Source organism: Botryllus schlosseri, chromosome 9 (genome assembly GCF_051294905.1).
Source record: "Botryllus schlosseri isolate E-star chromosome 9, Bs_hap1, whole genome shotgun sequence".
NCBI lineage: Eukaryota > Metazoa > Chordata > Ascidiacea > Stolidobranchia > Styelidae > Botryllus > Botryllus schlosseri.
The window spans coordinates 14536990-14807001 of NC_137244.1; the positions used below are offsets into that span (position 1 = coordinate 14536990).

General features: G+C 42.0%; 16 protein-coding genes and 7 long non-coding RNA genes across 30 annotated transcripts; 16 read left to right on the forward strand and 7 right to left on the reverse strand.

Moving 5' to 3' along the window:
• Positions 1–29304: 29304 nt before the first annotated feature.
• LOC145447072 (uncharacterized) lies at positions 29305–34338 on the reverse strand. Its single transcript, XR_013917441.1, has 2 exons — positions 31285–34338; positions 29305–30029 (listed from the first exon to the last, which is right to left on the reverse strand). It is a non-coding gene; the product is annotated as an uncharacterized LOC145447072 (long non-coding RNA).
• On the forward strand, positions 31911–35355 carry LOC145447075 (uncharacterized). Its single transcript, XR_013917443.1, has 2 exons — positions 31911–32050; positions 34315–35355. It is a non-coding gene; the product is annotated as an uncharacterized LOC145447075 (long non-coding RNA).
• Positions 35356–45930: 10575 nt separating this feature from the next.
• Positions 45931–48863, forward strand: LOC145447071 (uncharacterized). Its single transcript, XR_013917440.1, has 2 exons — positions 45931–46602; positions 47855–48863. It is a non-coding gene; the product is annotated as an uncharacterized LOC145447071 (long non-coding RNA).
• A 3198-nt stretch (positions 48864–52061) lies between these two features.
• On the reverse strand, positions 52062–61443 carry LOC145447074 (uncharacterized). The gene is made up of 2 exons (XR_013917442.1): positions 52581–61443; positions 52062–52517 (listed from the first exon to the last, which is right to left on the reverse strand). It is a non-coding gene; the product is annotated as an uncharacterized LOC145447074 (long non-coding RNA).
• A 3827-nt stretch (positions 61444–65270) lies between these two features.
• LOC145445758 (uncharacterized) lies at positions 65271–67073 on the reverse strand. Its single transcript, XR_013917110.1, has 3 exons — positions 66805–67073; positions 66155–66284; positions 65271–65337 (listed from the first exon to the last, which is right to left on the reverse strand). It is a non-coding gene; the product is annotated as an uncharacterized LOC145445758 (long non-coding RNA).
• Positions 67074–83972: 16899 nt separating this feature from the next.
• Positions 83973–88124, reverse strand: LOC145446671 (RNA-binding protein MEX3B-like). Its single transcript, XM_080325022.1, has 7 exons — positions 87785–88124; positions 87552–87708; positions 87226–87485; positions 87029–87167; positions 86793–86965; positions 86287–86727; positions 83973–86226 (listed from the first exon to the last, which is right to left on the reverse strand). Exons 1-7 carry the CDS (start codon positions 88029–88031, stop codon positions 85985–85987), a joined length of 1659 nt encoding a protein of 552 aa, XP_080181148.1. The 5' UTR covers positions 88032–88124; the 3' UTR covers positions 83973–85984.
• A 1198-nt stretch (positions 88125–89322) lies between these two features.
• On the reverse strand, positions 89323–178537 carry LOC145446678 (methyl-CpG-binding domain protein 2-like). 2 transcript variants are annotated; one of them, XM_080325033.1, is made up of 7 exons: positions 178355–178537; positions 172290–172425; positions 107715–107858; positions 107120–107210; positions 106805–106982; positions 105361–105482; positions 89323–89894 (listed from the first exon to the last, which is right to left on the reverse strand). In XM_080325033.1, exons 1-6 carry the CDS (start codon positions 178462–178464, stop codon positions 105383–105385), a joined length of 759 nt encoding a protein of 252 aa, XP_080181159.1. In that variant the 5' UTR covers positions 178465–178537; the 3' UTR covers positions 89323–89894; positions 105361–105382. The 2 variants fall into 2 exon arrangements, with proteins under 2 accessions (XP_080181159.1, XP_080181158.1); XM_080325032.1 differs by lacking the exons at positions 172290–172425; positions 178355–178537 and adding an exon at positions 109900–111204.
• LOC145446677 (protein unc-93 homolog A-like) lies at positions 108188–115270 on the forward strand. The gene is made up of 5 exons (XM_080325031.1): positions 108188–108530; positions 111236–111400; positions 111463–112212; positions 113395–113564; positions 114253–115270. The coding sequence occupies exons 1-5, from the start codon at positions 108443–108445 to the stop codon at positions 114556–114558; spliced, it is 1479 nt and encodes a 492-aa protein (XP_080181157.1). The 5' UTR covers positions 108188–108442; the 3' UTR covers positions 114559–115270.
• On the forward strand, positions 116253–117165 carry LOC145446679 (protein unc-93 homolog A-like). Its single transcript, XM_080325034.1, has 2 exons — positions 116253–116549; positions 116612–117165. Exons 1-2 carry the CDS (start codon positions 116447–116449, stop codon positions 117163–117165), a joined length of 657 nt encoding a protein of 218 aa, XP_080181160.1. The 5' UTR covers positions 116253–116446.
• On the forward strand, positions 117049–119005 carry LOC145446680 (protein unc-93 homolog A-like). Its single transcript, XM_080325035.1, has 3 exons — positions 117049–117331; positions 117719–117888; positions 118639–119005. The coding sequence occupies exons 1-3, from the start codon at positions 117190–117192 to the stop codon at positions 118930–118932; spliced, it is 606 nt and encodes a 201-aa protein (XP_080181161.1). The 5' UTR covers positions 117049–117189; the 3' UTR covers positions 118933–119005.
• LOC145446673 (protein unc-93 homolog A-like) lies at positions 119137–132316 on the forward strand. Of its 3 annotated transcripts, XM_080325026.1 has the most exons (6): positions 119137–120761; positions 123586–123750; positions 124214–124966; positions 125286–125455; positions 131833–132120; positions 132193–132316. In XM_080325026.1, the coding sequence occupies exons 1-6, from the start codon at positions 120674–120676 to the stop codon at positions 132232–132234; spliced, it is 1506 nt and encodes a 501-aa protein (XP_080181152.1). In that variant the 5' UTR covers positions 119137–120673; the 3' UTR covers positions 132235–132316. The 3 variants fall into 3 exon arrangements, with proteins under 3 accessions (XP_080181152.1, XP_080181151.1, XP_080181150.1); XM_080325025.1 differs by having other exon boundaries at positions 123199–123750; positions 131833–132316; XM_080325024.1 differs by having other exon boundaries at positions 131833–132316.
• LOC145446684 (uncharacterized) lies at positions 128275–129612 on the reverse strand. The gene is made up of 2 exons (XR_013917328.1): positions 129290–129612; positions 128275–128466 (listed from the first exon to the last, which is right to left on the reverse strand). It is a non-coding gene; the product is annotated as an uncharacterized LOC145446684 (long non-coding RNA).
• LOC145446681 (uncharacterized) lies at positions 137532–140095 on the forward strand. Its single transcript, XR_013917327.1, has 2 exons — positions 137532–137841; positions 138428–140095. It is a non-coding gene; the product is annotated as an uncharacterized LOC145446681 (long non-coding RNA).
• Positions 142993–151998, forward strand: LOC145446675 (protein unc-93 homolog A-like). Its single transcript, XM_080325027.1, has 6 exons — positions 142993–144531; positions 145518–145682; positions 145919–146574; positions 146706–146838; positions 146897–147066; positions 151389–151998. Exons 1-6 carry the CDS (start codon positions 144441–144443, stop codon positions 151698–151700), a joined length of 1527 nt encoding a protein of 508 aa, XP_080181153.1. The 5' UTR covers positions 142993–144440; the 3' UTR covers positions 151701–151998.
• LOC145446676 (protein unc-93 homolog A-like) lies at positions 153366–157436 on the forward strand. Of its 2 annotated transcripts, XM_080325030.1 has the most exons (6): positions 153366–153623; positions 153688–153852; positions 154462–155232; positions 155678–155847; positions 156769–157069; positions 157242–157436. In XM_080325030.1, exons 1-5 carry the CDS (start codon positions 153536–153538, stop codon positions 157060–157062), a joined length of 1488 nt encoding a protein of 495 aa, XP_080181156.1. In that variant the 5' UTR covers positions 153366–153535; the 3' UTR covers positions 157063–157069; positions 157242–157436. The 2 variants fall into 2 exon arrangements, with proteins under 2 accessions (XP_080181156.1, XP_080181154.1); XM_080325028.1 differs by having other exon boundaries at positions 153368–153623; positions 156769–157436.
• On the forward strand, positions 165504–171436 carry LOC145446672 (protein unc-93 homolog A-like). Its single transcript, XM_080325023.1, has 6 exons — positions 165504–166447; positions 167808–167972; positions 168033–168682; positions 169347–169479; positions 169555–169721; positions 170206–171436. Exons 1-6 carry the CDS (start codon positions 166267–166269, stop codon positions 170512–170514), a joined length of 1605 nt encoding a protein of 534 aa, XP_080181149.1. The 5' UTR covers positions 165504–166266; the 3' UTR covers positions 170515–171436.
• A 1050-nt stretch (positions 178538–179587) lies between the features above and the next one.
• On the forward strand, positions 179588–183129 carry LOC145446779 (2-methoxy-6-polyprenyl-1,4-benzoquinol methylase, mitochondrial-like). The gene is made up of 5 exons (XM_080325148.1): positions 179588–179820; positions 180871–181020; positions 181089–181336; positions 182491–182579; positions 182639–183129. Exons 1-5 carry the CDS (start codon positions 179682–179684, stop codon positions 182850–182852), a joined length of 840 nt encoding a protein of 279 aa, XP_080181274.1. The 5' UTR covers positions 179588–179681; the 3' UTR covers positions 182853–183129.
• On the reverse strand, positions 182918–184217 carry LOC145446780 (dynein light chain 2, cytoplasmic). Its single transcript, XM_080325149.1, has 3 exons — positions 184065–184217; positions 183223–183303; positions 182918–183153 (listed from the first exon to the last, which is right to left on the reverse strand). Exons 2-3 carry the CDS (start codon positions 183301–183303, stop codon positions 182965–182967), a joined length of 270 nt encoding a protein of 89 aa, XP_080181275.1. The 5' UTR covers positions 184065–184217; the 3' UTR covers positions 182918–182964.
• Positions 184218–191052: 6835 nt separating this feature from the next.
• LOC145446732 (low-density lipoprotein receptor-related protein 1-like) lies at positions 191053–223584 on the forward strand. 4 transcript variants are annotated; one of them, XM_080325083.1, is made up of 22 exons: positions 191053–191242; positions 191796–191894; positions 191959–192135; positions 192441–192643; positions 195651–195791; positions 195848–195983; positions 199324–199483; positions 199544–199722; positions 202861–203041; positions 203801–203960; positions 206930–207081; positions 207264–207361; positions 208354–208558; positions 210334–210477; positions 212807–212952; positions 215070–215184; positions 215922–216052; positions 217377–217482; positions 219552–219647; positions 220687–220776; positions 221977–222085; positions 222726–223584. In XM_080325083.1, exons 1-22 carry the CDS (start codon positions 191153–191155, stop codon positions 222820–222822), a joined length of 3015 nt encoding a protein of 1004 aa, XP_080181209.1. In that variant the 5' UTR covers positions 191053–191152; the 3' UTR covers positions 222823–223584. The 4 variants fall into 4 exon arrangements, with proteins under 4 accessions (XP_080181209.1, XP_080181210.1, XP_080181211.1 ...); XM_080325084.1 differs by lacking the exon at positions 220687–220776; XM_080325085.1 differs by lacking the exon at positions 219552–219647.
• Positions 223585–230523: 6939 nt separating this feature from the next.
• On the forward strand, positions 230524–231875 carry LOC145446867 (dynein light chain 2, cytoplasmic-like). Its single transcript, XM_080325241.1, has 3 exons — positions 230524–230652; positions 231015–231100; positions 231324–231875. The coding sequence occupies exons 2-3, from the start codon at positions 231020–231022 to the stop codon at positions 231510–231512; spliced, it is 270 nt and encodes an 89-aa protein (XP_080181367.1). The 5' UTR covers positions 230524–230652; positions 231015–231019; the 3' UTR covers positions 231513–231875.
• Positions 231876–247704: 15829 nt separating this feature from the next.
• LOC145446733 (beclin-1-like) lies at positions 247705–251343 on the forward strand. The gene has a single exon (XM_080325087.1). It carries the CDS (start codon positions 248402–248404, stop codon positions 249833–249835), a length of 1434 nt encoding a protein of 477 aa, XP_080181213.1. The 5' UTR covers positions 247705–248401; the 3' UTR covers positions 249836–251343.
• Positions 251344–251377: 34 nt separating this feature from the next.
• Positions 251378–261538, forward strand: LOC145446734 (glycoprotein endo-alpha-1,2-mannosidase-like). Its single transcript, XM_080325088.1, has 8 exons — positions 251378–251647; positions 253315–253489; positions 253553–253645; positions 253789–253898; positions 255782–255858; positions 256089–256286; positions 257810–257980; positions 258815–261538. The coding sequence occupies exons 1-8, from the start codon at positions 251378–251380 to the stop codon at positions 259080–259082; spliced, it is 1362 nt and encodes a 453-aa protein (XP_080181214.1). The 3' UTR covers positions 259083–261538.
• Positions 261515–266364, forward strand: LOC145446735 (E3 ubiquitin-protein ligase RNFT1-like). The gene is made up of 8 exons (XM_080325090.1): positions 261515–261654; positions 262050–262291; positions 263019–263107; positions 263368–263533; positions 263597–263746; positions 264379–264450; positions 264513–264614; positions 265864–266364. Exons 1-8 carry the CDS (start codon positions 261627–261629, stop codon positions 266044–266046), a joined length of 1032 nt encoding a protein of 343 aa, XP_080181216.1. The 5' UTR covers positions 261515–261626; the 3' UTR covers positions 266047–266364.
• The last annotated feature ends 3648 nt before the right edge of the window (positions 266365–270012 follow it).

Genomic DNA, 270012 nt, shown 5'->3' on the forward strand with positions numbered 1-270012 from the left:
AGACATTCGCAAGCAATGGCATGCGATATTGTCACTAGTATATTGCGTTGTTCGCATCATTTCCAATATGTGAATGAACTGGGGAAACTTCATCGCCAACGGGTTAGTGGACGACAAATGTTTCTTCGCCATTGCTTGCTAATTAATGTCTTGGTGTCTTATACCTCGATGATTAATCGTGGAAATCGAAGGTCACCGTATGGTTCACGCACGGGCGCATTAGGAAATATTTATTTCAAAAAGCGTGTCGGACGACAGTGGAAGGAGTGATAATTATGCTTAGAAAGTACTGCTCGTGCCGCAAGCAACGCTGGTTTGGTTTTCTATAAACTGAAGCAGCCCTACTAAGCGATAACATAATGAATATCCAATGTGTACATTGCGCAATCACCAAGTAGGCCTACAGAGATAGACAGGCCAGACAATGCAATTACCACAACGATTCAATGAAAGTTCCCTAATGATTACGTGTATTCACTATTCCCATATGCTTAGTAATTATCTAGCGTTGATGCAGCAAGGCAAAGCGTCTACTGTGCAGATGTCCACTTTTCAGTAACGAAATACTTCTACTTTTTCGATGTACTCAAGTAGGTTTTGCCCACTTGTAGCACTTACGCAAGTAGTTATGACTACAGACAACTCCCACTTCTACCTAATACTAGGTCTTGAAGACTTACTTTTTTACCTACCTAGAGATCGCTACTTTTACTTGCACTTAAGTAGAAATTAATGACGGTACTTCTACTTCTACTTGAGTACCAACGATGACTGCCGTGACCACATCTGCTTTTGTGTCCATTATCAATATCCGTAATATGGCATGCAAAGCATGCGGTAACGGTTGGCGCACTGTTGTTCAGCATAACCGTGACCGCTAACCGTTGCACTGCCGCTCCTTTGGATCACGCGAGGCAAAAATCAACAAATTTTCGAGAAAGGACCAATTCGGTTACTTTCATTTCCTGGAATGATTTTTATACTATTTCATGCCTGGTTACGATTACACAATGCCCAATGAGAGATATTGACATGCGCTTGTTTACTCGACTGACATCGAGCTGCTGACCGTGCTTCTATTCTCCCGTGTGCCTATATTACCAGAATACTCGGCACAGCTGTAAATCACAGGCCAAGATTTTGATGATGTCAAGATTTCAACTTACATATATAGGCCAAAGAAAGTTATGATTACGCAGTAAGCCTACAAGAAACTTGTGGCGTTTATCTACAATACTATAGCCATAAGTCGTGTCTTAATTAGAACTCTAGCATCGTTCGCAGTCGGACCAAACACCCTCTTTACACGACGCTAACTAAATATAGCCTGATGACATGTGTTTAGTATTATTTACAATCGCATGTTCATCACCGTCTGTTGTGAACTTGTGCAGCACGACGGCCACAGTTGAAGAGTGAAATACATGAAGTTGTTTTTCGCATGGATGTACGTACGTTGAACGGTGTGTTTTTCCCAGATTTAATGGGTGATGGTTAGATCATCCGTTGCGTATCTCGATATGACTTGCTGTTTTTGCAACCTTTGTTGCCGGCTGTATCACGCAGTGAGTGTAGTTGGTGTTGTAACTTAGAGCTGTAATCAATTGCGCAACTGAAGTAAATAGTAAACATTTGATATAGTCATATTGTCAATACGAGTTGGAGTCTAGAACTACGTGTGATGTGTTTTTGAACGAAAATGTTGTTGTAATTCAACATGCACGCGTAGTGGTCTACACAGTAGTAGGTTTACATAATTCCGGTACATAGCTCTATATATCAAAGATCGTCAACAACGCTGCGAATGTATAGTCAATTCGTGCCATTCTCCTGACCTGTCTATTGCAGCCTATTCGAAGTCACTCTATTGTTATAAAATCATCAGAATCGATCCGTGTACATTGAGGTGACGCTAGAGAGCTAAAAAATCGTATTCACAATATAGCTACTGGGCACGTGCTGATGATGAGGTACCTCGTGTTTGTAAAGCGACTGACTCCAAGCAAACAATGAAGTAGGGTAGTGGAATCGGGTCCAGTAGTAGATGGCGGGAACCATCATAAGAGGTGAATGAAATAGAACCGGCCGATATAACAATAATCGACTGCGTGTTCTCGACTCTCGAGTATCTATTATACACCGTCACTTCATGAGTTACAGAATGTGAATATTGCGCCACTGTAGTTTATTGGAGCACCAGTAGAAAGACTATCGCCGAGAAGTTGTAACAATAATCTGTACTACAATGTGCCTTATAATAACAGGAAATACCGGGTTGTCTTTCAGTACATGCTACACATGGCCCACTTTTTCACAGGATTTTATGTACCGCATATCCCAGTAATCGCCACGCGTATGAGCTACCTTCGCGAAATGCCTAATGTAGCTCAATTTGAACTAAGCGCAGTTGTAAACTTCGCCAGCGTTACGAAAATGAACATCGATAATTCTTAATGTGTGTGATAACACGGCTGGTCTGTGGAATGGATTTCTTTACCCAGGCCATAGCGTGAAGAGAATAACGAGTCGCCAGCAGCATCCATTCTTACGTCATCGAGTAGCGATTACGATATAAATATTATCCGATACCTCTACGACAGGGCTGGCCAACCTTTTTGGCCAAAGGGCCACATTCGATTGACGAACTATTACGCGGGCCACTATCCGCGCGAAGCGCGAAAATTTTTCGAAGTTTATAGGTCAATAATATTTTCACTTGACTGTATTGCGGGCCTGCTGTATATCGCTGGGCGCAGTTTGCAAGGACTGGACTGTTCGTCGCCTGGACATATCGATATCGAAAGCTTCGACCAACATGCATCAATCATTTTGTGCCTATATAGGTTTCATCGTCGACGGTCTTTTTGCTAGCGCAAGGTCGTATATGTTGAACGACACTCTGTCTCGTAATCGCGAATATACTTAGACTCAATCTGATACATTAGACGTTCTTTCATTTTCACAAAGGGGTAACAATATTTAAAGCAAGAAATCGAGTGACAACATGTTGCGCGAAATGTGAAGAAAATTTTTGCTTTTGATAAACCTATCTCAAATTATTCTGCTTTATTGTAGTGTACGAACATCTACCAAAATGTGACTGGCTCATGGATCTGCCAATGCGTCGGAACTGATATTTTGGTCATCACATCTCAAGTGTTGAGGCAAGACTAATCAAATTTTTGATTGGCCTCGCAAGTTCACAATCTGTGCAATCTATTTTGTATATAAATTTCGGAAATTACCTCGCGGGCCACTCAAAACCTTCTCGCGGGCCACATGTGGCCCGCGGGCCACGGGTTGGCCGGCCCTGCTCTACGATGTACTGAATAAGGTTTGTTATACTTTCGGCAGCGCTTTCCAGCTGCCCGAGCCGCTACCAATCACCTGTAGCGTAATACGGTATGACGCTGAAAATTCGGTTGGACTCGGATAGTTTCAACACGACTTCTCTATCCCACATCATCAAGGATATCTTCACCCGGCCATCTGTCAACCGACGCAATGACTTCACAGTTCGCACAATAAGTCGTCGACAAAGTGGGCGTATCCAGTTGCCTAACCTCGCTATCCCAGATCTCGCCGGCAACAGAGTTAAGTCATAAACTCGGAATTAAATTCTTTATTGAGTCACAGTGTAGCTCAACACTATGCATTGTCAAAAGCGCCTACCGTTTCCTTCGAAATGCGAACAGCTATCCCCCTATCACAGCTGTACCGACAAATCATAGTTTTGAGAACTGTGTTGTGCTGCCCCCACGACACTAAGGCTAAACAAGTGCAATCGGCTCAACATATTGCCATGAGCCCATGACTCATCAACTTCGGGTAGGTAAATGAGGGAATTTGAACACCAGAATAGGGTCCAGCACTAATGCTTTTCCGAAGAAGCACGTTAACTTTACCAGCCTAATATACTGGAATGCTGCCGTGATTCGCACTGCTCAATATTCACTAAATTGTTTCATATATTTTGTTATAGACACTAGTCACTAGTCAGCCTTCAGGATCACCGGACGCCGACCTGACATATCGATCTGTCCTTCCGCCACATGCCACCTCATTTTGTTGGTTGCCTTTTATATTGGAACTTTTCATTCAGTGTGCATTAGGGCTCTTCAAAAATGACTTTTTTTCTCAAATCGTACTGGCTACTTGATAAAATTGTTAGGTTACCTAATTTAAGCCTACACACAAAATTTGGTTCAATTCCAGCCTGTAACCGCTTTGCTACAGGAGAAGTAAGTTTCTATTTACGATATAAAAATAAATAATAAAAAATTTGAAAATTTTCTGTTCACCCCATGAAAGTGTTAGGCTGTCTATAGAAACGATGCTCACCAAATTTGGTTCAATTCCAACCAGTGGAAGCGGAGTTATTGCCCTACAAAAATTCGGATTTGAATAAAATAGTATTAACGGTGAGCACAACTATAATAAATAAACAAAGAGTCGGTCACCGTAAATACTATTTTATTCATATTCAAATTTTTCGACGGCAATAACTCCGCTTCCACTGGTCGGAATAGAACCAAATTTGGGGAGCATCGTTTCTATAGAAAGCCTAACACTTTCCTGGGGTGAACAGAAAATTTTCAAATTTTTCGTTATTTATTTTTATATAATAAATAGAAACTTTCTTCTCCTGTAGCAAAGCGGTTACTGGCTGGAATTGAACCAAATTTTGTGTGTAGGCTTAAATTAGGTAACCTACCAATTTTATCGAGTAGCCAGTACGATTTGAGAAAAAAAGTCATTTTTGAAGAGCCCTAGTGTGCATTTGTGCATGCCTCTTCTCTACTTCGCGCCCTAGGCCAAGGTGAGTGTCTGATCTCAAAGACTACTCCAAGTCGTTTCGGCACGTTCCTATCTTTTAATTGTATCGCAGTTTTTGTGGTGTTTTGAAAAGATGAAAATATTAATAAACTGATACTGATTGTCATTGAATTCATCAGTACATCGGTAGTATTTCGTTCGTTGCAGATATAGTTCACCGATATAGATTTCCTGTGTGAACCAAGTCATAATCACAATGCCACATTACCTTCCAAATCAGTCATCTAACCATCCCTTCTCTACTTGTATACACTTCAGCAGGATCGGTTCTGTTTAGGGAAGCACGACGGTGTGATTGTACGTGGGTGAAATTTTACGGCGCTGCTCCCACAATGAGAAACGTTGGCGAGAGCCTTGACTCATTTAGGGACCAAGTTACCTTGAGACTACATGCTTTGACAACACACATCGACATGTTGCGTGGTCTGTAACACTGAATTTCGTGACTATAATCCCTATTTCGAAAAAGATGTAAGACCGCTCGACCGTACCTAAATCCAGAGCAGTCAAAATAAGGAAGGTTTAATGCTCTACCTTCTTAACAACGCGATCAAACGTCAGACAGGTGGCAAGGAATATGGCACGCTGAGAAATCTGATATAAATATCCCTGTTTATATAATGTATTCCTTCGAAATCACGAAGACCTGCACAGTGTACATACTTTCATAGGCATTCTTCGCGGCGTATTCATACCATCCCTGATACCATCCGCACCGGCGTAGCAGTCACGTGATCCGCGACCGTCTGCGATCCATGAACCTCAGACGACCCCATTTCCCGTCATTGCGAACGATCCTTGTCGGCGATTTTTACGTACATGGTTGTTGCCGCGCGTTATATACGAAGTGGATATGAGCAATGTTGCTGCTGAGATAGTTTTACGATCTACAAACGAATTGAAAATATCCAGACGCGATGAATAATGACACATCGCAGCTCCTATCATTTTATCCGCGTGATACATAACGCTTAATTCCATTGCAGATGCTTCATGGAACTGCATCAAGAGAGCGCGAAATACGCCTTTGCATCCAGCAAATTTTCCACGCATTGTGACATCGTCTGTGTCACAGTGTCACACATATACATCACTATCGATCCATGAAGTCGCGTCAATATTGTGAAACTTCGCCTATGTCCAACTGATATTGTGACAACTCGTGCCATGACGTACCGTTTTTGAGTATTTCAAATACATAGATCGATAGAGGGAGAGAGATAGAGAGAGAGAGAGAGAGAGAGAGGGAAAAGAGAGAGAGAGGGAGAGATAATCTTTCGGCATCTCCCGAGTGTGGGGTTGCCACAGGCATTGGCTTTGCTAGCCAGAGCTGTTTTTTTTTTGGGGGGGGGGGAGCAACAGATAATTCTGACTTGTGGGATCAGAGGTGTAACCACTGAACTGAAGAGGTATCGCAATAATTGTCCTTTTTATCCCATACACATAGTTAACCGACCACATATGAGCTTGAGGCCTTTTATTGTGATCTGATGGTCTCAGAACGCAGTGAACGAAATGTGCTCGACCGCCGGCATCCAGCGAATGAAAATCTCATTTGTGGAATGTATACTTTTAATTCTTTTGTACCCTAAATTCTCTTTGCACAGTAAATACGAATGAGTGTGGTTACATTCGTACAATAGATAAAAGACAACCGGCATTTCCTTTGCGCACTCTTTTATTTTTTAGTTTTCATGAGGTAAAATCCACACCGAATGTAGGAATGTAAAGGGCTCATAGATCAGCCTACCCCATAAACTATACATCGTTAGAAAAGATGGCACTGACACACACCGTGTGTTAACACGTATTTACCTAGTGTGTGGCATGACCAGTGTCTACATAGACGAGAGCCGCCAGTCAGACTGGATACCGTTTGGGTCACAATTACGGAAGATTAATGTTATTGAACGAAATCGGAAGAGAGGGAACAAGGGCAGGCGGCATTTATTGTGCAAAAATGCGACCCTTGTGTGGTGAAAAATCGCACAGCTATGCGATAAAATCAGACGGCAAACAGCGCGCGAAACCAAGAATGCGGCCTTCTCTTCGAGATTATATTTGCTCTCCCAAATTGACGTAAGTGTAAAACAGCACGGTTAGTAAAAAGTAACCCAATTTCATTACTACGTCCGGAAGTAATCGTTAACAAACAAATCAATAATGATAATTTGCGGGAGATGGTGGGACCGCGAAAATTATGTGTTACGATGTCAGCGTCGTTCACATGGACTCAACAATTTACATGAAGATGATGCGTGAAAATTTATTACAGCTATTGTGACGTTTGATAAATCATAAATTTCCCGGGCGATAGTAACGCTTTATTGGAATAAGAGGGTAAGTGTAACTCTACCGTTGTAACAACCCGGTATGACCTTTACGAGTAACTAGCACGCACCATAGTTCATTGGATACGGGAAAAAAAGCATATCAAGTATAGCAATTTCAATACCCACACAAGTTGAGTCATTACAATTATACGTACGGCTCTCTAGAATATAGCAATATTCTTTAATGGCACTTAATTCGTAGCGACCTGTATGGGCGTTCATCAAAAGCGCCCGCCGAATATGACTATGAACCAAGCGGCACAAAAGGGGCTGGTTGTTTATCATTCTGTGCGACAGTAAACCCTATCATGACTGTTCTTACCGTCTCGACCAAAATTAATGGGTCTTCTCCAAGAGTGTAGAATTCAAAATGACTAATGCGGGACAGTGTATCATTTGAGTCGAGCTAAGCGTCGGATACGATAAGTCCGCGTTCAGGAAACCGGTTACTTATGCTTCAAGAAAACATCACTTTCTATCACGCATTATGCGTTGCGCTAAGTATATAATCGGAGCTAGCAGAATCGCAAGATATTCCACGATATCTACCGTTACCGTTACTCCCGGCGGTTAACGGATATTTTGCGGTCGTCTCGAATCTTCAAGCGCGAACGCCAAATGTCTGGTCGTCGCATGATCTCCGAATCGCAGAAAAGAGCTGGTTCGCGAACACTTCTCGATCCGATAAAGATGAGATAAGTCGTGGCAGAAGTCACGGTCGCCATCTGTTCCGGAACGGGATCGGGGAATGTGCGTTCGAAACGAAGCGTCGCTCATAAAACGCAACACCCGGGGCAGAAGAGTATAGCTCCCATCAATCAGCAGGGTCCCTTACAGTTCGCAAACGCACGATCCCACAACTTCGCATTCGACAGTGTCATATCGTAAAAAACTATGACTCATATTCATAAAGGACGATTTGCGATCAGTTCCGCTATTTATTTCTTTTTTGTGTGTGTGACGGAATTGTGCATTACGGATGTAATGGTGATTCCGCTATTTGTATTGCGGCAGTTCCACAGCGGATCTGTACAATTGTACATACATTTGCGTTATATCGAAGCGGTATGCTGATAATAGCAATTATTTGTCAACTATGCCATACTCAGCAGTCAGCACCGTTAACCGTATAATGAGAGCACATGCCGCCTCATGCATCACGACTATAATGAAATATAATGTATCATATCATCTCAAAACCCGCATCCACCAGTCACAATTCAATTATGGTGAACACTGAAAGAAGCCTTGGTCTTATCGCTAAAATTCAACGCGATTCAGCCTACTTTGAATGAAAGAGTATTATTTAGCGGTGTCAAAAGGATGTGCGCATCAAGTTACAAAAGCATACAGGCTTCACAGTCGACGGTGGCCATCTGCTACTGCATGACGACGTGTCTGTTTACTATTGTGTGAACGAAAGAATGATCGCTTCGCGATGTTTATCTTGCATAGTTGTAAAATTTAGCCTCTGCGTTAGATCTCAGGAAGAAGATGTCATCTATGATATTACACTTTCTAAATGTCTCGCCCTGTCACCGCGCGTAACTGGTAAATCGTTGATCACAACAAAAACAAATAATTGGTCACACTAAATCAGGTGTTTTTAACAAGTGAGATGTGAGGCGACGAGCGTGACGCTTTGCGACAGTAATCAATATATGGTACCGCGGAACGGCGAATACACTATACATACGGTAAATTATACCTTCATTGTTTGCGGCACAGTACAAATGTGGTGTGAGTACCGTTTATAGACAGTTTTGCGACCATTCAAGTTACGTAAACACACTTCTGGTTACGGATGAGTAAAAGAAGCAATTTGAAGTAGAAGTATAGAATTTTCAAATTGCCTAAAATATATCCTTACATCTACAGAATATATGGATTGGACGTAAACCGCTCCGATCTGACGCGGGCAATTTTGGCAAACCCCAAGAACTGGGCTGTCATCATTTTCTGAACCAGTGGTTCTTAATCCTTGTATAGCCGTGGCCCAGTTTCCGTTCTGAAAGCATATCCTGTGGCACATCTCTCGAAGTTTTTCGCTCTGCCCATTGCGCCACCACGTGGATAGAAAGAGAGAGAGATCAGATTTATTTTCGCCTGCACCATCGAGATTTATGTAAGGTCATCTAGTCTGCACCACCGCATTTTTCTCCTGCATGCTATCCGTGGATAGCCGCGGATATCAGTTTTCGAGTCTTTGATCTGACCCGGCCGGGGATTGAACCCACGACCTACCGATCGAGAAGCTGGACGCATAACCATTACACTATTTCGCTCGGTAAATTGTTATCGAACTTGTGCGTAGCAACCATATGCAATTTATGCATATCATCCCCGTTCAAGGCCAGATGACCTTTCTTTTGTCTTTCTTTTTTGTTTTGTTCAACCGTTATATACTGACAGTAATAGGCTATGGTATACATGCGGCTCACCTCTTGAATGTAGTCGTATCGGCGTGGTTGTATGTTTCGAATATTAATGACAACTTCTAGTGAACGAATAAAGAGTCGGTCTGTCTGTCCCTATACCCCGAGGTCGACTCTAGAATCCCTTTCTAAGTGATGAAGGTGTATCAAGGCTTATACACCACCATGGGCAAGAGAGACTGCGGCTCTTGTCTCGGCAGTGGCACGTTTCGAAGCGTCGGGGCATTATCTGGGTCTCTCCTCCCCTGTACGGCCGGAGCCGGATCGGAGCCAGACCAGAGAATTGAAAAACAGGATCGCAGTCGGACCAGAGAATTTGTCGATCCGCTCCGCACTAGTAATTGGTCGTTTCTACATTCTCCTATCGGTTCATTACATCACATCACGTATTGAACGGATTGAGCGTTTGAAAATAGTAAAACCCGCTGATTGTGATTATGATTGCCATACGACCAGCGTAAGCAAAATTATTGTTATTGTTTGTGTATTCATGGTGTTTCGAATACATTGGTCACTTTTACACCAGGCCGATATACTGTATTATGATTCCGTATATGCCGACTTCTAGCACTTTTTAGACAGCGCCTATGTGGATCAAATCGCGAGGAGGATCCTAGATAAACCTCCAACACTTCGGTAGGATTTCTGGAGTCTGGAGTCTCGGTCAGCATTCTATTATGACTGTATAGTGCAGTGGTTCTCAACCTCTTTGTCTTCGTGGACCCCTTTAGGACCATCACGGACCCCACGGACCCCATCAAGTTTTCGTTCAAAATTAGCCTAATTATCATGCAGCTTTCATCTGTTTTGTGCAGATATCAATTGTCGGCTATGTGATAAACAGCCACAAAATAAGTTTTCTTGAAAATAACACCACACTATATGTAAAAATTGGGTGGACTTTTAATTTCCGAGCGAATTTTCCAGCTGTATTTACTGTCTTCGTAATACGCATCTTCGATTTGATATGAGCGAGTGCCGAAAATTTATTTCAGAAAGAGAGGTGTTGGCGAATGTAATATTAACGCGTATCGCTTCCGACGACAGCTTTTGGTGTGAGTTTTTAATAAACATATCACTCCAGCCTAGTCATTTAGTCATGTAGGTCCCTTTTTGCTAATCACGGCCGTATTTCGATTACTTATGTAGCCTAAGGTCGCATTCCAGGGCATAGCCGTAATGAACTATAACTGGACGCAAAATATTTATTGGTAATCAGTCCATTTCCATTCCCGGTGAACTACGGACTATTCTACTTTTCACAACGGCCTGTTGTACGCACCGAAATCGCGAGTGGCAGTGTTATGAATAGTTGCTGGGATTGCATATTGTCGCGCAGAGCGAGAAAATTTTTCAGATTCACGAATTAATTCCGTAATTAATAGTAGCAGTATCACATATTACTATCAAATATTTATCCTTTCTCCGCCTATGTGATCAGATTCACCAGTAGGGTTCACGGAGTTAGTGCTTTCGAAAATTTAGGGTAAGTTATAAATGATAATGCATCTTCGGGTGGGCCAATTGTTATTAGTCACTTTGTGGCATGCTGTTATTTCTTGACCCCCATCAGGATTGTCGCTTGTATCGGTAGTGGAAATAGTAGAAATATATTGAAATCGTCCAAATGTACCATCAACAAATTCCTTTCGCGAGGAGCACACGATTCCGATTACGGCTTAGATTGAGAAGGGTGCTACTATATTAGAATCGAAAAATGAAGTTATGTTGAATTGCGCGGAGCGCGAAGAAAATTTCAAGATTAATTGATATCTCTGAAAAAATTTGGAAGTAGATTCGTAATTTTCATTTGCATGTCGACGGCCGCCAACACATACTAATTGAATTAGGTGTCGACTGCCGCACAACTTCCCTTCTACGGCCGCAGGTTGCCCATCCCTGATCTAATAGTATACATATGGTATGTCTTACGCTAAGTTTAAGTCTGCATTCCAGTTGTTGAGTCTTTAACATTTCTGACAAATTTCCCAAAACTTGTTTGAAAATAGCAAAAAACATTGAACACGACATCAATATATTTCAAGGTAGGTTGTACTGAGACTAATCCTAATGCTGGCAGTGACTACAGAGAGCACGGCGTCGTTCTGTACTGCCATGCTAAATTTGATCAGTTTTGGAATTGAATTAAATTGTGTTGATTTAGGGGGGGGCGAGACCGGGCAACCGGGGCCTACGATATTCACGGCCTTATCTGGTACATTACGCTTGCAAGAGCTAACAGGCCGATGCTCACAAAACAGAAATTCGCGATTATGCGCGATTTCGCTTCTCGCTACCAGACGCCTCGCCTCAGATAAGCTGTGTGTATTACAACAGGTCAAATTAGTACCTTACCGTCAGAAAGTGACAAGAGTTGACCTCTCAGATCCCGTTATCCACCAATTGCAGAAGTAGGCTAAGTAGTGAGACAACACCGACATGCTCATGTTAACCATTTTATTGCATGGTAAAATCAATTCAAGCACGCGAAGAAGAATTGGTACACATGTCATATTAGAAACTACTTGCAATAACCAACTTGTATCAAAAACAAACTTGCAGCATACAAGCTACGGCCATAAGTACCGGTAATGAGAATGAAATGCATCACCGAAGAATGCAAGCTATGTCTTGCTCAACTGTAGTTTTAAAGTCCGTTTTTAAAGCATTTGTATCACAGAGGCATTAACTAGCTTCTGCTTGTTATTGTAATATATAATCACAATGATTTTGTCGCCAATTTCAAAGCTTGATATCGATGATCAAAACATGCAAAGTGCAAAGCCCCCCCCCCCCCCAAAAAAAAAAAATAATAATAATAATAATAAAAAACGATGCAAAACTTATTCACTGCGACTTAGGGTGAGGGCAGATGATTTTATCAGAACAATCTAGGATTAAAAAACTAAACGAAACAAACTCGGCAAGTGGTTCGGAGGGAGTAAGGAGTCCCCCACGATCGATTAAGTCGAAATAGCGTGAATTTGCTTTCCAATTGACCCAGGAACTACAGACGACACCTTCTCACTGTAAGGAGATAGAAATGATTCGGTAATTTCAATAGCCACTTCTTCAATGACTTTTTTGGAATGGTAAAAATGAGTTGAGCTTGATGTCAATTTTTAGGATGGAACTGAGCAGTATTATCTTTTCAGAATTAGTAACTTCTATTGAACCAACCAGAAACCTCCCCCACACATTTGCCTATACCGTGAGAATCGTCTACCAAGCATTACTCAGGTTCAAGAATGAAGCCATATCTTCCGTGAGAGGCAAGTAACTTTTGCAAGCTGCAATAGTCGACTCATAGAATGGAGCAAGAGCTAAGTTGACATTCTGCTTGTTATTGCTTGGATGTAACAAGGCATATATCACTTTTGGCGCTTTCCGCAAATTCGAATCATTATCATGAGATTCCCTGATTTTGTGAAGATCGCTCCATGCAATAAATCCGGATGATGATACACCTGAAGAATCAACGGCGAATGAGAATGGAGGAAAGACAAATTTCTTGGCTCGAAAAGTTCTTCCAGTATATTGTGCTCGGATTTGTCTCATACATTTTTGAGATATTTCGGGATGTTGAATGATGCGCCACGCCACACCTAGTCATCATTGAATTCCATACTGTAGAAAATTACATATTGATTACCCTCTTTTGTACATGGTATAGCTTTCTGGAGTGTGGGACTCGGTCAAATCTGCTCATTTTATCAGACTGCTCAAAATCTTTCAACTGATCATTCTGAAATACCCTTCTCTTCAGTGGTTTTCTGCAAGTGGTCATAGTCGGGATCAATGAAGGCCGTTGCAGCTCATGCTCCGGTCGGATGGTAGGAACTGGTTTTCTATCCAAGAGCAGTTTTTTTTTCGAAAGCCACAGTCTTTATTGTACTTTGCTTCGAAGTGCAACGCACAAATTACAGAAATCTTCGTTGGCTTCCAATCACGTCTATTCACGCAAGATATCCACTTTTTGTAACTCCAAATCCTCAAATGGAAATTGAAACTTTTTGTTTAGTTGTCAAATATCCAGCCATGCAACCATACGCACAGCATTTATTGACCATTATCAATTATTTTACCTTAAGCTAAACCTGAGTCACCAAGTATAGGCATACAATCAGTCAAATTAACTGGAAGGCCACATGAAGCTCACCACCAATTCTTCACCATATACATAATACGCACCATAAACCACTGCATAGCGGTATCCTACATCACGCTGTAAGCCGGTCAAAACGACAGCTATACGTTTTCCACTACACTATATACGGAATATCGTCCCTGGAGCATTTAGCTAATCACGGCATCATCCTGTAACATTTCAAACGCGGCGACGAGCTCAAAAACTTCAACTCAAACTTGAGGGGTCTGCTACAGAGTATTTCAATCGCATTACTGTAGCCTGCCTAATAGTATAAGACGGTAAAAACGGCAGCTTAAAACATATCTGTCAACCTTCAACTCGAGAACTTGCTTCAAAATGCGAAGAGTCCGGTATGAGAAGCGAAATCGAGACAATCGCCGATTGTCACGTTGAGAGAAATCGTCCTATCAAAACTTTCGCCCATTATTACGTCAAGAGTAATAGCGAATTTCTGTTTTGTGAGCATCGGCCTGTTAGCTCTTGCAAGTGTAATGTACCAGATAAGGCCGTAAATATCGTAGGCCCCGGGGCAACCTATATTGCATCTAAGTCTGTCTTAGGCAGTGCAGTTCGCCAGCTATTAACAACAGCTACCCAGCGCACCGAGCTTTGGGCTACGGCCAAAGCTGTGAAGTAAGGAACGACTTACACATATCAAAAATTTGCTCAAATGAAGTTGAAATCAGCCTATCCTCCATTGAGCGCGACTGCTGGAGTTTGAATTTGGCGAGCTTTCTTGAATACGGTATAAGTTTCATCTTCAACAATCGTCTTCTCAGAATGGTTGTGAAACACATGTTTAGTCAGAATTCATACAGACATTGTCAATTTCTCGCGCCCCTGAGAGCCTCCCGCGCTCCCAAAGGGGGGCGCGCCCCCAGGTTGAGAACCACTGATCTAGCATCTCATCTTGAAGTTATTTAGTGGTTATACCACAGGAGAAAATGGATTTCGTGGCGAGTTTTCAATTCATTCATTGGGACAGATTAGCAAAAAATTCAGGAATTTCTATTTCAAACAAGTGCTGTTTACTAATTTAGTGAGACTGACAACTCCAAATCCAAAATGTTTTGCAAACATTTCGAAGTCACTCTCTTTGACTTTGCTATCTATCCAACATTTCATTTTTCCACAAACCCCAACATAACATCTCTAAACAGGAATATGTTTGCATTGACATCAGGCTATTGGCAATTTGACAATTTGAATGAGTTTGCACGGTCGGATATTTCATCTCAGACGACCATTTTAATGATGTGAGTCCTAAAGTTTTCGCAATTATGAAGCGAAACATGTCTCATATGCTTTCCCCAATTAAAAAATAATGCAAATTAGGTTATCAATCATTTTACAAATTTGGAGGTTTCGCGGACCCCGGTTGAGAACCACTGGTATAGTGTATAGTTTCGTTAAATATGAAAAACTTGTACATCCAAAATTGAAAAGTATAGAAAAACAAATTACAACGGTTCGCGAGTTGAATATTTCGTGCATTTGTGGGGGAAATTCCCACCAACCACTACAATCTGATATGAACCGAGTGCTCCCTGCTCGTGATGGCAAGCAGGCATTTATGATATCACAAGAAATATTTAAGATAACAGGGTGGTCGCTAAAGATGTCATGGAGGTTTACACCGCAACGTAAGGCGAAGACAGATGATAAAAGCCTTTTGGATTCAAAATAGAAAGTGGCCCTGAATAAAACGCGACCTCGCGCAACAGCGGGAGCCTGGATTTTTATTCCAATAGTAAGTAGAGAAATCATTAGCGGCCAACTGTAAAAAGTAGGCCAAACGGAGAATATGAGTAAAATCTATTTGTGGTTACGCATCCGATCTCAGTGGATCAATGGAATGAGCTTAAATAGTCCCTCAAAATACAGCTTTACCTCTGTAAATAGCATGCCTTATTTTAATTCATCAGCAATGCAAAACCAAATCGCAATTGACCATAAATTTAAGGCACAGATGGATAGCATCTGTCCGGATTTTGAATATTCAATGTAATTCCGAGTACGGTTTTAGAGTAAGGATCTCAATTGAACTTTGATTTGTCGGCCGTCACGGTCAATAAGAAGGCTCGACTAACATTAAACTCGAATCAGGAAGGGACGTATATTTGTTAACGATATATTTTGGCATCTGCCGGCAAAACGGATTAGAGCCACCCGCAAGGGAAGGAAACACTTCTGTAAACATATCGCGCCGAAATTCACTCGTAACTGCGCGGCTATTTCCGAAATATTTTAATAAGGAATGATTTGAACGCGTCACAAAAGTGTTTCCGACGACGCTTGTAAAATCTACAATGTAGATGCCAACAATCGCGCCTAATCGACAATAGCCCGTCATGTCTGAAGAGAGGCGATATTGAGATTTTGTCCCAATTTGAAATAGGTCACAAATTTGTCTATTTTCGCCAATGCAGATTGTGATGATGATGAGATGACCCACCTGTTAACATACTGAAACACTCGATATTTGGATGGTTTTTTTGAGTAATATTCATATAACAATATCACCTAGGTTGAACAACATTACAAAGTTAGTCTCAGCCCACTTATTATCACATATCGATAACTAGTATTTATACGGTGCGGGGAAAGAGGCCACACTACGGTATGGCAGAGTTTGTTATGACTAGACACAGTCAGTTGCGGGGAAATACTTCAGTAATATCGTCACCGACTAGTCTCCACTTGAAAGCAGATATAGCTGCGCCGAGTCAGGGTAAGGTATCATATTGTCCGCGATCGCTGTTAGCACACATATGCTGCACATATCGCTTTCAATAAATGGCATATACAAACAATAAGTTAATTTTCGACATGTTGACAATTACTCATTTACAAGTCTTCCCGGGAATTCGCCGTACACCGTCGCATACAGCGCGGGTGTATCTCACGCCGCGAGCCTATGCGTGTATCAACGATCAACGTGTTTTCTCGATGATGCACAACTTCCGGCGAGAAACAAACGCGTTAAAAGGGGTTCTCGAATGGGGAATCGGTCACGGCGGTGACTCATCAAAATCGATATCCGGCTGTAAATTAATGCAATGCAGATACGACTTGAGTCCGTGGATATAGCGGTAAATGCATGAATCACGAACAATGATAATATTTGCCGGCGACAAGTGAGATGTGGTCATTCGAGTTTGTTTACGCGAGAGTCGACGCTGAGAGAGCCAAGCGCTTTTCTTTTATAGGTTATAAACACAAAAGAGCTCTCGATAAGCTTGAAATTATTGTGAAAGGCCGACGCCCGTCTCCTTCTGATAAAGTACGATAGGTGGGATTCACGTCGAAAGATCGCGCTCCCCATCGCGAAGAGAGTATTTTACGTCGCGCTTATACAAAGGACATAGTGTGGGAACAGTCATCCCATGGGATCGGCAGGAGATATCCTGGCTACTGTGAAAAGTCAATTTGTTTTTATGGAACATACGTACTTTCACATCCTTAGCAGGGCTGTGTAGAATTGACGAACTGACTGATTCGGTTCCGAGTCGTGCGTAAAGCTTCGAGTCGAGTCGAATCTTCGTGTACCACACATTATGAAGCCATAAAAATGACACAGACTTGAAGGGTTCTGATGTGTACGCATTTTTCGTTACCTTTAGTCTATCGCTTTAGTTATAGTAAGCCCTATTACCGGAGGTCGAGGGAAACTTCGTTCCGTAGAAATGCCATGATTAGTTGCGCTATTGTGCTGCATCATGTACACATTTTGTTGTATTCATAGCTCAACATGACACTTTAGGCCGACGAACTCTGTGTGAGTATGTGTGTTTCTGCAAACATTTCGAAATCACTGGCGTCGATAAGTGCCGAAAAATATGCAGCGTGAACACATGAGAATGAAATCTTTGTACGATGTATACACTGGTGTAAGTTAGAGGTAAGGATTGTCATCTCCATATTGTATCCATATCACTGACTTCATGTGCTTGTTCAATGTTCATGTTCATATACACTTATACAGTCATTTACAGCAACCGTACTCGTTGGATTGTTCGAGGATGAAGCAAGCGGTTGCACCCGCTGTGTCCTATCACCTCCGTCTGCGATGGTGTTTCAGTATCATTCTTGGACCTTAAGGGCCATCTATATCGGTCAAGCCGACCTGATCACATTCGATACAACTCTTTCATTGACATCAAAATGATATACCTGTCATATCAAAATATGCGCAGTAAATAAATATAATGAGCATTAAACAAAGTCTGAGACTACTCGTCCCAATGTACTTCTTCAAACTAAACTTGAGTACTTCTTTGACTTATCGCTTTGTACTTGAAGTAGTTTTGGCGTGTCTGGAAATCCTCTACTTCTTCTTGTTATTGAGTATGATTCAGCGACATTATTTCTGCTTAGCTGAGCTCCATGCAGCGTAGTGACTCCCTCACTCTTGGTAGCGCCTGACAAAGTTAACTCTGACACCTTGAGATGCAAGACGCAAGTAAGACGCTGACCACAGACCAGACAAAGGGAAAGTTCAGACGACCATACGATGTAGCCCATTTACTTCATTTACAGGTTTTTGTGGTATCACAGAGATAAATCATCTCTCTCTCTCTCTCTCTCTCTCGTACTGTCTGCGCTATTGCCATCATTCTTCGAAGGCACAGTGACACCACGGACCTCTCCTTCTGGTACTTAGGGCCCTAACTCAGTACGATCAAGTTCTAAACTCGCAGGTAGGTTGATAAAGCCGAATTGCCTATATTGTTCTTTGGCACCACACATGCTCTCTACCTATATTGTTATCTATAAATGTTGAACACTTCAACGTAAGATAAAGTACTTGACGATGTAGATGACCTTTAACAAAGAGCATCGCTGCGTCATGAACCAGTCCCAATTTATAAAGACGAGAGGATTAAGGTCGCGGTCAATTAGAAAACTGTGATCGGCTAATACAATTGTCAGATAAGCGGTAAAGATCTATTCAGCTGTAATGCTAGATTTTCATTATTATCAAGGCTCCCAGTAGATATCGTAAAGCGTCGTTAATAGCCACAACAGCATAACAGAGCTGAATTTGGAATACGGAGATTGCAGAGTAAACAATGGCCTACGTCACATCATTAATGACTATATTGAAGCATTTCGTATTGAAGCATTTCGTAATTATTTCTATAATGATGTACATATATTGGGACCTTTGCTGGTAACATTAATCGGCAGTCGGCACCTTAGCAAAGGAGGGAAATTATGTAAAAAAAACACTGCACTGGCGGCGCGCGAGCTTACCGAACCAGGATCTGACATATCGACTGCGCCTTGCGACAAATGTCACATTATTATCACCGCTTGCTATTTTTATGTTATCTTCTATTACTTTTCATTCAGTATACATGCCTCTTATTTACATGTTCTAGAGATCTATACGCCGAGGTTGCTGTCTGATTTAAAAGACTACTCAAGTCGTTTCGACACCTTTCTATCTTTTCATTATATCGCGATCTTGTGGTGTTTTGAATCGATACAAATATCAACAAATGACTGACTGAGTAATTTACGTAGCATAAATATTGTTTCCTCGAAATAGCAGAGGTTTCTAAAGAATTGACCTTCCCCTTTGGCGTGAAGGTAATGTGTTTCACTTGTAACCGCCAACCGACATCCATATTACCCGTTATGTATCGCGCCGATTTCTACGGGCGGTCGACCGCATTCGACGCTCGGCGCTGTTGGGTTTAATTTAGCATCAAATGACAATGTTGACGCGGCAGCGTACGAAGACAGCGATAGCATCGCCAGGCATACCGATAAGTATCAAGACTTACATAAACACCGATGCGAAGGAATTTCTCAATGGAAAGATCACAGTTGCCAGATAAAATAGCAAGGTCATTATTTTCGATTTAGCGCAGAAAGTGAACGTTTAACCAAAGCGACAATATATTTGTAAACCGGCGTCAGATGATTAAGGTACACCTTTTTTGTCGACTGCATATTGAATGCATAATATTGGAAGTTTTATAATGTGTATTGTATTACGTGTTTCATTCTCAGGCTTCCAAATTGCCCAATCATTGCGTACAGCCGTGTAGACACCGACTGGTGTAACAATGGGAAATAGAGGGCGGCAGCTTTCCATTGGCGAAGGCCGGGATCAAAAGGCGACGAGACATTGGTCGAGTCACTTGATGGGCTGACTCAATATCCCCTTTCCTCTACTGGAAACCGTCAGCGAGTGCAATTTGCGTGTGTTCCGATTTACTCATTCCAATTGCAGATGAAGCCTGAAGCTCGCAAAAGTGAGGCAGTTATGTAGGCTACTTAAAACTCGCATTTCCCCTGACGTCAGGCGGGCCATTGATGTGATTGTGATGGCACTTTGCAAAACGCGATCACAATGGGATAGTGTGTACTGTGTAGTGACGCTGAAGGGCAATTGATCGTCGGACGCAGAGGAACTACAAATCGCAATCCAATGACTCGAAATTCGTATGACATTTTATTCAGCACATATGTGTTAGATCACTGACTGAAGCTTTACGGTTTACAGTTTTGAACACTTTCATTTTAAAAACAGGCAGTAATGCAGCTTTACCAAGGATCATCGCTTGGAATGTAGAGATCGGATGCGTGACGACACGGTCACTATTACGTCACATTCTACGTACATAGCAGGCTCTCATCTTTTGCTCAAACGAATCCGAGTGAAAATGGCATCGAAAATGCATAGTAGTACGGACCGTTGGTCGCATTGAGGCCTCACTATTTCTACTGTACCCGAAATTATTTCACCTCGCTTTCGGTATAGATTGGCTGCACTTGAGATTTTCTTCGGGCATTCGCGGATTCTGTGTTTGTCGTCTCGTTTGGTAGTTATCATTGAGAATGTATCAGTAGTTTCATATATTGGTCGTTCATCCGGAGAATCGGCAAATTTCAGTTCCCCCTTTCGTATCATTTTATCGGAGGTGAGAAAAGATTTGGATTCGCTTTCAGATACATGCATTTTGAACAATCATGACTCTGAATCTCTGTTGACTCTAAACTTCTTGACAGTACTGAGAGTATACTTGAGTCGATACTGGATGTGTGCTTGGATTTGTACTCAATTCCAACCAACTTCAAGGCTAGAATGGTAACTATCCGGCGATTTCATGATTTCATGTGTTTTCAAAAACAATACTCTCTCTATTTAATCTGTGCAGAACGGCAGAGTGTAGCGCGCATATACACGCGGTTCATGATATCAAGAATTTCCAGGACAGCAGTGATGTCAACTCGATAGGCGCGAATGTTCAGTTATATTTCGTCGTATCTGGCCCGGAAACCTGGACCGTTTTTACAACAATGTCGAAATGCCTAAACGGGTGCATTTCAACACCTAATTCAACACGCGTTTGGGTAATTTCGACAACTAGGAAATATATAGACGTGATCAAAGTAGTCAACGCTGCGACTCAACTATAGAAGTAAGAGCAACTCCGCAATTTTCGTCTCAATTACAAGTAATTCCGAGTAGTAATTTTCAAGATACGCCAAAGCAACTTCAAGTGGAAGTAGAACACGAGTGGTTTGAAAAGCTCGCAAGTAAGTAGTTTCTAAAGGTAGATTTGATTGCATACTTTTAGTAGATAATTACGGGTGGCTATTTTCCAATTTGCATGATCTATCTTCGCGACTAACGCAAAATTACTAATGACATACCATTCGACATATTCGATAACACTGGTCAGCACAATTTTTCTACTTTTAATATTTTTTGTTTATTGTATAAAACGTTTTAAAAACCAAAAGCAGTCGAAAATAAATCAATGGACTTCAAATGAACATTTACACTGCTTTATTAGGTTGATTCAAACTGATATTGCTTCTGCAGGACAAATAAAGTGCAAGTTTCAGGCTTTAAATTTACGCTAATAACCCATAATTCTGTAGGTATGTTGTCTTGTTTGATACTCGAGCAATAGTCAGATAACATATGTAACCTCCATCTACTCTAGTATCTTGCCCCCATCCTCTTCAGATATTGCGGGACATTTTCTACTTGCCAAACTCCGACTATGTCAAGGTTTTCTGGAAAATTATCTAGATATTTTAGCTATTTTGAATGTCTGCTGTTCGACATAAACGTATAATCTTTTCTCAATTCGTATTTCTCAAAAAGTATAATCTTTTCTCAATTCGCAAGGATGCTAAAAGTTCCGAATATTTCTATTCCAAGTCCCAAATCCTATGTCAGATCATTTTACTTGTCTTGATGGACTACTACTCTACGTTCTGGATCATATTCGATTTCAAAATATCCATCATTAGTACTGCTATCCCTAAGATCTTCATCTTGATCCAATTTATCGAGGGTATGGGAGTTTCAAGTTACACTGGATAAGCTTAATAGGGCATTGGACATATATCTGATAGTAAATGTAATGTTTATTTTTCTTGCCATATCCTGCAGTTTGCATCAAATATGTGTCTGAAACGTCCTCGTATAATTGCAGCCGCTAACCAAAAATGGGTGAAAACATAGGCCTAAATCGATACTAGTAACTTTTTTCTTAACAATTCAATTGAGCCCTTGGCTATATAACTTATTATATGATAAAAGTGTGGATTTTTATATGCTATAGAAAAGTAACATGGCTAAACTCGTGAAAATTTGCATATTTTGAGCATATGTCGCAGAGCAAAAACTTGACGTGATAGAAGAAAACCAGCGGCATATTTGGAATCAGCACGCCAAAATTAGCCTAAATCAAGTGCGAAATCAAAGTCAACAAATTTTTCGTTCAAAATTGTTGCCCATTGTAATCTATTCAGTTACCATGATACAGAGGCTATTGCATGCGGTTCTACATAATTACACTCATGATAGTGATTTCGTCTGAAAAACTGTTCACTGATATAGAGGTTGAAGTAGTCTACAAGCGTAACCACTTGATTAAGTAGTGCAAGTAGGCAAAATCTTTCTGAGTATTACGAAAAAGTAAAAGCACTAGGTTACTGACCGCAACTGGAAATTTGTAATATTCGAAATTTCAAGATTTTTTGGTCATAGAAGTATATACTTCATACAAACTTTTCCCGACTTCCGCATAAAAAAAGGAGTAAAATGTTGCCTCGAATCTCCAGCGAAGAGCAGCACGCTCTTATTCTCAGCTGGCGATGATGCATCGTTCGCCAAATTCCTGAAGGAGTATATCTCAGCGTGGAACGAAGTGATATCTGGAATCCACGTTTCTTGGAAGAGCGCGATAACCCGTACAGGAAGCACCATTCACGACCTACGAATGCATTGGGCAATGGGCATGGATTCGAGTGGACTTAGTCAGGGTCGCATAACACTCGTAATACTGTCTATACAGCTGTATATATTTGACTCATATGAATCGGTACACAGGCTTGTTGGGGGCATGTTATATATTTAGTAACAACCAGCGGAAAACATGGGCTATTCCCGCGAGAAGAAGTCAAAGTGTTGAACTGTACAATGCCTCATTAACTGAAATCCGTCCGAAAAACCGTCAAGCGATCGGCTCATTTGTTTCGAGAAGGATGGATTTGCGAAAGTAGGTTACAGACAACGAACAAAACATCCTCTACGTCAGGGTTGGGTGGGGAATAAGCATCAAACCATTACCCGCGAAATTTGTCATGGGGGCTTAATAGGCGTGATTCTATTCCCCTGGCTGAATGAGTCTTTTTGAATCTAGCATAACTAGAGCAGCATCCTTACAATCAGGTAAGCTCTAAATTGGCGAAAAATGGGAATAATTGCACGTTCCCATGCACCTGGATGACTAATTTGTACCCTCTCCCTACACGCGAATATTGAACATTTATGCACGTAAAACAATGCTGGGTCCAACCCCACACTTGGTCATGGTAAAATAGTAAAGATGGTCATGATAATCGTTGAAATATTAAATAGGTATAAACAATGGTCGCCATTGATTTAGAGGATGTCTATGTTCATGTTCAAGCTCTGCACACAGTGCACAGGCTTGGCCACAAATGACGAATAAGCACGCGGAGTTCTGTCAACGGCCACGAACTAAAATAAGCCTTTTTGTCCCATAATATGAATGAGTAATTTTTCATTTTATCGCAATTTAGAATGCAATAATTTATAATGAATTGGGTTAGATGAGTGTTTACAAACTCTAAATCCGTCGCTAAACACCAAAGATGTAGTGTATTCATTATTTAAGCACGGTGGACGGTGGTATAAGATTCGCCACCATCAATTCTGGATTGGGTTATCTGATGGTGTGTCGTAACGGTGCCACGCTTACGATTCGACGTACTTAAATTTATGATTCAAATTCTTTTCCAAGTTGTTTCTTGATACGAGAATATTTCGCTATTCGAACGCGAGCGAATACAGTAGTTTCAGTTTCATGGCATGTAGCGTAGCCCATTCTGGAATAACATATGCATGTTGTTACGAGCGTTCAATGCAATCTAACACTGAACGTGACCGTACAGGTGATATGCACCACATTTGCTTTTCAACATTATTATAAAAACAAATGTGCTTGGTTTCGCTCGAGATATTTCATATCTCCAACCACATGGGATATTTGGGAGAAAGATAAATCTGCTCGTGACGCAGATATCGGTAGTTCGAGATTTCCTCAATAAGATGAAACGAATACTATCGTTTAGTCTGCTATCGGCAGGAAAAAAAGACCAGACTATTTGAAATTGTAATAAATGTTTACATACTCGCCCAGACAAATTTGCACCGGGTTAACCTACTCTTTAAAACACGCGCTACGCGAAAATCGTTACTTTGCGTCTGCCAAGACTGATTCTTGGAAATGTAAATACTAAATAGTCCATTCTTGACCTTGGGTTACGCCCACTACAAAAATCACAATCTCCCTAGCCGATAAACGATATGAAATAGGAAGTAGGCAGGTTACTCACTCGTCCGTTAAATAGTAATGGGGGTATCGTGTCTGCTGATTTCTCTGTAGTGAATCTGCCCGTTTCTGTTTGACTCCATGACTCACAGATGATTGCGCCGTGACTTGTAATCTACAGGTTCCTTACCAAAACCAGCAACGTTACAATAAAATGGAGTGAATCACCTGTCCAAAATACGTAACCTACGAAAGCATGCAAGGGCCACCAGAAATATCAATTATGCAACAGCGCCATCGCCATGAGTAAACGAAAGTGCCGTTTTGTATTCATGAGCAATGAGCAAATCAACGTCACAATCCACGAAGAATGTTATTCGTTTTACGCCACAGGAGAAATCGAAGGTGACTATCTAGTTACGTTAATGTGCAGTAATGCAACGCTAATAGTGTCGCACAAAACACGTAAATATCTTTCGGTATCGGTTTGCATTCGTCGGAAATTTGCTTAATTTTAAAGAAAATGGGATAGAGGATAATCGCAATTAAATAATTTTGTAAGGGTCTGTGTTTTCTTCTGTGAACGCAATCAAAATCAAATAACCTGGTGATCGCCAAATGGCAATGGCAGTCTTTGACGGGATACACACTCGATGATGTAAAACTGGTTAACAATAATAAATGATGACTCAACCATCTCACCGAGTCGTTTGACGACCTAATGAGTAAATGGTGAATGATTGTTATCGGGTTATCATTTCGAAACTTGGAAATGGAAATGCCGCTCATGAGTTCAATTAAGTGATAACATAAACTAATTAGCAATACGGGTGTCAGAATCAACGTCGCGAATCGTCTTCCTGTGACCAAATAGTAGATCGCGAGGCCTTGAATAAATATCCAGTCCGCAAGAATCAAACAGAGATTGGTCAATGGTCACCCCTGTTATATACCTTAATACCTTCACAATTCAACGCGTGTGAATTTTCAAGCAGGCAGTGTGACAGAATACTCACATTCTGTATGGGTGGAAATGCGTGTGCGCGGTTGGCCTACTGAGACAACCAGTTTGACTCGGCACTTACGCACCAACTCGCGATAATTCGCGCCGCTGAGAAAGGTCGAAAGAGTACATACTTGTACGTAGTAGTACGATAGTTGGCTATTATGAAGAATTCCCAATGAAGAATATTAGAATTCCCAATTTACAAAGCATAGTACAATCGGTACTTATCCGAATAGAATTAGCCACGCATCGCGTAGTGGTCTAATCCAAAAAACAAGTAGACTTGAAATGGGCGTCGCGACACTTCGTAACCGGATTCTCAAGTTGCTTTCTACGCAGGGAATGTTTTGATCGAAATACAGTCTGACTGATTCAGGAGTGGCTTACCACTTCACAAAAAGACCTCCTAACGAGGGTTGAAATAATGAGTTAACGAGCTGACGCAAGGTATCAGCGATACAGACTTCGGCTGCCGGTAGATAACACAATGATGCAATTCGTGCAGTTTCTTACTGAATTATATACCTCAAAATGTAAACACCGGAACACAATACTTCCCACCAACAGAAGTGAAACTAATTTGGAAATCATACTTCCTGAAACATTGAGCTAAAACTATTATCTCAAACCAACATACGAGAAACCTACATTTGAGAAAAACACTGACACGGGACAGAAGGTGGTGACGCTGAAGTATTTAGCCAGATACTGTTATTATTCGGGTCATGTGCACTACTTCCTTCTCTTTTGACGTGAGTAAATGGCGATTTGCAGACAATATTGGGTGTAGTTGGATATCAGATGCATAATATCATCGTGAAATGGGGCACAAACTAACACAAACATTCACGTGGACGTTTCTATGATGCAAGATGTTCGCTATCCATAGAAAATGCTAGCCTGCGGAAGGTGTCGTACAGTGGTTGTGAAGCTGGGGTGCGCTAAACTAGGAGTGCCATATGTCGTCTTTTAAGGGCATTTTTCCACTTTTTTTGAGAAATATAAAATGTCCTCCGAGGGCGCATAAATGTCATATTTTTTCGCAATCCGTCCGATTTTTGTAGCTTTGATAGTTAGGCAATTGTATAAAGCAACTGAAAAAATGTCATAATAGATGTGAAAACTGGATATCGACGGAATTAAGGGAATTTTTGTATGAAATTTACACAGTAAACACCTATTGTCTGTAGTTTAACTAAATAACACCGATCATTATATGTTGGGCGGGTCTGTCGGGAGTCGAATCGGAAAAACGACCTATTTTTAGTGAACCCAATAACATTAGCGAAAAAAATTCCAAATTACCCGTTTTCTCGTTCGCTATTATAACTTTTGTAGCTTGTAAAAAGTATCCTCTTTTTCGTATCTCAAAATATGGTACCCCTAGCTAAACGACCTCGTAAGGTGTGGCTAAACGTGTTTCTTCTCGACTGTATGACAATTCGTGGAAATTGACCACGGTAGTTTGCTATTATACCCTGAGTATCCGCGGAAAGCTTTTTAAGCTGACACACGCAAAAACGCATTGAAAACGTCAATCTTAATGAATAACTATATTTGATGACAAAGAAGTCGAGTCATTTCGTTTCTTGCTGTACTGCTTCGTTTTGGAGACTGGAGATCGCCGAGCTAGGAAAATGCCGTGTTCGGTATTGCCGGATTTCTCTCATTTTCACACTGAAATTTGATAGTCGCGAGAACATGGTCGGTCGATTGATGTCATGGAGTGAATATCCCGTCTAGGCAGTAGTAGTGTATACCAGTAACGTGCATTGCCGTCTGGATATCGAAAGCGCATCCTTGTATATCAGTCTCCGTTGTAGGTAGGTATATAGCAGGAATTTATTCATTTCATTGAAGATTGTACAAGAACGTACACCATTTCATACTCATCAGGACATGTTTGATTATGTTATGCAAACAACGCAACGCGCGTCCCAAAGCCTGCTGTAGTCTAAGCCCGGATAATTATGCCGCGGTGCTGTACGAACTTATGCTTGTAACTACCGGATTACTGCCAGAATATAAGTAGAATAAGAGAGTTTTCGAATTAAATTTCGGGATGCTTCAGGATTGTTGTACGATCTCTCCTGACTGCATCATTTTTTCGTCGGAGTTAATCTCAATGGAGAGAGATATCCCATTCACAAATTCTATGAAAATAATGACTCATCAGAAGGAGGATGCCGAGCATCGAATAGCGTTTGTGAGAACCTTTTCCTCACTCTGTGTATACATTGAAAATTGACGCGACCAATCTATCTACACGTGCGTGTGGAAATTAGCTGAAAATCCTTCCGCGTTACCTATTATATGTCACACTTAACTGATAGCTTATGTATACTGATATGTACATTGTACACACGTCGAGCGACGAGACAACATGAAAGGAACGAATATCAAAGGCGAAATATGACTACCAACGCTGATATTTGGAACGTAAGAGGCACCAGAAGTTACATACAGCATGTATATTCTTTAGATGCCATATTGAAATTGCGAGACTAACGTATAATAACTTCATTTCGAGGCGATATATCAATTTCGGGAACGGTTTGACGAGCGCGTGTCCATGTTTAATACAGGCACATCAGTGGACTCATTTGATATCCTTCCCGGTACTGTGTGAATCGGTGTCATATTTCCAAATAGACTGACTCGTATTAGAATGACTTGTATGGTGAATTTCTACTTCAACTACAGTAAACATTTACCAATTTCTAGGTCTGATGTATCCAATGACTGATATATAGATATCGTTTACGAATAGCCTACTTCTATTTGAATGCATATTTGTTTAAAATATGACTAGCTATAAATTTATCTGGCGATGCAAAGCTCACCATATAGTTAGATATCTATAAAACGATCAATGTACAAATACCTACTTATTTGATATTGTGGTGAGCTGCTAACACCATATTATGTGTAGATATGCACAATATCTTGGAGATTGATATTGTGAATTTGTGCCAACTCGACACCACTACGACGCTTGGCTTGGCATGTCAAACATACGACTCGCCACAGTCTCTGGCCTCATCCAGACCGAGATGCAATGGTGATTAAATAAAACGAATTAGTATTATTATCGATATCGATAGTATTATCCAGCACATTTTACCTCAACGTTTAGTTTTTAATAAGACGAAGTAAATAATCGCTCAAGATAGCCAATTTCGAACTTCATATGCCACATTATAACCATACAGCGACAATGTTGGTCTTCAAGAAATCATTAGTAAAAAGTCTGTCATATCCATATTCTGATTTGGGCATTGAATGGTTCATAACTGTCAATCTGTGCACTTCTATACCATCGTTTGCGAATACAGGTGTTGATAAAATAGAGCACTAATGATCCGCAATTATCATTTGTCTGGTTGGGCCAACAAGCGATCAAAAGGTATCACCCGCGACCCAAATTGAGGTGGTCACTGGTCAGTGGTCACTGGTCAGTGGTCATGCCTACGCTAGGCTCTAGCTATGTTCTATCGGAGACTAAAATGTCTTCATTTAGAATACGCCTATATTCAAAGACACAATATCGAGCAGATGCATAGTCAAACAATGAAGTGCTTTTGTCGACCCTTGCGAAATTGTGGCAACATGTTCCGCTTACATTTGTACATATACTGTGCATCTGTCCCAACCTTTTGTCGTGTGTTGCTACCTCACAACATATGCAAATATATACAAGAAATCATACGCGTGGCATGTAGAATTTTTGTCTTTGGTGACTAAGAAGGAAGCAGAATTAAAATAACTGCTATTGTGATTGAACTTGAAATTGGAAATAGCATCATACTTATCACATATACGACAGTACTGAAATATGCATATGTCAACATATAGACACAAGTATAGGCTACACGTTCTGTGGATATCTATGTTGCAACAAGGAAGTGCTTCTGGAATGCAGCCAGCAACCAAACGTACCCTGTGGTGGCCACTTGCAACTTTGCTGACTCATTCCATCCATTCTGCAGCATATTTAAGCGACGATAACGGCCATAAAAGAGCGGCGAGTCACCATACCATAACATAACATAACATGGTTGGGTTATATTTTTGCTCTGAACAAGTCACACACAATGTACAATGCGATAAGACACAATGCGATGTCATGAACAGATAGCAGGATGTCGAACGACACGCATCAGTAGCGATCCTTTACTCTAACATCCACCATATTGAACAGAAATATAATAACTTGCGTTAGGAAAGTTCATACACTATATATCGGTTAATGTTAACGTTGAAAAGGTGTAGTCAGTCGAATAATGAGTTCAAAAATCTTGTGTATCCGTGCCTGTAGGTAGGTGAGTTCTATCGGGGCATATCATGTTATACTGCTAAAATTGCAACGTACGTAATACAGAGTTTGGTCAGTTCGAGAGGATTGATTTACGAAGACTCTGGTGAAGGACGCGAACTCTGTAACAAACAAGAATATACCAGCTTTACGATCCTACAACCAGTGGTCTTTTTGATGATTAGAGGGATCAGTTAGATAAAGTGCATTCGCATATCATCATCCGAAATTTGACATTGCGTGCACTAAATATTTTGAGTCACTGCACAGAACAGTATTCATAGAGTATACGCTACATTCACGATCATGCTTGGAGATAAATATTGTGTTGGTGATGAAATTCATGACCTCCACGTACAATAATAGGCCAGACTTCGGCGTTAAAGAGTGTAATTCATTTTGACGCCATCAGATATTAGAATCTACATAGGATTCGAACGTTTATGGTTTGCAAGGCAATACGGATGTAGCCTACCGTGATTTTACTCTAAAAGAGAAACATCGAAGTCTAAAATGCCACACACACACACACACACACACACAACGACGCACCCACACACAGCCCCACGTCGACACAAATGCATACATAAGGACATAAGGACTTGAATTTGGCAACAATCCCCGAGAATTTGTGTCAGTCCTAAAAGACTGCATCGGACACTGCATATTGACATGAATTTGATAATGACATCAATTAAATTACCGACTTTGGATATGAAACTCAAATCAATAATAAAATTAGGTCAGAGTTGCAAAACCGCTCAATCGCTCATGCAAACGCGGGGAGGCTACAACATATCATGAGTTAACACGTTCATATTTTGTGGTTTCATCATTGATCAATCACAGCACATATCAAGATCGTGACACTGTCATACCATTCACCACAGATTGTAAGCATTCATATTTACTAGAGGAGGACTATGCCAAATTGTCTACATGCGTTTTTTTGCAAGCAGCAGAGAAAACTTTACGGTTTGAAGACTTTCAAATTAATACTGAGCGTATACGGCAATATTGCAATTATAATGAATAGACACTAATTATTGTCGCGTGCTTCGTGATTTAAAAATACCGAGTATGAGTGTTACACAGCGCCGAAAAGTCTGAGAAAACCAATTTCGCAAAAACGGCGCGAAATAAAAGACAGCAATTAAAGCGCATAATGCATTCTCCGTCGATCGCTATATCCTTTGTGTAGTTTTCGATATTCCAGCATATATCAGATCGATACAACTAAGTATAGTGCTATTCTATCGCGATTGAGACAAATACAAAAAGTCACAGCGAAACCTGAGTAGCAAGACACCAAACTTTATTCAGTTTTTCCGTCCGTTTCGCAGTTTAACGCCAACGCGAACGTCATAATATACTTACAGCGGTTGCTTCAACTTTCTGACCGATAAATCCGCCTTGCATTGACGATGTGACGTACATTGGTTTCGTTCGGTAGAAATGAAGGCGCTCGAATGCTCGCTACTTTTCCTTGGGCACTTACTCCGTGGTAAAATACTGAACCCACGGTTTACTGGGCATTTAAGCCCTTTATGTACTGTAGTTAGATCCGGTCGATGACTAGCATGTAAATCCACGCATATGGTATCTTTGCTAGTACACATTTATTGCAGTCAGTAACGTTTATAATGCTGAATTATTTATCGTTCATGTTCGTTAGTAATGCTAACATGCGCGAATTCTTGTCACGATGATACGATACCCCACAGTTATATACCTGTACCTATTTGAAGAAAACGCACTTGAAATATTTCTTGTCTTCGATATTCTACTACAAAAGTCTATGCTACGAGAATAGCAGTCATAGGCAGACGTTGGTCTCAATTCGCACGAAATCAATGCGAAATCTCCTACTTTGAACCCGCAACTTCAAAGCTTGGCGTGCGTGATCCACTATTTGCGGCGTGATCCGCGTATGTAACACGTGTGCGATTACATATCAACTGGCTGTATGATACTATGGTAACGAATTGGGTCATGCCACAGCTGAATTTATAGTTCATATTGTAGTGACTTCAATGGCCATTGACCACCGGTGAAAGAGCAAACCAGGACCAATTGACTAATGAGCAAATTGATCATTTACATGAGCTATTTGATCGGGTCCCGGTCTTGGAACATGTGGCAGGTACGATACCATTTGAATTACTGGCTTGCGCAGATGTCAGTAGCATAACTAGACTCATAACAGTGGCTGGTTATAGGTGGTTTAAGGTCAGGGACTTGCGGTTAGGGAGGCAGCGCCTCATGAGTGTCGTCATGAGTAGGCCTAGTGAAAACGTTCAGTGATTATTATTATTGGTATTTGCCAAATGATCTTCATGAATGACAAATTTTGAACATCTTACACATTGCACATGTTAAATCTTAACAAACAGGGCGAAAGGAGAGGTTAGAAAAGAGGGGCCTCGCCCATGTGGTTGCGCAATTACTCGTCAATAAAACTGATACGGCATGGACAATGGGCAATTGGGCATATCCCTCCTGTCAGTATGTCTGCAGAATGAGGATGCGTTCACAAACCCAATATTCTTCAGTCCCACAAATGCTTTCAGCCATTCAAGTTTTAAGACGAAATTGGTTTTAGGGATTGAGTATGAAAACGCGGTGAATCAACATAATGTGGGGCACACCGTCATCTTCCGCACCGAGTAGGCCACCGCGCTCGTGGGTTGTAGGTTGCTTGTTATTACCGGGTGATTACCGGGAATTTACGATAACTGGTCCTAATTTAATGGCATGGCCGCCCTGATTCCAAAAAAAATCGAAATATTATCATAACCATGACACCTGAATCCCCTCTCCCCAAACATCGCCAATGGATAGGAATATCAGTTTTGTCACGTACAAGCAAAGCGCAATGAAGCAGCGCGCTATCGGCTGCCGACATCGCGAGCCAACGTTAAAGCATGAGTTGTGAAGCTGCATTGGTCAGCATATGTCTACTGTGCACTGTGCAGTGCTGAGAAAATACCTTCTCCTACTGATGTCACTGTTATAGCTTTTATTAAATAAATTTCCCTTCAATAATTGGCTACGCATTACCTTCATACGTAGTCTGTGCGTGAGGAGTCATAACGTGATGAGAAATAAATCGCCAACTGAATGAGGTCTGAAGGAGTCCGCCTTGCCCACACAATTCAATTCAGACTCAACTGCGTCACCTCACAAGACTGTGATGTCACTGTGTATGTTACTATATTGTTAAAAGCTGGCGTGAAGCATTTCAATTTGTGGAATAACATCGCAATGGTTGGTCTAAATGAGAGCGCAGACATGTACCATGCCGGAAGGGAAGACACATCTAACAAGAGAAGGTTATGGATGCAGTCACACGAACACGGCGTAGGCAGATGTCGGCACGTTGCCACAAGTTATTACGAGTATAGATCCGCGTTGCAGGATCAATTGATCAATGATTGCAATGTCGATAATTACTAATCCCACATGGCGCCACATACGATTGTCCTTGAGAAAAGTAGGTCTCTCGATCGATTATCCAAAATTGCATCACGTTACGTTAATACGCGGCCAGCAACAATGAGCAGGAGCATGCATCATGGATTTGGAGTATTCGAAATCGATGGGCAACATGTGTTGCGTTGATGACCGTAGCACTCCCATGTGCGCAGAAGACGCAATTAGAATCGCTGGCCGTGATCGATGTGATACGAATTGCTATGCAAGCCATATGGCAAATATAATGCCTTTATATTAACTCACTTGCAAACGGTGGAAGCATATTGATGGTTTGCAGGAAACTAATTATTTCGTGCCGATTGTATTTCGAAGATTTTGGATGGGTAATTAATGCATTGTGGTTAACAGCCGATGTGTATATCACAGCTATCTTTGTCCATGGTTAGAAATGTGATGATGCAGCCTTCCCAACTATGCGAAGAAGAAACTTGAAAACAAATATTGAGGACCGGTGAACCTTAAAAAACGTAGATTCCCGCTGAAGTTAATTATGGCAAATCCGTGCAACTTAAATGTAATATTGGAAACTTCATTTAATGATATCTTATATCTTATTGGTTCTATTGAGGTTTCTGCAGGCGGAGATCGCGAAGTCCTGTTAAACCACCAACCTGATTGTGATTAGTCGGGGTCCTTAAAAAGAAATGCGAATTTGCTATTTGTCATAAAACCTCCATACTGCTAAGTGTATGTTAATTGCATCGTTGGAATTAAACAGATTTTGTTTTAAAAGTATCCGTAGCTTTCAAATATAACTTTTCCGAAACGAGGTGTAGGCTACTTTTAAACACTGGCACCATTGCAACGCGCGTTCAAAGTAGACCATGAACTCTCTATTACGGCATCATACAAGAATACGCGTTCCACACTTTTAAATAAATTTAACATCTGATGTTTTTTATCTCTATTTAGTGGACAAGAACCCAACATCTTGCATTTGGGAATTGGCGGAGCGGCAGTAACCTTGCCACCTACCAGCGGTTGAGAACCAGTGATCTTTCTAGATGCATCAAATTTCACGTTACGTTTCTATAGTGACATAAAATGAACGTTGAAAACCACAAGCATTCTTGGTGTCGTCTAAGAAGTGTTATACTATAGATTACTAACCTTCCTACGGATATATGCGCAACTCAGTCGTAACACTTGAATACGCCGATAGGTCTACTGCTGAGCCGGCTAAAACCAGCATAATTGCTAGTCCCGTAGCTGGCGATCCGAGGGCTCAAATGTAATAAAACTAGTCTTAATCGAAAGCTAGTGTCGCACAAATTACGAGAATACAAATTAAAATCTGGTTCGGGCAACGGAACAACTCCGAAATAGCCGTAAAAGCCGATTGTTCCGAATAATCGGAGAGTCTCAACACGATGACCATAACAATGGCCGATTCCGTCGAGCGATTGTTCGGAAAAATGCCTATTTTCAGACTTTGACGGCTATTTTGGGGTGATTCTATTGCCATGACCAGATTTTAATTTGTATTTTTGTAGTCACTGCGACACTAGCTTTCGATTAGGGCCAGTTTCATTACCTTTGAGCGCTCGGGCATACATTTCCACTAACGTGCGTAGCTTTATAGTTGTATAGATGTATGGGATGCTGTGATACGATTTATCGATGTTTCAAAGATTCCACGATGGAAAAAAGTATGGAAACTACAAATCGCGTTGATGATGCAACTCCTAGTGAAAAGGGGAGTATAATTTGAGTACTTCCAAAAATTGTCTCACACTAATCGACTCGAATCATGGCAATTAATACTCGGTTCGGATTCAACTACTCAAAGCACTATGCCCAGCCCTAGACGAGTAACCTAAATCTATAATTAAACAGGTTCTTGGAGGTACAGAACTTAAATATACAATTGAATAGTATATTCATATTGAAATGAACCCGAATATTTTCGGCTGACACTCGTCAGGGGTAATCGTCAGCAACTACTAGAGAATTGGACAGAACATCTTATATCAACAATCGTATTACAAAATATGACGACACCAGCATGAAATGTCTAATACGAGAGCGTTCAATCTACTATTTTTAAATGGTACACGAACTCTTTTTGTTGACACAGCTTTGGTTGGTGCATTTTGACAAAAGTCGACTCCAGGGCGCACAAATGTCGTCTCGATAATTTTTCGCACAGGCGGGATCATCCAACAAGTGCTTGCCAATTGCAGAATTTATGACCTTTGATTGTTCCGCATCAATCTTGAGCAGATGAGTCAAGGGTGAGCTTTTCACCGAACGTGATGCGCGTGTTCTAATAAATCTAGGGGACACGCTGATTTATGCGTTCCTGCAAACACTTTGACGTTCTTCCCACGTAGCCCCAATCACAGTGACACTTAAATTCGTTAACTGCATTACTTTTCATATATAGTTGTACAATGTGCACATTACTACGAGGGAACTTCTCAACCCTCGCGCCCCACGCTTGCGAATAGGTGATTCAAAACCTAAAAGGCGTGTATGGAATCAAGCGCCGAAATGTAGACTCGGCTTGTACACAATGTACAATTGTACAATGTACACTTTGTACAGTGTAAGATGGAAAATATAGCCTATTTCGAAGTATCGCTTTTAACGTAGTGAGGTGTTGGGTTTCAGGCGCGGGATAGCGAAAATACAATTATCGCGTTACTTCAAGATAAGGCGCCTAACGGACCATTAATGCGAAACATGTTGTTTCTGTTACTCTGTGGTCATTATATTCCCGAAAATTTACAGGTATTGCTTGAATGCATTTGGAAGCAATATATGATGTAAATGATCGCCGTATGGTATTCCATTCCCGTGTGCTATCTTTGAAATATTAGAGCATGCTTCTTCCTTTATCAATCTTTGCCATTTCAAAGTGTCAAGCAGATGCGAGATTATGGAATTGCGGAAGATGCAACTTATAATGTCTTTTATTAAACAAGCATACCGGCCTAATAATAGCAATAACAAACGTTGATAAGAGGCGTATATAGTATACTATATACCACACTTACAATTAGAGATGATGTTATTTTCGTCCATCGGTAGTCGTAGTGTTCTTGTTGTTGTTTGTGGTATTCACTGTGTTTGTCGGCTACTATGGTCATTTGCACCAACCACCTTTCTTCATTTTTATTCCGTAGTTGCCGACTTCTAGGATTTTATAAGACATCGCTTACACGGATGATATGGCGAGGAGGAGCCTAGTCAGTGATTCCAAACCGCGACGCCGAGGGCCGCATGGGGCCCCCAGCTAGCCTTCCTGCGGCCCCCAGAAAACATTAAGAAATCGAGTTATGACAAAAATTAAAATTTATATTTATAAAATACACTTGCTCGGCTTGGAGTCTGGAGTTTTTAATTAGGATTGCAGGAAAGTCGTGAGTAGACTGCTATCGTTGCGTCACTGCTGCTATCGTTACGTCACTAGGTAAAGACAGGACCATAACTGCCGCACGCCAAACCCCCAATGGGAGGGGGGATCAAGCTCGAACGGAGCATAAAATTATTTCGTGAATTAGCATAAATTATAGAGTATTTTTTCAAATCTTTTTCAAATTTTTTTCACTCTACACGTGATTTCATGATGCCAAATATCTTGATTTTTGGGTACTCATCCCCAAGAAAAAAATTCGTAGGATTTATAGAAATGGGCATTGGGCATGTCGGCGTTGGCCATTACCGCGCCACGACGCACCAAGACATATTAAGTTTTAGGCCATGTAACATGCGACTCCAAGAAGTGTGTCAGAACGATCGGCAGCGAGAAAACCTTGGCCGAACAGGACTGCCCTTATGATGACCGAAAACTTCGTTATATATACAAAATACTGCCTTGGCAATCTGAACCTCACGAGACAGGAAAAAATTATATTCCAGTGAACAAATACCAATTTGAAATCCTATGCGTCTTTTAGTTTAGAAGCCTACGTTTGGGCGATTCTATATTTTTTGATATAGCAGACAGGAGGTCACGAAATAACATGTTACGGAATCATACCAAGTTTCCAAGACACCTCACTCAGCTCTACCGGTTAATCTGATTACGTGAGCAGCGAGGACAAGAAATTGATAGCAATATATATGCAATTTCCGATCATATTGACCGATTTTATCATGAATTATCGAAAATTTTCGCGCTTCGCGCTGGCCCACTTAACGGTAGAACTAGTTTCGTGGCAACAGCGGACAAGGTAATAGGGGTAGGTTTATCACCCCATGGGAGCCCAAGACCTCAGTTTTTATTTTATTTTTTATTATTATTATTTTTTTTGGAGGGGGGGGGTTGACGAAGTGCTGTTTCGTTCCTGCCAACGGGTATACGCCCGAAGATGTTTAATTATTATTGAGTGGTCTTACCTTTTTAAGCATACCTCCCTCGGCTCTACCTGTAAAACTGATTACGTGAGCAGAGAGAGGATAAAATTTGATGGCAATATATATTCGATTCCCGATCATATTGACCGATTCAATCATGAATTACAGAAAATTTTCGCGCGTCTGAGCGATAAAAGCTGACTCACTGCCCCGAAAGCAGCATAATTGGTAGTCCTATAGCTCACGACCGAAGCGTCCGGATAATTTGATAGGTCCGGTCACTATCGAAAGCTAGTGTCGCACTGATTCCAGAAATACGAATTGAAATCTCGCCAGGGCAATAAAACTACTCCGAAATAGCCACCAAAGGTCGATTGTTCTGAACAATGGGAGCGCAGCAGCACAATGACCATAACAATGGCTAATGGCGTCGAGCGATTGATCGGAACACTGTCAATTTTCATATTTTGATGACTATTTTGGGTCCGTTTCATTGCCCTGGTATTCGTGCGGCCCCGACCGTACTCTGAAATTCTAAATTTGGCCCTGCCACCGAAAAAGGTTGGGAACCACTGGCCTAGATAAACCTCCAACACTTAGGTAAGAATTCTGGAGTCGACCTCAGTCGGACTCGAACCCGCAACCCGTTGGTGTTTCAGCCGTGGATTACACCACTGCCCCTCTTGAACAATTTCTCATGACTATATGCCAGGAGATGAATGATTTTAAAACTCTCGAAGGGTACTTGCGTTGATTTGCACATTCAATTATTGACCTCTTTGTTAAAACATATTTGTGTAAAGTAGTGATTTTCAACCCGGTGCCGTTTGAACTGATCTGGTTGTTGTTGTTTATTAACGCATATAATTGGCGCTTGCAACATCGTGGTTATTTGCGCCCACACAGTAAATTTCATACATTTCATAATGGCATGTCTTCTTGAACTTGAGTCTTTTTTCGGCTCATTTACTGCCTCCTTTCAAGAGTTAGGCTCTCTCTTCTTCTGAGCTTTTCAACTCGCTGTATTTACAGCGGGTTCGGCGATGAGGAGCCCAGATAAACCTCCGACACATAGAAACCAGGGATATCCCTGCATAGAAACATGGCAGAGCCGAGACTCGAGCCACCAACCATTGGTGTCGTGGCTGCAGTGTTTAACCAACTGCGCCACTCGCTTCCCCAAACTGATCTGGGGTGCAACGTGGTAAATGGTAATGAGATAATGTGGGCTGCCGTCGACATATAACAAAAATTAAGGACATTCACATTCTGAGTAACATTTGGGAAGTTGGCGACTGTAAAAAAGGTCATCGATAAAAAACTCCAACTGGAAGTGACGACATTTTATTAGTCGCCAGGTTCATAGAAATTGTCGATTCGCTTTTGAACAGGCGCGAGAAAAAGTTCCGCCGGTTTTGTCTGAAAATATAGTATCAATTGTGTTTTTCAGTTAATACTGCTTGTCCCTCTTCATATGCTACACAAAATAAGTCATGCATGTTCTATAACAGTCACATCATTACGATATCTCTTGGAAAAGGAGACATTATATTATATATAGTTGAATATAATTTTTATTTTCATATATCTGCACTTTTGTTGGTGGTTCAGTGATTGATCGTGAATTTATATATTCACAATGACTTAGCCAAATTATTCGCATATTCTGGCAATATGTATGTACTGCACACAGTAACGTTGTACCAGCGGCATTTGTCTGGTCCGTGCATGGCCATTTTGAATTATAAAAATAACGATAACTGGATTATATCAAATTCATTCGTACTAATATGACAAAGACACTTTGAATATGTAAGTCCAACGCGATTATTATATCACTCTCAGACGATATACTGATAAATGAAAGTCAATATTCTTCTGAAGCCTAGCCGCGGAGATAACACTTGTTAAGGAAAAGTGAAACAGATTCACGTACCATATCATGTGTTTTTGTACGTAATGTGAACCCGACTGTTTAAAAGTAACTTCTTGGTCAAAATATATGTTCCTGACGCAGAACTTTCGAGAGGCATACTCGCCTATTTGGCTCTCCTTGTCAATGTTTTTTGTTGTTGTTGTTTGTTTGAGGTATTCATGGTGTTTGTCGACTACTATGGTCATTCACACCAGGCCAATTTCTTTTTATCTCATTTTCACGGATGATATGACGAGGAGGGGCCTCCAACACTTAGGTAGGAATTCTGGAGTCGACCTCGGTCGGACTCGAACCTATTGATGCTTCAGCTGTGGATTATACCACTACGCTATCTCGCCACAGATAATGCTATTCTCATTCATATCTAAATCGGCGACATAGGCCTAACGGTGCTCAAGGGTGATGTCACAAATTTTAATTGAAGTATGACGTGCTCAATAAAATGTTTCTTGCTGAACACAACAGGTTGGGGACTCGAGCCACGCGTGACGATTCGACGAAATAGTAATCAGTGGTCTATTTGATGACAGAATATCCGTCGCCTAGCAAAACACCGTGCGTCGAATACGTTCAGCGCTTCCTACTGATATTACATCTCAAAATCACAGGCTATCTCACAGTAGTGCAGCGTAAGAAGCATTCCGGATATACTTCTTACTTGAAATGGTGTAATGAAATTTCGGTAAGTATAGAGAAGTTTCAGAGAGAGGTATTGTTTTCCTTTTCCAAGTCTTAGTGACCGTCAATGATACAAGGAAAAAGAAAGTTTCCGTACATAAAATTGCATCACACACTGTTGTCTTCTATAAATCTTGAGCAGTGAGAATAGCCAACCTATATAAGGATGAAATAACAACCATATGGTAATATCTCATTTGGTCAACGGAGAATCCCATTTTCTCGAACAATTAAATTGATATTGGCGATCCAAGAGCTCTTGTATACATTGGCCGTAGAATTCTCACCATAATTCGAATATTACAATGACATTCACATGCGAATACTTTCGAGTTATTATGAAATATTTTCAATGTTCCACTGCAGTTGCAGATAGATCTGTATTCATTCCTTAATATGTTCTAGTTGAAACAGAAGCTTTTGAAAAATCAGCGTTGGCGTAGACAGTTTATAGATAGCCAAACTATTTGATATCTTTCCGGCTCGAATCTTTGATTTTAAATTTTTAATTGTGTGGTTTTTTGAAGAATCTCGTTACGAACAACCAAGGTTGCACGTACCGTACGAGTACACTTGCACAGCACAGTGTACGGTACCCCTGGATTACTCGATACCAGTTCACAATAAATACATTCTTCGGTTAGGAGTATAGAGGCAAAGCAGATGCTTGTTTGTGTTATTCATGTAGTCTGTCGACTACAATGGTCCTTTACACCAGACCGATTGCCTTTATCTTGACTCGAATCTGCGTACTTGTAGCGCGGCCCACTTAGGCCTTTCTGTAAGACGCCGCTTGCGCGGATCGGAGGGCGAAGAGGCAAAGCATATGTGTGTGGACTGGACTGAACAGGAATTTATCATAATTGTTTGAGCTTTTTCATCTTAATTGCGGCAATGATTCACGAGTGATATTCTGTTATATATACCTATCTACCTAGTAGGGGACCAGTTATTGTATTACAGTTTACACGTGTACTGGCCTGGTATGTGTGTGTGGTCGTATAGCAAGGCTAACCAGTGTTAAAACAGCATAAATTACACAATCACACATTCTTTACGCGTTATAAATTCGCTCATGAAAGATGCTCCATATCCGTAGCTCTCATCAATGTATAGTAAACTTGATGTCTTTATGTCGGGTATAGGATAATCCTGTTTAGTTTGGTTACTAAAGTGGTAACGGGAATCCTGATGTGGTCAATTTAATTTTTGCTACAACTTTAATGATGCTTCTGCCTAACTTTATTAAGCTTAGGGAGCTTTCGGAAATCTATGACTTCCAACGGGATGTTAAGGCGACGGAAGAAGAGTAAGCCTTGACTTTACAAAAAAATAAATCCGCTTCGACGCGACAAAATCTATCCAGGTCTGGTTCTAGTAGGCTGGTTTCGTATTGCCGTGTAGGCTAAATACAAGCAACCTTTTGCGGTTAGTTAATACTTCGTAAGGATGATCACTTTGATCAGTGGAAGAATGTAACTACGGCGTTGCAAGTTGTTCGATTGGCTTAATTGGGAATTACTATATGTTGCGACACGGTAAAGCTTTAGGTTACTTTTACTTCACATCAATCGTATTAGCACGAGGTATGTGAAGACTTTGCACGTCATATTTTGTTGTGCACGGTAATAACGATGTAGGAATGGGATATTGTATAGTAATTTCAAGCAATATGCTACCTGTGCTGTCGCTCTTGTGCGTGCAGGCGGTGGCTCACGAAAAGCTTATGTCGAATGCAAGTACGTCAATCGACAATACAGTCGGTATACAACAGATTTCAAAACCGGGGAATTGGCGGTAAGGGCTGGTTGAAAATCGGAAGGGACACAATCGCCGCGCGAAGAGATATCTTTTCTCGTCATCGAAACGTCATCAAGGGGGATGGAGGAAACATTATCGGTGTAAATTATAACGCTGGCCGCCGTTATGGGGATAGGAGTAGCAGCGTTAGATTGTTGACAAATTGATCATCATAACTGTCTTAGTGTCATGCTGCACAGTTCACACGATAATTGACACCAGCAAGGCTGTCTGGAAAAGGGCATCACAACGCATTTCTTTAGGCCACAACAGTCAGGCATCCACCTGTATTTATTTTCTGTACTGGGGTGCCGTACATGCGACAGGCGTATACATTATTTCGCCCAGCTAGCAACTTCTATGTCATCATCGAAACGATTGGGTTGTTTGCATCAACTAGATTCGAGAAATCGGCGATGCATGATTCACGAGACGGCATATTTATATATTATGCTGTTGTATTGGGTATGATTGTGATGTCATTTGCATTGAAATACATATGGAATTGCAAGCGCAATCGAAAAGAACGAAATCATGAAATGTCGCGCTAAGGATTTCACGAATGTTGTGCACTAGAACGTGATTGATGTGTGCAGCAGGTGAGAGATCGAAACCAATAACGCACAAATTATGCATAACATACCAGTGTCGGACCTACCGATGCTATATTACCTTCTTGGTGGTATCATTGCATAACTAAAACTATAGCTGTAGGCAGGCAGGACACGACAGGCTTTAATAAGACTCCACCTCGATTAACAATACTGGCAGCCGGATTTAGTCGATGAGAATATCAACATCTTAAAAATAAAGAAAGAATCTGCCCCATTCAGCAGATATTCGATCCCTCTCCTTTACACATAGCACTGTAACGTCACAATTTTAGCACACAACAGGATGTTTGATCATAATTCACGATGTCAGAGCGGTGTTAAATTCTTTTTTCGCATTTGTCGATTCACGAGAAAACGCTGCACACATCGAACACAAGTAACTCAAGACTTTGATTCCCGATTTGGATATTGCTGCTTTGCATCGCAACCTGTCCCTTCAGCAGATATACATGCATAATATGCATGTGCGTTGCATATACATCACCGTCTAGATATCCCATACAGGGATACAGAGATAATATTAAACCTACTACGATTGTCGACGATAAGTACAATTCTAATTGACCAAATTAGTGGTCTTTAGTACTGTGATAACTAATATTTTATAGGTCAATATAGACAGATTCGTAACAGTGAATTGGTCTTGCAAAAACAGACTGGAAGATTTTGACCGTATTAGGGACGGATTTACACATAATAAACCGGATTAGGATTTGGACATTTATTCGGAATAAATCTTGATTTCCAACGCGACTTGGATAGAGTATACGGCACACAGAGTAGGATTTGGACATTATCTAGCAGATACTAAATATATCCTATCTTCTGCATAAGGCTCATTACAGACACCGCACATTCTGTGTACCATCGGTGGCGCCATGATTACATCCCTCTCATATGAAACATATTTCCTGACTGGTAAAGAAATATAGCTCATCTTTCAATAGAGCGAAATCAAGGGCGCGCTTTCTCCGGAAGTATCTTCTTTCTGATTGCAGTTTCACACGTCGGCAAGTTGCATGTGTGAGATGTCTACACCCGCGTCGCGCATATAGACACAGCAACGTGACTTGAATTATCAAATTTCACCAAGTTGGCAATGGTAGTAGTCTGAGCCATAGCCGCCGATGCGAGGATAACATAATGGCTTCGCATGATATACTACGTGACAGTATATATCAGTCATTTGTGCACTGTTTAATCAGGCAAACGGATATATCCACTGTCCATTCCATGTTCACTAACCAGTCATTCTTAATCGCATTGAAATAGCTCTTCGGTCTTCGCCGTTCGAATACACCCAACGCTGGCGCTTCGCGCCATTGTATAATATCCACGATAATGATGCAATCATGAACACAATCGTTGATCTAGGTTACCATCATGAATGGAATCAGATTATTGATGCGTTCTGACGCGTGAAACCTCGGAAAAGATATTATCAGTTATATACTGTGAGAAGGGGGGTAACTGGTAATATGATAATCTTCCCCTAAAGTGGGATTTTGTGGGACTATGTGGCGTCGCAATGATCCATTGAAGTAATTACAATATAGAGGTCGTTCCTCCTTTGCGACATTGTCAGAAATGGTCGGTAACGAAGTACTTCCTACTATTTCGGAGTACTCAAGTAGGTTTTTCAAGTTACTACCTGCAAGACTTACTCAAATGTTGGTGATTTTAGCAAACTTATACTTTTACTTCACAGGCTAGGCTAGGCCTAGAAAAGTTACTTTTTTACTTACTTGGAAATCGATACTGCAACTTGTATTTAAGTGACAACGATGACTACTTTTACCAGCTCTGGTCCCGGTATGAAATTGATGGTTTCAAAAGACATTGTATAGTTTCGTACAAATACGTCGAGTACACTAATGCCTAGCGCTTACAAATCGCGGTTTAAAGTCAAAATCCGGGTTTTGGGCTTTTCGCTCATACCTCAGTTTGACAAAGTAATACCATGATATATCCATATAGTCAATATAGTTTAGTCATACAGTCTACATAGCTGCAATGGTCGGCATTGTATCTTACATGAAGCACAAACTATAAATTGAGATTTGACGAAGTATAGACTAACACATAATATCAAACATAGATCTATACCCCCTCTCCCCCCCCCACCCAATTGGTATGGCATCACATGGCCACCGTGACCTAAGGTTAGTCGGTCGCCAAGTTCGTTTCGTCACGAATCACAATACAGCGCAACAACTCACCTCCGCATCACCGTCTTGGATGGAAATAACGCTAACAAAACAAATAGTTCATGATATGACGAGCATTATCAATGAAAAGTGCGTATAGTATGCAAGAAATTAAATTATAAAGACCAGTGTTTTCATCGATTCAAAAGCTGTGTTCCGGATAGCGAAGTCGCCGAAACCCAGGTTTCCACGGTAAATGCGACCGTCGAAATCCATTGATGACTCGTCGTCGCGTATCACAATAGCGCAACTAAACGACATTCGAGGGACCGCATCGCAAAAGCGAACCGAGTTGGCAAATCTAGCTTTTACAATCTAATATTTACTTGCAACCTTACAGAATCGTAATAGGAATAACAAGACCTTCTTACGTAGCGACAGACATGTATTTAAAAATAATGATACCATAAGGCCAGTCGGACATATAGCATGGGACCACGTACGACAGAGGCGGAATATACGCATCAGACGCCAGAATAGCACATTTCCAGAGGTATCCAGTCAATACAGAGAAAACCATTACCGAGAATGCCTCTACCGAGAATGGACACCACCGAGAATGGACACCACCGAGAATGGACATTACCGAGAATGGACACCACAGAGAATGGACGTTACCGAGAATGGACACCACTGAGAATGGACATCACCGAGAATGCAATATATGTAATGCAGGCATGTTATGCTCATGAACAAGTCGTGTGTGTGCACCATGGCGTTGGCACATTCGATATCAATGCTCAGGTATACATTTCTCGACAAAGTCAGTCCCAGTAAGTCATATTCTTGACATTGGCCATTCTCGGTAATGTTCATTTTCGGTGGTGTGCATTCTCGGTAATGACCATTCTCGGTAATGTTCATTCTCGGTAATGTCCATCCTCGGTAATGTCCATTCTCGGTAATGTCCATTCTCGGTAATAACATTCTCGGTAATGTCCATTCTCGGTAATGGTTTTCTCGAGAACCTTTCCAGACGCTTCGGGGCAGCACCGCACTTGAAGCTATATCAAAGGAATGCATTTCAATGTCGATTAATCTCGAACTCGGTGCATTATGTCATTATTACCACGACAAATCGCCCGTAGCTAACAAAAAAAAACGCAAGACAGGAAGGAAACCGTAGCTTTAATGGTAATTAGCGCAAATAGGTCCCGACACGGCAGAAAGTTGCGGGAAAAACTTACTCATAGTGACAAAAGCGGTGTTTTAAGCGCGGTATCGTGCCTGTAAACTACTGCGATTTATTTTGTCTGCTCTTGCTGGAAATGTCACAACACAGCGCAGGTGGCCATTGTGGTTTGTTTAGTCCCAATGTTGTGACGCGTTTCCCGCCGATAGACCAGCTCCGTAACGCAAATAAAATCTTTAGTATTAATTATTATTGATTTCTAAGTAAGATATATATACAATGGGAAAACTTCGCCGTGCCGACTATTGTGACGTCGTGAATCGACAAAGTAATGAGATTACATGTAAATCGCACGAAATCATGGAGCTTTTCGCAGAGGATATCCACGAACTTACAAGTGATCTATGACCCTGTTATTCCGGATCAAATATAAAGATTTCCGAGGACAATTCAGACAATTAGACACGGGCTTATATTGATATGCAGAAGTATTCTCTTCAACTTCTAAAGCTGTACAGGCCATCTCAAACGGTATGCAATTAACATCTATAAATAAATTTCTACTAGAAAATAAGCAGGTAAGCACGGGTTTCGAACAGTAGTCATTTAATAAGTTTTAAGCAGAAGTATACGGGGATCAAGCGATTTTATTTCTGCATCTTCTGTATGATTTAGAATGCTCGTTATGTCGTTTCTTGTTCGTGAAAAAGCATGCGATAAAATTTGAGCCATAAGATCCGCGGATAAGGGACATAATTATGAGGTTTTAACTGTGACGGATCACAGAATTGTCGCGATATGGAAAAGGTCAAGAGGTAACAGTTGCGAATACGTGTCTGAAATGTTACTGCCGAGTCAGTCCGCAGAAATTTTCGATATCCTAGTGGAAAGCAGGAATGACATGGCATCGTCGCACAAAGACTAATTGAATAGCTCATTTATGTCGATTGTGGCGTAGTTTCATCCCAAAAATAGAAATCCAAATTTTAGCCATTTAGTAGAAATCTATAAATTCAAAATACAAAACGGTATATGATGTAAGCCTCACATTGTCAGCACGGTAGGTTCAACCGTGTAAAATTATTAGGAATCCGCGCATGCGCAGTACGAACACTAGTGCATAAGACACTTCTTGTTACTGTCAATCGCAAGGCTCGTTTTCATTATGTGAAAATATCACGTTCGGTGTTAGAATGTCACATCCTGAATGAGTATGTAAATTTATAGCACCCTTCGAGTTCAAGCTTCGAAAATGTGCATTATATTTCGAATTTGGCGTCATCGGCTGATATGGCAGTTTTCGTAACTGTCACCTTATTACAGATTAGTAACGGTGTCATGCTATCCAGTAATATCGCATCTCAATGAAATCCGGTAAGACGGACTAAAGCGGCGGCAAGACTAAATAACGACGATCGTCTTCGTTCTGTTTATCAATAAAATATTTTGTGTTTGACACGAATGCTGCTAACGCCTTTGAAATGCAACGCCATTGTATACCCGACCATAATTGATGGTTTGTTTTTGTGCTAAATAGGAAATGCGTCATATTACTCACTCTTTCCTAATCTCGGATTACCAATGCCTTGATCAAGATCTTTGTGTCAAGATTATATGTGATTTTAGAATCGAAAGACCATTTAATGCCCATAATAGTAGTCAAATTTAGAGACGGCGATATGAGCGCCAAGCGTACACTAGATGCGACGCTTAAAAGGAATCCTCATAACCAATCACCAAAGAGTAATATCATATTGTATTAACAATTAAGCATATTTTACAGGCGCAAGGAAGAACGAAGCGAAATGGACGAGGAGGAAAGATGCAGAACTAAAAAACAACTGCAAATTCTGCAAAAGCAGCCATGAAACCCTATATCATATCTTCACGACATGACCAATTTACAAAAATTTATTCTACCTTGTCAGATCCGACCTCGAGGACTCCCTGCAAACCGACATCAACGCTTCTACGGAAGAAATCCTCAGAAACACCTACGAGGGGCCGCACAAACTCATCGCGGTTACAACCTTCATGAAAATGAAATGCGAAATATGGCAATGGAAAAAAACGCTTGATATTAAAAATGAATACGCCGAAGATATCAATTCAAAAACCGACGAGATCAGCAGAAAATTACACAAACCAGTAAGAAGAAAATGGGATAGCAGTAGTTCTCAACCTTTTTTAAGATACGCCCCCCCTTTTTGACAGTGCAAAATTTCGCGCCCCCCTTATCGTCATATCACAAAATCAAACTGGGATGCTAGCAACCATAACAGATTGTTTGGTGGTATGGACGGTTATGAATGTTTGCGAAGCGAAGCGCGAAATTTTTTTTCAGGTGACCGCTTCTTTGCGCCCCCCTTCAGATGTTTCACGCCCCCCAGGTTGAGAACCCCTGGGATAGAGGGTGAAACGCGAAGCTGACCTGATGAACAATTGAAATCGACCACGCGCGCGCAAACGCTAATACCGAAATACATAGATAATATGCATACCGCGATATTTAAGCTATATTAAGCACTTGACTAGTTCCTATAGAACAGTCTATAATATTTAACGCACTGTTATTTTGACATTTATCCTGGAATCAACCGTAAAAAAAATGAAATATTCAGCCAATATACTTACTGACCACGCCACCGCTAACCGAAAGATGAATGACATCATATGCAATATCAACACCCCACGCATACCTGTATTGTCCTATTCTACTATGCATTTCTTTTATGTTTTTCTTAATCTAAGGTTTATGTGTGTATTACATTTTGAAATAAAATCACTGAAAAGGAATCCTCATCATTTGAATTTGGACCTTGCCCGAGTTTTAACTTTTTCGTCAATACTTGTATGACTGCAAACATACTTGCGGTTATTTCAACATTGGCGGCGGTTTATCGTGCACTGCACAGTGCACACGGTATCGAGGATAGAGATTATATCCACGAACTAATAGTAGACAAGACAACTCTCTAGCTAATGTTATAGATAAAGAGGTATAGAACCGGGTAGGACGAGACCTGCCATATTGAGTCTGCAGTGCCTCACCGCCGGCACGACATTGCAGCGTTGAAAATTCTACCGATCTACCGGTGCTCAGTATTCACTGCACTGTCCTTTACTATACAGTACCCACTATACTTCAAATCTCTATGAATTGAATGATATCACATAAGTTAATCAGGGCTGTTCTGACAAATACTATACGGGCGGAGTTCAAGCAGCCGACTTATGCCCAATTTCGGTATTAAGCCGCATCACAATGATCAAAGTCCGTTCCAGCATGGAAAACTGAATGGGCAGTTTTCCATGGTTCCAGTACTCTGACTTGGGGAATTTCCCTGAAAATCAGCGCAATGTTGTATGACGGATTATATTTATTCAACTTGCGTGCTATAGTAGGCTTACCATACGTCCTCTTTTAAGAGGATTTGTCCTCTTTTTTGACTTTTTTGAAAGTGTCCTCGGAGGACGCCCTTTTGTCCTCTTTTTTGAGATTTTGTCCTCTTTTTTGAAAATTTAGGTCAGATTTAGAGGAAATTGCGAGTGATATGCCGCAAATTAGCGCAGAAGTGAAGCTCCGGCGGGTATTTCGGAGGGAAAAGCGGTGATTTCAGCTCTGAGCGAAAAGAAGACCTTTTTTATTTTTTTATTTTTAGTCATCCACCTGGCAATGTGGAGTGAAAAACGTGATATTGAGCTCTGAGCGGTAGTGATGACCTTTTTTTTTTTTAGTCATCCACCTGGCAATGTGGAGTGAAAAACGTGATTTTGAGCTCTGAGCGGTAGTGATGACCTTTTTTTTTTTAGTCATCCACCTGGCAATGTGGAGTGAAAAACGTGATTTTGAGCTCTGAGCGGAAGTGATGAAACTCATTCTAGGACTATAAGTACTTTACAGGTGTTAAGATAAATTCATGTTTCACATTTTCACCGGCGGCTGTAGCACAATGTTAGTCGTTATACAACCTGAAATCTTGCAGTTGCAGTATCACCAAATAACTGCGGTGCAGGTACGGAGAGCAGTCTGATGCGAATACAATGCTCATCACCATGCCGTGAAATTATAACATCACTTTGCCATGGAGTCAGGTCATATGTATAATATAGATTTAGATTTAGGGACTCGCAAACTCGGTATCACAAGCTGCGCGTGACATCGAGTGGGATGTAACGCAGATGCATTCTTGCTTTTCAAGCCAATTGTAGAATCGTCTGAAATATTTTCCGTGACATAGCGCCCAATTCGGTAAGGGAGAAGTGTGTTTGTTGCTTCAGAGTACTCACAGGAACGATAAAGTTACTATTACTATTTCCCTATTTGAAATGGTGAATGGCGTTTGGCACACATCACTGCACCTTCGCTATCGCTGGCCTGGAGGCTCATTGCGCATGCTGCCTGCTCGTCTGCATTTATATATTCATCTTCATGACAAAAAAAGTATGATCATTGACCGCTGACCAGGTTTGTGTTGAGTACCGGTGCCCGTGCATCGTTCAACAGTCAAATACTAAACCTTACTTCGATACCGCACCTATATCTCCGAGACAAGAACTTGCTGCAGACAGAAAACGAAAATATGTTTCGGGGAATCTCTTGACTATTACGACAACATTATAATTACTAGACATAAATTGGACATAAGGCTTGCTGAAGTTCGACGAGGAATCGAGTGTTGAAACGGTCAAAACCCACCTACTTCGGCAGACCACTTCTTGACTTTCAGAAACACCGGGACTACTATAATCCGGTCTGCAGTCTTTCGAGGTGCGGGTCTTTCTAGGTACTAACAAGAATAAATTATAGCTAATTGTAAAAGCTTACCACCTCAGCGCTAAATGAAGCTGTTGCCAATTATGTTAATCATGACGTAAACGTAGACGGAATATGGTATCGGAAGGAAGCTCGTAAAGCGAGGAAAAGGCAAATACCGTGATTTGATGTCGGATTATATCAGAAAATCCCTCGCTGCGAAACATGTCAAAACTTTGTCGAAGTGTTTTTCAGCTATATATATATATTCGACACCAGACGTTTCTAAAACGTTGCCGCCGAAATGAACATTAGTAAACATGTTTTGACGGTTGGAGTGGCGTGGATATACGGATTACCGCCGGTATGTTTCATCCATGTGAAGGTACGCGTACGACGTACGGGCGTGCAATGCAAACTGATTGGTGCGAACATTTAATAAAACCAGACCTGCAATGCATCACACTTTGATATCGGTTCATAGGCAAAAATCTGTTATATTGGTATCGGTCCAAAATCCTGATATCAGTCGGGCTAATTGCTAATAAACCAGTAATCAAGAGTCCTTTACAATACTCCATTTTCGTCGTTATAACGATACACTACTGCAACGCACCAATATGGTCCGCTATATCTAAGATTTACTTAGTATTCTGGAAAGTCAAACCCTTATTGAACCCTTGTCACCCTCAACCTTGGCCCATATTTCAGCTCACAAACATATATGGTTTGTTTGTTTGTAACGCATCGATCGCACGGACATTGCAACAGTATTATGAATGAGTTGCGCCAGCCGCTATTGGCACATTCGGCACGTCAGCAGCTACTATTGAACGTAATTCTTGCGATACGCTGCTGGAAAATACAGGACGAGCTAGTATGCAGTATAGCAGGGGGCATTGTGACTTCGTGCACTGTGGAAAAATCGATCACAAGTCAAAAATCGTGAAGCAGCTTCTCTTCGCCGTGTCGTATCATGGCGCACGCATAAACATGTGCAGACGCGGATTTCGATTAAAGAATAATCCAGATTTTATCATGCTGCGGCATGATGTACGTACACGATTAGATATGGATCTGAAGCGCTGACGCTTTCCTTGCATGATTCGATGCATTTCTCATTCGTCAGTGTTGGTATATTAAAACACTGCGTATGTGCGTGTGCGCGTATGAAGTCCTAGCGTGGTCCAGTCCGGTCGCTGCGTACGAAACCGCGTTTTCCCTGAACGTGGGAGAATAGATCGCAATGTATTCGAGTTAACTGGATCAAAAGAAAACGCGGCATACTCGAGAGATGATCGAAACAAAAGCCAGAACACTCGATTCTTACGAATGAGACCTACAGTGTTGTGCGCCGACATGGTTATAAACTGACGTACAGTGCTTTTGCAACGTTTTAACCCAAACAAATTATTACTGATTAGATGCTATACATTTGAATCTGAAAATCCAAACGTTGGAATTTAATTTCTCAACAGTAGGTTCATCGTTGAAGTCCTTGCAGGAAATGCGCTCAGGTTAACTTGATATATTACAGTGGGTATATCACAGTGGCTAACCCGAATCACTAGATAGTATATTGTATTTCCGAACTGAATCAGGTACATAATAAATAAACGGATGTGTGTATGTGGTCGTTTGATGCCTGGAATATCCTTTTGTAGATCTTCTTTTTGTGGATTCCAAAGATCTGAATTGGCAGTGTGTCGGAAAGTCAACGTGGGGTCAATACATGGATTCTTTATTTACATACCTGATATTGGAACTCGCCTGAAATATGAGAATATGCAAGAATATTCAACAGTTTATAGAACCGACGCCTGCTAAATTGTATTTCAAACTATCATTGTACTAAATTGTACTTCAGTGTGCAACTGTGCATGTTCGAAAATGTAAATTCTTAATAAATTTGCAACAAAAAGACATTTGGAAGGTAGGATAGTTTCGATAAATCTTCCTATAATCTGATTGATAGGTATCACGTGCACATAAATATCCGAAAACTCGCCATAGAATGTATTGGTCAACCAACACTGAACAGTGCAAAGAGTACATAGCACGAACATGTTATAAAATCATAAAGACATTCTTTCATAACACGAATTCCAGCAGTAAATATCAGCAAGACCTGACTGCACGGAAATAATATCAAGTAAACACACCTCAATCTCGTCAATAGAACTTCTAAATTATCTTTTGATCCAGAGCGGACTGTTAAATTATGAGCAAAGCATTACTCAGGTTCGCATACATATGTACTAAATGTATTCGAAACCAAAGGACATTGATATCATGATGTTTCAACGAAAAGCATGAATATAAAAAATCTAACGCACAGTATGGCCCAAATCAGGTATTGATGGAGTATATGCAATCTGTAGCCTTATGTATTTGCGGATGTGGATTAACACCTGAAAGGCAACCGAAGAAGATCTATAAGTAAAGTAAAGTAATGACGACAATCTATCTCAGAAACTGGAAAAATCATAAATTACAAGTTTGATATTTTGGGAATCGGCGACATCAGTCAGAATAGCGAAATACGTCAACACCGTTGCATTACCACGTAGCATTCCTCATAACAGAAATGGAAACCATAGCTACCGTAGCCATGCAGCAGTTTCATGACTGTGATATCTTCTGCTTGGTATCGATCACGGCCCACCTACCCTCTGATGACGAAAACGTCATACCTCACAGTAACACTATATTTGTCCTGGACAAATACGTTTCGTCCTTGCAAAATCATATGCATATAACAATATTTTTAGGATCCCTTACCACGGGATTTGAGGATTGGTACGTGTGAATGTGACTAATGCGGCAAACAGTGCGATATTTCCAGGTCAAGTGAATATCAAAAAATTGAACGAATCAGTAAACGCAAGTGACAAGCGGATAGCGAATAGAGGCATTTTTTCCAATATATTTCACTATACAAAAGGAGAGACTTCAGCCGGGGCCTACGAATATCGTAGGCCCCGCTTCATCTATCATATTTTGATTGTTTTCGATGATCATTGACCAAATGACCAACCACCCGAAAAATTGGAGTATCTAAAACACAATGTGGGAAAATAATGAGTGGTGTTTGTAAGAATCGCATAAATAGAGAACTAATTCAACAACAAACATCAACAATACATGCAACACCTCGTGCTTTGGATATGCGCATTGCGCACTTACAAAATACGGTACTAGATCTTGAAATCAAAAAATTTCAGGAAGCCATACGCTGATATTAAATGGAGATATGGCTCATTATGGATTCACGATCCACATACATAATAATATTACACTCTGTTAATCCAAAATTAGCAGCAAAGACTTCAGAGCATCCTGGGTATATCCATCATGTCTGTTATAGAGCACAGATGTCCAACTGAAAGCGCTCATACAACAGATTACCTATTCCTAATTCTTTTATCCTCACATTCAGCCGGGTCAATTTTGACGGTATCCGCGATACTCATGTGGCCATGGCAAATATGAGGTTGATATAACGTTGAGGGTGAATGAGGTACGCTACACCCTCAACCTCATGCAACAAAACGTGGTGTTTGATTCGACAACGTACAATCGATACCGTAAGTTGCAATGCTTTAGCAGTGTCTGTATTCAGAATTCGGATTCTTCGGTAAACAAAGCCTATGAGACAGAAATATCGCGCCAGTATATTACGAAATAAACGCGAGTCATTGCGATTTCCTGGACGTGAATTGCAGCATATCGCCATTTTTTGCAAGGCACGTCCGCGTAAATTTTGTTTTCAAGCATGCTGTGACCGCACAAAGACGAAACGAGTCTATAAATGTCTATTCTTGAGCGGTCGTTAATAACGAATCTTTGACACCTGTCAAACATCGTCTAAACAAATTTCTCGCGGCCCTGATGAACTCAGTGTTTGTCGCATGATACACACCGATTCCACAACTGTATTATGGTATGGATCAGTCCAAGGTTTTATTGTTCAAACATCACTGCTACGTTACGTACATATTGGCTATCTATATCTTGTGTCTGAACGAGGAGTGTGCAGTTGTGCACTGTGTGCAGCCTACAGCCCGCAGAAAGTTATTTTGCGGCCTGTGATCCGGATTTCTAATTTAGCTTGGTCCGGTACGTTTGAGCTAAGGCCAAGCTGGCTAAGTGAAAGGCTAAAAACATTGAAATCACCAAGTATGCATATGCTGACTTTGCATATGAATAATATGGACATAATCTATTCAATGAGCTCGAAATCACACGGGACGTAAATACTGTTCGTTCGTGGAAATAAGAGTTCATCACATGTAATAGACGTACTTTTTACCGTTCGCTAGATAGACGGTCTACTCCCGATTTTAAGTGGCTGCTTGCGAGGTGTTTCCATATGTCTAACGTCTACATGCGTTCGGCAATTACACCCTCGCATGACAAGGATAACTTTTGTTGCGTCGCGTTTCTATAGCCGGATAGCGTCATCACACTGCAATACGCTGCAACACCTAATATTAGCCTCTGTGACGTTGCAATAATGACCAAATCAGCATTTCAAGCTTGGAAAAATCTATTGGATAGGCAGACGCATTTCATGTGCCCATTATATCCGTAACTTACATGTGGGAGAGCTGGTTTATGCTTCAATCACAAAATATGCATGGATACTCGTCACTGCTCGCTTTTCTTCCATACTGAGTCATTGCCGAGTATAATGTCATCAAAACGGACTAGCCAAAGTAAGACCAATCTCATGATTTCGGTGTAATGCGCCAATGCATGCATTGTTAGACATCTGCCTTATTTTGTATTCTTTGCCCGATGAAAAACTAATGAACAGGATTCAAGCAGAGTCGCACTCGATTTAGATTGCGGGAGGCGAGTTCATCCGTGACACGATAGAAAATAGAGCGATTTATTACATCATCGAGAACTGGTGATGCGTGCGAACAAGCTTGATTTGATTACGCAGAATTCACAACATATAACCTTCTGGTGCGACCACAACTTCACGAGCTACTCGTTGAGTTCGTCCAAGATGCCAATGCGATAATTTACTCCGTATAGACAACTGAACTGTGATACCAAATTCTGACCGTGGCACAAGGTGACAAGCTTCACACTGTGTCGTTTACTATACTACGAGACTACTACTACTACTAATAATAATAATAATTAGGGCAAGTTTTTGCAACTTTTGCAACTTTTTTTACAGCTTCCGGCAGCATCCTAAATACTCGAAAGTTATGTAGAATGCTGTTTTAAGCTGTTTGAAGGAATCTTATAGTGCAACTTTTTCGATTTTTCACGAAAGTTTATTCGATTTTTCATGCAACCAACATACTGGAAATATTTGGTAGTATATTTAAATAGATCGGTCACTGTTTTTTTGAGAATTTTGGTGAAATACACGGCCAAATTCGACTGAAATGCCGTATATCAGCACTGAAGTAACGCTCTAACGGGTATTTCGGGAGCTGAGCCGGAAAGTTGACCTTTTTTTCTAGTCAACCAATGGATAATGTGGATGGAAAACTGTATTTCGGGAGTGGAACTGCGAAGTTGACCTTTTTTTTAGTCAACCGACCAAAATGTGGCCTTTTAATGCAACTTTTGTGAAAAAATAAATGCAACTTTTTACTGCAACTTTTGTGAAAAATAAATGCAACTTTCCACGGATTTAACTGCAACAAAAACTTGCCCTACTAATAATAATAATCACTTATGCAACCCTAGCCAATTCTTCTTCTACCGCAATTCTGTAATCTGACTTCTTCAATCTTAATGTATTGCATAGGAATAACAATTTGACTTGATTACCAATAATTTTTAATGTTTACTTCAATCTCGCTATTTTCCTTAGGGGGGCAGGTTGCTCGATGGACTATGTGTGTATTTACCAGTTTTACTGTGAATAAAGAATGTAATAATAATAACGAAGTGTATTACACTTCGTACTGGGCCTACATGTCGTAGGCCCCGCTTCGCATCTCAGCTTCATTCGAAATTTTTGAACATCGAAAACTATAGTGATTCGCTTTGAATGTCTCAAACTTTCTATGTCTGGACTTGAATTTCCCAAGCACCAATCAAAATCTAACAGCCCTATCGCAATAGCCTCACGAGACAATCTAAAATCTGACAATGCAGAATTCACTGCAGATAAGCCCGCGCTAACCCTGTTTTCAAACGCTAATTGATCAATTTGTCCGGTATATTTATAAATCGGTCGCACTCTGTAAAGAATCACTGATAATAATTAATTATGTTACAGGGCTTCATTCTGCAGCGGAAACAACTTGAACACGGTGTTTGTGATTGGGCTGTGATTGAACATTGTGTTGCTTTGCAAAACAATATATAATTTGCTCCATGCATAATAATCGGCTAACAATACTCTTCGCTTCCGCGAAACGCGTGGGGTAGGTTTTGCAAAACAAGCCAAGCTCGAATGAAACAGCATTAAGTATAACCTTATAGGCCTAGTCAAGACAAGCCAATAACAATAACACATCGTCTTGCACGGCAGGAGCAGTAAGTTTAATGCGATGGGTTGTTTCGTACGTCGGAAGCATGCTTTTACGACACTACCTATCAGTGAAATACCTTAAATAATAACTTGGATTAACCGCACTTGAATATGAATGAATCGTCGGCAATTACTTGTAGTCTATTTTTATGCCCGCATACTGAATGCCAATAACCCGCCCTCGCATGATAGCGATAGATTTCTACGCGGCCATTGTAGATACATGCTAAATGTAGCACAATCCGTAGCAGGCCATTTGAATTATCCAAAACGCATACGTGGTAAATCAGCAGATAAAATACCTGCGGTAGCTCCATTGCATTTGCGATCGATAAATTATAAAGACGGGCGATAACATTATGGCATAGCCAGAAGCTGCAACATGCAAAACAACCCTACGTCAGCTTTTCAATATTATTTTACTCGGTTAGGCATTTCTCCTGAGGCAATCCGACATATGAACCGATTACGTCACAAACCAATCGGCGATATTTACCATTACGATAGCAATGCATTGCTGCGATCAGAATGGAACAGTGGCTCTTAACCTTTACCAACCTGGCGATGCCTTACGCTAATCTGCAATCCTTCGGTGAGCCCCGATTCGTTTGAGCCTCGTTTACGATCAAATAGTATGGAAGCGTTATCAATGATACAGAATAGGTTAACGGGGCGTTTGGCATAAAGCTTCAGAGTCGCCCAGCGAGAGCTTTAGCAACACGAAACATCCGGGAATTATTGATGATTAGCGATACCATCACATTCCAAGCCATTTCAGACAATCGGAACACCGTGCAGCACTTCCTAATGTTGGTAAAATCCCACATACAGAAACTCTACAACTCATTAGGAAAATGACAACCACGCAGCTCTTTGACAGCTGAGACACGTGACGAATGAAATATACAGTCGTTGTTATGACAAAATAAACCAGTTTCCCGCTGCACACAAATGGAGCATAACGGTAGGCACAAGCCAACCTCGGGCGAACTGGACGTACGTAGGCTATAGCGCGAGCTGCAGTTTATTTGCAGTTGAAAACTCAGAAGTTGAAGCCTGTCGAGGCGATGTGAACTGAAACCGTGATGGAGTGCCAATCATTCTCTCGGGGAAACTCGTCCGAATTGTAAACTATAAAATAAGTATCTATACGCCGTCAGAACAGCTCGCGTGACGATCAAGGAAACTACACTCGCAGAAAAGTACACAGACCCCGAAAATATCTCACCGACTAGAAACAATAATATTGTGATAATTTATCAATACAATCAGCCGAAACTACTACACAAAGTCACGCCATATGCTGATTCTGCTGTGATGTAGCAAAGCCTCATAGGGATTGCTATATAATCAATTGGTTATAGGTCGTATAGTGTCTATGATGTGAGGCGAATGGTACGATATAGTTAGATCCACCAACGTAACGCCAATGGCCTGTCGTTTGACTTCGGCGGAGATCGACTCCGAATCCATCCTCGGGTGTTAGAGGGCTGCTCAAGTGCTCGTCGCAACACGCCTGCATAGCCATTAACCATAAATACAGTAAGTCGTCAGAACAGGCGCCAACAATATGCAAGTCTCGCTCCGGTGTAATATGACCGTACTATATAGTTGGAACGCCATGGAAATAAACGATCGTTTAGCACTTGACCTTCTAGTGAATGCTGATGCTTCAATTCCTTCGATGAAAGGACAAAGTGACCATTCTTCGCGTCTTTTCCTGCATGTAAAGGGGTATTCTAGGACATGTCAGACGCAGAGGCCCATGTAAGACGTAAGAATTTCTGATAGAGAGGGGACAGTGGCTTTCAAACTGGGGTTTGTTTGCCTTTTTCTGGGGTTCGCGAAGGTGCTGATCTTTTTTAGTAAATAGCCTATACCAAACTTAGAGGTGGGTCACGGTACTTTTTCAAATCCAAAATAGGATCGCGACCATAAAAGGGCTGGGAGCCACTGAGACAGAGAAATACTTACAGTTCAATTGTCGAAAGAATGTCATCGGTGTCTGAATTTCCAGTTTCGACAGCATTTTATGGTATTGTTGCTGCATTAGCCACAGGTCTGCTACCGTCTTTATGCTCACACGATTTCTTATCGAAATTGACTGAACGTGTGTGAAACGAACAGCCCAATGCAAATTTACAAGATTTGCATTGCCGCACTGTAATGCAACTGAACTTTTTGAACGCTTTCATGCAACCACGACTGGCATTGCGGTAGGATCGGGTTATTATTATTATTACTAATGTTATTATAACTAAAAACAAGTGAGAAAGGTGACGCTTACCACAACTACATGCTTTTTGTGTTCGGAAAATGAACAATGAAGAACACTAACAGACATATTAATTTCGTGAAAATAACGAACGCTGAGTAGTATGAAACAACATACGCATGGTACTGGTACAGGTCATGTATAATCACAAAGGACGTATCGACAGTAGATAAATTTAGTCTATTGATGATACGCCGTGGGCACTTGTATTTCAATAGTAGACACATATGTCGTGGTAGGCCTATGAATTTTATCATTTTACGGCGATTCGCAAGAAATAGATGAGTTTCCCTGGTACTTGAAATTTCAAACTGAGTAATGTGAGCATCCGAGGCGCCGGCAAGAGCAGAGCACACAGAAAACTGTAACAACGCAGAACTAAACAAAATCCATGCTAATTTTATTCAGAATACCATATGATAGGCCTACCCTGGATTGCGAGGAGTTTGTTAGTGCCAATTTGTTGCCGTGTCAAAATTTTAAGGCATCTGATCGTATTCTATATAATAATAATACTATTAACAGGTTTATGTCGCTGATCTCAGAAGAGTGTAGTCTTCGAACCGTAAATTGTAAAACGGGGTAGCAGGATCCAACGCAGCGACATGATAACACCTGTGTTAATCAGATTTTGTAGCAGGGGCTTTGTCAATCTTCTCTCGTGCAGGAACGATCAAAATTAGTTACACGTTACTCCCGTGAAAACGGCTGAGATATTCGATCTTCCTTGTATACACGCCTCTACCCAAACCAACAGGATTGGCATTTCGTTGACGAATATTGGATCACTAAAAATAGGCATTTAGGTGCTCGAGTATTCGAGTATCTAGAATGCAATGATTTATTTTCGGAAGCCTTGGCTTTCGCGTATCATTTTACAGCGCAGTCAAGTGAAAACGGGTCACTCATTTTACATGTTCTGCTGTTCACATGTACATGCGAATGTATTCCGCTCAGCTTCCCAAAATGTGGAACCGTAAGCAAAGTCATACTATGAATAAAACGATCATTCTGAAAGGCTTAGCGAATTTGATTCCTGGCCCATCCCTTGCTTTGAGATGATATCGCAGCTTATGATTCATAACAATGCTCCGCGTCGATTGCATGCTATTTACATATCTACACGCTGTAGCACTGTAACAGTGTTTACAAAGTTTCGTATCAAACTCTGTTTGCGAAATGGCAATTAAAGTATATATGCTGTTAGAACACAATCGGTAGCAAATTAATCGAACAAAGCACAGATTATGATTCAGTGCGCCATAAAATTTCGCTGTAGTTTGTCGTGAGTCTCTCGTTTATCGGAAAATTACGACTAAGACGTCGTTAGTAATTTTATGTTGAACTTCGGGTTTCCAGGTATCGCAATAACGTGGGGTGATGTTATGGTACCTCTCTCGAAAATCGAACTACTGACAATAAACGCATATAAATTTTGACTGCGTTCGCTTCATATATGGAAAATTTACGGCGGCTGAATCACTGAGAAACTAAAGTGTGATTAATTATTGAAATGGAGTCATGCTCGCCTATATGACAAATCGCAGGCATAATTTCATCCCAATGGTGACACAGTGGTTGAAAGCACACCTATAACGGTCTTACAGAACCGAAATAAGTCGCGTCCGTGAATTCGTGGTGATTTTACAGCGGGCGAGAGTATAATATCACTAACACTGAGCCATGATGCATACACTTCGCACAAACGTTACATAATTATAAGGTAACTCGACACATTCTTTTGTGATTTTTGATGACTGTGTACGCGTACGGTGATTTATCTTCTACACAAGGGGAATCAAATGATATCAATCCAGCTCTCGTTTCGAAGGGACTGCGCACTCTTAGCGAAAAGAGTGGTTGTACACACCCCAAAAGGTGGTACACGAAAACAGAACTTACGTAACCCTGCCGGTGTGAATGACCAGAATCCACCCCATTCCTTGCGGTGTATATCGGATATCTCACCCTAGCCATTAGAATTGATTGGGGCGGAATTTCAATATATACACCCCACTTGAAATCCTGCATCTTCTTTCAAATGGCACGCTATTGCAAATAAACTTTCTTGATTGCATATATCCGATATCAATTGAACCATAATAACATAAAATGGAAACATATTTCGTGAAATAACAAAAACAGAGATCCCAGCGACGGAGAAAAAAATTCACTGAAAATACTGCTCGAAGAACATTGCCCATGTAGTATTGGGAAGTCGCCTCCTCCAGGTTTCCGAAAAACACTCTTGTACGGCGAAGGCTGAGTCCCTATCTTCAGCAAGAACTTGTGGCATCATCCTGAAATCAAAATGCATATTCACAACCCAAATAACAGGCACATATGCTAACATGCATAACTTAATGAAAGACCACAAAAATAGAAGCCATTACAAAGTATATATATTTTCACAAAGTACTTACAAAAAATCAGATGTTACACTTGCTAAGGAATTGCAGCACAGACTGTGGTCCGATAGGGTGAACTTACCGCTATAGGAAACATGTTCACACACGATCACTGTATGTGTGGGCAATTAGGCATCGACAAGATGGAAATTGATGGATAGTTTTCATGCAAACCGCATGTAACAGGCAGACTTGGACAACTAGAAAACGTTCCCTTTTTCCAAATTGGATTGGAATTATATTACAACTACAAGTTTTTTTTTTCGAATTAGAGTAGGATTAAAATTTGAGCTACACAGTTGGAAATTAGATTAAAATTATAATTCTACCTAACAGTTTTTTTCAAATTAGATTAGAATTAGAATTACTGAAATCGCCAAAAGTTGAATCAAACTCCGTTATCATCAAATCATAGTTCATCTTATGAACATGAGAATAGCAAATGTCTACTGTACAGTAGGGGTGTTCAAAAATGACTTATTCTTTCAAATCTACTGGTTACTTGATAAAATTGTTAGGTTACCTAATTGAAACCTGCACACCAAATTTGGTTTGATTCCAACCAGTAGCCGCATTGCTACAGGAGAAGAAAGTTTTTTATTTAATATATGAAAATGAACGAAAAAAGATTTAAAATTTTCTGTTCACCCCATTAAATTGTTAGGTTTTCCATAGAAACATTGCTCAACCGATTTGGCTCAATTCCAACTAGTGGAAGCGGAGTTATTGCCGTTGAAAAATATTGGATTTTAATATAATAGTATTTTTACGGTGACCGATTCTTTAATCAGTTATTACAGTTGTGCCCACCGTAAATACTATTTTATTCAAATCCAGATTTTTCGACATCAGTAACTCCGCTCCGGCTGGTTTGAATTGTGGCAAATTTAGTGGGTATCGTTTATAGACAACAATTTCATGGGTGAACAGAAAATTTTGACTCATTTTAATATATTAAATTAAAAAAACTTTCTTCTCCAGTAGCAATGCGGCTGCTGGTTGGAATCAAACCAAATTTAGTGTGCAAGCTTCAATAAGGTAACCGAACAATTTTATCAAGTAGCGAGTAGAATTTGAGAATAAAAAGTCATTTTTCAACACCCCTACTGCACCGCAAGCTTGGCTCGTTTCGCATTCGACAGTTCTCCTGTAGCCTTTTCAGGAAACCCAGACATTAGATTAGAATTAAAATTACCGTAGACCATAGAAAGGTTTCATAAATTCGATTAGTATTAGAATTAGAGCATAGAAACATATCACAAATTAGAATAGCTTCAATTAGTATAATTAGACAACTAGAATATCCAGTTGTCCAAGTCTAGCACCACCACCAATTGACGTAGTTTTGACTTGTATTGGGAACTGTTGCATCTACTTGTAATCGAGTATAAATTGACGGGGTATTTCTACATAGACTTGAGTAGCAACGCAAGTAACTTTGACCATCTCTGCTTTGGTTTACTTCATATATGCGACTACGAAAGTTGACATCAGGTGTCGTTAACAAAGTTGTCATACCTGCTGGCTTGATAACGAGTCTTTCAGTTGTCGCAGCATACTCCTAAACTCGGTTAGTTCCAGTGATATAATCTTGCTCTTGGAGCATGCAGTCTTTAAGCAGCATCCTAAAATTTAAAAAATAATCAGAGAAAGAGATGCATGGACTTGATTCAAATTTGACTACTTGGTATTAATCCAAAACACGAAACGTTTTCTAGTTGGGCAATATTGACTTTCAGAATGGATTCAAAGCGACCGCAGATACAGGTCTGATTACGAAACCTTGACTTGCCTTAGCCCAGTGGTTCCCAACCTTTTTCGACCCATCGCCCCCTTTTCAAGGTCAACACCGATCATCGCCCCCAAAATTTTGTGTACCGAAAATTGGGCATACAAACTGTAATCACCGGCGGGTTGCCTAAAAAAAAAAAGGTCAAATTTTCGGCTCGATGTCTAATTTGACACACTTTTGTAACTAAATTTCCGTGGGTTAACTAAAAAAAAAGGTCAGCCGTTTTGACGCGTCATCGCCCCCCTATCGCCCCCCGTCGCCCCTTTGTCCATTTTCGCCCCCCTGTCGCCCCTTCGTCATTTTCGCTCCCCTAGACCGCCAAATCGCCCCCTGGGGGGCGATATCGCCCACGTTGGGAACCACTGCCTTAGCCTATACATGGTAATTTGCAAATTAGCTGAATGATAATGATTACCTTGGAATAGAAGCTGTTTGATAACGATCCTTTACTGTTTTGCAGCATACGCTTCTACTAGGGATGGTGTGAACCTCTGAAAGGTTCAGGTTCGTGCGAACGCGAACCTTTTTGAAAGGTTCTGTGTGAACGCGAACGTGAACCTCATGACGTCACGTGACGTCATATTGCTAATTCCAACCCTACATTTCAGTGAAGCGATAGCTAATATTACTGTACAAGTGTACATGATACCTAACGACGATTCGGGCCACATAATGCCACAATGTTGAAGTATACATATTGACAATTCCAACGTCGCCAAATGTATCAACTGGGGCAATCAAATTATATAATAATCCTGTAAAATCATTATCTTCCGTCGCTTTGCCAACAATTATGACTTGCAAGAGAATACATGCGTACGCCTTAACAATTGAGGCCAGACCGGACAATCGATTCGGCGTCTGAGTATTGCCACGTTTATATTGAGCAGAGTTTAGAACGGGTTTCTATATTTGCTACCGATATTACTTCATCAACAAGTTATACAGCAGCAGCCAACACCCAAATTCCACGGACTTGTTCATTGTTCTGTTTCAATAAACATATAAAATCAGGATTAACCCTGTACGCCTGCTAGAATTTTTACATCAGACAACGATATCAATTTATTGATTGGTTGAATAAGCTTCATTTGCTGACTATCTAAACGTAGTGTATTTCGCTCTTGGTGTCGTGTGATTACTGGTCAACAGCAGAGAGTCACTAAATATTCGAGCAAACTTTTGTAACAAAGCAACTAAAATCTTTGAGATTGTTAACGTGGATGCTCGTTTAGTGTTGATTCGTTTATGCTGCCAGTAGGCCTACCATGCATATATTGGCCCGCAGTCGAAATGCAATAAATTTCAATCAAAGATGGTATAATGAAGTGGAAATTGTAATATATGAAAAAGGTTCACAGTGCAGAACCTGTCAAGGTTCGTTTGTGAACGTGAACCTCTAAATTACTAAGGTTCACACACAGAACGCGAACGTGAACCTCACGTTCACACCATCCCTAGCTTCTACCGTTAAATGTGACGTCGATTTGGTTGAAATTCCATGATATTAGCTTGTATAGCAGCATCCTAAAATTGAAAAAATAACCATAAGGCATACGGTAAACGTTTAGTTGACAATTTGGATTGGATTCGAAAGGCCCACGACATCCGAAATGTGTACTGATGTTGTAGCCTTGACTTCCTTTATGCTTGTAAATAAGCGAGTTAAAGTACAATTTTGTAACTATCCTACGCATAGTATATTACTCACCAACAACATTTGATTTCACATTCACAGAGTAAGAGTCTGCTACTAATAGCAATCAGTCCTTGAATCTAACAAAAAGCAGATTTGTGCATATGCACAGATCGTGTGTATGTCATATCATGAGTCAAGAAGTGCATATATTATGATTTGTTTATATTGATCGAAAGGACAGTTTGATAAACTTTGGCACTGAGGCTATGTTTGCCTCTTCATATTGGTCAAAACATTGAAGACCCAGCTAATCCGTGCATTGTTGCACACCGAGTTGACCGCAGTAGTGCGCATTGCTACTCAAGCAATAGATGTCAATTTCTACTCAATGACAAGCATATAGAAGTGGCTACGTCAAATCCATGTCAAGCTGCTTCAAATTAAAATAAATATATGAACAGAACTCAGAGAAGTAGTTTCAAAAGAAGTAGTCTGGTTGATGGGTCACATACTCTTACCAGATAGTCTGAGTTGGCCACTGCAAAATATGTTCAATGAGGTAAGCGTGTTCCTAGTCAAGTCTCTCATATTCATAGTGATAGCAATATAGCATCGTCATATTTTCACCCATGTCATAATATCATTAACATTTACTGGCCCCAATTTACGGGGATCGAAAGCTTTCACCAAATGTCCATTGCTCACCTCAGATACCATTGCTTCATATGCTTCAGCCCTTTGCTGTTTGTATGTTACACTTGTTTTCTCATGAGGAGAAATCGATAATTTCATTAGCTTCAAGAGCCCCAAATTTGCGATCTTTGCCCATGCAAGTCTGAAGTAGAATAGATAATATGTTTACCTTCCTACCATAACATAACATAATATAAAATGTGTATATAGCTCAGTGATAATGACAGGGTGATAGGCCTATAAACATAGCTCTGCATAGTCAGTGGTAGGCTACCCTTTACACTTAAACAGGTCGTGATGTGCTTTGGTAATCAATATAACGACAATCGAGTCGATTTTTTTTTCAATGCACTTACAAACGATGTCGCTCAAACCCAAATTACCGTAGTTTATAATCATAGCTAATGCTGGACCTGTCAACAGTATCTCCATTAGAGACATTGAGCTACTGTGTCTTGGAGATTGGTATCGGAACTGGTGATACAACAATTTATGTGAATTCAATCTATCGTCACTACCGGTACGTTTAAAATTCCAACATGCTACATATAATTCTGTTCAGTACAGCTGCGACACTGAGTAACAGGAATCGGATCTGTACTGGAAACGCAACGGAACAAATGTTCTTTACTACAATAGTACAGATACGAAATGTAACTCACCATCCAGATATTTTCAATCTCGAAAGAGGCTTTCTTCACAGATTCACGACGACTAATACGGTCAGTCGATAGCCAGTCTGGTCTCATAAGCGCGGAAATACGGCATATAACGAAACATTTTACATAGCTGTAGCCAAACATAGCAGCAGCTGTTCTGGTGACGACGGTTTGTATATTCCATTATGATGTGACAATTGACTCACTGATGTAATAACTATATTGAAGTTAAGGATCTCCGGAATATTTGTATGTATACTATAATTGATTTATCGGAAATATGCTTCAAAAAGTCTTGCAGTACTAGATTTATCTTCATAGATCGAACCATTGATACGATCCGAAAGCTGAATGCGAATTGTCGGTTAGGCTTAGTGTGCAATTAATAAAGCTACCAAATAGTGAATAACACATCAATATAGATATGAAAATAACCAGGAAACTTTGCCCAATTTAGTCCCTCTTTCGCCCAATTCAATGATTGTTCCGTGACGTAACCTGGTGTTCCATTCTAATTTGAATTCTTGCTACGCCCATATTGCGTACTGCTCATATAAGTTTGCGTCTGAAATTTAACTCCTTCTAGTATTCCCAGCTCTAAATACCCTTAACCTGCAATATATTGTGGTTATACACTAATGCTGTGCGGAATAGGCCCGATATATTTTGTACATATAGGCTACGTACAATGTACAATTGTGCATTTGACGTGACATGAAAGAAATTATAAACCAGTATCGTGACAACTTCATAATGTGTCGTATTTTTGCGACACACTTAAGATACATCGGTCACACTATAGTAGACAGGGTGAAATTTCAGCCAAAGTACGAGTACCGCAGTGCACGATAAATGTGAATTACAATATGATATTGCGGACTTAGCTATTATTCATTCATGTCAATGTAGCGCACGAATGTTATACAACGAATGCTTATTTGTCACTGAAGCTGAAACTATATGCGTAGGCGAATTTACTTGATCGAACCGGGTTAAATCCATAAAAACTGAACAATGGAACATTGCCGAAGCCTACCCAAGAAGCCTTAAAGACATGGACAACAATAAAATGGGCGAAAACACGCATTTTCGGTGGATAATTCAACCCTAAAGAGAATATGTCCTACACGACCTACACCTAGACACAGCAGAGAAGTTCTCAAGTGCCCATACAATGATCAGTACCGTGATTCGACTGATTTTTTAACAAGAATGCAGACTTGCCGCACCCCTGCCTGCTTAACCAGGCTTCTGACCGACACAGACTTAAAACTTCAACAGTCAAGTTTTGTGGAAGCGGCTAGCGCGGATTGAATCCCAAACTTCATATTTGTCTGACAAAAGGTGTAATCTTTAACAATTCACCCCAAATGCCAATGCTTGGGGTGTATATCTTATGGTATATGTGTGTAGGGGTGTGATCGGCTCATTTCCACCAATAGCTTAGGTGTAAATGACAAATTTAGTACCCAATAGGTGTGATGACCCAAAACACACCCTACGCTAGGGTGTGAATTGCGAAAACACACCATTTCCGTTTACAGTGCGGGATAGAAAAAAACGCGATCGGACCAAATACGATATAGATTTCCATAGAACGATGAGTACTGTGACATATATCTAATTATAATGTGTTCACACACAATTGAAAAATCGAAAGTTGTACAACTGTACAGTGTACACCGTACATTGCTTATTGGTTTTCAAGGCCTGGAGCGAGAGGCGCTTGCTGTCCTGCGTCTTTAATTTGGATTCATCGCGTGGTTTCACTCACGTAAATGAAAATTCAGGGAACCTTGTTGTGTACAACGTCCAAGTGGATGTGTAATTCCAAGGAGTCTGGTAGACTGTAGCGAGCGCGTATAATAACATCGAGGCAGAACTGGCACAGGACCCGACATGTTGAATATTTTCCTATCCCGGACCACAGCCTCAGTGACTTAAGTCGCACAACGATACGCCAAGAAAACCTTTGTTCTCATGGCAGGGATCTGTCGGTACCAAAATTATTGACGCTGCGGCTTGCTTAACTATAGCGATCTCTCTTCCGCTTTTTTATTTCGTTCATAGATCTGCTACAAAGATTCAGATGCTAATTTGATAACATGTGTTGTCTTAGGGAATTAGGTTGCTATAATTGCTAAAGCACACGATGTTTAATTGGAATAATTCAACTGGTTTCACATCCGCGCGCTAAATGTATATGTATGAATTAACGTTAGGGTATGCTTCTAGTAGATAATGTCTTGAGTAAACACCCGTACGTGTAGCATTGTGCGCATCATCATTTTGCAATCTTGCCGCTCACTCATGTTTGGCTACATGTACAAGTCTTTACACTTTGCGCTACTTTGACAGGCACTTATAATATCGGAACAAATTAGTTGAATACGGTAGATTCGCTAGACTGATTCGAGGTATGTCGCGACTGTCTTTAGAAATGTGTGGGTCACTGGTACCTTTCGCGGCTGGGCAATGGCATTCTAAGGGCGCCGTAATCCGTGTCGTGTGTAACTAGAATTCTAGCGGAAGTATTTAATATGTCCGTGTTACGAGAAAAACGGTGACATTTTTAAAATCGTCGTAATCCTCTTGCTGCCTTCCGAAAAATGTGGGCAAGTCGTGGTTATTGGCGATAGCAGCGTTATCCTCCATGGAGTTTTGCAATTCTACATTATTAATCCTATGTACCGTCACACTGGGGCTGTATCCAACCGATTTAGCAATCTTACACAGCCACACACACCACCGTGCGTGAATTTACAATTTACAATGTATATTGTACAAGTGACAGGAAAATAGTTGTGCACTCCGCTGCAGCCAGAGCAAGTGCTAGCATCTTTCAGGCAGCCTTGAAACATTTTGTCCGTAGCCGGCTATTTGAATTTAACAATCAGGCACACGGATCACTGAAAAATGCAACGGTCACCTCATTAATGACCACGGCAGCACAGCTAAATGAAACACCACGCACGCGTGGCAACACGTAAAAGCGCGGCAAAACGTTACCCACTGGAGGTCCGCATATACCCTCCATTGTTCAGAGTGGATAACACATTCCTCTGAATGGGTTTGACTTAGAACTGAATACATCTACCACAAAACGTTCGATAATTTCAATAGACTGCAGGATTACTTCATACAACGTTTCGCAAGTCGATGTAAATGCCAGAGCAATAGGTTGTTGGCGCGACAGTAGGCTATCATATCATGCGTAGTTGCGTACGTCTGCAATGCACCAAGTCTGCACTTAGCAACACTGTAATATCTGCTGATGCGTCGAAGATAAAGTTTCCCGGGTTTCAATGCAGTGATAAGTTGCCAAACGCTAAAACTATCGTGAGTTGAAACAAACGGAAAGTTGTTATATGTTACTCGAAGAAACTCTTGGAGGTACAGAACTACAGTATACAATTGAATAGTATATTCAAATTTTACAATTATATATTACTTCGTTCTAAATCAGAGGCGCATATGATGGCACCGTGTACAAGATTACAGTTGCGACGTTTACAACAATTCCCTTATGACCTTTCTGTAATTGTCCGTCATGATTTAGGAAATTGGGATGATAGCCATCTCGGCATGGACGATTAATCGATAGATGTGTGAATCATACAAAAGGGGATATTTTGTCTGTACTCTATACGTCTGCTGCGATGTACTTATGCCATGCGAGGATTGGTTTTATTAACATTCGCGATGTAGCGTGTAGAACACAAAGAACGGTGTGCTGTGCTTTCGTTGCCGACTTGCGCAAATCTGATAGCTGAAGGAGGCGCACATAAATTCCTTTGGGACCTCCTATGGTTCATGAGAGATAGCGTGACCGTGTATGAACTCCTTAACCATAGCGTCAACGTCATCGAAGCGCGCCTGCGCAGTGGCCACTGTCGCAGTCACGCTGTCGCTTATGCCCTGAATACGACTAACATGCATTCGATTGGAGGCAAAGGCGAATATCCAAAATTGCGTCAATCGTGACAAAATCAAATGGGTGGTTTATCCTATACAGGCGAATGTAAGAATTACCGCCGTTCATTCTGAACTACAGTCCTACGCATCGCAGTTCACATGGATCATTTACATATAGGATTACCGCAAATGCTTAACAAAACAGCTCCCTCGTTGTTGTAAAGACATTTGCTGGTATGCCAAGTAGCTGCAAGACTAGCACCACTCTTCAACCGAGTAGAAGTTATGCATCAGTATCAGCTTATTAATAATTTTATCATTTCAGTATGCAGTGCATATCTCCTCTTTACATCGCCTAGGCCCGGGTGGGTGTCTGATTTCAAAGACTACTCCAAGTCGTTTCGACGCCTTCCTATATTTTAATTGTATCGCAGTCTTGTGGTGTTTTGAAATGATGAAACTTCTTAATAAACTGAACTGAAAACTCCACAAGACTGTGGTACAATGAAATGATATGAAGGTGTTGAAACGAGGAGTATTCTTTGAAATCAGACACCCACCTGGACCGAGGCGATGTAAATAAGGGTGTGCTACTGTGCAACTTCTACAGCGTGTACAGGGGTGTACCAGTTGCCACTACTATAGGACTCAATACGACTTACAACTGATGATGACCTTGTTTTATAGTCATCGTGGCGCTGGTGAGGGCGATATATTTGGACGGGCGAGACTGTTGACCTTTTTTACTCATCAGCACCATGGGGTGAATAGCTTTTAAGAAAGAGTGTGCCATTCCCAAGAAGGTTGAATTAGGTATACTCATGTCGGTATTTCACGGAACTCTGAAATAAAGAAAATCATTCGTGGGCTATGCCAGTTCGTGAAAAATAAATCGGACCTCAACTCGCTTTACCATCAACCTGAGAAATCACCACCGAATGTATCTGCGCCGGACATGGACAATGGACCGACATACACGAAAGGCAAAACGCTCTAGAGTTACTATCAGTAAAACAGTTGAATTATATCCAAATACGAAACACGAAAACAATAAAATTAAACAACAATAAAATTCTATATTGGACTATATGGAAATGCTGTACACAACATTGGCAATGCCCGAACTTGTGTATTTTGTCCTATTTCTTAGGCCACTTGAGCTTGGCTGAAAAAAACTATCACACAATAAGCTAAAGTAGAGGTCCTCTATCGCGAACCGCGTAAATTTTCTCGGGCCACAGGTCGCAAACCTGTAATGTATCGTAAATTCGAAATATCCGGCCTTGTATATGTAATCGTCTAAGGACACATATTGTGAACAAGATATAGGGATATTTCGTACAAAAATATACGCAAAACGACTGTTGAATACCAATTAAAGGCACAAAAAGATACAGAACTACCCATCGTTAGATTGCGAACCGTGGTAATATTTACCGTGATTCATGGATAGTCGCGAAATTACCACGCTAGGGCAACTCTCAAATGTACTACGTATATCCAAAGAATAGCATCACACTGACACACATGTCAACGACACCAAATGTCAATTAGCAAACACAAAACAGTGATGCTGTAAGCAGAAACCAATGAGATTTGCGGGACTTGGCGCAGTTATTGTACTTCGTTCATAAACGAATGCGTATGTGTTAGTACAAATCGCTCCTCTCGACATATTCGACGAACGTTACCGATGAAAGCGTATAGTTATTTGGAGCTACACTTCTTTTGAATTCTTCTCGCGTGCGATAGAGTTAAACTTCCTCAAAACAAAAGATTTCTCAGACGAGACAGGCTCTAATTGGCAGCCCTTGAAAACCGAGAATGAGCAATTTATACGGAATGATTCCATGTATCAACTAAACACAATCAGACCGAGCTCTTGTCAGCAATCTGCTTTTCCGAATGCAATGCCGAGATAATTATACTAATGCTACGAAAACAGATCAATAACTAGAATTTTGTTTCGGGTAACTCATACTACGTAGTATAATAGCGGCGATTCAAGTGGTAAACACGTGTCAAAAGCAACAGATACTTGGCTATTAAGTAAGGCTATACTAATTACCAATGATACATCAGACTAATTTTTTCGAATTTTCGGCATCAAGTAAATACCTAGTAGTACAACCAAAAACATTACGGAATTCCGGTATTGTTTTTGGTCGATTTTAACAACGGTAAATTCACAGATAGCAGCAGTGATTACAGTATACGTTTTTCCTTTTTAGAGATAAAATGTATTAAAGAAAAACAGTACTCAGTTGCAAACTTCCAAAGTATGAAATCTGATTGCATATACAATTACGGAAGGTAAATTGCGGATACGGCAAAATCTTTTTTCTTGCGGACGTGATTCGGTAAAAGTCGCACCGCGATTCACAATCTGCATAGGTTGAAAACGGTGTGCTGGTCTCACAAGCGTTAAATTCACAAGCGCTATAAATTTATAAGCATTAAATTCGCTCGATCAGCCAGACCTTGACCCGGATAAGGATCCTAGTTTGAATATATATTTTCCGTAGATTCCACCTTGTCACACAGTTACCTAAATTTCTGTTCCTGTTAAATTTTGATATTGGTTTGCTTGATCCCCGACGTTTCAGTATTTTTTTATATATTTGATGCGCAATGACCGCCTGTAGCATATATATCACCCATTACTGCATTACTTTCGGTACCATGTTCGGTAACTTCACGGAGTACATGTATGGAATTCGAAATATTGTTGCAGGAAGAGGGATTACTAGCTATTATGTAATAAGCGTCAGTTCCCAGAGAATGTTTATACTCGAGGTTTAGATATTTGTATATAGATCAACCGCACTATATAAATAGATGTAACGCCGAGATCTAAAGCTATTTGAAAGAAAATTTCCGGGCACATAGCTGTCGATTTACCATCGTTCACGATGATGCTCAAATTGCGCATACACCCGACGTATACGTACGTCGTACGTGCCTTCGGGTAACGTCTGTAATACTTCTATGCACGATTACTGACTTTGTATGGTTGCAGACGACGCGTCAAAAATCACACGCAGAACGAAATAGACTGACGCAGTATGCGTGAAATATCTACGTGAATCCGCGATAGAAAAACTTCATCGAATAAGGCAAAGTTCAAGGAGAAAATGCTTTCCGTCGGCGCAGCCGTCTATTGCCTAAAATGACTGGTGGAGTAGGCTGTATATGCGGATGATACACTACGTAAACCAGACATTTTGTATACAAGTAGGCTACTGCTCCTTAGGGAAAATTCAGTATAACACGTTACACTTAATAAAATGTCTTAGTAGCGCCGGTAGCAAGCTTCGGCTTTTACATAGCCTATGCCTCTGAAGGCATCCACACGATTGAGTCTATTGAGCCTTTAATTACCATAAAAATCACACCTGAGACAAGAAAAACAGGCTCCGAAGTTCATGCCTGGCAGTCTGGCACCCGTGTTAGTATCAGATGAAGACAAGCTGAGCAACATTGCAGCACGATTGCAGTAAACTTTCCTAAGAGGTCGTCAGACATTACAGCAGTCACGAACAGCTTTTATTAGCAAAATCTTCCAAACAATCGCATGGCATGGAAGCCTAACTTAGGCTACGTCTCACATTGAATTACAATGTCAAACTACTATGAGGCAGGCTAATGGCATAGGCTAAATGACAGAATTGTACGTTCAAAAGTCGAGCGAATTTACACGTCAGACGTTACCCAACCTCTGTGAGTCATTATCAAGTTTCTAATGCGATAACGTCGCTGTATAGAACGATCCATGTTGATGCTGATGCCATAACGAAGCTGTGTGCTATTGTGAAAGTGGATTTGTGCATAATATACAATAGTATTCCTATTCCACAATGACATAGTCAAATATCCAACGACCCGTCGTGAACAGCTAACTAGGCAGCAGCTAATCGAGTTTTTACATCATAGAGACAAAACTCTGGGGCAATAAATAAACATATAATCATATAAACACGACCATCACGAGTGAGGTAAATGCAAATTGGCCAATGTTGATGGTACGCGCAGTTCTCATGAGGCAGGAGAGGCAGTTTCGTCGAATTGAGATTTGTCGCTCTTTCATAAGGTTATTATTATGTGTTTAATTTTTATCGCAATTTCTTAGGCGTTTCATCCGGTATTCAGAAAACCGGACCAGGATATCAAGAGGATCCTTTGGACATCAAAGAGTAGTGACAAAATATAACGATAGTGGAACAATGAGCAAGAGTTCAGCTATGTTTCTTATGATCCGGTAATATACAAAAACGTGACAGACACACAAGTTCAATCCAGATCAACTCAGTCTAGCAAAGTCAAAGCTACCTTTATTAATCCTGTTCGCATCATGATCTCGTTAACCGTATGAACGACAAAACGTCAGCATATGTGACTTTTATGCTATCCTTTCTGTTATCCAGTGTGCAATGTGTATGCCTCAATGCCTCTTATTGACATGCTGTACGCCAAGGTGAATGTCTGATTAAAAGACTACTCAAATTCGTTTCGGCACCCTCCTATCTTTTCATTGTATCGTAATCTTGATTTGATGAAAAAATTAAAAAAAAATGATGATGATCCATCACTGCTGCATTGAGTTTTGTGGTATAGTTAATCGTGTGAACGCCAAGTAATCTGAATTTGTGACGTTCCGTCTACCATGCTACCACATGGAGATGTTTCAACCACTTCACATTGCTACGAATGATGATATGTAACAACACGTGCGATTTTCGCAGCAATCTAGCTTAAGAACAAGCCGATTGCATCAAATGGTGTGAATCGTCCCTGACAGGGTGACAATATCGTGACGCCGTGTTTCGACTTCACATAGGAATCGCGGCGATTAACAACTTCACAGTTCTTTTGAGTTATAAGTAGGGCTGGGCAAAATCGAGTACCTGAGTGATTCGATTCTGAATCACGTGAAATGCTTCGAGTCGAGTCGAGTAATCGGGTATCACCCATTATGACGTCACAACATAATGTAATATGTCGAATTTCAAATATGTATCTTTTATGCGAGCACAAAGACCATAATTCCTGTTATCCATCACATTAAAGATACTTTGGTATTTTTTCGACCATGCCGATTTCATTGCACTTGGTGACAATGTTGTGGGATAATCATGACTTCGGAGATGTGTTATTTCTAGTAACGTTCGTAGCTTTGTACTATATGTTTCGTATGTTACGATACTGCCAATCAAGGCTCCAAGGCTTCAACAGTGAAAATTAGTATCGAAACTATAATTCTCGTTGATAAATAAGCTTTCTGTGGAGAGGATAGTATAATTTCAGTACTCGAAAAAATCGTATTTTACTTCTCGACTCGAATCATTAAAATTAATACTCGATTCAGATTCGAGTACTCGAATCATTGTGCCCAGCCCTAGTTATAAGTAGGGCTGGGCAAAATCGAGTACCTGAGTGATTCGATTCTGAATCACGTAATATGCTTCGAGTCGAGTCGAGTAATCGAGTATCACTGATTATGACGTCATGACAGGTAACACGTCAAAGTTCAAATGTGTACCGCGTATGCCACCACGAAGAATATGATGCCAGCTATCCATCTGATAAAAGATGAGCCTGCTTGGGTATTTTTTCGACCATACCGATTTCTTTCCACTACGTGGCAATATTATGGGATAATCACGACTTCGGAAATGTGCTACGTCCAGTAATCTGCGTAGCTTTGTACCATATGTTTCGTATGTTACGATTCAGCCTATCAAGATTTCAAGGCTTCAACAGTGAAAATTAGTCTCGAAACTATAATTCTCGTTGATAAATAAACTTTCAGTATGTTTGTTTGTTTTGGGGTATTCATGGTGTTTGTCGACTACTATGGTCATTTACACCAGGCCGATATTCTTCTTATTTTCCGTAACTGCCGACTTATAGCACGGCCCACCTCTAGGCTTTTGTAAGACACCGCTGACGCGGATGAGATTGGCGAGGAGGAGCCTAGGTAAACCTCCAACACTTAGGTATCGGAATTAGGAAGTCGACCTCGGTCGGACTCGAACCCGCACCCATTGGTGTTGCAGCCGCGGATTATACCACTGCGCTATCTCGCCAACTTTCAGTAGTGAGAAGCGTGTAATTTCAGTACTCGAAAAAATCGTCTTTTACTACTCTACTCGAATCAATAAAATTTATACTCGATTCAGATTCGAGTACTCGAATCATTGTGCCCAGCCCTAGTTATAATCCAGAATGGGCAAAATTCCCGGTAGTGTTTGATAACATAATCTGAGCCTTATATTATCAAAATGCGCAGTGCGCACAAGCAATGGTATTAAATATTTCTGGCCATTGCTACACATGATTGTGCCATCACAAAGTCGAATGGTCATTGCTCACCTGATTGGCCAGCATATAATTATCAAGAGATTTTTTCACAAACAAACCTCGGCCCCGATACGAAATGTTGACTTCCCGTTACGAATCTGTCTGTATTGTTGCTGCGACCTTTCCCTTAGTTCTGGATTCGTCACGTAATTGGGTAAGCGTAATTAATCCTGCACAAATTGAACCAATCTACCAGCGCCATTATACACTTTAGTTGATATGGATTCAGGATTCATAGAGCCATGGTTCATGATCGTGGCGAATGAGATCCATTATACCTGATAGATGCTATATATTTAGATCGGGCACAGGGGCCTACGATAGGACTCGCAAGCAATTTCCTTAAATTCAAGGAGGTTCACTCCGACTAACACCACAGCCATATTATATAGAGTGCATGCACTATATTACGAAAACACATCGTATGAAAGTAAACATGAACAATACTGGCATCCGTGTGCTTGGGATATTTCCGGTTTAATAATAGACGGTAAATTATGACGGATGTATCATGTAATTTGATATCATATCAGTTGCACCTATCAGATAAGAAATGGTTGTGCTGCCGAAAAAAAAATTGTAAAGCATCAGCAGTCCCACAATTTGTGTCACGTGATATCGTAGGTAAGCTTGTTTGTTTACAAGGTTAGCCGTTAGCAACTAACATATGAAAAACTTTAGATGGTGGCGATTGGTTATGCTGGCCCTCCTCCTAATCCAGCCTATACATTGGACTTCATTCCAAACGCGCATCTTCGTCAGTCAAGAGCGTTGCGAGACACCAAAGTTTGGCGGAAGCAAATGAGAATGAACATTCCAAAAATTTCAATCCAATAGTTCAATTACGATGACCCTGACGTCTTGATTTCTCGAAATCCTAATAGCCATTATCCATACGATAATAAACGATGCATCAGAAACAGTAGCGTAAAATAAGATGAAAAGCCAGTTCCCAAGAATCATCGTGTAGCAAACAAGAGCTCGAAACTGGCAACATTCATGCATGAAGCCTTGGAACTGCATTCGACTGATTATTATCGAACCGCCGCATTGAAGCATTCCAAAAATGCCGTAAGCTGCGTCATAGTATCTTATTCTTCGGTCAGACAAGTACGGCTCCCTCGAGCATTCCAAAATCAAGACGAGACGAGAGTGGGACAAAAAAAAACTTGTCTGAAATGACGGCAAGGTGAAGTCAAAAGTAAAACGCTCAGGGCCGAGCCTTACGTAGCATCAGACAGTAATACACGTTGGGCGGAATTCGCTCCACGTGAATCATTCTAACCGGGGGTGTCTACCGATAGTGTATCGGATACGTTCGATATTCCAGTCTTTCTCATTTTGCGTGCGCCTTTTCACCTCCATAGCATTTTTGTTTCAACGTATAATAGGCCGATGTGGGAGGTTGATTAGCCTAATGGTCACAATCTTTGGGCGCTTTGCGATAATAAAATTGATAAATGAATGAGTGTATCGCATTCATGACTTTGAGCATTGGATCAGTAAAGCTCGCCTGTGAATTTAGAAGTCAGTTAAGATTATGCCTCATTTGAAGCAATGTAGGGAAATTGGACGTTAATCTGAAATTTGTATGAACTGCGAAACCGGTGGTTGCATAATTTGTATATGTTGACTGCTCTCAGCAGAATCCAAAACGCATGAAGACTTTGCTCAAACGATTGTGCTGGACTCTTCCAAATACACAATTATATATGTAGAATCTCCATAGCAGATCGATGATTACAGATTAACGCCGAGAATCAAGATTTAGCTTGCCGACTTTTGCGGTAACCGATACCACTCCGGGCTATATAGGAGCGTGAGAACTCAGTAAAGTCGAACGTGGTATTTACAATACACTCAGTCAGAGTCAGTCGCCACATTTGACCGTTTGCACAAAACGCTGCATCGCGAACCATACCCAGCCAACATATCTTGCCATACCCTACCCAGCCAATATGTTTAGACATATACAGTTACATCACCAGCAACGATTTTCTGGCATGTGTAAACAACCATAGGCTTGCGCGAAGATATGTACCCGCGCGTCCAATTATATTAAGACTTCTAAGTAGCGTCATTTCCTTCCTGGCGATGACACCATGGATGGATCGCCAGGAAATCCACCAGAATGACGATACACTATTCAAGTGTTTTGTCGCAATCCAGGCTGATGTAACCTTCATTTTCGGGCAGCGATTTGAATTGCCGCCGTGTCCTCAGTGTTCTAATGTATATATAAATATGATGGAAAATCTGGTGTCATAAGATTGTAAGGCATTTTATTACAAGGAAATGGCGGCGTTTGCACTGTCAGCACTTACGCACCGATGACAAATTCCATGTTCAAGATCTACGTGCTTGTGGTTGTGTGTTGTCAATGGGAATAATCGAGGATTTCCTATCCAGCCGTGTGCTGAGCTGTAAGCAGAGCTGGTCAAAGGAGTCATCATTGGTACTCCAGTACACATGGAAGTGATATCGTAAATTTCTACTCAGGTAGAAGTAGAGATTTAAAATTGTGTGACAAGTAACCCCGTGCTATAGGTCATTTAGTATGCATCGTAACAGACAAATATATATATCTCATGGGCGTAGAGCTAACCATGCCGTGTATTCCCTGTAAACTATAGATCGGGAAAACCATGTTATCATCCAACCCTTCAAATATAAATAAAGTGAGCGGCATGCGAGCTTTGCATTAGCACCGTCAAGTCAAGCGCACAGATTTGATCGAGCAAATACACGTATGCGGCCAACGGCCGTACAGCGGAACGCGTATAAATATTTCAAAGCTATTAGGCCGGAATTATAACTGTCTATTTAGTGAATTCAGCGGATCCGCGTACCAGCTGTCGGTACATGTAGTTATCTCGCTTATACTGCATTGCATATACATCGAAAACGGAGTGAATCGTATAAAGTCTAACGAACCGCTAATATATCAATGGATTGGATAATGGATATGCAAGAGTTACGTGTTGCGTTCGATCGATACTGCTCGCCATCGAGTAATGCGGTTAGTAGAATTCATCAAGCGATAACACGTTGCAGCGCATGGTATAGGATTGTCGTATGTCAACCCCCGTGCGAGTGTGCGTCTGCACGACAGGCAATTGCTATAACACCCGAGTGACCCGATTCAAAATCAACGAATCTCAAAGCTTCGGGACAGCAAAGAGACGTACGTGATTCATGACTTGCCTATGCCTATATACGTATATATAATTTACATGAATATACGATAGTAGAATAGCATCGAGATCGTACCTTTGCTGTCGATTTTCCCAACTATGAATTTAACGAAAACCCGCATGTCAGCTCTGTACGGGTGAATCTTCACAGTAACGTAAGTCACACGGGGTCTATTCGGGGTCAAGCTCGTTTGTTAGATGTAATTCAATTAAAACATTACTACGTTACCGTGGCATGCCGCCTTGCCTTTTAGTGAGAGCGCATGTAGAATGTAGATGCGTCGAAGCAAAGTTACATGAGCGGTGGCAACGATAAAATGTGCGCTCGTGAAGTTTAATAATTTTCGTGGAACATCATATATGCGTTTCGGACCACCTATAGCTTGAAGTATGATGCGCCGATGCATCGCCAAAATGATAACACATACCCGCAAAATGGCTACACTCTAGTGCTATGTGTAGAATAAAGGGGGTTTAGATTTTATATTGTTCACGGAGGTTAATTCGGATACATCCTGTCTGAGCAATTTTACAGTCGATCTGTTATCATCAGTGTATCGTGCGCCGTTTTACAGCCTTACTCGCGGTGATTTCAGCTATATTTAGGTAAGCGGGGTTAGTTACAAGAAAGCGACGCGATGCGCCTGCTTAGCTTTGTTTTGATAGGATCCATCAGTCAATGTCACACCGCATCGTTGTCAGTCACATCCTGGAATCTAGAGAACCCAAACGCAGTTGTTGCACGATCGCGGAAAACGGTGTAAACGTGTAGTAGGCGTGCATCATGACCTCGTTAGCAATGTTGTGCCGGACACATAGCCTATAACGTACGAAGATGGTGCTGATGTATTATACGTATCCGCGAAATTGTTCGGTGTAGTCCGTGGTTTTGTCATTTTATCCGCTCAAGACTGATCATGAACAATGCACAGTGCGACGTAATGAACAGATAGGAGGATGCTGAAACGACCTAATGCCCGATCTCGATCAATGTGGCAGCCTTTCAGACGCTATTTCCTAGAAATCTTTTTCATTCGCTCTCCTCGTATGCGCCTTCACCGGGACTGCAAAGACGCTGTAAGAACAGCGACGTAGGGGACACCTACACCCTGGGACGTTCTACTGCCGAGAACCGAACACGTCTCTTCATTCTCCAGAGTCTAGGAATTTGCCACTAAGCCAAACCTCACAGAAGAGGCTGTCTGACATCACTATGTCTTTGATACTGATTGACATCAATGGTAGCGCATGCGTTTAAAATATAAATTATGACACAGTTGGTGCGAATCTTTTCATTAGGGATATAGCGAATTACTGGCTGCCCACCTTGATTATGTGCAGACCTCGAGATGCATCCGGTTTTTATATATCAGCACTCAGCAGTCGTTTTGTGTTTGCGTTTTCAAACTGTATTTTTTGTGCAACCTTGTGTTGTCACAGGAAGTATATAAAACGTGCTCGAATCAGCTCACGTATATTGATGCGTACGATTTTGAACTCGTATCAAGACTTGGCGGCAATGTGCCTGTCATTTGTAGGTGTATCCGGTTGCGCGATGGACAGGTTTATGGTGTTAAGTTGAGCCTATGAGTCTTCCCGCTCCACTTCTAGGTGATTCCAATGCTGTCCCACGACAGCTTGTACTGTCAAAGTCGTTCGCCGCATCCAAGCAAGGCACACGAAAACGATACACCATGCAGTGATTAGTCTATGATTCAGACACTACAGTACTATATCGCGGAAAACAATAGGCCTTCGAGTGATGATTAAACAAGCGAAGTACTGACACAGTTGATACACAACAGAATGCCGAAGTCAGAGGACTAGCCAATATTACCCACTATATTCTCGTTGAATAATAAATTCACATTGAAATAAACCCGAATGTATGATATTAAGTGACAAAGAATGGCCAACAAAATGTCTGAAGTTACGGCGTTTTCCATTCACTGCACCCACAAAAAAAAAATTGCTTGTTTTACGCTATACCACAAGTGTAAGAAGACTGTAATTGTAAGTAGTTTGCGATTCCCGGTGGGCCATATTTGATGGAAAATGGCTCGTTGCATTCCCGAAGTTGCCGACTTGGTCTGTCCCCGTTTCGTGATATGGCGAATGTGATCGCTTGTGCAAGTTGCACGGTTTCTGCTAACAATTGCCGGGTTACACAAGTCGGTGGATATATTGCAGATGCGTTCACGTCAACTTATGACATTATGCCAACTTTCAATTCGCACAGTTCACATCATTTGATAACCATCGAACGCATTGACAGCCTGGCAGTATCACCTTAACGTTGCCTAAGGCCCACTGAGTCATTGATGCTTTCCTAGAAGACAGTAGGTCTGATCAGCGCAGTCGACTACTCGTCAATCGATTTCATCAAATCGGCGACAGTTAATGTAACTATTTAGTTCTCATTTTGAAATAGACAATGGCCAGGTAATGGGAATAATACTTCTTGTAGTAGGCTATGCCTTGACAACTGCATAAACACGTACTTGTATATCACATAGCAGCGCATGCATGGTTCTTGTCAGTGCGCTCTGGCTAAATCGCAACCACAGGATATTCCCTAGAAAGTGCCAAGCTTGCAAGACTAGAGTGCAATTGAGAATATCTGCCACTACACAGAACGCAACCGTAGGGAGGATAAATTGAACTCGAATCTACGAACTAATATACCGACCGCCCATCCGACTTGATGAGTCGCTGCAGAACAAGTTTTACACAACATTTCGAAGTAACATATAGCAGTGCTTCTGCAGTCTCTGGAGTTGCTGACCAGATTAGAGCCAGCACCTGACCATGACAGAAATGCGTGGCAGTATTCCAACCCTTTGAATCGTTTTGGCGATGCATGCAATTTCATGTTGGATTTTAAACGACATCAGCATAAGATGCTCAATTTGTGGCCCTGCTTAGTTTAGTGGAAATAGTTACGTTCTAATGCTCCATTGAGTGATTATGACAGGCTTTATATACTTGTGAACAAGATCTACAATCACCGCGAATAGGAACTAATCTGTTGTTATAAATACTTTTGCAGTAGATTAAAAACAGTGTTTAAGTTATCGACAATTTCGATTGTCTCTATTTACGATGCTCTCCACAAATAATGTAGACGTGGCGAGACAATTCATTTCGAGCTATCATGAAGTTAGAAAGGAATCTATGCATATAATCGCCAGGCTAGACGGCTGAGCCGCGAGGAAGCGAACAAAGGCACATTAGCACGCTCTGGCCTTCTACAAAGAATACGCCAAGCGGTGTTTACTATTAGGTCTAATTCCTATTACCACGAGGCTATTTCGTCAGAACCGACACATAAAACGCTTTGTCTGCAGTACTGCCGAAGCTATTACAACTCGCCTGTGTAACATACGACTTCAAAACATTTAGGCTTTAGCGCTTGCAATTTCCCAGCTCTGAATCACAAGCAGTGAATGCGAGCGTTAACTAAATTCAACCACTAGACCCGACTATCGTTAGATCAACATGAGCACGTTTAAAATGCTCTCCTTCGGCGCCTGAGGTCCTGTAACTACCACAAGCACGAACAACCTAGTGTAGCCTTCTGCGTCACAACGCACAAGTCCCTGGTTGTTATGTAATAGTGTACGCACTGCCTACCCTTAGCGAGATGAAGTCTATTGGTGCTGCTGTCTAAAGTGTCCAAGTCTACACATCCACACAAGGAAATGAAGAACGAAATACGTTTTAATGGCAAAAAATAAAACTCTTACAATCTCATAGTTCAAGCTTAAAGAAATAAACATTGTTGCGGCCACAAGATCGTCTATAGAATATAGATATATTTATAACAAACTCGCCATAAAATAAAATTCTTGTAATTTTGTTAACTCTTGCTCAATAGATACAAAATCGGACCATGTGGACGACACTTGGATTAACATTTTTTACCGAATAAGGACTTGTTCTATGGTAACTACATTATACAACAAAAACTAAACCCACTACTATGCTCCCAGACCATGAAGCAACCAATAAATTAACATGGCAACATCTCGGGTCAACGAAATACCATTAGAAATTTCATATATGTAATCGATAATGAAGGTGAGATATATGATTAACACGCATCAACTTGTTAACTTAACGAATATTGTAAGATTCGGTCATTCACAACTAACATAACGAAACGGCGAAAAACAAAATAACGCTGGCTTTGGGTGCCTAGAGAATACACTGCGGGTCAATGCCTCATAGACATACTAATGATCAGTCCTACTAAACAAAATGCAGCTAATTTAGAAAGAACCCAGTGAAGTCGCACTGTAAAGAAAGACTAGGGCCATCATGATAGGAAAGATTGGTTTTGAACACAAAAGTTGAGATTAGGTTCCACTAAAACTCACTGCTAAGAAACTAGGTCCATGATGGAGAATAGAGATCGGTAAAACACAAACCTGTGTCATTAAAAATAAGGCTTTTATGACATTCATTTGGCAGCAGCAAAACAGTACCTTTAGTAACAATAACAAAGAAACATAAAACATCAACACTAAACGAACAGCTTCAGAATCAACTATAGGGGTTAACATTCAAGCAGCACGGGGACCTTGAAATACAGTAAAAACAGTGGACAATTGTGGTGTTCCGCAATGCAAGCAGCCCCAGGATCAAGGACAATCACAGTTTAATTACAGGCTACAGTCGAATGCCACCAGGACGGGAAGGAGCCCCACTACTTCTGCAAAAGCGGACGGAATCTTTGCCGGCTACGGCTGATTCCCAAGACTTTTGGTATTGCGTTATTAACCCACTACTCCACCACAGGACAACCAAATGATACAGGCAGTATACGCACAAGCAGCAATACTTAGCACCAACAAACAAAGTGTACACACCACAGCACACATCGGCTCTAAATCATCGAGTAGGGCATCACTGCCCACATGAAGTTCGACCAACTTTCATTGCGAGAGACCGTAATCCTCTCATTTTTCGGTGACAAACAATTCTACTGACAGGAGTGCAAGACAAGCGTGTGACAAATACCGAATTTGAGCCATAGTGAAAGAAAGTGACAAGGTGCACTGTGTCATTCGAGAGAACGGGTCAGGGACAGAATTTAGACTGGTACGCATTGGTGCACATGATAGCATAACGCCGCAAGGCCAGATGAGGAAGATGATCAGCTACTTTACAAGATGGAAAGGTCTTTATTTAATAAACAAGGTATAAAATAAAAAGCCGGTAGTACAAAATTACAAAATATATAATATATCTAATATATTTTATTGAAAAAATAACGCATGGAGAAGAACTAACGGATAAGCTTTTAATAAAACGATGGCCAATTGGTTAAGAGACTGGACTGAGCAAGAATGCTGTGGTTGAAGCAAAATTTGGCAGTGCCTAACACACGGATGATTGTTGGAAGGTAATCTGTATCGATGGATGAAATACTTATGATGCTATTTGTTGACAGTAGAAGATAGCTTCTCACATATGATTACAGAGTTATGAAATCTGCACGGGCCAATGATAAGACTTGGTCTGGGCTGTGTGTAAAACGTCCCGAACTAACAAGGCAGCGAAAGGCTATTTTGGAAGACCCTCGCCCCACAACGAAATGCATTTGAAAACTACGGCGAGAAACCAAGGGTTAAATAAGATATACAGTACAAAGGAAACGAAAGTGTAACCTACCACGTCATTTATAAAAAGTTCACAGCACAAAAGCTCACTTAGGTCTTGATCATCAAGGCAAAGGAAGCCGGACGACTGCAGCAAGGGCACGGGGCCAGCTTGACAGCAGTCTTCTCGGCGCAGTCCATGCAAAAGTGATTGTGACCGCACGGCACAAGGGCGGCAGTCACTGCGTTTTCTTTGCAAATCACACACAAACGTGGAGGTGAAGATGAACGGCTGCCTCCAAAGTAGATATTCTCAACAGGAGAGCCAGATGTCAAACTGTCGGTTGTACTACCTGCAATTGAAAACGCGAGTTAGAGACACAGACAAGTATATAATGAACATGAATCCCTACCTGATGAATAGCCACTCTCGATGTTAATCCCGTTCGATGGCTTGGCGATAGCAAGATCCAAGCTGCCGGGATTCACGTCCAAGCTACCGATCGAATCCAGCGAGTCTGAAGTGACGCGCGACACTTTCTGCCTGGACGGCATAGCCTGCTGGAGTCCCAGCGAAGGCTGCATGTTTAACGACTGCTGAGGGTAATCGTCAGACAGTGTCGGCGACAGACGAATGGATGATCTCAGAGGTAATTGGTTGTTCAGCGAGGACATGCTGGTCGCGGTATCTGTTGGTCCGTTGAATAGGAATGATTGCACTTCGGACATATCCCTGGCTGACCAGGAAGTGGTAGTCACAGCGTCATAACCCATGGTGGGCATTGCAAGAGCATCCGTGCTCACTTCGTAAGGATCCAAAGTGGAGCCAGCCTGCTGGCCAAATACATTCAGACCTACAAAACAAGAATCAATATTAACCACCATCATCTCAACAACTAATTCAACGTTGAGCACAAACCTGCATTAGATGACATTTCCATTAAAGAGGTAGGAGGACTGTTGCGTGGATATTTTGGGTAGCTGGCGAGTGATTGGGTAAAAATATTACTGTCAAGCGGAGGAGGCATATATATGTCGTTCCTTGTGCCAAGAAGTGCGCTCTGGCGATATGGAGTGAAGGCAGATTGCGACCTGTCAAGGTTGCAAACGATATAATTGCCGACTCGGCATGATATTCAAAGCAGTTCATCCAACCTGTTCGAACCGGCAGGGCTCCCGACAAGAGTTCCGTTGCTGGCAAAATCATCAGCTATGTCCCTGCTTTGGTTTCCAGTCCTAGCAGCGATATGAGCTTCTATTTCTTCTTTTGCTTTCTCCACATTTTCTGGCAATCCTGCAGTCAACAACGGCATAAGCATATTTCATACACTTCATATATTACAAGAACTCACCGGTTACATCAAACACCGGTTCCTTGTCCCTGCTTGGTGTCACTATGTACGTGTGGGTTTGCTGCTGAATCCGCTTAATTGTGGCACCTTTTGGTCCGACTACGAGGCCTACCACTCTGTAAGGCACACGCACTTGAAGAGTGATAGTTCCTGGTGATGCGAGATCGGGCGAAGTATTGCCTGACGGCAAAGACATCGGAAAGGCAAGGCCGGACAACGGCGTTACGCCAGTATGAACGCCGGTTTTGTTTCTTGTTGCTCTAAAATATTGGTAACAGTATAAGCCCAGATCTAGATAACTTTGCAAATATCTAGCCACGCCATACCTTATCTGTGTGAAGTGTTCCGCGGCAGACTGAATTTCCCTTCGCGCCAAAGCGACGTCTTCTTTGCGGCCAGTCACAACAAAGACGGGCTCTTCTCCGCGAACTGGAGTTTTGATGTAAGTACTAGTCTTGGCGCGCAGCGCTTTGATTTTACATCCTAGAATAATATACATACGGTTATAGAGCGTCGCCGCAAGACAGAAACTACCCGGTTGTCGGGAACAATTTCATACCTAGCCGCCCGACGATTTCGGCTACGTGTTCGGAGCTCGGTACCGGTACACATTCTGTCATGTTTTGGCTCTTTTTGGTTCTGGTTAAATCGTCATAGCTTGAAGACGAACTGTCATCGTCTCCAGCGCCTAAGAGTCCAAGGTTAGAAAGTTCCAAAGCGATCTGCAGCGCTCTTTGTTCTTCTTCCGTCGTAGTGGGATTCGGAGGGTTTTCCATATCCGAATACATAGTCATATGACTAGACATCTCATCCAATCGATGGTATTTCTATAATACTATGCTTCTAGCATACAATAGCTCTGTAAATCGAAAGAAAGATCAGACTAGCGAATTTTAATACCGCGACTTCATTGACCTGTCCAACACCAGCGTCCTGTCCAACACCAGCGTTTTATATCAAGGACGAGCATTATATCCGACTTCTAGCGCGACAACCACGCAATTTACGCTACGAAAGCATGGCTGGCCTGTATTTATACACAGACGCATATCTACCTCGTGCTGCGAAGTCGACCAATCGCGACACGCTCTCGCACGAGGAGATAACTATTCGTAAGACATTTTTTCTGCTCTGTGATATCAGAAAAGAGAACACCGCCTCTTATGACTAGTTTCCTTTTTTCCCAGTGTTGGCAAGAGCACTCCTGCACGAAGCAGGGGGAATTTCGCAATCCATCAAATAACAGCGAGACCCTCGCATGCCACACAGCGATGATAAATTTCGACGACATAGCCTCGAATCGGGGCCCACAATAACTTGAACCGCTAGCACCGCTTGTATACTTACAATCAGATAGATATCGAACGCGCCACAGCACAGAAGTCGCACGTCTAGACACTCACCACCGCCGCTGGTGCTTCTACATACTTTCTAGGTGCTCCACCTCCACTAGCAATAGCCTCGTCGATGGAATACCGCAGGTAAGAGTTGAAAAGACTACCCACTCCATCCGGCATCTAGCAGCAGTTTGAGGACAGGGACATGGCTATCTCAGTAAGTGAACTACTGCGTAATGATGATTTCAACCAATTTTCGTGTGGTACTCCAGCGATCTAATCAAGAAAATTCGCCTTGGTAATAATTACTGTCACAACTGAAATCTACGACCGATTGAACGACTACCGCTCGAAGAAGTCCCGACCCTTTAGCGCACTCAAGCGGGGAAATCTGAAATATATGATTCGATGCCTTCTATACGCCTAACAAGCAGCTGGTGTGCGTAAGACCCAGTTTCCTAACCTCTAAACGCCTGCAGTACTGCGAAACGCACGATAACCAGCGATTCATGTTCCGCAGGATAATAGTTGGTCATATTGACGGCGTTTACGAATAAATTAACACCCACACGTCTCCTAATTCGCAAGTAATCATCTGTAGGCTGACTAACTCACAGTACCTATCAAACCAGCCGACAAAGTCACTAATTCTGTTAATTTGAGCTACCTACTACCTAGAAGGCAAAACCACGAGGCATATACCACAGGCTGCAATGACCAAACAGAAACAACACAATCAACAACGAAAAAACACAGGCTGTTCACTTTACGAGCATCCATTTATTAAACGGAGAAGGAAGGTACACAAGAGGAATCGAAGCTAGATGTGGAAAGAAATGGTAGAAGCTAAAAAACAAGCGACATGTAATAGCACGATTGTTCAGTGCAGGAGAACACGGGTCACGTGATCTGATAAGGGTACACCAACCGAATTATCGTCGAGATCAACAAAAGAAAAACACTCTAAACCCCTTCCCATCGACCGTAAAAACGCAGCGACATCCCAGGTGCGAGACACAGATCCTAGCATCCCCCAAAAAACGGTGGAATAAGCAACAAAACAGGATGGTTCCCAGATTTATTGTCACACACACAGCTCCAAGGCAGGCCCGCGATGGCCGATCCTGCTCGTAATCCGGCGGGAAAGGAATGTGTGTCAGGTAGATTACGAAAGAGCGGAATTAAGTCCAAGTGCCTCCCAATGAAAACGCGATTAACGCATTGTCCCAGATAAGTCGCCGGGAAAAATCGACGCGAATTGGAAGAGCCGCAGCTCTCCCGGCGGCTTTGAAAGAACGGATATGTGTTGATGTCGAGTAGAGGAAGTCGATCCTGCAAGAGAAAAAATTCGACAAATTACACGCAGTCGCCGCTACGACAGCTCTGCAATCGGGCACCGCTGTGCGGATGGAAATGTAATTTCCAGAGGTGATAAAGGATTATTTATCATCACGCCATGCAAATGCCATTCCTGTGAGGCCGTGGTCAACCCACATCATTACCGCAAGGTGCAACTAAATACGTATTGCACGTCATACTCTTCATGATTGGTTTTGCTTATGAATCTGTTTTAATCCCGATAGTGAGCCGATAACCCTTGAAAAGAGGCACCCAAAAAGTCCTCGAGTTGTAATAGATGTATATTGCAATGGATGTTGTATTGAAAGCTATCTTCAAGTTCTGTACACGAACAAGCTCTTTTGTATTTCCGAAATAGGTATGGTCGAAAAAACACCAAGATATCTTAAACGCGATGTACAACTGGCATTATAGTCTTCGCGCCCCCGTAAAAGAACTTTCCGCATCATTCATACGGTCGGGTATCACCGACTACGCAAACTACAGTCCTGAATTTACAAAGGCGTCACAACTGCACAGATCCGAGCGTACGAAACGCCACGGGCCCCCAGTAGAACTACCCCTGCTAGCGACCACAGACATCGCGAGTATCCAGCGCGAAAACGACACCGGTGAATCATTGCCGTACCACCGGCGACTGTTTACCGCGAGACGCGTTACAGGCCACTCCATGGGCTCGAGTGATCTCGAAAACGATGACATCAGTTGTTGCCGACTCGCGCGTTATTGCCTTTCAGTGATTATTGTAGGGCGCTGATAAGAAATTATACGCAGGCGCGCTCCGGTACTTGTACAAGCCGACCGTGGCGCAGCAAAAAACTACACCGAAGGCGCGCGTGTGTCCATTTGACCCGTATTACGCATTATTAACCGCGAACCGCTACAATCCCGAGGTATCGGTTACGGGTCATCGTCGTACAGCGTGCGCTACGACGAACAACGCCCGAAGTCAAATACACACATTGTGATGCGCACCAGATATTTTATGTGCAGTATTAGGTCACAATAAGGTGTTCAATTACAGATTATCATTCAGTATTAAGGTTGGTAAAATCTGGGTGATTTCAGCAATATCATTTCCACTGACGCGAGCAGATTTGCGTTACATGTTCTGGATGCTGTGATACGAAATTGTGATTCTGGTTGTGCGACTCGGATCGGATATATTACGACTTCAAGAAAAAGTCATTCCCACAGACGCGAGTAGATTTGTACCACCGAAAATAACTTATCGTAGTCCCCGCGCCACGCATTTTAGATGCGGTGATACGACCAGTCAAGGCTTCCGCGATGCGGAAAAATGATCGAAATTACGATTCTGGTTGATGATATAAAATCTCTGTGGAAAGGGACGTGTGGTTCCGGCACGGCGAAAAAATTGGGCTCGAATCATCGAGTCCAGTATTATTCAGTAGCAGCCACAACTCCAGCAAGTATACTCGCGTCTTTTTGAGTTCTGACGGCTACCAAACAGGGCTGGAATCGAACAGCGAGAGATAAATTTCCGTTGTACCGAAATTTTAAGTCCCTCCTCATCACTAAGAATTCAGATTATCTGCAGGAATATTTTCACAACACCAAAACAACGGCAGCAGGTCCACAAAGCATAATGTGCGAATTAAAACACATATTCGCGCCAAAAGTTCCAGTGACGTGTTTACGTCCACGCTCCATGCTACGTGTTAACCCCGCTATTCCATGCAAAAACGTACCACACCGCCCGTGAATTTCAGCCGCGAGTTTTGACGGACGCGCTATCACGCATCGACCACGAGAATATAGCGCGACAAACAATGCGCGAGTCGCCTTTGTAATCGGATATCGAAGGTATCAGCAAGACCGGCCTCGCGTAATGGATGAAAGAATGGTAACATTCTAAAATACACTCAGTGCCGGTTAGTGTTAACACGACGGCCATTGTCCAGCGCACTGGATAGTGTTATCCCCAAGCGGGCGCTTTCTCAGGTGAAAAGAGTTTGATAATTCGATAGCGCACCCAGTCTCATGTTACCCAGCTAATTCTCCACGATAAAGCTATTTTAGAACGATTATTTATTACGCCGTGCATCGTGCGCTTTTATCGCGCGGGCCGTGACGCGATTTCTGTCTACGCCGGCAATGCGCCAATAAAGGAATCGCGAAGATACAAGGTTGCCTTCGAGCGGTTGCGTGTCACCGCGTACGAGAGTATCACCGAGCCTTTCAAGTATACCGCATTCGGGAGAGGGTGAAATTGGGTAGAGGACACAGAAAACGATGTTGTAATAAAGCTCGGCTGTATCCAGAGGTTGTCAACAACGTAGTACAATTTTTCGGGACATCATTTTACACCATGGATTTTGAAAAGTACCAAGCTATTTTATGAAAAGTTTGCACCATTTTTACGAGCGAAAGTGTCATGACTATCGCGTCAAATAGCCCCTCTGTCTCGGTAACTACACATATTTTCAAATATTCTACCTATTCGTATCTTATGTTTGTCGCGATGAAGAATCTTGCAATTTCGAAAGCAGCCATCTCCGGATAATTGCAAAAAGTATATATATTTTGAAATTACTCGAGTACTTTTTAGCCTTTTCATTTTCTACTTCCGCTTGTAGCAGTTTTTACATGTCTCGGAAAGTGCAATTTCGACTTGTAACTGAGTAGAAATTCACTGCGTTACTTATACCTCCACTCTATTAGCAATGTTGACTAATTGGACCCCCTCTGCGTACGGAAGGTATATCACAACACGATCTGCTGAATCACAGAAATGATGTCGATTGTCACACACGTACCTATACTTTCCACTTGGCCCCGATCATCATCGCATCACCGCGCATGTATCACGCAAGGCCGAGAGGGATAGCAGACCACAGACCTTACCGACCCCTTTAAACTGTCATAGTGACGTAGTGTTTCGCGAAAACCATTCGCAGCCTATTTTCGAAGTGGCAAGCTGAGAAAGGCTCGTGACGAAATGTATCATTAAATTTGGACTGAATAGAACAGCACACGATAGACGTATAATAATAATAATAACGCTAGCTCATAGAATACATCGCATTCGAGTGATGATACTTATATACGCCCATAAAGCTATCATATAATAAATTACCCCGCAACCGTGATATTACGTATCAAAACACGATCACGTTGGGTAGCAGGCGATAAACGGAGCGTGATAAGTTCAGCGACAAATGTAGAGATGACGCATCGACTAACCTTTATATCGGTCGAATAATTACGATTATTCAAACGCCATTAAAACGTTCTAAGTACGGGCTTTTTCCGCTTTAGAGCGGAAGCCCATTTCAAATTGACCTTCTGGTCAACGAGCGTCTGTAGTGTACGCCAACAACACAAGAATGTGCGAATTTAAACACATATTCCTGTGATATCTTCACGCGCCATACGCGTTAACCCTGCAATTGCGTGTAAAACGCGCAATACACAATACGCCAAACTAGAGTAACATTGGTAATCATTATGGCAAGTTTTTGCAACTTTTGCAACTTTTTTTACTGCTTCCAGAAGCTTCCTAAGTACTCAGAAGTGAAGTAGTATGGTGTTTTAAGCTGTTTGGAGGATTCTTTTGTTGCTACTTTTTGCAGCTTTTCTCATTTTTTTTTCATGCAACTTTTCGGTTTTCATGCAAGTTTTTTCGATTCGATTCTTCATGCAACTAGCTTTCTACTGCAAATCTTTGGCACTATATGTAAATAGATCGCTCGATTATTTCACTGTCGTTTAAATTTGAGGTCCTTTCTGATTTGACGTACATATTCAGGCTAGACCGCCGAAAATTATATTTTCACTGGGTCATTTTTTTAGACTATTGATTTTGTTGAAGTCGCTAACAATGAGTTTTGCTACAGTGCCTTGCATACGGACTGATTCGAGTATCTCGTACCCAAATAATTTCAAGGAACTTGCCCAGTTGCAACTTTTGTGAAAAATAAATGCAACTTTCCACGGATTTGACTGCAACAAAAACTTGCCGTAGTAATCATAATAGGAAGAACCATTAAAATTGGGGCCAGCACAAATCAGCAACGAAGTTCATGGCACAGTAGTACCATTCACTGTTGTTCACCATGTCAACATGCATCGTTAAAAAGTTCGGCAAATCTATTGAGATTAGCCATCAGCAACTACTGAGCCCTACTGTGGGTGGGCCACCTGGAAGAATCCAACACACGCTTGCATAAAGGGTAGATACCGTCTCTAAAGGTGTAGTGCAGTTGAGAAAAATAAACTCATGTAACCCTAATCGAGTTTATCAAAAGGTATTATTATGATCGTGGTCTGTTAAGGCTACTTTTCCCAATTGTCCACCGTCCACTCACAACGACTGTTGCTATATTGCTGAGGTCCGCGGGATACATTTGAATGTCCATTTATTCTGATGCATGGCATTCCTTTTCGCTATGAAAAGGCTATATCATGCGAACATACGGCTGCAAGGCAGGCAGAATGTCCGACACAAGGCCCGCAACGTAATGCCGCGTAAATAGAAATATGCTACTATTATACAGCACAATCGACATTAGTCTGTGACAGCAATATATCGAGAAGGGCGCCAAGGGCGCAAAACACATGCAGTGTGAAGGAAAAAATGACCAAAAAGATAAAATCATTTACGGAGGCGCAAACGTCTTGGCGAAACCGCTGTATGTACGATACGGTGCTAAAATGATATAGTGCAAATATCTGTGGTCACATAGCTATATAACCAGACTGGATAGTTGTCAGCCGTACAAAGCTATTTGGTCGAATTATATTCCTAAAATGCGCACATTAATAGTATGTCCGTTGACGTAAAAATAACGTCTTCTTATCTCCCACTATTTCTCGTATGGTGAGTAAATTCAGTGCGGTGGTTTGACAACTGCGTTTTGTCGATTAGAAATTACTAATCCGTAGAATCCGCGTTTACAGCTAAATATATTATATTCCCCTCAACGCGTACGCAGCCGCACAAGCCGCTCACCACGAACTAAACAAAAAAGGATATAAATATATTGCCTACTTATATCGTCGTGACCCCCGGGTTAAGAGTCACTTTTTAGCGATTTTTAACTATATTCAATCGGTCAATCATCGTATTTACCAATTCATTGTTTGCGAATAAGGATGTTGCTAGAACAGTGAACTAATTATCCGTACTATTATAAATTATGTATACAGGTTTGATAATGAAGCGTCCCAGTGGACGAAAAAAAAATTGGTGGTAACATTTTGAATGGTCCGGCCGCGACCCGAATTGATTTTGGCATCTCTGATGTAAGGTTTATAGGTAGGTTAGTCCGATTACACGGTGCTCGAATTGATTCGATCGTTTACCGGAACAAAGGAGTAGTTACAGAAAAGTCATTACAGTCGAATTGCTGCCCTGCTACACGTCCGAGAATCGTCGCAATGTTCTTAGGAGAAAATTACCAGATCAGCTTCTAAACATGATAAGACTCCCAACATTGCACGCAGTGAAGAAAGCGAAGTAAAATTACAAGCGAGTCACAAAATGAAGCACGGTATTGTTACACCACAATCATTTCAGGCTTTTATGCCAACAGTCCGCTTACGCGTCATTGGTGTTAACTAAACGGCCTTATTTAGTAATCCCAAACTTACGTTGTTAAACGCAGATTGAATATTTTGAGTTACTTTCAATCATAAAGCGCCGTCTCGACGGTAATTCACCAATGATTTCTACGCTATTCGGCGAGAGCCGCAGAAAACCTAGCTGCGTGTACCACTGCTCTCTGGGTTACTTCTACTTGATATCCAACGATCACTGCTTTGACCACCAGGTGCAGACTTACACCGCAAAACCTTTGCGATGTTCTTCAAATATATCATCAGAATTTCCGGCGTGGTCTATTTTTTAGAAGATGCTGACAGTATCGGTGTACCCATCGACAGGTGCCGCACAGCGTTAATAACAGAACGGTGTTATGTCTGTTAGTATATTCAGACACGGGAGATGGACAATGGACATGCACAGGGAAGCCATTTTTTCACCGCGATTAGCAGATTGAAATTCCCAATTTCAGCTGTCGAGTCTCATACATTTGGGGTAATCAAATATTGGGTGACTTTTGATTTTGAAGGATAACCGGGCCTGTGAAATTTGTTTCGAAATTTTACCGCCCCCCAAGCTAAAAATGTCAAGAACTACCGATCTCAAGTACTGATTAACGCGAAAATTGCGCCTACACAGCATTGTCCTCAATCAAAAACGAGCCCTCCTCCAACCTCGAAACAGTAAGTGCCGACCTATTTCAAACGATTCCAATGAAAATAATCCAAACCGCGATGGCAACTTCTAATGAGGCGCCCTTGTTAACCACATCCGAAACGGCTTATCGCAATAAACTTATAACGTGGCGCTAACGCAGATAACGTTAACGTCAACACCCCGATAAATCAAGGTCCGCCGGACACTTGAACACAGGGATCGCATGGCATTACAGCGACAGGACATGTCCCTTAAAGCGCGGAGCAATCGTCGGTTATCCGCGGGTAGTTCGCGAGCGGCCGGGATTCACGCGCCGATAGCAATTAGACCGAGCGGAACGCGTCATTAGAAGATATGATCGCGTTTCGACCGCGTTACTCGATGAGCATTGCGATGAGATCTGGGGTAATGAGATGTTATTGGATTGGGCGATATGATTTCGCGGCGGTAACTAAACAGACGCACGGGAAATTTGATAGCGCCAGTCGAGAAAAATAGTCGTAAATCATACAGAAGTCGGGTCTGTGACACGCCTGGCAATGCCAGATGACACCTGTATCAAGCTAGTGGCATCGGTTTCGACGTGTACGACGGTGTCAAAGTGACCGAAACAGCCATATATCCTGCAGCACGGATTAAGCCTTGAAATTACCGCTCAAAACACACCAATAATAACCTGAGGTGGTTAGTAACGAAGCACTTGTGCTTCTTCGGAATATTCAAGTAGGTTTCGCCTGCTTGCTGCGCTTACTAGAGCGATTGTTTTATTAAACTACTTCCAATTCTGCTCATCAGTTTTCGTTTTTCAGACCAAATAATGCCAGAATACTTTCTTGGATATCTCTATACTTCTACGTGAAGTTAATAGAAATTGCCGTTTCTTCTACTTCTACATGAAATGACCACTTTGCTCGAGAATACCTGAAAATAACCTGACAAATCGAATTCACACACCGACAAATGCCACTTAATTTTCATCGGTTGTCCATTTAAAAAAATATATTACTGTTAATTCGGTGTGTAATGTTCAAGTGTGGCTCTTTATTTATCCTAGGCCGAAGGTTTTCAAGCTACGGGTCATCGTCCACTACCGGGCCGCCACGGTGTTTCCATTGGGCAACAGAGCTCTTCTGGTGTACAGCAGTGGTAATCAACCTGGGGGTCATGTAATCAGCCGGTGGGCGAAGGTTGTTGTTGTTCGCGGTATTCATGGCGTTTGTCGACTACTATGGTCATTTACACCAGGTCAAGTTTCCTTTTTATTCCGTAGCTGCCGACTTGTAGCATGACCCACTTCTAGCGTCGCGCTTTAGTTAGATAGTCGCGGATTTGAGAAGATTGTTAGTCCTAGTTCTAGTTGCGCATTTTGAAAATCCAGTAGTTTGCACAAGTCTGCAACCGAATCCGTCAAAATGGTGGCGAAAAGCGGGAAGCGAAATCGCAAACGCTGCAGTTCGCTTAAAACATCAACTTTTACCTGGCATTGACGCAAAGACTAACTTTGCAGTTATCGGTCTCGTAAAAACATGCCAGTCCGGTTCTACCGCGAATCTACGCGAGTGAATTGCAACGCATCGCTCAAAACAAATCCGAGGTAACGAGAAGGTAAACATGCGGGCACGATTTCATACGAAAACCAAATCGACACGAAGCACCCTCCCCATAATAGGAAGCATTCCAGTTCGATTGTAGCAACCTTGTCAAGGCGAGCGGCGGATAAGACAGGGAGATTTACGCCGATGGCGCGTTTGAGAACCAAACCTACACACCAGCATTTCTGCGCTGCAATCTGCTAGATTTCGACAGCCGAACAAGATAAATCTCTTGATAGAGACCGCCATAACATCCGTATCAATAATATTCCGACTTTTCGATTTTTAAAACTCTCGGCAGTGACGTCACAGCGTTGATAATTGACAGTCGCGGTCGCCGAATACCTGCTACAAGCACGTGACCCCTCACCAAATCTACATTTTCAAACTACTCGAGTACTCTTCAGATCTTTCACATTTTCTACCTGCGTGTAATTGGGTAGAAATTGACGGTGTGAGTTCACTTCTACTTGAATAGCGACGCTAACTATCTTGACCAGACCACCCTAAAAATCCTTAATACCGGTATTGCGGCTACGGCGGCTGTCCAACAGAAATAAGTATTTGAAGAGCTTCTTGGAGATACAGAACTTCAATATACGATTGAACATATTCACATTGAAATGAACCCGAATATTTTCGGCTGACACTCTCGCCAGGGGTAATCGTCAGCAGCGAGCGACTGCTGAAAATATTCGGGTTCATTTCAATATGAATATACTATTCGATTGTATACAGAAATATGGTAGCAAACACGGTAAAAAACACTGGCGCCTCGAATGAGCGCATGCAGAGCACGAGGTTAGTTACTATCTATGAGTTAGTATTCTTGAACAGCTTCTTGGAGGTACAGAACATCAATATAAAATTGAATACGATTGTTGATGATATAAAACGTTCTTTCCATTCCGCTACTAGTTGCTGACGATTACCCCTGACCAGTGTCAGCCGAAAATATTCGGGTTCATTTCAATATGAATATACCATTCAATTGCATATTGAACGAGTATGTGCGTGGGTATTTCGTAAAATTATTGGTTAAGGTCAGTATCAGTTATATTAAGAATTCCATAATTTCAAAAACACCACGAGACTGCGATACAATGAAAAGATAGGAAGGTGTCGAAACGACTTGGAGTAGTCTTTGAAATCAGACACCCACCAGGCCTTTAAAATTCAGGCCGACTCCCTAATGCAGACTGCAGCCATGGGCGCAGCTGGTCTTGCGTAAGCGGAAGTCTGCTCTGATAGATAAATCGTCGAACACAATACATGCTAATACGTCTGATAGTGCACGTGGCGATTCCGAAATTAACATCGGAACAGCGCTAATGTAACTGGAATGTTTCTCGAACAGTTCACGCAGGGAGACAAATCGGAGAATGGGATTGTCTCAATTCCCACACCGCGATTGTAGAAAATAGGCCGCGTCGCGGTACAATGATACGATTTCGCGATCCTAAATCCAGATCCGCATTATTCTCAAGCACAAAGTATCGGGCGATGATAAGACAATGGATACTGCAAATGATTCTTAAACCGCTAATCTAATTCACAAAAGCACCCTAATTCCAAATCTCCTTTGTTCAAGCCTAGTCTCATTACGGATACAGTTATCACAACGATTAAAAAAAAGCGCGCGATCCGTAATTGTTCCGTCACACACAGCCCAACACCCTCACCAGCCGCGCCCTACATACTGACTTCTCACAGCGCAATTTTGAGTAATGCGCCAGAGCCCACAAATCAACCGACACAGATTTGGCGATAATCCCATGAGCAATCGCTACACGCCGCTATTACAATTCGCGGCGAAAATTCATCACACGATATTCGCCGACTTGCCGGTTCGCGAACAATTCGATTATCGGTGGGGGTCCCGGCCCGCTTCGCACTGGCTAATCGGCTGGCGTTAATCCGATCGCGGCCGTGGGGCGGGCCTTTCTTGTGGCTCGTATCGTACAGTCGCCCACGGTGACTATGCACGGGTTGTCTTTACAAGATGTGAGTCCAAATCGATGATGAAAGGGTAATTCCGGATTGTTAGTGTTCTTTTTTTAAAGCGTTCGAATACCAGCTATGCGTTTGATTAATTATCGGGCAAATCTCATGCCCTACATACAGCGAGATGCTTTCCACAGATAGTCCGCAGTGTGCGTTCGTACATACGACGGGTTGCTGCATTGCCTTCGCCAACGACGGTTTGGTGTAACGCGGATTTGAGCGTAGGAATAATAGCCCAGCGCTCACCGCACGCTAAGTCCCCATTTTCGGATTGTATTTGCGAATCACGGACGCACCTTGAGCGCGATAAATTTGATTTGATACAGGGCTCGCATATAGGGCTGGGCACAATGATTCGAGTACTCGAATCTGAATCGAGTAATAATTTCAATGATTCGAGTCGAGAAGTAAAAGACGATTTTTTCGAGTACTGAAATTATACGCTCCTAGCAACTGAAAGTTAATTTATTAACGAGAATTTTAGTTTTGATACTATTTTCTACTGAGGAAGCCTTGAAACCTTGATTGGCCGTGTCGCAGCATAAGAGGCATGGTCCAAAGCTACGAACGTTACTGGAAATAACACATTTCAGAAGTCATGATCAATGATCATCCAACGACATTGTCGAGAAGTGCAATGAAATCGGTATGGTCGAAAAAACACCAAAGTATCTTTAATGTGACGGATAACAGACATTTTGTTCTTCGTGGTGGCGTAGAAGGTACATATTTGAACTTTGACATAGTACATTATATTGTCACGTCATTATGAGTGATACTCGAATACTCGACTCGACTCGAAGCATTTTACGTGATTCAGAATCGAATCACTCAGGTGCTCGAATTTGCCCAGCCCTACTCGCATATCTTTAGCAGTTAATCGGAGGCGACTCTTTCCAAATTGAAATATGCATCCACGCCACAAACAAAAACTGACCAATGAAACTACAAGAAGTAAAATATAAAATATGCGAAAACGAAAACTTCATACTACTTTTCCCATAATCAGAGTTCTAAATATTAAGTTAATCGATACCTTGGAGTGGGAAGTTTCCTCGTCTTTCTAATCGAGCAAATACATAACATTGAGGTCCGTCAGTTACCTCTACACCAGGGGTAGTCAACCTGGGGCCGTAGAAGGAAATCTTTGCAGCCGTAGACATGAAAATTGAATTTGCGAATGGACTCTCGAATTTTTGAGAGATTTTAATTAATCTTGAAATTTTCTTCGCGCTAGGAGAGATTCAATGCGACTTCACTATTCGATTTTAAAATAGCACCACCTTTTGCAATCTGAGCCCCACAGTACAGATGCGAACAGTGGAGTAAAATGATGCACCCCATAAAGAAATACCAACTTGGTACGTTTGAGAGATTACAATATATTTCCACTATACCGACAATGCTGATGGGAGGTGAAGAAATAACAGCATGCAGCAAAGTGATCAATAACAAGTGGCCCACCCGAAGACGCATCATCATTAACAACTTGCCCTAAATTTTCGGCGACACATGATCACATGGGCTGGATCTGATCACATGGGCTATTTGATGGTAATATGAGAAACTACTAATATCAATGACGAAATTCATTCGTGACTCTGAAAAAAATGTTCGCGCGAACGATGTGCAGACGTAGATTAGTCCGGAGCTCACCAGAATGGACATGGACAGTTTTACAGTTAGTTCATTACAAATATGCACTGGAATGCGGCCGTCGGCTGCATAAGTATTCGAGTGTGGCCGTGAATAGCAAAAAGATTGGCCACCCCTGCTCTACACCTCCAAAAACACATGCTCTCCCAACAGGAAGCAATGCGACCATCATACCGTTGGCGCTAATATTTCATGATTTTGTAACGTTTTTGCCCTTTGGTTTTCACCGTGTGAATCTTTAAAATTTCGTTTCGAATGACAAACGCGCCGCTGTGACTTTTGATCAATAAGATTGGATTGAAACATTGAAAGCCGTGATTCGATTTTGCGCATCCCAAATCATTACCAGTCAAAGGCCACATCGACCCGTCACCAGTTCGCACACGGTGCCTTCTCATGTTCGAATCTTACCAACTTGAAGTGGCACAAGAGCAAAGATAGCAGTTATATCTCGGTCAAGTCCGCAGGGAGCCGACACCGTCTCCGTTAACACCTCGTTTAATATCAAAGGCATTTAGAGCGACTTTGCTTATCACGCCATCTAGCGGTTACGGTCAACATTATCGCCTACAGTTCAAGACTTCAAAGGTGAATGACCACATTTTCGGGTGTTCAAAGCGGATTAAGGTTCGTAAACAGCATGCAGTCGTACTTCTTTACAGATTTCAGGCACCAAAATGCCAATGCTGATGCCAAACGTGCCAAAGACCAGCATGTTCACAGGGTTGAGCTCGTAAAACCGTGGGTTATTATTACCAATCATCGCAAGTCGCGGAAGTGCCGGCCAATCGAAATCAAGCCTGCACCAAAGGGACACGCCAACATCGATAGAATTACACCAACGAAATCACTGATTGAAAAGGTAAAGCAAGAAATCACTACACCAATCAATCCCGGCCGACACGCCACGGCTATAACAATTTCAATCACAAAACTACACGCCAACGTATTCAACGCGCGATATCGCGAGCGGTTGTTGTAACAGGACCCTAAAAAGCAACACGTATCAATCACCGGCCCGCGGCTCAGCTGCACAATTGACTAATCCGCGGAAACGGACATGTCAAGCACCGTATCGAGTTCAAATAACCCGCATTTCGATCCGGACCCGAGCAATTATGAGCGCGATTTGTCAATCCGAGTCCCATTTCTAGTTAAATTCGAGCGCGAGGTTTTGTAATGCCAGGAAGCGCGCGGTACAATGGCGCGAGGCGATAGGGAAATTCCTGCATCCTGTGCGGTTGGTTGTATTGCGTGCTATAGCGTGCGTTTGCCCTGTGGTATAGATTCTGCTTTTAGGGTCATCGACGGGCTGCTGATTTCCACATATTCAAACCGGCCGTGACGGAACAATGGTATAGAAATCGCGACATTGCAATTTTCATCGCGCGATTTCAAGGCTGTTCTCTGAAACGTACACAAACGGACGATGATGTGTCTGCCGATACAAATACAGTAGGGCCGGACGCAATGATTCGAGAACTAAAATGGGAATCGAGTATTAATCATACGATTCGAGACCAGTGGTGGGCTACCATCTTTAGAGTACAGAAGTTTCACCCAATTTCCATTGACAGATATACATTATCAACGACAATTATAGTTTCCAAAACCATTTTCCCATCGTGGAAGACCTGAATCTCTCGACCGATCGCGCCGCAACATCTAAAACAGTGTTTCTCAACCTTTTCGTCTTCGAGGAACGCCTTTGGACCGTCATGGACCACATGGAACCCCTCCGTTTTATTTCAAATTTAGCTCCATTCTCGTGCAACCGTCGTCCGTCTTGTGTAAATATTAACTGTAGGCAGCTGATGAACAGCAACAAAATGACTTTTCTTGAAAATATCAACATATTATATACATGTGCTTGTGCCATGTGCATAATAGCAAGACTTTTAGTATTTCAAAGCGGATTCTGTAGCTGCATTTCTTGATATACGCGGTCGCGTCTTGGAAATCCACGCCCTCGATTTGATATGAAGGAGTGCCGTAAATGCCTTTATACAAAGATAGTTAGTGGCGAATGTAGTAATAACGCGTAACGGCTGACACCTTTGGGTATGATCGCAACATATATGGCACCGAAATTAAGAAACAACCATTATTGATCGTATAACGTTTAGCCCAGTCATTTCTATCTAACACCTAATCTTGAAGTTTTTCTGGGATAGCGGTTCTTCACAGCGAGAAAACGGATTTTTGAAATCAATTTTTTTCCGAATCGCCAACAAAACATCTCTAAACAGCAATACGTTTGTACGAGTAGGCTATTGGCAAGTAGAATATTTCATCTCTCTCTCTTGTTTATGTGAGTTCTGAAGTATTAACGGTTATGAAGCGAAACTGGCTCGTGATTTCTCCATTTAAAAATACAGATCAGGTTATCTACTATTTTGCAAATCTGGAGGCTTCGCGGCCCCCGGTTGAGAACCACTGATCTAAAACATCTAGTACAAAGCTACGCAGTACGCACGTTTGTGTAAACGAAATTTCTGTGCGGCCGTGACAGCATTGTCACAAAGTGCAATGAAAGAGATGTCATCGAAAAAAAGGCCAAATTTTCTTGCTTACAGACAGTGTTTTTTCTGGTCGCACAAAAGGTACTTGCGACGTCACAATAAGGGCTATTTAAAGCCTATAATGCTCAATCCTGAACTGAATCACTGCGGAGTTCGATTTCGCCCTTGTCGCTACAGACAGCATGCGCCACGTAGCGGGTATCGGATTTTTTCTTCCGTTGTTTATTTCCAGATGAATCGCAGAACCGTCTATCAGATTTGTGACGTAACAAATCTCAACCGATATGTCTCAGAGGCGGATATGAACGGAACGTGCTTTATCTTCGTAAACGCCAAGTGGCCAACGTGGCCAAATCCGAGAGAACGCGTATCTTCATCTGTTGATTTTTAGAAACGAAAAGGGCCCATCCATTAAAGTAGCGCATCGAAATTCGTTCGAAAATCGCATGAAGATCAGATATATTTGTGATTCTAAACATGTTATCAAAGTCCGAATTCGCACCTTCGATACCCGAATTCATGCTCCGTCGAATACCTCCGAAAAACTAACCCAGAGACAGCCGTGATGTCACTCACGCTGGTGACGTCACAATCAACCGCCTACGTCATTTCATCGCCATATCGTCCCGTTATCAGCCGCGCAAATCACCATTATCCATTCAAGACCCAGACGATTCCACACCGACACTATGTCGTAGCATAAGGCATAATATTATCAAACGCGAGCCAGGAGAAACGCAGCGATCCAGCCTACCGCACGACTCGGATGATATCGAGTTACCGGGCGCGTATAATTGACAGGTAATGGTGCGCGGCCCATTGTTTCAGTAAATCAGGCGAGAACACTCCGATTCTCCTTTCAGCACGGCTCGTTTAGTCGGAATAAAGTAACAACTCCGCCCTCGTTATTATGGAAAGTAACGCGAGATGCAGCCGCATTCAATTGGTCTGGAATTCAACACGTCCGCCTTTCCACTTAGATTTCAGGCTAGCGGCAAGTCTTCCATTTCATACCGCCAGACTACGATATTTTCGCGTACGCAACCATGTCGCGATAAATCAATCACTCGCCGCGAACACCAATTGCAAAGCAGGGACTTCATATCTTTTTCACGTCTTGGTGCATATACACGACAATTCTTATCTCAAATGTTTATTCCGGTTATGCCAGAGTAGGCGACCTACATATCATTTGACATTCATCGCTACTTTACCGGATACTCCAACTCTGAAAACTTCGTCTCCGATTCCATCAATCCTGTAAATCGACTCGGAAAACGACACGTTTATTACGTTTTTAATTGTTACAATTACTTTACGTGAGCTTTATATCACTATTCTTCGGACAGAAATCGAAAAATCCCCACGTACTCATTTTGCAGTCTGCCAGTTGCACGGGTGGCTGGTTGACGCCCACTGGCGGACCCTCGAAAACAACTCACCACGGTTTTGTCCGATTGCGCGTCACGGTTGCAGCGTCCGTTCCTGTCTGTTGAGAACGTCCTGGTGTTTGAGAGCGGCCTCGAGCCTTTCCCTTGCCAATTGCACGCGTCTCTCTTGTTTCCTAGGCAATCATTGCGGTCGGATTTATGAAAAAAACTTTACGAGATGTCCCGGGTATTTCTGTCTGGTTTTGCCGGTGTCAGAGCTGCGTTTTCGCGTACAGCCGCGGCGCTTCAGTTTCAATATGAAGGCGGGCTCGTGGTCTTCGATAACTTAACGTAGGCCTGGTGGACTTTCATGTAAATCACTGATAACTCTCGGACTTTGAATATCGTGATCCACCCAATACCAGACCTTGAACATTCTAGGCAGGCCGAGCGGGCATGATCTAATGCAGGGGTTCATAATCTGGAATCCACGAATTAGTTGTAGGCGGTTCAGGAAAGGCCAGAGTTGAAATTACAACTACGAATCATAAAAATACTAAATACATTGTCCTTATTTTTGACAAGGACAGGCGACGATAGCCACACAGACGATACCAACACAAATAAATTGCACTGCTACTGGGTAATCAGGCCGCGACGCCTGACGTGATGACCTTTGTTTTTGCTAATGGGTTGCCCAAATTTCGCGGTTAGGCTACTCCGAATTTACTGTGGTAGTGCGGTTCAAAAAATTATCTCGCACGCACAATAGGAGGTAACCCCGCAGGCAATCCAAATATTTAGGGCTCCGTGCTAAAAAAAGGATAAGAATCCCTGACCTAATGTCTAGCAGATATGACGTTGGCTCATCAAAACACGGAAAAAGAAAAAAACGTAAGAAACTCCGGGCCTAATCCAATACGAAGGGTTCCACTTCCATACTATTACCGAGAATGGTATTAACGAGATGGACATTACCGAGAATACTGTCACCGAGAATGGACATTACCGAGAACGGACCAAACCGAGAATGGACATTACCGAGAACGGACATTACCGAGAATGGCCGACGCCAAGAATTATAGCTTACTGTAACGGACGTTGTCAAGAAATTTATACCAGAGAATCGATACCGAATGTGGCAACGCCGTGATGCACGCACACAACCTGTTCATATGCATAACATGCCTGCATTGCATATATTGCATTCTCGGTAATGTCCAATCTCGGTGGTGTCCATTCTCGGTACTGTGCATTCTCGGTACTGCCCATTCTTGGTACTGTGCATTCTCGGTACTGCCCATTCTCGGTACTGCCCATCTCGGTAACAGCATTCTCGGTAATAGCATTCTCGGTAATAGCCATTCTCGGTATTGTCCTTCTCGGTAACAGCATTCTCGGTAATAGTATTCTCGGTATTGAACGGGCACGAATACGAAGCCAGTCTTAAAACCCTAATTTTCAATGTCCTAATCTGGAAACCCTGCAAGCTGCATCCACCCCAACTCATTCTCACCTGACGTCGTCCTCGGTAACAACAAACGCCTTGCACAGGGGCTGCTGGGTATTGAGCCAGACGCACGCGTCCTTCATCACAATGCTAGAAGTCTGCCCGGTGATGGGCGGTCCGCGTTGGTGCAAATGGGTCGCTATGCGGCGCAGGAGAGCGTCAGAACTCGTGTCCGGGCCCACAGCTGAGGAAAACACGAACACGCGTGTTAGCCACCAGATGTGGTTAAAGTAATCAGCGTTGCTACTCTAGTAGGAGTGCGAATAGTGCCTTAAAATTCTACTCAATTATAAGACTATGTAGCATAGCTGCGCGACATACCTTGCAAAGACTTTGGCAAATCCAATGATGCAATGATGTTTTCCGAGACGTCCATCGCGTTCAGTCCCGACAGGCGTTTTTCTTTGAAAAGCTGCAGACATCAAGACGCATTGAACTTTGCGTTTATGGTACTGGTATATGGCACTACGATATCGCCATGACCTTCGCAGCTTGGACTGGGTGGGATGAATGAGCCCTTTTCGGAGCACTCAATGAAGTTTTGCCAACTTGCACTACTTACTCAAACGACGATGTTGTTATACCACTTCTGCATTTTAGGTATAACTAATTTTACATCTATATGAAGTACGCGAGCCTCCCGACCAAATCTACTTCTTGAAAATACTCACTGCAGTACTTTTCAAACATTCCATTCTGTACTTCCAATCCATGTAGTTTTGCCATGTCTTTGAAACCCCTACTTCTACTTGTAAACGAGTACAAAATTACGGCGTCACATCTACTCTGGCATCAACGCTGATGTCGAAATTACCGAGCCTGCCCCGATATTTTTATGTGAGCCTAACCAGGGTCGCAGATCTGAGAGTCTCGAGCAGAAAAAAGGCGCCAAAAATCGCGTGCATGCGCAATCTACCTGTTGCGGCGTCTTTCCGTTCGACCGTGACGCGTCCGACTTGACACGGTTGTGCCTATGGTTGGTTTTCTTGGTGACTGGTTGCTTGAAAATAGACGCGGTCTGTCTGGCGGGCAGGGACGTATCCAGGCCGCTGCGGTCGCTCTGTAAGGAAATCGAATTCACAATAAAATTACACACAATATATATGAAGACACGCGACCGCCTATCTGTCAAGGGAATGTACAGTTTTGCTGGTTGCATGTATCGACAATAATGAATTTCATTCCGTACCATCGCAAGGGCTTGGAAATTGGCGCCACGAATTCAATCTGTAATCATCAATGCCATCGTCATCGTACATTGCGTCAGAGTCACGCTTCCTTCGCGGCCTGTTACTCGTTGCACAAGGGACGAGGTATTTGCAGACTAGGACGGGTAGTACCTCCAACGCCTGACGCAATTCACGCAAATACCTTCGGGCTGTCTAGCACTTCATCGAAATTTTGCTTTTTTCGTTTGCTTATTGTATTTTGAAACTGCACATTGCACAATGATAATTCGCACACGCGATTACAAATAGCGCACCGTGATCGTATTGATGACCAAGCGATATCGCGCGCACAAAGCAAACTTACTCCGCAAGGGACATAAAACCGACCGCGCGTCCACTATTTGATCTTTCGACGAATTTGAGCGCACGCAGTGTCGAGAACGGTTTTGCCTAAGCTGTGTTTCAACAAGCCAGGATGAAACAAAGACTACGCATACGGATCAATTTAGCCGCCATCAACATATCGTTCCTTCTGAACTTCGGCGCGTATTACAGCGTACAAGGTAAGCAGAGGTACTGTTTACTTGTGTAACATATTATGACGTCATATCGTTTCCTCGATGATTTCCTGCAATAGTTACTCCTCATGAAGTTATTAATACCAAGGGCCTCGCTAACAGGTGAAAACAGACTGGTAAACATGATGTGCCCGTTCAAACCGATGGGGTACGGGGTACAAGGGTACGGGTACAAGGTATATGCCAAACAGGAGATTGTGTTATCATTCAAGCTCTGTCGTGTAACATAGCTCGGTACTTGTAATATCTCACCCTGTGAGTGAGCAGAGAACTAGTAGAAAAAAAAAACATTTCAGATCTTACAACACATCGTCCCTAGGTATTTTAGTTGGTTGTGATATTGGCAAGTAAATTGACGCAGCAAAAACATGCCGTGCGTATGATATTGTTTGTAATATTCGGAGAATGCGGCGCTATTACTCTAGTACGGGTAAATCAAGTGACTCGCTAATTTTCATAGCAGTAAAGGCTATGCCGATTGTCGATGGCCGACAGATCATTGAAATAGCAGGAAATGGTTCAACAAGACATACCTGAAACGACTTGACAGAACCACAGGAAAGGCATTTTTGAAAATATTTAGCACTTTCGCAACAGGCCCACTCAACCACTCATGAATGAAAATGCATCGTTAGCCTATAATAGGATTGGTAGATTGAAGAACTTTTCAAAAGCTACCCCAACGGCTAAGCTAGCGAACCAGGGGTCCATACACCACTTGGGGGTACGCTATGCAGTGTGAAATTACACGTTATTATAGGCCCGAAATTATTTCGCAAATCAACATCAGCCTGTTGTGGAACTATCAGACACAGGCATTTCTGCCGTAAATTCCACCCCAGAAAACACCAAGACCCAAGGTGCGTTTCGGTGCAACTGCGACGCCGTAGACTGCGTTGCCACAACCTTGGCCGCCAAAAAACATAAACAGGCCTTTTTCGACTACATGCGCTAAATTTCCGTACGAGCGCTAAAACTGGAGATGCCGGGCATCGATCCCGGTGCCTCACACATGCTAAGCATGCGCTCTACCACTTGAGCTACATCCCCCACGTTCAAAGCGGGGTTCAAACTCTATCCATATCGTAGTCAAGTGGTGCAATCATCATTATATGAAGTGTTATCAGCATTTGATAATAACACCGAACACTTTGTTTCAAACATGTTTTAACCAGTGTTTTAAAAAAAAGGCCTTTTAAAAAAAACAGAAACAGGCCTTTTTCGACTACATGTGTTAAATTTCCGTACGAGCGCTATTGAGGTATTGCCCAGAGAGTGAACTCTAACCGAGCCACCGTCATCCACAGCTCAAAGAGTACATCCATATGCTAAAAAATCTACTGAAGGCATTCACCTCATCTGCTGAAAATGCAAGCCCTGTTGGAGACTCTCGACTCAATGCTATGCCTGCCACTGGAAGCTGCCTCGGCGGAAATAAAGTCGGAACTGGATCCCTATTCCAACGCAGCGTGGCTCGTATGCCCCTACGAATGAACTTCTCCTCGAAATGTCTTATGCACACCACAGAGCACTTGCTGGGCTTCCAATTATCGCGATCCATAAACCACAACCACTCGGAACAAAGTGCTTCGTTGTCCAGCGGGAAGTGAAACGACGACACCGGCGACTTGTTACAGTATAACCCCGAGACGCAGCCTAACACGCAACATTTATTAACCATTTCGCTCATCGAGCTATCTAACCATCAGACTATTCTCTCCACTAAGCAAAAATAATTGAAATAAGGATCATGAATGTACGATTGTACGTACATGCACAATGTACAATTTGTACATGTACTGTACTACCAAATATGAAGGGACGACCCAGGGTTAGGCGAATTAGTGCAGTCCTGTAGTATAAAGCAGGGATATGTAGAGTTCTAGATACTCCCGGAATGAACTACCGGGTCGCAACTACCTTATCCTGTTCGTGCTCGAAGTAAATCCTAGACAATCCAATCTTGATTTAATATAACTCATCAACGCCACGTAGAAGAGGTATTGCGACCTACCGGTACTCTACCGTTAGCCTGCGAGACTTGTCTTAGCCTCTTACTTGCATTGTGTTAAATTACGTCACAATGACAGAGCAAAAGAACGCTTTCTCTGCTACCCTGGCGGACAAACGACCTGCAACTGCAATTCCAGTCAGCAATGTGACGGGATGTTCTGTCGTGACTTACTGCATGCCCCGAGCGGACTGTATAATGATCAATATCTAATAATTGACTGAGGGGGGTGCTTTTTCGTGTCGATATCGGCGAGTGATATCATATCGGCTTTAAACATTAAAATGAAGTCCTCAGTGCTAGTATATCTATATTTCTATATCATGTGACTTTCGAACAAACCTGACTGAGCATTGACCATGAGCACTGAGCAGTGAGCACCGTATGAATGGATTTGGATGATAAAGCGATTTTCCTTGGCATTTGAGCATGCGAAGCAATGAAAAACGACAGTTGCGCAATGAGCACCCAACATTGAGCATGTGACTTTATATTCCCAAAACTAAACCTAAACGCGAAATTAGACCTTACCCAAATCTTTACCTTCTACCCACACGCTCCAGCGAAGCAAGCCCATATGTCCACGGACCACTCAGTACTCCAGAACGAAACATAATTAGGATTCGAAAAAACTAAATCCACACGTCATCGCTAAACAGCGCACGAAATGTATTTTCAGGGTTACAGAGCAGCCTGAACAAATCAATAGGAACACAATCGTTGAGTGCGCTGTTTGTATCCATGACAATATCCGCGCTTATCCTGCCGCCCATCGTCGTGCCGGCGATAGGCGAAAGAAAGTCGATGGCCTTGGGCACATTCGCGTATTCGATTTACACAATAGGTAAGCAACGACACTTTTCCTTATATATCATTCGAATAGTTTGTAACATCTTATTTTTTCAGCGAACTTCTACCCTCGACCCTACACGCTTATACCGGGTGCTGTGATTCTCGGATGTGGGGGTGCTATATTGTGGGTCGCGTTGCGGAGCTACATCCGCGCCATGTCCGTGCAGTATTCCTCAATCGACAAAGTGGACAAAGACACCATAACCACGCACTTTTTCGGCGTTTTTCTGGCGTTCATGTCAGCTTCCCTGCTTCTAGGAAATCTCATATCATCGGCAGTGTTCCAATCAATAACTCTACCTACGCATGAAGTGTCGTCGAAAACGAACATCTCTAATCTCACAACCCAGCAAACGTGGACCGCGAAAGACGCAAACGTAACAGAACCCGACACGGAAATTTCGTGTGGAACACACAATTGCGATTATCCCAGTTTAATAGAAAACGCGCGCGCTTCAGAAACGGAACTAATTGATTCCCCGGTGCTGAACATACTGTTCGGAGTGTTCGCAGCTTCGCAAATGCTCGGAGCGCTAGTTCAGTACTTCGTCCTCACGGACTTGCAATCTGACGACCAGCAAGATAAGCAAGGCGGCGACTGCGTGGACACAAAAATGATAGCCAGTGGTGACGCAAGAGAACCTTCAAAGATGCAACTCATCACGAAAAAGATATTAGCGACCAGCAAACTTAATATTTTCGACACAGTCGGCCGACTTATGATACCACTGACATTCAGCGTTGGGCTCACGGAAGGATTCGTGATGGGGCAACTGACTCGAGATTGGATGACTTGCTATAACGGTAATACGCTTACACACCACGTGTGGTTGGTTATAGTATAGGGTTGCCATACGTCCGGAATTTCCCGGACATGGCCGGAATTTCACTGTTCAAACTAGCGTCCGGGAGGAATTTCTAAAATATGCCAAATGTCCGGAATTTTGACGTAGGCTCATAATTTTTTTCGTAAATCAGCATAAAAACAATATTGTTTGGGAATATTTACGCTGATATATGATATTTTTCTTCGCGCTGTGCGCGATTTACTATCACATTTTTTGATTTTAATATGGAGACTACCGCCATCGCAAAAACTGCCATAAAATATAAATAAAAACGACCTTCATTTACTGGAATAAACCAAATTGTAATCACAATAATATGAGAACGGTATATTCCTAGAGATCGTTAAGGCCGTTTACATTCTTTATTCAAAGATAGTGGTTCCGAACGGGGGGGGGGGGTCGTTTGCCTTTATTCTGGGGTTTGCGAATATGTTGAACGTAATCAGCTTCCAAAATAGCCCATGAGTAAGTCTGGGCAAAGGTGCTTCTTTTGGTAATCAGCTCGTAAAATTTTGATCTGGGCCACGGAACATTTTCAAATTATAGATGGAGTCGCGACCATCAAAGGTTGGAAACCACTGGATGTGGGGTGTTGAAAAAGCACCGTGGTGCGCACCAGGATAAGGCTGATTAACAATCTTCTGGGTAGGACATGAACATGACTTAACGATGTGCAATTGCGCTCCCAGTATTTTCGAACTCATCATCCTCCACCAGCACTACCGCTAACTCTGATCATGTGAGCGGAGAGTAGTATCTATATAGTAATATATGGAACGAACAATGTTATTGACAGAAATCATTCAAATAATCGACCAGATTCATATAGCAAGCACCTAGTGTGGGCTCAAAATCATTGTTTATTTGGGCGGAAGGGGCTGAAAACATGTGCTTTCGGTCCTGGTTATACAACACACAGCCACATACTCCTGAGCCGGACCGTGACCACCTCTGGTCTATGACCAAAGCTTTGCTGGTGTGACGTCATAACTCCTTTTCAAATCCACTAGTGGGCGCTAAAGAGTGTCCGGAATTTGGGTTGCTGAAATATGGTAACCCTATTATAGTATAGACATTTGGACACCGTGCCGCATGTATGAAGAAAGCAGGCTAACATTACATATTCTTTATCTTACAGGCATCGAGTATGTTGGATATGCAATTTCTGTTTTCGGAATCGGGTCTATAATAGCGAGTTACGGGTCTGGCTTGTTGTCCTACGTGGTGAGCAGGCGGACCATGCTGTTGGTTGTGCTATTCTTGGATTTGGCATCGGCTCTACTTTTGCTGTTCTGGGAGCCGAATATGGTAAGACTCTCCGGTGTCCGATAGATTACACGTAGACGGAATGGAAATTACGGGTTTTGTTTCTACAAAAGATTACAGGGGACCAACTGTCACAGAGTTTGCTCATTGAGCAGCGACCAGCGCGGAGAACCAGTGAAATTGAAGTCACACTTCAGCTATAATCACTGATCAATCAGCCACGATGAAGAATAATTAAATATATGAGATTAGACCAGGGCCTACGATAATCAGGCCCCGGACTAGACCGCGTCAGGTTAAGACTACTCTACGGATACACCACACGATAGATATTTGACACCCATTGCTACGAATAATAACCGAATCTTATCGCAGCTGATTCGAACCAGACTGAATTCAGTGATGTTTCGATCAATTCGTTATGCGAAATACTCGATTCGATAGGTTTTAGCTGGAAGGAATCGCCTATTCGGGGTTGCCATCGAGTCGAGCAAAACTTGGGGTTGCATAACAGAGAGATTTGTAAACTGACATGCCGAAAATAAGACAAAAGTAAAAAATAAGGACAAATACAACTTCCTTTATAAGTTCGTATAAAATGAGGTCAAATCTTTGAAATAATGACGCTATTGCAATTTTTATAATAACGGACCGTCATGGAGAACACCTTGTCCTCAAACAAGACATACCCACTCTTACGCGTGTCAACATTCACACTTTCACCATTCAGACTAGAGACTCGTGGCTCCTCTACGTCACATTCGGAGCATACGGAATCATATACACCTGCCGCAAGACCTTGATCAACGCAAGCTACACGATATTCTTCCCCGGCAACAAAGAAGCGGCCAATTCGTCCAGCACGTTGTGGATGGCTATCGGAGGCGCGGTGGCCTACGTTATCAGCTCTACCATTTGCAATCGCGTCTACATCGCTATCCTGATGGCAGTATCGGTTACGGGGACTTTGCTGTACTACGTGGCGGAGCGAATTCGAGCCGAATCTAGAGACCAGTTGAAGCGTGAAGAGGGGTAGATTTACGTGGGATTGCTGTAATAATAGAGTACACAAATGGAGATGTGTGTTCGTCGCTGGTGTTGCGTATGTCAAGTCATGCCTTCACTAAGACAAACTCTATGAATCCAACATCCACACTCAACACATTTCAACCATCCCGTGTACACAAAATACGGACGAGCCGCAGCAGACGAAGTCTGGGCGCAAGCGGAAACGCGCATAATTTCCTCACGCCATTTCGCTCTCGAAATAGATCACCGTGATCTAAAATCAGCAACGTTCCTGTTCCGCATCGAATAATTATGGTTGATAACAAAATGAATCAAGAGATTTGATGCGACTGCTGTTATGCATATGCAATTTTGAAGAAACGTGCAACTATCGTGTTATTTCCTTACTGCGAAGGAAAGAGATTATGTCGGTCTTGCACCGTTAGGGGTATTTGATCACGTGAGAGTGTGGTCAGGATTAAATTCCGATGCATTAGAATGCTTAGATACATACTACTGAAGTCTTACGTTGGGCTTATTTCATTTAGTGATTATCTTATTTAATGTGAATAATTACATAATTTATTCGTCAATACGAACCATTTTCGGCCTTCCATTATTGCCGGCTTAAGGTCCCAGATTGGCCCACTACCATTGATCATCGCCGTAAATCCTAAATAGCTCGACACATATTTAATCGACGCAATATCCGGATCGAGATAATTTTTAGCGTAATTGGATTGATCTAGAACTACCAGGTGGGCCATAGAGTAGAAGCGCGAACAGAGTGGTGAAAGGCGCAGGCAATGCGGATAGTAATGGAAAGTACAGGGGATTCTGCGTCTGATAAAACGCGACTCCATATTCAGGGTCATGCAGGGAGACATACGACTGAGGATCCAAAATAGCTAGTTGATAAAAAACGGTATCACTGTGATATAGTGTTTTGGATGTCGGCTGTATCGATGATGTCATTATTTGTTTGGAGTGAGTTTGTAAAATGAAGAAGTCGCATCGGTTTGTCATGTCCTAGGCATTGCTTGCGAGATTGCAAAATTTAATAACGAGTGAGCAGGTACCAATATAATCGAGCCCTAGCGTAACAGTGTTTTCACTCCTGGGTCTAACCAAGAGCACTCCGGAGATCGCGAAACAACATCGATTTTCAGATGAATCATTTTCCATTGTAGGTCGCGCCGCGGTTCGCGTTTGGATGTATGTTGGCTGGAGTGCCGGATGCCAGCAGTGTTCATTATTAGTCGGGTGATGTGTGGCCATTACCAATGAACTGCATCAATTTAGAAAGCCAATTACTGATATTGTTCCGGTAGCCATCGCACAAAGACGCAGTTCAAGTTCATTTCCAATAACATCTTATGGAGAATTACTATGTGACATGGCGACAGTTTTGACGAGAATAGCAAAAAACCGAAAAAACTTATTTCAAATCATATATTCGCAATTAATAGGTAGTATAGAAAGTGGCTATCGGCTGATTACTTTGGACGAGAGATTACTTTGAACGAGAGGATTGGAAAAGGGAGACAACGGAAAGCAGATACAGAACCATGAAACGGAGGGTTCGGATCCGGATGAATCTTGCCACAGTTAGCAGTTCTATCCTGTTAAACTTCAGCGCATACTACAGCGTGCAAGGTAAGCAAAGACCTACTTACAACAGTCGAGCTCGGATAACTTCACTAAACACGGGGATTGAAAGCATGTGAAGAATAAAATCCGCGTCTAAATTCAACGAATCACATATTATGCAAGAACACAAAACAGGATCGAGCACAAGGTGGTGCCGACCGCCATGAGTTGCAGTATTGCTACACCTTTAGTTAATTTTTACAGGACTACAGAGCAGCCTTAACAAATCGATCGGTACATTATCTTTAAGCGCGCTGTATGCGTCGATGGCAATATCTGCCCTCTTCTTAACGCCGGTGGCGGTCCCGGCGTTAGGCGGAAGAAAACCAATGGCAATGGGTACATTTGGATATTCCATCTACACAATGGGTAGGTAAAGACAAATATCAGTCATCTATCTACATTTTAAGGGTTTAATCCTATCTATTTAGCAAACTGCTACGTTCGATACTACACCATGATACCAAGCGCGATCATTCTCGGGTGCGGAGGAGCGATTTTCTGGGTCGCGCTGCGAAGCTACGTTAGGGCCCTGTCGTCGGAATACTCTTCCATAAACAACGCAGACAAGGAAGCCACGACGGAGCACTTTTTCGGGATCGTTATGGCGTTTTTGTCTGCTTCCTTTCTGGTCGGTAATGCTATATCGTCTGCAGTGCTACACTCCGTTACGACAACTGCAGTTGAGGCGACTTCAGTAACGAACGATTCTAACGTCACAATCGCGCGAATGAGCATTTCCGGATCTAAAAAATTACTCGATTGCGGAATACATGCTTGTGGTAAAGGCTACGGGGCCGTCGCACTGGATACGCAAGCCGGCATCGCGGATTCTACGGCATTGCACATAATGTTTGGAATTTTCGCCGCTTTACAAATGATCGCCGCGTTAATTCAGTGGTGCGTTCTGACTGACGCACGTAACTGCGATCATTACATTCAACTCGACGATGACAAGGCAGTACCGGACACCGGTAGCCTGTAAGAATCCACGAACAAGATAAGTGTCATGGCTAAGATATTATCGACAGCCAAGCTCAACATATTCGACCCGACAGGCCGGTTGCTGATACCGATTGCATTCAGCAAAGGAATAATTGAAGGGTTCGTGATGGGGCAATTTACAAGAGACTGGATGACGTGTTATGAAGGTAAATTTCCCGCGTGATGCCAACATAGGTTATCCGTTTTGCTACGGCTGTACTATGACATTACCAGAGATGGTCAGTACCGAAGCACTTCTACTCATCGATCAAATCTACTTTCTCAGACGTAGTTTTGAAATTCTTTTAAATCGCTACTTCTACTTGCAATTGAGCAGATATTTGCCGCGTTACTTTTAATTCTACTTCGGCAGCAACGGCGATAGTAACGACGAAAGTGTCAGTTAACCAAGTGTAAACTCATAGCATGAATGGCGAGATACAAATTTAAGTCTTTAGCCGCGCGATGCACCCATACATTCGAGTCATGTCCATGATTTGAAAGCTACGACTAGGGTAGTAAATACTCTTTATGAAGATACTTCTTGGTTTTAGGCATCGAATATGTCGGATACGGCATTTCCCTATTCGGAATCGGTTCCATAATGGGAGGATACGGTTCGGGCTTGCTGTCCTACATAATGACAAGGCGGATGATACTGCTAGTGGCGCTAACCTTTGAAACAGCGACCGGTTTACTTTTGCTCTTCTGGGAACCAAATGTGGTGAGCGCCTTGCACCGAGTTAATATACGGATGATAGATATTGAACAGGGCTGGGAGTACGAGTTTCGTCTTGGTAGAGTCGGAGTCACAGCAATTGTGTAACACCCTTTGGAGTCGGAGCAACACATAGTGGCTGGACTATACTGTACTTCAAAATCGAACCAAATTTATCAGATGTTACAAAATGAGCCGCTGCAATTACAGAAGTGATCGACTTCTTCACGTAGCAGGACCTTCACAAATTAATTTATTTCTACGAAGTACGCTTTAAAGCATTCAAGTTGATCGAGTCTTATTTCGTATCTCTTGTCATCGATGAAAGAAGATCTTGCTAAGGCAGTCTTGTTTCACTTAAATATACTCGATACCAGGTCTACAAACGAACGATCATAAAGATTTTCATATACTTGCGTCTGCTTTTGTATGATGATTGAAATTAATTTGGACTGTAATACAATAATATTGAGTACAAAATAAGTGTTTTCTTCATTAAAGGAATGATTCTAGAAATGTTTTCACTGGAATTCTGCAAATTGCAAATACAGAATCACTGGTATTAGGAATCAATACAAAGATAGGTTGATGCAATTTGTGATAATATTAACCAAAAATGTAATGAACGTAAAATGTTTTGAGTAGATAAACAGGAAGGCTAGAGTAGGAGTCGGAACTGGAGCCGGAGTGGTAAAAGTTTCAGGAGTCGATGGTAAAGTGAACCGATTGCACAGCCCTGACGGTGACATTTTTCAGGCTACGGATGCGTGGATTTTCTACGCCGCATTTTGCCTGTACGGTGCGATCTACACGAGCCGCAAGACGCTGATCAACGCCAGCTACGTGATCTTTTTCCCCGCTAACAAAGAAGCGGGCAGTTCTTCTTTTACACTGTGGGGCGCCGCCGGGGCAGCGGTCGCGTATCTCATCAGCCCTATGATTTGTAATCGCGCTTACGTCATCGTGATGCTGGCGACATCCACGTTCGGGGTTTCGCTGTATTTTGCAGCAGAACGGCTCCGGGACCAGGAGCAAAACAAAACCGGGTGATCGCGCGGTGGAAAATACTGATGGAATGCAGCGCAACGCGTTTTGAGGACCGCGTGCGATCATAACGTTACGCTAACGTTACGCAAGAAAAATTCACCAGGGTTCAAGGATCTGCATAATTCAAATCATGGATTCGATTACGAAAGCTTCTAGCAATAGACATATTAAATTATTTTGTCACGCCAATGAAAATCCGGTACGGATCAAGGAGATGAGGGGCCGCGAGGCCTTAGTACAGCAGAATACTGCGGTGATTGCTGTGTACCTGTAGGAGAGCGCAGTGTTGACTTATTTTAGCGAAAAATTCGTAAGAGACTGTAGTACAAATCACATCACGATATATACATAAATTCGATTCGACTAATTTGCGATCCGATGAAAATTCAAATTCGATTTCAGCAGTGACAGGCACGATTCGAACGATGCCGGCTTCGGTTCGATTCCGACATTTACGAGTTTGTAATCCAGCGAATCGGATACGGAATCAGCAGAGTGACCATTCCACCGGACTAAAGAAAAATGATCTCCGTCCAAGGTTCACCCATCGGCGATCGATCAGGAAGCAGAATTATTTTTCTCCCGCTTCGAATTATGCAATACTCCGTGTTACGTTTACGTATTCGGACGAGAACACAAGTAAATAATGAGTGACAAATTAGCCTTGGCAACACGTTAAAAATTGCCCATGCCCAATATCATATTATATACGAATTCTAGAAATCCCATGCTTTTTCCTCAAGGGGGGCAGCCCTAAAACTCTCAATTGGTCGTATCACAGCATCCAGAACATGAACAAGTTGGGTGCGTTAGTGGAAATAACATTTCCGTGAAGTCTTGATCAACCCACAGCCTGTCACAAAGTGCATTGAAATAGGTACGGCCGAGAAAAGTTTCGGTAAGATGCCTGTATTACGAATGCATGGTAGAGTGATTCCAATACAGCTTCAGCAGAATGGTGGCGGCGGCACTGGTTGAAACGTGATTAAATTATTCTCAACATAAAATAATTTGTAAAGCCATGGCGAGGACATTCGATTTCAATTCGAATCGGCTGTATTTGGATGTTGTCAGTCTCTTCCTGTGCTTTGTTCGCAGGATCACCGTCCCAGGTTTAACTACGAAGAGGTGTATAATTATGCTATCCGTGACTGCGTATTTCTCACCCGCCTAACGGCTCGATAATTTGCTCAGATAAGCATCAGAACGTTACGCGAAATACGTAGTGGTCGTTTTTACAAGCCGCACAATTGGCCGTCAAGGTTGTGCTGATACACCTGATACAATTGTACATTATGCATTGTACAACTAAATTGTGGGTATGTAGCACACCCACCATAATTGCAGGGTATATATCATATCATCGACATATCTAGAACACCACGGTTCGGCGCCTACGCATGATACAACGCTTGACTTCATCACAGCCCCTGACATAGAGCGGACATGACACACGAAAATGATGATAGGCAGTTTCAATATGATTCCGAACGTTGAACACAATACGTCGCGAAGTGCGTTCATTTTCGTTCGATATGTAACCGAAGCGACCATTCACACACCGTATCCGCCGCAAATAAAATAACGCTCAAGGGCTTGCACCCGTGAAGCATTGTTGACCGTGCGACAACAACAGCCGTAAGGGTAGTACAACATAGTATTTCGCAAGATTTTGCCACAGTCAGAAAGGTACCATTTCATCGAGAGCCATAGATTTTTGTCGACAGCTAGGATCGGTATCGGTATGAAGCTGACAACTCGGATACGAATGAACCTGGCGGCCGTGAATGTATCTTTCCTCTTCAATTGCGGTGCCTTCTACGGCACGATGGGTGAGCGCGAAATTACTGATCCGACGTTACTACGTGTCGGCTGTCATGATACAGCGAATAGGTGTCGAGCAATAGGTCTGTGATTATGCGTTCCAGTATGGCAGTGGTCGGGAACCTTTTTTTATCCGAAGAGCGATATTGGCCCTATTTTTCCATCACAACTCCCAAAGAGCCATACATGCCAATCAACTGTTACGTCACAATTGAAAATTCATGACGTCATGGTAGCACTAATTCGAACTCACTACATGGAATTCTTGGTGTGCACCATATTTTCTTTGTAAAAACTGGTATTTATTGTTCGAAAATAAAGCTCGAAACGAGAGGTAAAGCACAGACGGGCCAATCTTGATAACGCAATTCATCGTAAGTAGCTTAGAATTTATTATAACCGATATTAATCCAATGTGACTGTCACACTGATTCCGAAAATCTAAATACTTATCGACTTCTCAATTCTCAAAGTATTCGGCGGTAATATAACGTTGCGATACACGCATACATGTTATGACCGGTACTACACAGAGCTATACTTACTAGGGATGGTGTGAACCTCTGAAAGGTTCAGGTTCGTGTGAACGCGAACCTTTTTGAAAGGTTCAGTGGGAACACGAACGTGAACCTCATGACGTCACGTGGCGTCATATTGCTAATTCCAAGCCTATCTTTCAATGAAGTGATAGCCGGTATTAATGTACACGATACCTAGCGACGACTCGGGCCACATCGAACTCCATGTTAGCGATTTAAACATCGCTAAACGTATCAACTGAGGCAATCAAAGGATATAATACTCCTATCAAATCAATATTTTCCGTCGCTTTGCCAACAATTTCAACGAGGACTTACCAGGGAATATAGGCCAGACCGGACAATGTATTCGGCGTCTGAGTATCGCTACATTGATAGTGAGCAGAGTGTAAAGCGGGTTTCTACTTTCTATACTTGCTACCAATATTACCCCATTTATAGGTTATGCAGCAGTAGCCAACATCTCAATCGCAAGGATTTGGTTTTAATGATGCAGTAAACTGAGTAAAGATATGAAGTCAAGATTGACCCCGTACGCCAGTTAGATTTTTTTCCACGAGAAAACGATATCAATCTCATTGATTGATTGAATAAGCATCATTCGCTGACTACGCATTTCGCTCGTGATGTTGTGTGATTGCGGGTCCAACTCATAGCAGAGAGTCACTAAATATTCACAAACGGAAAGCTGGATATTTCGAGCAAACTTTTGTAACAAAGCAAGTAAAACTTTTGAGAGGTGTCAAGGTGCATGCTCGTTTAGTGTTAGTTTTTATTGCTGCCAGCGCCATGCATAGAGTGGCCCGCAGTTGCAATGCAATAAATATGAACCAAAGATGTAATAATTGTAAAAATTGTAATATATGAAAAAGGTTCACAGTGCAGAACCTACCAAGGTTCTGTTGTGAACGCGAACCTCTAAATTTCCGAGGTTCACACACAGAACGCGAACGTGAACCTCACGTTCACACCACCCCTAATACTTACCAATCAAGAACGTGGATAGCTATGGCGTTGTTTGTAATTCGAGTTCGTAATTGTGAATTTCACATCCACAACAGTTCATTTCGCGCCGTAGATCAGGAAGACAATGTGTATTTGAAGACTGCGTTTTGAACTGGGCGTCGCCATGTCTGCTATGCTCTTTGATCAATCAACGTATCGCACAATTCAAGATTTCGAGTAGGGTACATAGAATTCGCGATATTAGATGCCGGCGTGGCAGTAACTTAAATTTGATGATTTTGAAAAGTGGGGGTCCGAGCCCCTAAACCTGAAGACGGCATTGTCTTTACCTCTCAAAGACATGGTTATACTGCCACGAGACTAATTATTCTGGCCGTGATGAAAATTTACCAACAAGTCGCTGCAATATTGATCAATTCAGTACAAAAATGAATATTTGGCAAAGAGCCATATCTTGTACCCAAAAGAGCCATATATATCTCGCGAGACATAGGTTCCCGACCACTGCAGTATAGTATGTAGATCCGAACTGCAATATCGAAGTTTAAAAAACGTCGCATTCAACGGCCTAAAGTACAGTTGCGTAAGTCAAGAGTTCAAAATAATCATCGCAGGGTGGCGGTCGTGGTTTCCATCCGATAAAAGAACCGCAAGCAACAAGGGGCTCTTTGGCTACTTGACGCAATATTAGCAACGCTTCCGTTAGTGGCCCGCGAAAAGTTCGCATACCTTTGCAAGTTAAATGAAGGTTCAGAATCATAGTGGTCAAGATCACTGATTAGAATTTTAAAAAATTCGGTTTAGTCTCTATTATTGAAACTCGTGTTGCTGGGCGACGGGCATCCTTACATGACATTACAGTGCATGTGCTGCAATCAGGGATATCCCTGGCTGCAACCTGCAATAGATTTCCAGTGTTGAACATGTATGCTTTCTTAAGACCGGTCAGAGAAAAAATTAGGTTTGAAAACGGTGCGCGAAAAAAAACGGTTGCAGTCCCCTATATTAAACGACACTAACACGGTCGGATGACGAAAGAACACGTTGAAGAATCGTTGCTCTCAACATGATACGGATACCTAGTCGATTTCCGCAAAACCGTCCACTTATCAGTAAAACGCTCACTAACTATCACATGGATGGGAACATGATTAATTGATCATGATGATGTGACATATGAATATTATAGCACAGCATTGATTCGCCAGCTCTGCTATTGTTTGATCGTGAGCGACCATGACCACGGATCTTCTGTAACGGCTAAGGTGGATCCTAGTAATTCAGCGACCCCGCAGTGAAGAATACATGTATGACATATTTAACGCAGGTCTGCAAAGCAGTTTGAATAAAACGCTGGGCACGCAATCGCTGAGCGCGCTGTACGCGTCGATGACGATCTCAGCTCTCCTTTTGCCGCCTCTCGTCATCGGAAGCCTCGGAGAAAGAAAATCGATGGCGCTCGGAACGCGGGCTTACCCCGTGTATACCATCAGTAAGTGCGCGTAACTGGGTTTCGTTACATTTCAACTCCGGGCAAGGCAGTCGGATCATCGAACGTTTTTCTACCGTTTCGGGCACAGGCAACATGTCACGTCTACCAATTAATCTTCGGCGTACGTATGCCGGTGACACCATCGTTTCAAACCGTCGAAGATTAACGACATTCAACGACAGCCTACGTATATAATATAGACCAGTGGTGTGACGTACAATTTTTGCGGCCCTGTGTGTGACTCACGAAACCGGTTTTTAATTTGCGTTAGTCTGAATCGGTTGAGCTATAGTATAAATGTACAATGTACATGTGCTGAGTTTTCACGGGAATAATTGACAATAAATATATTTAATAAAACCCGGGCGTATATTTCAGCCTCCCTTTACGGGTATTAAACGCATTGCAGCATACTCACAGAGTAAACGCTCCCGCGGACTACAATACTCTTCTCCATTTCTAGCTAATCTCTACGCGCGCCCGTACACACTGATCCCAGGAGCGATCGTGCTGGGATGCGGGGGAGCCATATTGGCGGCATCGGTGCGTGGATACGTCAGAACCATGTCGGTCAAATATTCGGCCATAAATGGCTCGGATAACGAAACTACCACCACGCACTTTTTTGGGATATTCATGGCGTTTCTATCGGCGTCGCTGCTTTTCGGAAACGTAATTTCCTCGTTGATACTACAGACAATCTCCGAGACATCAACTGAGACATCAACTAACAATTCAATTCCGACGAATACCACAGCGTACACCAACAGTTATACCGCAGGATTGACTGCAGAAACGCAAATTACGACAATAGTTGAAATGGGCTGTGGGATACACAACTGCGACGGCAGCTACGCGGAAGCACAAACGGCAGCGGTATCAACGGAAATCGTCCGAGTCAACACCCTCACGCTCAATATACTGTTTGGGGTATTCGCTTTAATGCAAGTGCTGGGAGTGTTGATTGTGATTGCGCTGGTGAAGGACATAGAGGGAGAAGAATGCGCCTCAGTCGAGATGGCGCTTACAGGCGAAGCGAACGCAAAGAAAACACAGTCGAGAATACAAATCATCTTCAAACGCATAGTGGCGACCGCGAAACTGAACTTTTTTGACAGCGGCGCCCGACTATTGATACCCATCACCTTGGGAATTGGCATTCTCGAAGGATTCGTGATGGGCCAGTTAACAAGGGACTGGATGACGTGCTACATGGGTGAGTCACGTATACGCTAGAGTGGCCCCGAATCAGGCTTTGAGGCTAAGAAGAATAACAACGATTGTTCACATCCATATATTGCAGTATCTAAAACAATCTGCGCAAAATGCCTTGAAAGAGCCAATCCTTTGATTTAAATTGCATTCTTTGTCTTAACTACGTTGCGGATTGATATTAATTTTTATCACAGGTCCGTAAAAATTGTAATGGAATTTTACCGGTCAGTAAGCTGAAAAGGTTGAGAACCACTGCTCAGTTCAATTACTGCTCAGTTTAATTGTTATAATAAGGCAACCATTTACCATATGTACGGCAGGCATTGAATACGTGGGATATGCCGTATCCATTTTCGGAATCGGGTCGATTGCCTCAAGCTACGGGTCAGGTTTGCTCTCGCACGTTGTAAGCAGACGAACGATGCTTTTGACGAATCTAATGCTTGAAATAGCGGCCGGCAGCGCGTTGCTGTTTTGGGAACCCAACATGGTGAGAATGCTGGTTGTATGTCTCACATCTTTACGCTAGCACCGACAGAGTGACAGAAGGCGCTCCTATCGTAAATTTTGAATTTGATTTTGTGGCATATCGTTGGTTACTATAAGCATAGTGTCCTATATGGTGTGGGCACAGCGAGACTGAACGGCTCACAGCGTTTCGGTTACGTCATACTTTCCATTTGACCAAAGGCAACTTCACTGCCAATTTTGACCGACTTGCCGAGCGCAAAATTCGATAAAACGGGTATTAATGGAAAGCTGCTGCTTTACTGATTACGAATATATAAATTTTATTCTGCTCATGGTCCTGGAACCCCCCAAAATAAGCCTCGAAATTGGCATTGTGATCGAATTTGGTATTGTGATGCAACAGCGTCGTCTGGCTCTTAGCTTCACTCCCGTTTTGTGGCGTCACAATGCCAAACACGATCACGATGCAAATGTCGAGGCTGATTTTTTTTTTTTTGGGGGGGGGGGGGTTCCAGGACCATGACCAGAATAAAATTTATATTTACGTAATCAGTACAGTAGCAGCTTCCCATTGATACCAGTTTTATCGAGTTTTGCGGTCGGCAAGCCGGTCAAAAATAGCTGTAAGTTGCCTTTGGTCAAATGGAAAGTGTGATGCAACCCAAATGCAGTGAGCCGTTCAGTCTCGCTGTGTCCACACCATATAGGACGCTATGCTATAAGCATGCCGTCGCAACAGAATTATTACAAGTATAGGCGTTTCGCCCGTGTTAAGGTATGTGCCCTATGTTAAGGTACGGGCGAGGTCGAAAAACGACTAAGTCCGAAATTTTCCTCGGGAAAAGTTGAACTTTTTTGCCGGCCAAAAGTCACCCAAGAGAGGCCCCACACGAAGTTTGGAGCCGATCCGAGCAAGTATGGGCGGTCCGCCCATGTTACGGTATGGGCCCCATGGTAAAGCATAGGCGAGGTCGAAAAACGACTAAGTCCGAAATTTTCCTCGAAAAAAGTCGATCTTTTTCGCCGGCCGTCGCAACAGAATTATTACAACACGTTTCTACCCGAAATATCTCTACCCCAGTGTAGTGGTCGTGATTACAAAGGGATGAATACGCTCCCATTTGCAAACCGTGTGTGTAGAATGTAGATGGTGTTTTACATGAAACTTTTAATCCGATAATAAGAAGTACTGCCATTGCGGAAATCACCCACGGAATAAATTTTGCTGTGACCACGCGCCTTGAATAACGATCAGCAGAGGTTGTTAATAATAATAAGTAACTGTAGGTTTTGCAGTGCTCTTCAACCTTTTTCGTCGTGGTACACCCTTTTAAGGTTTACTTGAAACTGGTACGCCCCTGATCGGATAACCCATTGATTCCGTGTAGTAAGCCCAGACCAGGGGTGTTCAACATCCTTGTTATTCAGGGCCGTGCTTCGATTTCTTACATAGCATACTACCGCATTCCGGCGTAGAGTCCTAATGGCCCATCTGGACGTCATATAATCAGGACTTTAACTGCCGCACCCGAACCCTTCGAATGGGGTGGGGGGGGGAGCTTGAAGGGTCCTAAACTTATTTCTTGAATAAACATAAATTATCGAGTATGATTTTAAAAATTTGTTCAACTTGATTCAATTTTTTTCGCCCTACGCTCGATTTAATGTCAAATTTCTTGATTATTGGGTGGCCTTCCCCAAGAAAAAATATGCAAGATTAAGAGCAATGGGCATTTCGGTGTCGGCCATTACCGCGCCACCACGCTTCAAGACATATGAAGTTTTAGGTCATGTAACAAAATGGATCCTAGAAGTTGGCCAGAATGATCGGCAGCGAGAAAACATTGGTCAAAAAGGACCGCCCTTGTGCTGACTGAAAACCCCGAGGGGACCAAGGAGCCCGCCCGAATTATTTTTATTTATGGGCCCTACATTTTCCAAAACATTTTATTCTGATTGTAAATCATTAAGTAAATCTGATTACCTTGGCAGAGAGAGAGAATAACAAAATTTATAACAATATGTATGCACTTTCTGATATTATTGACGGATTCAATCACGAATTATAGAAAATTTCACGCCTCGCGCGATCTTGCGCTATAAACTAGCCCACTAACGTGTATAACAAATTTCGGTGACGAAGTAGCGGTTATAAAACGTAGACCGTGATGAGGGGTCTATTGTTTGGTTTATGACGCTATGGGGGCCCAAGACTAACGTTTTTTTAGGGGGGGCTGACGACGTGCTGTTTCGGCCCTGCATATACTCATGTTAAATTGGCTACTGGCGACTTCACACCGCGGAGAGCGCTTGTGGTGTTCTGTGCCATCACTGATTTCTTGAGGTATACCTTGCGTATAGAAGTTTTTAATTGTAACAGTAGTCGCGCGGGCGCTAAAAACTTTTACATGTGGAAGATTCATTTCGTCTATAATATGGGTACACTGTTAAAAATATTCTATGCCAAATTACTGGTCTGGTCCTGGCAGCAGTTTTACGACTCTTAGACCGGTAAATTTGAAAAATATTTTCCCGTAAATAATATTGACCGTAATTTATTTTTACAAAGACTGACTGTTAAAATTTTTACGGAAAATTCCCGTTACCTGACGTAACGGAAAACGGCTGTAATACCAAGTTACGGGTCTGGTCCAGTGCAGCAGTTTTACGCTAATGAGACCAGTAAATTCGAAATAACTCTCCCCGTAATATGATTTTACATATACTGACATTAGGAAATTTTACGGAAAATTTCCGTAACTAAAGGTAACAGAAATCTGCTGTAATATCAATATACTCGTCTGGTCCCTTGCAGCAGTTTTACGTTCCTGAGACCAGTAAATTTGAATCAGGTTTATTTGGTGCGGGAACACGTAAAAAAAAGTAAGTGTGGATAATGACGAAAATCCAGTCTTTCTTGTGGAGATCATCAGTCAGCAACTGCCTGAATGAAGAGGGCTTCATCAAAACTTCAGCAGCAGTTGAAGGACTGTACTTTGGGCCATGCTCTTTTGTAGGTTCTTCTATAATCTGAACAAAGATTATGCAGTCATCAACACAGTTACAATTTGGAAACTTTGAGACGCTATAGTATGACATACTGCGACTTTTCATATTCTTGTTAATTTCTCGAATAATGATGGCCTAGGATAGCAGTGTCGAACATAAGGCCCGCAATTCTGCAATTCTGAGTAGTTTGAAAAACCCCTGTATTACCCAGCACATATTCTAACAAATGTTGAGAAAATACTTCCTGCAAGGCCACAAATGTCAAGATCATAGACCGACTGTTATATGCAGGTCGCATGGAGTATATAATAGTTATAAAAAATACAATTTAAATATATTTGGTCGCACTGCTGTATCACTTCTACTCAAAGGCCCCAGACAGACAGAGAAACCCGAATGACGATTAATAATGAGCCAAATTCTAACGTCTGCGTTTACAATTAAATCACTTGTGTTCCTCAAAGCGCATACGATGAGTTAACGGCAGATTACGAATAAAGCAAAGGGAGCATACAAATATGTCAGCTTATTCCGTCGTTAGAGTCAGTGTTTTTGCAGTTGAATTCAAAAGATCAATCTTTGAATTTTTGCCAAAATTCCGTTGTTTGCGAGTAATAGTGCTGCTAGAATATATCTATATGATATGATCGTGAATGTTATGTAATATACCGAAATGTATACAGGATTGATAATAAACTATTCAAGCGAAAAGTAAGGGCGGGCGTTTTGATGTACCGTAACATTTTGGAATGATTTGACTGATCCGGCCCGCGAGCGGTTTGAACGTTTGAATCCAGCCAGCGAAGCAAGTTGAGTTTGATGCCCCTGGTCTAGGACTACGTACCTGAATCATCTTTTCCAGCGTGATTGCAAACTTTTCTGGCAATATTCCTTTGCATCGCACGTCCAATGTATTTCGCACGGCACCGTGCTAGAAGCGAGAGGCGAAATGATCCCTTTCTATCACATAAGCATTCGACGTCATGATTCATAATGCCATAACGCTTCCATTTTCATGTAGTTCAATGTCAGAAAATGTAATACATTCTTATAAGCCATAGCTTCTGTTCACCATTAAACTGTAACGAAAATACATACGTCTTCAGAAACAGGACTGAGAATAACTTGCCAGGTTTGAGCTCGGATACTGCTATACCTACAATATCTGCCATCAACACCTGCAATATTCTAAAGCTAGAGTTAAGCTGTGGCTTCGAAACCCTCAATATCTTACAGCAACGCATCTTGTGATTATCCAATACGAAAACATCGCGTCGATACAATATCTATCTCGGAACATTCAGCCGCACGTGCTCAGGCTCAGATATATGTCTGACGTCTGACGCCGCTATGTCTGGAATATGTATGACGTCACAATGTACTGTTCGCTCGAGCAGCTACGAATTCATGATCAGACAATTCATAAGGCCATTCGCAGGAAAAAGGTAAAGGAAAAGACGTATACTACTCTCGTCGCAATGGCAAATGAGCATGGCGGCTAAACACCAACTCCAGTGTTTCGATATATAGTTTGCATCATACATGCGTTATGGAGTCTACAATGGTGGCAGAACTGGTCCAACAGATAATTACACAAAAGATCATACCAGCAGTAAAACTACATAACATACCAAATTCGCTTGGCATGCTACTATTGCATTGCTAGACCTTGATGTCTCAAAGGATACGGTAATATTTATAAAGCGATATAAACGATGGTATCTGCAATGCCCAAATGTTCGGATACCATTCACCGATTAGCATTCAGCACGGCCATCGATGTCGTAATTTGCTTGATGATTGAAACATGATGTAATGACGAAAATCACATATATATGTCCATAAGACCGTAAGCGTGTAAAATGATCAAATTGTAAGTGTAATAGCAATGTTGCAAATAATGATTATCCAGTAAATCGCTTTTACGAATGCAAAAGTAAATCCGGAATACTTATTATCCAGTAAATTGCTTTTACAAATCCAAAAGTAAATCTGAAATACTGGTTATCCCGTAAATTGCTTCTACGAATTTAATCTGTAATTTTTTTACCCTGTAAAAACAAGTAAATTTACTTTTGACGTGCCCGTATATTAATTTAACGGGCATTTACCGTCAATATAACTGACGGGACAAATTTACCGGTATTATTTTGGTAAATCTACGAATATTTCTAAGAGTGTAGTTTCACATGTTCCTGTCAACTATTTATCCATTCTTGGCACACGTGAATGATTAAGCGATGGAGCTGATGGAGGGGGTGTAGGCATTCACGCATACGAATCCTTCTTGGTATTTCTTTATGGCGTGAATCATTTTCCTTTACGGTTTGCATTTGTTCGGTGGTACTTAGATTATATATAAAACACGAAAAATCCTGGTCCCCTGAATCGCGCAAGCGTGAATAAAATTTTCAAGTTTAAAATCTCTCAAAGATTTGAGAACCTATTCGTTACTTCAAATTTCATATTAACGGACGCCAAAACACACTCTAATTTAATTAATATGTTTTGCATAAATATTGTTTAACGGCTGTATGCGACCGTATGTCTGCAGGTGCTGGCCTGTTGAAATAAGGATGAACAATGCTGCAAAGTATTTGAAATGCTGAATACTAGTCAGGGCTCGAGGATCCGGACCACCAGCTAGCACAGTGGTTCTCAAACCAGACCCCCTCGAGACACCCTGGCTACGCCCCTGTAATGTACAGCACTTCGCTATTTATAAGGAACTCACATAAAGTACAAATTCAATATTTCTGAACCGTGGCAGTGGCTTCCTCAAGCATCATTATAGACGGATATTGCAAGCGGAACACATGTCATCTCCATCCTTTTATACTCCAAGAGGAATCGAAAAGTCCATACCCCCATTTAAGTGATGTGCACAAACATATGCTTATGATACACCAAAAAGAATATAGCTTACAAGCTCGTACAGCTGATATGAACATATATTACGATAATGCACGCCCGGTCAACATATTGATGTTCTGAACCATACAATTCCCTGTTTATCGTGATAGCTATATAGTCATCGGTCCGTTTTAATTCGGATCTGGTACATCCCTGTACACCCCATGTGAGTGGTACACCCTTTTAAAATTTTGGTACACCCTAGGGTGTACGAAAAGCCCGGTTGAAGAGCAATGGGTTTTGTCTATACTACTATTGGCACTACACATTCAATTGGCTGTGGTGTTAGAGTGCTCCACATAACAATTTCCAGTTTTTCAGGCAAAATTAGGCCGAGACTGCTTACTTCTTTACCTCTTAGAAATCGCTTATTTTACTGGAGTACCAAAGATGACCACATCTGATGTGGATGAGAACAAAATATCAGAAATCATAATTGAGTTAACCAACCTCAAACCAAAACGCGTATTCCAGCCATCCGATACTTGGATGCTTTACGTCACGTTTGGCGGATACGGGATCATTTACACGACAAGGAAAACCCTGATCAACTCCGGCTACGCTATCCTTTTTCCGACGAAAAAGGAAGCCGCCAACGCATCTTCGACGCTATGGCTCGCCACGGGAGCAGCGACAGCCTACGCTCTGAGCTCGCGACTGTGCAACAGAACCTATATTATCCTGACTTTGGCCTCGTCGCTAGCGGGAACCCTGATGTACGTTATGGCCGAGAGGATCTTAAACAGGAGATTGAAAAATCGGGTATGCACACTGCGCAGGAACACAGAGCCCGCACCGTGGCATAATAGTCTCACGCATCAAATTGCGTTTCAGGGTGCCGCGGAGAAAATACATCCCGCAAATCAGGCTGGCTGACGGACGACGCAAATGAAAACGAGATACTGTCGGGCATCTGTCGTACCTTCTTATTGTTGAAGACAAACTGCGGTATCACTGCGTGTCTGTCGTCTCTGCTTCAGGTATCGAGAGTTAGCGTTTCGTTAGCACCGCAAACCAGCGTTAGGGCGACTGAAGCGAAATTGTTACGGATTACGGGCATACATACACACGGCGATTTCAAATTACACGAGCACTGTCGAGCAGTGGCAAAATAATGACCGAATTCGCGTATTCGTGGAGCTAGCGTATCACCTAGCTAGCGCCCATCACCGACCGACAGGTCGTACTATGCAGGGGTGGGCAAACGGCGGCTCGCGAGCCGCATCTTCAGTCTTCAGCCTTTGACTGCGGCTTTTTAATGATTGCACATTGCACAATGCACAGCCCATGCGTTTCGTCATTTCGCCAGGGAGGTTCAACATGAATTGATGCATGTTATCGAATATTGACAATGTGCGTATTGTTTTCGTGCTGTTCCTTTCCTTATGGGTTACGGAAGACTTATAAAATTTACGGGTATGTGACACTACAGGGTTAGAAATTTGCAATTGAACTATCGAATCGAGTTCACAGAAACTTTTCACCCGCAACAATGGTCATTAGGGTTGTCCATAATTTGGAAAATTTCAAAATTTAGGCGTATCCATGTCTCATTTTAGAGATTATAGTTAAAAATCGTCAATGAGCCTACAATAAGGTCACAGGATAGTCGTTAACATTTGTCTAAATGCGTTTGAAAGTAGCTGCCGTAGAGTGGGCGTGTCAGCGACCATAGAGCGGCAAGCAGACTAGTAATCACGAAATCACGGCGCTTGACTAGCTAATCTGCTATGCTTCAATGATCACGACGGTGTCGGTTTGCTGATCAGCTGGTCAAGGAGTCGACTAACGGCGGTGATTCTGTAAGCGCATTGTAGGTTGGTCCGCAGATAATGATTTAAGATTAATTCAGAACATGTTGAGTGACGAAATAAATGATGAACAAAGAACAGCTGCTTCACAAAAACTTCAAATACATGACTTGATGGCTTATTGTGAAGGCAACCGTTATAGCCCGTATGCCTTGTTTTCATCGAAGGAAAGCACAAAAACACGAGAAGAAATATTGCAAAGGCGTTTATGCAAGTGGCGAACGAACTTCTAGTTTCAGAGGGGATGTTCCATGATTAAATACAAATATAAAACTTGACATTGACACTACAGTGTCTGAACTTATATCTTGTCGTGGTAGTCTATATAATTGCTTGAATCAAACCAGACACGGAAATAAAAAAGAATGTATTGAAGCGGTGCGGTAGTTGCATTTCTTTAGAGTCCCAATGCAAGCTACATGGTCGGCCCACATATCTTCTGAGCATGCAGGATTGTGTCCAGAATCCATCTCACATGGTGTGCTGCACCAGTTTGGTGATAACTAATGTACTTTACCTGCACTGCACCCAGAAAAGCAGGACCACTTGGCGTAATCTCAATCATATCAGATAGGTATTTCTGGGATCTAAAAGTTCACAAGCATTTGCTGTTTCACCTCTGCCATGCCTGCAATAGGGTATTGTTGTTCTGAACCTATCGTTATCTAGTTTTAACACTAAAAATTCAATGACCAAGTGTCTCATTTTAGTATTTAATCACCAACGTACAATGCGCTTACAGAATCATCATTGCCGTTAGCGTATTTCTTGAACCAGTAGAAGCCCATAATCAGCAAGCCGCCGTGGTCGTGATCATTGAAGCATAGCTGATTAACCAATCAAGAGACGTGATTTCGTGATTACTAGTCTTCTCGCCGTTCTATGGTCGCTAACACGCCCACTCTATGGCAGCTACTTTCAAACGCATTTAGACAAATGTTAACGACTTTTCTGTAAGCTTATTGCAGGTTCATTTACGTTTTTCATCAATAATCTACAGAATGAGACATGGATACGCATCTTTTTTGAGATTTTCCAAATTTTGGACAACCCTAATGGTCATGGTCATCAATCAATGATAAATCATCGTGTTCAACAATGAACTTGATAATTCATCGCACCAGCGCCGGTCACAATCATTTCCGGGCAAGCAATGTGAATGCCCTCTTCCATTTGTATCGTAAAGGGTAGAAATAACTGCAGAGTTTGGGCGAAAATTGCAAGTAAAGAAAGTATAAACAGGAAATAGTACAGTAGCTTTAAACGTCATTACGAAACAGAACTCAAAAACTTTGCCACGAGTTACCCCACGAAGACAGATTTACGGAGCGGTAAGATTACCGAGCTGTAATCTTCCTTAATTGCTTAAAATCACTTGAAGGAGCTACTCCGCAGTCCGCACCGCTTTGACGTCATTTCACAACGATTTCGAACACCTTGCAGTCCAGGTGGAGACGTACCGTATCACCAGCGGCGTCACCATACATACAGCAGTGGTCGGGAACCTATGGCTCGCGAGCCATATATGGCTCTTTGGCATATTTTTAAGTTTGTACTTATCCTCAAATCTATGTTGCTGTAGCGCCAGCGACCAATATACCTCGGAAATTCGATGTACACGGCATCGCGCGCCGTTGGTTGATCAAGAGAACAGCATGACATGGGAACGCCTGTATGACAATCTAGTTTTCAAAGACACAATGTCTTCCTGATCCACGCCGAGAAATGAACTGCCTTGGAAGTGACATTCCAATTACAAATCTAAATTACAAACAACGCTTCGCTATGCACGTCCAAATTGATAAGTAGCTTTCTAGTATTGCAGTGAAAATGTAGGCGTGTAATTCTGAGCTATTTGAGATGAATTGCGCCATCACAGGATGATTAGCAACCTACGAGTTTTTACAGAGAAAATATGGCGCCCACGACGAATCCCATGTAGTGAGTTCGAATTGGTACTACCATGACATCACGAATTTTCAAATGTGACGTAACAATTAATTGACATGTAGGGCTCTTTGGGAGTTAAAATGGCAGATATAGGGCTGAACTGGCTCTTCAGACGAAAAAGGTTCCCGACCACTGCCATACAGTGATAAACTTCATTCGATAGCCTACATTTCATTGCGACGCAATAAATGCGTATTTTTGAATTTTTGTGGTGTGGCTCTTTTAAAGCTAAGATTTTCGATATGCGGCTCGCGCATGACGCAGGTCCGCCCACCCCTGTACTATAGTAACTAGACAGAACTGGGAAATTCGCTTGATAATCTAGAGAATTAGAAACATGACAGTCGCTGGGCGAGGCGATCAGACTTGTGCAAACTACTGATTTTTCAAAAAGCGCAACTAGAACTAGAACTACCCAATTTTCAAAATCCGCAAGTAGAACTAGAACTAGAACTACTCACTTTTCAAAACCAGCAACTAGAACTAGAACTAACGACCTTTAAAAACCCGCAACTACATCACTACTATTCACTAGGTCAGTGTTTCTTGACCGCTGTTTCCGGGCGCACAATGTAAGTAATGTATTAAATGTGTAGTTTTTTGTTTTTGTGAATCACTGAAAATTAGGGATAACCCGAAGGCTTGCAGATTAGCGTAGGGCAGACCTGGGCATTTCACGGCCCGCGAAAAGTTGCTTGCAATTTTGAATTATACATCTGAATGAATATTAAAAACATGGGCTGTATATAAATTGAACAAGAAATGCGTTTACTTTGAAGGCTGTTTAATGTTTATTTGTTCACGGTGGTTACGTAGCCTACGTTCGTCGCATGCGTAATCTATATTAAAAATAAAGTCCATATAACATGGGTTAATGTAAGTCGGGATTACAACATAAGCACGCAGTCACTCGGCTGAGGCTGCAAGAAGACGAATTCGGAAAACCTGCCCGCGAAACTACCAAAACCAACCAAACTACACACCGGCCGGGATATAGTGACCAAGCTGTAACATCCCATACATTTTGGTGTCTTAATAGAATGACGTGTCTAGGGGTTGGTGTGATTAAAAAGAGTTGACAATGTTTCTTGTTGTACTTTAACTCTAACTTCCTAATAGTGACACGTCCACCCAGAAGCTTGGGTTAACAACGTAGTTCAGTGTTTTCAATTTAGAAATTATTAAAAATTAATAGACCGCAGAATATAGCGCCCATTTTTGACTTGGCTCGCCAACGTATTTCCTGCCCGATATTCTCCGAAAAATAGTTGGATAACAAGTCAATAAAGGTTAAGATCCGCACGGAACTGAATTTCATCCTCCCAGGCAACATATTAATTTTTAATTTATCGGAAATATATCAGACATAGATTCGACACTTCAAAAGGACGGGGTTTCGAGTGTGAAGTGGGAAGAGATTCCGACCATAAAAGCCAACCCACTGGCGACGCCACTGTTGGCAGTGATGGCTCTGGGCGAGCAATGGCTGCACACTGTGCACAGACATCATTCAACAAAACACCGGTATCTCAATTCACGCAAACCGACGACACGTGTTTTCTAGTTGTTCGGCAACTAGATACGTTTCCGATGATCCTATATATTTATCAATGCGGTTTGACAGTGGGATGTCACCAGCAAGTTATTTCGATTCGGTTGGTAGTCAGAAATTTTATCAAGAGGGCAAGGTGTTTTCAGAAATATAGACATCGCAAACGTGGAATCCAAAATTATACACACAGGCAGTTACGCCACGCCCATGCTGTGGTAGTGAGTTCGCTACTAACCACATTTTTAATTACGCAACCACGTTTTTAAAACTTTACATATTGAGTTCGCTACTAACCACATTTTTAATTACGCAACCACGTTTTTAAAACTTTACACAAGTACAAAACTGTGCTCTCTAACATGGGCCTCGGGCATAGTTACCACAATAGAAATAGTATCTTCTTAACGAAATAGAATACAACAAAAAATGCCATTATCATCAATTTCACTCTATTTTATCAACGATGAGCGCGCACGATACCTGACAGCTGGACACGGTACTTGCTGGAAAACTATGTCCGCGCAATGATTGATCTTGCGGGGAAGCCCCAAGTCGTTTTCTAAGCGACTTGGCCTTGACAGCGCTCGGGCCATTGTACGTCAAAGCAATACGGCTCATTTATATCAGCTGATCTTCCTTCGTGGAATGCTATTGCCATAGCCGAAGCCGCATCAGCTAGTCAGGAATAGTGATGTTGGACACAAGAGAATATACTATTTTGAGCAACAACGATATTTTAAAACTGAAATCAACTTTCGCGGCGATCCTGGTATCTAGGGCTGACCTTTTTTTAGTCTTTTTAGTCAACTTTCGCGGCAGTTCTAGAATAACTCGTTTTTCACTTGTGTCTCACGTTGGAAACCACTGATCACACGATGATACTGATCACGATACTCATCGAAGCACCCCAAAGCTGGGCGCTGGCGCAATTCACAAAATATTCGGTCACGTGCGTAATCGGTAAGATTTCACAAAATCGCCATAAAACCGACGAGGCTATAACCTCATGTTTTACGACAGGTATGCAATACATTGGATGCGTATCGGTCATGTTCGGGCTGGGATCAGTTGTCGGTGGTTACGGATCTGGATATTTGTCCGTCATCACGACAGTCGCTTGTTTCATACAAATCTGTTATGGTATTTCTGTTCATCTGGGAGCCAGAGATAGTAAGTTTAATTCATATTTTCGCAGCACCCGTTTACCGTAGGATGATTCGCTGGGGTGCTGTGAAGCTTCGCGACTCTCACAATTCAGAGCCACATTTTTCCATCATTATAGCCACAATGTGAAAGTTAAAATCCCACCGGAAAAGCATTGATACGCCGCGATGCGGCTTACATTATAATCTTGAATTTGAGATGTTGCCCCTTGCTTTCTCGCTATTAGTAATATGATACGTTCCGATGTGACACGATCCGGAAGCTAAATAATCAAAAGCCCCAAGCCAGCAATTTTAATTCAATTATGATGCGTCCCCGATATGACACAATCCGGAAACCAAACAATCAGCATACCCGAACGACAATTTCTAAAACTTGAACGGCTTCAATTCTTCGTAACATTACCTTCTATTGTTGTTATCGAAGATTTTCAGGGAAACACAAAATATACTGATGCACTATAATAGTATGATACATTGACATTTCGACAAGGATAAGCACCTGGTATTGCGCAGTGGACAGCGAGTCGCCTGCGTATCGCGCGACCCGCAATCGAACACAGTTTCCTAACCAAACGCGTCTGCTGTTGCAGCAAAATCAAGTGTGGATCTTCTTCGCGATATTCGCCGCCATAGGCGTCCTGCACACGACCTACAAAACCATCATCGCTACAGCGACCACTATAATATTCTTCGAAGAAAAAGAAGCGCCCTGCGCCACTCTGTGCATATGGGATTCCCTCGGTAGCGCGATCGTATACATGTTCAGCAGCACTATTTGCAATAGCAGCTTTATTATCATGCTGGAGACGCTGGCACTGTGAGTTAGTGAACAAGAGAAAAAGCGGCCGAGCGGGCACGGATCGCCCGAAATGTATATAATCCCTATCGATTTCCACACTTGATTTGAATACATTGCCCTCCTCTGAGATCAACATGACGGCGAGTGAGCCTTGAGGTCGAGAATTTCAATATCAACGACGAACCTTCCACATATTGGTTTTCCGTTCCGCGCCATTTTATTTTTCTTGTTCAGATTGCGCCATTTTATTTTTCTTGTTCTCAGTGCGTCATTTCAGAATAAAACGTATGCATGACGCTGTTTGCTAGCCTGTCAAATGGCGCTAAAGTGTACCGTCGAAATTTACCGAGTTGTAGGATGCTCTCATCATTGTGACGGACCATGAGTTTAAAGTCGACCATGATCTTTACATAATGACACGCCGAAGACAAATACGTTACAAATTTCTAAATCTATTTAAAATTTGATCTTTCATTCATTTAATTATTGGAGAGGCATGCGATTTCTTACATTTTAAAATTCAATTTTGAACTGTAATATATTTGGGGAACCGACATAAAAGGTGACGCGGAGCAGTGATTCAGAATCCCTGCCCTAAAGATTACGACCGTACCTACATTAAGCGACTTCAAATCGTAAATCGAAACAGGAAAGAGTCATTTTTCACAAGCATATAAGGACTATGTCCAGTTCCCAATGGTTATTTAGAAATCAATGCAGAGTGAGAGTGGTAATGTCACCGGCGAGTGATTTCGATTCGATTACTTGTCCGACATGTTATTCATAAAACATGACATTTCCAGTAATATAAGATAGCACAACCGTTCGATCTAAAATTATATACATCGACAAGGCCACGCCCATGCTTCGGTACTTTGGCATCGAGTTCGCTGCCAACCACATTCTGAATAACGCAAATCGTGACATCATCGCGGCAGCACACATCACATACACACACAGGACGGAAGTAAATATTTCAAGTCTGCGAAAATGCACAATTCATGAACCAGCAAACAAGACAATATGATCAAACCGGAATGATCTTTAAATAACTCAATTAGCTTAATTATATATTTGATCAGGGTCGTCCGAATCGTGGCTCGCGCGTTTTTCAAGAAATAACTTACGACCTCAGCTTAATTGCCAGTGCAATTTACGGCGAATTTATGATGGCAAGTGTGAAATGCAGCTACCGCCCATGTTAGCAAAGTGTAGATAGGAATGATAACCGGGCCGTACTGCTTCCTCGTACAAAATGCTACAGAGATCACTGGGTTCCGACATATAGCATATCGCAAACACCTCGCAGTGCAACAATGTCCATCTAATCAAATATTTACAAAGAAATACAAACTAAAACTTGACTCACAAATGTCGAAGTCAACGAGTAATAGCCATTTTGTTGAATTTAAGTGTCAGGGTATATGTATGTTTCTTTTTACTAATTTTCAAAGACGTAACGCACATTTCCAAAATTAGGATTTCGGTGCGAGACTGAGGTCGAAGTAGGAAAATGCTTCGGGCTTGGATCGGGCAGAATACCCACTCTACTGATAAACGATATCACATTTTGATGATACTTGCGCTAAAATTTCGTAGTTTTAGGTCTGATGTATACAGTAGGGATGGTGTGAACGTGAGGTTCACTTTCGCGTTCTGTGTGTTAACCTCAGAAATTTAAAGGTTCACGTTCACAAACGAACCTTGGTAGGTTCTGCACTGTAAACCTTTTTCATATATTACAATTCAAACGTCATTACATCGTCTTTGGTTGGAATTTATTGCATTTCAACTGCGGGCCACTCTGTCTATGCATGGCGCTGGCAACATAAAAAGAATCAACACTAAACGAGCATGCACCTTGACAATCTCAAAAATTTTACTCGCTTTGTTACAAAAGTTTGCTCGAAATATCAAGCTTTCCGTTTGTGAATATTTAGTGACTCTCTGCTGTGAGCTTGACCCGCAATCACACAACATCAATACAAAATACAATACATGTAGTCAGCGAATGATGCTTATTCAACCAATCAATGAGATTGGATCGTTGTCTGATTTATAAAATCTAGCAGGCGTACGGGGACAATCTTGACTTCATATGTTTATTGCATCATAAAAACCAAATCCGTGCAATTGGGGTGTTGGCTACCGCTGTACAACTTGTTAATGGGGTATAATATCGGTAGCAAGTATAGAAACCCGTTTTACACGTTAAGGGGTATATAAGTTTATATTCCCTTGCAAGTCCTCGTCGAAATTGTTGGCAAAGCGACGGAAGATATTGATTTTATTGGTTATTATATCGTTTGATTGCCCCAGTTGATACATTCGGCGACGTTTAAAACGTCTATATTACTTAATCTTTGTGGCATTATGTGGCCCGAGTCGTCGCTAGATATCGTGTACATCAATATAGGCTATCACTTCACAGAAATATATGGTTGGAATTAGCAATATGACGTCACGTGACGTCATGAGGTTCACGTTCACGTTCACACAGTACCTTTCAAAAAGGTTCGCATTCACACGAACCTGAACCTTTCAGAGGTTCACACCATCCCAGTATACACTCCCAATACCACCTCTGGTTATAGGGTTTTACACGGGCATCATGAATAGCAAAATTGAGATTGCAAATTATATCTATCAGTAACCACGCTGCTGGCCATCAAACCAAAAACGGCTGTAGACCGACGGATTAGATCTTCAACTACGTAACGTTACATCTATAATTCCACAAATACATCCGCTAATCCGTTCAAAATTGATAATCCCGATAATGACGTTAAAAATTGATAATCCCGATAATGACTTCTCAGTTATCACTAGCCACAACGACACGCGAGCGATGCCAGCAAGAAAAAAAGCTATTCGAGAACATGTATAATGTATACGTTTGTCCGCAAGCAAAAATGTCTATTCCAAGCATCGACTCACTACAAAATGATTCAGAGAAATTGCAATTAGCGCTTGACGCAGATTTCATAACGGGTACTACGCGCAGGCTCGCGCAAACCGCCAATTTCAAGTCGGTATTACCGCTTTTGATTCGCGCCTACAACAGAATGGAATGATTTCACGAGTAGACAACGCAGATGCTGCGGTTACCCTTGACGGTGCTTGGTTATCGGTGAGTCGGCGTGTGACGACGATTAACGAAAATGAAATGATTTAATTTAGAAACAACGAAATCACTTCGTTAGCCAATTGTGACAATAGCTCTCTTACCGTCAAAACATCGTCTGTGCGAACAACTATAGTGGGCGCCTAAACTGAGATTGAAAACGACAGTGAATAAATTCGGGCAGTGACGGCCAAACCAACTCGTCAATTTCTACTGCGTATCATAGCACAAAATTTCAGCCCTACTCCCTCCTTTCCACATTACAGGGTTATTTAACTTTCATGTCGAGATAGAACTGGGTTTAGAATGCTCCCTAAAAGGCACATAGCCAACGAAATTCCTATTTATCGACCTTTGTCAAGTAAAATGGAGTTGAGCTCACTCGTAACTAAATGTACGATAAAAAAATCAGAAATTATGTGGCGAGATAGCGTAGTGGTACGTTCCGCAGAGCGTAGTGGTACGTTCCGCAACTGCAACACTAATGGGTTGCGGGTTCGAGTCCGATCGAGGTCGACTCCAGAATTCCTGCCTAAGTGTTGGAGGTTTATCTAGGCTCCTCATCACGTGATCTAAGTAAGCGGTGTCTTAAAAAAGCCTAGAAGTGGGCCGCGCTACAAGTCGGTAAATTAGTGCCATGTCAACATTGTCAAGTATTTCATTATCGTAACATCGGGCAACCTATATCCTTCGAGATTGTTTTCGGGTAACGATAGTTTAGTGCCTGCATCCGTCGCATGTAGTTTTCATTTACAAGTCGGGCTCGGTGGCATGTCTCCTCAGCGTGGCACCGCTTGGTTCAAGATCGCATATCGCCGAAAATGAAGGATTTTGACGGGTATAAACAAACCCCCATCATCTTTGGTTAAAATGTTATGCAACGTGCGCGCGCAGCAACAATACGCGACGACCTGATACGCCGATAACCATCGCTGGTCACTTTCTCAAACGAAGATCGGTGACAATTGCTTCCGCTAATAACGATTGGTACCATGGCGATTCCCTTATTATGCAAAACGTAGCCGGCATTTGAATCCGATGGGAATCAGCATAGAGTCAGCAAAACTATAACGGGTGTTACAGTAGAAGGGTTTAACGAGCGCGGTTTGATAACAAGATTCTAGATTGGTAATGTTTGTGGTTAAGTATTGGGCGAAATTGGAAGAATGCATACATCTACACTCTACAGCGTCCGCAAATAGACTACTAACTCCTTGTGCAGGACAGGAATTAACGCCGAACGACTATCCCGGACTATGACTGCGCATTTTAGAATACCACAAGCTCTCTACACGCCCTTACCAGCAACCGCATAACGAAACGAAATACGTAAGAACAACCGAGAACAGAACAGTCCATTTCGGGTGATGATTCGACGAATTTCAATCATATCCTGACGAGCCCGCTAACCACAGCGCCCGATAGAGCTACCTAATGACAGTAACTTAATGAACATCGACGAGGTTGAACATTCAGGGTAGGTCCGCGCGGGTTCAAAATAAGTTGGCGAGTGATATCGCTAAACTAGGTAGGCAAAATTACAGCGCACAGATACTTCTTTGTTATAGCGACTCATGTATTTCCGATCAACGTCAAAAGCTTGCGGCGATTGCAAGTTTTGATAATCACACGACTGCGGTAGTACCAGCCTAACAAGTATCGAACTGTCTATATTGTAGAGAACGTCAACTGTACACTGTACTGTACTGTACAGTACTTCGATTCAATGATGGCGGCCTTGGCGGTACATTACTTGAGAATTGCATCAAGCAAATGAAGTATTTTCTATATCTAATTCTGTTCAATATCAGGCGGCAGTTTTATTGAGCTGTTCTATTCAACACGGTGTCTTTGCTTCAGACGCTGTGACATGTCGAATGTAGAATTGTAGATATTAGCACAAGAAACCAACCCGGGTAACAAAACTACCGAGCATATGCTGAGAACGTCGACACCTTTACAATGTGTGCACTTGCATTCAAGCAAACGCTGCGTAATGGGGTCGCCTCAATCGTGGTTGCATCAATTCACAGTCCCAAACTGTCATGTCCACAGTATTGACAGAACTTTCTGAGAATCGGTCAAGGGCGCAGGCGAAAAAATATGAAACTCGCGCGCTAAAGCAAGGCTCTTGGCCATACTGTTCCATGATGTCGAACTTGCGAACTAATCGTCTGAGTGAGCGATCGCTGTTTACGAAACAGCACTGATTGCACTGAAACTGGAACAATACAGACCACTTTTCTGGACATTGCAGTCTGCGTCAAGCATGTGCTGTTTGTCACATTTTCGTCAACCAGCGACAACTTCATGACCAAGAGCGACGCGCAATACCGATACTGCACGCTTCACACATACGTCATCAACATGAGAAAAGGAGAGAAGATCTCGTATCGATAACGGCAAAATAGGAGAGAAGCGCCCAGGGATAGGGACACCGTTTCTTGTGGTGCACAAACTTATATTTTTAGTCTGGAGCCTTGGTTTGTTCGGATGATATTCTCCTACTCGGAAATGATAACGAAAAGCAGGAATACCAAGGTGCGAAAAAAGCACTATACCCTCGCACTATATAAGTGGAGCGATTCCATCCAAGAAATACCATAGACAGAACAGATACAGCAGTCCGAGTAACATCCACATCCGGCATCAAATATCCACCGTCTCGACCCCGTGAAAAATGGCGATGTCAAATTGGAAAATACACGTCAACCTGGCGATCGTGTCGATAGCATTTTTCTGCAACATGTTGTCGTATATGACGATGGAAGGTAAGGTTATAGCTTCGACTCAACGACCCATATACGTTTAGTGTGCCGATGAACTCTCAAAGAGAGGCTCCCCAAAACCCCACACGTTGAACATGGGGCTATATGGTTCATCTTCATAATATCGGCGAGATGTAGCGAGATATTACTTTGTAAATGGGTTGAAACATTGTATGTAATGCCTGCTGTTCCTTGAACGGTATGCAATGCGCATGCCGGAAACTGGACGTAAACGAGAGAAATCGTGAGGTCAATTGGTTACCAATTTGGGAATATTGCAAGTCACTAGAATTCGCCCTTTCAATTGTTATATTGGATCCTCAAGAGATAAGTTTGCGAAATACATCTTTCTCAATGTTAATAACAATATCGACGGTGCGGCTATAGCGAACAGTGTTAAATTCAACACTATTCACGAGCCAATGAAAATCACGTTGCGACAGTTCTATTCGAAAACTATGGATCTCCATATTATATCATTCGCCCTACTCAACGCCATCACCAGATAGTAGTTGAAACAACTATATTCGTCCCATCTCGTGAAATATTCATTCTCCTTCTAAATATTACAGTGGAAAAACGGGATTACCACACATAGGAGGATGTGATATCTTCTCTTTATGCCAAATGTGTAGTAATTTAAAGAAATTAGAGGATAAAACTGGTGGTTAGGGCGGCGAAGCGCTTATTGTACGCTGGGCATGAGGACAAAGCACAAGGGTAGAATTCTATAATTAATTTTACTGTTCCACCGATTGTTAATTATACATTGCTCCGAAATTGAGGTAATGGAACGTAAATTATATTAAGTCGCGTCGGAATGCTTACATAAATCAGGAATGATCGTGATCAGAGTTTACATCGTTACTAAAACAGCATTCCGCAATGGTCATTAATTTGAAGAAATTTGTAAATGGTTCACATGATCATCCGGAACATACTTTGCCGCAAAAAATTATCTAATTATTAACAACTACTTTACGCCGCAGGTTTGCAAAGCAGTCTTAACGCCGAGGCTGGTACGCAGTCCGTGAGCGCGAAGTACATCGCCTACGTCTTAGCGTCGTTCTTCCTTCCGACGTTGGCAATGGAGTTTTTCAGCAGCCGACTGGTTATAATACTGGGAACCGTGCCATACCTTCTATTCACTTTAGGTGAGTTGTTATTCACTTTAGGTGAGTTGATTGCACAGAGTATTTGTAAAAATAAGAAAGAGAGAATTGACTACCACAAGGCAGTGTTTTGGGACCTAAAGTCTAATAATATCCATACACAATTGCACATTGTACAGTGTGCATCGCCGTGACCCATCTCATTTTTATAGCGGTCTATATTCCAGTGGTTCCCGAAATACAACACGCATTAAAACGGGACAAATGCTTTTTGACAGCGAACTTCTACCCGAAAACTTACGTCATGCTACCCGTCGGCGTATTACTGGGATGCGGCTCGTCCGTGATTTGGACAGCAAAACGGGTGTATATCAGCGACTTGGCCGGGGCTTACGCCAAGAGCAAGGGAACCGACGAGGGTGGCGTGACATCGCATTTCTACGGAATCTTCTGGGCTACGTTTTCCTTATCTCTCATCGTCGGCAACGTGTTATCCTCTGCCGTAATTCACAACTTCGGAATGGAACCGCAAGACTTCAACGCAACAGCGCCGAACATCACCCTAGCAAACAACACCCTTACGAACATCCCAGGCCCGATTGTGGAGAAGAAATTCGCCGTTTTACGATGCGGTCTGCACGACTGCGATGAAAACGTAGGGAATTCGACTTCGGAATCCACGCAGACAGATTCACAGACGCAACTTAAAGCTGAAGTGTTGTACGCGTTGTTCGGTGCATTTGCTGCTATGCAGTTGGGATCCATACTGCTTCTATCTTGTTTCGCTGACGACGCGCCGTCACGTGACGAGAAAACGCAAAAGGATCACAAAGTCACCACGGATATTGTAACTGTATGCGGTGACAAAGTGCCAGCACGAATTCAAGAGGATAAGCCACAGAAAAACACCATCACCAAACGAGTGACTCAACAGGTAAGCGGGTCCTACTATATCAACCTTACGAACAGCAACTGCAACATACAATGCACCCGTTTTGAAATATGCAATGAATCCGCTTTCAATACTTAAACGTAGTTTCCAACTTACAAAATTGTACCCCACAGATGCTGGCAACCATCAAGCTTCTCACCTACAACCACAGCGCCAAGGCGATGATACTGATCACGATACACATTGGGGCATTACAAAGCTGGGCGCTGGCGCAATTCACCAAATACTGGGTCACGTGCGTTATTGGTAAGATTTCACAACATCGCCATAAATTCGACGAGGCTAACCTCATGTTTCACGACAGGTATTCAATACATTGGATACGTATCGGCCATGCTCGGGCTGGGATCCGTTATCGGTGGTTACGGATCTGGATATTTAGCTAGATACACGGGAAGGTCCGCCATCGCGGCAGTCGCTTGGTTCATTGAGATCTCCGTCATGATATTTCTGTTCATATGGGAGCCCGAAATAGTAAGTTGAAATCACATTCTCCCTACGCCAGTTTGTCGCAAGATTCACCGAGTATTGCGCTTCGCGACTCTCACAATTTTGCGCAAATATATTTATCATTATTATTACCATGTGATAGTTAATATCGCGCTAGGAAAATAGTTGAAAAGACACGATGTGGCTTAAATTGGGATGTTGAAATTGAGACGTTGTCCCTCCCTTCCTATCAGTAGGGCAATTCCCTGCACAGACAACCGATGCTCCCACCTCTACCTCTTCAAATCTTCTGAAATTTGGTACACGCACAGATGAACTAATTTCAAACAGGATGAACTTTATTTCATGAAAATTCGACTTTGGGGTCAAAAGTTACGTCACTTTGAAAATTGACAATTTTCTGCTCATTTCGGATCTGCAATTTAAGGGTTTATCAATGCAATATTCAAGAAGGTGTAGCTAGATAATATACGACATTTGAGATACGGCACTTGGATTTATTTGAAGCTTGTCTGATCGTCTATATCAGTGGTTCCCAACGTGGGCGATATCGCCCCCCAGGGGGCGATTTGGCGATCTAGGGGGGCGAAAATTACGAAGGGGGCGATAGGGGGCGAAAATGGACAAAGGGGGCGACGGGGGGCGAAAATAGCGAAGGGGGCGATAGGGGGGCGATGACGCGTCAAAACGGCTGACCTTTTTTTTTTTTTTTTTTTTTTTTTTTTAGTCATCCACCTAGCCATTCGGAGAGAAAAAACGTTATTTTCAGCTCTGAGCAGAGAAAGATGACCTTTTTTTTTTTTTTTTTTTAGTCAACCCGCCGGTGATTACAGCCTGTATGCCCAATTATCGGTGCACAAAATTTGGGGGGCGATGATCGGTGTTGACCTTGAAAAGGGGGCGATGGGTCGAAAAAGGTTGGGAACCACTGGTCTATATTATCAAGGGAAATTTAATGCCCTGTAGGTTAGGGTCGAAGGTTAAATTGAGGGTGAATTTGGTCAATGGTCTAAAATCAGTCAGGCGTTACACGATTTAGACTGCGGATTGCTCAAAAACATATTAAAATATTTTGGAAAATAGGATCTTAAATGAAAGTTTGCTTCAAGAAGACTTCGTTCATAGCTGTTTGATTCTGGCTTTTAGACTGTAAAGTGATGAAATTGCAGTTTCAAGAGCACACTTCATTTTCACATGGAAATGCTGTAGTAGTAGGGTGTTTTCGGACATCTATTCTGGGGTGCGTGTGGAAATCATGTCTGGGGTGTGTTCCGACATCACGTCTTGGGTCTGTTAGGACTGTGTTGCCATTCGAACATCCTGTCTGGGGCGAGTTCGGACTGTTTTGTCCCTCGGACATCGTGTATGAGGGGGGTGTTCAGACACCATGCCGGGCGTGTGTTAGGACTGTGATGTCACTCTGACATAGTATCTGGGATCTGTTTGTGTTGCGCCAGACATGACTCAGACCTGATATCTGCGCACTTATTTTATCCGGACATGCTCCAGAGATGATACCTGCCCACTAAATACCCCCAGGCATGGTCCGAACCGGATATATGCGTGCTTAATGGACACATATTATATGCGACAGACGTGATACCCGCGTCCTAAACGACGCGTTTTTGCTGATATCTGCGATAGCTGGGTATATCCACAGTAGTGGTAGCTGAGTATATTCACATTCAAAGAGATAGCTGAGTACATCCTAAGCTATCACTACTGTGGTTATACTCAGCTATCACTGCTGTAGATATACCCAGCTATCGCAGATATCAGCAAAAACCGCAAATATAGAGGTCATATATAGGCCAAATGTCGTTTAGGACATGGGTAACACGTCTGACGCATGTATGTGTCCATTAAGCCCGCGGATATCAGGTCCGGACTATGCCTGGGGGGAATTTGGTGTGCAGGTATCAGCTACGACACATGTCCAGATTAAACTAGTGGGCAGATATCAGCTCTGAGGCATGTTTGGCGTATCACAAACATATCCCAGACACGATGTCCGAGTAGAAAACACAGTCCGGACACACCCCAGGCATGATGTCCGAACACCTTCCAGACACGATGTCCTAATGACAACACAGTCCGAGCTCACCACAGATATCATGGCTCGGGTGTGTTTTGACTGTTTTGCAACGCGGACATCGTATCGGGGGATGAGCTCGGACTGTGTTGTCATTCGGACATCGTGTCTGGAAGGTGTTCGGACATCATGCCTGGGCTGTGTCCAGACTGTGTTTGCTACTCGGACATCGTGTCTGGAATATGTTTGTGATACGCCAAACATGCCTCAGACCTGATACCTGCGCACTATTTTAATCTGAACATGTGTCGTAGCTGATACCTGCGCACCAAATACCCCCAGGCATAGTCCGGACCTGATATCTGCGCGCTTAATGGACACATACATGCGTCAGACGTGATACCCACGTCCTAAACGACATTTGGTCTATATATGACCTCTATATTTGCGGTTTTTGCTGATATCTGCGATAGCTGGGTATAACTACAGCAGTGATAGCTGAGTATAACCACAGTAGTGATAGCTTTGGATGTACTCAGCTATCTCTACTGTGAATGTGGATATACTCAGCCACCACTACTGTGGATATACCCAGCTATCGCAGATATCAGCAAAAACGCGTCGTTTAGGACACGGGCATCACGTCTGACGCATATCTGTGTCCATTAAGCGCGCATATATCCGGTTCGGACCATGTCTGGGGGTATTTAGTGGGCAGGTATCAGCTCCGGAGCATGTCCGGATAAAATAAGTGCGCAGATATCAGGTCTGAGTCATGTCTGGCGCAACACAAACAGATCCCAGATACTATGTCAGCGAGTGACAACACAGTCCTAACACACGCCCGACATGGTGTCTGAACACCCCCCTCATACACGATGTCCGAGCGACAAAACAGTTCGAACTCGCCCCAGACACGATGTTCGAATGGCAACACAGTCCTAACAGACCCAAGACGTGATGTCGGAACACACCCCAGACATGATTTCCACACGCACCCCAGAATAGATGTCGGAAAACACCCTACTACTACAGCATTTCCATGTGAAAATGAAGTGTGCTCTTGAAACTGCAATTTCATCACTTTACGGTCTAAAAGCCAAAATCAAACAGCTATGAACGAAGTCTTCTTGAAGCAAACTTTCATTTAAGATCCTATTTTCCAAAATATTTTAATATGTTTTTGAGCAATCCGCAGTCTAAATCGTGTAACGCCTGACTGATTTTAGACCATTGACCAAATTCCCCCTCAATTTAACCTTCGACCCTAACCTAAAGGGCAATAAATTTCACTTGGAAATATAGACGATCGGACAAGCTTCAAATAAATCCAAGTGCCATATCTCAACTGTCGTCTAACATCTAGCTACACCTTCTTGAATATTGCATTGATAAAACCTTAAATTGCATACCCGAAATGAGCAGAAAATTGTCAATTTTCAAAGTGACGTAACTTTTGACCCCAAAATCCAATTTTCATGAAATAAAGTTCATCCTGTTTGGAACTAGCTCGTCTGTGCGTGTACCAAATTTCAAGAGATTTGAAGAGGTAGTGGTGGGAACATCGGTTGTCTGTGCAGGGAATTGCCCAGTAATATCATAATACAATCCGGAAACAGAACAATCAACAGACCCAAGCCGGCGATTTAATTCGACAATTTCCTAAACCCTTTCACTCAGTATTCGGAAGCGGCGAGACGAAGCGCTTCAATCACGCTCAAATGCTCTATTAAAGAAAACGCGACCTGTAATCTATAGAACTTAAACGCCTTCAATTTGTAAAAGCATTACTTTCGATCGTAGATTTCGTTAGAAAGCCAATTTCCCCGAAACACAAAATCTAATGACGTAGCAAAATAGTGTGATAACCAGAGACGGTCATTAACGAAGTACTTCGAACATTTCGGAGTACTCAATTATAATTTCCCTATTTACTGTTAGTAGTTTTAGATTAGGTTTGCACGACTTTACGAGTGAAGTTGTTATAACAACTGGTAAAAATAGCCTCAGTATCAAGGTGACTGAATATATTTCAGAGAATTACACCTATTGATAGTAAGTTTACGTAAGGTGCGAAGAGGCACACTGCAAACTGCAGCTGTTTTTCCACACTACTTACTCGACCAGAGTGCTTCTGCGGCGGTTATTTACTACTTCCGCCTAGTTTCGATGTACTTCGAAAATCTCTACTTCTACTTGTAATCGAGTAGCTGACTATACATTGACTATTTCTGTGATATCCCGACATTGTTACGCACTCGATTGTTCGCGGTCACAAAGACAGATTCCTAACCAAACGCCGCTGCTATTTCAGCAAAACCAAGTGTGGATCTTCTTCGCGATATTCGCCGCCATCGGCGTACTGCACACGACCTACAAAACCATCATCGCTACAGCAACCACTATGATATTCTCTGAAGAAAAGGAAGCGGCCTGCGCCACGCTATGCATATGGGATCCTCTCGGCAGCGCCATCGTATATATGTTCAGCAGCACGATTTGCAATAGCAGCTTTATCATCATGCTCGTGACGCTGGTGTCCGCCGGCACCGTGCTTTATTTAATCACGGAGTTTGTGCATAAGAGAAAAGGCGACGCAGCGAATACGAATCGCCCCATCGTGTAACCGATTTTGAGCGACTCTCCAGTTTCTACATTTTATATTTATTTATTTATATTATCCTTCCTCGGAGATCAACACGACGGCGAGTAAGCCGGAAGGCCAAGAATTGCAAAATCAACGACGAACCTTCATGTTCTATATATTTTTATTCCGTTCCGCACCATTTTCTTTTCCGCGTTACCAGTACTTCAATCCACAATAAAAATCTATACCTAATATGGATGCAAATTACTCATCTGTCGCCAGCATCTAGTAGGGAAGTTATTTCAGCAACATCTACAGTGACGAGAGTCTTGGAGGTAAAGAACTACACTTATAAGTGTACCATCAGATAAAATTGATGTTGAAATAACCCCAAATTTTTTCGGCTCACACTCGTCACTGGTAATCATCAGCAACTAGTATAGAGGACTGCAAAAATATTGTGCATCAAAAACCGTATCATGAAAATAACGCGACTTGAATTTTCATGTTGATATACAATGTATTTATTTGCTGAAGATAACCCCTGATAAGTGTCGGAATAAACCAAAATACCAATATAAATATATTATTCAACCTACACTCCTACAGCGACGCGGCGGAAGAGATACACAATTCCAAGAACGTAGTAATAATATATTCGAAAATGAATTTATCACTGAACGGTGATCGTGAATTGTGATACACTGAGGTCAGGGCGGCATGCGTAGATCACGTGATTCCGGCGTGATCCCAGATAACGTGGTCGCAGCGAGTGATAGGGCGTGCTCTACCCCTCGACCACGCGTGGTCGGATCGGTTATGGGCTAGGCTTATGGTTAGAGGTAGACACCTCCATCTCCAAATATGCAAGTAGTTGGTGTGCAACTGATTGTCAGGCACCGAATTCAATGATAACCGCTTAAAAAACTTAGATCAGACAGATAAAATCGAGATGCTACAGAGTCGCAATGAAATTGCTGTTTATCTTAGGCTATTTCGGTTCGTTTTATTAGCATTTTTTATCACTTCAATATACCACAAAAATCGAGATACAATGAGAAAAAAAAGGTGTCGAAACGACTTAGAGCAGTCTTTGGAATGAGACACCCATCTTGGCCAAGGCGATGTAAAGAGGAGGCATGCACACTGAACGAAGAGTAAAAGATGATAGTATAGAAAAGCAAGCGACAAAAATGGGGTCAATGGGGTGGCCTGTCACGGAAGGCGAGATCGATAGGTCAGGTCGTGGTCCGGTTCTTGAGGGCGGACTAGTATTCATTTAGTAGAATTGCTTGTATTTCGACTTGAATGTGGACAACTAGTACCCTGAAAACTTGAGTAGCCTATCAGCAGTGAATTACGGCACAACCAATATGAATCAATTCCCCTATCGAGAATAGGAAATGATATTCCGGATGCAGCAAATCCTGCGCTTGGGGACGGGAATACACATCGACCCAATTACTTATTTTCAATATAGCAAGCTTCAAGGGATTGACTTCATCAAGACACATTGGAAGCGGCGAGTACTTAATATTTATGCGAATGACATATTCTACTCAAAAGCACATCTTTTACGACAGATGAACTACAGTACGCGGAGTCTCTGGCGTGACGTAGTTAGGTCAAAGTTCAAACATATCTGAGACCGTTCAGCGTGAGCAGCGCACACACGGAATACTATAGTAGACAAAACAAGCAGCCAGATGATTCCATAAGCTGCTAAGACTCGACAGCTAGCGATGCGTGACGGATACCTCTAATCTCTCACAGAACAACGCACAGAGCGGTGTGAGGTTATGGTGAAAACGCAGGCTTAGCATGAGCGTATAGTATAGCAGCGGTGCATATTAGCAAGACAGCTTCAAAACATCATGGCGACAAGCACCAGCTTATTAATTAGTTTGGCAGGCGTGACATTGGTATTCTTCTTGAATATGAGCGCGTATATGTGCTTGGAAGGTACGAACTATGATTATTATTATAGCACAGTATGGTCGGTTTCGCTACTGCCATATCTTCGCAGGTCTGCAGAGTTCTATAAATCCCGGAGCAGGTACATACTCTCTGAGCGTGGCTTATTCAACCGTGGTGATCACTTCGTTATTTCTGCCCACGATCGTGATGGACTTTATGAAGCATACGACCGCCATTGGCGTTGCAACGCTCGGATATGCGGTTTACAGCGCAGGTAGGTGTCGTCGACTGAAGTTACGTTCAATAGTTAAGAAAACTACCCGGCTTGCGGGTTAAAAGACTAGACACGCGAATGATTTTGATACATCAAGTGCGGGTACAGGAGGTTGCGAAATAGCTTGGCTGGCTGACATTGCGACTATTAGAGAAATGCATGACCAACACACGATCGCAAGGTGGCACTAAATGTCCAGATTACTCGACACCTGGTGGGTATGGATCTCCTGTCGGTTTTAATCCGGATTGAGGAACTGGCTGCGGAACAGTAGCGCTTTTAATGAGATGTCACAACCAGACTTGGACAACTAGAAACTTTTCAGCTTCTCCTAATTAGATTATAATTAGAATTAGAGATACAGTTGTTTCCAAATTAGATTAGAATTAGAATTAGTGCTACACATTTATTTCCTATTTACATTAGAATTAGAATTGCTGAATTTGCAAAAACTTGGAAATTGAGTGAAATTACGAATGAAAAAGAAACACAGCAAATATCACGTTCGGTTTATATCAAATCACAGTGCATTACGATAAGCATGAGAATGGTTAACGTCTGTGCACGAAGCCTAACCAAGTGAAATATCTAAAGCCCACTCTTTTCCAGCGAACTGCTACCCAAATCCCTATCTTCTAATCGCTGCCTCTGTCGTACTCGGCTGCAGCGGCGCAGTGATATGGGCTACGGGCAGAGTCTACGTCAGCAACCTGGCTACCTATTACGCGAGCCTAAAAGGCGTCGACAAGGACAAGACCGTATCGCACTTTTTCGGCATCTTCCTAGCCTTCCTGTCGTCTTCGCTACTGGTACTCAACGGAGTGTCCTCTCTGGTGCTGCAAGCCACGAGAAAGGACCAGAAAGACCAACCCTATAGCAACGCAACGGGAGAAAACGCAACCGCGCGGCCGGCAAACGACCGCAGATACTGCGGCGTTCATAAATGTGACGACGTGATCGCAGAACACGACAAAAACTCTACGGACGTGACGGTGTCTCCGATAGAGTACGACAAAACGGCGGCATACATTTTGTTCGGCGCGTTCGCGCTTACACAAGTATTGTCGGCGTTGGTGGCTATCTTTGCGTTGTCCGACCCGTCGGCAGAAGAGGATCGTAAAATCAGCAAGAAAGACTCGGGGGAAGAACATATTTCCATGACTACGCCCGAAGAATCGGATAAGGAGGAAAGGGTCGAGATTAAACAGACCAAGGCAGCTTCCACTTCCGAAAGGATAAAGAAGCACGCCATTTCGACTGGGTCGTTTATCATTTTCAACCACGTCGGTCAGGCAATGATCCCCATTACGATGCACTGCGGAATTTTGCAAGCGTTCTCGTTTGGGCAGTTCACGAGATACTGGGTGGCCTGCTACTTGGGTAAATATAATTATTAGCCCTGATTAAGCCGTTGGCTTTAGTGGGACTGTAGCAATCTACCAGAGGTAATCCGAGGATAAAGACCTAATTATCAAACGGCTGGTTCCCTTTGAAATGTGGTTTTGAAATTTCAGTTTGTTCGATTAAGATTTCCTATATTTAGTTCTCATCTACACCAGCGGTAGTCGAATTAGTCACTGTTTTACAAGTAGTAGCAAATTAGAAGTACGGCATTGATCAGATATTGTGGGGTAAATTGACATCATAGATACGTTGTGACGTAGCAAGTGCTTACGAATTAAGATCTGATCGGTGTAAGCGCTCCTTTTACCCTCTACCTGTCAGTGTTACAAATCTCATACGCATTTAATGCAACTAGACGAGCTCGTTCATCAATACTAGATTAAAATGCATCAGCAGCCTCTAATGGGAATATTCCACACAGGCGTGGAGTACATCGGATTCTCCATTTCGGCTTGCGGGATAGGATCCATCATAGGAGCGTACGGAGGCGGATTTCTAACCAAGTTTCTGCCGCGTTGGGTGATCATGGTCGCGAATTTAGCGATTGAAGTCGCGCTGTGCGTCGCCCTATTGGTGTGGGAGCCGGACGAGGTCAGTCGCGATCATTATTTTAACGGGCTTCAAGAAGGTAATGTGACCAGCTGCGTAAGCAGAATAAGAATGTGAATCAGAAGAAAATCAGACATATATATCATTTCACTGACGTGTTAGGATTAGGGTGGGTACAGCGTACAGTGATTGCGTTCCGAATCGAGTAATACTTGTCATTTACAGTGATTGCGTTCCGAATCGAGTAATACTTGTCATTATCCCAATCGAGCAACGAGAGGCGATTTCTTTTCAAGTACTAAAATTACACACCCCTTTTCGCGGAGAGTTATGGTATCATTGAGTTTCTATACATTTCCGACGGTGAAATTATTGAAACCTCTCTCGATTGATCGTATCATGGCATCTACAACAATTAGCAAAATGCTACACAAAAATAATGGAAATGACGTTACTATGAAGTCTTGATCAACCAACAGAGGCACAAGTACCTTGAAATAGGCGTGGTCGAAAAATACAAAAGCGTGGTAGAAAACATATAAAATTATGTTAATGTGGTGGAGAACTGGTACTATTTTCTTAGTGGTTGGATATTTGCACCTTTCACATCATCCATATTATGATGATGTCACAAAGAGCGATGCTCGACTCGGGTGCTCATTTTGCCCATCCTTAGTTGTGATCGTCACGGGGCAAGATCACCCGACATTGACCAAATCAAGATTTCGGGGAGTGCAAGGAAGATATACGAAACTTCCAACCGGTGTGCTATTTGCAACTTGCAAGTACACCATATTGCTTTACTATGGAATGATAATGAAAGTAGCTCAACCAACTCGAGATCAAATTATCATTTCGCTTCGCGGACACGAAGATATTTTTGATTACCAACGATTTGCAGCAGCTTCAGCATGTTTCCGATTATACTCCAAAAGCTGCTATGTTAACACTATTCCTTCGCAGGACACGGAAAGCTGGGTGTTCTTCGTGCTTTTTGGAATTGTGGGGCTCGTGTATTCCGCCCAAAAGACCCTCACGGCGACTATATACTCCTTATTCTTCGCGACGCAAAATGAACCAGCCAACGCGGCTCTGTCTCTGTGGGATATGATGGGAACCGCCGTCGCGTACGCTTTGAGTTTCGTCATATGCAACACGACGTATGTGATCGGGATGTTAACTGTGTCCGTAATCGGGACTGTTTTATATCTATTTGCCGAACGGAATTATTCGACAAAGCACAACCGCGACGGTTAAAGTTTCCGTTATGTTCAAAGCTGGATTGCCCTGCAGTTTTTCTACTATGCCGTTCCTAATGTAGGATTTCGTATTTCTCGCTTACCTTGCGGCCACGGTTTGAGACCTTTAAATGATGAACGGGTGGGCGGAAATTACGTTGCGAAGTATGCCTGAATCCGAATTATGTGCAACAATAGCCAATTGCTGTAACCAGCATATAAATTGCTAAGGGTTCGAAGAGGTCACAGATTCCCGGTGACGTAAAGAACAAAGATGCCTCATAAAGTTGTACCGATCTTTCTATGTACGATACCGAATACTGTGCTTGCTAGAGTATTGCAATTATTTATCAAGCGTTCCTTGGCTCAATAAAGGTTGAAAACAGTGCCATACTCGTGCCGTTCCCTGATTCAAAATATGGCAGGTAAGAATTTCAGCCCGTAAACCTAATATGAATATTGCATATGAGTTGCAGCGAAATTCGGGGCCAGTCAAAAAGATATTCCGTTGTGCGGCTAATGTCTGCAATGACTCCAAACAGTTTGGAAGCGCTAGCAATGAAATGGGGGTACCCGAGGCTACGACACACCGGAATGCACCAATTTACGCGACAGCAATTTGGAAAATTCACGGATTTCATCTGGCAATCGTGTCCATAGTTACATAGCCTATATCGCCGGCCTCAGCTCGTTTAGTGCCGGCAATGGGAGAATGAAGTAAAACGACAGAGCGACGCTACTTTGCACAACTTTAGAAATGCTCGCCGACACACATCTACAATAGGAAATAGACAATACCGACAATGGCATGACGGATACGCCGCGAAATCATTTTATCTCACTGACAACCAGACATGGTGTAAATGTGATTAGTAGGGCGATTTTTTTTCATTTAAAAAACCGAAGTTTTCACCTAAAACTCAAAATTTTGACAAAAAAACTTAAATTTGAACAAATTTTGACCTCACGTATGCTAATTAGGTGTTTTCGCACATAGTGTTAAAATTGTATTACTCATGCTCATTTCTGGTTGGAACTGTGTGTCGGTATGAAGTAGTTTGACCTGGAAAACGCTTATGACTGCAGAACTAACAAAATTTTACATGAAAAAACTTCATTTTAAAGAAATCTGGCCCTATGAAGAATTCCAGTAGTTACGTAACGTATTATGGTAAAAATAATAAAAACTTGTTGTAGTATAACGAAAGATAATTTCCTACATTCTCGGGTAGAAAGTGTCTGTCCTTACAAAGTAGCTTGTCAAGAATGGAGAAAGAACGTTTAACAGCAGAGTTGTTGGCTGACAACACTGAAGTTGTGCGTACAATGCTGGTGACACGCCGTCGTGCTTCATTCTGACAATGTTGTCTACATCCCAATTTTTCATCATGCGCTCTTGTGATGTAAGAACGGGTACCAATCGTTATTTCGCCCTTCAACCATTTCTATAAATTATACACATATATTTTCGTGAGGGGGGGGTATGCATATTAAAAGCAAGATATCTATAGAGACATTAAATCTTGAAGCGCGAAGAATATTTTCAAGTGGAATATGTCTCTCAAAAATACTTCGAGCTCGCCCTCGAGGTTTGGCAGTTACGGCCCTGGCAACGATGAAACTAAGTAAATGAAGTTACATTTAAAAAGAAAATTGTTCTCTCGCGAGGCCTTTTCATCGCAATCGTTATATTGTCTTCCAATATGTCTTGAAGTAATTTTCTAAGAGGGAAAATGAACGTAATCATGAGTAATCGTAATCGTGATTACCGTACTTTTTCATGTAATCGTAATCGACTACTTCCAGATTTTGCTGTAATCGTAATCGCGTGATTCAGAAGTAATCGCAATCGCAATCGATTACATTTAATAATATAATCACCCCATGTCTGTTGACAACCAGTGCAACATACTTTACATGATAGAGAAACGACAGGGTCGGCGGAAGTAGATGACAAGTTACTTTCGAAACGGCATAGCAAGTATGACCTCCGCGCTCTTGACCATAATTTTCACACATCTCGAACACCGAACCGAATGCATGGTGGCAAAATAAATATTCACTTCCTGATTTGGATGGAACTAGGCTCCGGGGAAATATTTGCGCGGGAAAGCGGCCGAGCGCCAGGTGGCGGTAAAGTTTTATTTCGGTTAATTCATCAATTCAACGGCCTTTTTTCGGAGCGCGCTTTTCCAATCATTGCGAATCCGGACCAACTGACATTATTTTGGAATCATCCTGAATTTTCATCAAATTGATTCATGACGGTTGCCAAGCAGTCTTCTCTGTCACTTAAAATCTCTACGAGCACATCAATTCTACTTTCGCATGGATCATAATTCATAAGACTATACCTCGATCAATTCTGAATACGGCGTTTAATATAGAGATGATCTTGAAGCAAATCCAATATTCACTAGTAACCATCGATACCAGTAACCACTAAAAAAAGCAAATCCCGTGTCTACAAATCGAGTGATATGTTACTAAATCCGTTCCGCATTCTCAGAATTACTACGGGCCTACGCACGGCCTCCCAGCTATTTTGTCAATTCAAGCCAAAGAAGTTATTTTAGTGCTAACTACAGTGTAGTTCTCGTTGGAACTCGGGCACATGCACCGCGTCACGCTAGCGATTTGGGTCACGCGTCGTAGTTAAGATAACCACTGCACGCTTCGGCAAGCCTACGCTTACGCTCAATGAGCAATTTCCTTTTCCGCATTCTATTCCTTCAACATTCCAACAATTCCATACGCGATTAAATATCTTTAGAGGTGAAGGGTATGGACTGTAGAGAGGTTACGCGTCAGCTTTGCAAGGGAATTGCGCGTCCTTGTATGCTCATTGCTCAAGTGTGCCGGTTTAAACCTTCAATGTGCCGGACTCGGAAATTCCGACTGGAATCGGACCTGGGATACCAAATCCAGTGCTGAAGAAACGATTTCGAATTTATCTCTGCCCTGCCCCGAATTCGAACGCATGATTATGATGTCACGTGAATTTTACATGTTATTAAATTCCTTCCCGCCGCCCAAGCACAGAATCCTGTGTACCCAAAGCAACGGTTGAAATAATGCGCACGTCGCGGTGGGTGCGATTCGTTTACAACCGATTGGCCATCACCTTGATCAAACAGTACCACCAAATCAAGCAGCGATTTATTTATCCTAATCAAATTGCGCGCATTATCTGTTTACACCATAGCCTCGATAAATGCTGAACGCAAACCCCGCCGTATATCAAATGCCGGAAACTCACACGCGACCAGCGCGCGTCGCGTAGCGCCTCGAGTCGGGTCCCGCATCGGGCGAGTGTAGGATGCGCCAAGAGGTGGCCAAAGTAGGTCCCGTCGGTACCAAAGTAGAAGTAGTGTGGTAAACATTTATCCAAGTTGGTAAAAAAGTTAGTGTTCGAGGCTTGGTTTTGCCTAAAAAAACGAAAACTGCTACCGTATGTCAAAGTAGAAGAAATCTATAATCTCAACTACTTGAATATGTGGTGCTAGTGGGCAAACCCTACTCTGAGCACTTCGAAAAAGTAGAAGCGGGACCTACGATAAGTTATCGGTGTACCGGTTTGCCGGGAATCTTTATAAATCTGTATAAAATATAAAATGTATAAATATTCAATATAAGGCGCGCTGGCAAGCATATGCGACTTGAACGCATTCTACCCGCTTCTACATAGTCGCTGAAGTAGAGGTCGACCGATTATTTATCGACCTGGCTAATTATCGAGGCCTATATTCGGAATTTTCCCGATTATTATCGATGTCGACCTATGAAGGCCGATGTTTTGTATCAAAAAATTATTAGCAAGGAAATATAAACCAGCCACCCGCATCTGTCCCCAGTGAAAGTGTTTTCGGTGAAATTGCTCAGATTTACACTAGCAGGAGACACGTTAAACTTGTGAGCATGCAGGGAAACTGTTCTTACTGCATTATAATCTATACCATTACTGGACTGATTTGCAATTCTGTATCACGCCTTGCTTTTTCGGTTAGCATAAAAATTAATGAGCGTGCGTGCACACTGCACATTCTGCACAATCAAGAAATAATTCTTTCTGATTTCACTTTGCTTGTTTTTTGTTCAGCTTCCTGCGGCATGTACAAGTGCCGTCTTGCCCAAGATATCACATTTTTCGGGCAAATGGTTTTCTGCTCCTTCCATATTAATATGGGCATATGATATCGGTTATCGGTCATGTGAGAGTGTCGATAATCGGTATCGGCCAGCAAAAATCAATATCGGTCGACCTCCAGGATGAAGTGACGGCCCATTGAAATTATCACAACAGTAAAATGGAGCGTTGTAGTATTACTGATTATATAATAGATACTATCCGTCCGTATGTCGACATATCCAAATATCCATCCATATGTATACCGGAATATCGGTAATTCAATTAATAATCGTAATATTTACGCTGTGCGCAATAATTTAACACCCTACAGATTAGTTGTGAAAATGCACCAGGAAACAAATAATCAAGCGATTTTTCTACAGAAGAAGATCGGCTATCGATTTTTGAAACAACCAAGTTTTTTTGAAACACTCTTTCCACAAAAAAATATTGAGTTCTGCTTCCCAATCGCATTGCATGATCGGCGCAAAAGCAATCAAATTTATTGGCATACCTTCATGGCTATGTGAACACGGCTTTTCTGTTCTGAAATTAAAAGCTGTAAACGAGAGACTGCTTGGAATCGACGACGAAACGTTGGTATTTTGTAAATTATGCAACCTCGTCCAGTGGTATATGTTCGTATAAACAAGGACGCAGATAAGGCGGGGCTTTTACGACCCCACCGAGAGTGTCTAAGGTTCTCTCAAACCGCAAAATGTATACTTCGTCGAACCGCGTGATCGTGACCTCATCATGATACCGCACCACCCTGGTGTGGTTGACTATCAGGGTAGAATGTACAGAATTTCGCAAAACTGTCGCAACGTGCGTTTTCCTGTACAGCACACAGAGATCACCGGGTCTCGCAATTATTTCCGTTCCAAGAATTTTTTCCGAAGGGGAAATGTTTTATGACCCGCTATCGCCAACGACGCAACACGGCATGATAAATACCACGACCGCTCGCTAAACCGCTGAAGTTACCAACCGTTAAAGCCCAACACATGTAACAAGAACAGATTACAGATGCTGAAAAATTGAACATCATACAGCCAGCAACAAGTCCCATAGTTTACGGATGTTGCCGCGCCACCACAGGGTCTCTATCGCGGTTACGCAAGTAATAAAAAGTACAAACCACGCTCATAAAAGCTACACTTTTTCATGTTCTGTTTGCTTCGACCGGTAGTACAAAGGAAGAAGAAACTTGCCAACGAAGCAGCAGATGATGAGATGAGATGCGCCGCACAGCGAAATAATGCAGTAGCAGTAGCGAAGTAAACGCACTATGCGCCAAACGATCAAAGTCGCTGGTGACTTGTCTTCGATTGCTTGAACGAGATTGTACTGTTTCCTGCACTATGCTACGAACGAGCGTTGAGCAATCGGTGACATGCATGCAATCGTTGTGGGTAAACAGTGTCAGCACAAATAGTCAAATATTATTGCATGCACATTCGCCTTGTGACTAAGCCTCGCGATCAGTGCACAACAGCGCTGGTCAGGAGCGTCGTTCAACTCATGCAGCAGGACAGGTTTTCCGTTAACCACACAGCGTGGCGCGCAACGCGCTTTGACGCACGGCTATTCCTTTCACACCGTGATGGAAATTGCCTGCGGATAAAAGAAAATCTGTGCAGTGTGCATGCACTCGAGATACACCGGTACACGCATTTTGAGATCGACGCTGTTTGGCGCGCGGTTACGATTGAGCTTGAGCCTGTCATCACGGTAAAGAACAGAGAGTGCGCACTGCGCACGCCGCCAAGTACGTAGTCGATATGTATTAGCAGGGAACAGATAGGAGTATGTAACCTTTAACAAGTCAGCGAGAAGGTCGAGTTGCAGTCTAGATCAGATCAGTTCCATCAAGTGTCATTTCTAAGAACTTATTGAAATGAAGAATTTTTCAATCCAGGGGGTAGCGATGTATCCTTCTAGAATCCAGATCTACAATTCAAAAACGGCACCGGTGCATTGCTCATTTTGTTTCGCCAATATTTCGATATTGATTTTATTAGGATATGACACCAGTCCGGCTATTTCCGCAATGGCACACGCAAAATGCGTTGCATCCGCACCACATACGCGAGTATAATGCATTCGAAGTAGCCAAAATTCAGTACGGAGAAGAAAAAGCACCGGCGAATGATTCATTCTAGGCGGTATTTTGAGCAGTTGATCACGGCAGAGACAAATGTAGGATGAAATTGTCCAGTGGACAGTACACAAATATCAAGAGCCTTTTACTGCCCAACGAAAGAAAGCGACATATTTCGGTCTCGTGTTAGTGTTAGTTTACTCTACATACCCTATAAGATCAGATCAGATAAGTTCACTCTCCTCGTTGCATGAGTGCCGAGACGCAAGACGTGATTTACTGCATGTCTCTAATCTCAAGTTTGCATGCGGGGAAACAAGCATGGATGCACATTGCATAGCTCAGTGGTTCCCAAACGGTGGGGAATTCCCCACTGGTGGGGAATTCAATGGTTTCTGGTGGGGACGCATTTGTTCAAAATTATATACAGGACAGTCTACATATTCACGGAGACACATGCGCAATTACCGTTACCAGTTAACTGCTCTGGAATGTATGTATCGAAAATAATATTGCGTGTTGTTCACAAAACCTCATTTTTAACTCTGGATGGCCAATGATGGCGTCACAAACGCATCCATCACGCCTAGTTTGACGTGAAATAACGCTTTCGCGAAATCTTGAGCGTTACTGGTGTGGTTGTGTGTCTTGTGTAGTCAAACCAGCAAATAGCTGCTCTGTGATGACAAAAGTGCTGGGTAGTGGGGAACAGGACCGTAACTGGGTGGGGCAAGCTGTAAGGGGCCCAAAATTATTTCGTGAATTAACATTAATAAAGTTTTTTTTTGGAAATTTCTGCCACTTTTTCAAAAATTTTTTGCGCTGGGTGCGCGATATAATATTGCCGAATATCTGATGATTGGGTACCCTTCCCCACGAAAATACGTAGAATTAATAGATATGGAGACTTCGGCGTCGGCCATTACTGCGCCACGACGCATCGAGGCATATGAAGTTATAGGCCATGTATCATGCAACTCCGAGAAGTGTCCAGAACGATCAGCAGCGAGAAGACCTTGGCCGAGAAGGAATGCCCTAGTGGTGACCCAAAACTTCGATATATATACAGTATACACATAATGTTCAATTGGCTAAATGGCTGGCGCCGAATGTTCCTGTCCTAGCGATCTGAACCTCACAGGAAAAATGCCATCCCGCAGGGAAAAACTATTTGCCAGTAAAGCAATACTAATCTGAAATCGTGCGTGCCTTTTAGTTTTGGCGATTTCCATATCTTTTGACATATAAAAGATAATGGAGGTCACGAAATAGCATAATGTAACGAAGTCAATATACCAACGGGTCCGCCCGAATATGTCTAATTCGTCCTACATTTTCCTACACACCTCACTCAGCTCTACCAGTAAATCTGATTACTTGACCAGAGAGGGGATAAAAAATTGATAGCAAAATATATGCAATTTCCGATCATATTGGCCGATACAAACACGTTTTTTTTGGCGGGGCTGACAAAGAGTTGTTACGGTCCTGGTGGGGAATGAAGGCTCGGAATAAATCTGAAGTGGGGAATGAGGACAAAAAGGTTGGGAACCACTGGCATAGCTGCACATGGCAGTTCCATTTTACGAGTAGTAAGTAGGTCCATTTGGTCAATCAGCTAATCTCCGGCCTCCCACGAAATTCACTTCCGCAGAGCTTCTAGCTAAATGTTGCAGGATATTATTTCTTGGGCGCTTATATTCTCGTGTGAAAATGCACATACTTCTGAAGGCAGTGCATATTTCTGTATAAACACCGTTCGTGATGTGATGAATATACCGCAGGCTAAAATGAAAGCCAACTGCTAATTCATAAACGTTGTATGCTTCGATATTAGGCTGTTATAGCCGCTGACCACAGAAGTGCGCGATTTCCCATATCGTTTCAAGGGATAACAGGACTACCGGCACATGATAGAACATACAACGTATCCCGTCTAGTAGTAAATTCTGTTAAAGTTAGTGGTATCCATCAACTACATTATCGTCCCTCAGCCGGAACGACGAACCTCTCATCTGTATAAGATCTTTCACCGAATATATAAGCGATGAGTCAAAAAAGCGACACACCCTCAAGTCAGCAGTGGATATGGAGGCAGGCCTTGTATTGTAGGAAATTGCCGAGAGTGTAAGAGGCGTGTTGGTTACGGTGATTGGTTACGCTTCTATTTTTGTATACAATTGAATCGGGGCCCGATTGAATCATACATTTATATTGAAATGAACCAGAGTATTATCGGCTGACACTTAGGGTTTATTTCAATAGGAAAATACTATCCAATTGCATACTGAAGTTCTGTACCTCCAAGACTATCTTCAAGGTTTATATTTTTCTTCTCGGATGACACGTAATGAACTTGCGTTTGAAATGACGTCACAAGAGACCTGACGTTGCTACAGAACATAACAAAGTTGAAGGCTCAGTGTAGTGCCGTAGGTCATATTGGCGGGTGGTAACAAGAGGTGGTAATCATTGCGCTCATCTGTCTCGTTCCGACTCCGACAGCATCGTCGGAGGCCGGAGAGCCGCAGCTTTCGGGGCGTTATTTTAGTTTTTCAACTTCAAAACGGGTTTAGCAAAGATATCTAGCCTGAGGAACCTAATCTAATCTCAAGCACGCCCACCGAATGACTGCCAGCCAATGAGAGGGCGGTGTTGGAAAACGCCCACGAAAACGTGTCATATATAAAGCGGAGGCAAGGCCTAGTTAGCAACTGTGGTATCCGCGATCAGAGAAAAGAATACCAAGCAAGCATCGCGTAATAATGGGTGCGTGAATAGAAACCCAGCGAACCATGGCCCTACCAACGCCTACCCGACAAGTAAATATATAAAGTTTGCTTACATCGACTGCTGAGAGAGATTCAAATAGTAGTGGGTAAGGTACCCGCGAAATACGGAAGCTTTTGGAGCGCTTGTATGGTACAAATTTACCTACGAAGTGATAACTGTCAACATTTCATTATCTTTCTTACAGAAGTAGGTTAACTATGGGTGCTAAGGATAACGATGGGTCCAGCGAGTTTGGGAACGTCAGCAAAGAAGCGGAAGCTACCCTGGTCGATGAGAATCAGACCAAGAGTACGATGTCGAATAGGAAAGTGTACAAAAATCTGCTTTTGGTGACCGCTGCGTTCTTGTTGAACATGGGATCCTATATGACTTTGGAAGGTAAGACTAAATTGGCAAGACATACCAGATCAGCATACTCCGGATCGAAATTTAATAATGCCAGTGCCCCATCAATCGAACGATACTGTCTCGTCGCGCGATTGCGAAAATATCAATAGCAGTTGGTTCAGTGAGCTAAATCAACCCGCAATGTATATTGACTTGTTCCATAGCAAAATCACGTCATGACAAAGGCGCGGCCCGAACAATCCTTAACACCGGTTTTAAATAAGCTCTAACTACGGTCAGCACGTCAGCAGTCATTCAACCAGACTTGGTCAACTAGATAATTCTCAGCTTTTCCAAATTAGACTAGAATTAGTTTTTTTCCAAATTAAATTGAAGTTGGAATTACAGTTACAGTTTTTGTTCAAATTAGATTCGAATTACAATTACTGAATTCGTGAAAATTTGGACATTGAGTCAAGTTCCGTTAATATCAAATACGTAGCATTCACAGCCAAAGGAATTCAAAAAATATTATCAGAACTCAGGCCATAATTAGAGCTGAGGAGAATTCGGTAGTAGGCATAGAATAATAATATGTTCAATTGTTCATTTTCATACTGAAATAAATCCGAATATTTCCGCGAGACTCGACGAAATTAATTAAAGAAATCAAATCTAAATCGTCGTTTGATACGACCACAAACAAAATCAAGCCGGTTATACCCTTGCTTAGAAAGTACGCCTACACTACAGTCCAGCGCATTACGACACTGCCGATTGTCGGTCGCTACAAAGAGAAACGTACTTTCCAACGCCATTACGATAGGTCGCCTTGGGGCCTCATGGCTCCCTCGGCGAAGAGAAAGTAACCGACCGAAAAATTCTCGGTGACAAAATCACGCGAGTCGTAATGGATAAGTTAGGTATCGTATATATTCACTAAAACCGACTCGCTCCTCGTTACCTGCACGAATTATTCAATCAACATTCAATTGAAACGGGATTAGAGTATTTGAATTAGTTTTGCTCAACCCCCTGCCGTACTTATTTGATTCAGTTCTTGCGGTAATTGATTCAGTTCTAAGCAGACTACGTTTAAACACCGTCCCTCACCAATATCTTATGACATTCAACTTGAAAACATCAGTATCCAGTCGCATTTTACGCGCTACATATAATCAAACGGATTGCCCGACATTTGACCAGACCGTGCAACACTTGAGCTGTATAACCCCAAAATTAACCCCATCTCAAAATAAACCCTTATCCTAACCCGAACCCAGCCCACATGCCCAAGTAACGCATGCTTAAATGCTTAGTTGTTCACGAACCATTCATACGTTATATCATTGATTACACGACAACACACGCAAGTCTTCCCGAAATTTCCCGACACCTCATCATTTTACAGGCCTGCAAAGCAGCCTTAACGCAGACGCCGGGACCACATCGGTGGCGGCAGTATACACCGCGTTCGTGCTGACTTCATTTTTCCTACCGAGCCTGGCCATGGAGTTCTTGAAAAGCAGAAAGGCCATGGTGTTCGGGACCATACCCTACGCTCTGTACTCCGTCGGTAAGGCAACGCAATACCAAATCATATACATTTGACGCGAACTACTTTAATCCAAAACAGCAAACTGTTTCCCGCAACCCTACACCCTGATACCGGCCGGAATACTCCTCGGCGCCGGGGCGTCCGTGGTGTGGTCCGCAAACCGCGTCTACATCAGCGACATCTCGGCCACGTACGCGCGCCGCAACAACCGCGACGAGGGCAAAACCACCTCGCACTTCTACGGCATATTCTGGGCCATCTTCTCCACCGCTCTGATCATAGGCAACGTAATATCGTCCGGGGTACTGCAGGCTTTCGCCGTCCAACCCGACGCGGCCGTAGGCACCGCGGTTTCAAACGCGACGGCCGCGTACGAGGCCGAATACACCACCGCTGCAATGCAAATCGACCCGTACAGGCTTAACGAAATCAAAGGCTGCGCTTTGCATAACTGCGACGTGACTCCGGACAACTCCACGTCGGCCAGCAACGACGCAAAAACGGAACTAAACCCGGCCGTACTGTACATCTTGTTTGGCAGTTTCGCCGCGATTCAATTCGGATCCGCTATGTTGCTGCTGTTTTTCGCCGACGAGGCGCCGGACCGGCCGCCGGTCAGAACGGAGGCGAAAAAGATGATTTGGAAGTCGTCCGATCAGGAGAAGGTGGTCGAGAACGAATCGGGCGACGCGGCGGACGCCACAGTCACACAGAGGGTGACCAAGCAGGTAAACATTAACTTGGTTCAAATATTTATCCCCGCAGTCGAAAATTTGACTGAAGAATAATTAACTACAACTATGAACAAACAAAAACAGCGAGATAGCGTACAGAGACGAGAATGGAGCCAGTTTTTCGGGCGGATTCGGACCGGATTCAAAACTAATTTGGAGCTGGATTCGGTTTCCGGCCTGAAATTGGACATACGAGCATGAGCAATGAGCATGCGACAAAATAGCCTGTGGCACTTAGGCATGCGGGTTAGGGGTGATTCTGAGGTTACAAAGTCGCATGCTCTGCTCAAGTTTGGCGCGCTCGACTGTCGTTGGTAATTGTTTAGCATGCTCAAATGTCAGGAAACACAGAGATTCTATATTTTCGCGCCACTCTTGAATTAATTTCAGTCATTGACAGATTCGAACATGATTTCGAGTGAATTTTGGATTTGAACTTGATATGAACACAGACAGGGTTTGGAATTCAAAATATTTTAGACTGATGACGTCTGCTAACCCAGCATCATTTCTGCGGTCCAAATATATTATTCAGTCGACGTGATATCCACGCGGCTTGCTTTCGATATCATTGTTCGTCGCACGTCGCGATGATACCTGATGCGATGCCACCGTCCAGACAATGCTTCATTTCAACTGTGTTCTGTTCATCGTACAGATGCTAGCCACTGCGAAGTTCCTCGTACAGAACCACAGCGCCAAAGCGCTGATACCAATCACGATTCACGTTGGAGTGCTGCAGGGGTACGCGTTCGGACAATTCACGAAATACTGGGTGACTTGCGTGATCGGTAAGTTCCGACTTGAGCATTACTAGGACGACACAAACAGCCAACACTCACGCGATGATTGCGTTATGTTAACAGGAATTGAATTCGTCGGCTACGTAGCTTCCATGTTCGGGATCGGGTCTACGCTGGGCGGCTATGGATCCGGATATCTAGCTCAACACGCGGGGCGCTTCGTAATCATGGTCGTGGCCTGGTTCGTGGAAATGGCCCTCATGGTATTCCTGCTCATCTGGGAACCAGAGGCGAGTACCCCAGTGAACTAATTTCTAGTATCAAAAAGTGATAAGGCGAAGGCGATTGACAGTTGCCTGATCTTAAAGGAATAGAATAGCTGGCAGTTGGCCCGTGGCCACTTTCGCAACAGTTGTGGAAGCTTGATATCGCACAAATATAGAATGCCAGCGACCAGTAGAAGTGGTGACGGGAATCGGCGACACCAAGCCCACAATAAAAATGTTTCCCTCGGGCAAAATCTTAGTGCGAATCGACACAAGTTCAAAAGGCAACGCCGCTCACAGCTAACGAATAGTGTATCTGATACAGTGTTATCTAATATAAATTTGGCATCAATTGAGATCCTAGTCGATGGCATAACAACTCGCGTATGGCCGAGATGGAAATGACATCATGCGTAGAACATCAGAAGTATCCACAATCAAGCCGAATTAACCCGAAATGAAGGCGTGTCAACACCACACCCCTAACTAACGCTCAATTCACTTTCAGGTGGGCGAAAAGGCGCTTTTCTTCATCACATTCGCAGTTTTCGGCATCTTACACGCGACCTACAAGACAATCTTAACCACAGCTACCACGTTATTTTTCTCCTCCACCAAAGAGGCGGCCAGCGCGTCCCTGTCTATATGGGACCCCCTCGGCAGCGCCATCGCGTACGCAATCAGCACCACCGCGTGCAATCGGATTTACACAATCTGCATGATGGTGCTGGTAACCATCGGCACGCTACTTTACTTGTTGATCGAAAGAAATTACAAGAGAAGTGAAAAGGCGAAGGGCGACGCGATCGACACATGAGTACAGAAATCCGACACATATTTTCGTACCTACAGTAGCGAGTTTTTCGATGAATCTATTGTGGCAATGTTTCACTCTTAGTATTACTGTACAAAGTGTACACATATCTCCATATCAATTTAATTTGGTTACAAGCTATAGTCATACAAGTCAAAGGCTGCTCAAGTGAAAAATCTACGGACAAACCACTTTCAAGCACTTCGGAGCTGTGAATAGTAAATATCTGTCGTCAGTAATAGTGTCGGTACAACCTGTTTTACGGAGTTGCGCAATGCGCATTTTACAAGCCGAAATACTTCATATTTCTATATGCGTGAAACGCAGAATTATCACTAACATGATAGGCTGATTACGAACAAAAGAAGTGCTATAGTAAATGCCATACTTATTTCATCGTACTATGTCGGCAGCCGTTATCGATATTGTGTATAGGTAACAAGACCCGGCTTGCCCGCCCGTACATCCTGTTTCTAGTTGTTTTTCCCGACGCCTTTCGCCGTTTCAGGAGACCCCAGAAACGGCACTACGTTTTACAAAACGAATTATTGAACTCGCACGAATTATACATGCTGTACTAGAGATAGCCTGATGCGTAGGCTTATTATCTTGTTCGAATCGTGGGATTCTGACAAGGCCGGAATATTGTCTTCAATGCGGATGTGATTCGAAGCTAGGCTAGTCACGACTTGACCAATCGTATCCTGTTATGGGCGGTGACTTTACATATCGTTTTGTGATTGGATGCGGAGACGCACTGCGCCTCCGCGAACCTAGTTGATATCCGTAACGTTCGCGTACTGGCGAGATAACGCTAAAACGCATTTGGCAAGATAGTGCGAGATAGTGCTCCTTTTTTAACATCGTTCTTATTTGCGTTTGCATACGCCTTCTATTTATGAAAATATAATTTGTATCAACTTCATGCGTATGCTGTGTGATCCAATAGTAAAAGATTATTGTAGTTCCACCTTATGCGATGAGGGGTAAAAGAATCTTCGCAACAGATATGGTTTCGAGGCGCGCGCGTGTGTAATGTGTAGCTAGACCTGCCAAACTGTAGCGAGTAAACGTATTACTTTGCACAGTAGCGCGCTTGAAGCACAAGAAGGTGAAACGATCCCCCAGCAATGAAGACAACAATGTGACTATCACACACTGACGAAAATTTATCACTAGCATTTTCAAAATATATCCCTCAAGTAGAATCAGAGCAAAACAATAACGGGTCATATATTAGTAGTCGCTGATCAACTCTGCATATCTAGGACAGCCCTCACAAATCATAACGCTTAAAGTAGGTCACGAGTTCATCCGGTGTCGACAAATCTAGGAATTCTTCAGCTTGAGAAGCACCGGCTTCGACATATGCTATTCGCGATATGTAGCGAAAACATTACGTACTCGCTAAACTCTATATAGCAGCATTCGGGAGTATTGTATGCCGTGGCAATGGATTTACAATAAACGGCGAACCCCACTGGAATACATAATACCGCGTTGAATGGTGCAGCAGAGTTTAATCATCCTCTTAACAATTAAAGACCCAATATAGGTCGATACTTCGTTTCTCGAGGCAAATGGACAATTCCGTTCCGAGCAAGAAGTTAAACATTGCACACATGTGAAAAGTTGAACCAAGCACTGGATAAAACCGGATTATGTAATAGCGCTACCGACGCCGTATACAACTAGACACCAAGCTTTCACAGTGCCGCAAGGACAAACTCCATCGCCTCATCAAGCAATAACCGATGACTTAATCTGTACTCACGAACCTTGGCCACACTCCGCTTCTGCTGCAGCTTGCCTTTGTCCGTCATGTACTTGCCGAGCTTGTAGTGAAAGTAGGTCAAGTCGTAGCCGAGCTCCCTCTGAAGGTCTGGCTTGCTTCTGACCTTCTTACCGGAAGGGCTGCAATAACAAATTGTAAAATTGACAAATAGGGTGAGGACATGTCAAGATAAAACGGGCGCTCCGACGAACTGTACTTCATGGCGACCCTATTAATACACAATGTGTCTTACACATCTAACATGAATATGGCAATATCGGAAATTGTTACAGCAGTGCACAGCCGAATATTGTCCAGCCCAATGAACTACTATAGGATAGGACGTTACCGGTATATATTTTTGTCCCAGATGTTTTTGTGGCATATACCCCTGCTATCAGCACGGAGAATTCATGAATACGAAAAGAATTGGAACGGTGGGTTATAGATCGATGGAGAAAACACTTCTGATCTCCAGATCGATCTATAAAATCACCCTGCTCTATTGGTAAGATACATCAACACCGGAAGAGTATTCGGTGGGTGTCATTTCGGGTTCATTTCGACAAGAAACCAGATTGCTTCGATACTATATTGAATAAAGGTTGCGCGATAACTGAATTTCGAGGTAAAATTGCCCAATAAAGAAGACTTTCCCCCCGCTTCGCGCCATTTCGGATTACTTGCGAGGTATCACTAATCATTACAAATTTACCCGTTTGTACGATTTCACCCCGATGAAGCATGAAGCTAAATACCACACATGACGATTGTCGCTAAAAAAAACACCGAATTACAAATGAACCCAATGATATCTTCTTCCGGTTTCATGACGACATCGAGGAGAAAATACGGTGCTGTTCAGGCAACATAAATCGACCTATTCAATTTACGCAGACCATCAAAATATGGGATGGTGTGGCAACACGGCAAACCCAACGGGCGAGCCACGACAACGCAACGATCGCGATAAACTCGCACAAATCTTACAAGAGCACCGCTGCATTTATATGCGCGTGCGGGGAGCCCGAAATTATTCGGATTGATCAAGCTGTATAAATGTAGATTCCAATTTCCAACTTGAGCGTTGCCGTTTCGTATAGTACAGTTCGAACCTTGCTTGTGTTGCCATTGTTACGTAACCAATCACACGGCCTGTGGTTCTAATTGCCGCAAGTAAACCCTATCTTTATCATCAACACACACCCTTGCTGGCTGCGTGAAAAATTCCATTCGCTGCTTTCAATTTAGAAATAAAATAAATGCGCCGCATAACATAATTCACGCTTTTGGTTTGGCAACCAAATATAATTTCTGTTTGATTTCTGTATGGCCCCTTTATAAAAATAAATGGCTGCCACTGTCCTAGAATTAGTGTGCGGCGGATCAACAAATTCTCTGGATAAACTCCGATTCGACTCCTGGACGGGATTCTTTAAATGATCGAGATCCTGTCCGAAAAAGTCCGATATTAATTATTTACGAGTAACTATTTCTAATAAACTACGAAAACAGTAGATCCTACGGTAGGACTCTTGTTGCAATATTTAAATATTGCAACAAAAGAAATATGATTTATAATAAAACTCAGACCGGGGCCTACGATATTCGATACGATATTCGAATATCGAATAGCGTAGGCCCCGCTCAGACATTGTATTGAACACAGTTTGTATTGGCAACTACTAGTGCGTGGTTGATAGTTACAAAAGTGAGGCTCATCAATCGCCTGAATAGCGATTCTGACCCTACAAAAAAATTACGAATCCGGCTTCGGCCAAAAATGAAAGCATCCGTCCGGATATCCAGTCTACGGAGCATGGCGTGGGAACATATAAGAGCTGGACGGGATGTTAAAAATGGCCAGGCTTGTTGAATACCAGGTATGTTTCCGACAGCACGTGACGGCATTTTGAATGCTGCAAGCGCGATAAAATGGTGCATTTCTATGATTTTTTTCGTACTCGACACAATTGTGAGATAAGGGAATTCACTGCCCAGCGGTTTGGCTGGTTTTTCCGGTAAAATGATCGGGTCGCACAACATGGACCGCGGAAAGAAAGCCTGCCTATTTCGAAAAACATAAACGACTTTATTGGTAGCCGTGAATTTTATGCATTGCAAGTGAAGTTCAGCTATTCTATCAAGTTCATGTAGCGTGCTCCATGCTTCCTTTGCGAACACGCTGGTTCAACTACTTAGTTACTGACCAGAGCTGAAAATCTACGTATCTCATCATCATATTACGCCAGAAACGATGGCATATTGTTGACACATCATCACCACCTTGCGGATAACATATCATTTTTCATCGTTCTTGGCGACCGTTTCTGCAACGTGATTGTACTTCACCAACACCAAGTATATCCTAAATTACACCAGCTAAACCAAATTATAACGATTGGAATTAGTGTCTACGTATCGTAGGCCCCGGTGTCTCACAGGATTTGGACATTCTGGGCAAGCGATCTGTATGCGATCCGAAAGTCCTTGTACAATGTACACACTAAATACTTGCGCCAGAGCCCATACGCCCTTCGACCGAACTATGCTCGAGTGTTGTGATTAACAGCACCTACCTCAAAGTTCTCAAACTATTCGTAATTTCTGATGATCTCTTCTACTTTTGAGGTGGATTGGCGAATTAATATTGAAAATTTTATCGACGTCTTGTAATTACAAATATAGTTACGATAAACGAAACGGATGGAGGATGTAACGCGACCAGTAGAAACAGGCGTTCATTGGTGCCACAACAACGCTTCGGCGAATTGCTATTCAGCGCTTATATTGCGGCCCACGAAATGGGTTGGTAATTTACCTTTGTCATTTGTCTGATATGTTTGAGTTCGCTCAAGTAGGCTATGAGATGAGATAAATACAGTAGAATGTGCACATGCCTACTTCGCACATAGATATTTTCGGCCAAATAGATATGATAAAAACCTTAGCGTCTTTTGGCGCCTTGCAAGATTTCCCTTCGCAATCGTAATGTGCATATCGAACTTCATTGACCAGTCTCGCCATCACCTCTACCACTTGTTACAGAGGTGGCGGGCCTTGGAACTACTAGAGCAGTGTTTAACATTATCAAGCTGACAAATCTCAAATTTACGTCCCGCCACAAAAACAAAATCTATCGCATTACACAACAAAGACATTGCTATAGAACAGAGGTCGTGAACCTTTTTCGTCTGAAGAGCCATGTTGACCCTGTATATACATTTTAACCCCCAAAGAGCCATACATGTCAATCCACTGTTACGTAACAATTGAAAATTTGTGACGTCGTGATAGAACTTATTCGAACTCACTACATGGGATTCGTAGTGCGCGTCACGTTTTCTCTGTAAATACTATTAGTACATCTTTTTAATTGTATTACAATGAGAGTCGTATGATATTTTTCGAAGTTTAAGATAATTACCATTTACAACAGATGTAGACAACAGTAATAGTGTGAATCTAATTTCGTCAGTCAGATGAGATCGGAGGCTCGTCTTGATGCTCGAGGCGCGCGATGTCGCGTGCATCGAACTCGCGAGTGATGTTGGCCACCGGCGCTGTATGAGTCGGTTATGAGTCTTCATCTTTACCCAGGCAGCAAAATATTGAGACTGGCTCAGCATACCCTTGGGGTTCCTGCGAAACCCCGTTAAGAACCACTTTACTAGAGAGTCTATCTGGCCAACGGTTTCCCTGCGTTATTTATATCTGGCCAAGATGTATCCCTTGTCAAAAAGGTTTTAAAGTGCACACTCCCGCGGTATACGAATGCGCAACGCCACAATCTACAGTTCCGAAGATTCGCATACAGCCAGAACTCATGTCGGAAACGTAGTTACTAAGTACAATCAATTTACGAGCGAAGGCTGGATGCAAATTATATCAATATCGGGAGTTAGATTAGAACAATTTCTCGCCTCGGCATCGAGAGTTTACAGGAGATTCGGCCCACTTTGACACACACAAACCTTAATATTTGGAAGAAAACCAGATACAATCTATATACTTCCGCAATAAAAGACTGTTCTTACGCATCATAGTTGGCAGCCGACAAAATCCTTCACTCGGGAGCATGGTCGACTGTTGATTGCAAAACTACACTCTAGTTACTGCGCTGCTCCTGCTACAGTTCTGCCATTGCTAAAAAATAATACGGGAAGGAAGCTACATGCGCCATCGACACACCTCCTTATGTCGCACAAAAATGATAAGTCGCTTCATTGGCATTTCTGCTACAAGTAAAAAAGAAAACATAGTCTGATGTAATCTTATAACAGTAGTCAGGAAACTAAGGTAAATTTCAGGATATTTTCACATCTGCGCCATACCTAATACCTATCAAGCAAATTGCTCAGCAGGGATAAAGTCAGTTCCAATGGGAGGGAGCTGCGAACTATGTGATTGTAACCATATGGACCTATGGTCTACACAGGAAAGAATCAAACACATAACAACTACGTGAACTTGGTCAAATGTAATATAACTTTGAATTCATGAATGCAAAGCTCACCAAATCTTATAAATACATGGCAAGGGTGGTCCCAAGTTACAATACTGACACCGATTATACATATGTTGGGAGTAGGAGTCTTTTTACTTTGAGGTGGGTGAATACAATGTTTAAAAATCCAATCAATGATTAATATATCATTATTCTAAATCCTATGACGGATTTGAGCTCAAGATAGAAGTTTAAATCAGAAAATCGGTGGACTCCGTGCTGGAATCCAACTTTAAACTTATTTGATATAGGTCAGGGCCAGGGGCATCAAACTCACTTGGACTGCAGTCCACATCAGCCTACTGGTAGTCGCAGGCTAGATAACGTATTGGAGGCGTAACATTCGGTATCGTCATTTCACTGTGTGAGAAACACAATGAGGCGTGTTGGATTTGGTGCCAATATAGCCGTTTCCGAAGGTAGGATATATGAGAGCATCTGTAGCTATACAGTTGACAGAGAAAGGATTTCTAGTCATTTCATAACTAGATTAATTGGTAGGTATTAAATGCAATTCCTAAAACAGTCTCTATATCAGTATGAAAGATATTGTAATACTTGTGTGGTAGTGTGGATTAAAAAAGTTTTATCCTGTGGTATGATCATTTGATATTATTCTTGCGCATGTGTGTTCATGCTCAGATGCAAATTTCCGATTTTGAGACAGACAATACTATTCTCTTTGTAATAATGAAAAATGTAGACTTTGATCATGATCATAACGATTTTAATCCATTTGATTTGAACATCACACTCTCCAGGCTGCTTTGCGGGTCACATAACACAGCCTGATGACTCACGAGTGTGACACACCTGATGTAGGCAGTAAAGCAGATGAAAACGATACAAAACAGGGTAAAGAAAAGAAACCAAAATTCCAATCCTGTAAGTATTGAAAGTAGACTACCATAAAGGAATCCATCATAGACAGGAAAACAGCTGGAACAAACAGTTACCTGGTCACCTAAAATCGGGGAGTATTGTAGATGATAAATAGAACAGACAGTGCCCTGTCAAACTATACGACAGTGCACCAACAACTTGATATAGGGCAGGCTAGAATAGTTAGCCGCTGTGCCAGCTATGGGTGATTCGTTGCTTCTGGACTAGAATAGTCTTGGTCTGAACTAAATAAATACTGTAATGGAATTCATATGCAAATACGAAAATAACTTCTTATTAATATGATTATCCAGAGACAAGCAATAACCATATCAATGAGTCAGCGAGTTGTAAAAGTCATCAATCTATTTCAATGTCTTTGATTAATAGGTTGGAAAATCCAAATAAACAACGGTCGGTCACTCTACCGTCACGACCCCAGTATTAAATAGAAAGGAAGATCATCAGACAAAAGCCCTGACAAGTGTCAACCGAAAAGCTTTGGGAATAAATATGAATATATTCTTCATCAAACAAAAGTCATAGATGCTGATGTCTTACTGCTGAAACACCGCATATGATGGTAATAAATCCCGATGTGACTTACTTATGCCTGCATCATAAACCAGCAAAGAAAACAAAGTTTACTTTTACATTCAATACATGAAGTAAGCACTGACCTGTAATAATAGACATCAGTTTTGCCACGTGACATTCCATTTTGGCGTATCACTTCTTCTCTTGTCCATCCTTTTGGCAAATCAGGTACTATATGTCTTCTGCCAGTCATTACGGTGTTATTATCAAGTATCTAACTATAAAATTATATGATATTGCTTCAGCCACTCAATGAACGGAATGTCATTATTCCAATAACTTTTCATCAAGTGATAGCTTCAAGCTTTACATGTTACATCATGTGATAGAAGAAGGAGTTTTATGTGACCACATTCTTCTGGAGAGTCCAGTATATGTGCTGATGGGCAACATCGAGTTGGTGACCTCTGCTTTACACAGTCACAGCAGTCAGGCAAAAATCAAAGCCATCATATAAAGCTAGGTTTACAGTATAATTTGCATTTTCCGATGAAGCAAATTCGCAACCACTTTACATTTGGTGATTCTCAAGTTTTTGGAACTGTGCCTATGCAACTAGAAAGAGCCAACAACACTGCAGTTATCATTGTTATTGAGGAAAGACTCACAACTATATGTGCATATAAAACGTTGGGTATTCAAACCGATAAACCGGTCGGTAGGCTAATACATAAGCAAACGAATGTGTCCATCATCATTGTTAGTTACCAGGCCCCTGACTGGAATCGCTGATATATCAGGTTAGCAGCGATGATTGTCCAAGTTGAATTAATTGAATAAAAAATAAAACATAGTGTGAGCACAGCACTGGACAGTGGGACACCAATTCCATACCCTAGGCCATTCCATACACATCTGAAGGTTTACCAAATTACTTAATCATATATACAGCCTATCGCCGCCGCTCCATATAACATACAGCAGCTTGAAAAGAGAGGATAATCCCGCTTTCGAGGTGACGCACAACCGCAACTAGATGAAGTGCGCACCAGACCAGCACCCATTCACATTTACATTTGCCGATGCAATGTCTGCGACCTGCGCGGCCCACGGCCTGATGTCGTTCTCGTTACAGTGACTTCAGATGTTGTGCTGAAGAAATGCATTTTAGGGAAGTCACCTACGAGAAAACATTTAATATGATATTGGTTCAATAATACCCATAATCTATTTACGAAGGTAAAACACTACTTATGCTAATCAGCCAAATTAAAAATTTGAATATCGGTTCACGGTACTTCCGTACCTCTGTACTTCTGCGACTGGTCGCGATCTATTGAAGCGTGCGATGAAAATGAAAACAAGAGCAATGAGCATGACGGATAGAAACGGGGAATTACCGCAGAAGTTTCGTTCCCACTGCGCAGTATTTATGTTTTGGTACTGTACAATATTACGAAAGAAACAGCCATGAGAATCGTTTTGCGTCTCGCATGCAACCACACCTATCAATGGCGAAAGTTTCTGAATGCCAGCGCACGTCGCTTTAGTCAAGAATTCACGCATTTTGGCTATGAAGAGGTTCCTGTTGAAGACAAAGCGAAAAAAGGTTACTGTGCATAATTGTATATACAATTAATACTCAGTTCCATTTGGTTTATTAAGAAATTAAGTTAAAAACACCGGTGGATTAAGATGCAATGAAATGATAGGAAATGTTCAAAACGACGTGGAATTTTCTTCAAATTTAACACCCAGTTTGACCTTCACTACATCGTTTTTGATTTGATGTTATTAGTTTTGGCGGAATGACTTGTTAAATAGTTGAATCTCTGTGACGTTAATTATATGCAAGAAATTCCTGGAATTACATCATCTATAAACATAATTATATTTACCATCGAATCCTACTGTAATTGTGCTGCATGTATTGGTATTTGGTACGTCAGTTGATAAAATCACAATCATCTCCTGCACTAGTTTTGTACAGCTTTTTGTTAAATAATTTAAAACGTAAACAATTATATGATGATTTAATTATTATTATTGCAAGATTAGGAAATCTTGTGCTTCTGTACCCAAAATTACATCTTCATAAAAAATTATTTATAATAATCATAATCAGCAGTTCTATTACACTCATCACCTCAAGACACAGTGTAAAATGCAATAAACAAGACTCAATGTGATGTAGTGAACAGATGGGACGAAGTCAAAATCAAGTATGTTCCATCAAAATAGCATCCAACTCAGTGTTGTCTGCATTGTCGTTTGACCTACCGATTTGGATTTAGGAGCTAGACAAAATATAGTCACACAAGTTATATAATTTATTAATTGAGTTATTGCACTAAATACATGACACTCAGGTTGTACATGTACTTTGAGTGGTCCTGCTCCATACCGGATGTCTGGATATACAGTGGATGACCTATGCTATCCACAATATATACACTTTATCTCACCATTATAAAATATTGTCCATTTCGTGATATAAGACATGAATTCAACCCTGCTATGATGCTTCTCCTGATGGTCGCCCTGATTTCTACGATCTGGAGTTTAAGCCCAATTATATTTGTTGCATAAAATCCAGCGTACAATTGCATACCGACATGCAATATTGTTTGCATTGTCACCGTGTACCATTCTATCACAGTTCACAAAGTTTTTTCCAATGTTGCGAAATCGTACGATGACATGAATGATGCAATGAGCTTTGGAATACACAGACTTTGGAAAGACACATTAATACACAAAATGAATCCAGGAGAAAATGTATCTCTTCTTGACGTTGCTGGGGGAACAGGTAGTATATACATAATTTATTTGCATATTTGTATAACTACTTTTTTCCATGTGTAATGTATACTACAGGGGATATAGCATTTCGTTTTCTCAACTACAAAAGCCTGTCGGGAGAGGAGTGTACAAGAAAAGTTACCGTATATGATATCAATCAGGATATGCTAAATGTTGGCAAAGAGAGAGCACAGCAAAATGGCCTGATGGATTGCAATATTTCCTGGGTGTGTGGGGATGCTGAGAATCTACCATTTGAGGATAACACGTTTTGCGCGTACACAATTGCATTCGGAATCAGAAACTGCACCAATATTGAAAAGGTACATGTCATTGTACTTCACAAGTTCCCAATTTTTACATCGATAGAAAAATCGCCATAGGGCATGAAAATACTGTGACATGTGTTTTCGGAACCAGTGTGACTCTAGCGTTCAATCAAGACCGGTTCTTCGCTCCATACGCCAGCTATACTATTGCCAGAACATTCGTTGCCGCGCAGTGATCAAACACACCCCAGACATGATACCTGATCAGTAGAAGAACTCAAACACACCTCAGAAACACTCCAGACTAGAGGTCGACCGATATTGATTTTTACAGGCCGATACCGATATATCGACACACTCACAAGGCCGATAACCGATATCATAGGCCGATATTAATGTGGAAGGAGCAGAGAACAATTTCACCAAAAATATTATATATTAGGCAAGATGGCGCTTGTTCATGCCACAGAAAGCTGAACAACAAACGAGAAAACTGAAAAGAATTATTGCTTAATTGCGCACATTCGTTGAAATTTGGGATAACCCAAAAAGCAAAACATGATACAGAATTGCAGATCAGTCCAGAAAAGGTAGATTGTAATGCAGGAAGCATAGTTTCTCTGCACGCTCACCCAGTTAAACTCGTCCTGCAAGGGTAAATCTGTCATATATCGCCCTTTGCGTCGTCGATTTATTGAGATTGAGAACACGGAGCATTGAATTTCCAATATTTTCTAATTTTTTTTTAATATAAAATATCGACCTTCATAGGCCGATATCGATAATCGGGAAAGCTCTAAATATTGGCCTCGATAATCGGTCGACCTCTACTCCAGACGTGATACCTGAGTGCCAGAACAACGTGAACACACTCAAGACATGATGCAGAGTGATACTTGAGTATATCGACAGGGCTATTCTCTTGTGATTCGGATTCAAAACTAATGAAATATTAGTTGGCATCATGGTACTGTAAGAATTCGAACTAGTCACAAGTCCAGAATCAATCCAAGATATGTTCCAAGTTTTAAGTACTTGTCAGAGTCACAATTTTTGGCATCTTGAAAGTTGCAAATGAATGTTTGGCAGCTAGCAAACAGCCATCACCCCATACACGCAGTATTTCCTTCTATAAGTTCAACTACTGCATCACCCCCTCGATAAATTCCCGCTAGCGTCTCAAACCGGGACTTGACTTTCCACAATAGGTTATCTCTGAGTCTTATCGAGTGCTAAAGCCTGGCGGACAGTTCCTGTGCTTGGAATTCAGCAGAGTTAATCAGCCTATACTGCGCAGGTACATTTATTCCATAAAAAATAAGAATGAAAATGTGGTGTAATACGTGTTTTCTCCAGACTCTATGACGCTTACTCCTTCGAAATCATCCCGGTTATGGGAGAAATCATTGCCGGCGACTGGAATTCGTACAAGTATTTGGTGGAAAGCATTAGGAAATTTCCAGATCAAGAAGCATTCAAAGATTGCATATCACATGCAGGATTCAAATTTGTAGACTATACCAATTTAACGTTCGGGACAGTAGCAATACATTCAGGTTTTAAATTCTAATCCGCTGGCAATACCATCATCCCTGTCTGGGAAACGTCTTGGCGATGAAGAGAAACTTGCACGGATTTAAGAAATCAAAATTTTATTTAGCAAATGAATGCGGTCTTCTCGTCTATCCAGACTTGAACAAAAGAACCGCAACTTGACCAAGGTAGAAGTAGATGAAATGTTTCGTCTCGTGCGTGACGTAGCTGCCGAAGTTACGTCCGACGATGCAATGCCATGTAGGGTTGTACTTTTTGTCGAATTCCTTCTTAATGAAAGCAGCGATATCCTTCTCTATGTTGTATTTTTCGAGAGCCTGAAATGGACATTAACATATTTTATTGAAATCGGACTATAATATACGTCGTGGCGTTGAATTCAGTACCTGAGTGGCGCAGTCGACAGCATCCTGCTGCATGTCCTCTGCCATGTCGGCATTTTTGATAACTGCTTTCCGGTCCGACATCTATAATATACAGCAGTTGAACACGAAATCAAAATGTGATATGAATATATATCAAGACAAATTATAGGAGGCTACTATAATCAGGCTTACCACACTACGGTACTCATTTTGACGGGCAATATCTTATAAAACTACTGTCCTCTCTATAAGATTCTTTCTTATTTGAGACTTGTGCCAGATTTCCATCACAAGTGATGGGCCTCAAAGCTTTTTTACTCAGCAGTTATCGAACTGATAGACTGGCAGAGACAGAGTGAGGGCATAATAAGATCTGGTAGAAATTGATGAACTATTATTCAAGTCAGCTAGGCTTCCTTGTTACATAGACTTTTTCAGACGTAAGGAGAGCGAAGTGTGAACATCCCTGCCATGTCCATTTCAATGAGAACCCAGGAGTTTGTGTTCACACAAACCAAAATCTTCCAGGGGTCGACACCATCCCTAACGATTGTGCTCGACACAAGCAAGTAATTACCATAACAATAGATGACCAACGGGAATGAGTTGTTTCAAAACGAGGCGCAAAAATATACATCTGCATCGGTCATTTCAGGAAGAAGAGCATTATTTGCGACTGGATATGCGGGTAACGAAACGAATAACTAATGGACGCGCGTACCGATACAAGGAGCAATTGCGGGGTTTATCGCAATCTAAATGAACGAACTGAAAGTCCATGACAGACACATATTCTTTTCCAAACATAGCACAGGAGCACAACTTTAATACGCGCTATTGACACCGAGAAATAACTATCTAACCTTTTCAGTAGCTTCACGATTCGCGGTCCTGCTCCAGTCAAATGTGATCTGCGGAATTCTGAAATCATTCACATATACCCGGCGCGTCGCTGTTGTCACTGGAGACCACTTTCGATTGGCCACTTCAATTGAAAAGTTTCATGACGTTGCTTGTGATTGGATGACTCGCTGCCAATATGCGATTAGCCTACGAGCAGCCGTCACTCTACCGCACATTGTTTTACTACGATTTATAGCTATGTGGATTTTATTTTCGTTGTCAACGACCTGTCCTGCTTTTATCATTGTATTTGTTTAGGATCGCCCACCTTTATTCATTCTTCGTCGTTGATTTAACGCAAAGGTATTCGGCGTATACCTAGCAGGTAGCACAGTAGTTTCGACATCTATTCTATGAAACAATCACATAATAATTATGTCGTTATGACGTCGACAACAGCAATACCGTTAAAAGAACGGATATTGGCTGCCGCTAGACCCGAAATGTATTCTTCGAACTTCGAACCAGGCCCGAACCCGAAATCCAAGCATTCCCAGATTGACTTCCAATTTTGACCTTTATAGTGTACAGTGTACACATCAGAGTTGTCAAACTCAACTTGGGGCGCCGTTCGGATCAGTCTAATGAATCCAAACAGTTGCCTCCAAATCCATTCCCTTGTTTTCACTTGAATACTTTATTATCAAGCATATATACATATTCTTATATTACATTACAGATAATGGGATCTGAAGAGCTTCTTGGAGGTACAGAACTTCAATATACAATTAAATAGTATATTCGTATTGAAATGAACCCGAATATTTTCGGCTGACACTCGTCAGGGGTAATCGTCAGCAACTAGAAGAGAATTGGAAAGAACATTGTATATCAACAATCGTATCACAAAATATGACGTCACCAGCATGAAATTTCGAATGAGAGAGCGTTCAATGTACTATTTTAGGTGGTACACGAACTCCTTTTGTTGACAGAGTTTTGGTTGGTGTATTTTGAATCAACTTTTTTTGTGATACGATTGTTGATATACAATGTTCTTTCCAATTCTCTACTAGTTGCTGACGATTACCCCTGATGAGTGTCAGCCGAAAATATTCGGGTTCATTTCAATATGAATATACTATTTAATAATGGGATCTATTCCAACACCTTTGTTCGCGAGCAGTGGAATTGGCAAACATATAATTGTCGCTTTTCGGCCAATTGATATAGACCATATAGTTATAACCAGGGTTGCCATCGACATTGACCCAAAAATACAGTTGCAAAATTAGATTTGCATTAAAAAGCGTTTTTGTATATATTTTGGATTAATACGAGCCTTTGGCGTTGACGATTCTGATGACGAGAGGAAATAGCTTGACCTCGTTGTGATTAGAGGAGTCGACCGAGACGGAAAAGGAGTAGCCTACTCTACACCGAGTACAGACAAAATCATATTATGGGCGTATGGAGCAAGAACTCCAATAACATTGCTTGTAGTTTTGGACCTGGCCGAAGCAAACTTCTTTGCGATGTTGGAATCGGGGCATATTGCTTTGAACAATTGCGATGTACAATCGTTGGTTGCTGGTGTTTGACAGTATGGAATGCCTAGGTACTCTCAGCATCGGCTGGCTTGTAGTCTGTGGTCGTTGGTGCTGATCGACTTGTGTAATAATTGTTAATCGACTGGCTTGAATCAATCATTATGACACACTTGTGTTTTTGGGTATTAATGCGAGTTGAAATAGTGGTCTTTCATGGCCTCCAGGTTAATGTCACAATTACAGATATTGCAATTTGCGAAACACCCGCCCTTCAAGCTTCGTTTGATGCCCTTTAATTTTATCGGTTAATAGTCACGAAAAACGTTTTTACGCTTCGTTCATTATAACTAATCAGATTTAGCCCTATTAGTAGCTAAAACTATATGTTATATATCAGCGGTTCTCAACCTTTTTTGACACGCGCCCCCTTGGGAATGGTCAAAAAAAATCGCGCCCCCCTGACCCCCCTTACATTTATCGTTATGTCAAAAAGAGTACATCATCTAATACAGGGGGGGCAACCTTCTTGCTAATCATGGCCGCATTTCGATTACTTATGTAGCCTGAGGCCGCATTCCAGGGCATAGCCGCAAGGAACGATCTGGACGCAAAATACCTATGATAAACTGTCCATATCCATTCCCGGTGAACTCCGGACTATTCTACTTTTCACAACGGCCTATTTTACGCACCGAAATCGCGAGTGGCCATGTTATGAATAGTTGCTGGGAGTGCATATTTTTCAGAGCCGCGAATGAATTGTTATTTCTTGAGGATTCCCATTCCTGCTCCAAGTAAGAAGGGCGCTACTGCATCAAAATCGAAAAATAAGTCTTGTCGAATTGCGCGGAGCGCGAAGAAAATTTCAAGATTAAATAAAATCTCTCGAAAATTCGGGAGTGAATTCGTAATTGCAATTTGCATGTCTACAGCTGCCAACACATACTAATTGAATAAGGCGTCGACGGCCGCACAAATTCCCTTCTACGGCCGCATGCGGCCGTGCGGGCTGCCCACCCCTGATCTAATAGTAGACATGAGGTATATCTTACGCCAATTTTGAATCCGCATTCCTCCTCCTCGCCACCTCATCCGCGCAAGCGGTGTCTTACAAAAGCCTAGAGGTGGGCCGTGCTATAAGTCGGCAGTTACGGAACATAATGTAAATTATCGGCCTGGTGTAAATGACCAATGACCATAGTAGTCGACAAACACCATGAATACCCGCATTCCAGTTGTGCAGTCTTTTGCATTGCTGACAAACTTCCCCAAACTTGTTTGAAAATAACAAAATAATATTGAAAAGGACATCACTTAATTTCAAGGTAGGTTGCACTGAGACTAATCCTGATGCTGGTAGTGACTACAGAGAGCACGGCGTCGTTCTGTCCTGCCATGCTAAATTTGATCAGGTTTGAATGAATTAAATTGTGTTAATTTATAGCCAAGTTGATGGCGAAACCGGGTAACCTATATTGCATTTAAGTCTGTCTTCGGCAGTGCAGTTCGCCAGCTATCAACAACAGCTACCTAGCGCACAGAGATTTAGGCTACTGCCAAAGCTATAAAGTAATGAATGACTTGCACGTATATAGGAATTTCTCTAAATCTTCAAAGAATATCAAAAATTTGCTCAAATGAAGTTGAAGTCGGACTATACTCCGTTGAGCGCGACTGCTGGAGTTTGAGTTTAGCAAGCTTTCTAGAATACGGATTAAGTTTAATCTTCAACAATTGTCCCTCCAGAATTGTTGTGAAACACATGTTTAGTGACAATTTATACAGACATTGACAAAATTGACAAAAATTTCTCGCCCCCCCCCCCCGAGAGCCTCCCGCGCCCCCCAGGTTGAGAACCCCTGTTATATATAATCTATATAAATTTATCAATGATTTATAGCTTTTACTACTTTTTAACCCAAGTGTCGACTGCACTGCCCCCTTTTTCACTGCGCAATAAATGCTGCTTTCTTCACAGCTTATTCCGCGTTAGACTGAACAGCGGAAACCGAGAATACAGCTGTTTATTGCTAAAATGACGTCCACTGCGATATCTTGGTACAGGCAAAACTGTTATACGGTCACTCACTACCCTAGCTATCTCACCACCTAGAAGTCAAATCCTGCGGTGTGTACGCCACGGGAGCTTTTTTGATTTATGACGTTCTAAAATGTCGACGCAAAAGCATAATTTTAGAATAGTATGCAACACAGATACTTGGAGGACAACGATCGAAGTTTTGTAGTTGCTGAAAATAAGACAAAATAAGGACGCAAGTCAAAAACAAGGACATTTCTTAGAAATAAGGACAGCTGAGTTTTTTAAGACCTGGCCCATCAAAATAAGGACAAATCTTGGAAATAAGGACGGTATGGCAACCCTGGTTATAACCAGCAAAATCAGTGGTTCTAACGACCAAACGACGGTATACGTTAACATATTTCAATGCTTCCTTTGTTTTAGTCGCAACGTGCACTGGCAACAGATATGCGAATCCGTTGTGAGAAATACAAAAGATTTAACTGTAAACGCGGTGGTGGTTCAGAACCATTATGTGTTCTCTGAAAACTAGGAATCGTTTGAGTCACAAGTTAGCCTATACATGAGTGCGACCCCGGATTCTTTGTGCATGAACTATCATAATCTCGATGGAACCTACAAATAACGGTTTCACATTGGCGTTTTCTTTACCGTTATCAACTACTATTTAGTCCATTTATCCATAAAACTCTGAATTCAGTGTGCAGTGTGCACATTTCCTAATATGGTGTGTCACCGACTTGTTTCTAATGGCGAATAAAGTGAAACAACAACATTTTCCATGTCGGATGATCATAATGTGTCCTTATATTTGCTGTTGGTGCTCGTGAATCCAATTTGCATTGCAATTTCGCACTAGTCCGAAATTATTGCAGCAAACAAGAAACAATACGTTCATGTGGCCAAATTTATTTAGTCCGAGACTCTTTTAGACGTATTTTAAAAAATTTTCAAATTCAGGATTAGAATTTGTCGATAATATTGGTAGTTGCATATTGCTTGTCATCCTCTCTCAGCCCACGTGATCACATTTACCGGTAGAGCTAATGGAGGTGGTGGCTTCGTAAATGGCGGGCACGTATATCTTCGGGCTGTTAATTGGTTTCATGTCGTTACTTCGTGACCTCCCGTTTTTTACATTGTCAATAAGTTATTTGAGTCGTCCAAACATACCGGTTGCACTTGTACTGTGGGGCTCAGAATGTAAGCGCAGGACTATTCCGCGCCGGCCATCTAGACGCCGATATAAAATGGACAATGAGCATGAACAATTGAACATGAACACATATGACGAGATAGCGTAGTGGTATAATCCACAGCTGCAACACCAGTGGCCTGCGGGTTATAGTTCGACCGAGGTCGACTCCAGAATTCCTGCGCAAGTGTTGGAGGTTTATCTAGGCTTATCCTCGCCATCTCACCCGTGTAATAAGCGGTGTCTTATAAAAGCGTAGTGGGCCGGACGAAAAGTCGGCAGCTACGGAATAAAAATGATGACAATTGGCCAGGTGTAAATGACCATAGTATTCGACAAACACCATAGATACTACAAACAACAACAACAACACATATATATATATATATATATATATATCGATAGTTTCGGCCAACATGCGGAGGCCATTTGCCCCCCTAAAAACTAGACATCTAACTCCATTAAATCGCTTCAACAGCGAATAAATTTTTGACCCAAATTTTGACCAAAAATACTCTTTAATTTTGAATTTACGGAATAATTTTCGGGCCCCTTCGAGTTCGGGCCCTCTGGAATTGGAGTTTTGGGCTGCGGCAGTTACACCGACAGGATAACGTAACAGTGAAGCGCCCGGCTTCTTGATCGGTACGTCGTGGGTTCAATCCTCGGCTGGGTCAGATCGAAGACTTGTTTAGTAACACTGGTATTCATGACTCCCCGCTGGGCGCTCAGTCAGGGTTGTAATGACTCGAATCTGGTCCGACTCGAGTCACGATTGTTTGATGACTCGACTTTGGCTCAAGTCAATTTTTCAAATGTGTTAAATGACTCGACTCGAGTCAATTTTGGTATTGACTTTACGTGTACTCGAGTCATTGTGCGTGATTCGAACCATGTCATATGACTCGAGACTGAGACGGCCGAGACAGATATTTGACTGTAATTTCGAGGAATAGTAAAGTCACCACATTATTAGTGTTTCCTCTATCAGTGCGGATACTTGGAAACAGGGCCAGAAACTGTCAGGACTACGGAAAATGACAGTATTATGAATACGAGCCATTCTATATCACTCGAACAGAGTGGAAAAAGTGGGCTGAACCGGATTGAACTCAAAACTGAATTGTAAACACAATGACTTGGACTCGGACTCGAGTCACAACACTATGACTCGGACTCGACTCTCTACTCAATGACTTGGACTTGACTCGATGGTATATTGAAAATGACTCGACTTGACTCGAGTCAAAAAACTATAAAAGTGATATTGACTTGTCAGTTGTGACTCGGAACCTTGTGACTTGGTTACATTTCTGCGCTCAGTATTACCAGGATAGCATGGAGAGGTGATGCAAGACTTAGAAGGCTGCACCCTCCTTCTCTTTCCTGACTATGAGGTGACTCGTCAGCTAGTTTTTCGCCAACGATAGCCATAGTTGACTTGACTATAGTCGTTTAATTTGTACATGATTGTATATTGTATTGATATTGTATCGCCAGTCTATGGAATTATGACGGCACTTAAAGGTATTTCGTAGCTGATGACGTAAGGTTACCATACGTCCTCTTTTTTGACTTTCTTGAAAGTGTCCTCGGAGGACGCCTCAATTTCCTCTTTTCTGAGAATTTGTCCTATTTTTTCAGAATTTTGATTAAATGTATGTGGAAATTGGCAGAGATATAGGAAATCAGCGGCCAAGTAACGGTCCGACGGGGTTTTCAGGACTTGAGCCTGAAAACCTTTTTTAGTCTACCGACCACAAAGTCAGGAAAAATTTACCATTTTTTCAGGATTTTACTCCAGTATTGCAAGTCTGAAAATTTTGAAAAAGTGTCCTCTTTTCAGATTCCCAAAATATGGTAACTCTAGATGAAGTAACTGCGATGTGTCGCTATATCCTATCCCAATCGTAAATGGAAATGTTTTTAATTTGAAACACCGTTCTTGAATACGGGCCTACTAGGCTATTGATGAGTGATGATGTGTTCAGCTGTTCACTTCTCGGCGTGACTGAGATGTTCAGGATGGTTTGCGAAGTAGAATATTGAATGACTTGATAATTGACACGAATATTTGACTCCGAACCAAGTCTCGAGACATCCGAACACTGACTCAGTAGCGAGGCCATGTCATGACCGAAGGTTACGAATTCATTCGTACGCAAGAGAGCGCTGCTGAGCAGTATAAGCTCAGTGAACGAAACAATGTGCAATCAGGTGCTGGTGCAGGATGGTATATTTCAATAGAACATATTGCATGCGGTAGGAAATGCATCTTTTCATAGCGTCGTTGGTTTCAACGTGAAAGTAAAAATCTGTGGAATGGATAGTTGGTCGATTATGAACCTCGGCAAGTTCTCGTTAGTCACATACATCGTGTTTGCCTTCAGTCATTATGGCGAATCGTTCCAGGTACGGTAGACATTTACCGTTAGGAAGGGAGGAATTCTATGGTCACAAATTAGGTCGCGCGCAGTTGCCACAGGGCTTTGGTCATTCTATATTGGTTACAACAAACGTTCCGGGCATCAGCGTTATGGTATCACTGCATTGCGTTGGTGAATGTCAAAGTTGTGATATTACAGGCCTCAGATAGCTATGGTTATGTCGGCAAGTTATTGAACTAATGTACAATGTGACGTCATTTTAGAACAGTGCCCACTGACCATAGGTCCAAGGAAAATTCTAGGCCTCTCGATTGTATATTATGAATGGGCTCTTCACGTGAGTGTGCAGTATGTTGTGTTGCAAGAAGCCTGGGATTCGCTAAACTACATTTTTGCTATACATATGCATGCTGTGCAATTAGCAGTCATAGCGAAATCTGTTGATTATAATATAGCGCTTGAATTGTCGATCGAGATCCAGCTTTAGTGACTTCGAAATGCGACTTATTGGATTTTTATAGGCCATTACACCTGTCGGTAAATAAACTCGCACTGAAATGAGCTATCTCATTTTATAGGGCGGCTTAAACGGGGACAGCGACGCCATAATATGGGCAGTGAAGCAGTATCATTTTTTCTACAGTCCCACGTTTTCCAATCATTTTATCACGCACAAGGTACGATGAGGTGATGATGACCAGGTATTCAAAAATGCATACTCCATCTACATTTGTGTCTCAGATATCTGCATTTTACGCACCCCCTCTGCAAAGCCCTCAAAATGAGACGCTGCAGCAAACTTTACTTTTTGGCAACATCTGGTTAGGAGAGATATGGACGATGTTCGCGGATTACGGGGCACAACGTATATATTACACCGACCATCGGAGTAACTTTATCGGCCTGCATGATGTTGCGGTAAGCAAATGCAACTTTTCAATGACACCGTTAGCTTTAACTACGCGAAGCGGAAGCAGGCAGCTGCTACGTATTACTGTGTCATAACGTATCGAGTAGTAGCCTAAATACTGCTTTAATTTGTCGCGTTACGATATAATGTACAGCAGACAATCGAGACGATACTCAGGAAGGTGATGAATGATTTTGTTTTCATACGCTGCACTGTGTTGGCTGCGGTGTTATTACGCAAACCCACATTTGAAAACAATACCGAATAACCAGTACGTTTCGCATGCGAATCCCGAATGTATCAATCATTCCAGACCAACAGCCAGAGAAAGATATTCCAAGGCCTTGCGTGGGGCATTGACAGCATTGGCGTGGATTGGATATCAGGAAACGTGTATTGGACAGACACGAATTATAACTGGATTATGGTGGCCAACAGAAACTTCTCGCACTACAGGAATATTATCACCATCAACAGCAAGATACCAGCCAAAGTAGCAGTCAACCCGATATCAGGGTCGGTATAAAGAACTATTGGCAAACAGAAGCAGTCACTGCTATAAAACAAGTAGAGTGTATGCAAAATTCTGCTAACTATAATTGTACACTGTACAACGGCCGTCCGCGGCAAATCAATGCAACCCGATGTAGTTACACATTCTTTGAACACCGATAATTGTGAATTCACTCAATTTACGCGATTTCACACTTCTCGACGTGCGCCATATGTTAGTTTGCCGCAACTTGCCCCCACTATCCAACGAATCGTAACGAACTCAATAAGATTATCATGCCACTGGTAGTGAACTTGACAAGAAACTGTAAATTGGTGTGCGGTGACTCGCCGGGATTTCTTGATCTCCTAGCACTCCATAGTACTGCATGTATATTGCATATATATGTATTAGTTTTCACACAGGCTCAACTCTCAGCGGCTACCTGTTTTCGTGTCTTACTGTCTTCTGATACTCTGGTCCAAGTCATATCAGTAGTTTTCAACATGATATCTCACCCTTTTGAGGAACATGACAGAGCTCAATATTCCTCTTCATAATATTACGAACTGCAGCTTATAATCAATTAGCAAAGGCAGACGAAATGATGTCATAATTAACCTTCAAATGACAAGTAAAAGCGTTTCAGCAGTCCGTCAGATACTGCTTGTTTTGCTAGCGAGGTGACAAGCTGGTCTTCTCGTATGGTTGTCAATCGCAGGCTTGTGTTTATATTTGGATTTCCGATACGTCATCGCTGAAACTACTGTACTTCACCACAGTGTGTTGATGGGAATTGAGTCAAAACTTTCCGGAAGATATTTCATACTCATCTCGAAAGGAAACCCCAGTGGCTTCGGAAGCATTGCAATAGTTTCTAGCCTGCATATCCCCCAGCGCATTCTAAATGGTGCCATTTCCAATTATTTGTAAATTGAACTGTGGACTAGCATTTAGAATTCTCTGGGCGATATATTGACCGGACTAGACCGCTTCACTTTGCACTGTTAATGTCTATCGATTGAGGGCTACTTTTCTGTAATGTCTGCATACTGTTACCTTGAATACCGCGGCATCAAAATAGGCATTTAGCCACAGGTTAAGAACCGCCTATACACACAATGAAATGCAGAAGCGGTCAGCAGGTTCGAGATAGCGTAGTGGTGTATTCCACAGCTGCAACACCAATGGACTGTGGGTTCGAGTTCGACCGAGGTCGACTCAAGAATCCCTACCTAAGTGTTGGAGCTGTTACTGACCATTGTAGTCGACAACCACCATGAATACCACAAATAGCAAATAACAGAAGCAGTCAGTAACGAAGTACTTCTAGATTTTCAGAGTGCTCAAGTCGTTTTTGCATATACTTGCACTACTTACGTGTTTCCACTTCTAGTTCAACTATGCTCTATAAGCAAAACTACTAATTTTTTTTGCAAATTTGGTTTTGAAAAGTATAAAATACTTTTGCGACATGTTTGCATTCGATTTTTGAGTTTGTTTGTTTGATATTCATGGTGTTTCAACTACATTGGTCATTGTAAACCAGGCCGATATTCATTACTTTTGATTCCGTATTTACCGACTTGTAGCAAGGCTCACTTCTAGGCTTTTTATGAGACACCGCTTACGCCGATCGCGTGTTGAGTAGGAGCCTAGATAAGCCTCCGACACTTGGGCAGAAATTACGGAGTCGACCTCGGTCGGACTCGAACCCACAAGGCCACGACCCATTGGTGTTGTTACTAGGGTTGTGTTTAAAACAAAAATCAATTTAAAACAAACATGTTTAAAACAAGGCCCTTGTTTAAAACATGTTTGTTTTTCTAAGCCATAACGTCACACATATTCAATTGTGACATCATAGTTGATTGATATTCACAATTGAAAATATTGGGTAAATATAGCTCCTTTGACGAAGTATAGGCTTCCAACCCCTGTCATAAACGGACCAAAAATATCTTTAACCAGGACTACATCGTCATGCAGCATTTTTGCGGTCGGCGGCTATCATCATCAGAACATTCATTCCGTACCAATGATCTATATCTACGTACTATAGCTGTTGAACCGACTATTTCGAGGGTTCCAACCATCCCATGTCGTATACGTCGGCTTTATCGGGCGGTAATCGTCGTCTGTGTCTCATACAACATGTTTTTGGAAAGTATTTACACAATTTTGGCATAATTATACATAGTGTTGCATTTAAAACAAAAATCAATTTAAAACAAACATGTTTAAAACAAGGCCCTTGTTTCAAACTTGTTTCTTGTCTCTTTCTTGTCTTATTTTTTTAAGCAATGTCGTCACGAATATTCCATTATGACGTCAAAGTGGATTGAAAATTTTAAATATAGCTCATTTGACGAAATATCTACCTACTATAGCTTTTGAACCGACTATTTTGAGGGTCCCAACCATCCCATACGGTATACGTCGGCTCTATCGGGTGGTAATCATCTGTAGTCTCATGAAACATGTTTTTTGGAAAGTAATTACACAATTATGGCATTATTGTGCGACTTAAAAAAACACAGTTTCTTTAAAAGGCCTTTGTTTTAAATGCAACCCTAGTTGTAGAGCTAGCTCTAGGGTTATACCCCTACGCCCATACCCCTATTATACCACTACTCCATCTCGCCACTACTTTTTTGAGTGAAATTGTCATAAGAGCCGCGCGAAATAGCCCCCGTGTCACGGTTACTGAATCCTTCTTATCAAGATTGCGTCTATGTGTTATGTACTAGTACTGTCTCATAAGTCGCTTTGCGTTATTCGTGAAGATGCATCTTGCAATTTCGAAGCAGCCATTTCCGATTAAGTGCTAAAGGTATGCAAACCCGCGACCAAATCTACTTTTTGAGATTACTTGAGCGTGTTTCAGGTCTTCAATTTGTACTTACGCGTGCAGTAGTTCATACATGTCTACGAAATCGCTAATCGCTATTTCTACTTGAGTAGCAACGCTGACCACCACTAGAGAAATGTCACTTTACTGTTCATAGGCATTGTGAAATCCTTTGACAGGCACGTATACTGGTCCGAGAGGCAAGACGAAGGATGCTCGATATACAGATGCGACCTGCAAGGACAAAACAAGACCCTCATGCACAACCTCTCCTACGTCAAGATCGTCACGTCCTTGTCAATAGATTACGCGCGAGACAGGTGGGTGCTTGCGTGCGCCGCATTATACCGCCGCGTGCACCCGTGTTCTTTTCTAGGCTATACTGGACGGAGAGACTTAAAAGCGGATCCAGGTCGAGCGCGCTGCGATATTGCAATTTGGGAAATCCGAGCGACACGTATCTGGTTTTAAACTCTTCCAGTGCGTTTTACGAGGGGGTGACCTCGTACAAAGTAAGTAAGCAATGCATAAACGGTAAAACACTTGTCGCGGTGGTTGAAGATTTACGCGGAACGAATGGGTGTAATAGTTTCCGAGACGTATCGTTATATACTGCGTTTATTGTTTGGAAGCAAATGAAACTATGCCAATTTTTTTTATTGGACTGTCAATACTGCTAAACCAGTGATTCGTAACCTTTTTCCTCCGGTGCCTTTTTTCAAAAATTACCTATGTCTGCCGCCGCCCTTATTTAAGAATTTTTTAAAAACAGAATGGGGAACAGGTCGAAGTGCGGTCGGTCTTTACGGGTTGGGACTTTACTATTGGAAATATTTCGCGCTTGAATCGCGCCCGGGGACCACTCGACTAATCAACGATAAATTAATTGTATGTACTAAATTCGGGGCAAATCAAGGTTGTTATCACAGCCATCAGGTACGGGCTCATACCATCTGGTTCGAGCCGGCTGTACACAGCCCAAATTAAGGTTAAGAACGGGTGGCGAGATAGTGGCGAGTGGCGATTCCGAGCGAGGTGGACTCCAGAATTCCTACCCAAGTGTTGGAGGTTTATCTAGGCTCCTCCTCGCCATCTTATCCGCGCAAGCGGTGTCTTATAAAAGCCTAGAAGTGGCACCTATTTGTGCTGTCGTTAGCTATTTTGCGTTAGGCACGAATATTCACTTCGCATTTGCGGTTGCAGCCACCTCCGATTACTGAAAAAAAAAACGATGCGAACCCTCACTATATCTACTTTTTGAAATTACTTACTTGAGCATGTTTCAAGCCTTCTTTTTTACGTCTACTTCAATTGGTTTTGACATGTATGGGAAATCACTACTTTGTACTTGGAATTGAGTACAGATTTACCGGATTACTTTTAGGCTACTCCTACTTCAGTAGTCCATAACAACGCTGATTACTTTTACCGCGTCTAATCAGTCATTTACATTGAATAGCAAATCATCTATTTCATCACGAATATAGACTTATTAATCTCATAATGATAAGCGATTTCAGATGCCTGTCAAAAATCGCCTTGTCACCATTTGTGTTAGTTGTGACGTAACAGATTGCATAAGCCAAATTATTGAAATGTCGTCCCTTGAAAAAGAGCATGCGTCGAATTCGAGTTGTGCCAATAATCGTGAGTTCGTAACCACGATTTATCTAGGTTTCTATCACCGAAAGTAACTTGCATGTGTACAGGTGGTCAGCCTTGTAAAAGTGATTACACCTAATTTGTTTCACTACATGACAACGTCTATTACTAGTTATTTCCATGATCGGTTTTGACATGCGGAAACTAGATACTCATTATAATAAAACTGAGGTCACTCGTGGCGTGACTCCTGCATGTGTCGTCATGCATGCGTGTTGTTTTATGCCTCAACCTATTTCATCGCGATAAGTAGCCTAAACATATAGCGATGATCAGTACGTACGTGGCGGTACTATACTTCCAAATCCACCCGTGATAACAGTTCGCAATCACAATCATTGAAATTGCGGTAGCCGCTGTGAATATAATCAGGAGACCGTTTGTATTAATATTACTATCTGTTTTCGACAACAGACCAGTCCTAACAACCGATATTGTCGCTTGTTCACTTTACACATTAAATTCACTCTATATTCTTTTAACGTCAATGTTGCTTTCGAAATATATTCTTTCTGTGCGGCAGTATTACGGCGCTGGATGTCCCAGATCCCAGTATATCGCTGATTACAAGTTGGAGGTTCATCTTGGCTCCTCCTCGCCATGTCATCCGCGTATGCGGTGTCTTATAAAAAGCCTAGAAGTGTGCCGTGCTGTAAGTCAGCAGTTTCGGAATAAAAATGAAGAATCTCGGCCTGGTGTAAAAAACCAATTGACCATAGTAGTCGACAAACACCATGAATGCAAACAACAATAGTCGTGTCCTTATATTGACATCCATGATCACTACATGCCATTCAAGTAGGTAGAAATAATGACCTCTGTCGACCTTAGCCGACAGTAAGCTGAATTGGGTCATACAGACGAGCCTAATTCCCGATTGCGAACATCGTGCAACTGTACGTTGACGTCATAGTGACATTCTGTTACTTACACGCGCCTCATTTAGGACAGTCTGCTCGCTGAATCACGGCATTGTTTTCTGTTAGGTACGCCTGCCTGATGCTGACGTGCTGCCTCTCGCAATAAATGAGTATGAATAATCTGGTTGTGACGCAACCATTCGACTTTACACTTGTTCGCTAGTGAGCTTGTGGCCTTGTAGATCGCGCATAGACTTTCCGTTTAATGTTGATTATATCATCGAATCAACTGTCGTTGGCGTACAGTACACGCAGAGTGGGCGCGTATCCGGATGGGCGTGACTAACACCAGCAGATCTGGTCAGTAACACAGTACTTCTACTTTTTCGGTGTGCTCAAGGACCACCCCTGAACACCAGGGATATCTAGTACAAGATATCTCTGCGTAACGCAATAACACAAACGGGTAGGCCTACACAAAATTGCAGTCGGTAAATCAGGGCTGGCCAACCTTTTCAGCCAAAGGGCCACATTCGATTGACGAACTGTTGCGCGGGCCACTAGCCGCGCGAAGCGCGAAATTTTTTTGAAGTTCACAGGTCAATAATATTGTCACCTGACCATATTGCGGGCATGCTGTATATCGCTGGGCTCAGTTTGCAAGGACTAGGTAATCGGCGTCTGGATATATCGATATCGAAAGTTTCGACCGACATGCGTCAATCATTTTGTGCCTAGGTTTCATGGTTGACGGTCTTTCTGCGAGTGCAAATGCAGCAAAGTCGCATATGTTGAACGACACTCTGTCTCGTAATCGCGAATATAGTTAGATTCAATCTGATACATAGGCGTTCTTTCATTTTCACAAAGGGGCAACAATATTAAAATCAAGAAATCGAGTGACAACATGTTGCACGAAGCGTGTAGAAAATTTTTACTTTTGATAAATCTATCGCAAATCATTCCGCTTTATTGTAGTGTACGAATATTTACCAATAGGTGACAAAACTTTACCAATGCGTTGGAACTGATATCTTAGTCATCACATCTCAAGTGTTGCGGCCAGACTAATCAAATTTTTGGTTGGCCTCACAAGTTCACAATCTGTGCAATCCATTTTTGATAACATTCGAAATTTCGGAAATTACCTCGCGGGCCACTCAAAACCTTCTCGCGGGCCACGGGTTGGCCGGCCCTGCGGTAAGTACACGTTGTACCGGAAAGTGACGTCACATCGACGCCATATTGCTTTGCACTATTTCTGAGCAAAGCCACTTCTGTGTTCACCCAATTTTTTTCCGCTGACCTATCCTGGTTTTTATTCTGTCAGGATCAACTTTACGTCACGGATGACTATAACAAACGAATATTCATAGTCGACAAAGTAACTAATGAAATCGTGTATCGGCAACAGCTGGGTTCTTTCATGTACCCGCGGGCCATCACAGCATACAGCGATCCAAATCACTTCACAAACCTCACGTACACAGGTACGGGCTGTTGGACTTGACGTGTCTGGTCTATATACTGAGGCACGCAATTCTTTTCAGACGTATGCACCAATAGTTCTTGCCAGCATTTGTGTGTGGCCGACCACAGCTCGGGCAGTTACAGTTGCTATTGCGATATTGGTTTCCAGCTACTGGACGACAGCCAGTCTTGCGGCACTAAACTGGTCTACGACGAATTCGCGCTGGTGGTGGACAAGCGCCATTCCAAGCTGTACCAGGTGAGACGATTGTTGCGTTTCGAGTTTAAATTCCCTTGACACGCCAGTGTGAGTTTCGGCGTAAAAAGTTACTGGTACTCGTAACGGTGTCCTATATACGGACGGTTTTACGCTACAGTGTAGCAGCGTGGGTTCTTGTGTTTATGTGCTTTTTATGCAGTCAGCTGTTGCATTGCAGGCGAAACACTGCCAAAGTGTATCTATAGATAACTAACTAACCTGCGAATAGATGAGCAACACGTGACTCACGCTTGAGTGCCCAGATAGAGCTACCGATTGCTGGTAGCTTCATAGACAGATATTGTGTGCCAGCGGCCGGACATCATTATGTCTAATTTAGATTTGGAGTGTATTGACACTCGGGCACCATATCTGAAGCAAAGTCCGAGTATGCCCCATGTATTATATCCAGGACAGCATTATATCTGGGATAGATAGACCGTATTGCCACTTGGACACCATGTCTGGAGCATATTCAGAATTCGCCCCAGTCATGGTGTCAGAGTGTCGATACAGTCCGAATCTATCTTAGACATAATGATGTCCGGCCGCTGGCATACAACATCAGTCTACGAAACGACCAGAAATCGGTAGCTGCATCTGCGTACTCAACCGTGAATCACGTGTTGCGCATCTATGTGTACGTTAGTTATCTGTAGTGTAACCATGTTATTGTTACGCGTCCGGTGATGATTAACCAAAATCATTTCGTGCAATAGTCAATCACTTTGTGCTTTGGAGTACGTATCTGCTGTCTTTTTTCTGTAATGTTGAATATTAATATACCTGTAGAAGTAACGCCGTGAAATTTCACTCAGTGACAAATAGAACTGCCGATTTCAAATTCGTGTCAAAACTACTTAAAGTAGAAGTAGAAATGGGATGAAAAACAGATTTGTTCGATGGGTCACATTCTTTTAGCTGTTAATCCGAGTTGGCTACTTACAAATTCAGAATGACCAATGACATTACAAATAGGTGCGATTTTCTGAAACGGATTCAGTCACCGCGGTACAGCTTTCCCGTGCAATTTCTCTCATAAAAGCGATGCAAACTTATCCCTAAATCACTTACGACTTTACAAAGTCGGATTTGTAAAAAGTAAGTTGTTTTGTATAAAAAATTGTGATTCAGAAGTAGTGTAAATAACGACTCGAGTACTCGGCATCGCCTGCTTGAAAACTCGGAAAACGTAGAAGTACTTCGTTTCTGACAACCTCTCGTAGTATCTGATGTTTTATAGCGGCAAAACTCCAACACCAACCAATTGACATAGGCAAAACAATGGTGGATAAGTGGACATGACACTTTGAAATGCTCCGCAGAAATGAGACCAGAATAGCAAGCTCGTTAAACCGTCCTACCATGCCTAAACTCAATTGGCGAATTTCCTTCCGCAATCTAATGACATTTGACCCTTTTTCTGGCATCATCCTTAGGAATACGCCCACCCCACGTGGCCACAGGCAGTTACTTACAAAATACGAAAGCCAATGTTGGCCGTGCTGCATTAAGCAGTGGTATCGGGTAAGTAATGAATGACCGCGGTAGTTGAGCCGCCACTATTATTGAACAATAACGCGAGATTATGAATTCATCAAAACGTTGGTAACAATTCCATCTCATATCGACAAGAGGGTTTGATACCAATTTTTGTCAGAATCACATCATCACTCCATGTGGCGTACGCAGGGAATAATAGCTATCTACTAGTAATTGATCTACCTGTGGTAATATATTGCGGTGCATTCAGCAAATTAACACATCGTCCTACATATCTTAGCCGCATATTTGTCATGTCATCGTTTATACCTTGACATCACGATACTCGCTTTTCCTGGCAGCATAACTCGTTCGAAAGCACGTTTTGGAACGCGCGGCGCGTCTTCCAGTATGCTTGTATGCAGCATGTACTATACCCGAAATTCTGGCAGATATGGTTTCGGAATCAGTGTGTGTAGTTTGATATTGGTAGAATTATGCCAATGTAACAGCACTGCCACCGCGGTGATACTCAGACCGATGTTGAGGTCTTGTGTGGTAACTATGCGTAGGCCGGAATTACAATATATATCCGCTGACCTGTACCGAGTGCGCTGTAACATTCGTGGGCGTGTGTTTGATGGTGGTCGATTTGAAAATGTATGTTACAACATGTCCAATACCCAGCCGCGCAACCCACGCGAAACGTTGCCCACTATCCTCGACCGGTCTTTCCCAAGTGTTGGAGGATTATCAAGGCTCCTCCTCGTCGTGTGATTCGCGAAAGCGGCGTCTTACAAAAGCCTAGAAGTGGGTTGTGCTACAAGTCAGCAGCTGCAGAATCAAAATAAGTAGGATATCGGCCTAGTAAATTGACCAATGCAGTCGAAAAACACATTGAATAATACAAACAACAACATATCCTCGACCGTCAATGGTCTTCTTTACAGTAGTATTATGCGGTATCAACTGTCAAGTATTAAGTATCAACTTTTGTATTTGCGCAATACACTTTTGCGGAGTGCCGTGACAGCTGATCTTTTACGCATTGAAAGCGAAGCAGAAACGCTGACCCTGCGCTATGTGTTACTTACTGTGGAACGCCAACCCCGGTGTACGGGGTTATACTTTAGGGTTGTCCATAATGAGAAATGGATACGCATCATTTCTGAGATTTTCCAAATTATGGACAACCCTAGAAGCATCAGCCGTTCAGTTTTTACCTTTTCGTCAATTCAAATTAACGCAGCATTACGATATACAGCGAATGCACAGGATAATTGTCGAAGGTGCTTTGTGAGATCTGCCAATCAATCAATTATAACGCTCGCGTGTGTTGCAATCAAATAGCCACTACAGTAACTGCCACATCAAGCGTCATCACATTTATGTGTGTATTTTCTTTCAGCCCATATGGGCATCGATGCTTCGATATGGATTTGAAAAGGGCGGATTTCGTAATGATTTGGATTCGATCACGGTGCTTCGAATAATTCATAATTTTAATGCGACTTTAATATTGATTTGATATCGGGTATGTGATTTGGCATTGATAATGGTCGACTCTGCTATATTATGGACAGTAGAACCCTCTTCAGCGTTGATTCGGCGTTGAATTTACACTTGCTGTCTACTCATCATTTCCTTTACTCCTAGGTAAATATGGAATCTCCATCTTCGGTCCAAGACATCGACGTGAGTAACATCAAAAATCCGACAGCGGTTGACTACGACTGGACGCGAAAGACCGTGTACTGGGCAGATCACGCGACCAAATCCATAACGAAATACTCGCTTCAAACCAAAGAGGAGCGCGATATCGTGAATGATTCGCGCGGTTAGTTTGAACTTAATTTGATTCTATTTATCATACTTGACGAGGAGAGCGGAAGTGTTTTGATCGCTGTGAAGTTTATTTTACAAGATCTATAGTTTATTTGATTTTATTTACGTTACTTTTTGTGGCGAGATAGCGTACTGGTATGAATGCCCAATGGGTTGCGGGTTCGAATCCGACCGAGGTCGAGTTCTGAATTTCTGCTCAATGGTTGCAGGTTTATTTCGGAACCACGGGCCACGTGATCCGCATAAAAAATAATAAAGAGAATCGGCCCGGTGTATAATGACCAGTGTGGTCGAAACACCATGAATATTAAAACTAACAAAACCCTACTTTTTGATGGAGACATGCTCGTCATACTGCATTGTCGTCCGCTTATCTAGCGGTTGCTTCCGACTTGTGATATCAAATTACAGTTGTGACGTCATTTTGTACTTTACGTCGCGGTATACTTCTCAACGACATCAGCGGCGTGGCTATTGAGGGGTTAACGGCGCAAATTGGGAGTTAGACACAATGTCATGTTCTATGTTATGACGGAATCTGTCTATGACGTAACGCTGTTCTTGCATCGTTTTGCTCTTGTATAATATTCTGGTTACAAGCTCCTGCATGTGACATTATTGATGAAGTGATTTGCGGTGAGTTGTTTTCGCGGTACCGGACGCTGACGTCGGACATTGGAAACGCTGGAATTTTGCACTGCGTATATCTTTTCAATGTCTTAAAGGTTGATGCAATGGATTTGTTTTGCAGTCGACTCCATCGCCGTGGACGAGATGTCGGGTAACATCTACTTCGTCAACTCGGAATTAGCGGCCCTTTTCGTAACAGACTCGGAAGGGCAATACCTCCACACGCTACACACAGATCACATCTACAAAGTGGTCGCCATGGCTATCGACTCAATGCGAGGGTCAGTAGCTATCATAGCTATTGTAGCATATCACAGCAATGGTGTTTTGCGTCGCTGCAACGAGAAATACTTCGTTACTGCGATGGTAGATAACACTGGTCTACAAATTTCAACCTTTTTCCGGGTTTGGGTTTCGACAACTGATTATGGCTAATTTTGGGGCGCTGAATCAGAAAATCAACTCCGATTTTCTCTATCGCGTCACGTTTTTGAGATAAGAAATATCTCTAATTTCTGTAAAAAATCAATCCCCCCTCTGTTGTCAAAACCAGGAATTCTGATGCAATAAACACCTGCGATAATCTAACTTTAATTAGCAAACAAGCCTTCTTTATTATATTCACACAAATTTGCGCTTCCAGATTATTTCAGGTTAAGCAGGTGTTTATTGCATCAGAATTCCTTGTTTTGACAACAGAGGGGGGTATTGAATTTTTACAAAAATTAGAGATATTTCATATCTCAAAAACGTGATGTGATAGAGAAAATCGGAGTTGATTTTCGGATTCGGCGCCCCGAAATTAGCTGAAACGAGTTGTCAAAACCCAAACCTGAAATTTTGTGTAGACCAGTGTAATTTCAATGTGCGAAAAATAAACACTACTCTGCCCGAAACATTGCAATTAATAGGCCTACTCAATTCGGATTCGAGATTTCGAATGAATGCGCCTAGCTATATCAAAGTTACTCGCCAGTGGTTCCCGAACTTTTTTGGCTTGTGGCACACTAGAAAATTGTAAGACACTCGCGGCACACTTACAAAAAAGTTGCTTTTTAAAAAAATGATGTGGTAATGCGATGGCCATGCTTAGCACACAATCAGTTTTATTAATATTTTCATCATTTCAAAACATCACAAGACTGCGATACAATGAAAAGATAGGAAGGTGTCGAAACAACTCGGAGTAGTCTTCATGATGAGACACCCGCCTTAGCCTAGGCCAGGGGGGCCAACCTTTTCAGCCAAAGGGCCACATTTGATTGACAAATTACTGCGCGGGCCACAAGCCGCGCGAGGCGCGAAAATTTTTCGAAGTCCATAGGTCAATGATATCGTCACTTGAATATATTGCGGGTCTGCTGTATATCGCTAGGCTCAGTTTGCAAGGGAAGGACTATTCGGCGCCTGGACATATCGATATCGAAAGCTTCGATCAACATGCGTCAATCATTTTGTGCCTAGGTTTCATATAGTCGACGGTCTTTCTGCGAGCGCAAACGCAGGTCGCATATGTTGAACGACACTTTGTCTCGTAATCGCGAATATTGTTAGACTCAATCTGATACATTAGGCGTTCTTTCATCTTCACAAAGGGGTAACAATATTAAAAGCAAGAAATCGAGTGACAATATGTTGCGCGAAGCGTGTAGAAAATTTTTACTTTTGATAAATCTATCGCAAATTATTCTGCTTTATTGTAGTGTACGAAGATCTACCAAAATGTGACTGGCCCATGGATCTGCCAATGCGTTGGATTTGATATTTTAGTCATCACATCTCAAGTGTTGCAGCCAGACTAATCAAATTTTTGGTTGGCCTTGCAAGTTCACACCACAATCTGTGCAGTCCGTTTTTGATAATGTTACTAATTTCGGAAATTACCTCGCGGGCCACTCAAAACCTTTTCGCGCGCCAAATGTGGCCCGCGGGCCACGGGTTGGCCGGCCCTGGCCTAGGCGAAGTAAAGAAGAGGCATGCACACTGAATTATAAATATATCTATACGAACATATATAGTCCTGCGACTGAAACGAGGTTACATTGCACTGTTGCCACCATACCCGCATTTCGTTTTCAATCCGAAGCGATCTCTCTCGTGCACAGCTTTTAGTTTCAGTCAAAACAAGGAAGCTATGTTCACAATCACAGTCATGAGTGCATGGATACGTGGATGCAAATGGCAATAAAGTTCTGATGACTCTTGTACCCATCATGATATAGGTTTTGATATGAAACCACAATATGAAATTAGTGCAAACGGCGTTTAAAAAACGGTGCGTTTATCAATGAGCTGTTGTTCTGCAGAAAGATTGCTTGATTCATATAGCCTCCAAATGGGCTAGCTGCCCATCTAAAATTCGGAACAACGGAACTAATATTGCAATGCAAGCTGAAGTCCAGGCAGGGTGCTCGTGTTTTGTGGGGTAACTTTTTGTTGATGAGTTGATTCACCAAGAGCGTGGAACGGATTAAAGACTATCGTCGACACATAGCAACCTATACTCGTCGGCAACGCCATAATTGGTTTCATTGCAGTGGTCACATGTGTTTATGTATCAACTATGAAGCAGCTACTGCGCTTTTAAATCGCATATGCTTGCCAGAATCCCAGCATGTCTTGTTCATATTTATGAACTTCTTTCCACACCTGACAATCTATGGAGGCACACTAATGTGCCGTGGCACACAGTTTGAGAATCACTGCGTTACGCATTCTTCACAAATACGCCCAAACTGCGTATGGTACACCGTGCTTTGGGGCTTCGCACCCCAAGAGGTACATGCACTCCACAACCAATTCATGTCATCTACCGTGTCTCTGTGGACCGTGTCCATCTGTTGCGTGATGATTTTGCAGCCATCGCTAGCTCAGAGTCATCGCTACTAACTGGATGTCGAAACCCCGCCCATTTCAAACTTGTACTAGCTCTAGTTGTGACTTTTGACTAGTGTGTGGTTGTAGTTCTAGTCGTGAATTTTTGAAAAGTCGGCAGTTCCAGTCCTTGTTCTAGTCGTGAGTTTTGAAAAGTGAGTAGTTCTAGATCTAAATAGAGTTGCGCATTTTGGAGACCCAGTAACTTGTACAACAAGTCTGGCCTGTACCTAAGCAGGTTGGCGTTATAGACTCGTGGCGTTCCACAAACCTTATTAAAGCGTTGAAATTAGGTCGCCTCGGAATATGGTTTAGAAATATCGAAGCAGTTCAAGAATTTTATAATTTCACGCGGGTCCATATATTCTCAAACCAGCTTTATTTACTGGACCGACTGGGGCCAGTCGGACTTCGACGATAAGAAGGCAGTAACGGGCGTCATCCGAAGTTCGAGATTGGACGGAAGTGACGTCAAAACCATCGTGAATTCGACCTCCACTCCGAGCGGTATCGCTATGGATGTGAAAAGTACGTATCTTTGTGATGCGCGTCGGCTCTTTCAATCGATAGGATCACGAATTTGCGTGTAATATCGTGTAAGATGATACTGTTTAGTGTGAGATGGCCGCTGTTTGTGTGACATAACTGTCTGTTTCATACAAACTATCATTCTCCTGTACTACTTGATGCGACAATTACTATATTTACAGATAACAGACTATTCTGGACTGAGGTGATGACGAATTCAATCAGCTGGCTTGATCTACGCGACGGCACGACACGCTCGTTCATACTGCCTGTTCGCAATGTACGCGTAGCTTTTCTTCATCGTAATCAATACCTTGGCAGGCAGCTGCAATCTGAAATTATGACGCGTTGGAGACTGTTTTGATACGAAAATCGCGGGCCTGTAGATAATGTATTGGGAAACTGCGTGGTTTTCCGAGTTCGCGGAATTTGGTTGCGGAAATCGTGGGCGAATGCGCTACTAAACTAAGCAGCACCATCTTCAAATCCAAAAGGTCGAATACGAATCTTGATTATTTGTCGTGTCATGTCACAATCGAAGCCCATGACCTCGACTCAAATTCCTTAGAAAGTCACATCGTTTCATATCTCAAGTTCAAATACAAATACTGACGTTGTTTGCCAAGATAGGCCGATCCAAAAACTTCAAATCCGCCGATTGTGAAGTTCAAATTAGACATTTCATTCTATATTTGAAATCCAAATCCAAATCCTAATTTTGTTTCCTAAGAGAGGCCAATCCAAACCCTTCAAATACTCCAAATTTTCGAGTCCAGATTGGCACGCATCCCTTATACTAGACTACAGCTTCGCAACCTTTTTTAGTGCAAGTTTTACTGTGCAATCCACAATGAGGTATGACCGAACGAATGCAAAGCAAGTTTAATGATAAATGACACAATGTATAATTCCATACGCATTACATATGCAATTTACTAGTAACATGAAAGTTAAGCTTGCATATTATATAATTTCAGATCAAATCTAGGCTTGATTGGCTTGATTTTCGTTAGGAAATCCAGAAACCTATTTTCACCTACTAGCAACTACGTAAGATCGTCACTATTCCAGAAATTTATTATTTATACCTATAAAATTGCTATCATATTCATTAAAAGATTGCTGGCATTTCCTAACCACCAAAGTCAGCCCGTCGTGACATATTTAAGAGAAAACTGTACCATTTAGAAATGCTTCGCGACCCCCTGGTTGGGAAGCACTGCCCTATACATCGCCAGACAGCCCAATTCCAACATTTTTCTTGTCACTCAGAAAAACCAGCACCCGTCCGACTTGTCGTTTTGGCGCGACCGGCTCTACATCGTGGATAAGCACAGCAAGGAAATTATAACCGTCAGTGTCGAGAACGTCACACAGTACGAAAACGCCACTTCGGACCAAGTCCAGCAATTTGGCCCGACAATCCTATTCGAAGCGTCGTCCATACACATCTACAGCTCGCAGTCTGTGAGCAACGGTAAGCTATGACTAACGCCTCCAGCCTCCAGTCATTACGTTCCAGGCCGTCTCTGGTGTATGTAACATACTGTACCGGTAATGCGGTGGGCTGCCGAGCCATGGATATAGTATGGTGCCTTGTGCCTTAACATGCTTTGATATTTGGGTCTGGCGTTTGCAATCAATGGCGCGTTCAGATTTCGCCCGATTGCGTTACTAGATTGCCGCCTATTTCCTGGGAGTGTAAATTCATTCAGCGCGTCAGCAAATTCTTACTCGCTTAGCTAGCTGTGGAATATCGTTGGCGAATAAGGAAGGCTGGTCTTGTGCTATTTCCGAGGTTTGCTTTACTGCATTTTTCCCGCGATTCTTTATGCATTGAGTCACATCGTAGATTTACTGCGTTATGAGACGAGGTCGTGTCAATCAATTATGTTCGTTTATTACTGCGGGCTTATGACTGGCTGATGAACGTGGTGCCAATGGGCCAATTTGACAATGGATGTATTTAAATCTGCATAAAACGTAACATATTTAGTACATAGGCACCATCTTCATTGACCAGTCATCAGCTGGCAGTAATAGACAAACGCACCCAGTGTAGAATGAACTGGCCTGATCTCATGATGCAGTAAAGCTGCGATCTCTGTAACAAAACGCGGAATGCGACTCAATGCACATCAGTTGAAAATACCACGAGATTGCGACAAAATGAAAAGATAAGAAGGAGTTGAAACGACTTGTAATAGCCTCTCAATCAGACAGCCAACTTGGCCGGGCATTGTAGAACATGTAAATAATGTAATTATATCAAATTTTCAAGTTAGACTAGAATTAGAATTATAGGCTATAGAATGTTTTCCAAATTAAATTAGAATTAGAATTATAGCTACACAGTTTTTTTGGGGCCTTGGAGTCGACTTTTATCAAAATACGCCAACCAATCCTGTGCCTACAGAAGGAGTTTGTGTAATATATCTAAAAATAGTGCATGGAGCTTGAGCGCTCTCTCCGCCCCGATTATTCGAAATTGCATGCCTGTGACGTCATATTTTGTGACACGATTGTTGATATACAATGTTCTTTCCAATTCTGTACTGATGGCTGACGATTACCCCTGACGAGTGTCAGCCGCATATATTCGGGTTAATTTTAGTATGAATATACTCTTCAATTGTATATTGAAGATCTGTATACCTTCAAGAAGCTCTTCAACTAAGGTTACTAAGCGCTAAAGAATTTGCTGACAAGTCTCACGCGTCCGCATTATAGCCCTCCCGATTCTCAATTATTTGTCGATATCGCATTTTGAAAGAAATATCGGTGTCGGCCATTGGAGGTAAAAAATATCGGTAATTTTCGTGACGTCACTTCATGATAGAGCGCTATGATCTGCTACAGCAACACCGGAATATTGATATCTTTCTTATAGCTTGCAGGTGTCGAAATGCAGCAGCCTTTCTATTTTTCTTCATGTCCAAGCGTAGTTGTGAGTGTATATCTGTTGAAATAAATGATGTGAAGTTTGGGAGAGTGTCTCCAGCTCGATTCCCTTCCTTTCAATACCGGCTGAATATATATGGGTAATCGGTGAAGGTGCTAGGTATCGGTATCGGCTCAAAATTGATATATCCACCCGGCTCTAAAGTCCAGATCCAAGTCCATTCGGGGTAACATCACTTCGCAAAGAAAACCCATCCATATCCGTTTTGATCACGAATCGTAACCCGTTCTTGTCTCATCCCTTAGCCAAAGATGTTAAGGAAATTCGCAAGTTTAATTCTACGAACACAGGTTCCAACGTTTGCTCCAATTCGAAATGTCCGCAGCTGTGCCTGCCCAAACACGACGGCGACAAAGTGACCGCGCAATGCGTGTGTCAGGACCATCACACGTACGACGACGGCAAGAATTCCTGCGTGCAGCACGCTTCCACGAGTAAGTGTTCCGTGAATTCGTTTTGAGTTTTACGCAGCTGCGGTACACAATTCGGAAATCGATCCGGAATCTGATTTTCGAGTGGGTTTTGCCGTGAGACGCCGTTAAGTGCACGCAGAGTGCTCGAAAACATAGCCACTTGAGTAAGTAATGCAAGTACTCGTGCGTACACAGAAAGAGTAGAAGTACTACCACCTTTTATTTGCATGTGTGTTTCGGGCGCTTTTGGACGCCGTCTGCGTCGTTTTGTGTTTTATCCATGCAATCCGAGACTCTCGCGCGTGTGCGTTTCCGATTGCGCAGTTCGGATGATTGCAGCCTTTACTTTGCAACCGCAGCTTAATTCACGAAATAAGCGAATAATTAATCCAACTGCTGCCTTCGCATTGTCATTCATTCAGCCGATATCCCGTTCGCTACCTAGAAATGCAGTTCTGGAAAGCACAGCGTCTAGACTAGCATGCCCTTGAAGGTGGCGTAAACAAATCACTTACTCGCTGTCTCCCACGCTATAGAAAATCATCTTTCATTGCACTACAACAAATTTGAATTGTTTCTACCACAATGCGTGATGGAACGATACTGGAATTTTTCGTAGGTCCAGATTTCGTTAAAATAAAGTTTTTTCATGTAAAAATTTGTCAGTTTTTAAGTCAAAAAAGTTTTTTTCAGGCCAAACCACTTCGTAAGGAGACAGTTCCAACCAGAAGTGAAGATAAGCGGTACAATTTTAAGATTATGTGCGAAAACACCTAATTTACATGCAAGAGGGCAAAATTCTGTCAAAATTAGGTTTTTAAGGAAAAAATAATATGGCAAGATTTTACTTTTTAGGTCAAAATTTTCTTCCGTTTTTAGGTCAAAAAAATCGTCCTACTGATGACGTTATAACAGTATGCAAATTTTTCATGACTGAAAGATGTTTCAAATATAAGACAATAAATATATAAATTCCAGTGATTCACCGCATTGAAAGTGATTCACGGTATATTTTCTGAGCATGCCTCAGTCTGCAGCAAGTTTTGGATGCTGGGATACTGCCAATGCAGGTTTCGGAGCTTCAACGATATGAGTAAAGTATCGAAACCACATGACGATAATATAACTATCAATGGTGAGGGACGTATAATTTTTATAATCCCCTTTTTTACTCGAATCGAATCATTGCAATTAGTACTCGAATCGGGTTCGCGGCGTGTTTTGGCTTTGAGGTTCGGAGTAAATTCACGCTTATCTGAGTGTGCAGTGTGGATACGGTCATGGTCCGTAAAGACGCGTGTTAAAGTTAGTACACCATTCCAAGGTATTGATTGGTTTGCTTTTTTGATTGATCGAGTTGGAATGCACGCGCTGGTATGTCAGCGTGACGTTGTTGTCCAGGCGCGGGAAAGCTATGAACAACGGTTAAGTCTGTAGTAAAAGAGATTCGTGAATGTAAGTCCGGAAGGCGATCTAAGTATACATGAACTAATTTTCCGTTCCATTGATTTTTAATTCCTTCCAAGTATACGGCCGTGATTGCGCAGCGCGTTGTATCAACTTTCTAAACGGTCTGTGGTTGCGTCTTGGGCTGGGTGCAATGATTGTAGACTCGAATCCGAATCGAATATTAATTGTAACGTGTTTTTTAATTCAATTCAATTTATTGCTAACAATTTCGTAATTTCAATACACAACAAGACTTCGATACAATGAAACATAGGAAGGTGTCGAAACTACACGGAGTTGTTATCGAAATCAGACACCCACCTGGTCTCATAGGCGTTGTAAAAAAGTAGGCATGCGCACGAATGCAAAGTAATAGAAGATAATAGATAAGGACAGGTGACAAAAAAGGTGTCATGTGTCGGAAGGCGAGATCGATATGTCAGGTTGTGGTCCGATAAACTAGAGGGCTAACTAGTATTTTTAGTCCAGTAATGAGAGACGTTTAGTTGAGAAATAGCATTAAAAGCCCCTTCTGCGCTAAGATATATATCATGAATGAGCAAAACAGTTTCGATATTTTCCCACCATGGAGGCCTTGAAAGCTCGATTGGTCGTGTCGCAGTATCCAATGCACGTACTTTAGTACAAAACTTCTCACGTTAGCGGAAATGACATTTCAGCGAAAGCGCGATCTACCCACAGCATTGTCACAAAGTGCAATGAAACGGGTTGGGTCGCAAAATGCCAATCTGTCTTTAATTGCTGTTGTCTGTAGAACTGGTATTTATATTCCCAGCCTACTTGTGCGTGCCGCTCTGAAATACTGTCTCGAGGCTTGAATCAGCTGTAAATCTCAATTGGCTAAGACTAAGATTAAGCCGAATGTTCATCGCGTTTTCAGATGATACCAAGCCACCTACTTTCGGTGACACGTGCCCCGACAGTTATTCGGTGGTAATCAGTGATTGTATGGAGGTGGCAGCGATCCAGTTTGATATACCAAACGCAACGGACGATTCCGGGCAACATATCGCCGTGAAATCAATGGTAAATATGTTTCGTGACCGTATATAGAGTGGGAAATGACACTAACTGAATTAGTTAGGTCAGTGGTTCCCAACGTGGGCGATGTCGCCCCCAGGGGGCGATTTGGCGGTCCAGGGGGGCGAAAATATCGGAGGGGGCGATAGGGGGGCGAAAACGGACGAAGGGGGCGAAAACAACGAAGGGGGCGATGACGCGATAAAATGGCTATATTGGAGTCAGGACCGTAGCTGCCGCACCCCAAACCCCCGACGCATGATTTATGGAAATGGGAGACTTCGGCGTCGGCCATTACTGCGCCACCACGCATCAAGACATGTGAAGTTATAGGCCATGTAACATGCGACTCCGAGAAGTGTGCCAGAACGATCAGCAGCGAGAAGACCTTGGCCGAAAAGGAATGCCATTGTGCTGACCTAAAACTTCGATATATATACAAACATATATGTTTAATTGTCCATAGGCGTTTAAATGGCTGGCGTCGAATGTTCCTTTTCCGGCGATCTGAACCCTATAGGACAAATGCCATCCCGCAGGGAAAAATTATTTGCCAGTAAAGAAATATCAATTTGAAATCATGTGCGTCTTTTAGGTGGGTACGTTTTGGCGATTTCCATATCTTCCGACATAGCAGATAGGAGATCACGAAATAGCATCATGTAACGAACTCAATATAACAACGGGTCCGCCCGAAGATGTTTCATTATTATTTAGGGGTCCTACCTTTTCCAACACACCACACTCAGCTCACCGGTAAATCTGATTACGTGAGCAGACAGAGGATAAAAATTGATAGCAATGTATATGCAATTCCCGACCATATTGACCGATTTAAACATGAATTATATAAATTTGTCGCGCTTCGCGCGTTTAGGCGAAATACGCTTACTCACCAAACACTACATGAAATAGGGTATAGCTGATATGTAGCGACAAAAAGCCCACTGGCTGAGGGGGTCTGGGGTTTGTTTTATCACCCTATTGGGGCCCAAGACCAATGTTTTTGGGGGCCTGACGAAGTGCTGTTACGGTACTGATTGGAGTCAAGTTGGAGAAATGATCATTTTTTAGTCAACTCACGAAAATTTAGCTGTCAAAGTGTAATTTCGAGGTCGAGGCGAAAATGGGACTTTTTTTATTAGTCAACTCGCCGGTGATCCCAGTTTGTATGCCCATTTTTCGGTTCCCAATATTTGAGGGGCGATGATCGGCGTGGAGCTTCAAAAGGGGGCGATGAGTCGGAAAAGGTTGGGAACCACTGAGTTAGGTGGTGAGTATTATTTTAGATGCCCTCTATATGGGCCTATAGGCTGCATTCTATGTCCAGTCTCGGATGGGGCATTATATAACAAAAGCAAACTGAATAACGCTCCTTGCCCATTCATATGGTTATGGACTGCTCATATAGGATATATGTAAGTACATTGTGCAATGTGCATATATGTGTTCCATTTATATGGCCATTGTGCAATGCACTGGGCATGACACAGATGGTGCGTACTGAGATAGCGATCTTACTCGATTCTAGTGTTTTGACCAGGCAAAAGCATTTTGGATCGGGCATGCCCTACTCCAGCGCCTGCTCCACGCTCTATGTTACTAATGTGTCTCTGTCTGCAACTTGCATATTGATATACCAGTAAAGTAACAATGCACCTATTCAAAAACTTTTCCCGGGACGCGTACCGCAGCACACCAAGCTTCATTTCACCAAGATGGGAAACTTTTGTTTTCTCGGAGTCATATCCTCATTTTATACGCTATAGCATGGGCCTTGCGATGTTACAAGCCATGCAATTCAGACTATAATATAATACTGAGTAGCTTCTGAAGTATGTATAGTTGATGGTAGTCGTTGAAGTTCTGCTCAATACCTCGATATATTGTTACTACTACGACGATTACAGGAGCACTATTACGATCGAAGTATGATGTGATAAAATATTAAGCTTGAAAGTGGAAGCAATTTTTGGAAGAAACCGATTTCCTCAGAAATCCACCACATTCGAACGATTTGTACCATTCCATATTTAAAGCGCAATGTCGCTTGCCCCTTTAAATGAAAAACATTCGGATTGCATATTGATGCAAAGATGACCTTTGCAATTTCTCTGTTTCAGATTAAATTGCCACCTATGCCCACCCAGCGTCCTGCGGGATATTATGCGTTCCATTTTGTAGCCTCCGACAAGAGCCATAACAAGGCCGAATGCAGATTTTCAATTCGAGTCACAGGTAACCTTTGTTGCTTGAACAAGATCTACTACTTTAATATATAATGTTATGTTGATTCATTTGTCGAACTTTTACGTCACAATCGCCGTACGTTAGCGGTTGTGTGCCAGTGATTGACAATAGTGGCCTGTTTTTCGAATTTCAGCAAACAATGATACGTAAATGTTGCAAAATTTATTTCACTCGAAGCTTTTCGACTGGCCCTCTTCAGGAGCGAACGCCAGTAAATGAGGTTAACCAAGTTCGAAATATAGATATAATTTTGTCGTTGTGACGTAATAATGACAAGAAAACAGAGTCGCGAACGGCAGTAAACAACGCACCGTAACGGTACAAGTACAACATACACAAAATCGGCTGTTAAACAGTTCAGCGTGGTTTCACGCGTGCTACTGAGAGATATGCCAATAAACGCCGTCACCATTCGTCGAATGCATGTTATACAACCAGTTAGTGGTACATAACTTCGGAATTACATGAAAGAATAACTTCATATTGTTACTTTACCGTATTACTGATGTTCGCTGCTGATGAGATTCAGTCGAAAAGCTTTCAGTGAATAAATTACAGAATGTAGTTATAGTTTCTTGTCGTCAAAGGCAAAATTGTTGTACCTAATAGAAATTTACGACTACGCTTGATGGCTACTTTGACCGTCTCTACAGTACGATTTTATGCGTTTCGCCAATCGGTATGCCGCTGTAATAAACTTAGCCGTGCTTCATCTCAAATTATAGCGAGACAATGCCTGCCGCTGTGGATCCTGAATCCGCCGGACTTCGCGACCGTGGGGAAGCGCTCCTGCTTAAATCAGGTCGGGTCAAAGGCGAATGTCACTTGCCAAGGATCCGACGAAGTCAATTATCAAGTACGGTTTGTCCGCGTGTTCTGTTCTGTGCGCTGCGCCCCATGCAACGCGGTGTTATGTATTAGTAGCGGTTTGTATAGTCCTAGTACAAAAAATACGGTGTAAAAATAATGGGGATAGCGGGATAGCATATGATCTACAGTATGCACTGTGACTACAGCTTCAACACCAGTAAGTTGCGGGTTCGAGGCCGACTGAGGTCGACTATAGAATCTCTTCCAGAGCGTTGCAGGTTTATTTGGGCTCCTCCTCGCTATCTTTGTATCTTATCCGTGAAAGCGGTGTATTACAAAGGCCTAGAAGTGGACCGTGGTACAAGCTGGCTGCTACGGTATGAAAATGGAGAATAACGGCCTGGAGTAAATGACCATTGCAGTCGAAAACACCATGAATACCACAAACAACAACAACAGTGTGAAATTGTTACTGCTATTCACCATCACTATTATCGCTGGCGCTAGTCTGCTTCGAAATGCTCATTAGGCGCGCTTATCATGTTAACGCGGCTTACTCTTAGAGCTGAGCACAACGATCAGACTACCCGAATCCGAATCGAGTGTTAATTGTAATGATTCGAGTCGAATTATGATAGACGATTGTTTCGAGTACTAAAATTCCACCCCCTTGCTTTTAAGAATTATATTACTATCACCAAGAACCTAGGTTCGATACTTTCCTCCCGGCATGGGAGCCTTGAAAGCTTGGTTGGTCGTATCAGACCACTTAAAACATGTTGCGCGCATTTTTGTGGACACGAGATTTCAGTGATGCAGTGATCGTCTTGCTGCTTCGCAAGGCGCTATGAAATTGATAGATGGTGGAAAAACTGTGACGTTGATCGATTCGGAATCGAATCACTCAGTTTCTCGATCTTAGCCAGCCCGTACTCTCAACAAGAAGTTACTGATGATCCAACCGTTCAGTGCTGTGTGTCATTTTTCATATTTTGCTTACATTTTTTTTAACTGGTAACTTTGATTATCACCAAATGTATTTAGTTAGTTCTATGATTACATAAGCCTTTTGGCACTGTCAAAAGCTTTGAAACTTCAGATCACTGAATGCCAAGGTTCCTGACGCAGTGATCAATTCTCGCGTTAAGTATCCCGTTCCGAAAACGAATTTTGATTACTAACGGTAATTCCCGCTATCTGAAACCACAGCCCGCGATCTGTTGATCAATTGGTACAATGTCGATAAGAAAAGCCCTTTTGCGAAAGTTCAGTTTCAACCGTGTTGAGTCGGCGCACGCCGTGGTGCATCGACGAAGTATTGTCTGGCAGCTTTTTGTAGTAAAGGCCTTACGTGTTATTCTTGTGTTCAGTACGAATGTCAATCGAACGGTATATGGGAGCCGGATGCTACTATCAACTGCCCCGCCCCGACTATGTCCTCATTGGTAAAGACTACAACGGCTATCCGCCCAACAGGTACACAACACATCCTCCAAAACTATATATCGTCTACGGCTACTTATACGGCCTCATATGCTCAGATTAGAGTAGATTTTGCCATCCATCCAACTATTTCTTCCGCTCCTACTTAACGATTTACCTACTTACCTATACCGGAGTGAAATATATTTTGACATTCGTGTTACTTTCTTGAAATTTGCAAATTTCACCGACGGTGGCCGGTTGGGCGCTGTGATTTGGTATGCTGAGAGCTGAGAGATGCGTATAAAGTCGGTTATATCACCAGTTTGATGTTATTTTGTTCCGCCGATGGCATGAAGATAGTCTCCGTATGTAGTACGACAGCCTTGCTGTAAAAATTGATCACGTGGCCGGTTATGGCCTCGGTAGGCTGGCGACCAGCGAATCCATATGCGGCTTTGAAATGGAGCGTTTTGATTTGAGCATATTTTCTTTCTACAGTTTGTTTTGTTCTATGGTTATTGAACGAGCTGCTCAATATTGCTACGAAACGTAGGCTACAGCGGTAGTTCTCAGCCATTTTGACCTCGCGGACCGGTACAACTTCAAATCAAATGTTGCGGTCCGGTGAACCTGCGTAAACCAAAATTCACCCGAAATTTGATTACTACAAATGCATGCAACTTGTTCGATAGAATAGTTATTTATCCGTAGTTCTATGAAATTATGCCTTTTTGGTGCTAGGTATTGGTTCTATCGAAGTCTCTACTAGGCGAAGCTCGCGAGTTACTAAAAGTGATTCCTTTGAAAGAAATGCGACATTGCTATTTGTTATATAGACTCTATTATAAGTGTCGCTTGATTGTATTGTCGGAATATAACGAAATTTGTGGTAAAGTCTCCGTCGCTTTCACATATAACTTATCCGAAACGAGTTGGTAGCTGCTTTTAAACAGTTTCTCATAACACTTGCACCCATTGTGACGCACGCCCAGAGTATAGACATGGACTCTCTGTTGCGACACCATGCAAAAATACGCCCCACACGTCTAAATGAATTTAAAATTTGATGTTTTGCTTCTCTAACTAATGGGAACACTCCCACCTTACTGCATTTTGGAATTGAGGTATAAAATTCTAATATATCTTGCGGACCGGCGGGAGACTTGTCACTGACCGGCGGTAGAGAACCACTGGGCTATAGGTTTATTCTAATAGTTTGCGATTTCAAGTGTTTGTTTCATTATACCACGCTGGCAGCGAGTTCACTGCGTGATCAAAGGTGGACGCGGACTACGGAAAGGCGTCTGTATTGTTTCCAGACCTCAAAATAAGAAAACAACACCCAAACAAAATCCTGCTGACTACGTACATCTAACGAAACTGTGGGATTATTGTCACATTTTGCGTGATAGCGCGTAACGCAATACGAGTATGTTCAACATCCAGCATCGAACATCAGATATACGCTCTTTATGCTGATGTAAATCAGTCACAATGCGCACTGTGCTGGTTTGAAAAACAGGCGTATTTATCAAATTATAGCGCAGGGGTGTAAATCAGGGAAGCGACACTTTCGGGTATCAAATTCGCATCCATTGTAATGGGCGAAAATAAGTCTAATACGTCAATCGTTATGGAGGTATACCTCAGGGAAATAGTGGGTTCTATTTACATGTAAGTTACCACCTTTTAGGGATTACTTGGAGTGGCATACACAAGACCAGAAACCGTTATATCTCCATACGCTAGGCTCGGCGAAATACAAGAATTTTGTTAGCAGTGTACACTGTTATACACCAAGACTCTGGCAGGGGGTGAGGCGTAACCAAAATAGAAATACACGGTTCACATTTACAAAGCAAAGTACTACTACTATAATACCAAACTTAGAAACAAACCTATTCAGAATGCAAGCACCAGTCTCGTGTTCATTTTCCTGATAAGCTAGGGATTGCGGATCTCTTAATCCTCTAGGCCACACTACCAAAAGATTGTTTCACCGCATTGCGACTGCCGAATTCAATATGCCGAGCTCGCAGTTTACTGGCGATTCCCCTTCCCATATGATTCGGCGCTTTTGAAACGATAAGCTGTTTATCAGAGAGCATGCCATCTTGCAGACACCACTACTCCATTATCGGAAAAGTCAAAATATACATCATCGCCGGTCGGCACGGGAAGCGTCGATACTAGCGCGGTAACCAAAGTTTCCCAAGGTATCTATTCTCAGATGTCTTTCATTTGGTGGCCTTAACAGCATCGCGAATATATATGTGTTAGGGAAGAGCAAAATCTGCAATCCTGGCAATAGCCGAGGTGGTCAAAGTGCTTCTTGTTGCTACTCAAGGGGAAGTAGCGCCGTAAATTTTTACTCAGTTACAAGTATGAGTAATGATTTCCAAGACATGTCAAAATTACTTCAGGTGGAATTAGAGAATGAAGATCTGAAAGGCACCCAAATGTACTTTCAAAAAGTAGATATTATGCATACTTTTAGCAGTCGATAAAGATGCATCTTTGGGACTAATGCAAAATCAATAATGACACCAGTTACAAATTTGTGCAATTTTCGAATACGCATTCGCCATTCAGTTCCCGTCAACCGTGGACAACTTCACTCAAAACTACCTCGTGCTTTACAAGATTCAAAATCTAAAAACGAAGTAGTTTTTCGTAAAAGATTGTCAAGTAGAAATGAAAGCAGTCAAACAAACATAACCATACCTGAGTGTGAGTAAGTATAGTGCAAATATCCCAACCTACTTGAGTACTTCGTAAAAGTATATACCTCGTTGCTGACTGAAGAGCAATCGTCCTTCGCCTCACTTCAGTCACGGACGGGCGTAGCTAAAATAGCAATGCGGGCAATGGAAATTTTAGCGACCACGTGACGTCACAATATCCGAAATTGAACAGTTTTCCTGGTATGGCAATTGCGTCTTCCACTCTCCGGCTGCCCCCCCCCCAACTTCTTAGTGCCTGTTTCCAGAGGTGGTCGATAGATAAAAAAAAAAGTACATCTATTTCTACTTCTAGTGCTCAAGTATAGGTCTTGCCATATTTGCACTACTTTCTCAAGTGATTATGATTTTTTATTCCACATCTACCTCGCTCTTCTCGGCTTTACAAGCAAAACTGGGCCTAGAATACCTACTTAGAATACCCGATGACTATACTTTGACCATCTTTGCCTATATCCCCATTCCATTCTGGCATTCGCCTTTGAGAGTTTGATATGATCTTGCGACATTGCAGACGCCTATAGCTCTGAGCCCCAAACACCAAAAGTGACTGTGGCAACTGTCACATCCGGTGGCGCGTCGTCGCCAGGCAAAGTATCAGAAGGTATGCCGTGTGCAATAACACTGACTTTGCGGCGGGTATCTCGAGCGATGACGCGATTCCGCGCATTGCTCGAGTTATATTCCGGCGTCGACCGAAAAGTGGGCTTGCCATTTCACATAGCAGCAATGCGGACATATTAGTTCGGTAGATTACTACTGTTAAAGCTTGCTTGCTTGTCCGTACATTTCATACGCACGAAACCGACTAACTCGCGAGGCAGTACACTTTTAATACGTCGATGAAGAATATGTGTATTAGCTAAATTTCCACCAGCGAGGTTTGCGAATCAGGCCACCAGCACTTTCTGTCAGACTTGGTCGGATTGCACTAATTACAGCGAAATGCCGGTAATCTAATTCTACTTTAATTTGTGAGATGTTTCAATGCTCCAATTTTAATGCATTCCTCAAAATGCTGCGTAAGAACTGTAAATTGCGAAGCTTATGAGGATGGACTCTACTTTGATATGAACTGAAAACGATTTTTTTGTATTACTTCCAATTCGCAATTTAATTATATTGTCAAGTGTATGTGAATTCAGTAATTCTAATTCTAATCTAATTTGAAGATAACCTGTACTTATAATTCTAATTCTAATCTAATTGGAGAAAACTTGAAATGCAGTTAACCAACTGTGCTTTCGGGTAACAAAATCTTGCATTCACGCCCATTCGAATGGATAAAATCGATCAAACATCCCATACACCAATCACTATGGAATTATATCCCAGGGACGTAGCAACCACCTTTTTTTGTGCCGTCCCGGGGTGATACACGAAATCAACCCATATTCCAGTTCTGGAATATATCTTCATGAGAATTGGTGTATCGCCCATTGAAATAGGTGTGAGGGTGAGACAGCTAAATTTTGTAACAAAGAATTCCATCTAGCGGTTTATGCGCATTGTGTTATGGTGGAAATCGCCGGAACACACTTTCGTTTAGTGCGAGCCTCTTCGTAATATTCAAACGTGTAGAACGCGCATCCCCGGGCATGCCATCGCCAATTCTAAGACCGTTCCTCACGTGTCGAATTCTAAGCGGGCATGATTGGATGCATGAAATGTTCGCCCATTGTCAGCTTCTGGCGAGAATGATCGTATTGAAACTAGTGCTTGCGGCATGCCAAGACCGTTTGTGTTATAATATGTGTCGTTTGCGTTGCGGAATTTGGTTTTCAAACCATAGTATTTTTATCAGGTAAGCCATCGAGGCGAAAGTCTACGAATGCTGGCCTCATTGCTGGAGTGGTCATCGCTGTGCTTTTTGCTCTTCTGGTATTGGTTGTTGTCGTCGTCGTCCTGTACAGGTAAGCGGTATTTCATCTGGTTGTGTAGATTTCGGAATTAATCAAAGGCATTGAACCTATAGTGTTCGGTTGTGACGGGCACACAGTGTAAATAAGAGGGATGTCGAATTTGATGTCGATATCAGAGTCTAGTTACGAAATGAGTGAAGATGCAGCATTGCTGCCGGACGGTTATAGCGATGGGTTAAGCACATGCTGTACGCTTGCTATGCTGAAGGGTTATTTACTTATTTACTTGAAGGCATCTACCCGTGAAAATCTTAGCCTTTGATAGAAATATGTTAAATAATGCTACACTGTAAACGCATTCAGCCATTTCCGCCATAGCGCAAGGTGCAAACCAGGTAAACGGCAATGGGTGACAAAACAGAATTCGGTACCAATAAAGTGCTGTTGGCTTCTTTGGCACCGTATACGCTATCGTGGAAATCTGGGCAATACACCTGTGTTCTACGCATATATCTACTGCATCGCATTTTTACATTTTCTCGTTGCATTGGACCGCGGACCTCTAATGTCTGACATCCCCGGACTACATTCATGTTATCGAAAAAAAATCCTGAAGACCAAACCATGTCCGGCCCGCCCGAACAATATTATTTAGGTCATCCTCGCTTCAAACCTCAAACTCGCGTTTTAGGCGCCGTGGCATCAGATTTTTTCCTGGTACCACCAACTGGAGGCGCACGGAAGATCGCATTTACCTGACGGAGGGCTCGGATCCGGATATGTTCTAGGTTCGACCCAGAACGACACGACAGATACTGCGAAAGTGATGGCCGACTTACGTTTTGCTCTATAGTAATACTCTTGATTGTGTACAAGCGTACAGGATCGCTAGAGGCGATGTTCGCCAACCTCTCGCCAGATCAGTAGTATTTTGAAACTTTCTTACGTGACAAAGATCGTATTTTCACTAGAGCCTGGCCTGCCCTTTACCGAAAATACCTAAAGCTTGCACCTGCATCTATGACCCCGATATATTCAGCCGGTATTCAACAGACATCGCATCTAGCTTAAGATATTTTTACTTCTAATGCCCGATACCGATATTTCTTTCAAAGTGTAATATCTGCGAACCAATAAGTCGGGCTCTGATTTTCACCTTGACTACCGTGCGACCCGCCATCATCTGCTCCGTGATTTCAGCTTGAGCCCCCTAGTTCAAGAGTTATCTTTACTGGAGACGGGTCAGAATACTGAGTATTGGTAAACTGAGCATCAGCACCCACTCAACGTCTTCATTCTGACGACATATTTGCGCAGTCAACCGTGACATGTTAGTACTTCTCTCCGGATATGCATTTCTGCGCGTCTGTATAACCTGACGTCGCGCGGAAGCGGGCAGTAGTTGTTTTCATTTCATGCTTTGCTGTCATCTCGCTACGCTGCCGACATCTTGTAGCAAAATGCAATACATTACTTATATATATTGTATGTATTTAACGACTTTTGGACCTTCAAACATCGTATTTTGCAATATACTTTCGAACCTTGTATATTTACGACGTGTTCTTGGGTTTAGGTCAGGTTTGCTACGTCCGCATTTGCTCGGGCATGCCAGGAGTTTTAGTTTTGAAATCTGCGTCATGGAATCTAAATAATTACCTGCTACTCTTGAATTCTCTGCAGTAGCCAATTTTACTACATATTTGGAGGTCTATGTTTTGGATCGGTCACTAGTGACGACCTGAGTTGCGATCAATTTCACAAGTACGAGGCATTTTTGGTATGGTATCAACCAGTCGATATGGGCTACCGCTAGTCCGCTACATGTATGGAAAATGACCTCAGAATCCTTCTGATTCATATGCTGCCATGGTGGACTATAGTTGATGCATTTCGTATTTTCAATGCAAATCTTGCATCGTACCCGAGCTTGAATTCAAGTCAACTATTCTATAGTGGCTCATATCCGCATGGACATCAGCGTATTCACTCGAGATGAATCCTAATCTGATTTCGAATCATAGTATTAATAATCCAGCATCATATTCAAACTTGGGCGAGCGTTTGAAATCGATACTCAGTCCATCACTGGCCTGATCAATGAACGTCAGTCACAAGCAGAGTATGAATCGATAGCATACTCTCGCCTTTGGTAACTATGCCAGAGTGGGCCTCCCTGTCAATACCATTGCATGTCATTTTGGAAGAGTTGATTATTTACCAGTATTATTATGACTATTGCAAAACTTTCAGTGACTTCTGTATTTCATTATTGACGAAATAAACGACCCTCTCTCTCTCCTGTAGGCTAATATATTTCATCAGGTTAGACCAGTGGTTCCCAACCTTTTTCGACTCATCGCCCCCAACATATTTAAGGATTCGAATAACGAGGGGGGTCCGCGAAAACTCCAAATTTACAAAATTGTTGTAACAGCCTAATTTGAATATTTTTTAAATCAGAGAGATGACAAGGCAGTTTCGCCTCATAACTGCTAACACTTCACGACAGAATGGCCGTCGGATATGTAATATTCTAATGTGCAAACTCATTTTAATTGCTGAATTGCCAATAGCTTAGTGACACAAACATATTGCTGTTTAGAGATGTTTTGTTGGGTTTTGGAGAAACATTGTTGGCAAAAATCGATTTTCTCCTGTGATTTACATAACCGCTATTCCAGAATAACTTCAAGATGAGCTGCTGGATAGAAATGACAAGGCTGGAAATTGTATGTTCATTAAAAATATGTCTCTCAATTTGTGCCATATCTGTTGCGATCATACAGAAAGGTGTCGTCGGGAGCGTTACGCGTTAATATTCGATTCGCCACCGTCTATCTTTGTGGAAATGGATTTTCGCCACTTGTTCATATCAAATCGACGGTGCAGATTTTGAAGGCACGACCGCGTATTTCAAGAAATGCTGCTACATAATTCGCTTTGAAATAATAAAAGGCTTCCCAATTTAAACATAAATCGTATGATGGTATTATCAAAAAATGTCCTTCTGTTTCTGTTTATCACTTGCCTGCAGTTAATATTGGCACAAGACAGATGACGGTTTTGCATGATGATTGAGCTAAATTTGAACTAAAACTGGGGGTCCGCGGACAAACAAATGTTGAGAACCACTGCACTAGACAGTTATAACAAGTAGATATAGATCATTGTCACGGAATGGAGGAGGGTTGGTTCGATTATATTCACAATAAGAGCAATTCTGTTCACAATAAGAACAGTCTCATGTTCACAATAAGAGCAGTCATGTTCACAATAAGAGCAATTCTGTTCACAATAAGAGCAGTCTCATGTTCACAATAAGAGCAGTCATGTTCACAATAAGAACAGTCATGTTCACAATAATATTCACAATTCACCAGACATGGTGTCCGAAAACCCCAAGACACGATGTCCGAGAGTCAACGCTGTCCGAGACTCCGAACACACCCAGACATGATGACCAAAAACTGACAAATTTTTACATGAAAAAACTATATTTTAACGAAATCTGGCACGATGAGGAATTCCGGAGGTTACATCACGCATCATGGTTCGGACATCATGTCTGGGGTGTGTCTGGGCGGGGGGGCGTTCGGACATCGTATCTGGGGTGTGTTCGGACTGCGTTGACACTCGGACATCGTGTTTGGGGGTGTTCGGACATCATGTCAGGAGTGTGTTCGGACTGCGTTGACACTCGGACATCGTGTCTGGGGTGTGTTCTGACTGCGTTGACACTCGGACATCGTGTCTGGGGATGTTCGGACATCATGTCAGGAGTGTGTTCAGACTGCGTTGACACTCGGACATCGTGTCTGGGGGTGTTCGGGCATCGTGCCAGGAGTGTGTGCGGACTGCGTTGACACTCGGACATCGTGTCTGGGGGTGTTCGGACATCATGTCTGGGTTGTGTTCGGACTATGTTGCCACTCGGACATCGTGTCCGGGGGATGTGGTGGCGCTGCGACTGATGTTATTGTGAATACAACGACTGCTCTTATTGTGAACACGAGACTGCTCTTATTGTGAACATGACTGCTCTTATTGTGAACATGAGACTGTTCTTGTTGTGAACAAAATTGCTCTTATTGTGAACATAATCGAACCAACCCTGTAGACCAGTGGTTCTTAACCTTTTTTCCTCCAGCGCCCCCTTTCAAAAATTATCGTGCTCCAGCGCCCCCCAACTTCATAATGTAATGAATGTAATAAAGACAATCAGTAAGAGGGAGGGCATTTCGTCAACTCCCTAAAAACGATTTCCTTGCGCACCCATAGCGTGATAAACCGAACTTCTGAGGGCTTCGCCCCCACGATCCCCGTATCGTGATTTCGATGGTCAGCAAAGTTTGTGTGGCCTGGTCGCCCTAGGTACCAAAATTTTATCTAATGCATGAATGAATAGGTGGTAATTACATATATAAATCGCTATAAACGTTTTATCCTCTCAGCCCACGTAATCAGATTTACCAGTAGCACTGAGTGAGCTATTGTATAGGAAAATAAAGGGCACGTAATTAATAATTAAACATATTCGGGCGTGCCCGCAGGTACAATTATTCATTACCAGGGCCGTAACAGCACTTCGTCAGCCCCCCCAAACAAAAAACGTTTGTCCTGGGCCCCCATCGGCTGATAAACCAAGCTTCCAGGGGACTTCACTCCCAGACCCCCATTAGGCTGTCCTCTATTTGCTGATAGCCTATTAGGTATCTACATTAGGTGTCCATTTGCTTAGGCAGCTGTTCTCGCCTAGTCGCGCGAAGCGCGAAATATTTCACTAATTAATGATTGAATTGGTCAATATCATCGGGAATTGCATGTAAATTGAGATTAATTTTTATCCTCCCTCTGATCACGTAAACACATTTACCGGTAGAGCTGAGTGGGGTGCAATGTTCCCCCTAAGCTGCGCACGTGCGCAGTGCTGACACAGTCTCTGCGCACGGAAAATCTACGTTGCGCACAACAAATCCGAAGTTATTACCTTTTTTTAGTCGTTACGCAGTGTTGTCCAGGGGTCAGCGCAGTGAGTTGTTGAGTGTGCGCAGACTCATCAAAACTTAAAGCGAACATTGTGAGGTTTCTTGGAAACTGTAGGGCCCGTTACTAATGATTAAACATATTTGGGCGGGCGACCCCGTTGGTATGACTTCGTTGCATGATGTTATTTCGTGACCTCTTGTCTGCAATATCAAAAAATATAGAATCGCTCAACGGGGATATCGCCCAACAGAAATACCCCTGTCGCCCAATCGTACTAAACTAAAAGACGCACACGATCTCAGATTGGTATTTCTTCACTGACATAAATTTTTTTCCTGCCAGACGGAATTCGTCTTCTGGGGTTCAGATTGCCAAGACAGGAACATTCGGTGTCAGTCATTTAGGCGCCCATGGACAATTAAACCTACATGTATTTTGAAGGCAATATGTAACGAAGTTTTCGGTGTTTACTTGCTCTGAATACTCATTAAGGATATGTCCTATCACCACATCATCTACTGCGAAGCCATTTTTCTCCAGCGCCCCCCATACCGCCCCCCTGAGCCCAGCGCCCCCCATATCGCCCCCTGAGCGTTTCCGCCCCCCTTCAAAATCGCCAGCGCCCCCTGGGGGGCGCTGGGGGCAAGGTTAAGAACCACTGCTGTAGACGGAATGGGTATCCTGATGGTGATGATGATGAAGAAATGTGGCATGTGTCGGAAGGCGAGATCGATATGTCAGTAGTTGTCCGGTAAAATAGAGGGCTAACTAGTTTTCAGCAGAAATTGTTTGTATTTTGACTTGGATGCAACCCCAGTCGTTGAGTGCATGGGAAGATTATTTCAACAAGTTATCATGCCATGCGAGTGCGCTCGATATGTAAAATCCGCATTCGATGATTTGATGGAACTTGATGTTGCAGTTATGTTCAGCCCATGAATCTTGAATCGCAGTTCAGCAGTATAAATCGATATGAATTCACTTGTTCGTATTGCGAAGACGACTGCGCACACAGTTAAAGAGTGCAGAAAGATTGATTGATTATTGCTTCCGAATGGATAAACAACCCACCTGAAGTTGGCAACAGAAAATTCTGGGAAGCAATATTGCAGTGCAAGAGGAATTCCCAACAATGAAGTCTACTAATGATTAGCCATCACGGATTTGCAGTAATGCAATAATTGCTTTCATCGACACATCTCACATGTGCTTAATAATCAGATATTGAAGCTGCTAGAGCGCTTCTAAGTCAGATATGATTGTCTGCATGTGTTATTTTAAATATTTATTCGGCTTATTTCCTAAATCCCAAAAAGATTCGCGGCGCAGCTGAGAATCTGGTGCGACATAGTTTGTCATGTAGTTTGGGAGTCGCTGAGATACGATGATGTCGAAACAACCAAGTAGGGTCTATTGTCCTATGTCCATTGTCCATTAATCTAGAATACTCCTCGGCCTACTGGTAGCACTAGCATCAATGTCCGCTGTAAAAATGCTCGATCAATATCTTTTGATTTTCTTTTTTCGTTTTTCTCGCTCTGTCAGCCCATATTCATCCATAATCGGGTCTTTCTCTGAGAACATTTTTGTTAAAATACTGTTAGATCAGCGACGCCTAATCAACTTTCCGTCGAAGTGCTATATATACGTCCTGTTTAGAATCTATCGAGGTGATGTTTATTCGTGCTATAGGAGATTGTTACTATGGTTCAATTAATTGCTTAGCTATATGTTGTTACCACCACACGTGTACAGCTTTTCACGGCAAATCATCATCATTTAAATTATCCTTTTTATCAAATCAAGACTATATAGTGAAAGGAAGGAGACATGCGCAAAACGTTAAAGGAAAATTATCCTACTTTTACGGTGTCTTCTCCTTTTCTGGCAAATTTTAAACTGTTAGAACATTTTTCACACTTTAGCTTGTTGCTGTGGTTCCCAAACTTTTCTGACTTTTGGCACACTGGAAAAATTATAAAACTCTCGCGGCACACTTAGCCTACCAAAAAGTTGCTTTTTGAAAAATAAGATTGACGTGTTGATGCGATGGTCATGCTTATATATACGAACATATATACGACTGAAACGAGGTTACATTGCACTGCTTCCAACATACCCTTATTTCGTCTTCAACTCCAAGTACTCTCTCTAGTGCATAACTTTTAATTTCAGTCAAAACAAAGAAGCTATGTTCACACTTCACAGTCATGATTAATACATGGATGCATGATGCAAATGGCATCATAGTTCTGATTGCTCTTGCACCTATCATAATATAGGATTTGATATGAGACCATCATATCTCCTCTGTGGAAACAGCGTTTGGAACGGGACGTTTCATATGTCAGTGAGCTGTTCTTCTGTAGGAAGATTGCTTGATTGATTGCCTCCAAATGGCCTAACTGCCCATCTAAAATTCGGAACAACAGATCATGAGAACTATTACGTTCATGTTAAAGTTCAAATTTATTCAGTAAATTTCATCATTTCAAAAATCTGTAGACTGCGATACAATGAAAGATAGGAAGGTGCCGAAACGACTCGGAGTAGTCTTTGATGAGATCAGACTCCCACCTGGGCATAGGCGATGTAAATAGAAGTAAATATTACAATGCAAGCTGAAGTCCAGGCAGTGTGCTCATGTTTTGCGTAGTAATTTTCTGTTTACGAGTTGATTCAGCATTCACCAAGAGCGTGGAACGAATTAAAGACTATCTTCGACGCATAGCGCCACCCCACTCATCGAAAATGCCATAATTGGTTTCAATGTTATGGTCGCGTGTGCTTAATTTTCAACTGCGAATCGGCTACAGCGCTTTTATGGGGCACATGCTTGCCAGATTGCCAGCATGTCTCGTTTTACATATTTATGAAGTTATTTTCCAAACTTACGAAAAGATTCGCGGCACACCGAAGAATCTGCGGCGGCACACACTTTGGGAATCACTGGCCTATCGTTTGCTTTTAGAAGTACTAAACTTCAATATTGCAGCAAACAATATGTTCATATTTCCAAACTTATATTCCACACGAAGCTTTTCGACTGGCTGTCGCCGGGAAGAGAACGTCGGAAAATGCGGTTCACCAAATTCGAAATTGTCTACGAGCCCTATACAGTTGCCCGACATATGAGCATGCGACACAATGGAAAACGACAGTTCAGCATGGAACACATCAGCATGCGTCACTTCAGCATGTGACTCTATAACCCAAAAACGTACCCTAACCCGAAACATAGCCTAACCTAACCTAACCTAGCCTAACCTAACCTAAAGCCTAACCCTAACCCAACCATAAATCCAACCCTAACCTCCCCCTAACCCGTAATTTAACCCACATGCTCATGTGTCGCATGCCAAATTGTCGCATGCTCATATGTCCACGGACCCCCTATACTTCGAGAAACATAAACAGCGTTATGATTATGACTGTTGTGAGACTAGTTGACTATTCCGGATATTGACCAATGAGCTATGACTACTAGAACTTTTTTCATACAATTGGCCAATCATAGATATGTTTTGAATATCGGCATTAAGCCTGATTTAAATATACCTTGCCTACGCCGTAGCGTCACGCTGAGCGAACAGTACGTAATATCGGAGTAGCTTTGACATCTGCGACAGGTAAATTTAATGTTGTCGGGTGTTACAATATGTGGAAGTGTACCTTGTAATTACTTGAAGTGCCAGTGAAATTTATGTATTCAGTTATGTTGAGTAATACGTTCGGTTAATGATATGTAATATTTACTATCATTGGTCATTGGTCGGGTGCTTGGCAAAAGTCGTACCGCGATTTCAAAGTTGACGATGGTGTGTGCGTCATGCGCACGCCGTCTCCCGCGAGAATACATGGAAATTCCACAGTATCGTGACCCGCATAGCTAAGGTGCATGAGCGTGAGCGTGCGTCGGCTGGCTTCATATTGGTTACTGCACCTTTGCTATTTCTATTGATAACGAAACCAGCATTTCAATATCGTTTAGGCACAATGAGCGACAAAAAGGCGGTGATCAAAAATGCTGATATGTCAGAGGAGATGCAGACTGAAGCAGTTGAACAAGCTAGCCAGGTATGACTATGTGGTTAGCACCTGTTTATTTCTAAGTTGCTCAATTGGTGATGGTTGAGAACGTTGAACCGGCAGCGTAACATCTTGTCCTCAATATATATGCCCGTGAATTTTTTTTAAAGTGACTGCGGGTATAGTGAATACTTCATTTAAAACGATGTGAGATGCAGAGAAATGTCCTATGTTTTAAATCAGAGTTACTACAATTGGTGTTTATATTTAGGCGATGGAGAAGTTCAACATCGAAAAGGACATTGCTGCATTCATTAAAAAAGAATTCGACAAGAAGTACAACCCAACATGGCATTGCATTGTTGGGCGCAATTTCGGTAGCTACGTGACACATGAAACACGGCACTTTATATATTTTTATTTGGGACAGGTGGCCATCCTTCTATTTAAATCTGGCTAGATGCTCGCACTTGACTCGTGACTGATTGCTATCGGTATCTTGTGTCGAATGAGACATCTGGAAAATCAATATTTTGATTGCAATATGCATAACTATTGTTCACTTCACACCAAATAGGCAAGTTCATTGTTGGTACTGCTCTTTTCGTTGAGATCATCTTGTAAATTATGTTATGTTACTTCGAATGAAATCATATTATTGCTTGATATCGAAATCATAGTTATATGTTTATCTAAATACAGTGTAGTCTAATCATGAAGCCATTATAATATTGCCGTAAATTTGTCGATCTGGATTATAGACGTTGTTCTTTATTCCTTCTACTATCAATGTGGTGCTTGATAATAAAGCTTGAAATACTTATTGGTGTCTTGATGTAGCGAGGTCTGAAGTTTTCTTGTGTGTTCAATTATTTATTTATCTCGGACAAATTTCCATTTAATTGGAAGTGGGATACTAAGAGAGTATAGATAGATTTTGCGGGAGTCGACTATAAAAAATGACCTTTGTTTAGTCAACATAACAGTATATTACCAATAAAAAGCTTAAACTGCCCGCTTCTCTTCCGAATTTATTAGTTTTGTGATTTGTAAAAAGTGTCCCCTCGTCCGGATCTCAAAATATGGTAACCCTTTAAGGTTAGCCGTCATTTTCTAAAGTAAACCATGGTGTCCTAATCTAAGCGGAAACAGTATTGTTTTTCCACCCGAGTACCACCCCTGATATACGGGTGTGAATATACACCCATGGCACACGAAACCAAGACTTATACCGCGGTTTAAAGCGAGTACAACATTCTAATCCAAATGATTCATGCACACAATAGGAATGTATGCAGGTAGGATTTATGACCGCGATATAATTCTGAATTAGGTTGTGTTGTCTTGTACTACTCTTTTCGGTAGGGATGGAGGTTCGCGTTCATCATCATCATCATAGGTTTATTAGCAATTTTATCAGTTCAATACCCCACAAAAATGCGATACAATGAATAGACAGGAAGATGTCGAAGCGACTTGGATTTGTCTATGGAATCAGACACCCACCTTGGCCTAGGCGATGTAAAGAGGAGGCATGCACACTGAATGAAAGTAAAGAAGACAGCATAGAAAAAGAAAGCGACAAGAATAGGGTGTGGCATGTCATGGGAAGCGAGATCGATAGGTCAGTCGTGGTCCGGTAATCTTGAGCATGAACTGTATTTATTTAATAGTAATTGCTTGTATTTCGACTTGAATGTGGACATGCTCGTCGACTGTCGGATGGCCGGCGGGATACTGTTCCACACATCAGGTCCGGCATGTTTTACAGAGCGATGATCTTTTCGGTCGATCATATGATATTTGGACGACGTGGACGCGCGTGTGTTGTACTTGTTCTGTGTGTGAACCTCAGAAATTTAGAGGTTCACTTTCACAAACGAACCTTGGTAGGTTCTGCAATGTGAACCTTTTTCATATATTACAATTTTCGCTTCATTATAACATCTTTGGTTGAAATTTATTGCATTTCAACTGCGGGCCACTCTAGGCATGGCGCTAGCAGCATATAAATCAACACTAATCGAGCATGCACCTTCACAATCTTGCAAATTTTACTTGCTTTGTTACAAAAGTTTGCTCGAAATAGCCAGCTGTCCGTTTGTGAATATTTAGTGACTCTCTACTGTGAGCTTGACCCGCAATCATACAACATCAAGAGCGAAATACACAACATGTAGGTACTAGGTACTAGGTATAGTCAGCGAATGATGCTAACTCAACCAACACATGAAATTGATATCGTTGTCTGATGTAAAAAATCTAGCAGGCGTACAGGGTCAATCTTGACTTTATATATTTATTGTATCAGAAAACCCAAATCCCTGCGATTGGGGTGTTGGATACTGCTGCATAACTTGTTAATGGGTTAATACCTGTAGCATGTATTGTATAGATCAGGGGTCACCAACCTTTTTGCAACCGAGGGCTACTTTTGCGTAATGATTGAGGCGGCGGGCTACTGTTTACTCCCGCCGTTTACCCGCACCACACTGAATTTCCGCTTTGATATTTATAGCACTGGGCAGGACTGGACATCATGTTATCTGTTTCTATAGCAGTCAGTGGGAAGCCTGGCATTGTATGATATCAACTAGTGCGCTGTACTCTGGTATTTAACTTGACACTGTAATTCTGAGTGAGTGTTCCAGATGTGCAATAATTAAGCGTGTTTTGTGTTTGTTTTTGATGAAGTTCATGTCCGAAAAGGCTGATTCACAACGATAAGTTGAACCATAGACGCTTGCAACCTTCATAGTTGCTGCGCATACACCACTGTACCTTTCCGTATCAACAATGCACCAAACATTTGCTGCACAGTGAGATGGGGGTCATTTTGCAGTGTTACAATTTCAATCTCCTACTGTTCAGCATCCAGAAATGACAAGATTTCATTATACCGGACAGCAGCAACGATTACAGAAAGTTAGAAACATGGTATATTAAACTGCGATGAGTGTAACAGAAACAAGCTGTGCCAAAAGATGCAATACGTAATGGGTATACAGATACTGAACATCTGCTAGTACTTCACGGCTATCTGAGTCCGAACAGTAAATATTGTTTACTACTTTATCATTGTCCTGGTCGTCGAGCTATCGTAACGGAACCCCCCACCATTTCAAGAAGACCGTGGACGGCATTCCGTCATGTCACCTGTATAGGCAATGCGCCGTATCGTGAGTTTCTGGTGATTCTATCACATACATCTATATATTACTATTTGTAATTGAAGATATATTTAAGTGTTTATATGTGTAAGTTACATGTTAGTGTGTTTTAAACAAGAATTGCTGAATCAATCAATCTATATATTTAAAAGCTCAATGGTAATACTCTGACGAATATCGGTAAATGCTGCTATTCCACCTATTTTTAGAATGGGCTCGCGGGCTACTCATCTAGTCCTCGCGGGCTACCTGGTGCCCGCGGGCACCGGGTTGGTGACCCCTGGTATAGATACCCGTTTTACACTCTGCTCAATATCAACGTAGCAATACGCAGACGCCTAATACATTGTCTGGTCTGGCCTAGACCGTTAAGGCGTAAGCTTATACATCTTCGCAAGTCCTCGTCGAGATTGTTCAATATCATTTGATTACCCCAGTTTAACATTTGGCGACGTTTAAAACGTCAATATGTACTTCAGCATTGTGGCATTATGTGATCCGAATCGTCGCTAGGTATCGTATACAACAGGGGCGGGCTACTTCTCTAGTCGACGGGCCGGATATAGGAAATTATGTACTTTGAGGGCCGGATTGCTGAATCGATACATTATTCGCCCATTTATCCACATATACACGGAATAAATCGTATTTAATGAATGTATTGTAACGACAGCAATGTCATTTCAAAGCCATTTCTCGCCGATAATGATGAAAGCAATGCAGACTTGAGAACAACATTGTCATACTATATACATTACTAACCTACCTACCTACCTAGTATACGTTAGTAATCTATAGTCATACAGGCGCCGCCATGCCTGCTTCCCTGTGATCAATTAACACATACGGCGCAATCAAAGTGTCCAACTTGCCGAGCGCGAAATTTGATAAAACTGGTATTAATCGAAAGCTACCGCGATACTGATTGCGAAAATATAAATTTTATTCTGCTCGTGACCCTGGAACCACCTAAAATCAGCCTCTAATGTTGTATTGTAACGGAATTTGGTATTGTGACGCAATCATGCCGTCTGGGAGCAAGTGTATTGGCCATTGTTGCGCAACCGATTGAGCATTCACACTCTCACTCTCGTGCGCACTTGCTCCTGAGCTGCGCAGACGGCATGGTTGCGTCACAATGTCAAATCCCGTTACAATGCAACATTCGAGGCGGTTTTTTTTTTTGGGGGGGGGGGGGGCTCCAGGACCACGAGCTGTTTCGACGCGACACTCCGATGTAAATGAGTGCCGATTTAGCAGGCGTCGAATCCTGTCTGCTCAGCTGAATCTGCTCTTGGACTCGCAAACCTTGCGTATCAGTCTTGTATTCAAAACGAATCAAGCAACCAAAATCGAATAATACACAATGAGAAATTCAGATTTGCTTTGAGAATACAAAGATGCTAATACAAGATAGTGAGATTCGCAATAGGTTAGCGAGTCCAAGAGCAGATTAAGCTGAGCAGACAGGATTCGACGCCTGCTAAATCGGCACTCATTTACATCGGAGTGTCGCGTCAAAACAATTCGCAATAGTGCTTGCTCGTCCGTTGCTCGATGGAAAGGAGGACGATGCAACGGCAACGAGGAAAATATAAAGGAATAGGAAAGTAGAGCAGTAATAATCAAATAATCAGGATTACAATTAGACAATTAAAATGAGTAGAAAAGCGAGACAGAAATAAGGGACAGTTCAATTGGAAACTGATTCCTCTAAAAACATCGAATATGGAACAAATAAACATGCGCAATCGCAAACACGAGCAGATATAAAAATTATATTTTCGCAATCAGTACCGCGGTAACTTTCGACTGATACCAGTTTAATCAGATTGAATGCTCGACAAGCCGGTCAATAATTACCGCCAAATTGCCTTTAGCCAAATGAAAAGTGTTACGTAGACCAATTTCACTAGGCTGTGAGATTTGCTTGTGTCCACACCATATACGACACTATGGTCCAATCCTTAATTAAGATTTCAAGGCGATCGATAAGCCCGGTACCCCAAATTTACCAAGATATCAATTCATTCGGGTTGGGTTGACTTCAATAACATACAGTCACCAAAATTTGACGTTTAAGCAAGAAGTGGGGAATCTCGGCAGACTGGGGCCGCGGGTCACATTATCATGTAAGACGGGAAACTGTCCGCGGGCCGGACAAAAACCCGTCGCGGGTCGGTACTGGTACTTGAAAATGCGACCAGAAACTGCATGCTAAAGCAGAGGAAAATGATTATATTATATATGTGAACCATTCGATATCACCAAACAGAGTTATAAAAAGTGGGTTTAGGGCCCTAAGGTACAGCTAGACTCACAAATTTTTTAAATTGCGATATTTTATAAACAGTCATTCCTAGATTCTCAAAAATTGGTGTGTAAGCTATTCATACTCAACTTCATATACTGTATAAATGTCAGCATTTCACAATAATTCCTTGGGCCCAAATGGGGGGAGAGAGAGATTGGTGAATCGGGCGGCTAGCACGGGGAAACGCATGTCTCATCGATGGATGCTGAGAGATTCTAAGCAATGCTTCATAAAGTGTCCTGAGGCCTATATAAGCACCTGCTGAACTGCTTGAAACTATAGAATTTTCGAACAAAATCACGACATATTTGTTTGGTATCAGTACGGTGCCGAATATTCGATTTTCTCATAAAATTCAGATCATATGTAGCATAGTATGTACACTAAAACTCCTATAGCAAAAACAATAGGTTTAGCAGGTAGAACAGTCTTACTGCTTCTACTGAGCCAAGTTTGATCAGGATTGAAGGTCTTCTAATATCAGAATTTCCAGTTCCCGTGACATCATATTAACAAAAACTAGAAATGGGAGAAAATCAACTTTGAAAATTGAAAAATATTTCGATAACCACACTATTGCGATTTTGTCCATTGGTACTGGTACTTGAAAATGCGACCAGAAACTGCTAAAACGATGATAATTAATATATTATACTGGTCAACACAGTTTTTGTTGACTTTGATCAGGCAATTGATTCTGACTAATTTTTGGGCCCTGAATTAAAAAATAACTTCCGTTTTTCTCTATCACGTCAAGTTTTTGGGTTAGGCACCCACCACATTGCCTCAAAACCCACATAATAGCACTACTTTTAATATTTTGTGTTTATTGCATAAAACGTTTCAAAAACTACAACCAGTCGAAAGTAAATCATTAGACTTCCAATAAACATTTGCACTGCTTTATTTGGTTGATTTAAACTGATATTGCTCGTACAGGACAAATAAAGTGCGAGTTTCAGGGTCCAAATTCACGCTTATAACCCATAATTCTGTAGGTTGTCTAGTTTGATACTCGAGCAATAGTCAGCTAACATATATAAGCTCCAATCTACTCTGGTATCTTATCCCCATCATCTTCAGATGCCGGGGAACATTTTCTCCTTGGCCATCTCTGACTATATGTCAAGGTTTTCAGGGAAACTATTAAGAGATTTTAGTTTTTTTTAAATGTCTGCTGTCCGACATAAACATATAGCAGTGGCACATGTGTATCAGGGTTGCATGTGCTCTGCATCCTTATTGTCTGAAGAACAAAGAAAATACAATATTTCAAAGATGACACATATGGTCTAAGTAATATTCGTGAAAATTTGCATATTTTCGGCATATGTTGTAGAGCAAAAACTTGACGTGATGGAAGAAAACCAGCGGCATTTCCGGAATCAGCACGCCAAAATTAGCCTAAAACAAGTGGAAAATCAAAGTCAACAATTTTTTTGTACAAAATTGTTGCACAGTGCTATTAATGTGAACCATTCGATATCACCAAACAGAGTTATAAAAAGTGGGTTTTAACAAGACTTTAACTGGAAACTGACCAGTCAACACTATGACTTGTACTCGAGCTCGAGTCATAATACCATGACTCGGACTCGACCCTCTGCCCGCTGACTTGGACTCGGACTTGACTCGGTGGTGAATTGAAAATGACTCGACTTGACTCGAGTCAAAACTATAAAAGTGAGATTGACTTGTGACTCGGAGCTTTGTGACTCGGTTACAACCCTACCTAAACCACTTTACAATCTAGGTAACTTCACAATGTTCTCAAAGTTCCTGGATTTGGAGCTGTAACTCTCAATAGATTAATGAACATTTACAGTGAATTGAAAAGAATTCCTGAAGTTTTCCTGATATACGCCGCAAGGGGTTGAAACTACTTCACGCAATTCATTTTCACCTCTATTCAGAAATAAATTGAAGAAGAGATGTTGGACAGCACGAACGTGTTCTGTTCATTTAAAAACAAATTTCTCAATTTAGGCTCATGCCTGTTGTGGTCAGCATACCGAAGGTCGTTTTCGTAGTCGGAAGCACTACGCGTTTTAGGCCTACGCAGTCGCTTCCATACGCACCTATCTCCGCGAAAGTGGATTATCGTCTCTTGTCCATGAAATCGAAGTCGCGGATCTCCAAAACACGACAACGTGTTTTAATACTGACTTCTGACATAGGCTACATACCGCTGCGCACAAATACCAATAAGTGATTTGGATTTGAAACAATAAAAGTCCTCACGAATTTCTTATATGTTACGAAGTCATTTTCAAGAAAAGCGCAATTTCTGCAAATTTCAATTTATTCTGTTTATTATTAAATTTTTATATATGACAGATGACGGTTGCAGTATAATTGAGCTAAAACTTGAGGGGATCCGTGAAGACTAAAATTTTGGGAACTGCAATCCTATTTGTTCATTACATTACATTGCATTGTATCTTGTATATCGCATTGTAAAATTGAGTATCTTTGGCGAATAATATAATCGCCTATCAATATTATATCAACAGCATATCAATCAAGGGATTGTGGGATAATTCATTTATATTTGAACTAGACCAGCGGTTCTCAACCTTTTTTGACGCGCGCCCCCCTTGGCGATGGTCAAAAAAATCGCGCCCCCTGACCCCCCTTGCATTTATCGTCATGTCAAAAAGAGCACATCTTCTAATACAGAGGTGGGCTACCTTCCTGCTAATCATGGCCGCATTTCGATTACTTATGTAGCCTAAGGCCGCATTCCAGGGCATAGCCGCAATGAACGATCTGGACGCAAAATGCCTATGGCAAACTGTCCATATCCATTCCCGGTGAACTCCGGACTATTCTACTTTTCACAACGTCCTACTGTGCGCACCGAAATCGCGAGTGGCAATGTTATGAATAGCTGCTGGGAGTGCATATTGTCGCGCGGAGCGGAGCCGCGAATGAATTGTTATTTCTTGAGGATTCCCATTCCTGCTCCAATTAAGAAGGGCGCTACTGCATTAAAATCGAAAAATGAAGTCTTGTTGAATTGCGCGGAGCGCGAAGAAAATTTCAAGATTAAATAAAATCTCTCGAAAATTCGGGAGTGAATTCGTAATTGCAATTTGCATGTCTATCATCATCATCATTGGTTTATTAGCAATTTTATCAGTTCAATACACCACAAAAAATGCGATACAATGAAAAGAAAAGAAGATGTCGAAGCGACTAGGAGTTGTCTATGGAATCGGACACCCACCTTGGCCTCCAGTGATCGGGAACCTTTTTTGTCCGAAGAGCCATATTGACCATTATTTTTCCATCTCAACTCCTAAAGAGCCATACATATCAATCAACTGTTACGTCACAATTGAAAATTCATCACGTCATGGTAGCAGTAATTCGAACTCACTACATGGGATTCCACGTGTGCGTCATATTTTCTCTGTAAAACGGGTATGTATTGTACGAAAATAAAGCTCGAAACGAGAGGTAAGGCACAGACGGGCCAAGCCTCACCATTGATAACGCAATTCATCGTAAGTACCTTAGAATTTATTATAACTGATATTAATCGAATGTAACTGTCACACTGATTCAGAAAATTGAAATACTTCTCGACTTCTCGATTGTCAAGGTTTCCGGCGGTAACACAACGTTGCGCTGCACGCATACATTTTATCGCCGGTACTAAGAGCTACTTAGTAATCAGGAACGTGGATACTAGATATCTATGGCGTTGTTTGTAATTCGATTTTGTAATTGTGAATGTCACGTCCACGGCAGTTTATTTATTTCGCGCCGTAGATCAGGAAGACAATGTGTTGTGTATTTGAAAACAGCGTTTTGAATTCGGCGTCATGATGTCTGCCATGCTCTTTGATTAATCAACGTGTCGCACAATTCAAGATTTCGAGTCGAGTAGCCTACATAGAATTCGCGAGTGATATTGACCGCCGGCGTGACAGCAACTTGAATTTCATGATTTTGAAAAGAGGGGGGCTGAGCCCCTAAACATGAAGACGGCATTGTCTTTACCTCTCAAAGACTTGTTTATACTGTCACGAGAATAATTATTCCGGCCGTGATGAAAATTTACCAACAAGTCGCTGCAATATTGATCAATTCAGTACAAAAATAAATATTCGGCAAAGAGCCATATTTTATACCCAAAAGAGCCATATATGGCTCGCGAGCCATAGGTTCCCGACCACTGGCTAGGCGATGTAAAGAGGAGGCATGCACAATGAATGAAAGTAAAGAAGATTGTATAGAAAAGGAAGCGACAAGAAATAGGGCGGCATGTCATGGGAAGCGAGATCGATAGGTCAGTCGTGGTCCGGTAATCTTGAGGATGGACTGTATCTATTTAGTAGTAATTGCTAGTATTTCGACTTGAATGTGGACATGCTCGTCGACTGCCGGATGGCCGACGGGATACTGTTCCACATATCAGGTCCGGCATATTTGATAGAGCGATGATCTTTTCGGTCGATCATATGATATTTGGACGACGTGGACGCGTGTGTTGTACTTGTGCGCTTTTGATTCAGAGGTAAAGAAGTCATTGAAGTATTCGGGTAACGACCGCAGTGAAACTGATACATAAACTTATCGATTTCTAGTTTCCGCATATCTTCTATGTTTAGGACGCCGAATCTCTTCAGCAGCGACTTATTGGATGGGCAGCCAGGCCCCTTTGGGGCCCTAGCTATGATTCGGAGTACTTTATGCTGTAGTTTCTGCAGTGGCTTGAGTGCAGTTTTACTGGCAGCCCCCCAACAGAGGATGCCATAATGTAACTTCGATTGGATTAAGGATTTAAAGAGTATCAGAAGAACCCATGCTGGCATGAAGCGCCCAAGGCTGTAGAACAGGCCGCACTTCGGTGATAATTTAGTTTCTAGGGACTGAATATGACTCTTCCAGGACATGTTCGAGTCCAGTAAAACCCCGAGATATATGGCATTATCTGTGTTGGAAACGGGCTGACCAGCGATATTAACGGTTAGGTTATTTTTTGAATTTACTGTCAGCAATTGGGTTTTCGAGGCGTTTATGCAAACGTTATTCTGGGCCGTCCACTCATGGACTTTAGGGCATTTGGTCACCAGTCATGGCATCCAGCTCTGCCGTCGGCTGCCAACACATACTAATTGAATTAGGAGTCGAGGGCCGCACAAATTCCCTTCTACGGCCGCATGCGGCCGTACGGGCTGCCCACCCCTGATATAATAGTATACATATATCTTACGCCGATTTTGAATCCGCATTTAAGTTGTTTGGTCTTTTACATTTCTGACAAACTTCCCCAAACTTGTTTGAAAATAACAAAAAAACATTGACAAGGACATCAATTAATTTCAAGGTAGGTTGCACTGAGACTAATCCTGATGCTGGTAGTGACTACAGAGAGCACGGCGTCGTTCTGTCCTGCCATGCTAAATTTGATCAGTTTTGGAAATGAATTAAATTGTGTTGATTTATAGTCAAATTAAGGGCGAAACCGGGCAACCTATATTGCATCTAAGTCTGTCTTAGACAGTGCAGTTCGCCAGCTATCAACAACAGATACCTAGCGCACAGAGATTTAGGCTACTGCCAAAGCTATAAAGTAATGAATGACTTACACGCACGAATTTCTCTAAATCTTCAAAGAATATAAAAAAATTGCTCAAATGAAGTTGAAGTCAGCCTATAGGCTACTCCGTTGAGCGCGACTGCTGGAGTTTGAGTTTGTCAAGCTTTCTAGAATACGAATTAAGTTTAATCTTCAATAATCGTATCTTCATAATGATTGTGAAACACATGTTTAGTCACTAATTTATACAGACATTGACAAAATTGACAAAAATTTCTCGCGCCCCCCAGGTTGAGAACCCCTGAACTAGAGGAAAATACGGGATGAAAGAAAAATACGGATGACTACTATAGCATATGACGTAGGAGTAGGTGTCGTATTGTCGGGATTATAAAAAGTATCAGTTATTTCAGTTTTTACAAGCTATATACAGAACAAACATTGTGTGCTAGAACTAAAATTGCAATGTTTCGCAAAACCACACCTCCTTTGAGTAAAACTTGGGAAAGTCATGACGCCGTCCTATATATTCATATTTACAACCACAATCAACTTTGATTTGTACGTTGTATAGTGAATTGCTGAGATCTTAAGATTGTGCTTGACTGCACCAGGGGATAGGCAGTGGCGGCTTGTCCTATAGGGCGACTGGGGCATTGCCCCACCTAAAATTCTGTTCTATAACAATGATTTACCATTTATAAGCGCACAGCAATCAATATACCGAAATCACGGTGAAGATCGCATTATTCTTGTGCTTTCGCTTAAAACCTTAATTCAATCGAAGTTACAATATGGCATCCTCTGATGGGGGGCTGCCAGTAAAACTGCACTCGAGCCTCTGCAAAAATTACAGCATGAAGTATTCCGTATATCAGGGCCCCAAAGAGGCCTGGTTGTCTATCCAACAAGTCGCTGCTGGAGAGATTCGGTGTCCTAAACATAAAAGACATGCGGAAACCTGAAATCGCCAAGTTTATGTATCAGTTCCACTGCGGGCATTGCCCCGAATATTTCAATGACTTCTTTACCTCGGAATCAAAAGCGCACAAATACAACACACGCGCGTCCACTTCGTCTAATTATCATATGGTCAACCGAAAAGATCATCGCTCAATCAAAGATGCCTGACCTGACGTGTGGAACAGTATACCGCCGGCATTCCGACAGTCTACGAGCATGTCCACATTCAAGTGGAAATACAAACAATTTCTACTAAATGAATACTAGTCCGTCCTCAAGATTATACCGGACCACGACCTGACCTATCGATCTCGCCTTACGTGACACGCCACCTCAATTTTGTCGCTTGCTTTTCTATATTAACTTCGTTTACTTTTCATTCAGTGTGTACGTCTCCTTTCTAGGTCGCCTAAGCCAGGGGCGGGCAACATACCGCCCGTGAAGGGATTTGTCCGGCCCGCGGACACCGGACAGTTTTCCATCTTACATGATAATGTGACCCGCGGCCCCAGTCTGTCGAGATTCCCCACTACTTGCTTACTACGTCACATTTTAGTGACTGTATGTTATATACGTGTATGCGCAGAGCGCAGCGTGCGAGAGTGGAGCTTACGCGTGAGTTGGTCGAAACGAGAAGACTTGCGTTATCGGCATTTACGATATACTCAACCCTATGTCGTTTGTGATAATCATGGTCAATTACAATGGTCATTTACACCAGGCTGGTATTTCTTATTTTTGATTCCGTAACCGCCGACTTGTAGCACAGCACACTTCCAGGCTTTTGTAAGACACCCCTTATTCCTAATGAATTGATATCTTGGTAAATTTGGGGTACCGGGCTTATTATACGCGGGCACCAGGTAGCCCGCAAGGACCAGATGAGTGGCCCGCGAGCCTGTTCTAAAACTAAATCGAATAGCAGCATTTGCCAATATTCGTCAGATTATCACCAGTGAGCTTTTAAAGATATAAATTGAGTGATTTAGCTATTGTTGTTCAAATCACACTATAACATGTGACTTAGAAATGACAATACATATATATAAACACTTAAAATGATGATATCTCATTCGATTATTTGAATGTTCAAATTTTCCTGGTGAGACAAATTTAATAAATGATCTATCTATCTATCAAATATCCCCAATTACAATTAGTAATATACCAACACCAACATGTAGTAGAATAACAAGATACCGAAGACTTAGGAAAGGCCTACGGCGTACTGCCCATCAGAGATGAGCGGATTTGAAATTTCTATGTCCTAATCCAATCCAAATCCGAACCTTCAAGTCCAAATCCAAATCCATAACTTTTTCATATTCAAGTCCATGTCCAATCCTAATCCGATTCCAACTGGAAATTCAGAAAAAAAACTAATTTTGCAATGGAGGGATTCGAAAATTTTCTTTCACAACCAACGATTCACTTGATTCAAGATAACTTAGTAACCATAAGTACATTAATAACTGATCTGAATAAAGTTTGTCGCCATTCGCCACACGACATTTGGCGTCCTAAACATAGAAGATATGCGGAAACTAGAAATCGCCAAGTTTATGTATCAGTTTCACTGCGGTCGTTGCCCCGAATATTTCAATGACTTCTTTACCTCTGAATCAAAAGCGCACAAGTACAACACACGCGCGTCCACGTCGTCCAAATATCATATGATCGACCGAAAAGATCATCGCTCCATCAAATATGCCGGACCTGATGTGTGGAACAGTATCCCGCCGGCCATCAGACAGTCGACGAGCATGTCCACATTCAAGTCGAAATACAAACAATTACTACTAAATAAATACAGTCCATCCTCAAGATTACCGGACCACGACTGACCTATCGATCTCGCTTCCCATGACATGCCGCCCTATTTCTTGTCGCATTCTTTTTCTATTCTATCTTCTTTACTTTCATTCAGTGAGCATGCCTCCTCTTTACATCGCCTAGGCCAAGGTGGGTGTCAGATTCCATAGACTACTCCTTGTCGCTTCGACATCTTCCTGTCTTTTCATTGTATCGCATTTTTGTGGTGTATTGAACTGATAAAATTGCTAATAAACCAATGATGATGATGATGATGACATTTCAATCTCCCAGAAAATAGGTAAATCCAATCCAAATCCTAATCCGTTCCGAAAAAAATGTCTAATCCAAATCCGACAAAATTTCACACATCGTGTTTTTTCAAAACCCAATCCTAATCCATGCTCATCTCTGCTGCTCATACAGGCGATATGACGGCATGCCATCCACGGTCTGCTTGAAAGGGTGGGGGGTTCCGTTATGGAAACTCGACGTCCCGGACAATGCCAAAGTAGTAAACAACATTACTATCTGGTGTAGCAGATGGCGGTGACGTAATAGCAGATGCAGTATGCCCAATGTGTATTGCATCCTTTGACACAGCTTGTCTCTCTTACACTCAACGCAATTTATAGTACCATGTTTCTAACTTTCTGTAATCGATGCTGCTGTCAGGTATAATGAAATCTGACATGTCTGGATGCTGAACAGTTGGAGATTGAAATTGTACCACTGCAAAATCACCTCCACCCCAAAGCCCACAAGGCTGCGGCAAAACTATTGGTGCCTTGTTGACACGGAAAAGTACAGTTGTGAATGCGCAGCAGCTATGAAGGTTGCAAGCGTGTTTGGTTCAACTCATCGTTGTGAATCAGCCTTTGCGGGCACGACATTCATCAAATAACAAACACAGAATACGCCTCGCTAATGCTCATCTGGAACACTCACTCAGAGTTGCAGTGTAAGTTACATACCAGATTACAGCGCACTAGTTGATAGCATGCAATGCCAGGCCTCCCACTGACTGGTTTAGAAACACGATGTCCAGTCAAACGTGTGACGAGATTTATTTTAAAATCTGAGCTTACAGTTGTTATATAATTTATATAAACACGGTGCGAAGTAATTCGTGATTTCTTAAAACGTCTTAGGGGCTAGCTGGTTGAAATGAGATGTTTTGATTTAAAAGAATCTCTTAGAAGTCTTACCGCTATGCGATACCTGCCCAATGCTATGAATATCAAAGCGGAAATTGTGTCTGACACGGGTAAACGGCGGGAGTAAATGGTAGCCCGTCGCTTCAATCAGTACCCAAAAATAGCCCTTGGTTGCAGAAAGGTTAGTGACCCCTGTAGTAGAGAATTCAAAAGAACATCGTATATCAACAATCGTAGCACAAAATATGACGTCACCAGCCTGAAATGTCGAATATGAGAGCTTTCAATGTACTATTTTTAGATGATACACGAACTCTTTTTGTTGACACAGCCTTGGCTGGTGTATTTTTTATAAAAGTCGACTTCAAGGCACACAAATGAAAGTGTGAACGACCCTTTCCGAGTATGCGAAATATGTCGTCTCGATAATTTTTCGCACAGACGAGATTATCCAACAAGTGTTTGCCAATTGCAGAATTTATGGCCTTTGATTGTTCCGCATCAATCTTGAACGGATGAGATGTGGTATTCAAAACATAGAAGATATAAGGAACCTAAAAATTGCCAAGTCTATGTATCAATTCATTGCGGTCAATGTCACTCAAATTTCAACGACTAGGCTACTTCACCTCCGAGTCAAAAGCGCACATAAGCAGTTAAGCACAGCACACGCGCGTCAACGATCGAAGAACAACTACCATATGATCAGGACGGATTACAAAAAAAAACCATCGCTCTTTCAAGTATGCCGGACCCCAATTGTGGAACATCATCTCGCAAGCTATCTGACAGTCGTCGAGCATGTCCGCATTCAAGTCGAAATACAAGCAATTTCTTCTAAATGAATACTAGCCAGCCTTCATGATTACCGGACCACGACCTAACATCAACCTCGCCCTCCACCACATGTCACCTCATTTTGTCGCTTGCGTCTTATATCCTCTGCATTACTTTTCATCAGAGGTGGGCAAAGTAGTCACCATCGCTACTCAAGTAGAAGTAGAAGTAACGCCAAAATTTCTACTCAAGTAGAAGTAGGAGTGGAGGTTCACAAGTGTAAGTAAGCTTATTTTTGCCTACGAAACTGAAAACTTCAAGTAGAAGTAGAAGTAGTCTACAATCATAACTACTTGAAAAGTAGTGAGTTGGCAAAATCTACTTCAAAAAGTAGAAGTACTTCGTTATTATGACCACTTCTGCTTTTCATTCAGTGTGCATGCCTCTTCTTTACTTCGCCTAGAGACTAAGGTGGGTGTCTGATCATAGCAATTTACAGCTGTAAATTGCTATGGTCTGATATTAAAAGCTACTCCAAACTGATTGATTGATTGTTTTGAAATAAATAAAAAAAACTACTGCTGGGTTTACCTCCTACTTCAATTCATATTTACAACACGTGAATCAGCTCTGGATATGTATTGACTAGTGTCCTCACATACTCGAAAACACGTATTTTAGTATGCAGCATAGGAGATGGGCTTAAATTTATTGCTCCGAAAACGACGACGGTCTTATCCAGTTCACTGCACTCTTCACTACAGAACGTAAATATAAACACTAAACAGTGATGCAGTCCAGCTGGTGGCTCAACTCAGTGGTCGCGTCGCTGACTTGTAGCCTATTTACTTGAATGTGGTTGGTACATTATATACAAGGGTTAGGTTTTAGTAGGGATATCCCTGGGGTTTAGCTAGGAGTTTCGGAACTAAACTTGTTGGACTGTCCGTTGATATATTAGCCAGTCTTGGCGCTGATGAATGATCATAGCGTTGAAAATCATGGTCATTGGCACCCAGGCGGTCTAGAAATGTGTACTATGAATTGGCCACGTAAATTCAGACTTGGTTACTTATATTCACGATCACAAGGCAGGTTAAGCAAGACCTGGCCAATTAGGAAAATAACTATTTGCGCCATAACTTCTGCCTTACTGCTTACCATAAAGAATGGATATAGCTGATATGTGTTTCAGCTGTAATTCAAAGTTGTTTACTGATCAGTTCAGTCAAGATTTGGTATCAGTCAAAATCAAGGATGGCTTGATAGGTGCGTACTGCAATGGATGGTATGGAGAATTGTTGGGGTTTAATACAGAACTCAAAGAATAGTTATTGAACACTTCATAGTTTCGGCACAGTAAGCAAGTCAAACTCATTCATAGTTCAAGAATAGATCATTATTCTCAGACGGCCTTGTTTCCCTTCATACTTCATTTCATGTCCCCAAAGGGCCAGGTGCGCACTACCCAGTTTGAGAACCGCTGCACTAGAAGCCTAATTTATGAAAATATAGTGTTGATATATCAAATCGCTAGACTGTCTGTACCATGTACAGACTAAATTCTTACTTATATTTCATTCCAGATTCACGATAACTTATACCATGTCCGACGGATCCGTGATTTCCGAGAAAGAGGTTACTTCCATTGATGAAATCCGTTTTATCTGTTCGAGATGTAAACAAATTCTGCATTTGGACCCATCTTTCAGCAACATCGATAAACGGACTTTTATGGAGCTCATCACTGCTGCAAAACAATCCAATCCCCAGACCAGCACCCAGTCCAGTGTAACATCTATTATCGAATCTCAATCGGAAGAGAAACCTTTTGATGACGGGCCTTTGGAGGAAGGTCGTTCTTCTGGCATAGCAGCCAACCAAGATTCTTCTCAGACAGAAAATGAAGCAATAATGTCTGCTAGTAGAAACAGTACCAAGCCTTACACTAGCAATATAAGTTTCACAATGGTTGGTGACGTCACTAATACGAGTATGGACACTTTCAGCCACAAGCTCAACACCATTATCAAGCTCTTTGATGTGATATCGTCAAACACTTCTCTAGACCACCCCCTCTGCGAGGAATGTAATGATCAAGTTCTAAATCAGTTGGCGAAGGAATTAACCGAGGCGCAGTCGGAGACCGACTTGTATCTGAAATACTGCGATGACTTGAAAAATAGCTCCCCCACGCCCGAGGAACTCGACTCTTTAGGCAAGGAACTTAAAAGCCTGCAAGAGGAAGAGAGAGAACTGCTCGCTCGACTGGAAGAGACTGAAAACGAGAGGGATGATACGAAAGAACAAATAAAGCGAATGAAGATTCAACGGGATAAGCTGAAAACGGAAGAAAAGGAATTTCTGAAGTTAAACGCAGAATCTAGCGCGCAACGAATCGAAATCGACCGGGAACAAAAGACTGTTGAGAATCACATGCAGAATGCCGAATTGCAATTAAAACGTTTGCGCAAAACTAATGTGTTTAACGCGACTTTCCATATTTGGCACACAGGTTCTTTCGGCACTATCAATGGATTTCGATTGGGTAAGCTTCCCAACAAGCCCGTCGAATGGGACGAGATAAATGCGGCGTGGGGACAGACTACCTTGCTGCTCGCGTCTTTGATCAAAAAAATCGGCCTGCAACTGCAGAAGTACCGTCTCGTGCCTTTCGGCAATCACTCGTACATACAAACGCTAGAGAATAAGCCCAAAGACCTGCCGCTGTACGGGAGTAGCCGTTTTCGTCTATTATGGGACGGTAAATTCGATCAAGGGATGATCGCGTTTCTGCACTGCCTTCAGCAATTCAAAGAGGAGCTCGAGAGGAGTAACAAGGATTTGAAGCTGCCGTACAAAATGGACAACGGGAAGATCGAAGACCCATCCGGCACTGGCGACGCGTATCAGATCAAACTGCAGTTTAATTCCGACGAGAACTGGACGAAAGCTTTGAAGTTTATGCTCACCAATTTGAAATGGGGACTGGCGTGGGTGTCGTCAGAATTTCCGTCGACTTCCTCTGGGAGCAAGTGACGAAGTTTTCAGTTACATAATGCCCTCTCAATTATGTAGGCTACCTGTCATTGGGTTTGAACCGTGTTGTAGCAGAGTGATGACGATAATCAGATATGATAAAGTGTCTGTGACTTGTCGGAAGCGCATGCATTCCAAATATTGACTCTTTTGAGTTTTTTCTTCTAGAAACTACGAAGCAAAATTTGAGCTTGAAAAAACGATGATTCTGTATTGTGCGACGAGTCTGTATTACAATAAAGACATCATCTTGGTGATTCCTGTTGATAATTCGAATATCCATCTTGGCGATAGGATTATATTAATTCAAATCTAGTGTTTGCGCTTTTTTGACTTGTGGGGTGGATGACGACAATTTGTAGTAGGCAGGCCGGATATATGCTGACCCGACTAATCTTGGGAATTATCAATATCGTATTGTAATCATGTCGATATGAAGCATGGATGGATGCAACTGGATGGTTGATGCTTCTTGTATTAATTTGTAACATCAAAGTTGAAGTTGGTAACAAAATATGAGAAATCTCATTCGAATGGGTATATGTGGTTCGAGTTTGGAGTCTATTCTTCACCAAGCTATTGTTGTTTGCGCTTGTTATAAACATCGTGTTCAACACCCGTGGTCATTTGACAGCAGGCCACATTGATATTTATGATTCCTGATCTGCCAACTTATAAGACGGGCCCACTCTGATTCTAGACTTTTGTAAAGCATCGCTTATGTAGAACCAGTGACAATGAGGTACAGACATCCAGCGCTTAATATTAGTACCTACTCTGTCTCGAACCTGCAGCCCACTGGGCCCGATGTGACCTGCGGACTCGGAGGTTGGAGACTGACTTGGAGTATCGTACAGTTACCAAGAATGTATAATTTATTTCAGCGATTTTGGAGTTAATTGTTCTAATTATCTGTTAGACATGAAGATGGCATCCAGGCATATTTATGTTGGTATTAGTACAATTGTCTGTTATCAATATTTGATTAGTAGCTTAACAACGCTGAAGGATTGGTTTTTCATTGGTAATAAAATTATAACATGGGCAAAATCTCTTCAATCTTTTCTGAATATGGAGGGAACGCTGTGATGTCTTGAATATTGACTTACAAAGTCTCACATTCATAGAACTGTCCAAGTTTAAAATTGAAAGTAGCCTATGACCGATACGAATTTGGAATAATACTGATTTTTTAACCGATTGATGTGTTATATATATCTGTCTTCTGTGACCACAATTTATTGCAGCCCACATTTGGAATTCGATTGCCGTCTTTCATTTGATCGTTTATGGTCCTTCAAATGGATTGATGTTCATATAACAGACTGTATGCTTTCTGTGTGATCAATCTCTACGTTTACATGCAGAGGGCTAATGTTCAGTGATGGTTGATATGTATAAGTTTTTCAAATGCAATGTTAGTCCTGTGACTGTTTTATCTTGTTATTGACATAAATTTCCTTCAACTGATTTTTCTCTTGTATAAGAATATATTTGCCGATTTCAGATGCTCAACCTCCTGATCGATCTAGCACTGTAATTATGCCCAGACCATGGAGGGTTTTGAAGATAGCAATTTTCATTGCGTCGCTATCGATCATGGCCTTGATTGGTGCCAAATTGTTGAACTCGCAACCGACAAAGAAGGAATACAAGAAAGCGATGAAGACACACGGGACTACTCCGGATTTGAAATTCATTGACAAATTTCTTCACAAAGATCTTGACAAGATCGACAATGTGGAAAACAACTTACCGGTTGACGATAAACCTTCCTACACGGAAAATAGCGAGAGCTTCGGAGGAAAACGGGTCAGTAGGCTAATTGAATAGTTCTACTTTAGTAAAAGCTACTGATATTTGATAGCCTGAATTACTGGTGGCGTATGGAACTTGTTTGGTTGATATTTTTCCATTCCATTACTTTTTTATGGATAGACTGGTACCGTAACGGATTTGTAGCGAAATTACTTGTCTCAACTCATTACGCCGAATTTCTGCGTTAGTAGTGACATATGGGAACTTAGGTTCGTTGATATTTTATTTTCAAATACCATTTTTATCAATAGACTAGTAACAAATTTTGTAGCGAAATAACATGTTTTGGGTCTTAATTCATTTCATGAGAAGAAAGAAATATTCGATTATTTGGATTTTCCTGAATTGAGAAATCAAGCTGGTCGTACAGAATTGAAAAAGATGACGCACTCGAGTCGAGTCTACTGCAGTTTGTTAAGTGTCGTATTTGTAACTTTTTATATATTTTCTGCTAGAGAGAGGATTGAACTTTGCACAATGTATAGATGCTGAATGCTATCCATGATCTCGCCAGGACCAGACATGAAGCGTGATATTTCAAGGTGTTTCAGGCCATTTCCGTCTTCATCACTTCCATCGTGGTACATCACCCAGTTTTTCGCCCAGTAGCCCAATCAATCACCCTTGATAATAATCATTCACATTTCTGTCCTGTAGGCTACCCATGTATTACACGACATCACAAATCACATGTATAATTGGAAGTTCAATGAAACTGACTGATCAATGCTACGGTATGAAATCACTGGTTTCTATTCAACTGTCACGTCACTTCGTTCCTGGAGAGATGTGTCGTTAACTGGTGCCGCTGGGGCGTTGTAACTTCGAACCTTTGCTAAACCGTAGCTTGCTATGTTTTGATAGTATAACCTGACAATTTGCAGGATATACTAGGGTTACCATATTTTGGAATCGGGAAAGGGGGACAATTTTTCAAAATTTTCAAACTTACAATACTGGAAAATCCTGAAAAAAATGGTAAATTTTTCCCACTTTGAGGTCGGTGGACTAAAAAAAGGTCAGCTTTCCTGCTCAACTCCAAAAATACAGGTTTTCTTTGACTATAAAATGTCGTCACTTTCGTTCGAACCACGAATTTCCTATTCAGCGTCATTTATGCCCATTTTCATTCGAATCTATCCCCTATCTTAGCTCTAAAAGCTGTAAAGGAGGACAGATGGGCGTCCTCTGACGGCATTTTCAAAAACCGGAAAAACGATGACAAATCCTAAAGGAGGACACATGGTAACCCTAGGATATACTAAGTCAGAAAGATGACCCTTTTCCCATTTTGAGTTAGTGACAATTCTTTAGTCGGATTAGAGCCAAAACTTGGGCAAAAACTATATCCGTACAGGATAGTGGTGCCGTCGCAAGTGACTGGTCTTCTAGCAGTTGCAAGCTCCTTGCCCATCCGAAATCATGGTCGCAGAGGCAAAAGGCAGATCATTATAATTTGACAAAAGCAAATTTCGAACCAACTGGCACAATCTATTGGGTAATTGCCCCAAATGTCAAAGTGCGAATGCACAATTTCATGCCTGTGTTAGTTCTAGCCAACGCTCTAGTCATATCACGCTATGGACTAATAAAGTAGCTTTTTAGCCGCGCATTTTTCTAAAACGACAAAATTTACGTTTATACGAATCCTGCGTTTTCAGAACAGTAACAGCGATCCTAATTTGAACGTGCACGCATTTTATTACGCTTGGTATGGTAATCCTGACGTGGACGGAAAATACTTTCACTGGAATCATGTTTATCTGCCCCATTGGAACGCAAAAATATCCGCTCAATATCCGACAGGGAAGAGACATCAGCCTCCAGACGACGTAGGTAAGTGCAGACATGTTGAAATGGTTATAGGCTATCTTTTACTTTGCATTTATTGTTACCCAGGGGCTTCGTTTTATCCTCGTTTGGGACCGTATAGCTCGTTGGATGTTGAAATCACGAGAAGTCATCTACGACAATTCCAGCAAGCTGGTATCGGTAGGTGCTGACACCACACAATTTTCAATGTTATCTTCTTACTCAGCTTTAAGTCGTAGATAGTGCATAAACAAGTAGTAATCAGTTACTGGATCTACACTGACTTTTCAATTTACACTAAAAATGAGATTTTGCTCTCACAGGTGTTTTGGCATTATCCTGGTACCCTCCTGGACAAGCTGACGAGAATGGTAAACCCGTTGAAAGTTACGTTGCTACCATATTCGACATAGCAAGCGAATTTAATGTCAAGGTAAGTTCTAGCAAGGAAGGTTACTGGTTAGCCGATTTCTAATGTAGGAGCTACTTCGTCAGTAGCCCCATCCCTCTAAACAAATTTTAAACAGGATAATTGGTTTCTGCCTTAGATCATTATAGTTTATTACCATGGTCACTGAGAAAATGGCTTATTCAGAGCTGAGACTTAGACGACGTATGACACTGTGCTTAATAACCTTTTCTTGAGTATTAATCACGAATAAATGCAATGTTGATGTAGGTTTGAAAAAATGCTTACTGACATTAGGCCACAGGTTCATGACTAGCGTAAACGCATGTCGGCCTCCCGAAGAAAGACTGTTCATTTTAGTCTGCAAATCTGCACCAACAGAGTGCATGGAATAGGCCTTTCTAGTAGTAGCGTTGTAGTGTTGAGTCTTAATGCTGAACCAAATTCAATACCGAAACCTCTGGAGCAGGGGTCACCAACCTGGTGCCCGCGGGCACCAGGTAGCCCGCGAGGACCAGATGAGTGGCCCGCGAGCCTGTTCAAAAAATAGATCGAATTGCAGCATTTGCCAATAATCGTCAGATTATCACCAGTGAGGTTTTAAATATATAAATTGAGTGGTTTAGCTATTGTTGCTTAAATCACACTATAACATGTGACTTAGAAATGACAATACATATATATAAACACTTAAAATGATGCTATCAAATAATTCCAATTACAATTAGTAATATACCAACATGTAGTAGAATAACAAGATATCGAAGACGTAGAATAGGCCTACGGCGTACTGCCCATACAGGCGATATGACGGCATGCCATCCACGGTCTTCTTGAAAGGGTGGGGGGGGGGGTCCGTTATGGTAGCTCGACGTCCCGGACAATGCCAAAGTAGTAAACAACATTACTATCCGGTAGCAAATGGCGGTGACGTACTAGCAGATGCAGTATGCCCAATGTGTATTGCATCTTTTGACACAGCTTGTCTCTCTTACACTTAACGCAATTTATAGTACCATGTTTCTAACTTTCTGTAATCGATGCTGCTGTCAGGTATAATGAAATCTGTCATGTCTGGATGCTGAACAGTTAGAGATTGAAATTGTACCACTGCAAAATCACCTCCACCTCAAAGCCCATAAGGCTGCAGCTAACATTTGGTGCCTTGTGGACACGGAAAAGTACAGTGGTGAATGCGCAGGAGCTATGAAGGTTGCAAGCATGTTTGGTTCAACTTATCGTTGTGAATCAGCCTTTGCGGACATGACATTCATCAAATAACAAACACAGAACACGTCTCACTAATGCACATCTGGAACACTCACTCAGAGTTGCAGTGTAAGTTACATACCAGAGTACAGCGCACTAGTTGAGAGCATGCAATGCCAGGCTTCCCACTAACTGGTTTAGAAACAGATAACACGATGTCCAGTATAACGTGTGACGAGATTCATTTTAAAATCTGAGCTTACAGTTATTATATAATTTATATAAACAAGGTGCGAAGTAATTCCTGATTTCTTAAAAAGTCTTAGTGGCTAGCTGGTTGAAATGAGATGTTTTGATTTAAAAGAATCTCTTAAAAGTCTTACCGCTATGCGATATCTGCCCAATGCTATGAATATCAAAGCGGAAATTGTGTCTGGTACGGGTAAACGGCGGGAGTAAATGGTAGCTCGTCGCTTCAATCAGTACCCAAAAGTAGCCCTTGGTTGCGAAAAGGTTGGTGACCCCTGCTCTGGAGTATCAGGTGTTAATGTAAAAAATGTACTTGGAAATTATGCATCCCCATAGGTTTGTTTATTACCTGTTACAATTGCCTCACAGCTGGTGCAACCTGTGCTGTTTCATTAAGCCGTGAAAAATCAAAGAAACTTCAGTCACATCCGACTCTTCTGTTCTTCTAGGTCTGTTTTCACATTGAAACATACAATGGCCGAAATGCGGAATCAATGAAGAGAGACATCAAATACATTGTGGACAAGTGAGCAATCTATGTGGTGTTAAACTTTGCAGCAGTGTTCGACTTGCATTGAAATTTCAGACCTATGCTGTTCCTTTAGTTCCGTGGTTCTCAACCGGGGGTCTGCGAAGCATTTTCAGGGGGTCCGCGAGACCTCTAAATTTGTAGAGTGATTCATAACCTCTTTTATATTTTTTTCAATTAGTAAAAGCATGAGACAGTTTCGCTCATGTGATCTCTCGCGTTTGAAGGTATGGGACTCATCCGGCCTTCTACCGGCACCACTCCAAGAAAAGTGGCAAGACGTTACCGTTGATCTACGTATACGATTCGTATCTAGTTGAGGCAAGAGAATGGCAAAGAGCGTTTACAGAGCATGGCGACCTCTCGATTAGAAATACAGATCACGACTGTCTCGTTATAGGCTTGCTTGTGGAACAGAGCCACTTGTAAGTATTGATGCGCGTGTGGGACAACTGCTTTCTTGAAATGCAAATCGGCGATATACTTGGTTCATATTGAAAATTGGGTAATGAAAGCACTTCTAACTGGGTTTGTGTGGCGGCATATAGGTCAATGGTATCATCAAATCAGATAGGGTCAATGTTGGTACACAAGCACAAGTAGTGCCGTAAATTTCCACTCAATTTCAAGTAGAGCTGCAGCGATTTTGAAGACACGTGTAAGCTACTTCAAGTGGAAATAGAGTATTAAGGATTAAAAAGTAGGCCTACTGACGTAACCAGTTTCTACAAGTTGATTTAGTAAATGAGACACGGGTCGAAAGCTTCTGGCAGTAAACCGGGATTGGGATTGGCCACTTTCAAAATGGAAGGGACCATTCTCCTGACTAACACAACCAACTAACTAACTAATGACTAGGGCGATTTTTTGACGTTGCAAAAAAAGTAAAAATTTTGTCAACATTGTAGCATTAGGTCAAAACATTGTCAAGATTGTTTACTAAGTCACAATTTTTTAGCAACCTGCATTTTGTTATTATTGGTATCGTACATGTTTGCACTGTCGGTGATCTTATCATCTGACATTTCACTGCTTGTAGCCTACTTTATAAGCCTACCGTTGTAGATGGCCCATTGTCTACTCATTGTGTATCATAAACGGTCAAATGAAACAAATACGTTCCCATGGTGTTATTCTCAACGTACCGCAATATCCCAACTGATTTTCCGGCAACGGTAGGTTGCTTATTATTTGTACCATAATGCGGAATGTAACTGCTGCAATTCTTCATAGGTCCAGATTTCGTTAAAATAAAGTTTTTTCATGTAAAAATTTGTCAAAAAGTTTTTTTCAGGCCAAGCTACTTTATAGGGACAGACAATTCCAACCAGAAAGGAAGAAAAGTAGTACAATTCTAACATTCTGTGCAAAAACGCCTAAAAATTTTGTCTGAATCAAGTTTTTTAACGTCAAAAATGTCAAAATTTTAATTTTCTAGTACAAAATCTTCGGTTTTTAGGTAAAACAATCGCCCTACCAATGACACTATAGATATGTGTAAAGATATATTCAGTCACCGTGATATAGGGGCTGTTTCGTCTAGTTCCTATGATTTTATGGGATGCAAACCTATTACCAAACTTTTCTCTTTAAAAATACAAAGCGTGAAAAGGAAGCAGTTTTGCCTATTGTAAGTAGTCTAAAATGTAACTCGAGTATGTAGTACAAGTATGTAAATTCTACTTGAGTATTCCAAAAAAGTAGACGTACATTACTGATCATCTCTGCTCTTAACTAGCTCTGGCCCGCCATCTAGAGGTAATAATCTTTCAAGCGAACAAAACATTGCCAAGTGATAGCTGACATTCAAATAATTTCCACAAGACCTTTTACGATTAGTTGATTGACATGTTTCACTCGGCTATCATTCCCAGGGTGACATGAGGCCAGATGGTTTGAAGGCGTCATCTATTTTCTTGATTGTAAATGTTCAACTGTTGTTTTCCAGACATCACATCACCACGTCTGGCTTTGATGGAATGTACACATACTTTGCAGCTGATGGGTTCTCCTTCGGGAGTAGGCGCAACAAATGGGCTGATATTGCCCTGCATGCTAGCCGTAATAAACTTCTGTTTATACCAAGCGTGGGACCTGGATATGATGATACTAGAGTCAGGTAAACACTGTTTTGTTTTAAAATCTTTACCAAAGAGATTACCAAATAACCCATTTTGCATCAACTGTTAACAGCTGTCGAACTTAGAATTGTTGTCAAATTGCTATTGATGACTCAATCATACAGTTTAGATAACTTGACGAGACATTCAATTAAACACTCAGGCTCTCAGCCTCTGAATAGTACTGATTTAAATCCAGCGTGCATTCATTGCACTGCTAATGGGAAATTTAGAAATATCCTGCAGGCAATCGAAATGGAGAGGTATTACTAAGAATATGTGATTCGGTCATATCATGTAAAGACATAAACCAGTATTTCCCTAGATTTATTAGGGCGTGTACATCACGTTCACAGAAAAGCTCACCCTTGACTCATCCCTTGAAGCTTGACTCAGAACAGGCAAAAGCCGTGAATTCTGCCATTGACCAACGTCTGTTGGATAATCCTCTTCGTGAGTAAAAGAAGACAGACTTCGGGTTGTTGGGAAAGGTCATTCACATTTTCATGTGGGTGCCATGGAGACGACTTTTATCAAAATAGGCCAATGCAGTCTGAGTTCGTGACGTCATATTTTGTGATACTATTGTTGATATTATACAATGGTCTTCTCAATTCTCTCCTACTTGCTGATGATTACTCCTGGCGAGCGTCAGCCAAAAATATTCATGTTCATTTCAATAGGAATAAACTATTCATTCGTATTACATTTGTATGACAGTAAATTATTATTTTATGATAGTTATAATGACTAAAGCTAATTTTAAACTTTTGCCCTCATCTATTCGATCTGCTTGTCTCAAATCTCAATATACCCATCGCTATTTTTGACAGACCTTGGAACAAAGGGAATTCGCGTGACCGACAGAACGGAGCATACTACGAATCAGGATGGCGGGCCGCCACCTCGTGCGACGGGGTAGAGATAATATCCATTACGTCATTCAACGAATGGCACGAGGGTACCCAAATCGAGCCGGCTGACGGTATGTCGCGGCAGGGGCGGTATCCGTACCTCACGTACGGTTCGAAAGGACCTGATTTTTATTTGGAGCTGACCCGGAAGTGGTCGGACTCTTGGAGGACGGAAACGAAGGATTGATTGTTGCTACAGATGGACGGTGCTTTTTCAAATCGAGGAGCTTAACACGCTGAGATTTGTGTTTGTGTGAAGTAATGTAGAATGGATATGAAGACTGGATGGATTCTAAATCGCTGTGCCTCTTTGACAAATGTCATGTCTAGATTGACTCTTGACTGCTGCCGTAGAAAGGAATTTCCTGTGCAAATGTTAAAATCTACTCATATTCAACAATCCAAATTTGAAGCGAGATCAAACTAGGATGTGTGATAATTTATACATTTGACTCCCAAGTAATCATTGATCAAAGCCGGAGGTGGTTACTGGTTACTGGTCAGCAACGAAGTACTTCCACTTTTTGGGAGTGTTCAAGTAGGTGTTGCTTACTTACAAGGCATACTCAAGTCTCGAAAATTGCACCACATTGCAATGTCATTCTACACTTCTACGGAAATTAAGTAGGATATTGAGTGCCAACGCTGACCGCCTCCGGATATATGCAGCAATTTTTTGTATTTACCTTTGCATCGTTGTCATGCACTGTGAATTGGTAGAGATTTGGGTGGTTAGATATGCGAAATATGAATTGGGTGCAGACTGTTTTTGGTTTTCTTGATAATTTTGAACTACTCTCAAGCATTGGGCCTCAGGCCTGAATGCATTGCTTATGTTGTAAACATTTGGGAAGTGTGCTAGATTTCGGTCTTAACACAAATTTTTTTCTATGCTTTTTAGTTGTGAGGTATTGAACTCAATATGTTCGGGTTACAATACGTCCTCTTTTAAGAGGATTTGTCCTCTTTTTTGAGTTTTTTAAAGGCGTCCTCGGAGGACACCCAAATGTCCCCTTTTTTGAGAATTTCGGTTGAGGGCAAAATCCGACTGAGATACAGTAAATCAGCAGTGAAGTAACGCTCCAGCGGTTATTTCGGCAGCTGAGCTGTAAAGCTGACCTTTTTTTTTCGTCCACCGACCACGAATTTTTCAGGATTTTCCTCCGGTATTGTAAGTCTGAAAATTTTGAAAAGTGTCCTCTTTTCAGATTACCAAAATATGGAAACCTTACAATATGTCTTCTTTATCGCGATGTTTAGTGTGTATATGTGTATTGTGCTATTGCACATACCGCACAATTAATTGGTGGGCATTCAATGATGTGTAAATTTTCTAGCTTTTGTTCACATTCGTCAAACGAGCAAGATGTCGCCGATTGCCTTTCTTTCTTTTTTATAGTGAAGCTAATGCGAAAAATTCTGCAGTGTTGTTTGAAAGTGCAATATATGAATGACTGGATATGCTTGAATCGACGCCTATTTAAAATTGAAGCGGAAGTCTTGCCGATTGGGTTCGATCTTGAATTTCAGCTTCTGGTTGAAGGGTGCATCCTTCATAGTCGCATGCATATGTTAACGTTGCTGTGTTCAAACGATACAGATGGCTGTACACAGTACAGGACCTGTATCTGTTGAATGCGGCCCAGTGGATTTTCTATCTTGCAGTATCTTTTTACTGTGGCTTCTTCGTACTGTTTGAGTAGCTTTTATGGTAGTCTATGCATTTAAAATCCTATGCGATTTCAAGCTAATGTCGACGAGGCATTCTATGGGATATGCTTCAAATATTCCGATTTTGATTGTAATTCTTTTTAATTTAAATGACTGGGCCCAAGTGAGATGTCTCTGCTGGCCCAGTTTTTGATAAGTTCTCTGAAAGATGAATTCATTTCCGTTCAAAATCGGCAATTTTGTTACAATTGAATTTCTGTCTATGGATTGTAAGTTGCTCATTTCACAGACAGTGTTGTTAATGACTGACATTATTCGATGCATTCCATTCAACTAGAGCCTGCATATTAGCATCCACAGTGAGATAATGAGAACTATTGATAGTGCCGAAGCTATGGAATGGATGTATTTTTACCATGCCCGTCAGTGTTGATGGTGAAATGGGAAGAAATTCATAAACATGAAGTTTCTTTCTATTTTTTTATTATTAAATGCAACCCATCCACGATATAAATGTTGTTTCTACATACCATTTAGCATGATTATCTTGTTAGTATTTATTATTGCTAGCTCTCGTCATTAACATCCTTAGCTATTGAATCTCCTGACTGTTCGAAAATTATGGACTTTCTGTTGCCATGCAGTGCATTGGTGGTTGGTTATGCCGCAAATTCTTGCTTTTCGTTATTGGCCTGCAATTACTACGCTGGTACTTGATTGATATGCGGTTACTGGTTACCCATGAAACAGGCTTGCCTTGATCACGTACTGGTGGTTAGATATATGGGGATAGTTGTGATGAATGCTGAATTAGGAACTGGAACGCTGGAGTTTGATTGACAATAATTCTGTACCATTTCTGAGCACAACCTTTCACCAGTATTGTCATGTCGGACTAGAGAACTAAAATACTAGAAATTAACAGTAAGGATTTATAAACTCTTGTGACATCAACGAATTTCTTTTTGCAGACACTAGCTTTATATGATCCACTACCTAAGTAATTGCTTGCATCAGTATCCACGCGACCGCGGACCGGGAAAATTCGTCGATTCAAGATATGGTCGAAGATGATCGCGATATAGAAGGTAAACCTGCCCCCTCCATGCGTGTTTCTGGATGAAATGTGTATCGAGGTGTATCTCACTCTTGTATACTGGATTTGTAATCGTAACCCACAGAAAATCTTATGCTCAAGATTACCCTTAATCCTACTTTGAATGTGCTCTTTGATTCGAGTTTTGTTCAGAGGTAACAAAATTTCACTGTTGAATCCCTCTGTCAATGCTTATTGAAACATGGATTCATTTAATTTATGCGCCATAGGTTAATGTGTTCATTTTGCGGTTAGATATTGACCAACGCAGGTTCTGCCTGTGGCTATGATATTGCAAACTAACCTACTTCTGAGTGCATGCATGCTTGAGTTTCAACAATCTTCTGTTTGATTTCATATTACCGTACACTTTTGAAATATTTTCAGATAACTCTGACAAAATCAAAGTAGACGTAGATGAGAACACGGAAAAAGACAGCCCTATGGAACTCAGCACACAAGACACGTGGGCGGCTCAAAAGTCCCTGGTGTGGCAAGCGGCGCCGTTAATACTACTCTTTATCGTGAGCGTTCTACTGAGAAACGTTCTACAAATAGCGGTCTTCATCGCCTTCACGCTGGCATTCGATGCAATCAATGATTTCATTGTGAAACAGTCGCAATTGATGGTAAATAACTTAATTACTGTCTTTTTCTCTTGTTCAATGTCATGTCGGGTGTCTGCGACTAACCATATTAAAATTTTGCTTCATATTCTTCTAATCACGGACGTTCGGTAGCCTACCCGAGTGCTACTCAGTGGGGTCAATAATAGTCAACATTGCTACTCGAGTAGAAGCAACAGTAATGACGTAAATTTCTTCTCAATTGCCAGTGGTATTAGCAATTTTCGAGAGAGTTCATGTGGGAGTATAAATGAAAGTACTCAACCAAGTATGTGGTTTTAAAAGTAGAATTGTTTGTAGTCAATCTGAGGGAATAATTTCGACATTAAAATATGCATTTTCCATACGGAGGCGTATGACTTAACACTACAAATGGTGCGATTTTCGAATAAATATCGAGTTACTGTGGTGCAATGTTGTTTTTCCCGGTTTTATGCCAATTTTACCCGTTAAAGTGAACGACTACTCTCTACTTAACAAATCCAAACGTGAAAAGGCAAGTGGTTTGGTTCAAAATCCGCTAAATAAAAGTGGAAGTAGTTTGACAAACATATCGGCTCGAGTAAGCACGGCAAGTAGACAAAACTACATGAGTACTCTGCAAAAATAGAAGTACTTCGTTACTGACCAACTCTGGTTATCGGTTCTCTTCATGACCACGACCATATCAACCATCCTGACCGAACTAGCTTGTATCTATGTTCTGAAATCGTATTTGTTTCTTTCTCAGCGCAACCAGTCCTATGCAAAAACGTTTTTGATGATTCCTTACCTTGTCGGATGTATGTGCCTTACCTATCCTTTGATAGAAAATCATTGGTAAGTGTCTGCATATCATACGCTGTGTTTCCCCTTTTAGGACATATTCGCCCTTTAGCAATATCTCATCTATACTATCGTTATCGAAACTTCACAATTGTTGGTTGTCGCAGTGGTATTAGAAACTGGCTGATTATCGCTTCATGTCTAAAGGCTCATAGAATCCTTTCATAAAATGCGTTTTTAGATTGTAAAAATAATGTGCGAGCTATCTAATTTAAACTAGCAAAAGAACGGCGAATGCATCATTGCCTTTGCAGGTTAATGACAATATTTAATCACTCGTATTGGCCGCATATCGGAGGCGGATTTTGGTCGTCATTACTCATGATAGTGACGATGGATTTCATTCTCAAGTATAGTACGATCGTCTTCAAATCTTTCGTTATTTTACTTTCGGGCAAGCTGGTCTCTCATCAGAACCAGGTGATTTCGTTACGGTGGACCATTGCGGATGCAAGCGACTGATTTCTTTTTTTTATAATCCAGGGCCGAGTTTTTATGGCTATCGAAGGCGTGTCGCAGATATTGAGATGCGTATTTCCTGCGCCAGAGTGGGTGAAGTACATGCTGAAAAGCGATTCTTCCGTGTCTATGATCATCTGTGCATTGTTGGCCGTTTTGTATTTGTATCTGAAGGTTAGTTGGTTGAGTGCTGATGTTTTTCAATGCCTTACTAAGTTCTGAAGCGTCTCTAACCCCAAAATTGCCTTTCTGACGATGATAATTCAGCATTTCATCAATACACTGCCACAGGCAGTGTGCCCAATAATCATCGATCAGACTATTTGACAGTTCTTCCCATGACACCAAGTCTGGACACTGACTCTCATTAGGTGTGGAGCTATTAACCACACCATGTCGGACGTAAAGGCTGGACACTTGGATACGACTCCTTTACCCCCTATAGCAGAAATCATGCACCGTTGTATATGACTTGCGCACTTGTGTGTATCACTGACTAGTTACATTATAATACCATATATTGTTGTGATAAGGTAGTAACGCATAGTCACCAACCCAGAACAACAGCCACATCCCTGGGTATCTGGTATCCCCCCTACCTCTTACATTGCATGCATACGCATCGAGAAAGTGTCATGGGAGACACTGCTTTATAGTGTTGTATTGGCCGACCACTAGAGAAGAGCATGGATAGATTTGCGCATGGCAATTATATATTCCATTCATATCAAGATCAACGCACTCAAATTAATTACCTTTGTGCTGGTGCCGGTTTCTAATGTTTTCAATTGTGACTTGATTTCCAGTTTAAAGCGTTGTACAAGCTATTACCAATCGTTATCCACGCCTTCAAGTACAAAACAGTAGCTGCGTATCGGGTACGTTTTTATTGGCATTCTTATTCGACCAGTCACAACACGTACAATTTTCTGTTCCGTAGCTACAGGCAGCCCGACCTGAAGATATATCTACCATGGAAGGAGTTAGGCTTTGCTGCATCTGTCATGATAATTTCCTTGAGCCAGTGATGCTTTCTTGCAAGGTATGGGTGATTTGCCATATGTGAATATGATTTTATTGCTCCTTTTCGTTTGATGTTGTACTTTCCATTCGGCGAATATAATCCTGCGATTAATCGAGTAGTTATCACACTTTGAAAAGAAAAATCGCGTTCATCCATTAGAGGGAAAAAATGTCGGCGATTTCTGTGATGTTCCAGCATGGTAGCATGCGGGCAAAGAACTATAACCTGTGATTGTTGATATATTTTTCATAGTTCACAGGCAGAGGCGGTAAACGCAGTCATCGTGGGTACTCAAATGGAAGTAGAAGTGACATTGTAAATTTCTCAAGTGCAAATAGTACTAGCGATTTCCAAGTAACTAAAAAGTAAACCTACTAAACAGTAGAAGTACTTCGTAACTGCCCACCTCTGATTACAGGTGTCCAGATGTCGCCTGTCAGGTATATTTCTTGTCCAATCATAGCAATGGCTGCCAAACTGTTGAAGTAAATGCCGGTTGAGAGAAAAAATGATGTTTCTTGAACTCGGAATGAGTTTAATTAATTCAAGGTTAATTATTATGATATATCCCTATAAGGTCGTGTCATATTCCATGTATGAATTCAAGAAACAAGGATTTAAATCACAACGGCTCTCAATAACATCGATGTAGCCTCTACGAAAAGACTCGATTTGGGCACGTTTTGTAGATTGCTACTACCACGCCATTCGATTTTGATTTAGTTTGTGGCCAGGCTCGTTTGAACTGAGATCAAGTGGGGTAATAGAAGAGATTAGACAACAAAAACGCTAAAATATCTAAATGTTTCCTGCTACTGGTGCAGGTGCACATAGTTATTTTGGGTAAAATATTCAATTGAACTTTTTTCGCGCTGGGCGCGGTTCAGCCAGCTCATTATTATTTCCTATTTAATAAGTCTCTCATAACATTCTATGCTATCAAACTATGCGTTGGATCGCAAACATTCTGGTCGCTCTTTTAATATTTTTTATATGGCGATAAGGGGATCGCGAAATTTTGTCCCTATCATCAACAGGAGACGTGACTAAAAAAATTTATGAGAACCACTCGTCTAGACGCCATAGTTTTTGGAATATTGGTCAAATATATCGGTGTTATTGGTGTAGGTGCTACGTATCGATTTTATCGTTAAAAAATCCGATATCAGTCGGGCTCTACCTCTGAGTCCACAGCATAGGGAGCATCTGGACCATACACAACAAACGCTTCACAAGATCCCTGACTATCGTTTCCTTCACTTTTCAGCACATTTTCTGCAGTGCTTGCATTCACCGCTGGTTCGACAGCGAGAAGAAGTGCCCCAGGTGCCTTTCCGACACGATTAATTCCATGATTTTTGGTGTTCACCTCAATCAATTCGAGACGTACACAAATTCCAGCAACAAGTGGAAAACGGGCTTGACGGATTATGTGATACAATTCTTCTAGTCGCTAAAGTTCTTCCAGATTTTGCTACTTTGCTGGTGCTGTGCGTTTTTTAACGCCATCATGCGGAGAGATGCTCATTCTCAGTGACGAAGGAACAGGTCTTCCCAAAGTCGGCGCGGCGAGGATATAAATATATTATATGTACAAGACGCAACAGAATTACAGAAGGTCGATTGCTGTCGTTCATAAGAAGATTACACATTATGTACCTGGCGGTGTACTGACGTTGCTTATCCATTGAAATATTGAACATGCAATGAAATGGTTTTGTAACTTGGAATATATCGATTGCCGCGTGTCTGAGATCGGGCAATAGTACTAATTTAGTATTGATTCGGCTAGGTCGGTTGCGGGTTGAGGAACAGGCGTAGCAATTTGCTTAGGCTTACCATATTTTGGAAATCTAAAAAGAGGACACTTTTTCAGAAATTTCAGACTTGCAAAACTGGAGAAGAATTCTCAAACACCGGTGAATTTTTCCCACTTTGTGATCGGTTGACTAAAAAAAAAAAAAAACGTCATCTTTTCGCTCAGAGCTAAAATCACCGTTTTTCACTCCGAAATACCCGCCGGAGCTTCACTTCTGTTCAAATTTGCGGCATATCGCTCGCAATTTGCTCTGAATCTAACCTAAATTTTCAAAAAAGAAGACAAAAGGGCGTCCTCCGAGCACTGGCGTAGCAGCATGTGCTGCCGCCCCTGGCTATCGCTTAAAATGCCGCCCCCCTCAGTAGACCGCAGCAAATTTCTACATAGATTCATGTTCAAGCAATCTTTTCAAAAAATATATTACAAATAATATGCCGCGTCTCAGCCTCACCGTCTCAACGTTAATAACGCCAAAAATAATAAAGACAAGAAATAGCGAACGAACGTATTTCATTTTCGAGTCTTAATTAACACTTGTATAAATTTAAGCCCAATCTGTCAATCTGACAATTATAACCAACTTATACAGTTCCTAGGACCGGTTTACCTTCACAGCTATCTCGGTCTGCTGTATACCAACTCGTAACTAGGGCTGGGCACAATGATTCGAGTACTCGAATCTGATGATTCAAGTCGAGTAGTAAAAGACGATTTTTTTCGAGTACTGAAATTATACGCTCCTCGCCATTGATGTTAATTTATCAACGATAATTATAGTTTCGATACTATTTGACACTGTGGAAGCCTTTCAAAAAAGAGGATCAATCCTCTTAAAAGAGGACGTATGGTAAGCCTAAAATTTGCTAGGTTTACCAAGTGCCGACCGCTAGCCTTGTGGTGTTTCGGAATTCTGAACGGGAGTGTGTAATGTTCAGTTCATAAGTCGTCATGACATGCTTGTAGCAATGTATGTAGGGTTGTATTTAAAACAAATGGTTGGGACCCTCGAAATCGTCGTTGGTTCAACAGCCATAGCATGTAGATTAGGACTCTTCAAATATGACTTTTTTTCTCAAATCGTACCGGCTACTTTATAAAATTGTTAGGCTACCTAATTAAGCCTACACACAAAATTTGGTTCAATTCCAGCCAATAACCGCTTTGCTACAGGAGAAGGAAGTTTCTATTTATTATATAAAAATAAATAATAAAAAATTTGAAAATTTTCTGTTCACTCCATGAAAGTGTTAAGCCGTCTATAGAAACGGTCCTCACCAAATTTGGTTCAATTCCAACCAGTGGAAGCGGAGTTATTGCCGTCGAAAAATTTGGATTTGAATAAAATAGTATTTACGGTGACCGATTCTTTGTTTATTTATTATAGTTATTTATTATTTGTTATTTATTTATTATTTTATTATAGCGAATGAGCTGATTGGCCTAAATATTAGAGATACAATCGGCATTTCATACCAACGTTTAATAAACGAGGTTAATAATGTAAATATTTTTTTGCAAGTGAGTCTATTCCCAACCAGAAACCCCTACATTCCCCACCGGTTAGAAAGCACTGCATTAGAATGTATCTTAGAATATAAATTTACATCTCTACAATCATCTTGGAACAGCGGATCAAATGTCCATTTTCCTCGCCAATCTGTGGGACACACATTAGCTTCAATAGCCAACATCAGGGTGTCCATTCTTTTATAAGAGATAACCAGATTTCACGAACTTAAATGCGTGTTGGAGGCGGGCATATAATGACGTCATTCTAAAACAAGCTACATATTTTTGAATTACAGTGATGATTATGTCAAATTGACATTGCGTGATCAATGATCATCGTCCTATCAATGCGTAGAAAATTATTTCAAAGTTCCAACAAATTGATAAAAACACTCATCTAAGTTCTACATTCTACGATTCTAAAACTCCCTTGGTAGTTTACGGAGTGGAAGTTACGATAAGCGAAATGCAAATCGTAACGCGACAGCGGTCGATATCATTCGTTTTTATGATATTCAGATTAGACTAAGTATGATTAATATTATTTTACTTCATATGCGCGTTGTGCAACTTTGTTGTCTTCAAATAGATGTCGACCAGGGTGTGGGAGTCATGAATCGCAATTTGGAATATGTAGGCCTACCTATATAGACAGTGAGCTATTGTCTGAGGTATGTAATCAATTTGACGAATCGAAAGTAGGATCATTGTCATTATTCTGTCAAAACTGTCGAAGTACGGAAAAGTAAGGAAGTATGGAAAGTACATTCCATACCATACTTGGGAGTACGAGAGCAACCATGTTTCGGTTTCCTTGAAGACTTCAGCACAAAAGACGGAAAGCACTGTTGTACCATAGTGACCTATATGGTGTCGACACAGGCAAATCTCACGCCTCAGTGAAATTGTATCACGTCACAATTTCCATTTGGCTACAGGCAATTTGACGGTCATTTTTGACCGGCTTGCCGAGCATTCAATTTGGTAAAACGGGTATCAATCGAAAGCTGACTCTGCACTGATTACGAAAATAGAAATTTTATTCCGCTCGTGGCCCTGGAACTCCCACAATCAGCCTCGAATTTTTCATTGTTATGAAAATTGGCATTGGGACGCAACAATGCTGTCTGGCGAAACGAGAGAGTAGCTCAGGACGTAACAATGCTGTGTGGCGAACCGAGAGAGTAGCTCAAGAGAAAAAGATCCAGATACCATTGTTGCGTCCCAATGCCAATCTCCATAACAATGAAAAATTCGAGGCTGATTGTGGGAGTTCCAGGGCCACGAGCGGAATAAAATTTCTATTTTCGTAATCAGTGCAGAGTCAGCTTTGGATTGATGCCCGTTTTACCAAATTGAATGCTCGGCAAGCCGGTCAAAAATGACCGTCAAATTGCCTGTAGCCAAATGGAAATTGTGACGTGATACAATTTCACTGAGGCGTGAGATTTGCCTGTGTCGACACCATATAGGACACTATGGTTGTACTGTAGTGTATAACGCACTCTCCTCCATTCGCATACCACTGCTGGCGCTATTACACCGCATTGGTTATCAAAGAAAAAGTGCAAAATCAAATTGTGAATAGTAAACCGCGAAGGGAATAACTGCCAGAACGGCATCTTGGTATGGCGGCGCTTGTATCGCTGGGTGAAGAGCACGATTAATTCTTGCTTTTAGGCGTTGCTTATGCTTGTGTGGGATGCGTGTTGTGTGCCTGATACCTTGATAGAGCAGTAGCATCCGCCTTCAAAGTTGCATTCTCAAACTTTGATATCTACTTTCGTAGAGGTTATAGTCCTAAATCTCAATTAATAACAGAATATTATTATTGTTATCAACTAGCGGTTTGTATGTGGTTTCGTGCGTCGTTTCCTGTGTGCTAAGTCGTATGTTGCAATCCTTCGACCCCCGTTCAATTCCGCTAAACCTTGGAAGTCCACATGATTCATTCTTGGATTTCAAACTATCGGTGACGATCAATCATAGATATAAATACACTTTGATTAAAGATGTAAACAGAACTCGCATCGATGTCAAGGGCATAGCGATTGTTAACTACGCGGAATTAGCGCCTTTAATCAGAAA

Bases quoted from the DNA above. Each gene is read 5' to 3' on its own strand.
- LOC145446671 (XM_080325022.1), bottom strand. From the start codon at position 88,031: ATGTCTAGTCATATGACTATGTATTCGGATATGGAAAACCCTCCGAAT. The intron at 86,728-86,792 runs GTTTGTGCTCAA...CTTGTTTTGTAG, and splicing joins GGAAATGTCATCTAATGCAG to GTCTGAATGTATTTGGCCAG. The intron at 86,227-86,286 runs GTAGGGATTCAT...TTTCAATTGCAG, and splicing joins CGAGAGTGGCTATTCATCAG to GTAGTACAACCGACAGTTTG.
- LOC145446677 (XM_080325031.1), top strand. From the start codon at position 108,443: ATGAAACAAAGACTACGCATACGGATCAATTTAGCCGCCATCAACATA. The intron at 111,401-111,462 runs GTAAGCAACGAC...TTATTTTTTCAG, and splicing joins GTATTCGATTTACACAATAG to CGAACTTCTACCCTCGACCC. The intron at 113,565-114,252 runs GTAAGACTCTCC...TTCACCATTCAG, and splicing joins TGTTCTGGGAGCCGAATATG to ACTAGAGACTCGTGGCTCCT.
- LOC145446678 (XM_080325032.1), bottom strand. From the start codon at position 110,235: ATGAGCGAAATGGTTAATAAATGTTGCGTGTTAGGCTGCGTCTCGGGG. The intron at 107,859-109,899 runs GTGAATGCCTTC...ATTTCCTTACAG, and splicing joins TTGCATTTTCAGCAGATGAG to AGCGACCGCAGCGGCCTGGA. The intron at 106,983-107,119 runs GTATGTCGCGCA...TGTTTTCCTCAG, and splicing joins TTTGCCAAAGTCTTTGCAAG to CTGTGGGCCCGGACACGAGT.
- LOC145446679 (XM_080325034.1), top strand. From the start codon at position 116,447: ATGGCAATATCTGCCCTCTTCTTAACGCCGGTGGCGGTCCCGGCGTTA. The intron at 116,550-116,611 runs GTAGGTAAAGAC...CTATCTATTTAG, and splicing joins ATATTCCATCTACACAATGG to CAAACTGCTACGTTCGATAC.
- LOC145446680 (XM_080325035.1), top strand. From the start codon at position 117,190: ATGGCTAAGATATTATCGACAGCCAAGCTCAACATATTCGACCCGACA. The intron at 117,332-117,718 runs GTAAATTTCCCG...TCTTGGTTTTAG, and splicing joins CTGGATGACGTGTTATGAAG to GCATCGAATATGTCGGATAC. The intron at 117,889-118,638 runs GTGAGCGCCTTG...GACATTTTTCAG, and splicing joins TCTTCTGGGAACCAAATGTG to GCTACGGATGCGTGGATTTT.
- LOC145446673 (XM_080325024.1), top strand. From the start codon at position 120,674: ATGAAGCTGACAACTCGGATACGAATGAACCTGGCGGCCGTGAATGTA. The intron at 124,967-125,285 runs GTGAGTCACGTA...TATGTACGGCAG, and splicing joins CTGGATGACGTGCTACATGG to GCATTGAATACGTGGGATAT. The intron at 125,456-131,832 runs GTGAGAATGCTG...CGCGTATTCCAG, and splicing joins TGTTTTGGGAACCCAACATG to CCATCCGATACTTGGATGCT.
- LOC145446675 (XM_080325027.1), top strand. From the start codon at position 144,441: ATGGCGATGTCAAATTGGAAAATACACGTCAACCTGGCGATCGTGTCG. The intron at 144,532-145,517 runs GTAAGGTTATAG...TTTACGCCGCAG, and splicing joins GTCGTATATGACGATGGAAG to GTTTGCAAAGCAGTCTTAAC. The intron at 146,575-146,705 runs GTAAGCGGGTCC...TGTACCCCACAG, and splicing joins CCAAACGAGTGACTCAACAG to ATGCTGGCAACCATCAAGCT.
- LOC145446676 (XM_080325030.1), top strand. From the start codon at position 153,536: ATGGCGACAAGCACCAGCTTATTAATTAGTTTGGCAGGCGTGACATTG. The intron at 153,624-153,687 runs GTACGAACTATG...ATATCTTCGCAG, and splicing joins CGCGTATATGTGCTTGGAAG to GTCTGCAGAGTTCTATAAAT. The intron at 155,233-155,677 runs GTAAATATAATT...TATTCCACACAG, and splicing joins CTGGGTGGCCTGCTACTTGG to GCGTGGAGTACATCGGATTC.
- LOC145446672 (XM_080325023.1), top strand. From the start codon at position 166,267: ATGGGTGCTAAGGATAACGATGGGTCCAGCGAGTTTGGGAACGTCAGC. The intron at 166,448-167,807 runs GTAAGACTAAAT...ATCATTTTACAG, and splicing joins ATCCTATATGACTTTGGAAG to GCCTGCAAAGCAGCCTTAAC. The intron at 169,480-169,554 runs GTAAGTTCCGAC...TTATGTTAACAG, and splicing joins CTGGGTGACTTGCGTGATCG to GAATTGAATTCGTCGGCTAC.
- LOC145446779 (XM_080325148.1), top strand. From the start codon at position 179,682: ATGAGAATCGTTTTGCGTCTCGCATGCAACCACACCTATCAATGGCGA. The intron at 179,821-180,870 runs GTTACTGTGCAT...ATTCTATCACAG, and splicing joins TGAAGACAAAGCGAAAAAAG to TTCACAAAGTTTTTTCCAAT. The intron at 181,337-182,490 runs GTACATGTCATT...TTTCCACAATAG, and splicing joins ACTGCACCAATATTGAAAAG to GTTATCTCTGAGTCTTATCG.
- LOC145446780 (XM_080325149.1), bottom strand. From the start codon at position 183,303: ATGTCGGACCGGAAAGCAGTTATCAAAAATGCCGACATGGCAGAGGAC. The intron at 183,154-183,222 runs GTACTGAATTCA...TGTCCATTTCAG, and splicing joins CTGTCGACTGCGCCACTCAG to GCTCTCGAAAAATACAACAT.
- LOC145446732 (XM_080325083.1), top strand. From the start codon at position 191,153: ATGGATAGTTGGTCGATTATGAACCTCGGCAAGTTCTCGTTAGTCACA. The intron at 207,082-207,263 runs GTACGTATCTTT...CTATATTTACAG, and splicing joins TATCGCTATGGATGTGAAAA to ATAACAGACTATTCTGGACT. The intron at 219,648-220,686 runs GTATCTATTCTC...GCGACATTGCAG, and splicing joins GGTAACCAAAGTTTCCCAAG to ACGCCTATAGCTCTGAGCCC.
- LOC145446867 (XM_080325241.1), top strand. From the start codon at position 231,020: ATGAGCGACAAAAAGGCGGTGATCAAAAATGCTGATATGTCAGAGGAG. The intron at 231,101-231,323 runs GTATGACTATGT...GTTTATATTTAG, and splicing joins CAGTTGAACAAGCTAGCCAG to GCGATGGAGAAGTTCAACAT.
- LOC145446733 (XM_080325087.1), top strand. From the start codon at position 248,402: ATGTCCGACGGATCCGTGATTTCCGAGAAAGAGGTTACTTCCATTGAT.
- LOC145446734 (XM_080325088.1), top strand. From the start codon at position 251,378: ATGCCCAGACCATGGAGGGTTTTGAAGATAGCAATTTTCATTGCGTCG. The intron at 255,859-256,088 runs GTGAGCAATCTA...TCGCGTTTGAAG, and splicing joins ATCAAATACATTGTGGACAA to GTATGGGACTCATCCGGCCT. The intron at 256,287-257,809 runs GTAAGTATTGAT...GTTGTTTTCCAG, and splicing joins CTTGTGGAACAGAGCCACTT to ACATCACATCACCACGTCTG.
- LOC145446735 (XM_080325090.1), top strand. From the start codon at position 261,627: ATGGTCGAAGATGATCGCGATATAGAAG. The intron at 261,655-262,049 runs GTAAACCTGCCC...AAATATTTTCAG, and splicing joins AGATGATCGCGATATAGAAG to ATAACTCTGACAAAATCAAA. The intron at 264,615-265,863 runs GTATGGGTGATT...TTCACTTTTCAG, and splicing joins CAGTGATGCTTTCTTGCAAG to CACATTTTCTGCAGTGCTTG.